This window comes from Chenopodium quinoa, unplaced genomic scaffold (genome assembly GCF_001683475.1).
Source record: "Chenopodium quinoa cultivar QQ74 unplaced genomic scaffold, ASM168347v1, whole genome shotgun sequence".
Taxonomy (NCBI): Eukaryota; Viridiplantae; Streptophyta; class Magnoliopsida; order Caryophyllales; family Amaranthaceae; genus Chenopodium; species Chenopodium quinoa.
The window spans coordinates 777,855-1,063,588 of NW_018743066.1; the positions used below are offsets into that span (position 1 = coordinate 777,855).

Genomic DNA, 285,734 nt, shown 5'->3' on the forward strand with positions numbered 1-285,734 from the left:
ATCAATATTTTTTGTTATAAATGTTCGTGGTAGGCTTGAGTTAATGAAATCGACGCAAGTTGTAAACCGGTAAATTCCTTTCTTTCAAAATACATGCATGTTTTGCCTTGTTTAAAAATTTAAATAGGAATATCTAAGATATTACCGCCACCGTGAAAACGGCTAAGGAAACCATCAAAGACACACAGCGGAAGACTAACTTCAAAACCGTTCAAAACAAGTCAACTTGAAAAGTCAACCAACGAAAGTAAAATCAAATATAATCAAACTATAACTTGGAACCATTAAAGGCCCTTATTCAAAAACCGTTCCAAAACTAAACCTTTGTGTTAGTCCACATAAAATATGTCATAAATAAATAAAGCATAAAACACCTTGTAACCTAATGTAAACTAGTGAGATTCACTCTTCTCTCATGCCCCATCATGATCATGCTTCAATACCTGAAAAGTTTATCTCTACTTGTTTCCACTACTCTCCATTAAAAATGGGTCATCATAGGGCCAAGATAAAGACATGGACAAATACACAAACACACACACAATCAGCAAAGCTGAGTACATAAGCGTAAATTAGCCACACTAACATGCTTTCACCTATCAACACACACTTACCTCATTGCACCTGTTCACAAGCACACACACAAATCAACAAGACACAATGACTCGACACTAATTAATTCATTTTGCATTGATTACGCATCGAACGGGTTTCCACCTCCTAACCTCCCCCAAATAAATTGAGGTTAACTGACACGGGAGCTAACCGTGCCAGCAACAAAACCACTCAAAGGTGGCGGAATTCCTGCGCATAATAATAAATAAAAAAAAAAAGAATATACAGAGTCTTGTACTCCATTAGAAGTTATGGTTAAATATAAAACCCCATAACTCCCCCCATTGTTCATACTCAAGGTATATACGTTCCAAGAGTTTTGGAGCGATCTCTTTCACTTTACGTTATTTACATGTTATTAGACTTGGTGATGACTCTCAAAGTATAATAAGTCAATCAACAATAATTATTCAATCAAACAAACATACTAATTTAATTCTTGAATAATTAGTGACCACATATTATTTATTGTTGAACCCTTTTTAATTCTACCTCAGTGTCAAAGACACCTTAAACGCATAATGCGCCAAAAATCCTATCCCTCGGTGTTAAAAATACCTTAAGTGCACAAAGGCACCAACATACAATTTATTCCTTCCTCATGCTTAAAGCATCAATAAAAATTATTTGAACCATAATAAAATTCCTTTTCAATATTCCTAACATAATCAAACATGTAGTTTAATTAATCATGCATTCTAACATGCCATAAATAAAAGTGTGGTTCAAATACAACATGCCCAAAATATAATTTTCCAACCATAAACCATCACAAATAATTCATGCTTCACAATTCAATCACCAATATCATAAATTCACGATTCCATACATAAACCTTAGCATGATACTACTTGTAATTGATTGAAATTAAGCCTAGCATGATTCTACATCATCAAAATATGCTAAGTACGCGAACGTACCTCAAATAAGCTCTTAAAATAACCGAGTACTCTACAACAATTCTCGAACCAAGTCTCCTACATAAAGGGACAATAATACTATATTAATTACCCTTGTATAAACAATTTCCAGCAACTTAAACTCACATTAAATAAATTATAATAATCTGAAAATTATTTAAAAACCCCTAATTAAACTCCTTTTTAATGGATAATCACACCCTTTTATTAAAAATCACAATTATACTACTTTAAATAAAATTCCAACATTTTAAACTAATCAAAAATCCTTTAAAACTTCATCAAAATACATCTTTATACTTAAATTATCCATAGAAACATTAAATTATCTCTTACCCCTTTTAAACTCAAAGATAAAATTTAAAGCATAAAAAAAACTTCGTTAAAAATAAAAAATTGCTCGAAAATCGTATTTAGAGGCTGAATTTGGCCACGGGAGGGTGGTACTCACTACCAAAGGTAGTTAATCTTTCTTAAAACGTTGTTTCCACTCTAAAAACACTATTTTTTTATCAGAATCAGAGGAGTTTAGAACCTGATCGGGATTAAAACGGGATTAATATTAACGAACGGAAATCTAATAATTAAAACATGAATTTACGTGTTCCAAAATAATCTGGAATTAATCTAAACTAATAAGTAGTTATAATCATCAAAATTTCAAAACATCATTACTATAAAAGCCCTAAATCAATTATTCATTAAAACCCTAAAATCATGTTTTCAATAATTAAAAACCCTAGATTATAAAATTTACAAAATCTGAAAATTATAAAGTTTAATCATCAACATACAATTTGATACTAATTAAATTAATTTCAAACAATAAAATCAAAACCCATAAATTAATCAATAATTATAATTACACAAATTAATAAAACAAATGAGAGAGAAAATAAGACTAACCTTTTTGTGTGGGAAATTTTTGGGGATTCATGGGGTATTTATAGAGTAGAGAGTGTAGGGTTAAATTTGAGCTTATAAAAATGTGGGCTTGAGTTATGGGATAAGGCTTATGTTATGGGTTTTGGAATGGGTTATTCCAATAAGGGTATGTAGGAATAATTTACATTGCCCAATAATTAATAAATGTTTGGCCCAAAACATATTTTACTTTTATAAAACTTTATATTTAAAATACTTTAACCCTTTAAAATATTTAAATAAAATACTTGAGCCCTTGACAATACATTTTATTAATACTTAAATACATTATAAAAATACGGGGTATTACAGAAATTAAGTCAAAAATTTCAATATTGAATGCTAATATCCACGCATTTTGAGAAATTTTGGAGAATTCGGGGGCCCGGTGTCCAAAAGTCTTGAAATTTTAGGGGATACATCTCGGGGTCATATAATGTCGTTTGAAACCATATATAATCATTATTTGTTGTCATAAATGTTCGTGGTAGGCTTGAGTTAACGAAATCGGTGCAAGTTTTTAAACCGGTAAATTGGTCGTTTAAAGCAAATTATATGGTTCCACCCACCCAATAAGACTATCGGATGGTATTAAGGACCTTGTAAACATTTCGGCAATTTATTATTTTCGAACCGAAAAAGTCAAAAAAATTCAAAATTGAAGGCTAATGTCCACGCTTTTTGAGAAATGTTGAAGGTTTGAAGGCCTAGTGTCGCAAAGTCTTGAGATTTTAAGGAATACATGTGGGGGTCATATAATGCCTTTTGGAACCATATATGACGATTAGATGTTGTCGTAGATGTTCATGGTAGGCTTGAGTTAATGAAGTCGGTGCAAGTTGTAAACCGGTAAATTGGCCATTCAAAGGCAAATTGGATGGTTCCAACCACCCAATGGGACTCCTGGATATTATTAGGGATCATGGTTAATGTTTTGCCTATTTTTTCTTTTTCGGGAAAAAAAAGTCAAAATTTTCAAATTTGAAGGCTAATATCCATGCATTTGGAGAAATGTTGGAGAATTTGGAGCCCGGTGTCGAAAAGTCTTGAATTTCTAGGGGATACATCTCGAGGTCATATAATGCCGTTTGAAACCATATATAATCATTATTTGTTGTCATAAATGTTCGTGATAGGCTAGAGTTAATGAAATCGGTGCAAGTATTAAACCGGTAAATTGGTCTTTTAAAGGAAAATTGAATGGTTCCGCCCACCCAATTGGACTACCGGATGGTATTAAGGACCTTGTAAACATTTCGGCAATTTTTATTATCAAACCGAAAAAGTCAAAATTTTCCAAAATTAAAGGCTAATTAATGTCCACGCTTTTTGAAAAATTTTGTAGGATTAAAGGCCCGGTGTCGCAAAGTCTTGAGATTTTAAGAAATACAACAAGGGGTCATATATTGACTTTTGGAACCACATATGATGATTATACATTGACATAGATGTTCGTGGTAGGCTTGAGTTAATGAAATCGGTGCAAGTTGTAAACCGGTAAATTGGTCGTTTAAAGGCAAATTGGATGGTTTCATTTACCCAATTGGACTCCCGGAGGGTATTAGGGACCATGTTAAATATTTCGGCAATTTTTATTTTCGGGTGAATAAAATCAAAAAATTCCAAAATTGAAGGCTAAGATCTACGCTTTTTGAGAAATTTTGGAGGTTTCGAGACTTGGTGTCGAAAAGGCTTGAAATTTTAGGGGATACATCTTGGGGTCATATAATGCCGTTTGGAACCATTTATAATTATTATATGTTGTCATAAATGTTCGTGGTAGGCTTGATTTAATGAAATCAGTGCAATTTTGTAAACCGGTAAATTGGCCGTTTAAAGGCAAATTGGATGGTTCCACACACCCAATCGGACTCCCGGAGGGTATTAGGGAGCATGGTAAAAATTTCGGCAAATATTATACTCAGGCGAAAAAAAGTAAAAATATTCCAAAATTAAAGCCTAATATACACGCTTTTTGAGAAATTTTGGAGGTTTCGGGGCCTAGTGTCGAAAAGTATTGAAATTCTATGGGATACATCTCGGGGGTCATATAATGTTGTTTGGAACCATATATGATCATTATTTGTTTTCATAAATGTTTGTGGTAGGCTTGAATTAATGAAATCCGTACAAGTTGTAAACCGGTAATTTGGCCGTTTATAGACAAATAGGATGGTTCTACCCACCCAATTGGACTCCCAGAAGGTATTAGGGATTATGGTAAACATTCAGACAATTTTTATTTCCGAACGAAAAAAATTCAAAAAATTCCAAAATTGAAGACTAATATCCATGCTTTTTGAGAAAATTTTAAGGTTTTAGGGCCCGTTGTCGAAAAATCTTGAAATAGGGGATACATCTCGGGGTCATATAATGTTGTTTGAAACCATATATGATCATTATTTGTTGTCATAAATGTTCGTGGTAGTCTTAAGTTAATGAAATCGGTGCAAGTTGCGAACCGGCAAATTGGTCGTTTAAAGGCAAATTGGATGGTTCCACCCACCAAATGGGACTCCCGGACATTATTAGGGATCATGGTTAACATTTCGGCTACTTTTATTTCCGGGCGAAATTAAGTCAAAAATTTCAAAATTGAAGGCTAATATCCACGCATTTTAAGAAATGTTGAAGGTTTGAAGGCTTGAAGGCCTAGTGTCGCAAAGTCTTGAGATTTTAAGGAATACATCTGGGGGTCATATAATGCCTTTTAGAACCATATATGACGATTAGATGTTGTCGTAGATGTTCGTGGTAGGCTTAAGTTGATAAAATCGGTGCAAGTTGTAAACCGGTAAATTGGCCTTTTAAAGGCAAATTGGATGGTTCCAACCACCCAATGGGAGTCCTGGAGAGTATTAGGCACCATGGTAAAAATTTCGGCAATTTTTATTTTCGAGCGAAAAAAAGTCAAAAAAATTCCAAAATTAAAGGCTAATATCCACAGTTTTTGAGAAATTTTGGAGGTTTCGGGGCTTAGTGTCGAAAATTCTTTAAATTCAATGGGATACATCTCGGGTTCATATAATGCCGTTTGGAACCATATATGGTCATTATTTATTGTCATAAATGTTCGTGGTAGACTTGAATTATTGAAATTTGTACAAGTTGTAAACCGGTAATTTGGCCGTTTATAGACAAATTGGATGGTTCCACCCACCCAATTGGACTCTCGGGGGGTATTCGGGACTATGGTATACATTAGGAAATTTTTATTTCCGGGTGAAAAAAAGTCAAATAATTCCAAAATTGAAGGCTAATATTCAAGTTTTTGAAATTTTGTTTGAGGTTTCGGGGCCTAGCGTAGAAAACTCTTGATATTTTAAGGGATACATCTCGGGTTCATATAATTCCGTTTAGAATCATATATGATCCTTATATGTTGTCATAAATGTTCGTAGTATGCTTAAGTTAATTAAATCCGTGCAAGTTGTAAACCGGTAAATTGGTCGTTTAAAGGCAAATTGGATGGTTCCACCAACCTAATTGGACTCCGCGAGGGTGTTAGGGACCATGGTAAACATTTCTGCAATTTTTCTTTCCGGGCAAAAAAAAGTCAAAAAATTCCAAAATTGAAGACTAATTATCCATGCTTTTGAAAAATTTATAAGGTTTTAGGGCCCGGTGTCGAAAGTGTTGAAATTATAGGGTATACATCTTGGGGTCATATAATGCCGTTTGGAACCATATATGATCATTATTTGTTGCCATAAATGTTTGTGGTAGGCTTGAGTTAATGAAATCGGTGCAAGTTGTAAACCGGTAAATTGGTCGTTTAAAGATAAATTGGACGGTTCCAACCACCCAATGGGACTCCTGGACAGTACTAGGGATCACGGTTAATATTTTGGCTATTTTTATTTTCGGGCAAAAAAAAGTCAAAATTTCAAAATTGAAGGCTAATATCCACGCATTTTGAGAAATGTTGGGGAATTCGAGGCCCGGTGTCGAAAAGTCTTGAAATTCTAGGGGATGCATCTCGGGGTCATATAATGTCGTTTGAAACCATATATAATCATTATTTGTTGTCATAAATGTTCGTGGTAGGCTTGAGTTAATGAAATCGTGCAAGTTTTAAACCGGTAAATTGGTCATTTAAAGGCAAATTGGATGGTTTCGCCCACCCAATTGGACTACCGGATGGTATTAAGGACCTTGTAATTATTTCGACAATTTTTATTTTCGAACCGAAAAAAAGTTAAAATTTTCCGAAATTGAAGGCTAATTTTCACGATTTTTGAAAATTTTTGAAGGTTTAAAGGCCCGGTGTCGCAAAGTCTTGACATTTTAAGGAATACAACTGGGGGTCGTATAATGCCTTTTGGAACCACATATGATGATTATATGTTGACATAGATGTTCGTGGTAGGCTTGAATTAATGAAATCGGTGCAAGTTGTAAACCGGTAAATTGGAAGTTTAAAGGCAAATTGGATGGTTTCATCCACCTAATTTGGCTTCCCGGAGGGTATTAGGAACCACAGTAAATATTTTGGAAATTTTTATTTTCGAGAGAATAAAATCAGAAAAAATTCCAAAATTGAAGGCTAAGATCTACGCTTTTTGAGAAATTTTGGAGGTTCCAAGACCCAGTGTCGAAAAGGCTTGAAATTTTAGAGGATACATCTTGGGGTCATATAATGTCGTTTGAAACCATTTATAATTATTATATGTTGTCATAAATGTTCGTGGTTGGCTTGATTTCATGAAATTGGTGCAATTTTGTAAACCGGTAAATTGGTCGTTTAAAGGAAAATTGGATGGTTCCACCAACCTAATTGGACTCCGCGAGGGTGTTAGGGACCATGGTAAACATTTCTGCAATTTTTCTTTCCGGGCAAAAAAAAGTCAAAAAATTCCAAAATTGAAGACTAATTATCCATGCTTTTGAAAAATTTACAAGGTTTCAGGGCCCGGTGTCGAAAGTGTTGAAATTATAGGGTATACATCTTGGGGTCATATAATGCCGTTTGGAACCATATATGATCATTATTTGTTGCCATAAATGTTTGTGGTAGGCTTGAGTTAATGAAATCGGTGCAAGTTGTAAACCGGTAAATTGGTCGTTTAAAGGCAAATTGGATGGTTCCAACCACCCAATGAGACTCCTAGACAGTATTAGGGATCATGATTAACATTTTGACTTTTTATTTTTGGGCGAATAAAAGTCAAAATTTTCAAAATTGAAGGCTAATATCCACGCTTTTTGAGAAATTTTGGAGAATTCGGGCCCGGTGTCGAAAAGTCTTGAAATTCTAGGTGATACATCTCGGGGTCATAAATGCCGTTTGAAACCATATATTATCGTTATTTGTTGTGATAAATGTTCGTTGTAGGCTTGAATTAATGAAATCGGTGCAAGTTGTAAACCGATAAATTGGTTGTTTAAAGCTAAGGCAAATTAAATACTTCCACCCACCCAATTGGACGCCCGGAGGGTATTAGGGACCATGGAAAACATTTTGGAAATTTTTATTTTTGGGCTAAAATAAGTCAAAAAATTCCAAAATTGAAGGCTAATATCCACGTTTTTTGAGAAATTTTGAATGTTTAATGACCCGGTGTCAAAAAGTATTGAGATTTTAGGGGATACATTCGGGGTCATATAATACTGTTTGGAACCATATATGATCATTATATGTTGTCATAAATATTCGTGATAGATTTGAGTTATTGAAATCGGTGCAAGTTGTAAACCGGTAAATTGGTCGTTTAAAGGCAAAATGAATGGTTACACTCAGTCAATTGGACTCCTGGAGGGTATTAGAGACTATGGTAAACATTTCGGCAATTTTTATTTCCGAGTGAAAAAAGTCAAAAAATTCCAAAATTGAAGGCTTATATCCATGTTTTTTGAGAAATTTTGGAGGTTTCGAGTAGAGCTTTCAATTTGGGTAAACGAGTCGGGTTTGGGTCGGTAAGAGTGGGTCTAGTCAACTGGAGTTGGGTTAATTCGGATTAATTCCATAACATATGCGGGACGGGCTTGGGTTTGGTCATGCTTGAGTCGAGTCATACTTCTGATTGGGTTTGGGTTAATAACAGGTCGGGTTACATACGGGTTAGGTGAACAATAGGTTGGGTTTAATTCGGGTTTTCACGGGTGAAAACGGGTTAGGGTAATTCTCGGGTTCGAGTCGGGTTCGGTTCAAGTCAATAATTTGCGGGTTAGAATCAGGTCTGGTCATTCTCGGGTTTGAATCAGGTTCGGTTCAAGTAAATAATTTACGGGTTATAATCAGGTCGGGTCATTTTCAAGTCGGGTCATTCACGGGTTCTAGTCGTGTTCGATTCATGCAATAATTTGCGGGTTATAATCAGGTTATGTCATTTCCAAGTCGGGTCATTCTCGGATTCAAGTCGGGTTATGTTCAAGTCTATTATTTGCAGGTTACAATCAGGTTGGGTCATGTCTAAGTCAGTTCATATTTGGGTTCAATCAACTATAAATAGATAATTATCATTTTTATCAAGCTAATTATTTCCATTGACAATAATATATATGGCAATATACTAAGGAACTATAGTCTATAATTTAGGAAGATAATTATCTCCTTTGACTATACAACAAATATATACTATATTTAACTCTTAAATTTGAGGATGATGCTCATTTCTTTTGCTGCCTGAACTAACTTGGTCTCCCTAGACAAAATGCTTTGATCAACAATAATAAGGTGGTCTAAATTGCATTTAAGGTGATTTGATATCAGGTCAGGAACAATTTGGGTTGACTTTAGGTCGGGTCAATAACAAGTCATTTTGATTTCGAGTCGAGTTAGTAACAGATCGGGTTGAATTTTTGGGTCGGGTTAGTAATAGGTCTGGTGAAATTCGGGTTAGGTCAATAACAAGTCGGGTTGATTTCAACCGGGCTTGTAACAGGTTGGGTTAAATTCGGATTGGGTTTGGAACGGGTCGGGTTGATTTCAGGTCAAGTTAGTAATAAGTCGGGTTAAATTCGAGTTTTGACGGGTTAAAACGGGTTTTGGTCATTTTCGATTTAAGTCGATTTCGGTTCAGATCAATAATTACGGGTTACATTCGAGTCGGGTCAACTCCAGGTCAGTTCATGTTCGGGTTCGAGTCTCACATACTCGGATCAACTCGGGTCTACGGTTGGTTTCAGGTCGGGTTTGGGTCACCATTTATTCGGGTTCAGATGGGTCGGTTAATAATCGGGTTTGAGTCGCTTTTTCGGGTCGGGTCAACTTTTGACAGCTCTAGTTGATGTATAAAAGATAGAAATATAACACACGCACAACGTGCACACAAATTTATCCAAAACAAAGCACTCAAATATACCATGGAGTTACTTGAGGGAAATTACAAGGGCTTCATAGCTTTAAGGCTGGGTACGAAAACTTGATTTGAGATGACACAGACCCAACCTTGAACCCGTGAAGCCAAAATCACTCTTTCTTGTCAATTGGAGGAGTGGACATTGATGGGGTACCAGGTTCTAGTTGAGGGATTCCAACCAATTCCTGCGACCATCATGTAGTTGTGCCTTAATCGTTGACAAAGTCATGCAGCAAGAGGAACATGTGTTCCGAAGCCTTGATGTGGATTACAATCAGATGTGGGCAAGAACATGCATATGCTGGGGTGGTATAATCCGTACAGCTGCAGAGAAGCCTACTTCAGAGCAGCAATCACTTGTCAATACAAATGTAAGGAGACATTCTCACTAGCTTCTCTCATACCACAAGCATTCATCTCGTCTTGTATTGCTTTCCAATAGAGCAACCAGCACAAGTCCCTTTTACCATTTCATCATAAACTCAACAAGATACTTAATTATATGCACCAGCAAAGGCATGTTCAAACCTTGAAGTCCCGGTGGGAGAGAAATTAGTCGAGGCAATGAACAAGCAAATCTCAGACCTTACTCCTGAACACGAACACATTTCCACGATAGCAAATTAACAACAAAGTCAACAGTACCAGAAAAACTCATGTCAGGCTGAGGAAGATTACAAACTTACCCTGAGGTAGCCAACTCGATTTTGATTGAAGAGCCTAACAAGAATCATCAGCAAACAAGATACTCTGTATGAGGAACTAATACGAGGAGACTCGTCTATAAGAAAGTTCCGGTACGGCACTTAAAGTGATTCTTGGCCCACTGCTGCTATTTCGGCTGAAGTGTTTTGTTTTTCTTTTTCTCCTCAGACCTTCAACTCTTACTTCCTATGGTTTGCTTGCCTCTGCTTCACCACTAGTCTTCTCAACATAATTGGAGCTATCTTCTGCAGTTTGATTTCCTGTGCATGGCTGTACCTTGCTCAACAGCCCATTTCTAATTCTGCTCAGTATCATCAATCTTTCCTGCATAGTTCAATATCCTAGATTAGAAACAAATATAGCACGTGATAAGGCAATGCAGAATACAGGCAGGATTTTCGCAAAATGCACTGGAAAAAGGCTAGGACCAATTACAACGTATATTTTAGGGAATGCAACACCAGCTCAATTAACAAAAGACTGGAATTTTGTTCTATACTACCACCCAACCCTCCTAATCATGATAAGAACGAAAATTGTCACAACATGAATATTTGACAAGCTCTGCAGAGTGCTGAGTTCAACACAGCTCAAACTTTGGACAACAGAAGCCAATTCAGATTCTTAACTAAAGAAAATACAAAAGACTGAATAACGAAAAGTAAGCATGCATACAGAGATACAGGAACTATAAGTACCGAAACTATTTCAAAAATAAAAACCTATAAATAGGTGTATTAAAAATGTTCACCTCCTTGGATGAGTCTTTCTGAGGGCTTGCACCCTGCATATCTTCCTTGTCTTCTCTGGATGTTTCTCCTAGTTATCTTTATCAACCAAAACTTCTTCAAACATTTATTAACCTTCTACAATCACTTTTTCAGGCTCATCAATTTCCTCTGATCTATCAGTCTTTTCAATGCTATTCTCATTGGCCAATACATACACAAAAACTGATAATCATCCAAAGTACATACTAATGACAAACCATCAAGTGATGGACACTCACCAATCACCATCGATAGCACCCCAAGGACCTCCAATTGCCATTAAGGAAAAAACTTATAAAACACAGCAAACTCCAACAAAATTGCATGTGTGTGGAATGCAATAGTCAGAAGTTTTTCAAGAACATAGGTCTTCACTAGCACTCCTGCTGAGTCTACTCATTACAGATATATAAATACAACTTTTTTCCTGGATGATTGATTATTCTGCTACAAAAGAGCACTAAATGAATCTAAGGTTAACATGTCAAACCATAGTAGGTCAGTAGTGAATAATTAATATAGACGCCATTGCACTAAATTGTTTCAAACATTATTTTTAAGGCAGTTCACCCTGAAAAGAATCAACAAACTTGAGTTCATTGGCTCTGTCAACAAATAACTATAGGCAATTAAAATAAATCCTTGATTACTTCACAAAGTGCAGGAATGATTTCCTCATATCTTTATAGTCATGTAGGTTTCATTGAACATATTTAGCTACAACATGCTAATAGAAAAACATAAAGCAAGTCTGATACTATCAGTTCAATGTAATAAGTTGCAGTCCAGTATATTGGGTATATAAACCAAATCAACCGACAAAAAAATAATAGGATTGGAATTTTGTTCATCACCTCTTGGTTTCAGACCTTCAGCACCTGACAAATTCGAAGAAAAAGCTCTTGTTATTCTTCCTACCCTAACCCTTTCCTTCTTTAGTTATATATCATATGGGTTACTATTGTAAGCCAAAACTGAGTTTTTCAGGCAAAGATGTTAGATAAACCCTTGAATAAGTACTCTCAGATAATAAATCAATGTATATTTGTATGTAAAATAAGAAAAGTTACTGTATTGGTTTTGCAGATGTATGCAATCCTAGGCATTTATATGGCATGACATTGAACCCTAAAAAAGACTAGCTAAGTTGAGTTCATTTGGTCCTTCAACAAAGTAATGAATAGGTACTCCTAGGGAATGAGCTTTTATTCCAACAAAGGACAATATATATAATAACAAGATGCATAATTGCATAGTATATGAGTAATTGAGAATTTCTTGACTGAAAAGGAGTAAAGTTATAAAACAAGAAAACGCTTCAGATCAATTTAAATTTCTTTTCATTTAGCAGCTAAATGAATCCTCAATAGCTTAATAAGTGGTAGATATGATCGCATTACATGACTACAAACATAAAATTAATCTATATGCTCCCTGTCATAAACATAAACTCAGCATATTAATAGCTTAACATAATGCAAGTCTGATATTCCACTAGATATGTCACAGATTGCTATAGAGCAGGTTTGATATGAATTAGTGCTACCAACATAACAAACAGCACCGTGTTGAACACCACACAGGCTTTTTGTTGCTGTTTGCCTATTGCTTCTTTCACAAAGGTGAGAGTAGACGAATTCAAGGCTGCTACAATCCACTCCTCAGTTCTTGGCTTCAGCACCTGAAATGTCAAAGGGATATAAAACATGAGATAGATGATTTATATAGTCTCCATGCAATAGATCTATTTTTAATACTGTTAAAATAGTACTTCTCAACTGTCATACAACTTGACTCAAACATTATTAAATTTCAAAAACTCACAGCAGCAATTCCCAGCAATCAGCCAATCACCCCAACGACCTGAGTATTGACCACTAAATCAACCATTGTCCAAAACTTTAAACATAAACATCAAAAAGCAATTCGAGTATTTGAATTGAGTACTCTCAGTGATTTAAGTGAATTTTATTAATGAATAATGCAATAAGATTATAAGAATGAAGCATATTCCCATTAAAGTTGAGCGTTAACATCATTCAATAGTTTATAGTTACTGAATTAGCGCAGTTTCTTGTTACTCTTAAGACCAATTATGAAGAACAATCTTCAACAACAACAAAAGAAGTGGTTTAGAAATAGAAAACACAATGAACTCCACTCAATGACTGAGGAACACCTTAAGGTATACCATACCACAGGAGTTACTTCAACAAAACTGTTTGGTAATATAGTCTATATACTACGTAACATGTAATGGGGCATGTTTAGTAATACAAACCTATAAGATATTTGGTGAAAATGTGGGACATATACGTGGAATAGAAGATTTAGATTCTATTTTTAGAAACTAGTGCGTACTATCGGTACCTAGAGGGTATTCTAGCAACACCAAAAGTCATTACAATATGTGTTCAATATGTGTTCATTATACGAAACTTGTAAGGTACTCCAAGACCTCAATCTTTTGTTGAAGAAGGTCCTTCACAGCAATGTGCTACACCAAACAATCACAGGAAAAAAAATACTTATAGGCTGCTACTATGTCATATTACTATATAAATTTTCAGATTTGTGCTCATCATGTAATCACGTGATAATGGTAAATTGGTAAGGGTCATAGTAGATAATTATTGGCCCAGGGAGTTGGCTATATAACTCTAAAAATCGTCCTGTTTCCTAGATCTCTTTTCCACTACTAGTGGGTGGTCAACCAGCCATATTTATAAACAAGCTAATATTAGCAAGAAGAAAAGGTCCACGACAATATCAAAACTCCTCATCAAACACCAAGGAACTGAAACTTATACACAACTAACAACTTTGAACTGCAAAACAAACAAAGAAGCCAAAACTATGATTATCAAAATGAAATACAAGTAACATATATTTGTTGCACATCTTATGCCTCATGATCAACCAAACTAGTGGCCCTCAAGATTGCTCAAAGCTTCCCAGTATCTTTTACCCCAGCTTAAAATATGTGGCAAGTCTAATCTATTTATTTTTGTACTTGATAACGAATACAACACCCAATCACAAATTTACAACCTAAGTTCACAATCACTTAGAAAATATGCAATCAAAACAAAGAGTAGCATTAGCAATTCAGGACATATTTTGACAAAATCAGCAGTTGTTAACAGCAGTCAAATCAGAAAGCTCTTAGATTATTATTACCTCCATCATCTTGCTTACCACCATTGCTAGCCTGCTCACTCTCTACGCATCCATCACGGCAGCCAAGACAGACAAGGATCTCCACGTAAGTCACCGCCCCAAAAGTATACTTATGCCCACAAACTAACTCAAACTTAAAAGGCAAACCACTGTCCATTGGAACATCCCTAGTTTTTCCAGTTTTCAATTCCACCCAAAAACAATCCTTCCCTTGCTGCATCAAAACCTCATCACCCCCTTTCGACATCATCAAGGTCTTAACCGGCAACAACTCACCCCGAATCTCCTCATGTCGAAAAGTCAACAGCTTAGTCCAAGAATCTTTCACCCCATATTCATTCATCACCCAAACATCAACACAACGCTTAAAGCGGGCCCCATGTTCAACCTGTACAAACAAGCATTCCCCTAAAACCCCAGCAGACAAACGAGGGACCTTCAACTTCTTCCCCTCCTCATAATCAGGCAAAGGTAAGACCCTAAATTTCTCTAAATTAAGATCAAATGCAACAATTACATAATCATAAACAAAATCATCCAATTGCCCACGCCATAAAACACCAGTTAAATCAAACACAACAGGATCAGAAGTAGTAGCAATCCAATGCAAAGAATTACAGAGGAAATTACCATGGGACTTAGGATGAGAGAGAAAATGAGGAAAGTTCTCAACTTTCTTCCACAAATTTGCCTTCAAACTAAACACCTGAACTTCCCTAGGAGCTAAACCCTCATCTTGGTTGACATTATGCAGCTGATCCACCCTAACAATCTTGTAATCATTGCCAATTTCGTCGAACCCGAATCCGAAATCAACCCAATGAGACTCCCTGAACTCTTGAACCCCCAAAGAACCCAGTGGAATCTTCTGGAAAGTTCTAGTGGTAGGATTGAAAAGACCCAGAAAATCAGGGAAATCAGAAATGCAGAGAATGCCATTGCAGGACCCAATAAGGTCAGAATCATGGGTTTTAGGGTGAAATGGAAGAGAAAGGTTGGAAATTGAAGGTGGGGTGGAGGAATCTGGTGCATGAAGGTGCAGGATATGGAGATGATTATGGGGTTTTGGTTGAGAAAGAGAAGCAAGAGAGAGATTGGAGGAGGAAGAGAGGGATTGCTTGATGTTATTGAGGATGAATTTTGGATCGTTGATTAAAGAAAGAAAGGATTTTGAGACAGATTTGAAGCGAGCAAGAGGTTTTGGAGGGAGATACAGCAGAATTTGAGTGATTATGTCAATGGGAAGCAAGGATGATTGTTGTTCTTGAAGATGAGCTTGATTTGGGGTTTCCATGGCTGAAATTGGGAGTTGATTTTGGGATTTGACGAGGGTTTAAGGGTTTTAGGACAAGAAAGGTGAAATGGGACTGTGGGAGAGTATGGGAAAGATAGGACGTTTTAGGAAACTAAGCTTCCCGAAGAAAATAATTACAAATTTGGTTGCGTGGCAAAAGTATTTACAAAAATAAGCTTCTGGGGTAAACCGCTGTCTCGGGCAGCGTTTTACCCTCTATTTTTAAAAAAAAAAAATCTGCTACAAAAACGCTGCCCCAGGCAGCGTTTTTATAGTTTGACTTTTTTTTTTCCTCGTTTATTTTTTTTTAAAATTAATTAAAAAAAAAAAAGGCAACAGCATAAAACGCTGCCCCAGGCAGCGTCTTATGCTTAAACATAAGACGCTGCCCCAGGCAGCGTCTTATCTTGTTAATGAAACGCTGCCCCAGGCAGCGTTTCTGTCTGGTTGTAGAACTAGAAACTCGAGCTTCGTTTTCAATCACGTTTGCTCTTCATTCCTTCGCCTCCTTCGCAATCCTCTTCCTTCCCTTCCCAAATTTCCTCTTCAATCCTCTTCAACCCAATTTCGTATTACATCCAATTCAAGGTATGGTTAAATATTAGTTGAGTATTTACAAATTGTTCGTTATGTTTGTTGAATTCTTGAATTGTTGGTTAGTGTTGTTGAATTATTGAATTGTTGGATATTGTTGTTGAATTGTTGGTTAGTGTTGTTGAATTCATGAATTGTTGGTTAGTGTTGTTGAATTGTTGGTTAGTGTTGTTGAATTATTGGTTATTGTTGAATTTCTTGAATTGTTGAATTTCTAGGGTTTATGTTGAATTTTGGGGGTTTTTGTTGAATTTAGGGGTTTAGGGTTGAGTTGATGAATTGTGATTGTTAAATATTAATTTGGATAATGTAGAATTGTTGGTGTTGAAATATTGAAGATGTTAAGTATTTGAATTTCTAGAATTATTGCTTGTTAATGGTGACCTAGTGATGCTTAGTTGTTCCAAAGTGGTTAGTTGGATGTGATTTAGAGATGGATTAGTGTGTTTTAGTGTAATGTGTTTTGGTTGTTGTGTAGAATATGGCCGCACAGAATGTAGTTTTGTTGTGCCGGTGGGGAGGTGAATTTTTGTTTGACGGACCTCGTGTCGAGTATAATGGTGGAAATATGGAACCACTAACACTTGAACCGAACATGACCTTCAGTGATTTCATGAACGAGGTTCATAGTAGCGTTAGTTCAAACCCGGGGAGTGTTGAACTAAACATTAAAATGAGGTCTGAGACCGGGAATGGGGTTCAAGTGTTACCTGTGTCCTCGAATAAGCATTTGAAAGCTTTAAGGAGCGTTGTAGCGTTGAAGGGTGTTCCCACCGAGATTTATGTGGAGATGGTGCCTATTTGTACCCAACAAAGTACCAGGGCAGAACCACATTCTACATTTATTTCCGGTAACAACACACAGCCGCAAGTGCCCTCACACGACACTCCCCCGGCTGAATATGGGATGGGATCTTTTAGTCGAATGTTGAACGACGATCAATTTCACATGCCGTTCAGCTCTCACATAGCTTCACCTGTACATGGGGCGACGTATACAGCAATGGCCGGGCAACCTGGGTCTTCGACATCAAACATCGTCACTTCTTCACCGATGCACCTGCATAGGAATACACCTGTGCAAAATGATGTTCGAGCTTCGCCGACTGAACTAGTTGCGGTTCATCTTGACACAGTTGTGAATAACGAATTGTCTGTGTATGATGTGTACACAAATGATGAGGCCGAGAGCGGAGAGGAGGCAGACGTACTTCGGAACATGGATGTTGAACTCGGAGACATGGAAGTTGGTGAGCCCTTGGTCAGAACTCCCGTACCTTGGTTCAATGAGATAAATGAGGACTATGAAGTTGATCCGTATTGGACTGATGCAGGCAGTCGTCCATCTTTTGCTCCCGGTGGAGAATTTGAGAAGGGCATGTTCTTTGAAAGTAAGAAAATGCTCCTAGAAATGGTGAAGCTGTATTCCATACAAAAGAATCAACTGTACACTACGGTGACATCGAATGAGAGTGTCCTGTATTTGCGGTGCAAGAAGAAATGCGGTTGGATGCTACGAGGTACCAAGTCAAGTGTTAGACAGCGACTGGGACCATATCCGTTCGTACAGCTGGGGTAGTGCTTGTTTGGCGATACTATATCGCCATCTATGCCGAGCGTCCCACCGTGGTGCAATCGAGATCGGAGGTCCTTTGGTCGTCCTTCAGGTAACTCACCAATTAGTGTAATAGTTTAATAGATGAATAGTAAACACTTACGTTTTAATTCGTGTAACAGTTCTGGTCTTGGGAGCATCTCCACGTCGGGCGGCCAGGTAGGCCAGTCAGGCATCGACCGGGGGAGCTGGATCAAGACGAGAAGTACCAGGCGTACGACGCTCCCCCTCACACCTGACGAGGCATACGGATGCAGGTGGGTTGCCCCTAGACTCACACTTTCCCATGCGGCGAGGAGTCTACCGTACTTCCGAGACGCCTTCGATCGACTTACTGAGGACCAGGTATTTCTTCACTTGTACTCATTATTCTACTGTCTGATGTGTTTAGCGTTCACTGACGTTTTTTTGATGTGTATGTGCAGGTGACATGGGATCCGTACCTTCCTGAGTTAGTGGAGGCCATGCCTGGTCATTTGCTGGAGCATGAGGCAGAGTGGCGTGCTCGGACCCCGGTGATCTATTTTGAGGTTGTGGAGAGTCACCTCCCTGACCGGGTCTTGCGGCAATATGGGATACGTCAGCCGGTCCCTCAGCCATGTGACACCAGCACTCGTTTGCACAGGGTTGACCGACGAGGAAAGGCAGAGACGGATTGGTCGGTGGAGCATCGTGCGTACGTAGAGCTCTGGCATCGCCGACTGGAGTTCGTTGTGGGCGGTGTACCGATGCAGGGCGTCCTCCAGCCTCACGATCCGTACATGGTCAGGTACCAGCGGATTACCCGGCGTTTCATCAACCCCAGCTACACACCTCCCTCCACCCATTACCATCCAGCATATGACGTGATTTATGGATATGTGAGTTTCACTTCCAACCGATTAATTTTCATCTCTTTTTAGGTTTCTATGCATAACTGATCAATGATTATTGCAGGCGGCAGACATGGCATCGATGGTTGACGCGCTGTCCCTTAGCCTGGCTGACGGGCCCACCGGGAACGAGGTCCAGCGGGTTCGGGATATGGGCATGGCCAGCTTGCGTCGATATGGACACGACTACCTCGTCCCCCAATGGGACACATATGATGGCCACTCGATGCATTCGCAGTTCGAGCTCGGACAGAGTAGTTGTGGAGGTGATTTTACGACGCCGACATTCTCAGAGGACTACACCTTCCACAGCACTGCGCCGTCCGGCTCCCAGGAGGTGCCAGATACCAGCCAGCTGACTCCCCCGCCGCCTCTAGACCCATTCACCACCATTACTCATTACAGGCGGCGACGTGTCAGACAGAGGGCCAAGCAACCTGACCTAGATCAATTGCCCCGGATAGATGAATCGGGATAGTGTTAGCTTAGTTATTTCATGTAGTAAAATTTTTGTATAGATTAGGTATATAACATTTACATTTCTAATATAATAAATGTTTTTTCGGTCAACATTTGTGTGTTATGTTCTTTGTTTCCCAATATGTTTTGATTTATGTATATATTGACTTGTCAACGGTGGTGGTGGAAGGTAGTGGTGTGAGGTGGAAGGTTGTTGGAGGTGGTGATGGTGGAAGGTTGTTAGAGGTGGTGGTGGACGGTTGTTGGAAGGTGGTTGTGGTGGTGGGAGGTCGGGGTGGAAGGTGGTGGACGGCGGTGGAGGAAGGTGGTGGAAGGCGGTGGAAGTCGGTGGAAGGCGGTGGTGGAAGGTGATGGTTGGAGGTGGTGGTGGAAGGTGGTGGTTGGAGGTGGTGGAAGGCGGTGGTGGTGGAAGGTGGAAGGTGGTGGAGGTGATGGTTGGAGGTGGTGGAGGGCGGTGGTGGAAAGGGGTTGGAGGTGGTGGAAGGTGGTGGAAGGCGGTGGTGGTGGAGGGCGGTAGTGGAAAGGGGTTGAAGGTGGTGGAAGGAGGTTGGGGGTGGTGTTGGAAGGATGTTGAGGGTTGGGCCAACCAGGTAAAACGCTGCCTGGGGCAGCGTTTTACCTGTAAACATATACAGATAAAACGCTGCCCCAGGCAGCGTCTTATGTTTAAGCATAAGACGCTGCCTGGGGCAGCGTTTTATGTTGTTGCCTTTTTTTTTAATTAATTTTAAAAAAAATAAACGAGGAAAAAAAAAAGTCAAACTATAAAAACACTGCCTGGGGCAGCGTTTTTGTAGCAGAATTTTTTTTTTAAAAAAATAGAAAGTAAAACGCTGCCCGAGGCAGCGGTTTACCCCAGAAGCTTATTTTTGTAAATACTTTTGCCACGCAACCATTTTTGTAATTAATTTCGTAACGAAGCTTAGTTTCCTAAAACGTCCGGAAAGATAAGTGTTCCTATGTGATTCATAATGTGTTACTCTTAGGAACTTATGGTTCTAAGACTTGTATTGTACCTAGGTTTGCTGGGTTAATAATGGTTCATGACGAGGGAGTCCGAGTTAATATGATAAACAAAAATCATTTATTTAATGATATTTTTACAAATAAATCAATAAAATATCTCAATTAACATGTTATTTTCGTAAATAAAATAACAATTGTGAGATATATTTAATAAACGTTGTTGACTTATTTACATAAATGCAACCAGTTTTTTTTTTTTTGTCATGAAGATCACTTGTATTTTCTCGGTTACGCCTTATTTTAAACTAATGCAAACATGTGAGATGTAAAATTTAGATATAAGGAACTACGAGTCTGTTCACATTTACTTAATTTCAGTTCAGTTATGCTCTAATCAATTCAATTCAATTTAGTTTAGTTCAGTTCAACTCATAATTTTCCTTTCTCATAAAATATTCATTTCAATTCAATTCAGTTCAGCTCCAATCAGTTCAATTCAGCTTCATTCAATTCAATTCAGTTCAGTAAATGTGAACAGGCCCTACGGGTATTTCCGTACGTAATATCTAATAACGGGTCATTCTTAAAAGGCAATTTAAAAAATCCCATAATTAAATAAAATTCTTTAATCACACGGGCTTTAAATCTTGTAACATAATGACGCGGATTAAGTCGAGGGAGACTAGGAAGCTGAGTCATTGGTGAATTGGTCTCTGCCATGTAAGCTCGACGCATCAGCACCCAAACACAATTGATCATTTTCACTCTCTTTTCTATTTTAATCAATTCCATCACTCCAATTCCAATTCCCCAATTCTCTTAAACCCTAACTTATATACACTTCTCGATTCTCAATTCTAGGGTTTTCAATCTTGATTCTTTTCCCCATCATTCTTGATTCTCAATCCCAATTTCTCGAATGATAATCATCAATCATCATCGTCGTCGTCCTCCTCATTCAATTTGCTGAATTTTGCATTTCAATGTCATCCGTCGGTACAACTCCGACAAACCAACCATTTCAATCTGATCGTCCTCCTTTGAAGCGCAAACTGGAAGATTACGATTCTCCCGTCTCTCAATTTTGCAAGAATTCGAATTCGAACACCAATTGCAAGGAAAAATCCGTAATTCATGATGATCATCTTGAATATGAATTACCTAAGGGTAATGATTTCTGCTTCCGAGGCGAATCGAGTGGGATTTCCTGCGATTTGATGGGGTCTCATCAGCTTCAATTCTTTGTCAGATTGATTTCTGGTGGAAATTCCCTTATTTTGCGCGCGAATTTGGATGATACAGTTGAAAGGTTGCACGAGAAAATCCAGAATGTTACCGGGATACCGAGTTCGGTGCAAAGATTAGTTTATCAAGGTAAGCAGTTGCAGTGGGAGCAGACATTGAAACAGTGCAACATTCAGAATGATTCAGTGCTTCAAATGGTGGGAAGAATGCGGAGCGCAAAGCATCCTCAAGCTTGGGTCGTAATTGGCGGTATGATTCATGACATTCGTAGTAGTTATAGGAGTGTTAATTTGAATTATGTTACTTATTATACTAATAAGATTAAGAGTCAGATGAAGGGTTTTATGACACTTTCACTTGATAATAGATATCATCCTGTTAATAATGGTAAGAAAGGAGATGTTCGTAAAATTAAAGGAACGAATAATGGTGATGACGATGATGAGGAGGAGGAGGAGAGTTATGCCGATGCTTTTAATAATAGGAGCATTGATAAGTGTGATTATTGTGAGATTTTCATGACTTCTTGTGCTCCTCAGAGTTTAGTCATGCTTTATGCGTCCAAAGAGAGGGCGAATCAGGAGTGTGCGGAGGAATGTATCCGGTCGTTTGTGAATTTCATGAAGAGTTTAAAAGGGACTGGGAGTGAGAGAGCTTATTGTGCTAAGACGGTGTTGGTGTTCTGTGAATTGCTTAGGAAGCTGGCCACGGAAGATGACTTACTGTATATACATTGCAGGAGCACTCTTGGGTCAATGATGGTGAATGTTTTGGTGACGAATGTGTTTAAGGAAGTGTATGGTCATGATGGGTCCGAAGAGTTGTATGGGATCCCTATTGGAGCTGTGTTTCCTCTCTTGAAGGAAGTAGGGGAAAGGTTGGTGAAGGACTTGAAGCTGAATGTTGTATCAGATTCCAGCCTCGGGCCTTTGCATCGAGATGTGATCGATTTCTCTAATTTTCTGCAACCTGTGTTAACTTTCATTGAAAGAGAACGAGCATATCGGGCTAAGGGAGAAATCAACCTTTTTGATGATCTTCTCAATACTCTTTTCAATGATCTACACTGTTGGATTGACAAATGTCTTAAAAAGGTGGAGCTTTGCTTAGGTGTGAAGGGAAAAAAGTTTGTGGAAGCTAATCTACTTGGGTGGTCTCAGTATCTTGCTATTTTAAAGGAATTGCATAGTATTTCTCTACTAAACCCAGAATCAGAAGGCCGTTTATGGACCACACTGAGACAAAGTAAGACAGCACTGTGTGGCCTTATTGTCAGGTATGCCAGGCGTGTTGATGACCATAGCTGGCTTCTTAAGCATAAGGATGACCTGGATTTTCAATCAAGGAGGCATTTAGTTTCATTACTGTTTCCGGAGGTGAGAGAAGATTATGATGAATTGCTCGAGATGTTGATTGACAGGTCCAATTTGCTGGCTGAATCATTTGAGTATATATCTACTGCAATCCCATCTACACTGCAGGCTGGTCTCTTTATGGAATTCAAAAATGAAGAAGCTACAGGTCCTGGGGTTTTAAGGGAGTGGTTTTGCTTAGTATGCCAAGCAATTTTTGATCCAGAAAGAGCTCTTTTTGCATCTTGCCCTTTGGACCGTCGAAGGTTCTTCCCTAGTAAAGGCAAGTGTTTGTAGTCTCTTGTGCAGTTTGATATAAGAAAATTCCTCTTAGCTCATATACTTCTACTCCCGTTTTCAATCGTATGCAATGACCACCATGAATTGAATTTGATAGCATTGGTGCCTGACATTGTCTCATAAAGAGACTGTCTGTGATTTCATTAGTTGAGTTAGCACAAGGAAACTTGTCATAAAACTCTAGCAAATTTATGTCACGTTGATTGATTGCACACTAAGTTCATGCAACATCATTGTATAAATGTTGTCAATCATTGTATATCTTTGTGGTGGAGTGTTGCATCTGTCTGAGTTAAGTCTGACTGAGAGAGTCCCTGTTTCTTGTGCTAAGATATCTTTTTTCATACACCTCACAGATGATTGATTGTCTATGCTTGAAAACACCCAACTTTATATGTATTTTCTACCATTTGACACATTGAAATTTCTTTCATTTGGTCTGAATTGTGAAGATGTGGAGTAATAGGGGTTCAAATACATGTTCGAATGACATAGTTGTGCATCAGCATGTCCTCTCATCAATAGGTATCCTTGTGTGCTGAGTAGCTAAGTAAGGCTCTGTTTTGTTGGATATAAAATGTTACCCTGGATAGTTTTCATCAATAGGAAATTTTGAATTTAAAAGTATTTTCCGTCCTGTTAAAACAATTGTCCCTTATTTTGGAAGATCCAAAATTTCATTCCTTGACCAATGCTCACTCACCCTGTCTTATATTCTCCTAATAACTGAGTTAAATTTGAGGACTACATCAGCTTCCTCCAGAGGGTTTTTCTAGCAGAACAACAACATCCAATGTGTGCTGTTTGTGCAACTTTTTTGATTTAGTTTAGAGCATATCTGATAGTGGATATCATGGAGATGGTGGGTTCTTGCAGAATTCTAATGTTGATCAATTAATGGAGTGGAGGAGTTGGATGTTGACATTGATGTCATATGGGAGGGGGGTGGCTTTTGGTTTTAGTTTTCTTTTCTTTTCTTTTTTTCTCTTATTTTTTAAAATGAAAGAATAACCTTTTCAATTTATATATTTTTCCATGCACCCAAACAATGGAAAACTTATCTAAAATTGGGTATATAGCAAAGTATTGTAGAAGTTTTGTCTGGAAAACAGAGTTGGTCTTTCCAGCCTCCTCAAAAGTAACTGTTGAGGTAAGCAGTGAAGAAGACCAGCCTCCTCAAAAGTAAGTGTTAAGGAAAGCAGTGAAGAAATGGTGGGTGTTGAGGACTAAATTAGAGGAATGAAAGTACCCAATATAGATATTGAGGCAGGAGACTGGGAGAGGGAACTTCCTTTTGCACGATTCATTAGTGTGAATCATTTTTTTAACTCAAGTAACACAATATATGTAAACTTAAAGGTTTTCCATCATGGCATGCATATCCCTAATATCAAAATATTAAGTCAGTACTACTCTGTTATGTATCCCTACTTAAAGGTATCATTTTCCAGCACATATAGAGTGCTTGCTCAATGTTTGATAAATTAGTGCGTTGAGCTTGGTTTCTTTTGTTTCGACGTGTTAAAGCCTGTTTATTGTCTTACTCGTTACTGTTTATGCAAACTATACTTGCCTTGCTTAAGGTGAGGAAAAAATTGTTTTCTTTTGTTTTTCAAATCTTTTCTAGTACTTCTTTTTTTGGGGCAAGCCATTGTATAAATCTGATATTTATTCTTAACATTTCTTTATCTATTGTGCAGCATCCAAGGTACATCCTCTACATCTTCGATACTTCCTATTTTCCGGGAGGGTAATTGCTTTGGCTCTGAAGCATAAAATTCAAGTTGGTGTTGTTCTGGATCGTGTCTTTTTCTTGCAACTGGCAGGAAGACAAGTTTCCATCGAAGATATACGGGATGCAGATCCTCGCATCTATAGTAGCTGCAAACAAATATTGGAGATGGATGCTGATTTTGTGGATTCTGATGGTTTAGGGCTGACATTTAGTATTGATATTGAAGAGCTGGGGAAAAGGAATGTTGTAGAACTCTGTCCTGGAGGAAAAGACATTTCTGTGAACAGCAAGAACAGGAAGGAATATGTTGACCTTATCGTTCAGCATCACTTTGTGTCCTCTATTTCTGAACAAGTATCGTATTTTGCTCAAGGTTTTGCTGACATTCTTTCTGAAGCAAATCTGCGTGAAACCTTTTTTAAAAGCTTGGAGCTGGAAGATCTTGATTGGATGTTGCATGGAAGTGAAAGTGAGATATGTGTTGAAGATTGGAAGTCACATACTGATTATTATGCCTATAAAAAATCTGATCCTCAGATAAAATGGTTTTGGGAGGTATGTAGTAGAACATATGCTGATTATTGTTACTGCTTACTGTGTTATTTTTCTTCTTATATAGAAGTAATTTGGTTATTGTACATGTGAGACTTCTCATTGTCCGTCTCCCCCAAACCCCCCCCCCCTCCTCTTCTCTTGCTATCCTTCTTGGGGTGGAGCCGTGGAGGGCGGGAGGGTGTCATTGAGGGATTGATTAAGGTTATATTATGTGTGTGTTCAGTATGATAGGCATAGACAAGTTCCTAGTTAAAGCACTTTATTTTAATAATGCTGCAAAAATCTTCTCCGAGCAGTTTGGAAACCAGAGTAGCTTTCAGCCATCGGAAACCCCCTTTTCTCTCCTCATTCGTTGTGATCCGGCATATGCCCTGGTAAATGGATAAGACATGTCTGGAGTTTTTGATTATCTTTTGGCGATTTGCAGATTTAAGGAAATAAAGTTCTAAGCATTGATAATCTTTTGGCAATCTGTAGATTTGAGGAAATAAAGTTGTTATGAAATAAAGAAAATGGAAAATTCTGAGGCTAATGATTTTGGATAAATCGCTGGAGATTAAGGTTGAAAAAAAAAAAATTCTAGTTCTAGTCTATATATTATATGCAAATGTGTTTATTTGCTTCTTGATTTACCAACATTTAAGTATTATGAAGTTTCTTCACCTTTTCTAGGTGCAATTCAATCAAGTTATACAATTTGTATGCTGTCTATTGAAGTACTTATGAAACTCTGTAAATCTTTTCAGGTGGTTGGACAATTTAACGCTGAGCAGAAAAAAACTCTCCTCTTCTTCTGGACATCAATTAAGTACCTTCCTATTGAGGGTTTCAGTGGTCTTTCATCTCGACTGTGCATCTACAAATCCTTGGATTCCCAAAATTGTTTGCCCTCATCTCATACATGCTTTTTTCGAATTTGTATCCCACCGTATCCATCAAAGACTGTCATGCGACAACGCCTCCATTTGATCACCCAAGAACATATAGGTTGCAGCTTTGGCACTTGGTGACAGGTGATCTTGATGACATCAGCTAGATTTTGGGGGTGGGATCTGCACATAAATGAAGACTTTGGCTTAGAATTTGTACATATATCTTAGAGTAAGTTTAGGATGCGAGCTTGTGCCACAGAATTGGTGCTCTTGCTTTGAAAAAGTTTGGTAATACTCATTATGAACATTTACCTGCATAAAATTTATGTAAAAAGTTCACTCAGATGAAGATTTGCCGCTCTGAAACTTCTCTGGATGTTTTATTGTAACGCCCTTGGTGTACAGCATTTTCATGAATGAATTAAAAATTGGAATTTTCAATCTGAAATAACTGTTATGAATGTTGAATTTTTCTAGCTATTTTAGTGCTGAATTCAAAGGATATTTTTTTTTTTTTTTTTGGAGTCTCTTGTATTAAGTATTGTCAGACAATCTCAACTAAAACATAGAAGTATTGTTGAAATACCGCTACGTGGTCAAAGGCATGCATAACCTAGGTCTTTCTTGATCCTGCTTGTGGCGGACTGCAGATTGGAGGCTGGTTGTTATGTTCGTCTTGCCTACATTGTTATACTTGTGATGGTGCAGGGGCACTCGTTTTGACGTTTCCATGGTTTATATCGTTTTTTCAGATAATCTCTTTTCCCTTGAAACCTTGTTTTGACATTCTGTAAACTCCCATCATCAGACACTGAAAAAAACTCTGAATAGTTGTAAAATTCAGGACTCAGGCTGCCTGACTCGGGTGAAGTTTCAATGAAGCTTTTAAAATTTGATTTTTGACCTTCATTTGGCTCTTTTCTATGTTCTTCATCATGAAACTTATTTTTCGGTATTTTGTGAAGGTTTTATTTGTAAGTTACCTTCGTTAATTAAATTCGCTTCTTCATAACAGAATAACATAAATTTAGGAATGAGAGTATATATATCACATATAACCTCAGAATTATAATTATAATAATATCATTATTATTCCATTACCAAAGCCAATACAATATAAACTCTCAAATCCCTGCTCTTTGGGTTGAAACTTGTACCCAGCATTCATAAGCAAGGGCACATCATAACCCAATAGCTTTGATGTGTATATATATATAATGATCTTCAAAAAACCCAACCAAAGCTTTTACCTCAATATAAATTAAAATAATAAATATTAATAGCAATGGTAATACTAGTAAGTAAATAAAATTCTTGTAAAAAGAAAAAAACTGATCAACCCCAAATGCAACCCTAAGAAATATTTAGAGAAAAAGAGACCATCTCAAACACCATTTTGATCAAATTTACTCTTCAGACTTTTCAACTGGAACCTCAGTGCTGGTGGTCTCCTCTGCTGCAGCTGCTGCTGGTGCTTCAGCGGGTTTCTCTTCCTCGACGTTGCTAGCTTCTTCAGCTGCTGGTGCTTCAGTGGCCTCGGTGGGGGTCACTTCGGTGGTCTCTTCAACTGCAGCCTTCTCTTCTTCAGCTGGTGGGGCAGCTACTTCTTCCTTCTTCTCTACTTCTGGCTCTGCCTCTGCCTTTACCTCTGCCTCGGCTTCCTTTTCTGGCTCGGCTGCTACTGCTGGAGCTTCGGTTTCTGCTGGGACTTCAGCAGCTTCCTCAACGGTTTCAGCAGCAACTTCTGCTGGTGCTTCCTCAGAAGGTGCAGCCTCAGTTGCAGCTACTGGTGCTTCTACAACTTCCGCGGTTTCTGTGGTTGGGGCCTCGGTCTTGATCACCTCAACTGGTGCAGGTGCCTGAACCTCAGGCAATGTAGTGCTTGGTGCAACCTGTGTGCAGAAGAAAACATCACCGAAATTTAGTCTTTAAGCTGGAAATTGTTCTCGTGCCAAAACCAGCAAAATTCATCTTATACTACCTCCATTTTTTATTATTTGCAGCAAATGGTTATTATTTGTGAGGTATAAAATATATCTATTTTGTAAATAATAAAAAACGGAGGTAGTAGAATGGCCAAGCATATCGATAATCGATCTTGAAAATCACAATATTCATATATATTAATCTTTACACAAAATTCTCTTAATAGTGCATGTATTTATATAATTGCTTATCATAGAAATGGTTAGCACTTATTATTGAAAGTTTTCAAAAATTGAACTTTTGAAACCTTTGACCAAAAATTCATCTTATTGAATGATCAAGCATATAGGTTGATATAAAAGCAATGATCAATCAGAAAAACAGATCTTTAAAACTTGTGTATATAACTCTTTTCACATCAATTTTAAATTCACTTTTTATGCTTATCTTAATAATATTGTTAGCACTTGTATGTGCTTAAGGAGGATGATTAATCCAAACATAGTTCTTATGATGAAATCTTATTAATCTGATTGAGATTATCCAACAATTCAAGTCTAACTATCAAGCAGAAGATCAGATTAGTTTTATTTCAATCGTACGGATCATCATCAAAATCTATACTTTGGTGTTAATTTGTAATGTTGGAAAAAAACAAGCACACTAGAAAAAAAAAGAAGAAAAACAAAAAACATGAACCTTAGAACTTTTCCTAAGAGAAAATCATTAATAAAGAGTTGTGTAGCACTAATGAATTTCTAAGAGAAAATCATGAATAAAGAGTTGTGTAGCACGCACTAATGAATTTCTAGTGATCAAACAAGATGAGTATTGCTAGAAAAACCATGCATAATAAATCGAGAAAATATAAGCACGTAACAGTTTTTAAAACCAATATATAACACCCTAATAACATTCAAGGGTGTCTAAATGCACACAGAAACAATGTTTGTACAAATTTAAACAACAAAAGAGCGAAAAAAAAATGTAGGAGATGTACCTCAGTGGCCATTTGTAGGAAATGAAAATTGATATGGAATGAACAAAAATAGGGAAATAAAATGAGAGCAGAGAATATTGATAAGCTTAGAAGAATATGAAAATGAATTGATGAGATGATGAAATGTAAGAGAGGAGTATATATAGAAGTATTAACAGCATGTAATGAATAGATTAATTAAAATTAGAGGGAGGTGAGCTAAGAGATGTGGGGTCACTGCTGGAAAAAAAAAAAAAAAAAAAAAAAAGATTCTCAGCAATTTGACACCTCAAATCACTGACATTGCAATTGGCCATTTAGCTTGTCTAGTTGTAATTGTATTTTTTTCCCCTCTATTAAGGTTTTATGGCATATATTTAGGGAGTATCTTTTTTCTCAAAATAAATAATAAATAAATAAATAAATAAATAAATAATTTAAATTTTTTTGAAACTATAGATTTATTTTTTTTATTTTTTTTTTCTCTTTTTGACATGGAGGTGGGAAGTGAGGAGATCAGATCATTTTTATTTCAATCAATCAAAGAGTGGGGTTGCTTGGCCTAAGTGTGAGTGTGTAACCAATTAGGTTTTCATGTCCTTGATTTTCTACTTTGTTTTTATTAAACCTTTTTTTTACCTTTGTCCCATGGGAAAAAAGAATAGATGATTTGATTTACAGGTCAAATGTTATGATGGTCGACATACATATCTCTATGTTCTACTCATTTTAATTTTGTTACAAAATAGCAAGCCGAAAATTGCAAGATTGTAGACAGTTACAATCAACTACTGAGATCTTTTATCCTTCCAAATCAGTAATTAAATTTAATTTTAACACTTATTATTATACTTTGACATCGCATGCATCATATTATAGCATAAGATGAAAATTGTTTAATAATTCTTCTTTTATTATTGCATTACAATATTTCAAATAGTTGATTTTTAGTCTAATTATGTATGAACATTTTTGTATGAATAATCAATCAAAATATACAATGTTTTATTTGAACTGTTTATTGTTCTCTTTATATAAACTACGGAGTATATACAAGTGTTTTCATTGAAGAATTTAATTAATACGTACGATTCATTACAATTATTGGAAAAGGTAGAGTTGCTTGTAATATGGGTGCCTGTTGCATGCACATGTTCGACAGAATCTTTCAAATACACTTGCATGACACAATCAATGTTTTGAACGTTTTTCCAATTTGAGCTCTAAACGTAAACTATTGACAAAAATGGTTGCGTGGCAAAACTATTTACCAAACTAAGCTTCCAGGGTAAATCGCTGTCTCGGACAGCGTTTTACCCCTGGTTTTTTTTTAAAAAAAAATTCAACTGGTAAACGCTGTCCCAGACAGCGTTTTACCTTCTGTATTTTTTTAAATTCAGTAGGGCATAAAACGCTGTCTCGGACAGCGTTTTATCCTTGGGTTTTTTTTTAAAAAAATTCAATGGGTAAAACGCTGTCCGAGACAGCGTTTTATGCCCTGTTTTTTTTTTTAAATGAAACGCTGTCCGGGACAGCGTTTCATGGCCATATATCAGCATGTTCACTTCAGCAGAATGCGCAAGAACTCAACCTCAACCTCAACGCTTTCCCTCCTCCCTCTCACACTAAACCACGACCGTACTCAAACACCCGCATTGCCGCCGCCGCCCACCCTTGCGCCACCGCTGCTGCCGCCACCTTGCTGCTGCCCTCCTCCCTCTCACACTCACTCACATGCTCATGCGGCGAGGGGTCTTCCGTATTACCGAGACGCCCTAGACCGACTCACCGAGGACCAGGTAACAATTTAAAATACAGTTTTAGCTTTTTTGTTTTAACATTGTACTTGTTGCGAACTAACATATTCATAATATTACTGTTGATGTGTATTTACAGGTGACATGGGACCCGTATGTACCTGACTTGGTAGATGCCATGCCTCCACATCTGCTAGACCATCAGGCGGAGTGGCGTGCTAGGGTCCCCCTGATCTGTTTCGAGGTTGTGGAGAGTCACCTGCCCGACCGAGTCATGAGGCAGTTTGGACTACGCCAGACTATCCCACAGGGGTGTGACACTAGTGTACAGCTTCACGGCATTGATCGTCGGGGAAAGGGGGAGACCAGCTGGGCGCTGGAGCATTGGCGTTTCCTTCAGCTATGGGAGCAACGGTTGGAGTTCATCGTTGGAGGTGATCTAATGCAAGGGGCTATGGATCCCGACGATCCGTACATGGTGTGGTACAGGCGTATCACACGACGCTTCATCAACCCCAGCTACGCACCACCATCCACACATTACCATCCAGCATATGACATCATTAGCGGATATGTGAGTTATTATTTTTCTACTCCTTTTCAACAATTTCCATATTTGTATGCCATAGATCTGACTGATCGATGATTACTGCAGGCGACGGATATGGTGGCGATGGTTGATGCGCTATCAGTCTCCCTTGAGTGCGGACCCACTAGAGCCCAGGTCGAGCAGGTGCGAGATATGGGCGTCGCTACCTTACGGAGATATGGTCACGCTCATCTCGCCCACCGGCGGGACGGTCATGATGGCAACTCACAGTTCGATCTCGGCCAGAGCAGCGGTGGATGTGATCCTACGTCACCCAGACACGCAGAGGATTACAACATCCACAGTACTGCGCCCTCTGGTACCCAGGAGGACCCCTCGTCCAGTCAGCTGACTCCCCCACCGCCCCGAGACCCATTCACCACCGTCACTCATTACAGGCGGCGACGTGTCAGACGGAGGGCCGACACTCAGGAGGCAGGACCTTTACCCCGAATAAATGAGTCGGGCTAGTATTATCTGTTGTATTCCCTGTTATTTTGTGTAATGATGTACATAACACTTATGAAATTAATATAATAAATCTTTTTTGAATGACTCCGTGTGTGCTTTGAAGTTAATTTGGTGGTTGGACTGTTGTTGGGCTGTTTCGAGTTTTCTGCAGTGCTTAAAGTTGACGGAACTCCCAGAATATGGTGGTGGTACGTGGTGGGGAGTGGCGGAGTTGGTGGTCGACGGTGGTGGGGTAGGGCTGTGGAGCTGGCTGTTGTGGTGGCTGTTGGAGGACTGCAGCATGCAAGCTGTTTGCTGAAGCTTGTTTTCTGCCTGGATGCTGGTTGCTGTTTCCAGCAGAAAAGCGCTGTCTGAGACAGCGCTTTATGTTCAAGCATAAAGCGCTGTCTGAGACAGCGCTTTATGTTGAACATATAAAATAGTTGTAGTTGAATTTTTTTTTAAAAAAAAACCAGGGGTAAAACGCTGTCCGAGACAGCGATTTACCGTGGAAGCTTAGTTTGGTAAATAGTTTTGCCACGCAACCATTTTTGTCATTAGTTTACGTTTAGAGCTCAAATTGGAAAAACGTTCCAATGTTTTAGGGTAACAAACAATGTTGGTACATGTACGAAATCACAGATCCTTAACATTATTAGGTGACCAAATATTCTTCATTAATTCTCGTCAAGAAATGATTTAAGTAAAGAAATTTACGCCCTCATATGACATTACACATTCTCTTTGTTATTTTTTTTACCGGGAAAATAATAGTTACATAAACGAACATTAATTTATGGAGTGTTTTCATACTATCACAATATTTAGTAAGGGTATAATGGTAGAATCAATCACAAATAATTACCCGTTTGAAAGAATAATACTCCATACTTTGTATACGAGTGTTATCCAATTGAGTAGAACATTGATGAACAGCATTAACGGCTAAAATTTTGTTTAACAAGAGTATTAAAGGTCGAAGTCATTTACAAGCTGTCTTGAAGATCACTTTCCAAAAGACCAATTACTACGGAGAAAGAAGCAAATTAAACAGCTTAGCTATATTATGTCGGCCGGTGCTCAAGGTGGGACCAAAAGAATCAACAAATGGTACATAATTAAGATGGAGGACCCCAAACTATTACACTTAATTCTTTGATTGATAAAACTTGGGAATTTTTGCTAAAAATACAGACTGAAAAAAGAAAGAAAAAATAATACTCGTATATGAAAAATTACATATTATATATATATATGAGATATAAGTAGAAAATTTAAGCATGAATCAAACATTAATACATGAGCCTATATTAGCACTATGCCGTCAATTAGACATATTATCAATTATGAAGGTGGCAAATTAAAGGATGAGGCATGGACCCTCTAATTAATACCAAGCGTCAAATGAAATAAAGGGTGAATAAATTATATATAGTACCACTGGTTCAAATAAAATAAAGGGTGAATGAATTATATTTAGTACCTCTATTTCATACTACGTATTATTTAATTTATAATAATTTGCCATAAATTGTGAGTGGAAAATGTCTAATAGTTGCAAATAATTGTCACGGTGGCTATTGATACCATATAAAATGACAAATTCGATAATTTTAAAATTAGGCTAATCGTTGAAATCCACAATAAGTTTTATTCTATCGGTTTTGATTTATTAGGGGTCGTATTCAAAGCCTAATTACTTAATTAGTCTATCACTTTTTTTTTAATTTTTTTGTGACAATCAACAAAGAAAACAAGTATACATTTTAGACAAAACACTCAAAATGTATATTCCTCAAGAGCTATCATCAATCAATAGATTTGATCATTTTAGACTTTAGGAACCGCCCTTTCCAAAGTTGAATCTAAATGTGGGACCATAATCCAATCTGTTTCCTAATCAGCACACTTATGATCTGATTTGCCACGTCTGATCCTATTCAGATTTCTCTTCCTTTCTCCCTAACTAAATTATAGCCTTACCCACCATCAATTTAATCTTTGAACTAAATGAACGGCCACAAAAATTCCACATTAATGGAGATGATTTTTTTAAAATTTTAGGTTTAGTTAAATTAACATGTGATTAGGTTAATTTTATTAGGAAATTATATAGTAACTCTAACCTATTTTGTATGTCTCATTCATGGTTGTCTTTCCATCTATATCTACCTATAGAGGGAAAGTCTTGTAAATAATAATGCAAGGTAGAATAAATTTACCTCCTTACTAAGTTACTATTGTTTCACTAGTACAAAGGTATTCATCATTTGCTTTGCTCCTTTAATTTTGGATGTATTTGAGTTGTTCCTTGTAGTGACTGGATGTTGATTGAATCGATATTATTATATTGACAAGTGAATTTCATCCATAAGTAATTGGAGTTCTCAAAGGTATATCGGATTATTATTGACTTATTGTTAGAAGAGAATGAACATTGTATAAAATTATCTTACGTTAATTACTTGATTTTTTTTCTATCCGATCCGGATAGCCACAACTCACAAGGCCTTATAAAATACTAAACGGGGGAAATGTAAGAAAGGAAAATTAAACCTATGTATTATCATACGCAAACCGTCGATTTATACTATTAGGCAGACTCTTTGGTAAATAGTACATAGTATAATTTCATATTGGAGTATGATCATATTTGTAGATCTCAAAGCATACATATTAACATATATAAGTATATTGTGAACTAATTTAATTATTTTGTTGGCAACCAAATGATGCATCATAAAATTATTTATGTCACCCACTTTTAAATATACTAAAAGGTACGTACTCTCCCAAATTTCATATACTTGTATAATATATATCATCAATTTGTGCCAAAAAAACTTTGTACTAAAAGAACACCTTAATTAATTTTCTCTTTCTAATTTACCACGCATTGCCTAACTGTCTAAGCCTAGGTATATTGATCTGTAAAGTCATCTATCCCAAAAGTTTAGGGGCGGTGAAAGGTGGACCCACATAAAAAGGTACAACCCCATACAAAGTTACAAACCCTATTTAAAAGCCATTATGATTGAAGCCACTAAGGTATCAAGAACAGGATTATTAACATAATTTCAGATTAACCTTAATCAACACGAATTAATTACAATCAAAACACATGAGAGTTGCACTATTAAATGTCATTATATGTTTCAATTAAAATATAATTAAGTACAGGTTAATTTGGAGATTTTGTTAGGTAGAATCCTGATTAATTAGCTTCTTGTAATTAAGGATTCAGACACGTACAAATCTATTTTGTTTTGTGGTTATAAAATAATGTACGTAGTATATAATTATGAATATGAAGAATTAGTACAATATGTGAGTTGCAATGTATCTTTCAATGGAGCCAAAGATTGATTATTAGCAACAATAATAAAATAATAATAATAATAATAATAATAATAATAATAATAATAATAATAATAAGAATAAGAATAAATATGGGTTACATTGATATGGACATGCATTATGTATATGGAGATCAACTATTGTCTTAGGCTAGCAAATATAATGGTGGAGGCATATGTATGTACACTGCTTAATGTGCATACGTTGAACATTAATAAGCAGCCTAACTTTAAAGAACATGAAGACTAACTCCAATGAACATATGTTGGTTTTCATGTTCTATATTCACTAGAGTTAGTCTTCATGTTCTTCTTTTTTTTTTTTTTTTTTTTTTTTGAGGGAAAGTCTTCATGTTCTTTGAAATTAGGCTTAATCTATAACGTATGCACATTGAATGTTGTGCATTTGCATCAACCATCCAATTATTTTCAACTTTGTTCACCTTAATTCTTTTGTATATAATTTGTAAAATATAAATTAAAATAAGAAAGTTAAGAAAAAATAAGTTAGAATAAGTTTTAATTTGATGATATAAAGGTTCACCATATTCAATTTATTAATACTAAAGTTTTTTTTTTTTTTTTTTTTTTTTTGTGACATACTAAAATAAGTTCAAATAAAATAAAGTAAATTAAACACACTATTTGATGATTTTATTATCTCATCAAATATAATAAATACTAATGCTTTTCTTTGGTGAAGATTTTACAAACATTAAATTTACAGCTCTTTTAGTAAGGGTGTGTATTTTTGTTAGTTGATGATTATCTCTTATTTTGACTACTACTGCTCATTTTATCCAAGTTATAATCATCAAATATGTAAAAAAAAAAAAAAAAAAAAAAAAAAAAAAAACTTTTAAATGCACCCAAATGTATATAAGAATTTTTATAATATTAAGATATGGGAAGCCGACAAGTTGTATTAAGTGTTTTTATTATTAATTTTTTAAATATACATAACTTTATCTAATACTTATCTGAAAATTGTGGGTGCACGTAACATGGACATTTCTCTTTTATTTACGTAAGGAATTTAATAAATGATATTGACAAGAGCTCAAAACAATATACATCCATATTGCAAACTTTGTTTTCTTTCCATTTCTACATTTATACTATATCTGAACCAAATAATTGAAATAGTTTCTCTTTAATTTGTACAATGATATATGCAAGTATATATACAATTTTGGTTGTATAATTATTTTACTAATACATAAAACAAATATTATCAAGTAGTTTTATATTATGTTATTGTTGTGTAGGCTTACAATAATATCAACTTTTTATAAATAAAATATTAAAGACATTAATTGTCAATTTTTTTGCATTGACAATGTTAAAAGTCAAATTGTTAAAAGCAGTTTTGGAATATAAGAAGCTTATATATCCATCATTCCTGTACATCAATTTGTTATTCAATCACAGAATATATAGATCGTGATTCAAATTCAATTCAATAAGTAATAAAACTTAATACAATAAACGATTACTAATTATTTAAATAATAAAAAAAATTAGTCAAGTAATCAGATAATAATAAGATCGAGCTAGTTCGGGTCAAAGAACATATATATATATATATATATATATATATATATATATATATATATATATATATATATATATATATATATATATATATATATAACGACATGGCATGTGTGAGCGTTACAAAGCCTTAACCTAAGACACCATATTTCGTATGGCGTTTATGTTTGGTTGATCATTGATGGAACTTTATGTTATTGTTGAGCCATATATATACTCTGATGTTCCGATTCAAATGTTTTATTAAATTTGCCCCCACAAAATTTAATAATTTGATGAGATATATATATGGAACCCATGATGTTTGTTAATGGGACCCAACCCAAGTCGATCAAGGACAGCTAGGTTTATTATATACAGTTGCCATGTAATATAAGATGTGTAAACTTTCTAAAAATAATAAATTATATGGAAGACCAATAAGGACTATTCCAACGTACTATATAATCTTAGATTAATACTATCAACTTTGAACTTAAAAAAGTTAAAATTTTAGTGGATTTTTATACTTTAATTGGTAATGTTGAGGGCCACTCATCCACTTGAATTGAGGTACGAGCGAACTTCACAACTAATGGTGGCCTTAGAGGAATTGATTTTGTGGTGATAGTTCTTCAATAATATTTCTATACATGTTTTATTAATTGTTTTTCATTATTCACAAGTATGATATATTACCTTCGTTAAATATTAGTTGCAATTTTGAAATATAATTTGTGAGACATAAAGTATTTCAAAGCTGCAACTAATATTTAACAAAGGTAGTATAATTTTTTGACAGTTTATCAAGATAAATTATTTCTAGTATTATTGAATTAAGCGCATGCATATTAGTGTTATTGTTATATATAGTAACCAATAATATAATATGTATAGTGATTCTGGCTAAGTTTTTCCTCTTGGCCTCGTAGTCCTATTGTTTGTGACAAAATCTTAACTTTGACGTAATGATGGATGATCTTAGCTTAGTACGAGTAATTATTAGGCAACTAAAAAATGATTAACATAAATTATTCTTAAAAAAATCGTCCGACATTGAATTGGAAATAGTCTCATAAGCATGAATGAAAAATTTTAATTATGGGTGCATAATCATAGGTAGACATGGTCCATGAGGTATGATGACCTTAATAGTATTAGCTATTATTGACATTTTAAGAAGTTCCATGAGGTATATTTGAGATTTCAAATGTTTTTTTTTTATATATATAATAACCATGCAATGCATTTTAACTAATAAACAATGCAGTTAGGGCATGTTCTTTTACGTTGAAATTCAATTCAGTTCAGTTCAGTTCAGCTCAGTTCAGTTAAGTTCAGTTCAGCTCAGTTCTGTTCAGCTCCTAATTTTCTTCTCTTATAAAATATTCAGTTCAGTTCAGTTCAGTTCAGCTCAGTTCAGTTGAGTTCATTCAATGAGAACATGCCCTTATATTAGATCACTGGCTACATTATTTCATGTGACATATAATAGTAATTATAATGATCAATTTAATGAGGGTTTTATTAAACTCAATTATATTCCATTAATTTTGGCGCGACATGAAAATTTGACAATTGAACTAAAGATTTGGTCCCTTGACTTTGGATCATCAATAATAAGAGCCTGTTCTCTTCAGATTATTCTCAGTTCAGTTTACTTCAGCTCCAATAAGTTCAGTTCAGTTCTTAATTTCCTTCTCTCATTAAATATTCAGTTCAGTTCAATTCAGCTCCAATAAGTTTTGTTCAGTTTAGTTCAGCTCGATTCAGTCAATCAGAACAGGCCCTAAGAGGTATTTAGTACAACTTTTAAGAGGTCTCTTTAGTTATAACATCCCATTTTAGGTTAAATGGTATAGAAACTTCTTTATAGTTTTGTGGCATATTTAGTACAACTTTTCTCTTTTACAACTTCATGGTATATACCATTAATCCACCATTGGTCCGAGGAATAGTTATAATTGTCCAAGAAAGTGGGAATTTGATAATTACCATTTAAATAAAGTGGGACTACGTGGCATTACTTGAGTTAAGTTAGTCAAATTATATCCTGTATCATTCTAAGTTTCTCCGAAAACATCCCAACTAAATCATCAAATTAATTAAAGACACTCTTTTACTTTATACCTCAAAAGCTAACCGATGGGCATGCTTGTCTTAAACTTTTATTCAAAACCTATTTCAATTATTATTTCTTGAATAAACTTATTCATTCACAATTTTATGATAATTATAATTGTAAGTAGGGATATATTTAGGAAATTAGGAGTGTGATTAATAACAATATTACAATCTCATAATTAAATAATGAAAAAGAAAAAAATAAATTATTTTGTGAAATTGTCGAGTTGCTTACTTGCTTAGCGTATTCTAGAGTCATTCATGATTGATCGATTTAGTACATCCATTATATTCTATCATCTTCAACTCTCTATCTTAAGATAACATCCTTTTGCATGTAACCTTAAACTCACATTAGAATGTTTCGCGATAGTAAATGCTAGTATGTTATTACTATGTATTAAACTTAATTACTCCGTATAATTATGTAGAAATATAGAGAGCAGAATACTAATCAATCGATTTTCAAAATATTTTGGAATCTTCTCCGATCCCTGGGATCGTCTTGTTTCTCTCTTAGATGGGTACAATTTAGATTCTCTTTTAAGCTATGCAATTACAATTTACAAGTCTTTGTTGCTTCAAAAAATGAAACTCTTTTTGTCTTTGGAAATACGTTAATGTCAAGGCATTGTTGTCCACCCTAAAAATGTAACAAATGACTTAAATCTACAACAAATATACTTGTTCCGTGTGAAATTGTTGTATGATGTTTTTGTCATAATTTAATTTTGGTTGGGATAATTTAGTTAAACAACCCCATCACTTTTATAAATATATTAATGTGGTGTCCCCTAATTTACCATAATCATGAAATATAAGCATATATTAGCTCAATTATTGTGAAAAGCAAAACCCCACTTTTATTGACCATCTCTCTTTAGTTTCCTTCAATCTCTTTCTATAAGAAACGACGAGAAAGCAAACGCATGTTGATCAATTCTATTGGAAAAGATTGATGCTACATTTCTTGATCTTCTTCCATTTGTGCACAACTTTATACAGAGTAATAATCTATGTTTGTAGGATAACAGAATATCCAATAATTTAGGCCATTATATTATATGACTAAATTATGGTTACTTTAAGAAATGACCTTCATCAAAATGAGTAATTGTACAATATAATACGAGTACTTTATAAGTAGTGATTTTATAAGGTAGTAAGAGATAATTTGGATGCACACATCTTATTAAGAATTTGTCAAAGTTCAGGAGTAATTATATATAATCTATATACAAGTACATTAGTGTAGACTTGGGATTAATTGATCTCCTCATCTAGTTCTATTGACAAATTTGTTTTTTAATGAGCAAAAACGATAGAGATAATATTAGTAGAGATCAATATCCGTCAGTGAAAGGAACAAAACATACATATTCATTGCAACCCCTTGTATCCCACCTTGCCGGGCTACTAAGTGAGCTAAGGTATTCCCCGTTTCTTTCAAAAGAGAACACGCAAAAGACTATAGACGAAGAAAGAGAGTCAATATCGTCAAGAATAAGGTGAAAAGGTGTATAGCACTATAGACGACGTCCAATGACCCTTTGCTTGACACCCATAGCATTTACGCGCATCACTTTTAAGGTGGACCTTATAGAAACACAGGCTCTGAGCAAGCTGCAACCCATACCTGACACACTGCTGCTTCTGCCACCTCCACAGACCACCCCACTGCGCCTCGCGTCTCACTGCGGCCACTACAACAGTCCCCCTCTCATCCCTCGCTACCGCCCCTATCCTCGTATCATGGACCGTTCTTGAGAGTCCCGACGCTATACTAACCGGGTCAATGCTAGCATTCACAAAAAATATCATTACTAAGAGATCCAAGAGGTCCTCCATTAAAACTTTAGCAGCTATCAAGTCTAGTTCTACTGATTATCATCAATTCTTCTGCTTAGAACTAAATTAACTGATTAAAACTGAATTTTAACTTGTCAAAAATAATTTTTGTTTATACTTCTAGTGCTTTTAGTCAACGCCGAAATACCAACGCCAATTTATGAATAAATGAAGGAAAATCTAGTACTGCAAATCTGATATAAACTCTCAAAAGCCTCCCAATAGTACTCCTAATGTAAGATGAGAAAACAATAACCTCAAAACATATTAATATTTTGCTTCTAATTGTACTATGAATCGGACATAATCAAGCTGAGTTACATTTGCATGTTGCAGTAAATCTGTAAATGCCTAGGAATTACTTATACAAGATGACATCCGATATTAGAAAACTTAAAGCATCGTGCATCAAATATAATTACAAAAATCTGGTAAATTAAAGCGCAAATTTCCTGCACTCTTTCAAAATCAGAAAATCAGGAGCACCTGAATCAGATGTAAAATTTTGACGTTAAACGATGAATATACTGGCTCAATGGATAAGAATTTGAATGCCAGTCTGAACTCTTTGAATTCTATAGAGCACCTAAAGAAGCTTCGAGCATTTCATTACTTGACAAGTTTCCTCAAGACTGCCTCAGCTCGCTGCTCAAATTTGGGAAGGACCCAATCATGCTGAACGATGTCAAGCCCATCTTTCTCAGCACCCAAGCTCTATGATTCCACAAAAGCAAAATCCATCGTTATAAATCAGAAAAATACCTTTTAACGATCATATCAATCAATAGAGTTGTCAGGGATTTACGGGGTAGACAAATTAGTAACTGAACAATAACATGTTCTGGGTTAAAGATGACTCGGACATAGCCTCAAGGATTCAAGGATATTTAAGTATCATACACAAAAAACAAAAGCCATATGGTATTTAGGTATGGACTTTTTAGAGTTTTAGTGCATAACTTTGAAGGGAAGAAAGAAAGATAGGAGAGAAGAAAAAAAAAATACTCTCTTCTTGGAATAAAACGAATGAAACGACAAATGAAGATGGTACTTGTATGTTTTTTGCTTTTTCCTACCAAAACTTACCAAATTGGTAATATTTGAACTTACAACCAATAATAGGGCACAAAATGGATTACTCTACCCTATTAAATTATCTCACTTTCCCCTCATCAAACCTGATCTTTATTCAAACAAGTAAAACAGAATACTTTGCTCACACCTCCCCTTCCCATTGAATCCCCTTACTAATCATACAATAAGATAGCCAACCCTCTAATGTAGTTCATGAATGTTGAGGTCTTTCGGTAAAAGGCAGACAAAAAGCCTGTGTTACACTATTGGGCCAACTTAAGAGAAGGGGCTACCCAACCACCATAGAGCCAATAATTTCTTGTTCTCAAGAATTTGCCATACATGGACCCTTGCTATCTTTATCAGAAAAGGCATACCTTTGATGGGTCAAAGCCAAATCCACCCATTTGCATCATGCGTTGCGTATCATCCATAGCTAAATATAAATATAAAATAGATATAAATATTAGTAGATACAAATTATTAAAAGGGAAAAAGTCTCGTATATAAAAATAGGTTGCTCTAGATATTTAATGATCCAATCAAGCTGAACAATATTGTGACAGTAATAAAAATATACCATTTTCCTCCCCTAGAATCAAGCTGAAAAAACCACGTAGTCCAAACAAGTTGAGAAAATACCTGAAAGAAAAGAAAATTAAAAATAAATAAAAATGGGAAATGAACTTAAAATCAAACATGAAAGCATGCACATTATCCTAAAAATCCAGCTTCCGCAAGAAAAAATCAGCTAGTATATTTCAAATGAACAAATTACCATGATCGACTGCTGACATAGCTCACATCAACAGTGCTCAAGTCTATACCATTCTGGAGCATTGACCTGAACCTCTGGGTCAGAGGAAATGGGATTTTGGCTGCAAAATCAGCAAAAAGGTGTTAATAATAAAATTAAAAAAAAAAATATTAAACAATTAAATAAATAAAACTCTCATGTTGAAATTACAGATGAAATGGAAGATAGCCATGTTATACATACTTCGTATATACCAAAAAAAAAAAAAAACAAAAACAAAAACAAAACATTTTCTATTTCAGAGTGCATAAAAGACACTTCCAAGTCAAGGAAAGCCTTCAGAATTTCATGCGATTTCTAGAACTAGGGTCAGAAATTGAGAGAACAGATAACAACAGATGAAAGTTAGAACTCAACATGAGATGAAAGAGCTAAGAAATAAAACATGCACAGGAAACAATAAGAAAGACACCAGGTAACCTTAAACATCAAACACAGAGAAGAGAGATTTCTTTAGAATAAACAGAAGAAAAAGAGCAGACCTGCCACAAATCCAGAGAAGAAGAAGTTCACGAAAGCAAAAGTGAGAGTCTGCAAATAGAAATAGAAGGATTAATAAATACACAAAAGTAAATAATCAATTCAATGCAAACTAAAGAAACTCCTTTACTTGAGGAATGATCATAGATAAATTTTTCTTCATCATATCCATGGCCATGTTTGGGTCAGAGAACATTTGAGCTTGAGCTTGTGGAGCTTGTCCTTTGGGTACATGAAGAAGTCCATTCTCCTGCATTTTTAAGTGAACTCAGTCAATTTCCTATTTGGCAAATAGTTATGCATAACAGACATGTCAGCTCCATTGTATGGGGCTTCCCTTGAAAAGAGGAGGGGGAATATAAAGTGGAAAACAAAAGGGACAAATTAAAATGCAAAAAACGCATTCGAAATTTTGCTAAATCAAACTGCTAAAATGCACTCTAGAATAGACAAAAACCAATCGAACTAAACGCAATCAGAGTTCTGAAGAACATAAACAGGGCATGAAAAGGGGTACCTAACTGCCTATATCAATATATCAATGAAGACGACGTACCTAAATGGCTGCAATATATACCTCTAGTAAACCCAAAGAACAAGGATATTGAGAAAATTAAAATTTAAGGAAAGGAAATATGTGAGCAGTCCGCCCAGTCTTTTTATAGACTAAATTCATTGTCGGAGACACTGCAATCTACAGTGTTGAAAAGCAACCACTGAACTATAAACAAAAAAAAAAAAGATATTATCAAAGTTTTCAGCATAAAAGAAAAACAACCTATGCCGCACCCTCTCCTTGGACACCCTCTAACCAGAATCCTCATATTGTGCATGGCGTATAAAACTGAAATTTTGGCACATTTCTCAGCCTCACATCTCATTTTGTCAAAAAAAGACAAACCATTACCTCACAAGTCAAAGAAAATTAGTAGATATGTACAATTTAAATAAAAGAAGCCACTATGGAGCAGTCCCTTAAAGGACTGAATATATTGCCACTTTGCCAGACACTGCAATCTATGCTATTGAAAATAATGGCAGAACTAGAAACAGAGCAAATTCAAGTTTATCACTATGATAAACTTAAAATGTTTATCAAAGGGTATAAATGTACTTTAAAATGTTTAGTGAGGGGTAAAAATGACATTGACATTTACTAACATTAACTTTCATATTAAAGACGTTAGTAACATTTTCTCTCTCTTGCCCAATTTTTCTTTCTTCTTCCTTTCATCTCCTTGATTTCAATACTGTAACGTTCTACTCTTGGTTTCATTCCCTTGATTTCTCTTTCTTTTTCTTCTTCTTTTTCTCTGTTCTTGATTTCATCCTTTTGACTTCTCTTTATTTTTATTCTTCCTTTCATCCCCTTGATTTCAATTTTTTCTTCTTTTCATCCCCTTTGAGACCTATTCTGTAACGCTCCAATGGAGGAATTGAAGCTCACGAGTAGCTTTAATGGAGGAGGTCGGAAAACCCCTACCCTATAGAGTTAACCATGCCCTTGATTTCTCTATTTTTTCTTAGGGTTTTAGTTTTATTTGGCGGGGAAGCCGCCAGAATCCGGTGGAGAAATGGTGATTGTCCATTGAAGCTCACTAATTCCCCCATTGAAGCTCACGATTGATTAATCTTAGAGGTATTGTACTTTCTCATTGATAATGTCGCTTTTACCCGTTAGCAAGGCGTTAACATACAGGCTCTGTTTGTGCCAGCTAATCCGTGTCAGAAGAAATAATATAAAAACAAATTTCGCGAAAACCGAGGCGACTTATTTACTAATTTGCCATTTGATAAACGTTTGAAGTTTATCATTTTGATAAACTGGGGCTTCCTCCTAGAAACAAAGAAAACAATCTTTCGTGAAAGCTTACATCATCAAGAAAAACAGCCTCTCCCACCCCTTCTCATGGGTAAAACTTCAGCCAGATCCTAACATCATGTGTACTTGTGTAGTGTATAAAAATGATTATTACAGCACATATATCAGCTTTGCAGCTCAATTTTTTCAAAAATGGACAAATCCTTATCAAGCATATCAAAGCAAATATGTAGATATATAATATTTATGGAAAGGAACCACTATGTGAGTGGTCCCTTAAAAGACTGAATACATTGCGAGAAACACTGTAACTTATAAATATTCAAAGGCAAAAGCAGAACTAGAAACAAAGAAAATAAGCTTTCATGAAAGCTAGCATCATCAAAGATAATCAACTTTCCTGCCCCACCAAAGCTCTGTCTCTACACTCTTTAGATGGAATCGTTATATTAAGTCAAACAAAGTTAACTTAGTACTTTGGATAAAAGGATATAGAAAGAAAGGGGCACAAGGGGAAAGGAAAGAGATGGGAACTTTAGATAGAATCGTTACATTAAATCATGCAAAGTTAACTTAATACTTCGGAAAAAAGGATATGGAGAGAAAGGGGGAGAGAGGGGAACAAGTTTGTTTATTTGGTAAGGGTTGAAGGAAGGGAAAAGAAAGGGAGGGGAACACGTTCCCTTATTTGGACAAAGGGGTTACTGGTTAAGGAAGGAAAGAAAGGGAGAGGTAGGGAAACAAGTTCCCTTGTTTGGATAAGGGGTCAAGAGAGAGAAGAGGATGGAGAGGAAAGCCCAAGAGGTCCTTCTTCCTTAATAAACAACATATTTCGAAATTGGAGAGATTTGCATTATGTTTGGATAGGAATATTTGGAGGAAAAGGGAGGGAAGAGAAAATAAGGGATATCATTTCCCTCATTTAGATAAGACATAGGGCAAGTAAAAGGATAGGAATGAGAGGGATCCATTTTTCTTTCCCTTTTGATAGGAGAGATTTTGGAAGGAAAATGGAAGGACAATCTCTCTCTTCTCTCCCTTTCCTTTCACTGTTGTTATCCAAATATAGTGTTGGAAAGAAAGTAGAGCTCCATTTTACCCATCCCTCTCTTTCCCTCCCCTTCCTCCTTTTTGCCTCCTCTTCCTTCCCCTTCAATCATGTTTCCAAACAAAGTATAGTTACTCCCTCTATTTCATAATAATCACAATAGTAGGTGTGGCATATAATTTTAGGAAAAATATAGGGTGTGAGCCAAAATAGGAATTTAATAATTAATAGGAGACAGAATAAATAAATAAAAAGTAGCGTACGTGGGGTTAATAGGAGAGAGAAATAAGAAAATGATGGTAGGTCCTTACAAAATAAGGAAGTGTAGCAATTATTATAATTTAAAAGGAAAGTGTTGCGATTATTACGAAATGGAGAGGATACTTGAAAAGATAATGATGCAACCCATGGAGATAACTAGGCCATTCAAATTTAGTATGTGATCATTATGAGAAAAAACAAACAAGGAGCCACAATTTGCATATAAAGATGTTGATTTTTCAACACATTCCCTGAACCTCAAATCTCATTCCTTATCAAAAATGGACAAAACCCTTGTCACACATATCATAGCATATGTGAGAAATTCTCTAAGTGCAACCTCTTAGTTCACTACACTATACTTCCTCCATTCCAAATTAGTTGACACATATACCTTTTAGGGAAGTTTCTTTATAATTGACATGTTTCAATTTTAGGCAACTTTTATGTGGAAAAATGTTTGTTTTACTCTCATATCACTTCTTTTCTCTCTCCCTCCTCCATAACAAACCCATTAATGTTTGTTTTATTCGCATATCACTTATTTTCTCTTTCCCTCCTCCATGACAAACCCACTTCACTTATCTCTCTCTATTACCCACTCTACTCTATCTCCTCTCCCATAGTAGGACCACCCCATTTTCTCTCTCCTCCCTAGGCGCCAGCTTCCTCTCCCCTTTCCAACTTGTCATTGCCAACTGTATGAGTTAGCAAACCAAAGAACTCAAAACTATTTTTATCATATATCACGAAGGAGCCGCATTTGAAGTTTTCCTAAATGACCAGTCACCACACTTCAGTTCCCACTCCATCACCCCACTAAGTAGTGACATAAAACCTACACCTCAAGTGAAAATGAAATCCCAGATATGGCTGAATCCACCCTCTTAAGGTCTTAAATGCTCCTTAGGTTTGTCCAACTATCCCGTCCACATGGCTATGATCCTTTCAAGTATCAACAGAATTCATTTTCTCCATTTTCTATTTACATAATTTATTGCCATTACTGTGCATCTGATTCCTAAATCCTAAATGCGCTTATATGGTGACTAATCCCTCAATTCTACTATGGCGAGTATTAATAGAACAAGAACTTCAAGGGATGAATTAATCTTCAACACTCTTCACTTACAGGTCATAAGAAATCAACCAAGATTCACAAGTTAAAAAAACAAAACAGTCTTAGAAGGCCAAAATCATAATAGCTCGAATAATTACTATTGCTAATGCAGCATAATACTTCTCTCCAATTTAAAATAAATCGCCAAGATCTCATCTTTTGTTCAACTAATCAACACCAAGCTTAAACTACTGCACATAGCAAGCTTTCCATCAAAGTGAGCCACACCCACAACACCATAGTTTAACAAGTGAAAACCAAGCTATCAAAAATGCCGAAAATCCCAGAAAAAAAAGGGGAGGAGTAACAAATTCACCAATTTACAGCTGAAAGGTAAACAAGCTTCCTCCAAATTCCAATTCAAAAGCTAAATTTTACAAAAATCAAGAGAAAGAAAGAGGGACCTCATTGCTGTAATAGGTACGTCGAGCTCGAAACGATTTAAGAGGGATAAAATCAGCCGATGATCTCAAGTTCCTTGCCCTAATTATCACTTGCCTGCAAATTCAATTCCGAATCAAATTACAACCCAGAAAAATTAACCCAATAAAAACGCAATTAAATTCATCCCCAAAATCAAATTAGTAACAAAATCGTAATAGATGGAAAGAGAATTACCCTTCTTTGACGATCTTGCCATCAGGGGTTTGGAAGGTGCGCATAAGCTTAGAGACGAAGTAACGAAGAACACCAATGAGAACCATCACAACTGATAAGGGTATTAAAACCCAGTCTCTAATTGCTGTGTCCAATACTAGATCTTCCGCCATGATTCTGCTTTCTCTCTCCTCTTTTTCTGTAAAATTTGTGGTTTTTTCAGGAAGAAGAAGACTGAGATTTGGTTCTGGGGTTTTTTAGATTGACTTCAGCAATTAGAAGACTTCTTGATCGACTGATAGATTTTTGATAACCCAATTGAGAGGAAACCGGACCCAATTATTGATTGATAACATGCATCGGGTATTCGGGTCGGGTTAATCTATCATAAACCGATAAACGGCATGTTTGACGATCCGTGCTAGTTATAAATAGCAATAATGAAATATTATACTCCGTAGATTATATCAAATCTCTATACTGATGTCCATTATAAATCTACAACCCAACATCAAAACCAAACTATCAAGTGGTAATCGATAGTAATAAAAATTTGTGTAAAATATGAGATATTTGAGTGACCTACTATTACTAATTCACCATGATAATGGACACTGATTTATCTCATAGTTATAAACTAAATTAAAATCCACACTATCACTTATAACCACTTGTCAAATGGATAATCTAATTGGGGTTCTACAATTGGAGTAGTTGTTAAATGTCATAGTAGCTGTATGTGCATACAAATTGTTCTTCTTTTCATTTTTACATTAGTGTTTATCTTTTAAAAATTACTTTATTTCCTATATTAGTGTCATAAAATAATGGAAAGTTCAATATTCATTACATTCTTTATAGAAATCTAACTATACATACTAAAGTACATACAGATTATATCAGAAAATATACATGTGAAGAAGGATGAGTATATATGACATTTTTTGTAACAACATTTAGTGAAAACTAATTAATTACCGTTGATTCACAAAATTGGTCTTCACGGTTGGTTGAAAAGCCAGTGGCGTGAAACTACCGTGTGGTAGATTATGACTGAACTCCTCAAAGACAAAATTCGTGTCAAAAGCGATGCATGCGCCCGCCGCCCGATTGTTGCCCTACAGTAGGGGCTTCGACCCCCAAGGGCACGTGTTGTAGGCTAATCTCGCAAGATGGATGCGTCGCGAGAGCCGCCTGGAAGTACAATTCCTACCGAGCAGCGGGTTGAATCCTTTGCATACAACTTAAATATGCGACGGGATATTTGTAAGTGGTAGAGTGGCCTTGCTGCTGCCACGATCCACCCACTGAGATTCAACCTTATGTCGCTTCGATTCATCCCTCCCCCCCACCCTATTCCTAAAAAACACCTATATATTGGAAAACAAGGTTAGAGGGGTCCCCTGAGATTTAACCCTATATTGCTTCGATTCATCCCCTCCCCCACCCTATTCCCTAAAAAACACCTATGTTTTGGAAAACGAGGTTAGTGGTGCATGTTATATGCCAAAAAATGCTAAGTATGGGATGTAGACAAGTCACAAGCCTATGTGTTGGGTTGTTGGATGGTGCAAGGGGGCTTGCCGCATGTGCACCCAAGGGCAATGCATACAAACAATCATTTGAGGGTATGTCGTCTTTGCCTTAAGACATGATAATTAAGGATGAATGAGATGGTTCCGGACACTATTAACCTCCCAAGTCCATTTGGGAACCCATGGAAGTACTCAGATGCATAATCTCACTAAGTGAAAAAATGATGTACAAAAGTCAAATCTGAAGGTTATAATACATGAAAACAGAGCAATTTAGAAGGTGTCGGGACCTAGTGTCAGAAATTCACGAAAGTCTACAACATGCATCCCGGGGTCATATAATGTTGTTTGGACCCATATACGACCATTAGTCGGCTACATAAAGGCCCCCTGAAAACTTATAGCCAATACAAGAGGCGTGTACAAAAAGGGGAAAATTGGATGCTTAAGGCAAATTGGATGGTTCCACCCACCCAATTGGACTCCCGAAGGGTATTAGGGTCTATATGAAGCTTTTTGGTAATTTTTGTTTTCAGGTAAAAAAAGGTCGAAAATTTGCAAAATTGAAGGCTATAATTCACACTTTTTAGGCAATTTTGAAGGTTTTGGGGCCCGGTGTCAGAAAATCTCGAGATACTTGGGGATACATCCCAGGGTCATATAATGTCATTTGGAACCATATATGATCATTATATGGTGTCATAATGTCCATGGTGGCCTTGAGTTTATGAAATCGGTGCAAGTCGTAAAAGGGTAAATTGACATATTAAAGGCATATTGGATGGTTTTACCCACCCAAATAGACTCTTGAGGTGTATTAGTGTACGTGGAAAGCATCTCAGTAAAATATGTTTTCAGGTCCAAAGAAGTGAAAAATTGTCCAAAATTGAAGGCTATATACACGATTTCAGGTCAATTTTTGACATTTTTTCAAAAAATGAACTGAATATGTGGGATGACTCTTGGTGTCATATAAGGTGGTTTGAGATCATAAGACACCTATAAACATGTCTATAAAGTACTAAGAATGAGTTTTGTTTCCATTTTGATGATGGGGAAATTTTGAAATATAATGCTGTCATAATATAGTGATTTGACAATAGTGATGTCATAAGAATGTAACTATGGGTAATTCTACTATTATTACCACTATTCTCGATCCAAAACAACCAAACCTCAAAAAACAAGTAATAAGGGTAATATGGGATGTACCAAAGTGTCAAAAACTCATCCTCTCATCATTCCAAACCTTTTCCTCATCTTCAGGATTGTTTCGACAACTTTTCCCATTTTTCCAATTACCATATTTTCCTAAATTAATCATAAACTAAAGTACACACTAGAACATTAGGGGTAGAACCATATAACAACTTTCTATTCGGAAGCCATAGGAGTTCGGTAGGATAAGACGCTTTCCTTTTTGAGCCACTCATCCTGCAAAACAAAGGGTTAGTAAAGATAGAAGAAGTTAAACTTCTTAGAGATTGACTTTTCCTTCTAGCTCTGGAACGACAAATAGAAACCAATAACTTCAAATTCTGAGAAGAGGGGTTGTTGGGGCTTGCAGCAGACTTCAACGGGGAGTAGACTGGAGCAACTGGAAGGGGCACCGAAGTACTTTCACTCGATGACACTTGATCAACCATACCTGTGGTCGGATCATCTTGTGCCAAATTTGGAGTTGCTTCACACCTATCATGCCCTTTCACAGGGGGGGTGACTAATCTCCATTGTGTAAAAACTTCTTAAGTTTCAACACAATCCATCTTCTTTGGAGGATCGAGTACTTGGATTCTAATAAAATCCTTCCTCGAAGAGCAATAGTGGTGTAGTGTTCGTCCTTTAGAAATCGCTCCATACATTGTTGGAGTGAGATGCAAATAGGAATCAATATGTTTTCGGTTACAAAACCGATAACTTGACCCTGTAAGATTTGGGTTTTTTGTTTCCGAAGTTGACTTCGGATCAGAATTGTTATCAATAATGTTGGGCCTTCGATCTTGATCGATAGGGTTAACTTTACCCTCCTCCGAATTCAAAGATTTTCCAGCAACATCCTTTTCCTTTTTGGTGACATCTTTTACACCAATACACCTACGAACACAACCATCTCCACTACCATCTCTTTCCTTTCTTTTCCCTTTTTTTCCCTAACTTCCTCTTTTCTTCTTCTTTCCCAATTATAGCATAATCTCTAAACATTTTATCCTCTCTTGTAACTGCAAGTGCCTCATTAACAAAATCTGAGGACCAACCCAATAAAGATATCACCTCATTGAGTTTTTGTTGAAACTCTCTGTTGGTCGGATCAATCCTAATTGCTTGTGCAAGATCCATGAAAGCTAATTCGGGTTTATTGAGCCCTAAATCTGCCACCGCCCTTCTAAAATAAGCTTTCACATTAGAAGTATCATAACACAAAACTGCAGAACACAACTGACCCACCTTGTCAAATTTTTCCTCTTTGACATAACAAGCACCCAAGTTCAAATTAAGAGACACAGCTAGGCTCGAAAAAACTGATTTATCTTCATCATTACCCACCGTAACAAAAGATAATAGCTTGAGTGCAAGAGAGTATTTAGTAAGCGCTAATCCCATATTACACTGTTTGTAGAAGGCATTACCTTCATCTTTCAAACCCCTAACAAATTTCAGAATACCATAAGGATTCTCCAACTTTCCAACTAAAAGCTCTAGTTTATGTGAAGATATATCATCTTTTTCAACATGAGCAATACACAAAATCCCCCTAAGTTCTTCAAACTTATCCATAAAAACTTAAAACTAAGACAAGCTTTAAATACCAAACAACTAGAAACTAAGGTTCAAACTGATAAACAAAGAGAAAACAAGCTTCTCCATAACCAAACAAGACATACCAGAGAGACCATTATAAAGAACACCTTGGCAGAGCCGCAGAACCCTGTCAGATGCGCCGTTAGCAGCACCTACAGCACCCCGAACAACAGTGTATTACAACCAATCACTAGTCCTTCGATCTGGAAAGGTAGAAGATCGAAAAAAGTTCCCCCAAAATCGAAATCTGAAACCCTAACCCTAACTTTTCTTCAAGAAAATTAGAATGTTTGGATAACTAGGAGGAACCGCATTTGAATAGTCGCCTAGGTCGTCAAGAAATGCTCGCCGACGACCTTGGTTGAGCACTGGTGCTCTGGCCGCCGGCGGCAGGGGTGGTTTGAGGGGGCTCTGTTTTTGTTTTTAGAGAGGAGGAGTGTTTTTGTTTTAGAGAGAGAAGCAGCGTTATAATCTGTTTTTCACCCACTCTTGTGGCTCTTTAAACAAACAAAAAAAACACTGTTAAAAAAAAAAACTCGTTTAAGTTTCACACATTGATTCAATGACATCAATTTAATTATAGATTTTTGCAACATTTACTGAATAAACACGTCTTTCATGAAGTAAATTATGATCTTTGTTTGATGAGTTGTGTGTGTTGTGGCTTGGACATGACTAAATTTGGTTTTATGTGCCATTGTGCCCACTAACTATCATGCCAAAATATTCAAAAGGGTAGGTTAGATCCGACCAAAGTCCACATATTGGCGTATACAGTGCTATTTATGCAGAGGAAATACAAGTTAATCAGGCTGAGTTACAAACTTTGTCAATCAAGGGGTAATTTCGTCTTTTCAATGATTTAGTGAGGGGTAAATATGTAAGTGAATCCAGATGTAATTGGGATGGCAAATTGACATGGCAAATATTGACTAACGTTGGGTTAGTCAAGGTCGTAACCCTGCTGTTTGTACTTGATGAACAGAAGACAAAATTTCCTTCACTTTCCCTTTCGAAACTCTAATTCGAACTCCACTGAAAATCAACTTCTTCGAGCAATTCCAATTGAATACAACTAATTCGATCCCAAGATAATTCATAAACTCTGCGATTTTGAGTTTACATTGTAGTGGCTGTGGTTTTACTGAATTTGGAGCCAATTACGTTGCTTGAATTTGAGTCAAGGCGCTGCGGCAGTCCAATTAACTCACCGAATTCATTGATATATGTGGTACGTGGTCGAAGTGCTCGAGTATATGGTTCCCCATTAATTATTTGTTAGTTAAAATTTTTTATTTATTGTTGAACATGAATTTCTCAATCCACTGTTAAAAATGTGTTTTTTTTTTTTTTTGAGAAAGTAAAAAAGTAAATTTAATGACCCCCATGAAGTTTTAAGTCCACTGTGTGTGTTATCAAACTCTCACTAGAAGAATTTAATCCATTTGCTCACAACAAATTATCAATTTAAATCTTCAAAAATGAATTAATATACCTGGGTAAACGACCAAAACAATGGGAGATTGAACTTCTACTCTGTCATCCCTCGAACTGGGAAGGAGTACACCAGTGTTCCAATGAAGATCGAGGTGAGGATCAAGGAGCAACAATAATTTTTTCTACGGAGTAAATTAGCTAGGATTAAATTTTGGGTGTTTCATAAAAGAAAAAAAAGGTAAACGACGTTATTAACGTCTGTTCCTAACGTGTAAATTGGTTCCGTTGCTTTCTTACAATTAACGTCCGTACAAGGCATTATTTAATTATTTCTTCTGACAGATTATGCCCCACAAATGGGATTGATTTACATATTTTGTCAATCAGCCTAATTGACTGGGTGTTCCTCATTTATGCATACACTACAATAAAAAAGTATGACCCAAAGCTAACCACAACCCGACAAGACGACAAACACAATAATACACATACCATTCTATGAGCCAACCCGACCAAGTGTCATCCTTACACGGTTACATTCACAATCGAATTGGATCATTCACTCAATCAACACCAAGCATGAAGCTAAGAGCCTAAGAGGCTAAGAGTCTAAGACTCACCCACCCACTTGAACCAGAAATCCTACAAAGTGAGTGTTGTCCAAAGTGGGAGAAATGAAAAGAAAGCCAAAATGACCCAACTTCTAAACCTTAGCCTTCTTCCCAGCAAAACCCCAGCTTTATCTTCTCTAATTTCCTCATCTCGCCATCAAAATTTTGCTGCTTTGAGTCTTCAATTACGCTGTAATGGCAGATTTTCTTGCCTTTTCTCAGATAATCGAAAGCAGGTAAACTATATTTTCTTCCCCTTTTTTTTGCTGTTGATTTTGTGTTGTTTTGAGATATTATTGTCTGGGCAAATTGTTGAATCTATATGCTATGCTGAAAAAAAATTGTTATACCTTGATAATCTCAATATAGTGGTTGTAATTTGAAATGGGATTTTGCTATACCTTAATATAATGATAGAATTTGGCTGATTTTCTTGCAATTGGATTTTGGGGTCAAGAGTTTTTTTGAATTTTCTGGGAGATAATTACGAAGTACAGTATGTGTTTTCCTTCGATATCTAAGAATCAGTTATTACATATTTATATGATTTTTCTCTATGATGCTTAATTGATAATATTATGATATTGACCTGACTTGCAGTAGCATATAGTGAATTTGCAAGCTCCTCTAATCAATGTCTATAGAAACCCTACTTAATAGATTGATGTAAATACATAATTACTGCATGGTTGAAATGGTGTGGCCGAAAGGTGAAAACTTGTTTTTGTCTAAGGTTGTAACTGCCTTTGTCCTGTGTACTTATATTGTGATAGCTACTGTAACTGTGTGCAAATGAAGGGATGCTGTAAGCCTGTGTGAATAGATGAATTGTTTAAGGGAGGTAGTTTGATTGGAATCTCCCTCATGAATATCCATGGTTCACTCGAGTATGCATTTTTCATGATCAAATTTCAATTTGGCTCAACTATAGGTGTGTGTATGAGTGAAAATTAATTAACAAAAAGATATATATATTTGGTAGTGGAAGTGGGAGAGTTTGGATGAAATTACACACCAGCTCTTTATTGGTACCTTAATATATAACCTATCCAACTAACTGGCGTTGATGACCATTTTATTCATTACTATATATACTTTGGATACCAAAGAACTGGACTTGGTGGCTGAATTCCTCCAAGCTAATGCTTTTTTTTAAGAGTATCCTCTTCCCTTTCTTCCCCTCCTAGGAAACAAAACTGTATCAGTACTTAGAAGCTCTTAAACTGATGAGCCCTAGAGCCTAGTCTGTAGATGTGCAGCATACTGTGAAAACTTCCATTGATGTGGTCCCATGTGGAACAAGAAAAGCATGGAGAAAATCCCTCAATAGGCTTTAGCGACAGTAGTTAATTTTCTTACTATCCATAATAAATTTAAGGCAGTGTCAAAGTGTATTTCACACGGAAACATTGCCCCAAATTTCCTCCAGGGCTCTAACCTACATTAGGTGTTGCCCATATTGGGTTGAATCGCAATTGCAACAAGCAGCATCAAGAATTATTTGTTATTGTTAGAATTGACCCTCAATTAAGATTTGATATGTTGCTTGGTAACTTCTAAGGAACAAACCTTTTCAGAATGAATTATAGTAAATATATGGAGGCTTTCTAAAAGTGACTTGTTTCAGAATTCTCAGGCATGCGTCTCAACATTGATTCATCATGATTATATATTTATATGTTCAGCTTGTTCATGTTCTTTTTATTTGTAGTTTTTGACACTCCGCTATGGGCTGTCTACTTCTTCGTATTACTTGTGTATATACGTGTATAAGATATACTGCTATCTACGTACAAAGTAGCAGTTAGTTGATCTCATTGTTGTTGCTTGAGCTCATTTTCTCTACATATGAGAAGTATACTAATAAGCTTATCCAAAATCACCATGGGCTAAGGTTGTGAGTTGTCCGATTGGATAGGTTAAAAAAATGGGCATAATTTGTTATTTAGTTTCCTGATTAGATGATGGCTTCCCTCCTTTATGTGTACTTGTTTTTTCCGCTGATAATGTATTCTATTTTCGTATCAAAGCTACATAAAGAAAACTTCTAGTTATCTGTAGTATGGAACTTTCTAGGGTGATCTTACAGTAGAGTACTGTCCTTTCATGGCAAAACATCCTTCGGCATATGCCCTTGGAGGATCCAATCTCTCCCTGCAGTATATATTGCTTCTATCAAATTTTGCATTTTTATGCCTATCAAGATCTTAGTGCCATACCCTGCATCTTTTGAATATTTGTGATTGCGTATGCAGGCAATCTAATAGCATTGACTTGGCTTTTTGCAGGAGCAAGCTAGGAAAGCATTAGAAAGTGCACTTGGTGGAAACAAGGAGAAATTTGAAAAATGGGACCAAGAAATTAAGAAGAGAGAAGAAGTTGGCGGAGGAGGAGGTGATGCTGGTGGTGGAGGGTGGTTTGGTTGGGGTGGGCGATTTGGCTGGTCTAATGATGATAACTTTTGGCAAGAAGCACAACAAGCTTGTCTTGCTATATTGGGTCTTCTTGTTTTGGTATAAAAATTTATTTTTCCTTGAGTACAGTTCAACCATCTCTCCTCGTGTTCTTCCTTTCTTATGTTTTTCCACCTTTGTGGACTGCATTGTACAGTACCTTGTAGCTGCCAAAGGAGACCTGCTGCTGGCTGTAATCATCAATCCCCTTCTGTTTGCCTTGCGAAGTACAAAAAACGGCTTCACTTACGTTACATCAATGATAACTGGAAGATCATTTACGGGCAATGATGCACAGTTTGAAGAAATGAAACTGGAGGCAGCCCAAAGTAGTGCTAAAGAAAGAATTACGAAGAAATGGGGATCTGATTAACAATTCTAACTTTCAATGGGAGAGCAAGTAGATGTCTAGAGCCATTTCGGTGCGTAATCTTGCTTGGCATGAAGTGTCTGTATTGCATATATGCATGGCATTTTTGGTCTAATGCCAAATTGTTTGAGATATATTCTATGTATTCATTATGCTTGAGTCATAAGAACTGATTTTCCTACTCTAAAATTTAATTTTGGCACGCTCTTGTGAGAATGTTAATCTAACTAGTGTGTAGACCAAGTTTTTTTTTTTCGTATCAGGATAGAGAGTCGTGATTGATATAAGATTGTATTTCCTTTTAGGTACAACAAGAGAAATAAAAAAGTATGTAGTTATACTTCTATTTTCCTTTCACAAATCATCATAATGATCTGTATGTAGTTAGTTGTGCATTGATTAGGTCTGTGGGGTTCTCTTAATTGTTCATGGGGGAATAAAGGCTTGTTTGCCGTACATACCCCTTACTTGAGGGGATATGCCACCTACCTCCGGTTATCTTGTTATTAATCATTGCAAATTATTAAGTCAACCATTAAGCTTAATGAGCTGCAACAACAGAACTACAAATTCTTGTATAAGATAAGATGGGGTGTAATCAGATTGACCATTTCATATTTCGTAATAATAAATACACAATAATAGTCTAAGCATAAGAAATCGACCCGAAATTGAGAATGACTGTGTATACAAAATGTGTGTTTAGTCATCTAACACGAAGCACCAAAATAAAACTAGTTCAGAGTTAAATTATTCCTCTTAATTTAACCTTTATTCTAGGCAATCTTTATAACAATATTGTTAGACTGTTGATTATAAGGAGCAATGATAAGTTGATCTCCGATATTAGTAAAAATCATACCTTTATATGTTCGACATATCTCACTATCTTAGAGCGTTTTAAATTTTTCGAATTAGGAAAAGATTACATCACATAGTACATTAAAATTGGAAACCTTGAAGATTTGATCATAAATCTAATTAGAAGAATTGAAGATTAGGAGTAACATGTAAAGTGAATAGAGTAGTTAAGATTTAAAAAAAAAGAAATTGTCCTGCTTTAAAAGTGGCCTGCATGATCTTCTCCTGCACTATCTTCTCTCATATTTATTCCTGAATTTCGGATCACCACATGACTAATTCCAACCTTTTTTGCACTTTCTAACTTTCTCTCTCCTCTGTTTTCATTCCTTTCTTGGTGTCTCTACTTTCCCCTAGGCTTATCCTTCTTGGGTTTTTCTCCATTTTTGTTATTTTGCAATTTGCTGCATCTTTTTCTAGGATTCTTTGACCTTGGTCACACTCTTTGTGTGTTTATTTAATATTACCATTAAAAACCCAAGTAAAATATGTTTAAAAAGTATTTACTTTGATTTAGATTTGGTGATTTTTTTGCTCCCTTATTTGTCACACATACCCTTCATTTTATTGGGTTCCTTTCAATTGTAGGGGTTGGTTGGGGAAGCCTTAAAATTCAAAAAAGTTTGTTTCTTTTTCTTTAAAGGTTTTCTCTTGTATTTAAATCTGCTTTTCTGAGAATTTGGTGGTTTGGAAACTCTAAAATCATGGGTTTTGATGAAAATAAGCAAGAAATTTCTGGTGATTCAACTGATGTTCTGAATGTCAAAGAAAAGGAAGAGGGTGTTAGTGTTAATGAGCCTAACAAGGAGAAACTAACTAGGAAATCAAGTGAAGATTCTGTTCTTACTATTGAGGATGATGAAGATGATGATGATGCAGAGAGTAAGATTAATTTGGGTCCACAATGCTCATTGAAAGACCAGTTGGAGAAAGACAAGGTTTTTCCTGTTTTCTGTTTAGTCTTTCCTAAGGCCCGTCGGAATTAGTTGTCACGTTGATAGTGTAATCTAAACTCGTATCACGACAATTAATTCTGACGGAGGTAGTAGCAACAAAGTTTTATTGTTTGTGTGCTTATTTTGTATCTGTCTTGTGCTCATGGCTTTAGGATGATGAAAGTTTGAGGAAATGGAAGGAGCAACTTCTTGGCAGTGTGGACATTAATGCAATTGGAGGTAATGATTTTACCTTTTATATGTGTGTTTCATATATGACTATATGAGTTTCTAGATTGTTATATTATAGTTAAACCTTAGTTAATTATATACAAAAAAAACTTTAGTTTGGGATCTATGTATGATAATTTGTTGATTCAACTTTTTCACATTTTGCCACTCGCAATCATGTTCTTCCCCTACGTTACTCGAATTCTTCATTATTCCCTTGTATATCTCATTACTAGGGTAATTGCACATGCTCATGAGTCATGATCTTTGGAACCTTCAAAATCCTAAAGAGTTGTAGAACCTAGGTCTATCTAAATCATGAACACCTACTAGAGTTCATTTATGTTGAAACTTGAACATATACATTGATACAATTTCAATGTGAGAATAGTTCCATAAAATTGATTTAAGGTAAATTATGTTGGAGAATACGTTGTACAACAATAACTCTGTTGAAAATAAGCTGCTTAATTAGTTTTTTGGTTGTAAGCTCTGCCTTTAGTTATAATCATCATTTTTATATTGCTGATTTTGTAGCTGTAGCCTTTATAGGAGTACGATGTACTATATTTCCGCGTACTTTAAGCCTAATAATCTGTTTTTTTTTCAGTATAATCCATAAGGACGAGTTAGGTTTTCTTTCCATGTCAAAAGAAAAGGGAATATGTAGTTGGAAGTTTACTATTTTTCTTTAGTAGAAACTGGCTGTTTTTCTTACATACTGCTCCATCTGATTTCTTGAGGATCATTTAATAATGCAGAAACTCTTGACCCAGAGGTAAAAATTTTGAGCCTCGCGATAAAATCTCCTGGTAGAGATGATATTTTGCTTCAGATTCCAGAAAATGGAAAGGTGAAGGGCAACTGGTTTACATTGAAAGAAGGTAGCCGCTACAGCCTCCAGTTTGCTTTTCAGGTCAACCATAACATAGTTTCAGGCCTCAAGTACACCAATGCTGTTTGGAAAACTGGAGTTAAAGGTAGATACATTAACTTGTTGGTATTTTTAGTGGATGAACTGGATTCTTTGGTCCTTTTTACCTGAAACTGTGCTATTTTTCAACAGTTGATAGCACGAAAGAAATGCTCGGAACATTTAGCCCTCAAGCAGAACCATATAAGCATGAAATGCCAGAGGAGACCACCCCATCAGGAATTTTTGCTAGAGGATCATATACAGCTAGGACAAGGGTGAGTATCAAACATCCACCTCTTAGGCTGTTATTTAACTACATTACTTAATACGAGTATTGTAGAATCATCAGTAGGCTGAGTTGGTTAGAGATTAGAGGATGGCCAATGTGACAGTGATTGTACTTGGTTAAATACATAATACAATATTTAAACTTGGTTATTAGATTCATTTTAAGCCAAAATCTTTACCATGAATCCATGATAAATAGCATAGAAGTCTATGAAGTAGAAAGGATCCCCAATGTCTTGACTCTCTCGAGTGACCATTAGAAACTTTACCAGCTAATCAGTAAACAATTACTACTTATATCTATCCATCAACTTTTCTTTGAATCTTTTTACTAGCCTTAACCTAAGTGCCCTCAAGCAACGTTAACATAGCTTTGGAACGGAGGGTATACATGATTTGGCCAATTTGATGTTGCCTCGTTCATGGAAACGCCTTGGTAATTCATTTCCAGTCATCAACCTAAATGGAAATTTCCTTCCGTCTTTTTTGTGAGGGTAAGATAGGGAGTAATGGTCATTTTTTGTCACAATCAGGTTATGGGTACATCATACCTAATTGCATATCTTATATTAGGCCAAAAAAATGTTGTGAAACAATTGAATTCATGTATTAATTCAAATATGCAGTTGCTATTCTTTTTTGTCAGACCACATCTGCAACCTGGAACCTGTATTAAACTGACGGACCATGGAATTCAGTTTTGGCTGACATTTTCTTCAATAGCATGCAAAAGTGTCATAGTTGTCAATTATTGTAGTTACTCTTATGTTTTCATTTCAAATTTCAAAAATGCCATACCATACTGATCTTGCACTTGATCAAAAAATCTTGAGCATGAGGTTATGACCATTTAAATATTTTATTTCATTTTCTTGACAGTTTGTTGATGATGACAACAAATGCTATTTGGAGATCAACTACACATTTGATATCCGAAAGGATTGGTAAAACCCTGAGCTAAACATCTATGTTTCGCGGTGACACTTCCCATTGGTTCTTGCTGGTTGGCGATCTTCAAATCTTACGAGTATGTTACTCAAGCAGTTGGAAAGAAGAAATCAACTAAAAGGCAGCTTTAAATCAACAACCTTTCCTGATCACTTGACCTAGACTTTGCTCCACTTTTAATTTCTTTTTTCTTCAGCAATGTCTCCATGTGTGGAACTTACAGTGTAAAGGTTCACATTGTGTTGAAGTTGTTAGTTAAACTGTCAATATGACATTTCTGTTGTTTTGGGAGCATTTTTAATAACTATATGTTGAGAAACTCTTAGTAAATCGTTAGAAGGTCTGAAAAGTTTCGTCTTACATATTTTAACTCGAAACTACCCTTCTATGCAGTCTGAACAATCCCGGATTCCTGCAATTCTGATCCATGTATGATATTTCTAGTCTACTTAAAGTTATCAGCCTCAGAATTGTTTGAGCATTAGCATTGCATTACTATGTTTGTACCAAGGGCTGTTATATAAGCTACTTAAAGCAATTCAGCAAATGTGCACTTATGCTAACTTTTCTTTTCAGAAGCATTCTTTTCTTATGTTTGTCTATTTCTTGTTGCTTATCATTGGTGCCTCTTTTTGCTGTTGGTCGTTATAACTAACATGTCTTCCAAACATTTTTCAAAAGGGTGCCCTATTCTAATAATGTCATGGAATCCTATGCATTATTCTAACAAGCACAGTATAAGCTTTGGCATGTAGGAATTGCTCTCCATATTCCACATGTAGAAGTCACTTTCTATAATGGGCATGGCATATTGTAGTGAAAGGGACCAAGAGTAATAGGTGTAAGTGTGTAACACATTGTGTGGATCAAAAGTCCATTTTCTGAAGTATGAAGTATGTTATTATGGGACGTTATGAGGTTTTCTTTAACCATATATAATCTGATTGAGGAATCCTATACTTTATTCGTATAGTGTATTCTACCATTATTTGAATTTAAATATTAATTGGATTTTTTTTTTTTTTTTGAAAAGGTAAGATACACGTAGAAAATAAAGAACGTCTTCTCAGAAAACTGTATACTAATTTATCTTTGAAAAGGAACTAAGAAAATTTACTACCTATATAAGGGTCGATAACTTAGAGATAATTGTAAGAATGCATGAAGTAAGATGGAACTATGGTAAAAAAAAATCATTCGATCTATGAAGCTTCTTGTAATATACATTATCTAAAAGGATCCAATAGAGAAAAGAGACAAAAATATTAAATCGTGAATCATCAAGAATTTACTTCTTCTCTGACAAATTTGATTAGGAGATCAAATAGCAAAAATTACTTACCTCGTTACTCTATTTCATAAGGCAGCCAAGAGAAATAACAACTCGACTTAGATACTATTGCTAATTTAAATGATATTCTTAGTAGCAAATCATATACTACCTCCGTTTCATATTATTTGCAACGATTAGACATTTTTCCTCTCTACTTTATGTCAAATCGTTGCAAATAATATGTAACGGAGGTAGTACATAGTTTAATTAATTTATTCATGTCTCGATTACATCAGATATTGAATATTTTTTAATCATAGATTAAACTCGCACAATCAAACAATTAAAATCCTTTCAACCACAAACATTTTTTATTTCACGATTGACTGCCTTTTCCGATTAATCTTTTATGGACTATGGTCTATGGACCGTCTTTTCGAGGCTTAAGAGCACTATAAACCCTTGGGTTATGACCCTATGGATTGGACCATAGCCAAAAACATAATTTGGGTTAAAGGAGATTGGATAACTATAATTAGCAATCCAAATTTCATTATTTTTGGGCTATTATCTTCTACTTCGTATTTGGGTGACCTTCAAGTTTTATTCGGTCAGTCTAAATTCTTCGTGTATTGGAATCCAAATCAAAGTTCAATCGAAAACTTCCTCTCAATTTCAAAGGTATTTTCCAGAATTTCAAAGCTCTAGTAACATTATGAGTATAATTTTTTAATTTTGCCCTCATTTGAAGTATTTTCTGTAATTTCCAATAATTTTTGTATTTTTATATAAAGATCCTGTTGATTAACTGTTAAACGCTTTTCTTTCTGGAACTTTAATTTGATAATTTGTTTATCTTTAGCTGAAATTTTCTGGGTTTATTCAATATTTTTGTTTTGTTTTGTTTTCTTCTGTTGTGGAAAATTAGGGTTCTAAGAAGCTAATTTTGGGTGTATAAATTGCACATTTAGGTTTGAAGATTACCCAAATTATCGTTGATTTGAGAACCCAGTATTGAGAATTAACAATGGGAAGTAAGAGAGAAAGAGAAGAGGTGAAGGATAGTGAGGTAAAGAGGCAGAAGATGGAAGAAGACGAGGCGGGGTCGCCAAAAACTCATGCTTTCGAGAACCCACTTCTTCCATTAGCTTCATACGATGATGATGATGAGGAAGAAGAGGAGAGGAGGAGGGATGCGATTCGAAGGCGTGCCGGTGAGGGGAATGGCAAGGAGGAAGCAGGGGTTAATGGTGGTGTGAATGGGGTTGTTGCTGATGATGTTGAGGATGATGAAGATGAGGAGGATTTAGGTTTTCATCAAGCCAAGCGCAATCGGGCCGTTGAGGTCAGGAGGGATTGCCCTTACCTTGATACTGTTAACAGACAGGTACTCTATTACTTGAATTTGATACAAGTTTTTGTTCATTGTTTGTTTGATATATTTTTGAAGCTTTTTGTATTTGATACTGTTGCTGTTTATTGGAATCTGTAGTAAGGAGTTATAATGTGGTTAGAATGATTCTTGATTGAGGTATTGGGAATTGATTACTTGTAAAATTGTAATTGCATGCTGAATTAGAAGGCGGAGCGAATTTGGAAAAATGGCCTCTTTTTGGATTTAGATGCTTCCGTAGGATAATGATGAGCATACATAAGTTTGGGTAGGGAGGGTTTGATTTGGAGATCCACCCTTGGTAATGGGATAGATATCAGGTTGGTCTTGGGAGACACTGGGTGTTCTTCTTTGTTAAATCTCTAGTGTTGTGTAAACTTCTCCAACAAGTGTGCTTTAAAATGGGTCAAAATTTGTGTAGAATTTTGATGTTAGGATGGCTGTGTAATATATAAACATGTACTCTCCATCTATAAGAATTCCCCAGATTTACATTACTCACGTTTACTAATTTGGGATGTCGGTCAAAAGTTTTTCCGAAACTTACTATTGGATTCACTTACTTAACCTTTCGTAAGTACAAAGATGTTCAGAGTGTGAGAATGGCCAACTATTATAAAGGGTCTTTTATTGATATTGTGTCATATTTTTTAATCATGAGGAGTTCAAACGATGTGATAATCATTGACAGACGGAGTAGAATGGTTTTAAATGCTGGAATTTGTGCTGCTGAATTATTGATAGTGGAAGAGGGAGCTAGCTCTTTGGTGCGAACCTTTTAAAGAACTTAGTTATAGTTTTATACCTTCATCTGTTGGGGTTGTTCACTGGATGATGTAAAAACATCTGTTCGTCAAACAGTTTGTGTTGAGTTATTGTGATCATTTATAGATATGTAGTCTGTAAACCTATTTTAACACTAAAGAAAATCGGAAATTAATTTTTGATATTTTAATTTAAAGTACTTTTCGGTTAATCATTATTATATGGGATTCTGATTTAGTGCATTGCTTCCTTGCAGGCTTTAGATTTTGATTTTGAAAAATTTTGCTCAATCTCGTTAACGAACTTGAATGTATATGCATGTCTGGTGTGTGGTAAGTATTACCAAGGAAGAGGCCCCAAGTCTCATGCATATACTCATAGCCTGGAGGCAGGACATCATATCTTCATAAATTTGAAGACTGAGAAGGTTTTTTGCCTACCTGATGGATATGAGATTAATGATCCATCTTTAGACGACATCCGTCATGTTCTAAACCCCAGGTTTGTTTCCATTTTTTCCTTCTATGCATATATTTACATCAATATATGCTGTATGCTTAAACCTTTATGCTGCTACCTGTTATGGTTTCATGTCTTTAATTTTTAGAGTTAAGCTTACCTCAAAGGTGTGATGTAAAGAAGATAACAACATTTTGGCTGATCTTTCTGGTATTCAGGTTTGCCAGGGAACAAGTTGAACAGCTAGATAGAAGCAAGCTGTGGGCAAGAGCTCTTGATGGCTCTGATTACCTGCCTGGATTGGTACGCTTCCGTGACTTACTAAAAAAACCTTTGCCTTGTTCTTCATCTAAGTGGAAATATTATAATTCGTCGTGCTGCTTTACAGCAGATTGGATGACCATTTGAAATTATTCTGTTTTCAGGTAGGACTCAATAACATCAAGGAAACCGATTTTGTTAATGTTACAATTCAAGCGCTTATGCGTGTTACGCCCTTGAGGAACTTCTTCCTGATTCCAGAGAACTACCAGCACTCTAGATCTCCCCTGGTTCATCGTTTTGGGGAGCTTACTCGTAAAATCTGGCATGCAAGAAATTTCAAGGGACAGGTATAAACATGGTTATGTTTGACTTCAGTTGCAAATTTAAATATTTCACCAGTCTATATAGTGTTAAATTTGATTTAATCATTACAGGTGAGTCCCCATGAATTTTTGCAAGCTGTGATGAAAGCAAGTAACAAAAAGTTTCGAATAGGTGCACAATCTGACCCACTTGATTTTGTGACTTGGCTCCTTAACACCCTCCACAAAGATCTCAAAAAAAGCTCAAAGAAAAACACAAGTATCATCCATCAGTGCTTCCAGGTAATGTCTCCATCTATGTAAATATTTGGTATCGTTACATGTAAGTATTTGTGTCTCATTGAAATTGATTAGCACTGCAGGGAGAACTGGAAGTTGTGAAAGAAATGCAGAGTAAAGGTACTGAGAGAAGAGAAGGTGGCGATGATCAAAATGGTGGATCTGAAAACCCTAATGTTGTCAGAGAAACTTCCAAAATGCCATTTCTAATGCTTAGCCTTGATTTGCCACCTCCGCCTCTTTTTAAAGATGTTATGGAGAAAAATATTATCCCTCAGGTACTTGATATTTGGTTGCTCTTTCATTTTCAGATTGCTGAGTGTTTTTGTACTCTGAGTTTATCATTTTATTCACACTTAAGGTACTGCAGCTGTATTTAGGTTTTGGGAAACCGGGAGTGAATGGTATCTGCATGTTGCAATGAGTATAATTTCAAATATTTGCCTGCCTCTGAACATAGTATGTTAGGACCTGTAGTTTCAATTGTTTCGCATTGTTGTGTAGAAACCATTCATATCATAAGGACATTGCTTTCCTTAAAAGTGTTTAAGTAGCCATACATCATTTCTTGCTGTTAGCTGAAAAAGGAACCTCATTATGGAGGTACGATGTTGCATCAATGCCATTACTTGCCTGTATAAAATGTTACTAGTCTCTGCCAATTTTCTTATGTATTCCTTAGATTGTGTCCTTTGATTCTTCTGGGGCTGTTAATCTGTTATAGCAGCAGCTACAAAAGAGAGAAAACATTTGATGTAAGGCAATGAAGAATACATTTGTTTTCCAATGACTTTTCCTTTTCTGTTAATCCTTTTGCTTGCTGGTGACAAAATCTGGAGTCTTGGTTGAATTCGAAGGGCTTTTAGCCCTTTGGCAGTTTTGCCGGTGAGTCACCTTTAGTCCTCTACCAATGCCAAGAGACGATAACGAGAGGCAGATAGAGAAGAATCATAATACAGATTAGAGAGAAAAGGAGAGGACGCAGAGGAGTCAAGATTACAGATGATAGAGATGAAGAAATGTGTTTAGTGAAATTGTGAAACAAAACACATTCCCTTAAACCACTTGTAAATTTTTTTCTCTTTTCCACTTTTGGCTTCATTTTCTGTTATAGAGGAAAAAAAATGGAAAACAACAAACCTACAACAATGCCAAACACCCCCCTGAGGCCCTGAGGTTTCTGGTAGAGAATTTTCTGGTTAGATGTCTCTGCAATAGTCACACCTCTTAGCATTTGAATATGGTTTCTGGTTATAGAGAATTAAGGTTTTGGTAGCAGTTGAAGCAGCTATGCTTTCCTGTGAAGCTGGCTATATCCTCATTACTGAATTGTATTTAAGCACAGATCACAATTTACAGATAATCTGAATGTACTCGTCAATATTTATATCTTGATTTTTAAAAAATGTAACATTGAAAAATCTGTACAAAGATTTTGAGCGCGTGTTTCATATTTTTTTTTTGTTTGGGGGGGGGGGGGGGTTGCTTGTTTTCTAGTTCAGCATCCAGCATGCATGTCTTCTGGCTTCACCATCGATGTTAATTTTTTTTTTTTAATCTTCTTTATTTTCTTGGTAATTTGATGGACTTGGCTTATACATGCTCTTCTTAGGTTCCACTTTTCAACATATTGAAGAAGTTTGATGGTGAGACCATAACAGAAGTTGTGCGTCCTCAAATAGCTAGGATGAGATATCGTGTAACCAAATTGCCACCTTACATCATTATGCACATGCGGCGATTTACGAAAAACAACTTTTTTGTTGAGAAGAATCCCACCCTTGGTAAGTATCGTGCTTCGTGTCATAATTTTTGTGTGCATCAGTGCATGATAGGACTAGTTGTCATTACAAGGTGGGTTTTGGTAATTTCTTCATTGTCCATTTTGTGCTGCTTCAACTTACCTTGTGTTCAACTGAAGCAGTATTTTGTTAACCTTATGCTTCTGCTTTATGTTGGTTGATTAAAAACAAATTTACTTTATTCTGTCTCTTGGTCAGTCTGCTTGGCAAAGTGCACTTGCTTTTTTATTTTTTTATTTTATTTATCTGAATGGTATGTTGACCATATTTAGCTACTAGAAATCTACTATGGATTTATAGTGATCAGATTACGGGACTGATTTCTTTACCTGAGTTTTACTTTATTAGCCCTTATCTTAATTGAACTTATTAGACATAATGAGTGTAAAAATAATTGAGTACAGAGCCTACATCAGCATGTTAATAAGGTTTTTGATGCCCGTGCCCATTTGCAGTGTGATATGTATATGACTCACTAAGTCAGTAGTCATTACCCTAATCTTACTGCTTAAATGTTTCGTTGCAGTTAATTTTCCTGTGAAGAACCTCGAGCTGAAGGATTATATCCCTCTGCCCACACCAAACGATGATGAGAAATTGCGTTCAAAATACGATTTAATTGCAAATATTGTTCATGATGGCAAGCCCAGTGAAGGGTCATACAGAGTCTTTGTTCAAAGGAAGTCAGAGGAACAATGGTAATTTATATGAATTAGCGTGGTGCCTCTTTAGTCTTTACTTATACATGCTTTTGCTATATTAGGACAAGTTTATAGTTGTTAAGTGGCATTGTATTGGACATAATTAACACATTGTCTTAATCTCTCACAAGGCATAGGTTTAAGAATTCACCATTATCTTCTTGAAACAAGTTTATATGTTGCGTATTTAATGAAATGAAACATAAAATATAACCAAAGAGTCTGTTAGACAGATATTAGTGTTAAAGATATGTCAAATCTTTTTTATTTTAAGTAATTATATTGTATAAGGTTAGAGAATTATTTTGTACATAAGATCTGTTTTTTAATAGAATTTTATTCAACCAAAAATAAATAATTTGAGGATACACCAGGAGATGACACGTGTTATTGTTGATGTTTAGTATATACGGATTATATTATTAATAACTTTATTGGTTGAGTATGTATAAGTATAACCCTAAACCCAACCTCACAAAAAACGTGTTTGCTTTTTTCTTTGGCCGCCAAATTACTTCAAAGATTGTGTCTTTTTTTATTTGTTTATCTTCCAATAGTGAATATTTTTTCCCCTTTGACAAGGAAATGAAGTAATGTTATAGACAACCTTCCAAATCGTGTTTGCTTTTGGGCGGGTTGGGGGGGGGGGGCAATTATTGTCCAAATAAAAATTCTGAACTCAAATATATTTTAAAGATTTTCTATTTAGGTTGTGTTTTCTTTACTCGTTGGACCCTAACTTATACTCCAAATGAAGTGATGATATAGACACTGATATTAGCAAAGTCCAAGCATCAACCTTCCAAATCGTGTTTGCTTTTGAGTGGGTGGGGGCAAGCAGTGTCCAAATAAAAATTATGCACTCAATTTTTTTTGAAGATGTTCTATTTAGGAGGGAGGGGGGGGGGGGGGTTGGGAGGCAATTATTGTCCAAATAAAAATTTTGCACTCAAATATATTTTAAAGATTTTCTATTTAGGTTGTGTTTTCTTTACTCGTAGGACCCTAACTTGTACTCCAAATGAAGTGATGATATAGACACTGATATTAGCAAAGTCCAAGCATCAACCTTCCAAATCGTGTTTGCTTTGGAGTGGGTGGGTGGGTGGGGGCAAGCAGTGTCCAAATAAAAATTATGCACTCAATTTTTTTTTTTTTGAAGATGTTCTATTTAGGGTGTGTTTTCTTTACTTGTTGGACCCTAACTTATACTCCCTCCGTCTCTTATTGTTTGCACTATTTAACCTGTAAAAGGGACTGAGAGTCTAGTTCGATGGAGTATGTTAATCCTCCAGTATTCGACCTTTCTACCTTGTTTCTTGTTTACTCCATAGTATTTTGTTGTATTTTTTATTTTCCTTTCATCAATTGTGCAGTTTAAAATAGTCTCGTGCTTTCTGTATAGTCTCATGCTTTCTGGCTCACTTCAGTGCCTTTTTGGATATGTGAATACCCCAGGTATGAGGTGCAGGACTTGCATGTATCAGAAACACTACCTCAGATGGTTGCTCTTTCAGAGGCATACATTCAGGTGTATGAGCTACAGCAGCAACATTGAAAGCCTGGTTTTTGTTTTTCTTTTTCCTGTCTGGCTCAGTTTAAAATGTCACCATTAGTGATTTAGTTCTCATGCTTAACAACAGAGTCATCATCGGTCAAACTTGGAAATGTTGCCATCAAATTTGGTGTTTATTCTGGTTGTACAGAGTATGATGATATACTTCCCATCAACTAGTTCCGTATCTACGAAATATACGTTCAGAAATTGAAAAATGGTAGCTGCAACATTTTACAAGGAAAGAAGTTGTATGTAGGCTCTCGAACGATTTTGTATGTAGGTTTTTTTTTTAATCTTCATACAACTGTATGAGCAGGAAGAGTTGATTTTGTGTTGCTCTTGCTCATCCTAGAATTAAAGCTTTTGGCCCGTGCACCTTCTAATAAAAAAGGAGTGCAATGATGAAGAAAAAAAGAAGCGTGAATCGAGATTTTAAAGCTCTTTTACATCGTTCATGTTTATCGGTGTCCATTTTTATTATTTGTCCCTCTGTAAAATTTTAAATTCAATAAAAGATTTTTTTTTATGTCTCACAAATAATATTTTTTTGTTACAATTAAAAATCAATGGAGATAGTATTATATTTTAACTATGTTTTGAAAACTAAAAAAGACAAAACAAAAGAGAAAAAAAAAAAAAAAAAGTGCAATAGATGAATAGATCATGGGTGAAAAAGACATACAATAAAATAGTAGCTTCATTTTCTGTAAGTTGACACGTTTTGACTTTATGTAATATTCACATAACTCACTTTGATTTCGTTTTGTGATTTAGTGTTGGATAAATACATAGCCATGTGGAATTTTGTTAAATTTATAAATGTCTATTTTCTGAATATCAAAATTTCATAATTTTACTAGAATACGCAATTAGAGATATTTACATTTACTACATTCTACTTTTCTATTGTGCCTTTATTTTATTACTTGCTTTATTTATTTTACGGAGTACTATTTTTTCTCCTTAGTGGACTCCCAACTGGCTATAGTCATGAGATTTTTTTTTTCTTTTGCGGCTATATATATATATGCACACAGCATACTTACACTAGTTTCTAGGTTTCCTCAAAAAAAAAAAAAAAAAAAAAAAAAAAGGCTTTTTTAAGATACAAAAACCAAAATGGATCATAACTCTACTTAGCAATATTTGTAGTAGTCCCATATAACTACTAAAACTTTGTTACATAAATTGAAAAACTACCCACCGAGCCCTTTCCCTACTTTACCCATCTTAGGCCATCTCCACCTTGTCAAAGACCACAACTCCATTCACCGCACCTTTTCAAGTCTCTCTCAAAAACTCGGTCCAGTGATCACCCTTCAGTTCGGTTCTCGCCGCGCCCTCCTCGTCTCCTCCCCCTCCGCCGTAGAGGACTGTCTTCTCCACAACGACATCTGCTTCGCCAACAGACCCCGCCTCGTGGCAGGCAAGATCCTAGGATATGACTTCACCACCATGTCGTGGGCCCCGTATGACCCTCTATGGCGTAACCACCGTAAGATTGCTGCGACCGAGATTTTGTCTTCTCATCGCCTTCATTTACTGGCTAACATACGAGCTGATGAAGTGAGATCACTAGTCAAGAGAATTATAAGTCAAAAGGGTGGCGATGAAATGGTGGTGGTGGAGGTTAAAAAGGCGCTTTTCGAGCTTACGAATAATGCCATGATGAGGATGGTTGCCGGGAAGAGGATCTACGGCGAGGCGGAGGTGTCTAGTGAAGCAAAGAGATTTCAAGAGGTTGTTAAGGAGTTGATAGAAATAGGTGCACCAACAAGTGTTGTGGATTTCTTCCCATTTTTGAAGTATTTGGGGATCCATTATATTAGTAAGGAGAAAAAGTATAAGGCTCTTTTCTTGGAACTTGACAAGTTTTTACAAGATTTGGTGGATGAAAAAAGATGTCAAGGAGTAGTGATTGATTGTGGTGGGAAAAACAAAACTTTGATTGAGGTTTTGATTAACTTACAAAACTCAGATCCTTCATTTTTTAATGATGACATAATCAAAGGTCTTGTCCAGGTAAATTAGTTCTTACGCCCTGTTTACTTCACCTTAAATAAATAATATTCTGTAAAAAAATAATTTTAGTTCAACAAAGATAATTTTAGTTCCGTAAAAATAAGTTTAGTTCAATAAAAATAGTTTCAGTTTAGTAAAACTCATTACCTTTATAAAAGAAATATATTAATTGAGTATAAAACATATTTTCGAACCTCAATCACCAGGCTAAACTTTTAGTTAAATTGGTCCCTAATATATTTCTGAACCTCAATCATCAGACTACACTTTATAGAAGAAATATATTAATTGAGTAGTCAATGTGATGGTAGTATATGTGATGGTGGTGGACCAGATGGTGGCTATGGTGGTGCTGCTGATGGAAATTCGGAGAAGATGGGTTAAAAAAACAAAAAAAAAAAAAAAAAAAAAAAAAAAGAAATTGTACAAAAAATAAGACTGAAAGTTAACGTCTTATAAATCTCCGTCAATTTGTCTGGCAAGAGGGGCCCACAAAAGCAACTGATTGACAAATTTTGCCAATCATGCTGATTGCCTGGGGCACCCCCATGTTCCACGAGGCACTCTCCTTACCTTGAACATATGGGCTATACAAAATGATCCTAATATTTGGAATGATCCAAGAAAATTCAAGCCTGAAAGGTTTGAGAATAATGTTAAAGGCGATAAGATCAAATACGAGTATATACCTTTCGGATCAGGAAGAAGGGCTTGTCCAGGGGAGAATTTGGCAATGCGGATAATTGGATTAACATTAGGGACGTTGATACAATGTTTTGAATGGGAAAGAATTGATGAACAACAAGTTGATATGCAAGAAACTGTTGGAATCTCTATGTGGAAATCTAACCCTTTAAAAGCTAAGTGCAAGACTCGTCTGAATATCATTAAGATTTTATGATCTTTTTATTTGAAATAAGTATAACAAAAACTATCATGTATGTTTCTTTTACAAAAAAAACCTTATGATGTATGTTTTTTTGTTCGGAGTATGGATTAAGCTTTGTATTCTTAGTAGTAGTGCCTTTTTTTTTTTTTTTTTCATGATTGATTATAGATTTGTTTAAGAATGCATTTAAAAGCATGTAATTTAATTTACTTCATTTTAAATATGTATAATATAAGAAACCTAACTCGACAATTATTCAAGGAAAATAATATGTATTATTTCATAAATCATAATTCAATCATCAATAAAAAGCATATGAAACATGCTATTCAAAACAATCACTTTCAAAGGTATCTTGAATCATTGTTTAGCCACACACAAAAGAACCTCGAGCATTCTTGTCAAAAACACCTTACAATTAAATATAACTTTAATAATCAATATAAGAACATCAGATACTCACAACAATTATATAAAACTCCCAATTTTATGTACATGAACCTTATAAAAATTCTTTTCATAAACTTGAATAATTTTCTGATTTTATTTAATTTAACACAATAATAATTTTTGTAAAACCATGATAATAATAAGGGAAATTATCAATGATACCCTCGTAGTTTTGACTTTTATCAATGATACCCTTCATCAAACTTTTATTATCAGCGGTACCCCTATAATTTTACCTTAATTGCTGCAGTAATCATGACGTTAAACAAACGTTAAGTTTGTTCATTTGATAGGTTTAATGGGCTGACTTGGATTGACAAAAATGCCCCCCACTCATTAATACCCCCCAACCCCAACCAACACCATAATACTTCAAATTTTATCGTTCATCTTCTTTGAAATTGCTCCCCTGTTCTTCTTCTTCTGAGTAACCCTAACTAACGCTAGAGTGAAGCAAGATCCTTGAAGATTTAGCGGTTCTTTGCAATTCTAAAGATTAGTTCTTACTTCTCTAGTGAATTTTGAGAATTTTGTTAAAATTGTTAGGTTTAAGGTAATGTATGCACCTTTGTGGAATTTGTTTGATTTTGTGTACAATTTACAAGTGTTTGTTGGATTTAGCTCTGAATTATGCTCAATTTACATATGATCATGTTAGCTTGCTAAATTTTTAATCTTTTCAGATATTAAAATAGAAATTAAAAAATCAGAAAGGGATGAAAACAAAAAGAGGGGGTGAAGGTTATATAGGAAAGATGGAAATAAAGAAATAAAAGGAGGGAAAACTTTTGGGATTTTTGGAGGGAGATTAAATGATAGGGGCATTTAAGTATTTTCACATTCCCCACCCCATTAAACATGTCAAATGACCAAACTTAACTTTTGTTTAACGTCATGATTACTGTAGCAATTAAGGTAAAATTATAGGGGTACCGCTGGTAATGAAAGTTTAATGAAGGGTATCATTGATAAAACTCAAAACAACGAGGGTATCATTGATAATTTCCCTAATAATAATAATAGAATCAATTGATTAAGAGAAGCGAAGTGAAAACCGAAAGAGAAGAAGGAAGAACCCCCCTTTCCTACTCTCGGCTGCCCCCTACCCCCTCCCTTTCCCCAGCCACGCTGCCCACCCCTCCCCTTTCCTACTCCCAGCTGTAGGCTACCCCTACTCCCACTCCGACACCACCCATCCCCCTTTTCCCCCTTTTTCCCAACCGGAAACGACCCCCCTCGCTCTCCTCCCCCCACCCAAAAACCGGCACCCCTAATCCTAAACACCACCTCCTAATCTTTATAATAAAAAATAAAAGAAAAAGATTACACTTTGAAAGAAGATATATTTACAGATTTATCTCTAAAAGAAACTTGAATTTTCTCTTGGATTTAAATGAACAAAAAAAAAATACTCTTAAAGGCACATCAAAATACTGTATAATTTTTTTTGTAATCATGTGGTCCCATCCCAAATAATATTAATCACTAGCATTAACTCTCTTGTTCGACTATTGGCAGACAAATTTCTATATTAAACCCGAAAACCAAAAAGGCAACCATAAAAACCATTCTTATGGTTTGTTTGTCTGTCATCCATTTTCTTTTAAAAAGGAATATAAATTCAACAAACCACGAAAGCCATGATAAATTTGGCCTTTCCTCCAATTATAAAATACTCCATACTACTCCCTCTATTTTTAAATATTTACTTTATTTCTCCATGCACAGAGTTTTAGAGAAATTGAAGAAAGTAATAAAATATAAAGATAGTGGGGTTGGTGAAAGAATAAAAAAATGTAAAAGACAAAAGTAGCGGAGATAATTGGAGGAGAGAGAATATATGTTGGGTCTACTTGGAGTGAGAAATTAATTAAATATTGTAAAAACTTTTCAAATAAGGAATAGAAAATACTTGAAAACGGACGCAAATGAAAAGTGAAACAAATATTTAAAAACGGAGGGAGTATTATAGCACACGTAAACACAGGTGGTTGCTAATTTGCTATTCTATTTCCTAGCACATTCTACCCACTTTGGCCTAACAACTTTAGTCTCTAGTCTAACTTCTACTGTACAAGATCAACCACAAATTACTAGCACAAAATTTGCCAATTAAAAATCCACACTTCCAAAAACATTCAAGTAGATTCGAATCCAATCGACTAGATCCGATCAAAGAACACGATACCACGACGACAACAACAACAATCCGGTATCGATCGATACAAGAGAGGGAAACAATGATTGAACTAGCACAAGATGAGCTGAAAAACTTTGGAAAGGTATGGCTATCAATATTTGTGTCATTAAGCTATTGTTATGTTATAGGCAAGATTACACCAAAGGGCATTACAAGATTAATAGCAATACTCCCAGTAATCATTCTTTTCCTAATATTACCATTAAATCTTACTTCTTTTCATTTGTGTGGATTAACTTCATTTTTCATAGCTTGGCTTGCAAATTTTAAGCTCTTACTTTTTGCTTTTGGTAAACCTCCACTTTCTTTTGATCCTCCCATTTCTTATCCTCTTTTTCTAGCTGTTTCTTGCTTACCCATCAAAGTTCAACCTCCCAAAAACTCACTAAAACAAGAAAATAACAAAAACCCAGATCAAAAATCACAAAATAAATCATACCCATCTCATCAAAAATCCCAAAATCCACAAAAATCACAAAATAAATCATACCCATCTCAAGAAAAATCACCATGGAATTACTTCACAAAATTTGTTCTTTTAGTTCTAATAATCAAAATTTATGATTATAGTGAACAAATAACACAAATTCATCCCAAAATCTTATGGCTACTATATTTTCTCCACATTTATTTTGCATTAGAAGTTTTTTTCGTAATAGTTGCAAAATCAGCAAAATATTTCATAGATCTAGATTTTGAACCTCAATTCAATGAACCCCTTTTATCAACTTCTCTCCAAGATTTTTGGGGCAAAAGATGGAATCTCATGGTAACCAGCATTCTTAGGCCTACAGTGTACCTACCCACACGGAATCTCTTCACCCGAATCCTCGGCCGTGATTTTGCAACAGTTACAGCTGTGATGGCGACTTTTATTGTATCCGCGTTAATGCACGAGATAATATACTATCATATTGGGCGCGTGAGTCCCAGTTTTGAGGCCACGTGGTTCTTTCTGATTCATGGATTTTGTCTTTGTGTTGAGATTACAGTGAAAAAGTATGGAAGAGAGAGAAAATGGTGGGTCCCACCAAGGTGGTTTTCCGGCGGATTAACGGCGGCGTTTGTGGTGGGGAGTGGGTTTTGGTTGTTCTTGCCGCCATTGTTGAATGCTGGTTTGGATTCGAGGGGGCTTGGGGAGTACGCGGTTGTTGGCGCGTATGTTAAGCGAGTTATGAGTTTAGTCCTTTAATGGTGGCACATTGTTTGGAAACTAATTGAGATTTTGTGATTTGTGGACTTGTTTTTCAACTATAGATTTTACTAATACAATTTTGATTTTTTTACTAGTAGAACTTTATATTTTATTATCAATGATTACATGAAAGATATAGAGTTTAATATTTAAGGTTAGGAAAAATTTAAAATCAGAAAATGATATGTGTCATTATTAGTTTTGCTTTCAGTATTACTTATTGATATCGATCTACCACTCTACCATACAAATTTAAGTGACGCGGGCTTTGTACTGTATCATCAACCTGTTCTCTAAGTCCAATCATACTATGTGGCCCACTAACAATCGCTCCATCTCATTGCAAAAACTTGATCATCTCTTCATTAGTGGGAGTTTATTGCTTTAAAAAAATTTAAAAAGCTTTTGATGGTTTTGTATGAATTAGATCTAATTTATTTTATCATCATTGGATGAATTTAGACAATAAAATAGAGCATTGGTTGTACTATTACTTTTTTTTCTATTCTTTTCATGTTACAAGTCTTTTTAGTTTTTACTATAAATCCACCTACATATATACACTCTTTAAGCGTGGTATAATAGATAGTCAAAGATTCATTCCATTGTCATTTCTAAAGAAATACAAAAACTACATAGAAATCAAATGATAGAATGTGAAATTAATTTAATTCACTACATCGATCATTCCATGTGGTTGAAAATGTTGTCTTCAGTCTCTTCAAACTCTGGCTCTTCCAACTCTTCAACACCTAAATCTTTAAAGCCATAAAAGCATACCACCAAAATATAGATAACAAGATTTATTGCACTAAGTGCAGCTAATACCCAATAATACTTGTCTAAACGACTCTTGTTCAATGTGCTTTGGAACCAATTTATCCCACTAACCTTCTTGCTAACCCTTCCAACAACATAAACCGAAACAGCACTCCCCATATACCCGGTTCCGAATATACTAAGGCTGATGAAGTTAAACAACCCGAGCATAGAGCGAGGAGCTTGAGCAACTACTAAATTCGGAACACTCCATTCACGAATCCCATCTAAGGCACCAAGCAACGCGAATTGTGGTAAAAGCCAAAATATTTTCATAGGTACTCTTTCATCTGGCTTATCAATTAATCCATGACTTTTAACAATTCCAAGCCTTCTTGCCTCGACTTTTGCTGCAGCAATGCAGCATAGTATCGAAAACACCATTGACACGGAAACTCCTACGGGAGAAACATAGCGAAAGCGTGATAGTTTACGCCCAACAATTTCCGTAGCTATCATAACAAAGAACTTAGAGAAGACGCTCTTTGCTTGGTCGTAGAGTCCCAAGAGTAAGACTAGAGGGACTTTGATGCGCCCTAATTTCGGGTTCAATGTTGTTGCCTGTTCGAGGAAGTACGTGTCGCCAATGGCGGATACTACTCCGCAAAATAGTAATGTAACCCACAAGGGAATCGAGCGTACGAGGGTCTTGGTTGCCTCCACTTCTGTTACCCTGCAAAGCTTCCATCTATGTTGTTCTTGTTGCTCTACAGTTGGTTGTGGTAGAATTATTGCAGCATTGTCTAGGCACCTACATTAATAGAATCTTGTACATTACATTGATTATGACAAATAAGTACTATTATAGTATAATACTTCCTCCGTTCTTTATTACTTGACCCGATTTGACTTTTACACTATTCACCACCCCTATTTTGACCGTCTTTTGTGAATAATATGTAAGGAAAAATATATTAATGTATGATCTTTTTGGATTCCTCTCAATAATTACTATCATAATATATAACTTTTACTTATGGAGAATTTAAGTTATTGATCGTTAAAGCTTTGCATTGGCAAGCGTGATAAAAGAAACATGTCAAGTAAAAAAAGAACAGAGGAAGTATGTAGGTACAAAGTTCAATTTAGTGGTTTAATCATTATAACATAATTAACTTTTGATAATCATTTGTGATCTGGTTGTATGTCCTAATTTTAAATTGTCTCAAGCTAAATCAAATTTGGGTTACACACTATGTATGTATAATCATGTACGAAATCCATTATTTTTATTGATCATTTATTATAACTTTACGAGTCATTTAATAATAAAACTATGCACTTAGTTATGGTTATTCCTGCACGGCATAACATAATAAACTTTTTTTGGTTGAGTTGGTCCTTTAACATGGTATAAATATGGAGTAAGGATAAAGCACAATACCTGAGAGCCTTGGTATGAGGCATCAAAGCAACATTTTCATCGACATCACTACTACGTATCTCATAAAGCTCATTCTCATCTCGTGGCCTACTACAAGTGATCTTAGAGAAGGCAGCAAAGAACACACGAAAGACGGTAGTAAGGGGGCTTCCTCTTGGTCCAACATACTTGTACGAGCAAACGCCGCTCAAGAAAATAACAAGTGAGGCCAACGCAAATAAGGCACACACGCCAAACTGAACTCCCCATGACTTGACGAGGGAGACAACAATGAGTCCGATAATCGGAATCAACACACCCATGAACCCGCCTAGTATGGGACAACACATAGAGCCTGGTGCACCTGAAAGGAAATCAGTGGCCATTTTTTCCATTTGGTCGTTTACGAAGGATCCTAGAGAGGCTAAGTGACCAGCAATTCCAGCTGCTATTAGGACCAATGATGCGTAGAATAGTTGCTTTTGTTGCTCTCCTATGCATTCAGGCTTGTATTCTGCGCAATTATTGCTTGATTTTGCTAGCACTGGTGGGGTTGACATCCATAACAGCCCAAGTCCCTACATTACAATTGAATCAATGAATTACTATATGATCACCACGCGTTTCTCTCTTTAAATCTCAATGGTAGCCTCGCATTTTTGCCTTTTATCATTGGTAATACAAAAGGAAAAAGTACACCGGGCTAATATTGAGAATTTCCCTTTTTTTATGAATTGATGTATGATTAACGTTTTACTCAAAAGTAGCTAACTAGGACATGAGGACAAATATCTCATTACTTAATCATAATTTTTTACATTAATGTGTGCAAAAATAGTTAATACGGAGTTTTTTTTATTTTTTATTTTTATACATTATTACTTGTATTAAACTCTTTTTGATTCAATTTCTATATCTTCAAGTTAGTAGACATAAAAATACAAGAAACATATACATTAAATTATACTTCGTATATATCAACATGTCTACCTGTAGTGAGTTTAGATTAAATGATATATATTCAAATAAAATATATTCAAACAATATATTTTTTAGACAAAAGAGTTGAATTAAACAAAGCCTAAGAAAGAAACTAAAAACTTACAACTGAGTAGGAAAGACTGGTAAGGAGTACGATACAAAAGTTGCCAAGAAAAGCTTCGGCAAGATAGACAAATACAAGAGGCAATACTAAAGCTGAGCCTCTCCATATATTGATAATTGCAGCAGCATGTGTGAAATCAAGCTTCCAAACATCGGTCAAGTATATCATCATCATCCATAGTACATAATATGCAAAGAAATCCGCCCACAATATACCTGCATTCATCATAAAACGTAGACGTTTCAACAATGTTATTTATACGTGATGAAAATTTTCTTATATACATCATCAGACATACCAAAGTTTTCAAAGTTTGATCAAATGAATAGTTAAATATGTACAGAACAGAATATCTATATATGGGACAGAAAAAGTATACAAGAGTAAGACGCATGATAAATAGTACGTGGATATGGAACTATTACCTGTCACCCGGAAAATTGATGCCATGGATTTGTAATATCAACGATTACGATTTCTACTGAAAAAATGCAACATTATGATATGCACATCAAGCATAATTAAAAAAAACTTGGAAGATATATCGAATTGATCCAAAAACTTAAATTGCAAAGAAAGCATAAAATTAAAGAAAATTGAGATAGTGGCATACTTTATTACTGTATCTAGACTAGACACGGTTGATATAATGCACAATACAACATTATTTAACGAAGAAGGTTTTCTAGGGAAGTACATACTAAGTATAAAATTAAAATTTTACTTATATAGTACTAAGTAGCTTTTATTTATTTATTTATTTTATTTTATTTTTTTCGACGTACAATATATACCCATGTTCATATGCAGTGCATAGTTCACCTTCAGGTTGACTTGCAGCTTGTTAGCCGTTTGAAGTCGTCGTCAATTTAGCAATTACAGCACTGTTTTGACTTTTTGACTATTCAAATACAACTTGGATTTTTTTTTTCTTCTTTTCTTTTTTGCTAAGTTGCAAACTATCCAATCACGAACTTGTCCTTTTAATTCCCTCAAAAAAAAAAAAAAAAAAAAACTTGTCCTTTTAATTTGATCCTTTTATTATTGGACGAAGGACACTCTTTCAATTGGCATTCTAGAGTGTTGACTTTGTAATATAATTGGAATAAGCTACATCTTTCTAGAAGGAGATGCCGACATGGAATTGGAACAACTTAATTTCACATAGGAGGTTTGCATCATCATCTTATTCAATCATCTACTAGAGCCACTACGACAAAAAGGCCTTAGAGAACTGTTATAATAGGCTTTATAGATTGTCTTAGAGGCGTTCTTCTGCTAAGCGATGTAGGACCATAATAATGCAAATGAAATGACATAGGGAAGAAGATTTGCAACAATTAAGGAATCGAATTGAACTAGGCTAGGCTTTAATTATATTAAAATCTTTTTGAGATCCCGTGAACAATCCATATGTAAATGAAATTGTTGTACATATTATCTTATTATAGAAATTGGGTGAAAATTTTATCACTTTATTAGTCGATTTTGAAAGTTACTCGATCTTTTTATTAGATGGCTCTGTTTATTTTGGTAGTAAACAATTTCATGGAGAATTCTTTTCCTTCATTTTCCATTTTCCATTGTCCTTTGTTTTGTTTTGTTAAATGGTAAGATAATTTTCAACATGTGAAAAGTTAGTTTTTAGAGAAGGAAATCATTTTCGTTTTGTAAAAAAGGCATGTCACATCACTTCCTCTGTGATCTTCACTAAGCTACTTCTCTATTTTCTCTCCTCTATTCTTCCCCTCCCTTTTACTTCCATTTTTCTTCTTCTCCGTAAACTTTCCTATTATCAAACAATAGCAAAGGAAAACCCTCTCAATCATGTTAATTTCCAATAATTATACTACGTATATTTTTTTTTTTAAGTTTCATGAAAAATGTTTTCTATCAAAACAAAAGAAGCTTAATCTATTTTCAATTGTTAAAAAAAAAAAGTTAGGATAGTTTTTTTAGGGGTCATATGAGTTGGCCTACCTAACATGTGTGAATGTGCTAGACAATTGTTGGAAGTAGAGCTGTCAATTCGGGTAAATGGGTCGGGTTCAGGTCGGGTAAGAGTGAGCCGGGTCAACTCGGGTCAGGTCAATTTAGATTAATTCCATAACATAAGCGGGTCGGGTTTGGATTGGGTCATGCTTGAGTCGGGTCACATCGGGTTATGCTTCTTATCGGGTTTGGGTCGGGTTAATAACAGGTTGGGTTACATTTGGGTCGGGTGAACAATAGGTCGGGTTTAATTCGGGTTTTCACGGGTTAAAACGGGTTTGGGTAATTCTCGGGTTCGAGTCGAGTTCGGTTCAAGTCAATAATTTACGGGTTAGAATCAGTCGGGTCATTCTCGGGTTTGAGTCGAGTTCGGTTCAAGTCAAGACTATAATATATATGGCAATATACTAGGGAACTATAGTCTATAATTTAGGAAGATAATTATCTCCTTTGACCATACAATAAATATGTATTATATTTAACTCTTAAATTTTAGGATGATGCTCCTTTCTTTTGCTGGCCTGCACCGACTTGGTCTCCCAAGAAAAAATGCTTTGATCAACAATAATAAGATGGTCTAAATTGCATTTAAGGTGATTTGAAATCGGGTCAGGAACAATTTGGGTTGAATTTAGGTCGGGTCAATAACAAGTCGTGTTAATTTCGAGTCGGGTTAGTAACAAATCGGATTGAATTTTTGGGTTGGGTAAGTAATAGGTATGGTAAAATTCGGGTCGGGTCAATAACAAGTCAAGTTGAATTTGGGTCAGGTCAATAACAAGCTGGGTTGATTTCGGGTCGGGTTAGGAACATGTTGGGTTGAATTCAGGTCAGGTTAGTAACAAGTCGGGTAAAATTCGGGTTGTGAAAGGTTAAAACGGGTTTGGGTCAATTTCGGTTCAAGTCGGGTTCAGTGCAAGTTAATTAAATTGGCCGTTGTAAACCGGTAAATCGGTGCAAGTTGAAAACTGGTAAATTGGTCGTTTAAAAGCAAATTGAATGGTTCCACACACCCAATTGGACTCCCGGAGGGTATTAGGGACCATGTTAAACATTCCGATAATTTTTATTTCCGAGCGAAAAAAAGTCAAAAAACTCCAAAATTAAAGGCTAATTATCCACGCTTTTTGAGAAATTTTGGAGGTTTCGGGGCCGATGTCGAAAAATCTTAAAATTCTATGGGATATATCTCGGGGTCATATAATGTCGTTTGGTACCATATATGATCGTTATTTATTGTCACAAATGTTCGTAGTAGGCTTGAATTAATGAAATCGGTGCAATTTGTAAACCGGTAAATTGGTCGTATAAAGGCAATTTGGATGGTTCCACCCACCCAATTGGACTCCCGGAGGTTATTAGGGACCATGGTAAGCATTTCGGCAATTTTTATTTCCGGGCGAAAAAAATCAAAAAATTTCAAAATTAAAGGCTAATATCCACGATTTTTAATAAATTTTGGAGGTTTTTTGGCCCAGTGTAGGAAAATATTAATATTTTAGGGGATACATCTTGGGGTCATATGATGTTGTTTGGAACCATATATGATTATTATATGTTGTCATAAATGTTCGTTGTAGGCTTGAGTTAATGAAATCAGTACAAGTTGTAAATCGGTAAATTGGCCGTTTAAAGGCAGATTGGATGGTTCCACCTACCCAATTGGATTCTCGAAGGGTATTAGGGACCATGGTAAACATTTTGGCATATTTTATTTTCGAGCAAAAAAAAAGTCAAAAAATTCCAAAATTGAAGGCTAATATATATCCACACTTACTGAGAAATTTTGAAGGTTTCAGGCCCGATGTCGAAAAGGTTTGAGATTTTAGGAGATACATCCCGGGGTCAAATAATTCTATTTGGAACCATATATGATCATTATATGTTGTCATAAATGTTTGTGGTAGGTTTGAATTAATAAAATCGGTGCAAGTTGTAAAACGGTAAATTGGCCTTTTAAAGACAAATTGGATGGTTCCACCCACCCAATTTGACTCTCATAGGGTATTAGGGACCATGGTAAGCATTTCGGCAATTTTTATTTATGGGCAAAAAAAAGTCAAAAAATTCCAAAAATGAAGGCTAATATTTTGGAGGTTTCGGGGCCCGGTATCGAAAAGGCTTGAGATTTTAGGGGATACATATCGGAGTCATATAATGCCGTTTTGAACAATATATGATCATTATATGTTGTCATGAATGTTCGTGGTAGGCTTGAATTACTGAAATCGGTGCAAGTTGTAAATCGGTAAATTGGTCGTTTAAAGGCAAATTGGATGGTTCCACCCACCCAATTTGACTCCTAGAGGGTATTAGGGACCATGGTAAACATTTCTGCAATTTTTATTTCTGGGCAAAAAAAAGTCAAAAAATTCCAAAATTGAAGATATCCATGCTTTTTAAGAAATTTTGGAAGTTTCGGGGCCCGGTATCAAAAAGGCTTGAGATTTTAAGGGATACATCTTGGAGTCATATAATGTCGTTTGGAACAATATATGATCATTATATATTATCATAAATGTTCGTGGTAGGCTTGAATTACTGAAATCGGTGCAAGTTGTAAATCGGTAAATTGATCGTTTAGAGGAAAATTGGATGGTTCTACCCACCCAATTTTACTCCCAGAGGGTATTAAGGACCATGTTAAACATTTCAGCAATTTTTATTTCCGGGTGAAAAAAAGTCAAAAAATTCCAAAATTGAAGGCTAATATCAACGCTTTTTGAGAAATTTTGGAGGTTTTGGGTAGAGCTGTCAATTCGGGTAAACGAGTCGGGTTTGGGTCGGTAAGAGTGGATCGGGCCAACTCGGGTCGGGTCAATTCGGATTAATTCCATAACCTATGCGGGTCAGGTTTGGGTTAGGTCATGCTTGAATCGGGACATGTCGGGTCATACTTCTTATCGGGTTTGGGTCGGGTTTAAGTCGGGTTAATAACAGGTCGGGTTACATTCGGGTCGGGTGAACAATAGGTCGGGTTTAATTGGGTTTTCACGGGTTAAAACGGGTTAGGGTAATTCCCGGGTTCGAGTCGGGTTCGGTTCAAGTCAATAATTTGCGAGTTAGAATCAGGTCGGGTCATTCTCGGGTTTGAGTCGAGTTTGCTTCAAGTCAATAATTTGCGGGTTATAATCAAGTCGGGTTATTTTCAAGTCGGGTCATTCTCGGGTTTAAGTCGGGTTCGGTTCAGGTTGGGTCATTTCCAAGTCGGGTCATTCTCGGAGTCAAGTCGGATTATGTTCAAGTCAATAATTTGCATGTTACAATCAGGCCGGGTCATTTCCATGTCAGGTCATATTCGGGTTCAATTAACTATAAATGGATAATTATCATTTTTATCAAGCTAATTTTTTCCTTTGACTATAATATATATGGCAATATACTACAGAACTATAGTTTATAATTTAGGAAGATAATTATCTCCTTTGACCATACAACAAATATATACTATATATATTTAACTCTTAAATTTGAGGATGATGCTCCTTTCTTTTGCTTGGACCGACTTTGTCTCCCTAGACAAAATGCTTTGATCAACAATAATAAGGTGGTCTAAATTGCATTTAAGGTGATTTGAAATCGGGTCAGGAACAATTGGGGTTGAATTTAGGTCGGGTCAATCACAAGTCGTGTTGATTTCAAGTCGGGTTATTAACAAATCGGGTTGAATTTTTGGGTCGGGTTAGTAATAGGTTTGGTAAAATTCGGGTCGGGTCAATAATAAGTCGGGTTGAATTTGAGTCAGGTCAATAACAAGTCGGGTTGATTTCGGATCGGGTTTGTAACAGGTTGGGTTAAATTCGGGTCGGGTTAGGAAAGGGTCGGGTTGAATTCAGGTCAAGTTAGTAACAAGTCGGGTTAAATTCGGGTTTTGATGGGTTAAAACGGGTTTGGGTCAATTTCGGTTCAAGTCGGATTCGATTCAGGTCAATAATTTACGGGTTACATTCTGGTCGAATCATCTCCAGGTCAGTTCATGTTCGGGTCTTACATACTCGAGTCAACTCGGGTCTAGGGTTGGTTTCAGGTTAGGTCTGGTCGGGTTTGGGTCACCATTTTTTCGGGTTCAGATGGGTCAGTTAATAATCGGGTTTGAGTCGGTAATTCAGATCGTATCAACTTTTGACAGCTCTAGTTGAAAGTGTTTAATTTGACATTGTTTCCACAAAAAATTGACAATCTAGACTTGATGGGCTGTCTGCGGGCCTCGGATTTGGGTCTCATGTGAACCTGCAAAATGAATCTCGAGTCGGGGGCTATACCTTGATTCAACTAATATATTGAATACATTAATTTGAGATATGTAAGGAATATAATTTGGAATTGAAGTAACTGACTTAAGAACGTGGAGAATTGGAGATAAAATATATGTTTTCTACAATTCTTCCACTTGAGACACATAAAAATTCCATTTTGGAATGACAAAGTAAGACATTTTGTAATGAATTAAAATGTTCAATTTATAGAGGTTAATAAAACCCACAAAGGCACTAGCTACTCCATGTTCCTTGTGATTAGGAGTGGTACAAATTAAATTTTTAGGCCCACAAATAGATTACTAATCATGATTACAAGTACTTTTACCGTTTTTTTAGATGTATCACTTTTGATCGATATGGTATAATGTCTAAGTAATTTTTGGACTACTGCATTTTGAATAAAATTTTCATTGATACAAAGTGATGTATCTAAAAAATGGAGGAAATAGTTATAATAATGGGTCAATTAGTTGTCCCATGACTTTAAAGCATTTTTTTCTCATTAATATAAGTGCAAGTGTACAACCAACAAACGAATACAACCTGGAACTTATGCAGAAGGATATACATATATATAAAACTATAAACTAGTTTCATGTACGAGTACAACCAATATATATTAGAGACTTTCAGCATTTGTGATTAGTCAACCACTCAACCCAACACATTTCATTCCGTTACATGATCGTCTTTTCAGCCATAGGATAGTTCCTGACGTGCTCGAGCTAGCTAGCTTGTTCATCTACTTCTAAAGACAATCCAATAGTCGATTTCAATGTACATTAGATTCTGATAATATTGATCAATTTCAACGTACCAGATAAAGAAGCCTAGTGCTATGGCGGAGTATATCAACAACTTGAGTATGTATCTTTGATGTCTTATATTAATTGTCCGTAACATATATTTATGTTTGTTATGTAATAAATTACATATATATGGTTCTTGTTTAACTAGATTTTATTTCGTTTGAAAAATGCAGTACAATTGCAAAAATGGGTCAATATGTTTGCGGGCTATATACTGTGGCTAATGATGGTATACTTAACCGATGTATGGGAGCTTGAATTAATTCATGCGGCCGCGATTATTAATATATGGATGGGGTTGAGCAAAGTTTTGCCCATTGTCTTCGCTCATCTTGCTGATTCTTTCCTTGGAAACTTTTTCGTCGTCCTCTTTAGCAGCCTTTCCTCCATGATTGTAAGTAATTTAATCATATATTTCTTTAAACATAGACGATACAAATTATTTTGAGGAAGAAAATTACTGTAATATTCTGAACATTTACAGTGGTCATTTGAAATATGACTGTTATGCATAACATTTTAATGATTATGCGCATAACATGGGGCATAATCAACAATAGAAACTTGATTTTATTTTATTTATCTATATATGAAGTATTTTTTTTATACATAAACTAAGGTCAACTTAAGTAACATGTCTTGTAATCAACATTATTGGTAAATAATTGTAGGGACTTGGTCTAATATGGATGTCAACACCACCTGTGTTGGGCAAGTCAAACGGAAATTGCACCCAATACAAGCCTGAATGCATCGGTGAGCAGCAGAAACAACTCTTATACGCGGGGCTGGCCTTTACTGCAGTGGGAATCGCGGCTCATACTGCTAGCTATGCACCCTATTCACGGGAACATTTAGAGGTGATCGATGACAGTTGTGATTGTGAATGTGTGTGTTGTATTGTGGGATGTCGCACTCACTAGGTTGCTCTAGTCGCGCTCCTTGTAGCCGCTTTTGTCAAGCCATGGGCTATCTTATTTGGGATATGTGCCATACTTGGTGTGCTTTCTTTTCTTGCTTGCTTGATTTTGAGGGTTACAAAAGGGTGCAATGATAATAACCCTGCTTTGAGGCCACAAGGGAGCCCCCTTACTACAATTTTTCGGGTTCTTTTTGCTGCTTCCTCCAAGAGTTTCTGTCGAAGGCCTCATGATGCGAACGGGCTATATGAAAAACCTGACCCTAATCAAGAATTATTGCCCCATTCGAAGAGCCTTAGGTAAATAAACTCCCCTGCTTAATCAATTATATTATTGCTTCTATTACTAATTCTGTTTCTTTTAAGTTCCTTACAATTGTTTTTTTCACAAGTTGACTTAAAATCTAAGAAACATTTAATTTCATGGAGCTATTGTAATACTATGTATCTAAAAACTAATTTACAAAAATTATTTTGCTCAATTTACCGTGTACAATCACATGCTGTATTTATCAAGGTACACCTGGTTGTATGGTGGATGAGTTAATCGTACTCTTATAAGATACAAAATATATAGGTGAAATTATTTGTTTTACTCATGTTTTTAGTTGGAGTATAGTCCAAAACCACTAATTTCCCCTCATTTTGTCGTAAATTTAAGTGGTATATATATTTTTTAGAGCACTAGGGTTCATAAAATGGTCTAGGTGATCAAGAGAGAATATTAATTTTATTAACTAGTGTTGTTTTTTGTTACACATTGCAGTGGTCTCGATAAGGCAGCTATAATCAAAGCAGAGTCATCATTAGAGCAACAAGAACAAAAAAAGATGGAGCCTTTGCAAAGTAACAGAAGTAGAGGAAACCAAGACATTTATTCGCACAATTCCAATTTGGATGACCTTCATTGTTTGTGGCATTGTATCATCCTTAGGAGCTACCTACTTTCTCGAGCAAGCGAAACGCTTGGATCCTAGAGCAGGGAAAGCAAAAGCCCCTCTTATACTCTTCTTATGGTTTTATGACCAATTTCGAAGAAGCTTCACCACTAGCTTCCTTGGCACATTTGCTTTAAGTGGCCGTTATGCACCTAGGATTGGAATAGTGGTTGCAATGATGTACGCTACACTTTCTTGCATCGCGGCAGCAAAGGTTGAGACAAGAAGGCTCGGAGTTGTCAAGAATCATGGCCTAATTGACAAGCCAGACGAAAGAGTACCTATGACTATATTTTGGCTATTGCCTCAATTCGCGTTACTTGGTGGCCTCGATGGTATTCAAAGGTTATGTGCTTATAGCTTTTCCGTCGATCAAGCTCCTAGCTCCATGATTAAGTACTTCAATCTTTTCGCTAGGGGGTTCTTCGGACTTGGGGTCATGGGAAGTGTTGTTTCTGTTTACATTGTTGGGATGATTAGTGAGGCAAAAACAGGAACAAATTGGTTTCAAAGTACATTGAACACAAGTCGATTAGACAACTATTATTGGGTGTTGGCTACACTAGCCGCGGTTAATCTTGTTGTCTATATTGTGGTGGCTTGCTTGTATCGATATAGGGAATCCAGATTAGAGCAGATGGTGCAAGGAGCATTCAACTTCATGGATGATGATTTTTGATTGACTTGTTGCATTATGCATATGATCGATTTACATTCCTTAATGTTGTTTATTGTTGTGTTAGTGTTTTAAATTATCGAGTTAGATTGTATTCTTGATCTTCTCTAAGGATGTTATAACTCATTGATCCCCCTTCCCAATTTGAATTTTTATACATCCTTTTGGATCTAGTTAAAATAATAAGTTGCGATTATATTGTCTTAACGATTTATAAATAAAATAATCACTTGATATAACTCCTCGCTCGATCCCCCTTCCCAATTTGAAATTTTATACAACCTTTTCGATCTACTTGAAATAATAAGTTGGGATCACATTGTCTTAACGATTTATAAATTAAAAAATCACTTGATAAAAGGATATTAATCATCTATAATTAAGTTGTGTAATTTTTATCCTTTACCAGAAAATGTTACTACCTTTGTTAATGGTTTACTTGCAACTTTGGGGTATTATTTGTGAAAAAAATCCAAAATTGTAGATAACCATTAACAGAGTTAGTATATCGGAAAATCAAACCGTATTTCGTACCCTTTTAGACCCAATACTAAGAGCACAACGTATACAAGCCCCTTTAGCCAAGCCCATTCTAGTTGTAAAACACTTGAAAGAACGCCCATCAATTTTATGTTATTATATTTTATTTTAACTTATTTATTGAAAGACTATAATGAAGTCTACCAAAAAAAAAAAAGAATAAAGGTTGGTACGAACGTACGAATTTGGCACATGTTATTATTGTTACAAGTTACAACAACAATGTTTTGGGTATAAAATGACCATAAAGTTTGGACAAGTTGGGTCAATATATATGTTTGATTCTTTTTCGTTGTAGTAATAAGGTGGCTAACTGGCAACTCACGTAAGATGATTATAATTATTACATTAGCAATAATATATAATCTATAATAGTTAATAAAACTTTCATTAAAGCTACTTGCATTGCAAGTAGTTATTTTATTAAGATAAGGTTGCTTAGCAGCCTCCTTATTCTATACATATATGTTTCTTAGGAGAAATTATTTGCTGACTGATTTAAGGATCCTATATACTTGTATATAATACCCTCCTTTGCTAAATTTTCTGTACACCAATCAACCAATATAGGTAAATACTAATTAGTTTTCAGCTTATTATCATCTTCTTTAATTTGCCTCTTTTCTTTTTTTCATTTTCGCTATGATCATATTCTTCTTTTTTTAGCATCTTGTTCTAACTATATATTCTATAACTAAATTTCACTTCTTTTTTTTAAAAATGTAAATTTGATATTTGGTGATTTTGCTTTATTCTAGGCTTTTTGCCAATTAATTACAAAATAATTGTGTGTTTTATCTAGGTGAAAGGGCAATTTAAAGGCTAGATTATTGTCTTCAGCTCAAACCACCTTGGCAGGAGTACAAAACAGTGGAGCTATGGAGTATATTGGCATATTGAGTATGTAGTAAATCTAATAATTTGTTAATTTTAATCTTATACTTCTTCATATAACTTAAATTAGGTATATCAAAGGCATAAACATTAACTTGTGCATCGAACTACTCATTTCATCATGCTTGTGGGTGATAGGAGTCTCTCCACATCCAATATATTGAGAGGGTAAAACCACCGTAGGAAGGACTATCAACTCTCAATTCACTCGATACTTAAATATTGAAAAAATCTAAAGATAGGCTCGAAAAGGTCATGAATAAGCTTGAATATAATATACAAGTATTACCTTATAAGTCTTAACGGATTACTAAAGTATTCTGTACGTCATTTATATACTCCCTCCATTTCATATTAATCACAACACTCCTTCCCTTTTACATCCATTTCATATTGAATACTCCATTATTTTATAATATCTCTCTCTCAATAACCCCACTTTCACAAATACTACTATGTACTTTTTTATTATTTAATTTCTCCCTCTTACCAACAATACTTTTTGTCTTTATATATATTTTTTTCTCTAAGATTGTTTGGAATGTTGTGACACTTTTAGTTTGTTCATTCTTGATCATATGACGTCTAACTTTGATTAACTAACTCCATTATTTCATTCCTTTGAATATGTATGCAGTACGTTTGCAAAAATGGGTGAATTTGTTTTCCGGGTATATATTGTGGCTAATGATGGTGTACTTAACCGATGTATGGGAGCTTAAATTAATTCATGCAGCTGCAATTATCAATATTTGGATGGGATTCATCAAAATTCTGCCTATTGTCTTTGCTTACCTCGCCGATGCTTTTCTAGGCAACTCTTTCGTTGTCCTCTTTAGCAGCTTCTCCTCCATGATTGTAAGTCATCTTAATTTATCTTATCTTATACTTCTTTCGTTCTTTTTTACTTGACCCGCTTTGACTATTACCATACACTTTTTACCACCCCTCCCTTGATTGTCTTTTGTGAATTATACGTAGGGAATTGAAAAAAACATATTCATGTGTAAGAATGTAATTAAGATATTAGGAATCATCTCAATAAGCTCTATCATAATATATAACTTTTATAATATTTACTTATGAATAATTAAAAGTTATTGATGATCAAAGTTTTGCATTGACAAATTTGATAAATGAAACAGGTCAAGTAATTGATATACTCTTATCTTAATAACTAAGTTGATTGCTAGGCAATAAACTTCTTACGATTCAATATTTGCATGAACTTAGTCAACTCTTTGTGAATTGAAAAAAATAGAATAAAAATTAGGAGTCTAATTGCAAGCGGATCAGTATTCCATTCATTCTAAAATTAATTGTTAGAATAAAAAAATATCACACTTTTTTCTCAATTTCTTGAATATATGCTGGAGAATTAGTCTGACCCAACAACTAATTATATTTAATTTGTTTCGGACCATGTAATAATCTTGGTAATTATGAACAATAAGTAATGAGTTATATATATAACTAAACTTTTAAAACAAATTTAATCTCCCTTTCAAATAACTGTCTTATATAAGCTGGTTTATACCAATAATTCAACTCTTTGGTTGTCATTCGAATCCAAATTATTTGATAATAGGTTCTATATATAATAAGATTTTTGTATTAAGCCGCCCATGAGTGCATTATTATTCTGGTTTTAATTTCTGTCTAATAGATATTATGCAAGGAGATTATTAATTATTATTAATTTGTTTTTTGTGACATAATTAAGCTAATGTCAGCTTAATCAATATTTCTTGTACCAAATATAATGTTGAATAATATTAATGTAGGGACTTGGTCTAATATGGATGTCAACACCACCAATATTGGGCAAGTCAAATGGAAATTGCACCCAATACAAGCCTGAATGCATTGGCGAGCAGCAAAAACAACTGTTTTATTCGGGGCTCGTATTCACCGCGTTGGGAATGGCTGCTCTCTCTGCTTGCTATGCGCCTTTTGCGCAGGAGCAAGCAGAGGAGGCTGCTGCTAGTAATAGTACACGTCGCGTAGGGTGGTGTCGTACTCACTTGGTTGCCTTTGCCGCGCTCTTAATAGCAGCCTTTGTCAAGCCATGGGCTATTTTGTTTGGAATTTGTGCTATACTTGGTGTGGTTTCTTTCTTTTTTTGCTTAATCTTTAGGGTTTGCTTAGGGGTTGGGAACCCTGCTCCTAGGCCACAAGGGAGCCCCTTGACTACAATCTTTCGGGTTCTTTTCGTTGCTGCCTCCAAGAGCTTTTGCTCGCGCCCAAAAGATACGAATGAGCTCTATGAAAACTCTGATGACTCTCTCCGTGAATTATTGCCTCATACCAATGGCCTCAGGTTAAAAATTAATTCTGACTTATTCTATGTCATACCTATCTGCTATCTGAATGTACTTTCTTCATTCCATTGTACTTGCAACATTTTGACTTTTATATTTATCGATGCAGAACTCAATCATTAAAAAAATTATAAATAGAGAGAATATAACAAGATCTCAGTTGTGTCACACTTATATAAGATCAATCATTAAAGATGGTCAAACATATGTATATGTGAATAGTTGCAAATGTCAAATTCTAACGAGTAAAATGAAACGGATGAAGTATATATTCAACATGCTAAGTATCTGAAAAACTACGTCTTGTATTAACTAGCTAGCTAATTAAAACTAACATAGTATACCAAAACATGTTTATAAAAAGTTACATGAGTACAAGAAGAGTTAATTTTCATATAATTTGTATGTAATCTTACGCTTTGCAATTCGCAGGTGCCTCGACAAGGCAGCTATAATCGAAGCAGAACCCGTGCTAGAGCAACAAGAGAAGAAAAGATGGAGCCTTTGCAAAGTAACAGAAGTAGAAGAAACCAAGCTATTTATACGCACAATTCCAATTTGGATGACCTTCATTGTTTGCGGTTTTGTATCATCCTTAGGGGCTACCTACTTCCTCGAGCAAGCGAATCACTTGGACCGTAGAGTAGGAAAGGCAAAAGCCCCTCTTATACTATTCTATTGGTTTTATGACCACTTTAGGAAAAGCTTCACTAAAGGCTTCTTACCAACAATGGCCTCAAGTACTCGACGTTACATTTCACGAATTGGAATCGCGGCTGCCATGATATACGCCACACTTGCTTGCATCGCGGCAGCAAAAATAGAGACAAGAAGGCTCGGTGTTGTCAAGAGTCATGACTTAATTGACAAGCCAAACGAAAGAGTACCTATGACCGTATTTTGGCTTTTGTTTCAATTTGTGTTGCTTGGTTGTCATGATGGCATTCATCGATTGAGTGCTTACGGGCTATCATTGGATCAAGCCCCTAAATCCATGGTTAAGTACTTTAATCTATTCGCGAGGGGCTTCTTTGGCCTCGGGGTCATGGGAAGTGTTGTGTTAGTCGACATTGTTGGGAAGATTAGCGAGAAAAGAACGGGAACAAATTGGTTTCAAACCACATTGAATGCTAGTCGATTAGATAACTATTATTGGGTGCTAGCTTCATTAGGTGCTGTAAATCTTGTGATATATATTGTTGCGGCATGTTTTTATCGTTATAGGGTACCAAGAGATGGGCAATTGGCGGAAGGGCTATTACCTGTGGGCTTTATGGATGATGATCATATTTGACCACATTGGTGTGTGGGGTGTTATTTTTGGGTGTAAAAAGAAGTTATCAACTTGTCAATGGTCATATTGTCTTTGTCATTAGTAATAGGTATTGTATTAATTTAAATTATCCTAGCAATTCCCATCCTAGTGTATTCTTAGCTTGTCTTTAAGAATCACAAACCTACATGTAAAGAGTTAAAAGTTAAAAGTGGTCGGCTTGATTGATATACGAGTGATTTTTCATGCATTTCTAAAGATATTATGTAAAGTTGTACATTCATTATAAAGTTTTCTTAAAATGATCAAAAGTTACCCTAAATTCAATAAAAGTTACCTCAAAGTACATTTATATCTTTCCCTCAATATATATATATATATATATATATATATATATATATATATATATATATATATATATATATATAATAATTTAGTTCGAATAATAATTTAATTATTTTTTAAAAAAAAAACATAATTTCAATTCCGTAGTAAAAATAATTACTCTATTCAAAAAAAAAAACTTACATTAATTTAGCAAAAAAAATAAAGACTCTAAATTTAAAGTTGGTCCTAATTTCCGCATCCAAGCTACCCTAGTTCTCTCCATAGTCCATACTCTTTTCAAATAAATATCCTATCTTAATCTTCATTTTCCCTTTTATTCCTTAAAAAAACAAAAATCAAAAAAAAAAAATTAAATTAAATATTCCCTTTTAGTTTACCTTATTTAACTTTTTTTTTTAATTTTTATTAGGAAAACACAAGTTATAATTGCATAATTTAAGGTAAAAATTTCCTTACTTAGAGTCATGTCCTTAATCCACAATCAATTAATTCCAATAAAATCATATAACTAATATATACTTTTCGCCAAGTGTCGCCCGGATAGATATAAATAGACTTCATAAAATAAAAAAGTTAGTTTACAATTCTATTAAAAAAAAAACTTAAAAAAAATAAAGACTCTAAATTTAAAGTTGGTCCTAATTTCCGCATCCAAGCTACCCTAGTTCTCTCCATAGTCCATACTCTTTTCAAATAAATATCCTATCTTAATCTTCATTTTCCCTTTTATTCCTTAAAAAAACAAAAACCAAAAAAAAAAAAATTAAATTAAATATTCCCTTTTAGTTTACCTTATTTAACTTTTTTTTTTTTTAATTTTTATTAGGAAAACACAAGTTATAATTGCATAATTTAAGGTAAAAATTTCCTTACTTAGAGTCATGTCCTTAATCCACAATCAATTAATTCCAAAAAAAATCATATAACTAATATATACTTTTCGCCAAGTGTCGCCCGGATAGATATAAATAGACTTCATAAAATAAAAAAGTTAGTTTACAATTCTATTTGGATAGAATTTTAGGAAAATTGTTAGCTTAGAGATTTAATTTCGATAAAATTCCAATATTTCAAATGTACAACTTGAATTATAATTTTATTCGAAAAAATATTAGATTATAATTCTAAAAAATTATCATATAAAAAAAATTATATCATAATATTTTTTTGAGGGAAGGAAGTAATTCAAAGCGTAAAACATTTCTAACATATACTAATTGGTTAAAATAATACACTTCACAATTAATCTAATAATAGAATTTTATTACTATGTAAACCTGTCAATTAGGGTCGGGTCATGAGTCATCTTGAACTGGGTCATTTCAGGTTACGAGTTAAGAAATGTTCAACTCTTGCCCAAAGTTTTGGGTTCGGATCAACCTAACGAACTTTTGAACATTTATTTTTATATAATTTTTTTTAGCTAATTTTTTTTAATGTCTTAAATCGAACATTTCCATCAATAGAAAGCAAATCGTCACAAAAGCGCATCAATTCCTAATTTTTTTTTACAAGGAATTCCTAACTAATTTTGTATATATAATATATTTTAAAATTTGGTATATGTATTGATTAAAAATTTATCTTAATGTTCAATAAACAACCCGGGTATCGCACGGGCACAAAACTAGTCAAGTTATAAACGAAATATATTCAACATGGTTAGATCTTTTTGAAACGCCCAAAATAGTATATGGACTAACATTATGAAACGGAGGGGGTATTTTTTAAAAATTTTTGTAAAATAACAATTTATATTGAAAAGTCGCTACTATTTTTAATTTTTTTTTAAAATCACCGTGCATGACACGGTACCTAAACTAGTTTCACTAAAAAAATTAAGTTCAATCAAAATAATTTCTATTCGAAAAAATAATAATAATAATAATAATAATAATAATAATAATAATAATAATAATAATAATAATAATAATAATAATAATTTCTATAAAAATAATTTTATTTTGCCTTTAAAAAAAAAAAAAAAAAAAAAAAAAAAAAAAAAAAAAAAAAAAACCTTGAGATTGGCCTTGAAATTGAGTCGGTCTTGATTTCATAGTTTATCCTCTTTCCAAATATTCCATGATGATCATATAAAATCCTCTCTCTTCATAAACCCAAATTACAATTTACAACAACAGTTATTCATCAATGGCCTTAAAACCCCTAATGCTTCAACATAAAAAAATACATCTATGGCGTCATCGGCTTCATTATCGATGGCGGACTTGGCCTCAACATCAATGGTTAGCCTGGCGACATCGACTTCAACTTCGATGGCGGCATCGGCCTCAACATCAATGGCGGCCTACAACTAATAATCTTTTCAAAAGACAAAGACTAGGACAACAACCTTCGGAAGAAATTGATCGAATAAACCAGTTACCGGATCCCGTTCTTCTCCATATTTTTTCTTTTCTCTCGACCTTCGACGCCATGTATCGAGCCGGGTTCGTCTCGAAAGGTTGGTCTTCCTTGATACGGTCCTCTCTTCCTTCCCTTGTTTTCCGGCAATCTGACTTTAAGAAATCAGATGACAGTGACAAGTTTATGTTTTATGTCGATGAAGTCTTGAGATATCGCAATCGCAACAATTTCGAGAGGTGTTGCTTTGACTTTGATTATTATTGGTTCTCTCGTAATTATCAGTTTCAAAAGCAGAAATTGGATTCATGGATACGATTAGCACTTGATCATAAAGTAAAAAACCTCGAATTATTATTTAGCAGCCCCTCGTGTTGTTTGCCTAGTTTCTTGTTTCGAAACGAGGTTTTAACCACTTTGAGTTTACAGAATGTTAACTTTGAGGGTTTTACTCGGGAGATTAATTGCAAATCCTTGACAAGTTTGTCCATAGAACAAGCCGATTTGACGGATATCTTGTTGCAAAAAATATTGGTGGGATGTCCTTTGTTAGTATACTTGAAATTGGCTGATTGCAGAGGAATCAAAAGACTAGAAATAGTTTCTTCATCTTTGAGGCAATTGATTCTACAAAATTGCGGATTAGATTCGGAATATTTTAGAGATAGAAAATGTGGTGATATGTTGCAAATTCTGGCCCCTTTTCTTGAAGAATTGAGTCTTTCAGGGTATATGTACTATAAAAAGTTTAGTGTTATGAATCTTTCGTGCTTGGTCAAGGCTACTCTTGGATTTAATATAAACGATGATCATAGTAAAAGCGATAGTGATAGTGATAGTGATAGTGATAGCGACAGTTACATTGATGGTGACAGTAACAGTGATAATGATAGTATCGACGAAGAGAATGCTTCTTATAATAATAATAAGCTTAACATTAAGTCGATAAAGATCCTACGAACGGTTCGACATGTGAAGAAACTTACTTTAGGGACTTGGGTTCTTCAGGCGAGTACCTCATTTTAGCCTTTTTTTTTTGTTATTTTTTTATTTATTATTTGATCTTATGCTTGTCTTGACTATAGATGTGCTATGCACCGGATGTATATAATAATTTAGAGATCGATAATAGTTAGTATCACAATGAAATAATGTACTGATGTATCTTCTATCTATACTCTCCTATCTTATATCTTAGCTTATAATATTCTTGTGTTATTATTTTCTTAACCTAAATTATGTACGTACTTTGTACTCTGTATTTGATCAACTTATCGAGGTATTATTAGACTTTGATCAAACTGTATATAAACTTTAGTATTTCCTAAAAACATGGACATGGAAGTTGTAGCTTAAAATTAGCATATAGCTAGAAATTTATCTTCTTTTTTTCACTTTGTTTAAAATTATAATGAGCATTGTTAAGTTATTGAAAAATAATACAAGTATTATTAATAGTTTCACTTGAGTGAGTAATATATATATATTCTGTTATTACTTATTTTTCAAAGAGTAAATAATTTCGCTAAACTAGCCCCTTTAGCGCAAGATCCAAATGCACAACTATACATTTTGTTAATTTATAGTGATGTTGTTACCTTTATTTTGCACAATGCCATGTAATTAATTTGTTGCATCCTTGGGACACTACTAGTGAATTTAATTTACATTTGTTATGGATGAATAATAGGTTCTTGTTGCGGAATATCAATCTATTTCATTCATCAATTGTAAGAGTTTAACTTTGGATATCGATACTGAGCAATGGGAACTTCCCGGGCTAGCAAGCATGCTTCAAAATTGCCCCGAGCTTGAGAGCTTGACCATTAATACAACAAGGCAGTCGGTATGTACCTAAATTGCTATCAATAGATTAGTTTGTGCTATTGATTATGCTACATATTTATCATACTCGTTTGAGACTTGCTATAATTTTTCACTTGATAATTGAAATAACTTACTATAATTTTTCAAAATAGATTTTTGTTTTGAACTAAATAAATATGGAAAAATGGAAACTAAAAATCTAACCTTTTGGCGGTCTGACAATAAAATTCCAACCTTCGTTTAATCTCACAAAAATCACTAGTAGAAAAAGGCTTATTTGCGTCGCTCATTTATAGTGTATTTGCGTCGCTTCTATGAGCGACGCAACTGCTCGCGACGCAAATGACTTTTGAGTCATTTGCGTCGCTCCTTTATAAATAAGCGACGCAAATGACTTTTCTGATAAACTTATTTTTTGTCATTTGCGTCACTCTTTTATAAAGGAGCGACGCAAATGACTTTTCTGATTAACTTATTTTTTGTTATTTGCGTCACTCCTTTATAAAAGAGCGACGCAAATGACTTTTCTGATAAACTTATTTTTAGTCATTTGCGTCGCTCCTTTATATTTAAGCGACGCAAATGACTCTTCAGATAAACTTTTTTTGTTATTTGCGTCGCTCCTTTATAAACAAGCGACGCAAATGACTCTTCCAATTAATTTATTTTTTGTTATTTGTGTCACTTGTTTATATAGGAGTGACGCAAATGACTGAGTAGACAATACAAAACTGCTGTATTTGCGTCACTTGTTTGTTTAATGAGTGACGCAAATGAGGTGATTTTTTTTTTTAATTATAATATAATAATTGCCTTGTATATGTTTGTAGTACCTGTTTTCCTAGGTATAAAGTAATATGCTAACGCTAATATAATTGAAATTAAAATGCAATATTATTGAATAATGCAAATGTAAATTTCGGCAGAGTCTCCTTTGTAATTTGGCCTACCCATAAAATTGGGAATGACGACATTATATTAACAACCTGTCCAATAATTTACATCTCAATATCATAGACATTATACTCATCATCCCAACACCAATTAACCAAATTACTTCATTTCAAGCCTATAATCCAAAACAAGAGTCAAACATGCGCTAAGTGGTAAATCTAAAGTTCAACATTACATATAAAATACTCTGCCCAAATATCTCGGATCTCATTTATCTCCTCCTCGGTGTACGGTGTAGTTACGTTCTTGAAAAATCCTATCAACACAACAAATATACAAGAGGAAAGTTTTAATTCAAGATTGTAGCTAACATCAAATTGTATTTATCAAACAAAAATGAAATATTTGACAACTCATACCTGAATAAGATCTTCACTGCTATGGTGATGTTCAAGTATTTCGTACATATAACGCATGACGTAGTAGCCACACTCACGTCCACCCAATTGTTGAGGACACTACATGTAATATATTTGTAAGTTGAATTAAATTGTTATACTTCAATTATTAAGAAACTAAAAGTTAGGGTAAGAAATTAAGGTAACCTGTCCCAAATGCCATGTCAATTTACTTCCCCTAGATTGTCCACTTAATGCCTTAAAACTTCGAAAAGCACTACACATTTGAAGAACAGTCCCAAATCGGGAAATAGTGAGCCATGATCTTCTTAGACCCAAAACAATTCAAGTAGTTATCACCTAAATGAGATAGAACATTCAAGAACAGTCCCAAACCGGGGACTATTCAAGACTTACTCCTAATGAGAATGGTTCAGATATATATACCACAAGTGAAGACAATCTCGTATGCGTACTACCGCCTTAATCGTTTGTCCACAACTAGAACCTCGAGCAACTTGTGGAATTCACTTCCGCATAATTAAGAATCTGCCATAAAAAATTACATATATTAAACCAACATAGTTGATTCAACTTAATCTGCCATGTGACATAAAAGTTGTTATTCGGCATTTCTTATTAGCCAATCATGGTGTAAAACTTGAAGACCTGAAACGAGTGTTAAATGCTAGGTCCAACTTAATCTGCCATGTGAAATAAATGCTAGAGCAATAAGACATACCGAATCAATGTTATACATTACCAATGGGACTCCAGGCCCTTTAAAGTCGTGTACATCATGATCCTTTCCAGTTTCCGTCCTCTGGGACTGCATGATAATAAAATCCACTTATCAAGGATTATATTATATTCTGTAGACAGTGATTTACCTGTGCTGCTTTCCTACTGAGAATTGACTATAAAATGCAGACACAATTAAAGAGATCACAGGGTCTAAATTCATACCGAATAGCAATTTAAGCTTTCCAAGACCTGGGATGAGTGTATCAGTGGCTCGATATTGATCACCAAAAGCATGTCTGCCAATACAAAAGAAGCCAAAGGACATGAGTGACAGTGTTACGATTTAAAAGAGCATGACGGTAAGAAAGATTTGAAAGGCAAATAAACATACCAGAAACAATCCTAGGAATGTTCTTACACAAGATTGGCTCACGGAAAACAGTCCCTACAAAAACTAGGGTTAATAATGCCTTCTTCAAAAACCAATCATATGCCAAACAAGAGCGGTTAAATAAGGAACCACATACGGATTAATACATAAGCTGAGTTTGCCTACTGCCTTGCCAAGCACCAACTCACTAACAAATCAGTATCAGATTTGCCAGTTTTAAGAGAGGTAGCCAAAACAGAAAACTTTGATTGGAAAAACAGTCAAGGAAACTGGAAACTAGTTTTAAGATAACTCCATTAGCATTCAATGGACTAAATCCAACCAGCTTATCTTTTAAGATTCCTAATAATTAGATGGACTAAAATGGATGATGATACTCCAATATCACGTACCCAACGTCTTTTCCTCTTTTCACTTTATAGTTCCTAGTCTTTTATAAAGTAATTGAGAAAATATAAAGCTAACCATTTGTCCACGCTTAGAGCCACTGTTTTATCAACCCAACATAGCACACTTTTCACAAGCATCAGTTCTGAAACTGAAATTTGTGGCATACTTGGTAGTATATAAAACTCTGCCCCTTCAAATACCCTCCAGTTACAATAATTAAACCCATAACAACCAAGTTTTGATTAATTTTCCTACACTACTATCACATGCAACATCTACATGCATGATTATTTCTAGTATTCTGTAAATTGAATTTTGTAACTGAAAATTATTTCACTTGTTTGGGTGTTTAACAGGCTATATGCTCAAATTGCAGTAACGGAGTTATAGTAATTAAATTATCCTACCATATGTAAAGACGGCGAAAGCGGAATTCTGGGTACACCCATCCATAATTATTCCAAGAAAGTTCTCTTGGGCAATTTATCAGTCAATTTAAGTACATAAATTTCCAATTTTCAATGCAATTAGCCAAGAATTATTATGTGTATTCCATTATCAGATGACCTAGTAATTGTGTTCTTAATTATTATTATGTGTATTATAATTATTATTATGACTGAAATTATAAAAATTCAATTAAATCTGCCATATAATTTCTAATTAGTGAACTAACACTAAACTTGAAATTAAACTAAGTCATTGTTCAAGTTAAATGTTACATTCTATCTACCATCAAAAGATTGAACATAAATAGAAGCAATCTTACCATAGGTGAACTTGATTTAAAAAATTCAACAATGTCGAGCCGAAATCGATTTTTGGGGGCGAAATTAAGCGATTTTTCTACTCGAAAATTCAAAAATTCAACATTGCTGTAATTTGCTTGAACTTCCTCGGGTTTTTGGGGGCGAAAATTCAGCGATTTTTCCACTCGAAAATTTCAGTTATTGCTCGAATTTTTTCAGCAGGATTTTTAATTGAATTTTTTGGGGTTTCTAGGGTTCGAATTCGTATGGAATTAAGTACATTTTTTGCTCGAAATGGGGGATTTTTGGTCGAAAATAATCAATTTTTCTGGGGTTCAAGGATTCGAATAAATTAGGGTTTTTGGTCTAAATTTTTGCTCGAAATTGCTCGGATTTGCTGCCGATTATGAGTGTTGAACTTGATTGCGATTTTGGATGTTGAATTTGTTGGGGAATTGCAGTTTTTTGAGCGAATTTGTGGGTGTTTTTTGGGCGAATTTGTTGGATTGAAGGGTCGATTTTGGATGTTGAATTTGTTGCAACTCTGTTTTTTTTCTTTATGTTTAGTGAATTAGTGAAAGGTAGGCGTGAAAATCTAAGGTCAAAAAGAATAACCTAAAGTGTAACAGAGTTATTTGCGTCACTTTATAATAAAAATACGACGCAAATAACAAAATCTGAAATGCTAAAAATTTGTTATTTGCGTCGCTCATTTATTAAAGGAGTGACGCAATTTATTCACTGCCTTATTTGCGTCGCTTGTCAGTAAATGCGTGACGCAAATAAGTTTATTATTTGCGTCGCTTCAATAAATAGGAGCGACGCAAATGATAGAAAGCTAACATACACTTGTTTTTTGCGTCGCTTCTTAATAACAAGCGACGCAAATAACTTTAAAGGAGGGTAAAAATACACATTTGCTTCGTTCTTTAGAATGAGTGACGCAAATATGGCGACGCAAATGAGCTTTTTTCTACTAGTGAATCCAACCTTTATACCCCATCTTCTTTGACAAATCCATTTGACTTTTAACCTGTTGAGCAGGTTATTTTTTTTTTTTTTTAATTCTCACTTTCCTTCTCACTCCTCTTCTTTCTCTCTCCTCTCTACACCACCACCAGTCCACCACCTTTGCCACCACTTACCTCCCCATCTCTCTTCTATGCCCACCATAACCACCACCCCATCATCTCCCTCACCCAACCTCACCCATACCCAGTATCGAAACCACCAACCCCACCTAGGCTCGAAATTCACAAATCAAAGATTAATCAGGCAACCAAATCGAAGATTGAATCGAAAAACCCTCAAAAATGAAGACAGTGAAGTGCGTGTTGGGATGGACGGCGGAGCTTAGACTACAATTTCAGGTGGTGCGATTTTGGGGGTTGAGCAGGGACTGATTGCCGCTTTAATTGGGTTTGCAGGGGCAACGGTGTTGGCCGAAAATTGGTTGCGTTTTTTGTGGTTAGTTGTTGTGCGTGTGATGTAGTGGCACAGGGGATTTGTAGGGGCAACGGTGTTGGCCGGAAATTGGTGGAGCTGATGGTTGTTGGTTTTGTCGAGGGGGGGGGGAGAGATGGGTTTGTTGGGTTCCTGTGCGAGACGGGTTTGCTGGGTTCCGGTGCAAGGTGGCGGGAGGGCGGTGGGGAGGGTGGGGCTGGTTTTTGGTGGGTTTTGTCGAATAGGGTGTTTGGTGTGGTGGTTAGGGTTTAGATTCGTAGGGGGTTTTGGTGGTTGGGGAGGTTGCGGCAAGGGGTGGGGGTGGGGGGAGATCGTCAGAAGCCGACGACCCCGATGGTGGGGCTGGTTGGGGCTGGGGGGAAGTTGTCAGGCAGTGGGGGAGGTGGCTGGGGTGGTGCGGGGGCAAGGGAAGGTGGCTGGTGGTGGGGTTTTTAATTTTTTTTCTGTTTTTTTTTCTTTTAATATTTTTTTTAATAATTAAAAAAATAATTGACCAATTAATGACTGACACGTGTCACATAACTTACAAGAATCGGTCATCAACAGGTAATGAATCTGTAGGAGAAGGTGGGGTGCAAAGGTTGGATTTTTGTGAGATTAATTAAATGTTGGATTTTTTTTTGTCAGACCTCGCAAAGGTTGGATTTTTAGATTCCATTTTTCCAATAAATATATATAATGTATATAGAAGCTCATTTATTTACTTTATTTCAATATTGTAGCGGAAGTACAATGGCGTCAAACATGATTATGATAAAGAGAAGAATTTTTGGGAGTCAAATCCCATTTACAAAAGCTGTAATTGTTTATCAAGACACCTTAAGACGGTGAATATTGTTGGCTTATTTCATGATAAAGGTAGCAAACAAGTAATTGAATTTTTACAGTTTATCTTACAAAATGCAATGGTGTTGGAAACACTATCCATTGACGTCGATAAGAAGCCCCATCACGGATACAAACCAAAAAAGTTAGCCGACGATGAGTATTTTCATCAACAATCTGTGTTTTATATGTTTACGAGCTTCCCGAGATCCTCTCCAGCTGCTGTGATTCAAGTCATCTCTAATAACAAGATTAGAAGAGTACTTAGAAATTGATATTTGATTGCCTCACATTAAGTTTAGGGTTTTATTTTAAAAGATCTTTAATTTTTCTATTGGATGTGTTCGGATGAAAACAATGGGGCCTTGCCGAAGGCCCGCTGAAGTGGCTGAAGATTGGTTCGGTCCAATTGATGATAGGTCGAACGTTTCCTGCACAACTAAAACACGTAAACTGGCCTCGGGGGTAAATCCGAGGAAGACCCCTCCGATGCCAAAGTCTAACGGTGTTTAGAGAGAGAAAGTTATGCAAGAGATTTAGTGCTTGAGGCTTTTGTGTCTTAATGTACAAATGAATGAATTGAAGGATTTTATACCTTTGCACATGATGAGAGGAGAGTAATTGGGCCCTAAAATAGTCATGGGCTGACCATGGCAATTCGGACCAAAGGACTCTTGGTTGACTTGGCTTGATTGGAGGCTCGGGCCTTGACCTTGGAATATTGAGTCATTTAGTGACCAGGCCCAATAAGATAATTGGACCCAAATACATGACTAGGCCCAATTAGATAAATTAGACCCAAACAACTTGCCCCCCAGACCCGATTTGGAAGGATGACGGGTCGGGTTTGAATCCAATAAGAAATGGAGGGAAGTAAATGATTTAATTAAATCAAAAGATTTAAATATTTAAACAATTATTAATTAAATAACTGTAATTTGGATAATTAACAGGAAGTGGAGTGGATAGTGGGCGGTTAATCAAGAGAGAGAGTGTTTAACGGTTAATTAAGGAGGCATTTAAGAGAAATTTGAACTTTTCGACCTTTGGGATTCTCCTTCCTAGAATTATAAGGCCTGATTCGCATTTCAACCTCATTTCTTCACCAACTTACACTCAAATTCTCGCGCAAACCCATCTTCGCTCCGAATTTCCAGCGTACCATTCTCGAATCCGAGTTCGATACTCAAATCCATTGCTTCCACTGATTTGACCAACGTATTCCGACCAATTTGAAGGTAATTTTCCTCGAGCTTTTTCGATTTTCTTGCCTTTTTTAGGGAAATTCTTCTTCTCCCTTCTTTCCTTCTCTGAATTTGATTATGGCTCGAGAAAGGAGGCGTCAGCCGGGTCGACGGGGTCAGGTTGGGGATCCCCGTGACCGCGCCGACGTTTGGAACGGGGAACAAGCCGGTGAAAACCCGGAAAGGGGGATTCCGGCAGTTCCTTTAAACGCCGCGCCGCCTCAGCAGGACGCCGAGGTCGGCGAGGCGGAGCAACCTGAGCAGAGAGAACAGGCTGGGCAGGCTTTTGCCCCCTGTGCTTTGGGACCTGCTTCCTGGGCATGCTGAATGGCAGGACGCCGAGGCCCAGGACGCCATGGTGAGAAATACCCCATACTCATGGTGGGTTCGGCATGCCGAAACCTACCGATTCGCCGAGCAAATTGAGTTGCACTACGGCATTTTTGAAGAGGATGGGCACTGGTGCCGAATGCCCTCGCCGACTGACAGGATTCACCGTCCCCTTCCTGGGTATATAGGGGTGTACACTCGGCAATTACAATACGGCCTTTGGTTTCCTTTGGATCCTTTCGTCAGGGACATTTTAATAAAGTACAAGATCTCCCTGTGCCAATTAACACCCGTTAGTATTCGGCGGGTGATGACTTATCTCTGGGTGTGCCGGTTTTTTGCTGTTGAGCCGAATTTGCACTGCTTCCGAAAGATGCATCAGCTGGTGCAAAACCTTTAGAGCACATACGGCCAACATGGGTCTTCAGGCTGGTGGCGAATAGAGAGCCGCCCCCATTATCTGACTATGTGGCCGAACGACTCCTCGGACAAAGATTGGAGGGGTCAATGGGTCTGGGTGAGAGTCCCCGCTGATCCCGAGCATCCCTATTTTTTTGGGGCTCCCCGATACCTCTCCAGGCCTGATCCGAACATGCAGGATTTGGGCCCTGAGGACCCTGATGCCGCTCGTCATCCCAGCAATGAGCAAATGAGTTTCTTCGAGAAGCAGAATAACCCTGGGGGAGTTGGCCGAATGAGATTTTTGTTTATCTTTGATGCTTATTCCCTTAGTCTAACCTTCGTCTTTTCTTTTCAGAGCTGAGCGAAGCTACTTCGGGGGTTGACTATAACCGGCTTGGGGTGAACGCTAAACGAGTCATTTTAGACCGGGCTCCAGCGATCACAGCTCCGAAGGACCGTCCGCTGCATCTGCACGAAACGGGACTTCAGATCGAAGCTGCCGCCGAATACACCAAGCATAAGCCTTGGTGGGAAAAGCGAGATCCCCTTCGGCCTTTATTACCTGAGGAAGCACAGGCTGCTCAGACAGCAGCTGACGTGTCCCGAGCAATCGACTCCTTGGAAGGAGGTGTTGGGACATCTGGTGCTACTGAGAGGGATATCTCCGCATCTGAAGCTCAGCCGAAGGTTCCAGTAAGTTCCTGACTTGCTTGGTTTTCTCCTTCTTTTTTTTTTTTTTTTTTTTTTACTCACACTTTGCTGCCCCCCCCCCTTTCTGCAGTCTGAGGAAGGGGGCGAAAGAAGAGAAGGAAAGGCGCCTGCTCGTTCTGAGGATCCATCTTTGTCAGAATCTGAAGAAATGGACGAGTAGCCCTTAGCAAAGAGGAGGAGGAGGTTAACCGTGCTGAGGCCTCGTCAGTTTCAGACGGGGATGAGGCCTACCGGGGGCATCCTCATACGGGAGCCTGATGAAGGTAGACGCTCGCCGAGGGCTCCCCCTCCGCCGGAAGCTCCGCGTCCTCAAACCCCCCCTCCACCTCCCGAAACTCAAGAGATGGAGGTGGACCAAAGAACTCCTGATCCGAAGGGGGGGTTCAGGGACACCCTACTGAAGAATCTGAGAAGCCGATTGCTGAAGGCTTCTCAGGTGATATTGATAGGGAGGTTGACGCTTTTCTTCGTCAACCTGATCTGGGGGAGGAAGCAGAGAAGGTCGTTGTTGTTGACCCTGGTGGAGACCAACTAGGCTCCGCCGAAGGAGAAGGTCATGCTGAGCCTGAGAAGATTCAGGAGGTTCCCTCTTCTTCCTTCCCCTCATTCCGACGCTGAACTCTGGAGATTTGGGTTTCTCGGCCCACCGCATCACAGTCCCAGAACCTGTTTGGGAACGAATTTGGGGCCAGAACCGTGAAGGGGCTACAGGCTAATTCGGCGACTTAACTAGCATGTCCGAAGTGGACCGAGCAAGGGTGTGGTCGCTGAAGGCCACGGCTGGGATGGGAGAATCCAGCCGAAGGGTCCCTGACCTTGCAAGAGACAACCAGCGTTTGCTGATGCAGGTACTTAACCTTTTAGTTGTTTTGCTTTCATTCAGCATTTCTTCTCCTTTTTGGATCTTTCCCTTTTTTATTACTTTATTTATTTCAACTGATGTGCCCCTGCAAACAGGTTGTGCACAATCAGACTCTTACGGTAGAGTTGATTGACACCCTCCAAGACAAGCTGGAGCATGCCTGGGAGGATGCAAAGATTGCCCGGGAGGAGGCGAAGCTTGCTGAGCTGAAACAGCAGGCTGCTGAAGAGAAGCAGCAGCAAAGCGAAGAATATGAGAAGAGGGCTGCTGAAGCCATTCAAACCTTCTGCTCGGCTATGGAGAAGGAAGTTTTTCCCCCGCTGATGGAAGGGGAGAAATTCCTTCAGGAGCAAATGGGAGTGGACATCTCCAAATTTAAAGCTGCCATCGAGAGCCGAATTCAAGAAGGGGCTGTTGCACAAGCTGAAGTGCAGCAGAAGCTGGAAGCTCTTGAAGCCAGCAGGATGGCTGCTGAAGAGGCTCTACAGGCTAGGGATGTTCACCTTTCTGCTGCCCAAGCTACTGCTGAGAGCCAAGACCAGAAGCTGAAGGAGTTGGAGGATCAGCTGAGAGTCAAGGGAGATGAGCTGACCCAGGCCAAAACCGAAGCTTCCAACGTCCAGCTGGAGCTTAATGAGAAGAAGACTTCTTCCTCCAAACTCTCAGAAGAGTTTGAAAAATCTAAAAAGGATTTGGAGGAGAGTCAAAAGAAGTTGGCTGACGCTGAAGCCTTACTCCAAGTCCGCCTCTACACCCAAGAAGAGTATGAGATGGGCTACATAAATGGGTTTAAGGTGGCTCGGAGGTTGGCTCTCCATGCTGAGCCTTCACTGGATTGGTCCAAGTGTGCGCTTTGGGCTCAGGACCCCGAAGATCCGCACATGTTGTATGCCACTCCTGCTGAGCATGAGATCCTTCAGGCTGAACAAGCCGAGGAGGAAGCTGAGCGGCAGGAGTTGGAGGCTGAACAGCGAGCCGCTGAAGCTCAGGCAAGGGCCCAACCTGCTTCCTCTGCTGCTGGAACCGAGACTGCCCCGGGGCTTGGCCCGGCTGATCAGCCTGATCCTCCAACTGAAGCATAGGAAATCGGGCAGTCGTCTTCAGAATCTTGCGGATCAACATGTGCTTAACTTCAGACTCGCCGCTTTCTGAATCTCTTTTTGCCTTATCTTTTTTGCTTCAGCTTGCCTTGATGTACAAACAGTTTATTTTTGTTTCTGTACGTATTTCGGCAGTTGTTATTTTCCTCTTGTGGGCGGCTGCCGATATAGTCTTTAATTTATTTGAACTTGTAGCTCACTTTCTGAGCATGAATCATTAATCTGATGCTTTTTCTTCAATTGCTTTGTCTTATTTTGAATGCTTTACTGTTTCTGAGCTTGAGAAATTCTCGCAAAAGTTTGCTAAGTACAAAGCTTTCGGCTTGAAGAATTCTGCTGAACATAAACTTGCACTGGTAGTGCCTCTTGCCCCCCCCCCAGAAATCTGAAGATTCAAGTCTTTGGATTACTGAGCTGGGTTTTGTTTCTCTATCTTTTAAAAATGGATATCCGAAACACAGGGCCAACTGAAGGCAATGCTTCGGATAATGGCTTTCTGGGATACAAGGCTCAGTTAAGGCAATATCCCATACTTGTCCATGGACTCATGTCTTTGGAGAACAAGTCTTACTGAAGTTTGACTTCAGCTGAAAGACCAGAGTTCTTTAAAAAGACGAGTTTGTCAGCAATCTGAAACCCAGTTACCCGGAGGCGAAGGTTTCAGACGAGGCTGAATAAAAAATTTCCAACAGTTGCTGTTATCCTTGATTTTCTGCCTATCTTTTAAAAATGGATATCCAAAACACAGGGCCAACTAAAGGCAATGCTTCGGATAATGGCTCTCTGGGATACAAGGCTCAGTTAAGGCAATATCCCAGACTTGTCCATGGACTCGTGTCTTTGGAGAACAAGTCTTACTGAAGTTTGACTTCAGCTGAAAGACCAGTGTTCTTTAAAAAGACGAGTTTGTCAGCAATCTCAAACCCTGTTACCCGGAGGCGAAGGTTTCAGACGAGGCTGAATAAAAACCCTTAAAGAGTGGATAGAATAAAGAAAACTTTGAAAGAATAAAAAGTTGCAAATACTTATATAAATGGTGGCTCCAAGGCCTTTCATTAATTCAAAATGTACTTACAAAGATTGTTCTGCCCCATCAGCATTCCAGTGATTTTTCAACTCAGTTCCATCCAACTGCTGAAGTTGGTATGTCCCTGGCTGAAGCTCATCACAGATTTCGTAGGGTCCCTCCCATGCAGCTGAGAGTTTCCCATGGATTCGGCCTTTCTGAACCGCGGCAGCATTCTGAAGGATAAGGTCTCCAATTTTGAGAGGCCTTGCACAGACCCTTCGGCTGTAAAATTTGTTGATTCTCTGCTTATAAGCAACCATTCTGTCTCGGGCTAAGTCTCTTACTTCGTCGAGGAAATCGAGAGATTCCTTCATCAGTTGCTCATTCTCAGCCGAGAAGTGGTGCACTCGTAAACTCTCAGAGCCGATTTCCACTGGAAGAACGGCTTCGGCACCATACACCAGTTCAAAAGGTGAATAGCCTGTTGCCTCTTTTTCAGTTGTCCGAAAGGACCAGAGGGTTCCTGGGAACTCCTCCAACCACTTGGACTTTTGATCTTCCACCCTCTTTTTGAGGGCGTTCAGGATCTGTTTATTTGCAGCTTCGGCTTGTCCGTTACTTTGCGGGTGGCATACCACTGAATATGCCAGTTTGATACCGAAATGATCGGTATACCGCTTCAGCGGCAAGTTATCGAACTGCCTCCCATGATCGAAGACAAATACTTTCGGAATGCCGAAACGAGTGATGATATTCTGCCAGATGAACTTTCTGACAGTTTGCTCTGTAATGTTCGAGGCTGCTTCGGCCTCGATCCATTTACTGAAATAGTCGACACCGACTATCAGCCACTTTTTCTGGTATGTAGCATCTGGAAATGGTCCCAGTATATCCAGTTCCCATTGGGCAAACGGGAGTGGATTGAGGATCGGCTGAAGATCCCTAGCTAGCTGATGGATAACTGGTGCGAATTTTTGACATTTTTCGCATTTCCGAACCAGCTCCTTAGCATCTGAGATCATGGTGGGCCAGTAATATCCGTCCCTCAATGCCTTGTGGGTTAAGGTCCTTCCCCCGATGTGGTTCCCGCCGATGCCGAGGTGAATCTCCCGAAGGATATAATCTGCATCTGTTGGTCCCACGCATTTCAGCAATGGGGCTGAGAAGGAATTTTTCAGAAGCTCCCCTCTGAAGACAATGAACCTTGAGCTGGTTCTCTTAAGCTTGGAGGCCAAAATTCTGTCTTCGGGAATTTCTCCCCGAAGCTTGAAAGCTAGGATGGGGTCCATCCAGCTGGGCTCTGAGTCAGCGGAACACACTTCAGGTGCTTCGTCGACACTTCTTTCTCGACGCACTTCCACATATACAGATCTGTTCAGCTCAGTGAGAGTGGAACTAGCAAGTTTGGAGAGTGCATCAGCTTGAGTATTCTGACCCCTTGGGATCAGCTGAACCTCAAAAGTTCTCAGCTTTGCAATGACTGATTTGATCTTGGCAAGATAGGCTATCATGGAGGGCTCTTTGGCCTCGTAGCTGCCACTGATCTGATATGCAACTAGCTGAGAGTCTATTTTCAGGCAGACATGCTCGGCTTTCAGAGCGATGCATAATTCTAAGCCAACGATTGCTGCCTCATATTCAGCTTCGTTGTTCGAAGCCTTAAAAGAAAATTTTAGTGCATACTCAAAGGATTTGCCTTCGGGAGAGGTTATCACTACCCCTGCCCCCGAACCATTTACGGTGGAGGATCCATCCGTAAACACGGTCCAGACTTTCTTTTCACTGTCTAGCGTTTCTTGGTACGAACATTCGGCCAAGAAATCCGCTAGAGCTTGAGCCTTGATGGTAGCCCTCGGCTGGTAGCTGATGCTGAATTCGGTGAGCTCAAAAGCCCACTTGGCCAGCCTACCAGATTTTTCAACTTTGCCGAGAACTTTTTCCAGCGGCTGATAAGTTAAGATCACTATCTAATGGCAATCAAAATAGGGCCTCAGCTTCCGAGCAGCTACTATTACTGCAAAAGCGACTTTCTCGAGTAGAGGGTAACGAGTCTCGGCGTCCGTCAGAGTGTGACTGACGAAGTAGATCGGTTGCTGAATTTTGCTCTCTTCCTTCAGCAGCACTGCACTGATGGTGGCTAGGCTAACATCCACGTACAGATACAAAGTTTCTCCCTCTGCTGGGCTAGCCAGCGTTGGGAGTTGAGCCAGATGCTCCCGAAGCTGCTTGAAGGATTCTTTTTGCTCTTCCTCCCAAACGAGCTCTTTTGTTTTCAGGAGTTTCAGGGCCTTGAAGAAAGGTAACCCCTTATCCGAAGCTCTGGAAATGAACCTCGAGAGGGCTGCCATTCTTTCGGTGAGCCGCTGAACATCCCGCTTTGTTTTCGGCTCAGGAAGGTCGAGCGCTGCTTTGACTTTGGAGGGATTGGCATCAATCCCCCTCTTGCTGACCATGAACCCAAGGAATTTCCCTGACTTCACGCCGAAGACACACTTCTTCAGATTCAGCTTCATTTGATGCTTTCTTAAGGTGGCGAAAGTTTCGGCCAGGTCCTTAACATGGTCCTCAGATTTTTTGCTTTTGACGATTGAATCGTCAACATAGACTTCCATGTTTCGGCCTTTTTGATCGGCAAAAACTTGATCCACCAGCCTTTGATAGGTTGCCCCCGCATTTTTCAATCCGAAGGGCATCATTTTATAATTGTACACCCCGGCGTTCGTGACGAATGCCGTCTTTGCTCGATCGTCAGGGTGCATGAAGATCTTATGATATCCCGAGAATGCGTCCATGAAACTAAGCAAGGCATGGCCACTCGTCGAGTCGACTAGCTGATCGATCCTCGGCAAGGGATAGAAATCCTTCGGACAAGCCTTATTTAGGTCCGTGAAGTCAACGCATATTCTCTAGGTACCATTACCCTTCTGAACCATCACCACATTTGCCAGCCATTTTGGATATTGACAAGGCTCGATGAAGCCTGCCTCCAGCAACTTTTTGACCTCGGCTGCGATGTCTCGGTTCTTATTTGCGAAGTAATTCCGCTTCTTTTGCTTAATTGGCCGACACGTTGGGTCAACATTAAGCTTATGGGAGATGAGGTATGGACTTATCCCGGGCATATCAGCTGCCGAGAAAGCAAACACATCTCTATTGTCCCGAAGGAGTTGAATGAGTTCACAACGGGTGTTCGGATCAAGATCCATCCCGATTGTTACACATTTCTCAGCGTCTCCTTCGGTCAACTCGTCCGTTTCAGTCTGTTGGTCCATGTCCATTGCTGATGGACTGGACTCTTTGCAATCTAGCCTGCTGTCTATGTCAGCAGGCGTCCCAGACTTTTTGCTCTTCGGCTCAGATGAAGAGCTAGCCTTTTCCCTTTCTGGCCCTTTTTCTCTGGGCACACAACCTTGGGCCGAAGCACTTAGGCCTTTCGGCTTTTTTGTGCTGGGCTCTCTTTCTTTTTCTTTCTCCTCCTCATCCTTGTCGTCGTCATCTGGGCGACTAGTGGATGGCTTGAGGTAGTTGCACCTTCGGGCGTCCTTTTGGCTGCCCTGGATCCTTTCGGGGAAGCCGGCGTCTGAGACGTAAATCATCAGCTGATGATAAGTTGAGACGACCCCTTGGATCTAGTGAATTATGGGTCTCCCCAAAATCACGTTGTACACTGAAGGAGCGTCAATGACCAAAAATTCAGTCATGACGTTCCTGGCTGCCTCATCGCAGCCGATGGTGACAGGAAGTGTCACCTTCCCATCTGGGTAAGTTGAAGCCCCGTTGAATCCGGATACCGGGTAGGGTACCGGCGTAAGGTGCTTGGGCTTCAGCTTGATTTGATTGTAGGCCTTTTGGAACAGAATGTTTGCTCCGCTGCCGCCGTCAACAAGAACTTTGCTGACGTCGTGGTTGTCCACTGTGGCGATGATCACCAACGGATCCTCGTGAGGGAACGTTACCCCCCGGCAGTCGGCGGCTGTGAACGTCATGTTCGGCACCGGCGACTGGGGAGGCTGAATGTCAGCGTTGTTCACCTGGTGGGTCAGAGCCCTAAGGTGCCGCTTGTGTTCCCTCCGAGAACATATTCCTCCCGAGATGACATTGATTGGAGAGAATTTTCCCTCCGCACTTTTGCTGTTCTTCCGGGGGAAGTCAAGGTCCTGCCGAGAGTCCTTTGCTGACTTCTCGGCCTCTTTTTTCTCGCGGTAATCCGCGATGTATTTTTTCAAGTATCCCTTCCGGACCATGTCCTCGATCTGGTCCTTCAGCTGGATACATTCCTCGGTGTTATGTCCCGGTGATTCATGGAACTCGCACCACTGATTTTTATTTTTATGCTGATACCACTCTGGGAGTGGTCTCGACTTTCTGTAACTCTGGTCCTCCATTGTCACGCTGTAAATTTTGGCGCGTGGAAGAGAGAGTGGAGTGTAGGATTCATATCTGCCTGTGAATGGGGCAGATTTTTCCTTCTTCGGCGCGTGTAAGAGAGAGTGGAGTGTAAGATTGCTCCGAGGCTTTCGCCTTTCCCTTTGTCTTCTGGCCTTGGCCTTCAGACGAGGGTGTTTGTTTTTTCTTCCCTCCCCTAGATTGAGGTTGGGTTTTTGTTTTGTTCCACTCCTCGGCTCGGATGAATTTATCCGAGGCGTTCAGAGCTTCCTCCAAGGTCTGCGGGGTATGCATGACCATGAAGTCTAAGAACTTCCCAAGCTGAAGGCCATTCTGCATTGCAAAAACAGCTAGCCCTTGGTCCAGCTGAGAGACGCTGGATGACTCGTTGCTGAAACGGGTCAGATAGTCTCGGAGGCTTTCAGCCTCTCCTTGTTGCAGACCCATGAGTTCTGCAGTAGTCTTCTCTCGGCGGTTTGCCATGGAAAACTTGCTCTGAAACTTGATGGACAGGTCATCCCACCCTGTTATAGAGCCTTGTTTCACTCCCTTGGAGATCCACTCTTGCGCGACCCCCTTGAGAGTGGTTGGAAAATATTTGCACCAAGTTGCTTTGGACCTGGGGCAAAGATGCATATGAGCCTCATACGAGGCAATGTGGTCCTTCGGATCCGAAGTCCCATCATATGTGATGTGCGACGGTATTTTAACCGTGGGCACGTGCTCTTTCAGTATCCATTGCTCGAATAGGGAACTGGTGGGTAGCATAACGGCCTTGCCTTTGTTCCTGGCCGAAGGGACCGCGCTCCGCCCTCTTAGAGAGGTAGGAGTGGTTTTCGTCCCTGGCTGGGAAGTTTGGGCCTCGGCTACAGGGAACGAGAGGCGACTGTGCACGCTCGGCTCCCTGCCGCCGAGTCGGTCGAGTACGCTTCGGCGGACAGTCTCAGGTTGCTCTCGGCGAGCAGATTCTGGCCGAGAAGCTGAGCTGCTGCTCTTGTGCGTTTCTGGCAGAGATGTTGAGGATCCTCTGAAAAATTGAGGGTTCTTTTTCCTCTCTCTTTCAGTTCTCCAGGTATCCTCTTCCCACTTTTCCAGTTCCCGGAAGGAAGGAGGTTTCTCCCCATCGCGGTCTAGCTTCCTCCGCTGATGTCGGGTATGCGGAGGAGTTCGATCGCTAGGTGGAGGCATATTTTGTGCCCTCATTGCCTCCATGAGCACTGCCAGCACTCTCGCCACCTCCTCCGAGCTGGGCCCCGTCAAAGGGGTCCTCGGCTGAGTGTGGGAATGAGAGCGGATGGTCGATGGTTGGCTTTGGGGCACTGAATGAGTCCTATGATCGGACTGACCTCTGCTAGATCGAGAGGGACTCGGCCTATGATGAGAATTGTGAATTACGGGAGAAAGGGAATCCTCCCTGTATGATCCTCCCCCCGAACTGGTACCCTTGGGAGAGTTCCGGTCCGGTGAGGGTGATGGTGTAGGAGTTTTAGGCTTTTTGCCTGCTCCTTGACGGAGGCTTTTGCTCTTGCGGTTCTTAGCCATTGCTACTAAGATGATTGCAAGATGATTTTGATTAAAGATTTTTGAAAGTCTTCCCCACAGACGGCGCCAAATTGTTTCGAATGAAAACAATGGGGCCTTGCCGAAGGCCCGCTGAAGTGGCTGAAGACTGGTTCGGTCCAATTGATGCTGGGCCGAAGGTTTCCTGCACAACTAAAACACGTAAACTGGCCTCGGGGGTGGATCTGAGGAAGACCCCTCCGATGCCAAAGTCAAACGGTGTTTAGAGAGAGAAAGTTATGCAAGAGATTTAGTGCTTGAGGCTTTTGTGTCTTAATGTACAAATGAATTAATTGAAGGCTTTTATACCTTTGCACATGATGAGAGGAGAGTAATTGGGCCCTTAAATAGTCATGGGCTGACCATGGCAATTCGGACCAAAGGACTCTTGGTTGACTTGGCTTGATTGGAGGCTCGGGCCTTGACCTTGGAATATTGAGTCATTTAGTGATCAGGCCCAATAAGATAATTGGACCCAAATAAATGACTAGGCCCAATTAGATAAATTGGACCCAAATAGGATGATATGATATTAATCACTTTGTTTGATTTTGCGTATTACTTAATTGGTGTTGGTATAAATTAATAACTTGACGTTTTTGTGCACATACTGGTTTCACGTGTATAATTAGCCGTTTTCGAAATAAAAGTATGTTACTTGATCGAATGGAGTTGGAATAAGTGTAATGTATGTACTTTCATGCTTTATTGTTTAATTGAGCAAGTATCATTATCTAATGCGAATATTTTAATGTATTAGGACGGATAAGTGACATTTAATCAGCAACTTTTGTTGGCATGTGTGTTTGTTTGTTGTACTATCTATTAGTGTTTGTGGCCTTTCTCTTCTTATGGTGGCCTTATAACAACTCACTTTTACACTTATTATTAATAAAGGAGATCAGTCAAGATTGACTAAAGTAGTTCAAGAGATTGCATTGTAGTTAGAGAAGCTCAAATGTTTTAATTGGCTTTTTTATGACAAATTTGTGGATTGCATAAGTAGCTCACTTATTTTATTGAGTTTTATGAAGATATTAAAACTTGCTATAAAAATTATGAGCGACTCTTTTATCTTTGCCGGCCTTATTTAAATTATTAATATATGGTCAAATAACAAGGGAGCTCTGTTCTCCTGCTCGCGTTTACAAGGGTTCCCACTCACTCTATTGAGTTACACCCCTTATTGGGTTATGCAAGGAAGCATCTCGATAGGTCTAGGATACCCAAATGAATGCAACTAGTTCAGTTGGTTAAAGCCATAAGATGCAATACTCAAGATCAGACTTAGCTTTAGGATGGAAGCTAATTTAGAATCTTTTCATGTGTAATAAATATTGTAAAATTAAATGAGAAAGCTTATAATTTTTCCTTTAGGGTTTATCATTCTATATTACTCCCTTTTTTCACAAGGATTTTAGTTAATTTGACAGTGAAACTGCCAAAAATATTTATTTTTGCAACTTAAGAAAATACTAAAGTTTAGTAAATAAAAATAGGGATTTTATCACTGGTACCCTCAAAGATTTGACTTTTATCAATGGTGCACCTCATTAAGTTTTCATTATCAGCGGTGCCCTTAATATTTTCATCCAATTGCTACAGTGATCATATGTTATTAAAACGTTAATTAAATGTTAACTGGGGTTTTTTTTTGGATGGTTTAATGGGTTAGGAAAGTGTAAATACTCAAATGCCCCTACCCTAAAAACTCCCTCCAAAAATCAGTTCTCCTTTCCCCCCCCCTTTTTTCGATTTTTCCCTCTTTCCTCTGTCTCCTATTTATTCTCTCTGCTGCTTTAGAATTCCCCTCTTCTCTTCTCTTCATTCCTCTTATAATCTATACATTTCAATGTCTTCTTCTGGTCAGAAATTATGGTCCAGTCTTTCCTATTTGATTGCTTGACAATGTTGTACAAATTCCAAAGAAAGTATGACCAAAAGATTTTATACAAAATAATTCTCAAAATCAAGATCGAAATTGAGTAATAACCTTAATCCGCAATTTGTCAAAGCGATTCTCCACAAATCTTGCTTCAATTAGGGCTTTCTAGCGAACTTAAGAACAGGGGAGAGAGTATGGAAGTTGGACGATCAAATTTTTTTGCCTTTTTTTGTGATAAATGATGTTAGTTGGGCTTGGAGGGAGAGTGAATGACTGGGGGGCATTATCGTAAACTCACTTGCTGACATATTCCACACAAAATACCCACACTTAATGTTTACTAAACATTTTAATCAAATATGATCACTGTAGCAATTAGGTGAAAATATTAGGGGCACCGCTGATAATGAAAACTTAATGAGGTGCACCATTGATAAAAGTCAAATCTTTAAGGGTACCAGTGATAAAATCCCTAAATAATTTCAATTTAACAAAAATAAGTTAAGTTTAGTAAAAATAAGTTATATTCAGCAAAAAATAGATTTATAGTTTAATAAAACAAAACTTTAATCAATAAAAATCAGTAATTTAAAAGAAAAAAATATACAAGAGAAACAGTAATTAATTATAAAAATTAATTTAAGTTCAAAAATAATTAAATTTAACAAAAATAATTTTAATTTAGCAAAAATAAGATCCTATAAATTGAGAGTCGGTCTGATTTCCATCCCAAAACCTAGCCTAGCTAATTCAATCTTCAATCCACAGTCTTTTATAAAGTATCCCATCATCTTATATAATCTTCCAAAACCCTAACTACAAAAATTCAACATGTTAACAATGACCTTGTTAACAACCTCAAATTCTCAGCAACCTGGAGAAGAGCAAGATTCGAAAGAAAGCGATCGAATAACCCAATTACCGGACCCAATTCTTGTCCATATTTTTTCTCATCTTCCCACCTACGATGCCGTGTATCGAGCCGGGTTGGTCTCGAAAGGTTGGTCATCTTTTTGGACCTCTCTTCCTTCCCTTGTTTTCCGTCAATCGGATTTAAACCGATCATGGAACTATACTCATCACAAGTTTATTTTTTATGTCCATCGTATCTTCAACTATCACAATCCCTACAATTTCGAGAGCTGTCGCTTTGATTTTAATTATAAGGGCTTATTTCTTAACTTTCAGTATATTGAGCAGAAATTGAATTCTTGGATACGTTTAGCACTTCATCGTAAAGTAAAGAAGCTTGAATTACTGTTAGGTATAAACTCCTCGTATTATTTACCTCGTTTCTTGTTTCGAAACGAGGTTTTAACCAGCTTGACTTTACAGGGTGTTAGCTTTCACCAATCTATTGGTGAGATTAATTGGAAGTTATTGACGAGCTTGTCCATAGAACAAATTCGTGATCAACTCACAGATGATTGGATGCAAAAAATATTTTTAGGTTGTCCTTTATTAGAGTACTTGAAATTGTCTGATTGTGATGGATTCAAAAGATTGGATATAGTTTCTACAACTTTGAGGCAATTGGTGCTTCATAATTGCAAGTTTGGGAGTAGTAAATGTGGTGACATGTTATGTGTTTCGGCCCCTTTTCTTCAAGTATTGACTATTACTGGGTTTATGTACTATCAGAGGTGCTACTTGGGAGAGTCTATTCTTAAATTTGAAAATTTTTATAATAATGATTATATAAATCGCTTTAAAAGGTTAGAAAAGAATAATACTAGTGATGACAAAGAAGACGAGGGTGATAGTAATAATGACATCATCAAATACTACGAACATGCACAATTTGTCAATTTACAACATTGATTACATGTGAGAATTGTCTTTAATTTATTTTTAGGACAAATAAACTTTTAAAATTACTTGAAAGCTAGAATAGGTCTGAATTTAATTAATTCAATTAAATGACAATCATATAATTTTTATAAGGAAGTCTTTATTTGATTCATATATATATATATATATATATATATATATATATATATATATATATATATATATATATATATATTATGTAGTTTTTGAATTTGATATTTTATTTATGTTATACGAAGTATGACTTATTATAATGAGTTACGATATTATTAGCCAAATGCTTGTAGCATTTTAATGAAATATAACCTACTACACGTATATATTATATTTTAAAAAATTGATTATATGTATTAGAACTATATATATCATGTGAAGCAAGTTAATATACTACTATTAAGAACCTCATTCATGAGAGTGAGGAATAGCTCAAGTGGTTAGAGCTTCCCTCTCGGTTTCAGGAGGTCCTGGGATCGATTCTCATCCCCGCCCTTGTGCCTCTCTAAGCACCAAAAAAAAAAAAACCTCATTCATGGTTTATTTACATTATTGTAGGTGAAGTGCAAAGGCGTCGATTATGATTATGATGAAAAGAAGAACTATTGGGAGTTATATCCCAATTATAGAAGCTGCAATTGTTTATTAAGACACCTTAAGATGGTGAAAATTGTTGGTTTAGTTAGTAACAAAGGTAGCAAAAGAGTGATTGAATTTTTACACTTCATCTTAAAATATGCAAAGGTGTTGGAAACACTATCCATTCACGTTGATTCGGAGCTCAACGACGAGAATGTTTTTATTCAACTATCTTTGTTTTACATGTTGACAAGCTTCCCCAAGTCTTCGCATGATGCTGTCATTCAAGTCATCTCTGGTGACACTATTTTAAAGACTACTTAGATTTAGAAACTGCTATTTGGCTCACTTAAAGAATAATGGATTTTTTGTTTTAGGGACTTTTTTTTTTTAAATGATTGCAAATATATACTCGTATTTTTTTTTTTCTTAATCACATTTCAACTCTCGTGGTTTTTTAGTTCAGCATTTGCATTTTTTTTGTTCAGTATTTATAGGTCAGATACTTAGTAGTAGAAGGGAGAGTTAAGGAAATACCTACCCTTAAGCACCCTCGTCACTTGGTATGACTCGAAGTCTAAACCATTAAGATCTAAGGTAAGCTCCCTAATAAGTGATCTAACACCTTGTTGACACTTTGTTATTGCATACAATTTTGCTTAGAGCAACTTGATATATCATCAATACTAAAACAAACACCACGAATGACACATGTCAATTGGTGTAAAATTTTCTTTAGTAAGTTTTTTTTTTTTTTTTTTTTTATCACACCTTTCTACCTCGAAACCCTTCTTATCACATCCTGTCCCTGCAATTCTCCTAACAGGGAGAAAAAGGAGCCAATAAGATGTTGCTAACACAAAACTAAGTGTTAATGGCACGGAAACAATCGGGTGAATCGATGACCACCCTAGGGTTCGTACCCAAAACCTCTTGACTAACAACTCAATAGCCATAAAAATTCCTTGTAGAACAAAGAACTTGGTCACCTCCCAAGTGGGTTTCATCCCACAAGTCATGTGGTAGAACATTATCTGGTGCATTATCCCGGATACTACTAGGGTGATAACCAATGCTACTACTTGTCCTGGACCAACCCCAAAGTAAACATCTAGTAATTTACGCGCTGGATTGTATATTGTGTGCCTTAGAATATCGGAAGAAACTCGATTCCACCTTCTACCCCAGAAATTTTGAAGTGATGTAGCTCTATTGGGCTGCTTCAAAATAGGTATTGGCTCTACATGTGGCAACATTTGGTGGACGACAATGATAAGTGATAGGAGTAATATCATCCCATCACGTAAAGAAAGGGCGAAAATTGATATTGACATCGCTAGTGCTATTATTTGCAATACATTTCCCGAGAACAAATAGTTGTTGTCAGAAAATAAGGTTGTGTACATCTGATCCTTTTCATCAGTACCCTTTTTAACAAAACACGGAATACTGATGGCTTCATTCCTAACTTTAAAAGGAAAAACGGCAACAACCACAAAGTTTACATAACTATCAAAAAGGATAAGATCACCCTTACCAAACGAGAAGAGGAGGAGTTTGAAAGAAGAGATCCAAGACAAGAAGAAAGACGCGATCCCTCGAAGGGAGATAGATGAAGGGAAGTACCAAGGGGCAACAAAAAGAACGTAGAATACACCAACAAGTGAAATTAGCCTTGGTACGCCCTTAGGCAACTTTGTGACAAAGAAATAACAATAACCATATGACATCAATAGTAGTAAGAGTAGAGAGATTGGTGATGATGAATCTGAGTAAGAGGGATTAGCTCCTTCACTTAACATAATTACAAACACTAATTTTGCGATTTATGAATAATATTAGAAATTACAAAATGTATCTAGTAGCTAATTTATGTTGCAACTTAAGTTTGTAGTGAGGAGACTTATGATCCTGACTCTATATGCTTTAAGAAGGGAAGCTTATATAAGGTCTAAATAACACGGTCAAGAATTAATTGCATCACATTGACTTTATGTTCTCCAACATACAGTACAACTTTATTTAAATTTATCTATTACGTAGTAGTACTTCGTAATCAAAACATTTTCTCCTCTGCTATTCACTCCGTTCAATCTATCTATCTATATATTATACTAAAAGACAAGCGTCTCAATGTGAGGATGACAAATGTCACTCTCTCATTGGCTTATCTTATGTATAAAATAAATCTATATAATTACTGTTTACATATTTAAGCATAGTTATTTTTGTTAAACTTCAAACAATAAAAGCAAGTTTCTATACATGCATAAAATTTTCATGATTTCCTAACATAAATATCGATTTAATTTTTTATAATAAATATATACTTTCTAATACTACAAATAATCCATAAAATCTTTCCAATCTTTATTTATAGTTAAGTTAAAGAATAATAACTAATTTGAAGCAATATGATTAAAGTGGCATAATTAAGGAAACAAATATTTCGTATTTTGAAAGGCTAATATTGTTTTTTTTTTTATGAAAATTAAATAAAATCGATAATATTTAGTTTGACGTCAATTATGAAATCAATACAAACATTTAAAAAAAAAATCAGATGTACAATAAAATATTGTGCACCTATTATAAAAGCTATCCTGTAATGAATGAAAGTTATTTATGCTTTATTGATAAAAGTTACCCAAAATATCAGATGTACAATAAAATATTGTGCACCTATTATAAAAGCTACCCTGTAATGAATGAAAGTTATTTATGATTTATTGATAAAAGTTACCCAAAATAATGTAAAAGTTTTTGATACAAAAGTTTTTAGTGTAAAAATTACTTTTATCGTTTGTTGTACTCCTTGACAAATACTGAATGGTGAGCCGAAATGTTGTCTTGGAAAAAAATACATAATCTTGAACATAAATTTAATTTTAATCGGTCTTTCATTTTCTATACAATGTCTTTTACAATGACCTTTTGTTTTTCTTGCATAAAAAAAATAATAAAAAACTGAACCAATAACCAATCTACACAAGAGGAATAAAAGTTAAATTGAATTAGACATTTGACGGAAAAGGGATAGATATAAAATATATTATAACTATTACTCATGTTTTAAATTGTAATATTCGTATTAACAATGCAATTACTTATAATTTTTTTTTAGAAAAACTAACATTTTGATTTAAAAATCGTGCATTGCTCATGTACTATACTGGATATACAACAATCATGTGCAATAATTTATGTTGTTTTATACATAATAATACTTTTAACTATAATAATATGTGTATATAATATAATATTTCTATAATATAAAAAAGTATACGTATATAATATAATATTTTATAACATGTGTCCTCCATACCAAGTGTAGTCCCAATCACCACTACACCAATTGGTTGTTGGTGTAGTGGTGATTGAGACTACACTTGGTAGGGAGGACTAGTGTGCTCCCCTGCAACAACAATCGGAAGGGGAGTGGAACCTAATAACCTAGAACTGATCCTCAAATCTAGATTAGCCCAAAGGGTGAACCGGATAGAACACCCAAAACTCAATGCATATATGACGGGAATTAACTTATCCTTTATTTATCTTATACAAAACTCCAAAGTCTATTTTTTTTTTCAAAATATGATAATAACATTTGTAAATTTTTGTTAATATGAAAGATATAAACCTATCAAAATGTATATATAGTTAAATTGTTTAATAACTTATATCGAATGCGTAGTTTTATTAAAATTATTTGCATGTAATCATTAAATGTGTTGGATGTCGTGTAGCTATGCAATGTCCAAAACTTTAGTTGAGCGACTTTGATTTAGTGATTGTACGGTAAAAAGATATTGACTTCGATCTTGAAACCTAATAGTCTAATAAATTCTAAATAGAAAAATTAAAACAAAAGGAAATGAAAATAGTAAATGGCTTTAAATATTGAAATAAACATAACCTTTTAAATCAATTTAGCGAATTCAAGAGACAATTTTAAGGCATTTAAATTAAATGGGGGAAAATATATGTAAAAAGAACATTTTTAGATATATAAATGTTCATGCACTATTATAAGAGTTTTGTTAACCTTTTTATAATTAAGGTAGGGATAAATCTTAGTAATATATACTCCGTATATTTTATTTATATAAAATTATTAGTATCCATACCTATATACGAAGTATTTGTGTCGTATACTATATTTAATCAGCTGTTGTTATATATATGACTATTATATAATATATAGTTTTTGGCACAATGCTTAACTTAGGAAAATATATGTTCTGGTAAGTCAAATATAAGGTTATTATTGTGTCTATAGATTTAATGAATGCGACGGGTAAATAAAACATGTATATATTAGATTGATTGTAGCTACTGATGCGGATGGTATGATAAGAAAATTTTAGTTTTTTTTCTCAACGGGAGATATAAATAAATTAGTCCACTTCTTATATAGCTATGTGGAGTATTATTCAATTATTTTTCAATTAATAAAATAACATTATAAAAAATTAAAAGAAATTCAAATAACATAAAATACTATTCAAATAACGTTCCTTTTTTTTTTATTGACCATTAGTACAAGTCCTTTAATAGTAAATGAATTACCTTTGTTTTTATTTTTATTTTTCCTACTGGTTTAATAATTTGATTAAATTTATAATCCATGCATCGCACGGACACTATGCTAGTTATTTTCTAAAACGGAATTTTCAAATCAGTTGCATCACTTTTAATCATAATTTTTCTCTATTTCTTTCCTATCACATAACCTCTTTCTTTTTTTTTCTATTCCAAAAATTGTCTACAACTTAAAAAAAAAAAACAGTGCAAAAATCAAATTTGCACCAATAAACAACAGTGTAAAAGTCAAATTAACGCATATGTTTATTTAAACTTCTTTTGTACGGAGCAATGTGCACCACTGTACCTCTAATGAAGTTGCTAACCTATAGGCTGTAGCCCAATGGCCAATACTGGCTAGAATTTGATGAGGATTTGACTAGTGTGAGGAGTCTAAGGACTTTATTGAATTGAAAACTTAAATTCAATGTTTGTATTTTTAGATGAAATCTTAATAGACTATAACATGTGTATCAATAAATGAGAAAATGACTCTTTCTAGGCCAACAATACTGCTAGGAGTAGTTAATTTGACATTATTTTAATTACACGTGGTGCTAAAATTCTACAAATACGACCAAGATAACACTTCGATGCAACTTTGTAATATTGGGAACTTAATTCATAGCAATAATTGGGTTTTATCAATAAATAAATTTACTAATTAATTATCAAACTTATGATAAAATTGAAGATTACTCCATATAATATTGATCAACAAGTTTTCTCTCTTTGTACAGTAAAAAAAATATAGATACGTAGTATATTTGTATAATGAAATATGTGATCCTCTTACACATAAAGACCTTGTGCGGTTTCCTACCTTACACTTGCTCAGACACCCCCCCCCCCCCCCCGCGTCCCCTCCCCTCCCCTCCCCTCCCCTATTTGAATTTTGGACTTGGATCATGATTAAAAACACGAATGTTGTAACTCTTATAAATTTGAGTGAAGTTTGATCTTAGACAATCAATTGATGACGAAGGTTTAAATAAAATGAGTATAGATACAAGTATAAAGTTTGATATATATATGCACAAATTTAACGATTTTCAAATAAAAATAACTTTTTGAGCGTAAAATACTAATAGTTAACCTAACCTGCATTGAAATAATTTATGACCCAAGATTGGGTCAGAGGCATCCACACGAAGTGAAACATCAAATCATTTATGAATTTAAAAAAGGCAAAAAGCAACGTATATCCTGGCCGGGAGGCATTGGATAAGAAGATAGTTAAAAGTAATTTGAAATGAACATTTATTACAAGACTCGTAATTTTTACATGCATTCTTGTATTAATATCATTTTGAAAAATATTTTAAATGGTGTTTAAAAAAAATGAAAAAAAATTGATTATCTAACAACTAGGAGCGTTTGTTAGCAATATTTTTTAAAACGATCTTGCTAACGAGCGCCCCGGGGCGTTAGATTAGGATAAATTATATTGGTTGAAATGGTATTAAGTTGGGAATTCATGACAAAATCACGTGTCGTTCGGTGTAATTAATGTTAATTTTACTCTAATATTTGCATTTTAATTCTCTTATCTAACGCCCCGGGGGCGCTCATTAGCTTTTACCTTTTTCTTGTAAACTTGTAAATAACAAGGTTTAATCTTTAAAAGATTTAAAGAGGTCCGTTTAGAATGCATTTACTTCATGCAACAAATTGCACAGTAGTACACTCTACCACAGCCACAAGCTTTGTTGCTGTAAACTGATAAAGTGATAATGGATCACACATACCAATATATTGGAGGTTGAGAGTTGGCCTGGTATTAAATCTTGCAATCAATGAATTCTAACATAAATTTCATCTAAATTGTTTGATGATTAAATAATTATTAAAGTTAAAAGAGTGTTTTGTCATACAATTAGAAAAAATACATAGCACAAAACAACCAATAACAAATGCCGTGGAAGACAGGATATATCATATTCATATATGGTGATTTAGATTTGCACAATTTTGTCTTAATCAATTAAGAATTGAGAATTTTAGACTGTAATGAATGAGAAATCTAATTAACAATTTGCCAACATTTTTTCACACCATTAAACCTTTTAAGTGATCGTTGTGTTGGAACATAATAAAGTTAAATTTTCTAAAACATTTGGAAGTGGTTTTTTTCCCGCCAAAGTTTAGTAAAAGTAGTACTTATTTTACTTAGTTTACTACCATTAGAACTTGTTTTATAGTTTAGGAATTGTTCACTTCAGCTTAATTTCAGTTCACTCCAGCTCCTAATTTTCTTCTCTTATAAAATATTCAGTTTAGCTCAGTTCAGTTCAGTTCAGCTCCAATCAGTTCAGTTTAACTCAATTCAATAAATGTGAACATGCCCTTAATCTAAGACCAGCCATTTAACTTCCAAATTCCAAAACTACTAGTGAATGGACGAAATGATAGACAATTACATGCATTCACTATTTTGTTTTTAACAATTTAACATAACTTTCCGAGGAGGAAATACAAACAGTACAATTCATAAGATCAGTCACGATTTTGTTTTCAACATAACTTTCGGAGGAGGAAATACAAGTTGATATATTTGATATCCTTGTTCGAATGAACATCATCAAGGGGTATTATCTATTATGGACTTTTGTACATTAATTATCGGATACACTATCAAAATATGATAATACTCTGTATTATATATTGCCTTAAATATCGTTATTAGTTTCATAAATTAAGGGAACATCAAGCTTTTATAACACATTTTAATATATCCAAATTAAAGTGTAATTAATTACCATATACTTAGTTTAATAATCTAGGCAAACATCAAATTTAACATGTAATTTATGATCTGCAAAGCCCATTACTGTCAAATAGCTGCCATATCTGCATAGAAATAAGCAACCCCTGTATCTATGTTACAGATGGTAGTCAAGCAATGCATAAATGCCCACTACAGCTGCAGCATCCAAGCTCTATAATAAGCTCTTTCAATTCCTAGAGTGAAACAAACAAAGTTTGCTCAAGCAATACGGCAATCTTTTAGAGAAGTTAGTTAGAGTTTTCCATTATTTGCTAATAAGAGTCGTAAGTGAAGGAGTAAATGGAAGGTAAGACGAAGCTGAAGTTCGAATCTTTTGTGTTAGTTGCGCTTTTGATTTCATGGTTAGCAATACTACCAGCATCAGCATGCTCAAATGACAGTTCTGATTGCAAAGACTGCATTCTGAGAAGGATGAAATATGACTGCCCGTCGTGTACAACAGCACTACGCTGTATGGCAAAATGCCTGTGGGCAGGAACGTCGAAGACTAAGTGCATAAAGCGGTGTGATTGCAACGATAAGTACCCGAAATTATCTGACTGCAAGAAGTGCATGTCTAAGTGCAGGTGCAGCTGTGCTATGTAGATCAACGATTTGCCTTTTTTTTCTTTTCTTTTTTTTAGTTTCGCTTTTCATGATAATCGTCTCATCATCTTGATGTTGTGTGTCAAGTTTAGTTGTCTTTACTTGAGATGAAATACTTACTTTTCTAATTTGGCTATTTCACTTCCATGAATCTTGATTGAAACCCCCAAATGTTGAGTGATTTCTTGACAGCAATTCTTTACACTGGTTTAACACCGAGATTTTCTTGTTGAACCTGCAAAGACAGAATCAATATAGGTCATAAGAAATGCTAATTTGATATTTGAGTTTAATCTGAATTTTACTTGATTAGTATGATGAATATGATATAATCAGATGAAACTCTATCAAATTCCATTTCCAACCCTCAGGTCCATCTTCAGTCCCATATGAGATCATAAGATCAGAATCAGATGTTTTCTTGAATTTGCACAATTTTAATGCAATTATGTGTCGAATTATCCAATAAGTGAGGTTAATTGAACAGTCCGAAAAAATCAGATCAAACCGCAGTAATGCAGAAATAGACTGCAGCTTGACAACAATGAAAAGTAAATCCATGTAAATAAACAAAAATAATCTCCCATTCAAAACAAAGGATGGTGATTACTTTCATATCGTAAACATTGCTTCACATAAACCATGTTCAAACTCAAACTCAAACTCATCACTGCTTTTCTGAGTAACGGAAGCACGAATCACTGCCATCATTGTAAATCACTTCAGATTGAAAGTTCATTTACCATCAATACATTACAAAATTTTATTCTCTTTCCCAAGACAAGCACACGCGGACAATATAAGCTCTGACACAGTCACACAACTAAGCCTCCAACATTTACAGGTATGCTTAAAACCATACTCTATACTATACACAATTCAAAGAGATAAACATAAGTAGGGAAAGGGAAGAAAAAAAATGGCTATAACATGTTTTTCTGCCTTCTTCGATTCTCTCCTTGATATTTATGCAGCCAATAATTTAATAGAATTCATCAAAATTGGCATCTTCAAACTAAAGGCCTCTAAGACCAGCCATTATACTCTGCATATTTAGTTTCTGGCTTCATATTACCAAGACTAGGGTATTGGTGATAGACACTGTTACGTATCCAACCTGTTCAAGTGTCAGCAGAATCAGTATTATACGGAAAAACTTCCATATTTTTAGTCATAGTGAAATCTCAGGTGTACATACCCAAGTCAGCATGTTTAGAATGCTACACGGGTACATGAGGAGTTGAAGTTTCAATTCATGCCAGTCCATTAAGGCACAAGACCGGAGCAAGTATCTTCTCCATTAAGTTCTCCAGCAGATTTCCTTTTCCACATGATACTCTTTAGCCTGCATGATTGTTCTACAATCAGTTTATAGGTAGAAGGGTGATTCCATGCTACAACAGAAAATCTGTCTCCGAATTCCTCCATTCCTTCAACCAACAACTGCCATATCAAGGACCCAGCTCCTGCTTGACCCTTCTTGGCCGACTCAAAAATTTTATCATAGACAGTTCTCATCAAGTTATCACCATAATGACCATTTTCGCCTTTCACATATATTGGGTAGCCAACTTCAGTAAACAGAACAGGTTTCTTCAGGATATTCTCACTGTCACTGATATGAGAATCCAACCAGTGTGAAAGGAAATCCAGTTTTGCAGTAACATTTGCGTGTGGCATCCTATATTTTAACATGTAGAGTAAGGAATGAGAAGAAAAAAAAATTGAAGATTCAAGCAGTCAATTTTATCAAAGATCCGATTCACTAACCAGCTATCAGGGTATGCATGAACTGAAGCAAAGTCGATACCATCAATAGCTGAATTCTGTATGAAATCAGTTCCAAGCGAGGTAGCCCATTCTCCAGGATTTATTTTTGATTTTTCAACAGGTTTGGGTCCATAGAAACCTTCAAGACCAATGGTAACAAGATGCTTTTGGTCCAAACTCTTGGTATATGCTACCATCTCGGTAATCCAAGCCTATTGATGGATGTAAATTGTAAAAACAGGATGCATAAGTAAATGATGAAAAATTAAATAACTTGAATAAGATAAATCTTTTGTGCCAATCATTCATTTCAATGAAAACGGAAGGTTTAACTGCCAGAAATACCAAGAAAAAGTAGTACAGAATCAGGAGTGGCTCAGTTTGGCAAGTCACTGCTTCACTTAGATATGAGATCGAAGATCAGGTTACAATTCTCACTAAATGTAGCTATAGCTTGCCACACTATGCCACCCCAACAGAGAAAGCCTGATCTTTCTTAGGTTACCACCCCTCCTCCCCCCCCCCCCCCAAACACACACACACACACACACAAGATAGGAACCTTACCTGAAGAATGGAAGAACAAGAGTCAAAATCACATCGCGGCTCATTTATAAGTTCCCATGCAAATATGGCTGGTTCTTCAGAATATCTAACTCCACTTAAGGAGTTCTTTCTCGTTACAATGGCCTATAGCATTCAGAAACCAAGACGAGATAAATAGGTTGTGATAGCTATAGCTGAATTGACGATGAATCACTGAGCAACATAATTATGCTTAAGATATATGTTAAACCAATAATCCATGTGCATAAAGTGTAAACACCAACACCTGATTCATAATCCCCTCACAGTCATAATCCCCTCACAGCAATATTATCAGCACATTGGCAACAAGGTTGGTGATGTACATGTTCAAGCCTACTCTACTTCTACCACTATTACAGACTTGCAGTTATGCTGGTTAGTGGTTAAGATATCAACACACCAAAGCGCAATTGCAAGTTCAGTAACACATATAATAATCTGATCATTTAATTCTATAAAATTGTTCACGCCAGCAAATAAAAGATAGAAGGGCTCTTCTCCTACAAGAATATAATATAGTCAAGTACCTTGATATAAGCTTTATAATAGTCTTTAATTGTTGAATCTGCAAAGAAGGAATCAGCTGAGGATGAGATATTTACTACTCCAGCTTCTTGTGCCCATTTCACATACTGTGCTTTACCACCAAATGCATTGAGATTGTTTACTAGACTAAGAATCAATCTTACACCATTCTTCCTCGCTTCCACTATCACATAATCCAATCCCTGTTGCATAAAAAACCCAATACCATAGCATATTAATAACCAGATAGATATGAGTTAGGCAGAAAATCCACATATTTTTCTCTAAAGTGCATTGTATCATTTTCAAGTTGTTCATTCAATCAATCTACTTCCGGTCAGTGACATGGAACCTAATATACTCATAGCTAGATTAGCTACGCCGCCTATGCGTTTAGTAGCATTCCCCATTACTTCTGATACAGCACATAGCTTGATAGCATGAGCCTAACTGCTAAAGAACAAGCTCACCAATCATAAAAAACACATCTTGAGAGAGATTAGACGAACTCATACAATTTGATTTGAAAATATTAACTATGGTTAGAACTTCCTCTATAGGTCCAAAAGATAATTTAAGAAACTTTTTGACCATATTTTAAGTAACAAGCCAAATAACCTAAAAGTCTCCAAATTTACAAGTGAATATCTTATTTCTCTACATAATTCACCAAATTTTAAGTTACCATACTATAGTACTAAAACTACATTACTCGGGATGCCATCTAGCTTAGTTGATTAAGTCTCGAAATTTGATTCCACACTCTATCACAGTGTGGAATCAAATTCTGTCTATATCATTGCCCTTTAAGACTATCTATACACAAAAACAAATGCTACATTACTACAAAGTACAAAGAGCTCAATTAAACAGATAAAACAGGACAATTCACAAAAACAGAAGAGAGAAATCAAATAAGATACCTTGAGCACTCTTTCATTGAAAACCCCAGGAGAAATCTGCAAGGAATTCGGGCCGGGCCCATCACTGAAAGCCCAAGTACGGCAAACATTCAACCCCATTTGAGCACCTTTCTTAAGCATTCTAGAAACCTTTGATCTTGAAGGGTCCCACACACTTGCCTCCATCAACCAATAAGAATTCCACCCATTAACAAACACCCTTTGATCAATTTGATTATGGCTGTAGATTATGATGAAATTGGTGGAATTAACCCCAACAAAACCCATGTTTTTTTGCCAAAAAACAGTGGGAAATTCGAAAGTGAGCTGATTACTGAAATTGAGGAAGAGAAGTATAGCAATTGTAGCTATTCCTAGAATTGGGTAAGCGTATTTTTCTCTGAATTCGGAGTTGTTCTTCATTTTGTTTTTGGTAAAGAATGGAATTTGGGAAAGTGAAAGAGGTTTTTTGAGCAGTGGAAGTGAGGGTAACAAACACTTATTTTGTCGGTAGGCAACCGTCAGAGTTGGTGCAAGGAATAATTTTTTATGTTACTATTTCCTCAGTTTTTTTTAAAGTTGTATCTCGACATGCGATCCTATTAAATCGGGATCTTTTACTAATAAGATTGTAAAATATGATAATAACATCCTATAACATCCTGTTCTTTTTGCTAGCCAACATAATGGTATTAAGATCTTGACAAATTTTCTTTTAAGGTGAAAATAGGGTTAAAGGGGGTATTGGGAAAAATAAAGGCAAAATCACAAAAAAGAAAGCATGTTATGAGCCAAGAATGATGCAAATTAAAGTAATTGTGGGAAGGAAGGGTGGTTGGTGTTGGTGATGGACAGTGTATTTTAATTCAGAAAATATATTTCGTGATATTTTTTATGTGGAGGAAAAATAGATACTTATACGGTTATTGGTAGATTTTTAAGGTTTCATATGACACCCCTAAGGCCCTAACATTTACTTCAATTTTGAAAAAAATCCTGAAATTGCCCTAAAAACGTGGATTATAACCCTTAGTTTGGACCATATTTAACTCTTTGTCAAAAACGGAAATAATGCAAGGTGCTTTACATCACCCCACGAGACCTTAGGAGGTCATTTGGTGGTTTTACTCGTCCACTTTGCCTTTATATCATCAACATTAATGACCCATAAATACATTCTATAATATTACTTGACTCTTTGACACCCCTTAATATTCAAAAATTGTTTAGTTTTGTGTATTTATTTATATGCATTATGATTCATTTCGTATGATGCAAAATTAAGCATCGAGTTGCTTTCCCGGCAAAATTTTAAAAAATAATCAGTACACCGAAATTAAAGTTTCACCAGGATGTTGCTGCCCAGGATCGAACTGGAGACCTTCAGTGTGTAAGACTGACGTGATAACCACTACACCACAGCAACCTTGTCTGATAAAGTTCAGTGTTTAAAATTTTATATTGTTTTATTTATTTACAATACGAGATAACTTGCCTCATTTTCTGGCATCTGTAAACAATATTTGACTTGAACTTCAAAATAATACAATTTCTACTTTTTACAAGTACCTATCTTGTACAGCAACTTTTTTTGTTACAAATGTAGAATAAAAGTTCATTACAAAGTTTGGTCGATCAAAATTCAGAATTAAAACATTCATACAAAGCATCCTTAGCTATACCATTCAGTATACTAGCCATTCATCTTAGCTTCTCAAGAACTATAAGCAAGATTATACTAATTAGTACAGTATATTGCTGTCAAATGCTGCTCTAGACTCTTAGCAAGGATCCACATTAACTGTTGTTATCGCGATTTCATGGAACGAGCAATATGACCAAAATATTTCTCCTAATCAAGGAGATGCATATTGAATTGTTGTCGTCTTCAATTTTGCAGGCTGACAAGATTCATTAAGAATTAGAGAGTGAGTAGATACTACGAGTAGATAGGATAAGGGAACCACGGAATACATAACAGGTTATTATTGTTGTAATTTTTTAATAGTCGCGCAAAAACCTCTCTAAACATCGGAACCCCAAGTTATGAGCACAAAACCTTTCCAACTCCTCTCCACCTCTTTCTCTAATAACCCTCTCCTCAATTCCACCAAACCCCTCATCCCAATCCCTCCACAAATCCCAACCGTCCATTGCTCTGTGATCACCACAAATCCCATCCATCACCTCTTGCAACCCCACGATCCGACGGCTGACACGCTTCCTCAGCTCCCTTACACTTTGGTTAATCCCAGGAACAGAATCTAACTTCAACAGCTGAACCATCAAAGCCTCATTAATCCTCAGCTTCTCCTTTTCACTGCTCCTAACTGCATCCACAGTTTCCTGCCGTTGGATCACCCTCTCCAGCCTATCAACCTCAGCTTCAACGGCTTTGATCTTCTTCAGCAGGGCTCGGACCACGTAGGAACGGTAGGCTGCCTGTATCTTAGAAGCAGCAGCTGAGTGATCATGGAAATGGACGGTGATGGGGATGGGCGGCGAGGCGGGTGGCTTGATCGGAATTTCAGTGGATTTAGGGAGGGTAGAGTTGTCATTTCGGAAGGTGTAGGTGACAGTTGATGTTGAAGATGGTGAGAAACGAGCTTTACTGTTGGGGTTCATAGCCACCGACTGTGAGCTGAGAAAAGTAGAGAGAGAATGATGATAACAGAAAAGGTGGGCTGAAAATGATGTAGAAGACTAGAAAACTAGATAAAAAGGAAGAAGCTAAATTATGGAACACGTAACAATCAAGCTTTTTGACCTTGTATGTTGTAGATGATAATTTATACATGTGCCTGGTCATAATGGAGTAATGTTTGGTCCTACAAACATGTATTACTATATGTCTATAACCATCACCCCCATATGTGTTACAAAGGTCTACTCGAGATTGATGATGGTCGTATATTAGATGGTTACGGACTGTGGAATGCATAGAATTTGGTACCTCGAGTAGTAATTTAATCGCAGCCTTGGCAGGCGCATTCCATATACCAGGGTCTTTAGGGGAGCTTTAAGCCTTCTAACCCACCTGCTACTATATGAAGCATACTCCTCAGTCCTCACTATAACGGTAGGGATTTGAGGAAATACTAGACAAGCAAATAGGTCAATTCAAATTAGGAATTGAAGCACACAGAATGAATAATTGATATTACTAAATACAAATACACATATGTATAAGAGTACATACAGATTGTGACATGCTAATAGCCTGATTACTGATAGAAAGAATGTTGATCAGTTGTAAACACAGTGCTGAAATTCTGAACAAAAAGGACATTTTTATTTTCGGTAATATAGTCACTAGTACTAAATAGTAAATACAGCATGATTCGTTAGATAGATGGCAAAATCTTCCCAGAGCATGTTCCAAATCCAACGTTGTAACCATTCCCCTGCATAGAAACCTCCAAGATTAACATTTCTTCAAGAACATGTAAGGTTATTATGCTATGAGCGTACACTGACTCACTAACACGAACTTTTAGGTTCATCTGGACTACTGGGTATACCTTTGTGGCTGAGAGTCAAAATATAACCCAAAATAGGCAGGTTGATATGGATATTGTCATATTGTGTTACGGACAAGATATTAGGTGCTTCAAAGTCCAAACCAAGTTGAAAATATAATATCTAATGCTTTGTTCATTTCACCTAGATTCTTCTTTTATAGAGTAATTTATTGGTGCTAATATGAACTCATCTAAGCTTACAGCCTTACCTAACTTATCCCTTATCTAAACTGAAACTACTTTAATAAGGTGAAAAGAACAAATATCAACACTAGGAAGCAACTGAACATGTCCAAGATACAGAATTTTTGCTTGGGGAGCATAATACCAGAGTTCTTGTTAGGAAAGCAATACATACCATAGTTATAGCTGTGCTGATCAAAGATATCTCAAATAAATGTATACATACTTTCAGAATTAAAATATCAGCATTATACTGCCTTTGACCAAGCACTAAATTAATCATGATTCAGGAATTATTCTAAAACATCCAATACTTCAGCCAAGGTTTTGCAAGTTCATGAATTTTGTCTTGCACTTTGATTTTATAGTTGCTTTCAAACAGTAACTTCAAATTTAATGATCACGTGCATTTATGTCCATTTTTCAGAGTGAAAGTACAATGATGCACTAATGCAATGACCTCCATAAGAGCACAATACCAATTTTATTTAGCAAATTTGAAAATTTCCAAGGCATGGGAATTTTGAAGGTAACAAACCTTGCAAACCCCAGTGATAATGACCTCATCTCCATCTTCTAGGAATGTCCTAGATGTTCCATTCAAAGAGAGTGGCTTTTGTCCATTCCATGTTTTCTCCAACAAACACCCAACAGAATCAGGTTCCTGTCAGCAAATCAAACAGGATCAAAATCTCCCAACAATTTAGCACAACTACCAACAATAAATTCAATTTCCGGAAAGCTGTATATGAGCCATAACAAACACTTACAGGACCACTGATTGTACCAGTCCCAAGGAGATCACCAGGCCTTAGATTGCAACCATTAATTGTATGATGAGCAAGCTGCTGCGTCACTGTCCAGTACCTAAACCCCAAAAGAGAAAATAAGTTGCACAAACAAGATGGTTAAATCATCAAATGACAATTAGTATTGGATAACATCATAAATACTAGTAAGAACAAAAAAAAAATGAGGCTACACTCTACAGTTTGTACAGTAACAGGAAAAATAGGGAAACAGCAGTAGATTTCCCCCTACCATCCACAGCAAAACTTAGTAACAGATAAATGGCATAATTTGCAATTTTAAGATACTTTCCTCCTCTGTATTTGTAATTATCAGCTTACCAATTAGTATCAAATTAAAAATAATGGTGTCACCTTTATAAGTTTTATCCACTACAAGTCTACAATCATACCAAATATATACTACTTACCAAATGAGAGCCACAAACAGAAGAAAGGACAAAGAATGGATGTGAGATGCTTACAAATGGTTAAAATTACTCTTTGCTACTACACAAGGCTCCTGTCCAGCAGGTTTGAGTTGAACCTAGCAACCAAAAAATATCAATCTTTTATAAATAAATAAATAAAGCTAGAACTCAATACTAAATTTTTAGCAGACCAGACAACATAAGGATGTTGGATACTGCAGAACTAACCTAGAAATCAGGAATGGATCAATGTCAGAATTGAAAATTTATAAACAGAGCTACATAATACCTCCAATTGTATATCATAGTTTTTCGATGTCTTCTCAGCCAAATATGGCAATGGGGGAGGGTCCTACAGTTACACAGCAGTACCAAATCAGTGTACTCATCATCAACATGTATATTTGGTAAAAGTTCAATTTGAAGACAAGAAAGCGCATAAGTTGAAATGACAAATTTCAATTTTGTATATAAATTTTTCTCAGGTCTTCACTTTTTGATACAAATCAAAATCACCTAAAGGCCAGATAACTAACACATCAAATACCTGTTCTGGGACACCACATGCAAAAGGTTCAAGAGCATCTAGGGTCACAATCCATGGAGAAATAGTTGTACCTAAACAAAGAAATATGTTTCATTACTTCATAAACTCCAAATATGTTAAGTCAAATTAACTACATATTGAGGAAAAAAAACACACCAAAACTCTTCCCCAGGAAAGGTCCAAGAGGTACATATTCCCAACCTTGAATATCTCTAGCTGTGGAAAACATTTTCGTATATGACTAAACAATGTTTTTTGACAGAAAGAAGAAATCCAGACTGAAAAATAAAGTTAAGCAATATATCTACCACTCCAGTCATTCATCAGAACAAGCCCAAAGATATGATCAGAAGCATTATTAACGTCAATAGGCTTCCCCAATTCGTTTCCTGGACCAACTACTGCAGCCTGCAGTATCACAAGATTCCACATAGGCCGAGTATTGATTAGCACTATGTACATATATCAAAAAACATGGCCACTTCCACAACCAAAAGAGGAGTATCTTAGTAAAACTGATTCCACTGTTTATGGTCTCTTAACTCTGAAAATATTATGCTTGTATAAATAAAAGTAGAGAAGAGAGCTACAGCTTATACCATTTCTAGCTCAAAATCCAACTTCCGTGAGGGCCCAAAGTAAGGAGATGGCGAGTTAGGAGTTGGAGGTCCCTGCCCTCTGATAAGAAAAACAGAATGATGAATTTGATAAATTAATAGAATAGAAAATTTTATGACTTATCATATAGATACTTCTAGAGGTGTGTAAGAGAAGAAGAGCTCAATCAATAAATGCTGCTAGCTTTTGATGGGATGTTGCATACCAACATGGTATAAATGAACAATGAACCAACAATATATAAGTATCACATTTCTTTTCATTTTTTTGGAGGCAAAGTATAACTGTATATCAAATTTTCATGGGCATACAAATTATGTTTAATAATTTTTTGCTGCAGTGAAATATATTGCTTCTGCAATTGGAAAAGAAAATGAGAAGTAAAATGATCAGAAATACAACTAGAAATCAGACCTTGGTCTCACTATATCAGTTCCGGAGATGACAACAGAAGATGCACGCCCATGATAAGCAATAGGAATATAGTACCTACCCAATTTTCAATCAATATCATTGAGCAACATATTCAGCTTAACAACAGCATTTCTTTAGGAATATCACTCATGTCATACCAGTTCAAATTAATGGCATTCTCTGGGCCACGGAATATGAGCCCACAATTCTTTGCATGATGCTTGGATGAGAAGAAGTCAGTGTAATCTCCAATGGTCATAGGTACAAGCATCTCCACCTTGCTCTAAACAAGGAGGTTATAAATATTTAGAACAGTTATACACCACATAAAATAGTCTAGCTTAAAATTGCCATGTCACAGGAGTAGTTTACCATAGGAATAAGTGCTTCCTGCCTCAAACTTGCATTGTCACGCAATGTTGGCTCACTTTCTGTAGCCAAAAATATAAAGCAATAGGTCAAAATTTTCCCAGCCTAATCTTGCAGGTTGAAATCTTGGAATTCCAACAAAGCTTATGTCCTTTTAATTGAGAAAGTTAGATTTTATATGGATCGAGCAACTAGGTAGATGAAACAAGGAGATCCCGCATACCTGATAGTAGCTTCTGAATGGTTGCACGTGCCTCCTTCCACGCAGGTCGTCCCATTGCCATAAATTTATTGAGTGTAGGCTATATTCATAACAAAGAAGCTATTATAAGCAGTTTGCAATAATATAGAAGACATAGCTAAAACCAAAAATGTTTGACAGCATTGGAAGAAAGAAAATGATGTAGTATTTGCATGTCATAATTAGACATGATTTTCAATTTTTCAAACATCATTGAGATGTAGCGCGCAAATTATCAACAGGGTTGCTTAATAGTTCAGAAATATCATTATTTAAAAACAAATTACTATAAATTCATGCATCTCGAAGAAAAACAGTTTTCAAGCAGCTCGAGTTCTGCATATCACATGATTCAATATTTCCATTAATAAATTGTTAATCAGCACCTCTTTTCATTTTCCCACCAAAGAAATTTAAACTAATCATCTATCTATTGGTCAGAATTCACCTTAATTAGAGACTACTATGTACTGTACTAAAATTTCAACACAAAACATTGCACTTAAATAAATAAATTGCTTGATAAAGTCGAGTAAATCATCCTTAACCCAATGCTAAACTAAGAAAATAAATTTTCAGCACAAATTCAAGAACTACACCCAAACATAAAACATGCATACAAAATAGTAAATCCAGATGTATCATTTCCTGATAACCAATTTAGACTTATGGCAAAAACTACTGTACTCCGAATGTATCATACAATATACATTAGGCTCCGTCACCCCAAATCAAATAAAGTCAACTTTGCGATGTGATGACTCTCAAATTGAAGTGACCAAGTATGCTAGTATGTACAAATTACAATACACCTGTTGTATCCAATGACCTAAAGTTTTGATCATAATCTCATAACACTTCATCACCCCAAATCACATAAAATCAACTTCATTTACATAATCTGAAGCTACATTTACATTACCGTGTGTCCAAATTACTATACACCTGTCGTATACAAGACCTACAATTTTGACAATCTAAAATCACAGCACAATTTCAACAAATTAACGGCACATAAATAAAATCTAACACAAAAATCCACACAAATATAAACAAATTAAAACATACAACAAACAAAATCCAACAACAACAACATCAAAATCGCATGACTAAATTTTGACAATTTTGACCAAAATTACAATCGTTGAAGAATTGAAAAACAAAAGAAGACCTGATTGAAGCAGTCGGAACCATTGAGAAGTGGACCGGAGAATAAACCGGCGGAAGAGATTTCAGAGAGGTCAAGGACGAAGTCGCCGATGGCAACGCCGGGTCGAGGAGGTGAAGCGGGTTCGGGCTTGAAAACACCGTAAGGAAGGTTCTGGATAGGGAAGTCGGATTCCGGTGAGACATCGATGAAGGATTTCGCCGCCATTTTTTCCGGCGAAGTAGAGAGAGAAAGAGAGAGTGAGGTTGGTGGAGGAGAGAGAGTGAAGAAGGTGTCGTAAGAATGGTACCTAACTCGGAATTTAATGTTGTAACTTGTAAGCAGGAGAAGGACTTGTAGGAGTATTACACGGCAACCAAATTTAACCGGCGGAATTGTTGACGAGTAGATTTTGAATTGTTAAATGCCACAATCAAATTACTCAAATGGTGGTATTAAATGACCTCAATACCCCCGTCGTTACTTACATTCACACAATTGTCAAAATTTGACCTCACATCACACTAAGGGTTTGTTCACATTTACTTAACTTAGTTGAACTAAACTAAACTAATTAGAGTTGAACTGAACTGAATTGAACTAAATTGAGCTAAAATGAATATTTTATGAGAGAAGAAAAATAGGAATTGAACTGAAATTAAGCTGAAGTGAACAAGCCCTTTAGGGTCTGTTCACGTTTACTGGACTAGAATGAACTGAACTAAATTGAGGGCCTGTTCTCTTACGTTGAAATTCAGTTCAGCTCAGTTCAGTTCAATTCAGTTCAGCTCCTAATTTCCTTCTCTTATAAAATATTCATTTCAGTTCAGTTCAGCTCCTAATTTCCTTCTCTTATAAAATATTCAGTTCAGTTCAGTTCAGCTCAGCTCAGTTTAGCTCAATTCAGCTGAGTTCAATCAATGAGAACAGGCCCTGAGTTGATTGGAGCTGAAGTGTACTTAATTGAACTGATTGGAGCTGAAGTTAACTGAATTGAGCTAAGGTGAAATGAATATTTTATGAGAGAGGGAAATTAGAAGCTAAACTAATTGGAGCTGAACTAAACTGAAATTAAGTAAATGTGAACAAGCCCCAAGTCACTAATCTTGAGTCCTTCGACCATCCATGGCATCACCATTGTAACTCCATCTTAAGGCACTTACATTATTTTTTTGCTAATTCTGAGCTCAATTCAGTTCCTTAAGACTTAAAATGACCCCTAAAACCTTTACTGAATATTTTTCGACACGTAAACTGATGAAAAAGTTAAATCAAAATGCAATTTACAATGTATTAGAACTTTTGAATTACAATTTACAATTTTTGTTAAATAACTGCAATTTATAGATTACTAACTTTAAATAGATGCAATTTACAAATTTTTTATTCTGGCAAGTAAAAATTTTTAAATGGACCTAGTTCACACTAATTTATTGTGGACCACTAACATTAGAGAAAGTATAGTTGTTTTATTAATAAAAAAAAGGGGTTACTATAATTAAAAAAGAGGTCACTATGTTGAAATAAAAATCATTTTGGTAATATATAGGCCTAAGTGGTTATTTTTGTAATGAAATATTTTATATACGGATCAATATGAATCATAAAGGCCCCTATATTAAAATTAAGATAATAGCGTCCTATTTCAAGTTTATAATATTATTAAACGTTGTATTAGTTTTAATAAAGGTTACTATGTTAAAAATAATAGTCACTATGTTCAATATAATGTCAGTTGCGTGTGTATAGACTTCGGGTCCACGCAAGTCTTTTTGTCTTGTAAGATGGGTTTAGCCCATAAACAAAAACTTCAGGTAGAATTCATGAAATCTTTGCCACCTTTATTGACGCTTTATACCCAACTCAGCCTACTTTCGCGGCAAAAGAATCTCTTAAACAAAAACTGACAAACCCTAATTCTTCGACTACAATCCCTAATTCTGAATAATCCTCTTCCAATTTCCAGAAATTCCTGCCACTAAACCTCAGCGATGTCGCACGATTTAATGCTGAATGCCCTGAGGCTAACATCTGGATCAAACAATTACGGTTAATCTTCTCTATCATTTTTATCCTCATTTGATTATCTTCTGTTGAATTGAATTAAATTAATTTGAATATTGAATGTTGAATTTTGTAGAAGAATTTCTGTTTATGTATTTGATCACTTTTCTTAATTGTTTATTAATATTTGGATTGAGGAAACAATGTTGTTGATAAATTCTTAGCTTTTTAGAGTAAAATTTATTGTAATTAGTTTATCAATAATTCTGAAGTGTTTCTGTGAGAGTGGATCAATTTGTCTACTTTGAAGTAGGGTGGTCAGGTTGATAAGTTGCTCTTTCCGGCTTGCTCAAATTTTGTATGAAAGTATGTGAATGGTGTGGGATGGGAGTTTGTTGATGTGTTGCTGCCCTGGAAAGAAATATCAAATATGTTTACGGCTTCTAGTTACCGCGATTTGTGCTCGTTTAGTGGATGCTAGATGAGCAAGTACAGTGAGAATGAGACTAATGGGAGGAGTAACTATTTTATTGCTATGTGTATTGAGGGAGAGCGTAATTGAGGATCTCGGTGTAAGGTATTGCGGAGTACAACTTTACAAGTAAAGTAGGGAAGGTGATCTGAAGTTCTAAACATCAAATTTGCTGAGTAGATGAATGTACTCTTCTATTTTATGCCCATATTTTGCCTGTTTTTTTTCCTTATTATTACTCTTTGGCCTTCGTCTCATCATGAACTATACATTTTGGTTAGAGATGAAGATTAAGAATGGTTGTTAAATGTATGGTTAAAGTGTCAAAAGATAACTTGTTTGGGAAAAGGGAAAAGATTGATGAGATGGAGAGAAAGATTGATGGGATGGAGTGATTGATGATATGGAGTATTAGATTGTTAAGTTTTTTCCTTATTATTACTCTTTGGCCTTTGTCTCACCATGAAGTTTATTTGGCTCTGTTAGTAAATTATGTTATCCCATTTATTTGGGATAATGTTTGGGATAACATAGAGTTCTTTTTCAACAAGATTAAATGGATTCCTGATTCTCAAGTTACTTTGTTAAGGCAGACTAACATGTTTGGAAGCATCAGTGGAATATAGCTTAGAACATGAAATGTTGCAACAATGCAACATACCCTCTTCTCAAATGTTTGTATAGTTTTGACTGTTTTTTCAAGGATTTTTGGGATTTTTTCCCCTTATTACGATATATGATAAAATGTTTACTAAATTAAGGACTGGTATGTATTTCCAGGGTCAGTTTGATACAATGTGAAATACGTTGTATGCAAAGAAATGAATTTCCTTAGCTGAATTAGGTTTAGGCTAGTGTATTTGAATACAACCTTTATCAGCTTTTTGGACAACTGCACACGTGCCTATTATTTTGGACCTAATCTGGGCAAATAACTGACCATTTGATTTACCTCCTCCACCCCCCCCCCCCCTCTCCTCCCTCTCTCTTTTCTATCTCTGTCACTCTGGTTTGAACAAGGGGTTGGTCAGTTGGGGAGGGGAAAGGGTCTACTATTGAAAGCTTGTAATCACTAATCATTGTGCTGTTTTGTATTGAAGTCCCTAGTTATATTATATTCTAATTTATCACCATAATTTCTTATTTTTCAGGACAAGAATGCTTGCTTACAAGCAAGTTGTTTGTGTCAATGTTAATCAGTGATAATGTGACCAAATTGGAGAAGTTGATTAATTTTTTGGGATCTGAAGTGGAAATTTAGCAAGATATTGGGCTGGATGGTGCTTCCTATTAATATTGAACTGAAATTGTGCAGTATAGTTTTCAGTTATTCATTGCTTAAAAGTGAATGAAATTTGAAGGGGGAGGAACAAATGAATCCATTATAATGTCATCTTAGTATGGTTTGCACCCCACTAAAAAGTGTAATGAAGCTATGTTACTCACTTACTCAGACTCTTGTGTCAGGCATTGCTATGTTTCAGACATTACTATTATATGAAAATGACCTACTTTTAGCTCAGAGTAAAGTGTGAAGTATTAATAAGGTCATGTAACATCTCTTAAGGCTGTATCGATACCTTCCTGCTCTTAGCAATTGTAGGTTATTCCGTTTTGGCTGTGGAAGGTAGTGTAATTGGGGTCCTTGAGGGTGATCTTTCAATTTTTTTGTTTATTTATTTTTAATATTTGAAGTGAATCTTCTCATTAGAAAGGCTTTTATGAAGGGGTGCAAAAGAAACACAACATTAACAAGTCATGCTTCTGACTGTTTTTTTGTGGAATCATCTAGGTGGTACATCTACTTCAGGCATTCCTGCTTCAGCTACAACACCATCGTCTATGGAGGCTAGTACATCTACTTCAGGCACGCTTGCTCAGGGCCCTAAAGATCTTAGAAGAGGAAATTGGAGCTATATTGTTGCAATATGGACCTGTAACCACTAGGGATCTTGTGGGTGCATTCAAAGAAAGATTAAAGACACAACAGGTACATATTAATGTATTATTTCCTTTTTACCTGAGACACATTGTTGGTTGCTTGATGTTATCATTGAATTGCAAGGATCTGAAGTATGGTTCTTGTAGAAATTTATGATGGTTTATTTTATCTTGAAATATTAGTAATTCCTCAAAATACACTTGTAACACATTAGTTTTATGATTGTTATCTCTTTCCTCCCTGAACAAAAGGTTGCCTCCCAAATTACTTTAGGTTAAATTTGTGTTCAGCAGTTTTATATGATCAATTATAATGTTTTTGTTGTTATCCAAAATGATATGGTTAAATTAAGATGTGAAACCCTGATGTCTTCCTATTTATTGCTTTCCCCTCATACTTTGTCGTAGCTGTTATGGCTGTATGCCCGTATACTTCCCTGGCTTACTTAAGTACGCCAAATGATTAAAAATGCTTTGTCTGATTCTGTTTCCTAAACCCATAATTAATTTTCTGCAGGATTTAATAGCATTTGCTTACATTTTGAAAAGGATCTCCAGGTTGCTGAAGATCGATAACAAGAATTATGTTGTGCTAAAGGAATGGGGCAATATAAGTATATAACCTGATTATTGTCTACTTTAATCCAGCCAAAAAAAAAAAAAAAAAAAAAAAGAGAGAGAGAGAGAGAGAGAGAGAGACACGCTATTGTTTAGATTTGTGAACAACTTTTTTCCATGGTATCAAGAGAAATGTAAAGATGTAGAATTCATATGCTGCCTAAACTCGTCATACAGATAATGTTTGATTAACATCAGTGTGAAAATATCGTCTACAACTTACAAGACTACAAGGGGATTGATTTTTTCCAGAGCACAGAAATCGAACGAACTCAGTTTAAAGAGTTTGCTGAGATTATCGGTTTCATAAAAGAGTGCAACCTAATGTTCTCAGGAGAAACTGTGGATATTGTTTTTTTGGGCGTGAATGGTGATCATCAACTTTCATATATAAACAATCATGTGAAGAGATAATCTGAACTATTGTACATTTTTTTTCAACAACTTTTTTCAGTTTTTTACCGCTAAGAGAGTTGCAAAGAATAAATGATACCTACGGTATGTGATACGGAGTATAAGGTCTCAACTCCAATCCCACATCTCAAGATGTTATGAGTAAGGTTCTCTTCTCTTCAGCTTATTTTTAGTTATGTTATGTTTAGTTCAGTTCCAATCAGACGATCAGTTCAATTAAGTTTCTAATTTCCTTCTCTCATAATATATTTAATTCAATTTAGTTCAACTGTAGTCCGTTCATTTCAACTCAATTCAGTAAATTAAAATAGCCTAAATGAGAGTATCTAAAGTGCTCTTTGTTGCATCTACAAGATAACAGTTGCAACAACTTCCACAAGTTCAAAACTCAGAATTCTCTCTCTCTCTCTCTTTTTTTTTTTTTTTTTTTTTTTTTTTCTTGACAAAACTCAGAATTCAACTTGTCACTACCACATGAAATAGAGAATAAGACTAATTTAGGCAACAATGCACCATAACAAATCACAATAATACTTTTTTTTTTTTTTTAATATTTAAGTTCAAACAAAAAGTAATAAGAAGTTAATAAAAATGATAATATACTTATATCCCCATATAATAGAAAATGATTGTAGCAATAATCATGAAAGTGGGCCCACAAATCTTAGTTGAAGAAGATGGAGCAGTGGGTTCTTGGGCCAAGACAGAATTCCATGATGATGTTGATGATTGAATCACAGCCGTTGATTTGGACTTGATCTCAACAGGAAGCTTTAACCCTTTTTTACAACTTTCAGAATTTGTACTTGCGAAGTAGCGGATCCCTTCCTCTTCTAGTGAGATTTTATCTAAGCCGTTGTCATAAATTTTGATTGGTTTGCTCAAATCACACGACTCAAATTCATCCTTGCTTTTTAACTCGACTATCTTGTCTTCGTCTAAGCCACTAGAGTAGGCAAACCCTGTGAATTAGCCACGTCAAAAAGGTTTTGCTAGATTAAATTAGGGACTGTAATTTCAAACGTGGTACACATATTATTGATACATACTTTAAACAAGATCATCTTACCATCATAAGACAACTTTATAAGTAGATTGTTCTAAAAATGATCAAATTAGACACAAATATTTCTCTAATCAGTAACGAAAAAGAAAGCAATTAGCATTTGATATGATATTTTAAAATTATTAGTCACGTAGTCTATAACTATTAGCTACCAATCTTGATAACATGTATCAACACATAATAGACATGAATTTAAATTCATATATGGCATACTTGTATAATTTACCAAGTTAGTATCTATGTACACAAATTGAGTCATGGGCAATTGGGCATCAACCCTAATAGGGCTAATATAGAAATAATTAGGCAATCACTCTCCCAATTGACAAAATCATGGGGTTTCTCAGTAACATCTCCAATATTCCAAAACTATTTGAAAAAAAAAAAAAAAAAAACTCTTTTTATTTTCACTAACCTCCTAAAAACCCCTAACAACTCAAGTTAATTGCACGAAATTGGTCTAGTAAAAATATCAAAACCAACTCTAAAACTTTGATAGAATATAAAAAACCAATCGAGTTTATGGTTAGAATCTCATAATCAGTTTTTTTATTCTATCAAAAATGATACAAACACGAGTTCAAGAAATAGAAATTGTAAAGACACAAAGATGAAGTAGTGTAAGAAAGCATACATAGGAAGTCCCCAACAACAAAACTCCGGCCAGCAGCCCACGAGGCGATATCGGAAGCGAGTTCCCAACCACGATCATCTCCGACGACGTGGTGAACTTGAGCCTCGGCCTTTTTGCCACCAAAAACAAACACAAACACCATCATCAACAACAATAACATGAACAAGTTTTTCTTTACGCAACCCATTTTTTGCACAATTTCACAAGTGGTAGAAATTAAAAATGCAACAAAAAGTGTAAAGGGAGTTTATAAACAGCAAAAAATAAGAGTGAATAAGAAGCCTAAATATTATTATTACAACTACCAGTACCCTTTTTATATTTTTCTCATAGCCTTACTACAACTACCAGTCTCTTTTTATCTATCTTTCAAACTCACTTTTCAGTTATTTAATTTGATTTATTTTAATTTTATTTGTAGTTTTTGTTTTATTTTGCTTGTTACGTACTTTCACTTTTGTACAAAGTAAAGGATGTTTCAAGGCAGTTTCCTAAGGGACCTATGTATTTGTCACAAGTATTTAAATTAGTGAGGTGTATTTCTTGCCTACTAAATTTAACATTATTAGGAAAATCTTGGAATTATTGATTAAAGAGACAAAATGAAAACCAATAGAAAAAAAAATGAAAGCTCCAAATAAATAGAGTTATACAGAGTATTGTATTGAATTATTGAAATACAATCAAAATGGTGTGATAACATTCTTTTTTTTTTAGGAAAAAACAAAAGATATTTAGTCCCGCTAGTTAAGTTTTGCCTCCTTTCTACTCAACTTATTCAAAATTTTAAATTACATAGTCGACGAGTATAAGATAGAGTTAAGCACAAATTTAGGTACTCAATTCTTCCTTTTTTCACCGTTTAGGTACTTAATTTTTTTTTACTTTGTTTTTGGGTACTGAGTTAAGAAATCCGGCCAAAAAAAATAAATCAGCCTAAGAATTCAGTACCTTTGGTTAAAGAATTCAATACCTTGGTTAAGAGAAAGTGGGCCCCACCCGATTAAAAAAATTTGCGGGTCACCCTTAATTTTTTTTTCCTTTCTTATTCTTTATTCCCCCTTTTTGCTCCCTTTATTCTTTCCTTCTCTGGAAATTCTGCTGCGTCATTGTCGAAGAACACGAGCAAGCTTGGGCTCGATTCTGGGGAAAACGACACCAAAAGCCGCCATTTTTTTGAGGTAAGCTCAATTACTCATGGATTATGTTGATATTTTGATATAAATTTTGAATTTTTTGCCCATTTCTTGATGTTATTTGTAAACTAGGGTTTTCGATTTTTTGGGGTTTTTTTTGAACAAATTGATGATGTCGATTTCTTGTGTTTTTATGTTAAATTTGTTGCTTTGTTGTTGTTTGTTGTTGGATTAAGCTAGCAGCAGCAGGGGAAGAACCTAGCAGCAGCTTCTGTTTCTGTTTTTTTTTTAAAAGATTTTTATTTCTAAAAAATCTGGGAAAACCTTGTTGAAGAATTTGTGCCTAAATAGACATGGTGAATGAACCTGTTTTGATGATATTTATTGATGGTGTACTGCTACAGCTTCTGCGTTGTTGTTTTTGGGTTTTTTTTTTTTTTTTTTTATTGAAATTGAATCAGGAAAAATCGTTTTGGATGAAGTTTGTTAAGAAAACATGGTGTGCTGCTAGTGTTTCACTGTTTTGCAGGTGTTTTCATGGCATTTTTTAGCCAAGTTCATGCCCCTTTAAATAGAGTAATAACGGCTAATTTATGAGTCAAAGTTAAGAATTTTTTTTTTAAATATTAATTTTTTAATTAGGTATGGTTAGTGATGAGTTAGTGGTGAGTTAGTTCACCTGAAAATCACTTTGGGTACCCAAAAGCAAAGCAAAAAAAATTGAGTACCTAAAAGGTGAAGAAAGGAAGAATTGAGTACCTAATTGTACTCTTAACTCGTATAAGATAAGTTGTTTATCACTTTTTTTTTTTAATTTTTTTTTTTAAAGAAAGATAAGTTTGTCGCACAACATATTACATATGATTGATAGGAATAATAAGTTAATTCTAGTTCAAATAAAAAAATTTCTAAGTGAAGTGGTTAATGGTTATATATTGATATATTAAATTGATAACGGAAGTTGTGAAAGAATAATATGAATGAATTAAGCATGAGCATATGAATAGGCAAAAAATATGGTATGGCAAGATCATATTCTAACCACTCAAAGTTACTTCATGTTAATACTAAAAAGTAATATTGTATCGATATTTAGGCCCTGTTTGGTTTGATGTAAAAGATTTTCATGGAAAATGAATTTTTTATTTTTTCCCATTTTCCTTTGTTTGGTTTGTTAAGGAGTGGAAAACAATTTTTCAAGGGTGGAAAATTCCATCCTTAATGATGGAAAACATTTTCTTTCCAAAAACAAGGGAAGCCACATTTTCCTCTCTCCTCCTTACCTCTTTTTTTACTTCCCTCTCATTCATCCTTACATTTCCACTCTTATTTTTTATTTTTCTTGGACTTTTCTTGTATGCAACCAAACAAAGGAAAACTAATTTGCAATTGTGTTTTTCCTTGAAAATATGTTTTCCATGAAAACTAATTTTCCATTGAAAATGTTTTACATTAAACCAAACGGGGCCTTAAAGTAAAATACTTACGGCTTGTTTTGTAGCAACTAGCAAGTAATTAAACGTGGTAATAGACTAATAGGAAAGAAATTTAAAGTGTAATTTAGAATGAACTACAACCTATAGGCTATAATCTCCGTATGAATCCAATCTCACCCCCCAAGGCCCCAAGCATGTATTTTTTTTAACATATTTTTCCATTAATCTTGGAAAGTTAGAAAGAAAATGGTCATTCAGATCATGGGAATAAACATAATTTTTCTTTTCATCATTACATATAAATTCTTTCACATTACCATTGTATATAATCGGTTATCAAACGAGACGTTACAGTTATATACTCCGTAATTCTCTATATTAAAATATACGGTTACATAAATAAGCAAAAAATTTTTTTTAAAAAGTTTTCTATTTTGAGGGTGAAATACTGAAATATACTATGTATATGCTCCCCTAATCCCAAGTTCCAAATAGACGAAATATTGCTTAGTCCTCGTGGCAAGCGTGTGCCCTTTAAATTTACTTTTTGGGTTGTTGGATTCTCGGGTAAATAAATGTACCATTTTTTTTGTTGGATTCTCAAGTAAATTTACCATTTTGTCTTTTATTTAAGATGGTCATTCGTATTGGGTTGATTTAGATCAGCTATCTTTTAGGAATTGGATTAGATAGCATTTGTTCATTCTTAGGATGGAAACAATTTTTTGAATAGAATCCAAGGCTATCCAAATGTAGGTTACATATAAGAGATTGGTGAGCACGAACCACCCCTAATATCATGACTGAAAGTTACTTGGAGCCTATTCACATTTACTGAACTGAGTAAAACTGAACTTAATTGAACTGAATATTTTGTGAGAGAAGGAAATTAGGAACTGAACTGAATTGATTGAAGCTGAAGTGAACTGAACTGAAATTAAGTTTAAGTAAACAGACCCTTGGCTTCCTATCTCCTCTTATATAAGGAACTTCTATTATTTCTCGTGATCCATAAAAAAAAAAAAATATGAGCAACATTTTACATTTAGATCCTGTTTAGTTTGATGTAAAATATTTTCAGTGAAAAATTAATTTTCATGGATAATATATTTTCAAGGAATCACAACACTTTTAAGACAGTTTTCCTTTATTTGGTTCTTACAAGAAAAGGTAAAGTGAAATTAAATATAGGAGCAGAAATGTGAGAATGGAAGGGAGGAAAGTAACAAGGAAATAAGAAGAAAGGAGAAAATTGTGATTTTCCATGTTTTGTGAATGGAAAATGTTTTTCACCATTATGAACGTAATTTTGGGAAATAATGGGGAAATCATTTACCCTGAAAGCATTTTACATCAAACACAAATGAAGCCTTAATTGAAACCAATACTCCTTTGTATAAATAGAAATTTTTCTTTGGAAAATTATTTATTTTTTACTCTGTACAAGATATTACTCTCATTCAAACTTATCTACCGTTTTTTTTTTTTTTTTTTTTTTTTTTGTATTCCGTCCGGTTCACCCTTTGGGCTAATCCGAATTCGGTTAGGTTCCAGTCCCCTTTCAATTTTGGGATCAAACTTATCTTCCGTTTTATTTATGGAAAAAATTAAGAGGCTCTTACGTGGGGGCAAAATACAGAGTAAAAGAAGATAAAGTCCAATTTGTACGAGTAACAAGCGTCAGATTAATTGACCACATAAATTACTACTGGGGCCTGGGAGCACGAGTTCCATGCATACAACATAACTCTCGTGTGGGTCGTGTCTCGTGGCGTAATAGCAAAGATATAAACTTGTACGAACGGTACCTAGACTACCTACAGACGACCTACTACAGTACTGTTCTTTTAAGCCGATAATAAATTATGGTAATCGGTAATTGATCTACTTTAATGAAATTCTCGCATCGTGTTTTCAAAAAAAATATAACACGTGTACGATTGTTAATCAAAATATGAAGGCATTCAAACAAGCATACCAATTACTACTTCGTATTAAACACGAAAGAGGTACAATATCAAAGTCACAAAGTCCTCGAGTTGTACAAATGTATAAATCACCAAAATGGTTGCATAAGCAAGAAATTTTAGCTTCTTGGTAACAGTAATAAGACAAATGAATCAAAGAATTTACACTTTCCACCAAATGAAGAAACCCGAAACTTACCGAAGAACTGTAGAGCCTATACTTGAGTTCTACTAACAGAAAAACCTATCATAGCTTCATCTAATCTAGACCCTAATATAAAAACAAGAATATTTGCTTTACCAAAATTGCCTGTAACCATCTCAAGAATAGTTTTGTGACAAGCCATGCTTCAAAACAGGCTTTGTCAAAGAGGCTAGAGTAATTGGCTAATTCTCCGACTTCCAGGTGTGAAGCTCATTCTAGGAGAGAATTCCCTTAAATTCCCCCCTTTTAAGATGGGCCTTCTCCTTACCCAAAAAGAAGTACTTCAGAACAGGCTTTGTCAAGATTGTCAAGTCCCTCCTGAGTGGGTTACTATCAGGCAGTGAGACACCTTTATCTGTGGAGTACTTAAGGGACCGGGAAAGGTGTTCAACCAGCTTTGCGTAATTGTGTTTGTTCACTGACATTTTGGTTTATCGTTCTTCACAGAGGGGACAAGACCCAAAAAATGAACAATCTTTGGACCCCATCCTCAGCTGCTGAGCACGACAAAACATCGGAAATGCATTTGCAAAGTAAAAGTTAAAGCCCATAAAGATGTGCCATAAAGCATGCCCTTGTGGATTGATAGGCCAACCAGATATATGCTCGCAGAAAACACGGTCACAAACCCAACACAGGCTTGCAAGAAATAAAGTGATCACATAAAGCTTTGCAAGACGCTTGGCTGCAGAATCCCCTGTGTGGATGTAGTATTTGTACATCCAAGGGATACAAAGGAGGCAGAGCACAGCATAATGAACTTTAAAACTAATCTTGAAATGAAATACTGAATACAACGGCAAAAATAACACCACAGAGGAAGAGGAATGTGGGCATTGTGCTTCAGTAATGCCAATCAGGTGAATACAGAATGTAGATATCAAGGAGCATTTCCCAAACAATTGGAGTTTCATCACTATCCTGTTGCCTGTAAAACAAATAACAGGCATGTTTCGTGCAGGAATAATCAACATTTTTCAAATGAACAATGATGCTACCAATACCAGATATCTCAAATAGAATCCAGGCATTAAAATTGAAGCAATGAACACAATACAGCAATGAACAGGCCAGGTTGTAAAATTCTGCAATATAAGATGAGAAAAAATAAGTCAAAAATGAAAAAAAAGAGTGTGAAGGGGGGGTTGCATAAGAAGAAAGACCCAAAAAGGATCCCCCCAATCTAGTAGCCTGACAAGTTAAACACCTCAATTTCAATTAACCAAAGACTCAAGGTGCAAAAGATATGATCAAGCTGTCAACTAGTCAGACCAAGGAAGTCATGAACTAATAAATGCACAAATTTTACCATTAGATGCAATGGTGTAGAATCATATCCAAGAAACTACGATAGGGTAAAAAAAAAATGATAATTTATTAATTAAGTTACTTACACACGTTGCACTGTTCCAGGGAACGATATGCTCCCCTTTGCAAGTATCATATATTCATATTTGAAAGGTGAAGAACAGTAAATCTCTTCTCAAAACCCTGACTTAAGGCAATTATGAGGCCAATGACAGCTAAGATGATAGCTGGTATATTAGATATTGTGTTGTAAAATTCTGCAATATACGATGAACAAACATAGTTGTCTTCAGGGTTTCAAAAAAAACATAGTTGTCTTCACACCAGTCAATAGAGGATGTGACTGGGCCCCAGAAGTTTAACATTTCATCATCCATTGATCATAAAGCTGGTGAACCCCAATGTTGGTCGATATAGATTGATTATTCGAAACCTTGCAGAGCTCTTATGATCTCCAAGCTATTCCTGCATATATAGGCCTAATATTTAGCTAAGAACAAAATATCTTCCCTCCTTTCCCAGTCAAGAAAAGATGTATGTTTAACACATAGTGAAGAGCTCAAGACAAAAGCAAAAATTAAAATAAAACAGAATTAGGGAAAAATAAACAGGCTTAACAAAGCACTTGACAATAGTCACAAAGAGTTATGTCACGGAAGATTTTAGACTTGATGACACAGAAAGTCTCATGCTGAGAAAGCAAAAGTCTTCTTAAGCAATAGGAAGAATGAGCTCTAAACTGAATCATATAACTATTTTATTGCCTGAGAATCATCCAAGAATAATAACAATGAAGATACTGCCTAAATAATGAGTAAGATGATTTCTGAGGGTTGAAAACATGAGAATCCATTATTTAATTATTTAACGATAAGTACTTGAACACAAAATAACAAAAGATTTAATGCAAATTCTGTTGTATGTTAAAAATAATGTTACAATAGTATGACAACGATGAGAGTAGAAAAAACAATAGAAGGATGAAAATCCCAGATGTGCAGGAAATGGACAATGAAATGGTTTAATTCTCAATGAACCCACGATCAACTAGACAAATACCTTACAAATAGAAACACCACGAGCGAATTACTTCATACGAAGTGAAATGGCATACCAGTAGTGTATACCTCCAACAAAAGAAAGGTGCAAAAGCTTAAAGAAATAACAATACCATTCTAAGTGAGACATTTAATGGTTAAAATGGCATGGGAATAAGTTTGTACCCATTGTCTAAATATTAATAGTTTCCGATCATGGTCCTCTTGATTTATATAATTCCTTCACCTAGAGAAAAAAGAAATCGAAAAAGGGAGCATACTCATCCGCCAAAAGTTGATGGAGTGGAAGGGGATACTAATGAAGCGTATAATAATTTAGGGTAAGCATAAGTATACACCAAAAAGCCTTACCCTTCATCGTTATCTCCTTCGGCTCATCGGCATTACTCTGACATAAAATACTTTTGACCCCACCACTTTTGTCTCTAATCAACTCAACTAAACCAAAAGTTAACAAAATGAATAATGTGTAAAGGGTGATCTTAAGGGATGGAGGGAGTAAAAGTTTAGACACCGGGTAAAAAATAAATTCCCATACCATTTTTAACCTTAAAAATGGTTTCACTCAAAGTATAAACTATAAAGTATATTGTACTTAAGACCAAAAGAAATTATAGCATGTTGGAAGCAAAGCTTTTCCTCTATCTGATGGGCAAACAAACAAAAGAGGTGAAATGGGGAAGGCATTGTGGCTCTCGTTGTTCCTCCCAGCCAAAGCTTTAGAACTCTGTCTGAGCCTACGAGTAAAGAAGCTAGCAAAGAAACTACTAAATGTGTATGAATTACAAAAGGGCAAACAGTGGTATTCTGTCTCCTACATTCACTCAGGTTCACCAATCTCTCCTACGGCTGCATGACCTAAAATACTATCTTTGTTCAATTGATTCTTTAAGGCCAGTCTGCAAGCGTTCATCATGTTGAAATCACAAAAATAAATCTCTTTTAAAACTTTCAATTACATGGCAAAATATAGGTCTCTTTTGAATTAGTTATGGAGTGGACGGTGGCTATTATCTTTTCATAGAGCTCCAAATTTTTGCTACTCATGTTTCTTAGATACAATTAGATACAGCTAGACACTTGGTAACACCCCAAAATTCATATTATATCATATGCGGATATGCCTGAAACCCTCAGGTACGAATGCTTCGCTCTTTCCCCTATTGTTCCTCTATACACGTTCTCCAACATGCCTTATCAGGATTACTTTCATTGGAGTTTGAATACTACAGGATCCCATCCAAGCATTCGCCACGAATTTCTATTTGCATCATGCACTAATCTAAAAACACACTTAAATATACATATTATATCAACCAACATCACAACTGACCAAATATCAAATGAACAAACCAAATGTATGTACCATAATCTTACTCTAAGCAAAGCAAACCCACATGAACAAAACACATATCTACAAGACTACTGTCAGATAATATAAACTCCTTGATTAGAGTGATTTCCATTGATCAATATTTATAGGGTTACAATGAGAAACCTAATCATATTAGGTAACTCTATAAGATATGTACAGATATCAAAGATAATCTTATACAAAATATATCCTAAACCTAGGATGAGAATATTCTATGTATATTCTCTATCACATCCCCGCAGTCGGAGCGGGAGCAGACTGGATCTGAATCACGCATCGAACGGTAAGGATAGTATAGTAACCCATGATCAAAAGAGAAGTAGTAGACGTGTGCTGGTGATGACGATGAGAAGCAACAACCACGACCTACGTATAGTAGAGATATGCGCTTTTAGGCCGAAGGAGAAGAGTCACGCATATACTTAGGCTAAGTTGCAGATCTAGAGAAGAAGAAACTAAGGGATCAGACCATCATCGGGGAGAAGACACTACACTACTACGTGAAATCACAATTGAAGAAAAACAAATAAAATTGCGCAAGAAAAGATTAAATCCCACCGCTTGAAATTAATCCATTCTCAAAAGAGAAACTAGGTAGCAAGAAGTAATACTCCATAAAGATTCCAAGTGCTGCAACAATAAAAGGAGCTAACTTGATAGCAAAAGAGATGTGCAAAAGTTGACCTTATTGTGATATACCACCACCAAAACAAAATCTATGTGATTATGTGTTAAAAAAAAACCAATGAGGCAATGTAAGAATCATTGTTGGTCATGGGGAGGTGGAAATAGAGTACGGCACATGGAGTAGGTTGGCAGTTACTGCCAGTAGTGGGAGGCGGTAGTGTATGCGATTGCCAACAATGATGGAGGAGTGGGAGGCACAAGGTTACATAAAGATTCTAAAAAAAAAAAATTGAGAAAAGAAAAAAAAAATTATATGTGTGTTTGTGGAAGCATAAAAAACTTTGTATATCCCGCCGGTGGGTTTAATTTTCTAACCCACCGGCGGGGTGAGAATTTTTGTATATAATCCCAAAATCTAACCTAAACTGTGATACCATGTCAGATAATATAAACTCCTTGATTAGAGTGATTTCCATTGATCAATATTTATAGGGTTACAATGAGAAACCTAATCATATTAGGTAACTATAAAATATGTACAGATATCAAAGATAATCTTATACAAAATATATCCTAAACCTAGGATGAAAATATTCTAGGGATATTCTCTATCAACTACAACATGGCAGCAATAAGTGTCTGATCAATTATGTCAATGTTTAGTACGAAGTATATCATATTATCATACAATGTCAATGTTTAATCCAGCAATAAAAACACCCAACACCCATAAAACAAAATCCAAGCACATACCCACAAACCCAAATAGTTCAAAATCCAAAATTCATCCTTTTATGTTTCCTATGAGTAATACCAATGCCCATAATTCATAGATGTTGAAATTCAGATATCATACTCAAAATGCAATCTTTAAAGGCTATATCTAACACACACATAATTACAAATCATTCTCACATTTGATTAAAAAGTTAAATTGCAAGTTAACAATTATATTCAACTGATACAAATTTTACCAAAAGAAAGGCAAATAATCTAATCAAACACCTATCAACTCACAATCCATAAAAAGGGTTAAATGTCTGATCAACAACACTTAAAGGAAAAATGTTATAATTACCTTTATGAGAAGAGATGAAATCACTGAACTTTTACTTTCTAATGCATCAATTTTTCAAGGGAAGAGAGAGACAGATGTCGACTTTTAACCTCAGTCTCCCTTTGATTTTTTGTCCGGTCACCTCCGTTCTTAGGTGGGTCCCCGTTCACCGGTCGCCGCCATTCTCGGTGGGTTGCCGGTGAGGGAATAAAATATCAGAGAACAAAGGCAGGCAGCATCCACTGACCACTGTGTACAAACTACAAAGTAAATAGTGGAAATGTGAGGCTAGGTGGAAAAATAAAAAATGTACCGTAATTTTAAGGACTCCAACCTCAACTCTCACGTTTGTTTAGGTCATGTGCATCACAACATGTGCATCACCCTCCACTATCGCGCCTTCTCATGTGATCTCTCGCTAGCACTTTAGCCAACTCTTGACCTCTTTTATGCATTATTGTATTAAGGTAAAAGAAGTAAGAATTCCGAAGAAATACATTTATTATTTATGGAATATCATTTTTAAATTGTATGTCATATTCACAAAATCGAAATTGTGCAGCTGAGTAAGTATGTAGTTTGAAACAAAAACAATATCTAAAATCTAATACAGTACTTTAGTCTAGATTATGGACATATTTTTGTATGTTCATAATATGAGATACGGAGTATGAAATACATTAGTTTGACAGACTTGTTCACTACGAACTACAGAGTAATACATAATTTTGATCATTTCACTTTATTGGTCAAGGCCTCTAAACCACCATACAATTTGAGGGAGCTCTAGTTTCTTTTATTAATAAACATAATTTGTTATCATGAGGCTAAAATTGTAAATTTGCAATATTATAGGCAAAATCACTAAACCTAAATAAAATCATTTATGACGACTTTACGCTTATAAACCGTGAATAAAATGAAGAGTCTATTTATGTACGTTTTTGTCATTTGAAAAACATACAAAGTATTTTGTACTATCTCTATTTCATACGGAGTATTATTTGCAACGAGCCAACGTTTAGATATTTTTCAGTATATTTCATGTCAAATCGTTGCAAAAAATAAAAAAAAATAGTACAAAGTATATCAAATACGGAGCACCATCTTTCCGACAACCACGGCTTCATCATTTTATCGGAGGCCTTGTAAATAAAAGCCTAAATCGAGCTCATTTCTTGGCAAAATTAATTCCAACACAAACCACTCTCCAAAATCAAACAAAAAAAAAACCCTGTTCATAATTCATACGAAACTTACAAACCCTAATTCTTCAAACTATAATCCCTAATCCCCGATAATCTTCTTCCAATTTCCAGAAATTCTTGCTACAAAACCTCAGCTATGTCGTTCGATTTGATGCTGAAGCCAACATGTGGTCGATGCGGATCAAGCAGCGATCTCTACGGCAGCAATTGCAAGCATTTGACGCTTTGCTCTAACTGCGGTAAAACTATGGCGGAAAATCGCGCTAAATGCTTCGAATGTGGCACTCCTATCACTCGATTGATTCGTGTGCGCAATTTTCTCTCTCATCTTTATCATCATATGATTCATTTTCTGTTGAATTGAATGAATTTGAATTTTTTGATTGATAAATTTTGTAGGAGTATAATGTTAGGACGAATTCGAGCAATGATAAGAATTACTTCATTGGGAGATTTCCGACTGGATTGCCGAATTTTTCCAAGAAGAAGAGTGCGGAGAATAAATGGACTTTGCAGAAAGAAGGGATTCAAGGGCATCAAGGTCGCCAGATTAGCGATACTATGAAGGTAAAGCTTTCTAAGTTTGTGGGGAAGAGCTAATTTTAGAATTGGGTATACCATTTAATTGATTAATGTTTAGGGTTTTTAGTCACTTTTCTTTATTGGTTGTTTATCTTGGATTGTGGAAACAATATGGTTGATAAGTGCTTAGCTGGTAAAGAGTAAACTCTATTGTAATTAGGTGATTAATTATTCTTTGAGAGTTGATCAATTTGTCAAATGGCGGTATCAGTCGCAACTGTTTGGATCATTTGATTCGTGTGTGAAGTAGAGGTGGTCGGGTTGATAAGATGCTCATTGGGGCACGCTTGAAGCTTGTATGGGAAATACGTGATCAGTGTGGGAAGGGTGTTCGTTGATTTGTTGCTACCCAGAAAAGCAATATGTTTATGGCTTCTAGTTGTTGCGATTTGTGGATTTTGAGTGGTTTAGCTTTTGCTGAACAAGTGATTGTAGATGGACAGCTTTGTGGATGCTAGATGAACAATCATTTTGGTGCATTTGTATGTGCTCTCTTTTCGGGGAAGGAGGATGGGGATTGAATTATAAGTGAATGGTGTTAGCATGAAGAATTTTAAGTTGAAACCTGAAAATATTGCATGTGGGGGACAGAGCACAATTGAAGATATGGTTATATGGTTTTACTTATACTTATCATAATTAATAGTAAAGTAAGAAGGGTGATCTAAACATCAATCTTGTTATTTATATGGACGTCCCATCACGAACTTTACATTTTGGCTTGAGTTGAAGATTAAGAATGGTTGTTAAATGTGTAATGAAATTTCAAATGATAATATGTTTGACAAAAAGGAGAAAGGATCAGCGGGATGGAGAGAGGAGGAAAAGGTATTTTGTAAATTATTAGCTATAAGTTAAAAGCAAATATGAAGTTTATTTTGAGGCACCTTTAATGATAAGTTTGAAATCAAGGAAAGGAGGGAGTGTTTATTTTGCTCTAGTAATTATTTGTGCTACCCACTTATTAAGATAGTATAGGGTTCTTTTTCAAACTTTAAAAAGGTTTCCTGTCACTCAATATATTACTTTGTTTAGGTAAACTACTTCAGGTGGGAGTGTATGTGAAAAACTTAAGAAGACTAATATTGTATCACATCCTCTCAAGTGTTTGTAGAGTGACATGATTGACACTATATTGAGATTTTCTGTTTCTATTATGCAATAGACCGAGCTAAGCCATCCAAACCGATTCAAGTTTATGCAAGGAAAAAGCACAAAACAACAAAAGAGCAGGAGCAGTAGAGGACAAAAGAGAATTTTTCTCTGAATTGTGGGTTTACAGCCACATGGCAGAGTGTGACAGGGTGCTCTGAATTCTAGGGTAACTCTGGGAATGAGGTGACTGAGTATTTAAGGGGAAAAGCAGTGTTTTGTAAGGGTATGCCGATTTTTGATGTAATCACTAGACTAGTAGTAGCAGTAGCTTTTATTCCAAGACTCCACCTTTAGTGTAATAGCAGTAGTAGTAATCCTTGTAGTCATCTTCCATAATTAATCAGATATCCTTAAGCTTTCCTCTTATTTCACTGTGTGTGCTTGTGAGTACTGTTTCATTGGCAGGGGTGAGCTGAGTTCATAGCATATTACTCCCTCGGTCCCTATTTGTTTGTCCCATTGTCTTTTTTGGATCAAACTTTTAAAATCATCTCTAACCTATATGAAATAAGGTATTCATGTGGGGCCTTGTTGGATTCATTACAATGTCTACTTTAAGAATATTGAACTTTTATAATTATTGCGTGTATAGAATTGGAGATATTTATGTTTTAAGACGTATCTTAAAGGCCATGAAAAGTCAAATGGGCAGACAAAAAAGAACGTAGGGAGTATGATATAATAGAATGTTCTTTTAAATAAGGCTGTGATTGTTTTTGTATTGTCTAATGTAGCTGTATTTACCAGGGTCATGTATTTCGTGTATGCACAGAATATATGTATACAGCATAAAAGGCTTTCCTTATGCTGTAAATGTTGAAACATGTTTCAATAAGCTAGTGGTCTTAATTTGAAAATATAATCCTGAAAGTCAAAATGATGTAAATGATTTGGCTCAAAGAGAGTACAAGATGTTAGATCCACGGATTAATTTTAAAATTTACTACCTTAAGCATGATGTTTTATCTATATATACTTTCTTAAAATTAATTTGTTATTTTCTATACTTGTGAACATGATATACTATCATGCCAATACATGTAAAGCTACCAGATGTATTCATTTTATAAAATTAATTGCTTGTTTGTCATTATTGCCAGTTTATACCCTTAATTTGCTTGGCATCTTTAATATTGTTCAGTCATCAGCTCTAAATTACAGAACTCTGTTATCAATAAAGATTTAATATATTTCGTTCTGTGTACCGCGTAAATTCAGACAGTTTTATGCACTCTTTTTACTTTTGTTTTGGGGATTGGAGATCTAAAGTTCTAAACTCTTGCTGTCTATCTTTCTATTTGTATGTAGATATATCTATCGTTAAACCTGCAATTATTTTTGATATTCAATTTGTTAGCTTTAATGTCTAGCTTCAAAGTCTTACCTCCCTGACTTGCCCGCCCACATGACGATTAGCTTATTTTGCACTGTAAAGAAGTTATTCTGTGTTGATTTGAAATTTTATTTGTCTTTTGGTGTCGAAATTGTTCCTTTCTTCCATATGTCTTTGTAAGGCTTATAGTTTGGTATCTATCGTTTAACTTGTAACTATCAAAACTAATAATAGTGATGGTCTTGGGCAGTCATTTAGTATATACGTTATCTGAAAACATGCAGTTATATTGCTTTCATCTTGTGTTTGTAGGTTACTTGATGTGCAGTCATGTTGGACAAGTTATTGACATTTCTTGCTGCTTGTTCCATGTGAATTATAGTAACATTGATGTGTAATCTTCAATAGGAGAAGTTAAAGAATAAGCCTTGGATGCTGGAAGATGAAACTGGTCAATCACAGTTCCAGGGTCATTTGGAAGGTGCACAATCTGCTATATATTATCTCCTAATGATGCAGGCCAAAGAGTTTGTTGCTATACCAGCTGGTTCTTGGTATGTGATAAATTTCACTCGTACAATTTAAGAACCCATTTTTCTTTCCAAAATTTAAGTTTAACTTAACCATAGTTGAAACTGTGTCCTTTATGTAGTATCCAATTATACTGTGCAGACAGTTACTGTATTTTGTGATTACTGATTGTACGCATCTTGTCTATTCTTTACAGTACAGCTATAGCTTTCAGGGCTTTATATCTCAGATGATATTGCTATCACATTCAAAGTAACTCAATAGTCAATAACCCTTATAATGTGGTGATGTGAGTCAAATATGATTCCATGATAACACTTTGGGCTGCTCTTAGTTTCTTATTGCATGAATTATTGGCATTCTCTCACCCCTCATTCCCCACCACCCCAAAACTAGTAATCCAAAAACAGTTTGTGATCACTTGTGCTATGCCAGGTACAACTTTAATAAGGTTGCACAATATAAGCAACTTACGTTAGAAGAGGCAGAGGAGAAGATGAAAAATAGGAGAAAGTTTGTTGATGGTTACGAAAGATGGATGATGAAGACAGCCAGCAATGGGGCTGCTGCATTCCCAACCTTTGATGCAAATCTTGTGAAAGATATTTCTACTGGTGGTGCAGGGAAAGGTCGCAAGAAATCAACTGCTGAAAAGGAGGGTAATGCTTCAGAAAAGGGAGAGGATGAAGGAGAAGAGGATGCAGATAGGAAGCCAAAAATTGGATCTAGCAACGGAGCTGATGACGACGACGGCAATGAAAGCCCTGCTGGAGGTGACTTTGATGATGAAGATGATAATATTGAGAAAGGTGAGGATTTTGTGTTGTTTTACATCTATTGTCATTATTATTATTTTTTGTGATTCCAGACTTCAAACCATATTGTCCTAAACTCTTTAAGATGGTCAGTGTTAAAATTTCTGGGTACCTACCTTTGGCCTATTTCTGATAGTGATGATATTTGATGTTTATGGCTCTTGTTATTAAGGTGAATGTCAGTACATGCCATTATTATTTATTTTGACATAATCTGGGCAACATCTGATCATATGATCAACTTCATATCTAGAGCTTAACACCCCTCCCCCCCCCCCCCCCGGGCTCTCTCTCTCTGTTTTGTGGACTTTAGGGTGTCGTGGGGTGGGGATGGGTCCTTTGTTGAAAACATGTATCAGGCACTGTTATTTATGTATCCCTAATCACTGTGGTTTGTATTGACTCTGTGTCAGGCACTGCTATGTATCAGATACTTCTATTATAAGAATTCCCCTACTTTTGATTTAAAGGTATCAAGTGTTAATAGGAGCATTTTAACCGATCTTTAGAGCTGTATTGATACCTTTTGGCACTTAAGAATGGTAGAATTTGCTGTTAATAGGGTCCTTGAAGGAGCTCTTCCACTTGCAATGATTGGTTGGGGTCATCTTATCAAATAGACTAGTTTAGGGTTTAAAATGAAACACAGCAATAACTAATCATGTTTTTGATTGCTTTTGTTTGGAATCATCTAGGTGATGACTGGGAGCATGAAGAAATTTTCACTGATGACGATGAAGCTGTTGGTAATGATCCTGAGGAGCGGGAAGACCTAGCTCCTGAAGTTCCTGCACCCCCAGAGATTAAGCAGGTTTGTGTTCAATGAACCATTTTATACATCCAAATTGAACTGCCCTAAAGCAGTTTCTGTAAGGGCCTGTCTGTTCAACTTATTGTCATTTGTATTAATAAAAATAAGGGTCGAGAAGGGTTACTCAAGTTTAAATTACAACTAAATAAGTTTTAATACAGTCTAAACTAGATAAGTTAAGATTAGTAAAATCTGATGGATAAAACGCACCCTAAGTTATCTGTTTAGTCATATGTTACTTTATTTGGACTTGGTTTTAGGTATTCTGCTGAGCCTATGGATGGTTAGTATAATTGGAAGTTTAATGGTTTGGCTTCTGATTTAGCAACCCCTCGATCATTATGCTGCTAGAGGCAAAAGTGCATTTCATTTCTTTGCTATATTAATTTCAACTAGATTATCCCCGTACGATGCACGGTTTCTTTGCTGTAGTATAGAACTCGTATATACAATGAATCTTTTCAATTTTTTCATAAATTCGTTGGAAGGAGGTTTCTTAAAAGAAATACACTTAGAATATTTCAGAAAATTTCTGTACATTTGAATATTAGTTAGTGTTAAGGAATTGAGAAGGAATGATAGATCTTTAAATCAAAATAAAGGAATACGGTTGTTATTCAATTTACTACACTTTGATTTTTGGATTAAAGTTGTTGAAAGAACTTACTTAGCTTGTTTACGACGTATCACACAATCAATCAATCAATCAAAGCCTTAATCCCATAAGTGGGGTCGGCTACATGAACCAAATTTGATTATTCCGTGTAATCATCGACAAAGATCCTCATGTAAATCCAAAAACTTCATATCCTTCCTAACTCTTTCCAACCAAGACATTTTCGGTCTCCCTCTCCCTCGTTTAAGCCCTCTATGGGCCCACCCTTCCACTCTTCAAAGGAAAAAAAATCCTTTCTGGGGCAAAAAAATCATCAATGGTTTTAGGCAGGAAAAAATTTCATAAGAAAGTAACATGTATACAGTTCTGAGGAGAGATAAAGTCAGCAATGTTTTGTTTTTGTAATACTTAATATTCCAAGATTCTTTCATTATGTAAATCAACTGGGCCCTCTGTGTCCAGACTCTGAAGAAGTTCAATTGAGGATTATAATCTGATTTTAGGAGTAAATGATGTTCACTAGGATGTCAGAATTGCTCCTTTTGGCTGACTGAAGTGGTATCATTTGTGGATTTGCAAATTGAATTATTATTATTATTTGAATGATACTCATATATAAAGTTTCTTAGGACGAGGATGACGATGAGGCTAATGAAGAGGAGGGAGGACTGAGCAAATCAGGAAAGGAGCTGAAAAAATTGCTGCAGGGACAGGCCAATGGGCTTAATGAGTCTGACAGAGACGAAGAAGATGACAGCTCAGCCAAAAAAAAGAAAGATGAAGAGGATGATGATGATGACGTAAGTATATATTAGCTGCATATTATTTTCTTCATAGACATTAATGCTAGTTGCCTTTTTCTATCTGAAATTTTGTTGCATTCACCCCAATCAATTTATATAATGTTAGGATGAGGAAGATCGCCCTTCTCCCGTTTTAGCTCCGAAGTTGAAGGACCCTAAAGATGAGCCAGCTGATAGCAGCCCTGCAAAACCAGGTCCTGGAGGATCTTCTCGGGCAACTCCTGCCTCAAAATCAGCAAAAGGAAAAAGGAAAAATGGTGATGATACAAAATCTTCTAGTGCAGCTCCTCATAAGAAGGTGAAAACTGAAATTGTAAGTCGCTTTCTCACCTGACCTTTTTTCATTTGCTTGTTATACTGTTGATGTAATTTGTCGTTTTTAGTTCCTTTCACTCGACTGATTTTGTTGTTGGGGGGTAGGATGTGAAATCAGCCGCAAAGGAAAATGCATCAAAAAATGGTGGGGCCCCAAAAGTTACACCACCATCGTCTACAAAGGCTGGTACATCTACTTCAGGAACACCTGCTCAGGGCCCTGTCTCGGAAGAAGAAATTAGAGCTGTATTGTTGCAAAAAGCGCCTGTAACCACTGCTGATCTTGTGGCCACGTTTAAATCAAGACTAAAGTCACCAGAGGTACATATTAATATATTATTTCTTTTTTACTCGAGGCACATTGTTGGGTACATGATGTTATGATTGAATTGCACGGATCTGAATTTTGGTGCTGTTAGAAATCTATGTTCCATCGTGGCTATGATTTGTATCTTGACATAATCATCATAAATTCATAATCCTCAAATTTAGGGGTGCCACTTCAGATGATCGGATCGGGTCTAATATGGTCAGGTTGGGTCGGGTCAATTTTTAAAGTTAAGTCATGCTAAATTGTCATGTTTACGCGAGTCCAAATATCTGAATCGGATATTTTTCGGATCAGGTCGGGTCGGGTGTGCTTTTGACACCTCTACTCAAAATACATTTGTATGTTCACTTTTTCACTTTTTCCTCTTCTAAGAAAAGTTTGCCTTACCAATATCAGTTGTCCGTGACAAGCAATATGTTTTTGTTGGCTGTTTGTTTGAATGGCTACTCATTGTTGTGCACAGTATTGAACCTTTATGATTTGGTTGTATCGTAGCTGGCATGGCTGTATATTTCTGTGGCGTACTTGTTAATTATACCAAATGATAAACAATGATATGTCTGAGTCTGTTCCTCAAGCCTGTTTTTTCTTTTTGGCAGGACAAGAAGGCGTTTGCTGATATTTTGAAGCGGATCTCTAAGATACAGAAGAGCGATAACAAGAGTTTCGTTGTGCTAAGGGAGAGGGGTAGATAAATCTGGTTATAATTCAGATAGAAAAGAAGACGCTATATGTTTGATATTGTGAACTCTTTCATAAGGCAATGGAATATCAGGACTTGTAAAGCTGTAGAATTCATATCCTGACTAAACTAGACTGATTAATTTCTGTGTGGAAATATTATATACTCGTACAACTTACTGTAATACCGCAAGGGGAATTATCTTATCTGAGTACTGAATATGAAAGAGCTCAATTTAAAGTACTTCGTAGTTTGCTTAACTTGTCCAATTTCATTAAAGAACACAAATTAACAATACTCTCAGGAAAAATTATTGATAAATTACATTTTATTGCCATTTTCTGTAAACCTCTAGAGCAGTTTTGAATTATCAGTGATTTGTTATAAAGATGGGTATAGGTAGAGTTGTCAATTCGAATAAACGGGTCGGGTTTGAGTTGGGTAAAAGTGGGTCAGGTAAACTCGAGTCGGTTCAATTTAGATTAATTTCATAACCTATACGGGTAGGGTTTGGGTTGGGTCATGCTTGAGTCGGGTCACGTCGGGTCATACTTCTTATCGGGTTTGGGTCGGGTTAATAACAGGTCAAGTTATATTCGGGTCGGGTGAACCATAGATCAGGTTAAAACGGGTTAGGGTTATTCTCAAGTTTGAGTCGGGTTCTGTTCAAGTCAATAATTTGCAGGTTAGAATCAGGTCGGGTCATTCTCGGGTTTGAGTCGGGTTTAGTTCAAGTCAATAATTTGCGGATTATAATTAGATCGGGTCATTTTCAAGTTGGGTTATTCTCGAGTTTAAGTCGAGTTCGGTTCAAGTCAATAATTTGCGGGTAATAATCAGGTTGAGTCTTTTCCAAGTCGGGCCATTCTCGGATTCAAATCGGGTTATGTTCAAGTCAATAATTCACAGGTTACAATCAGGTCGGGTCATTTCCAAGTCAGGTCATATTCGGGTTCAACTAACTATAAATAGATAATTGTCATTTTTATCAAGCTAATTATTTCCTTTGACTATAATATGTACGGCAATATACTAGGGAACTATAGTCTATAATTTAGAAAAATAATTATCTCTTTGGACCATATAACAAATATATACTATATTTAACTCTTAAATTTGAGAATGATGCTCCTTTCTTTTGCTGGCCTAGACCAACTTGGTCTCCAAGGATAAAATACTTTGATCAACAATAATAATGTGGTCTAAATTGCATTTAAGATGATTTGAAATCGGGTCAAGAACAATTTGGGTTGAATTTAGGTCGGGTCAATAACAAGTCATGTTAATTTCGAGTCGGGTTAGTAACAGATCGGGTTGAATTTTTGGGTTGGGTAAGTATTAGGTATGGTAAAATTCGAGTCGGGTCAATAACAAGTCGGGTTGATTTCGGGTCGGCTTTGTAACAGGTTAGGTTAAATTCAGGTCGGGTTAGGAACGGGTCGGGTTAAATTCAGGTCAGGTTAGTAACAAGTCGGGTTAAATTCGGGTTTTGACGGGTTAAAACGGGTTAGGGTCAATTTCGGTTCAAGTCGGGTTTGGAACAAGTTAATTAAATTGGCCGTTGTAAACCGGTAAATCTGTGCAAGATGTAAACCGGTAAATTAACCGTTTAAAAGCAAATTGGACGGTTCCTCACACCCAATTGGACTCCCGGAGGGTATTAGGGACCATGGTAAACATTTCAGAAATTTTTATTTCCGGGCGAAAAAGAGTCAAAAAATTTCAAAATTGAAGGCTAATATTCACTCTTTTTGAGAAAATTTTGTAGGTTTCAGGGCCAGTGTCGAAAAGTCTTGAAATTCTATGGGATACATCTTGGGGTCATATAATGCCGTTTGAAACAATATATGATCATTATTTGCTGTCATAAATGTTTGTGGTAGGCTTGAATTAATAAAATCGGTGCAAGTTGTAAATCGGTAAATTGGTCTTTTAAAGGCAAATTAGATGGTTCCACCCACCAAATTGGAATCCCATAGGGTATTAGGGACCATGGTAAGCATTTAGGCACTTTTTATTTTTGGGCAAAAGAACGTCAAAAAATTTCAAAACTAAAGGCTAATATCCACGCTTTTTGAGAAATTTTGGGGGTTTCGAAGCCCGGTGTATGAAAATATTAATATTTTAAGGGATACATCTCTGGATCATATAATGTCGTTTGGAACCTTATATGATCATTACATGTTGTCAAAAATGTTCGTAGTAAGCTTGAGTTAATGAAATTCGTGCATGTAAACCAGTAATTAAATTGGTCGTTTAAAGGCAAATTGGATTGTTCCACCAACAAAACTAGACTCTTGGAGGGTATTAGGGACCATGGTAAAAATTTCGGCAATTTTTATTTTCGGGTGAAAAAAAGTCAAAAAATTCATAAATTAAAGACTATTATCCACGCTTTTTGAGTAATTTTGGAGGTTTCGGGGCCCGGTGTCGAAAAGTCTTGAAATTCTATGGGATACATCTCGGGATCATATAATTCTTATTGGAACCATATATGATCATTATTTGTTGTCTTAAATGTTCGTGGTAGGCTTGAATAAATAAAATCGGTACAAATTGTAAACCGGTAAATTGACTGTTTAAAAGCAAATCGGATGGTTCCTCACACCCAATTGGAATCCCGGAGGGTATTAGGGACCATGTTAAACATTTCAGAAATTTTTATTTCCGGGCGAAAAGGAGTCAAAAAATCCAAAATTAAAGGCGAATATCCACTCTTTTTGAAAAAAATTTGTAGGTTTCGGGGCCGGTGTCCAAAAGTCTTGAAATTCTATGGGATACATCTCGGGCTCATATAATACCCACCATATATGATCATTATTTGTTGTCATAAATGTTTGTGGTAGGCTTGAATTAATGAAATCGGTGCAAGTTGTAAACCGGTAAATTGGTCGTTTAAAGGCAAATTTGATGGTTCCGCCCACCAAATTGGACTTCTGGAGAATATTAGGGACCATGGTTAACATTTTAGCACTTTTTATTTTTGGGCAAGAAAACATCAAAAAATTTCAAAGCTGAAAGCTAATATCCACGCTTTTTGAGAAATTTTGGAGGTTTCGGGGCTCGTTGTAGGAAAATATTAATATTTTAGGGGATACATCACGGGATCATATAATGTCGTTTGGAACCATATATGATCATTATATGTTGTCAAAAATGTTTGTAATAGGCTTGAGTTAATGAAATTCGTGCAAGCTGTAAACCAGTAATTAAATTGGCCGATTAAAGGAAAATTGGATGGTTCCACCCATCCAATTGGACTCCCGGAAGGTATTTGGGACCATGGTAAACATATCGTCAATTTTTATATCCGGGCGAAAAAAGTGAAAAAATTCAAAAATTGAAGGCTAATATCCACGCTTTTTGAGAAATATCGAATGTTTCGGGGCCCGGTGTCGAAAAGTCTTGAAATTATAGGGGATAAATCTCGGGGTCATATACTTCTTATTGGAACCATATATGATCATTATTTGTTGTCATAAATGTTCGTGATAGGCTTAAGTAAATAAAATCTACGCAAGTTGTAAACCGGTAAATTGACCGTTTAAAATCAAATCGGATGGTTCCTCACACCCAATTGGACTCCCGAAGGGTATTACGGACCATGGTAAACATTTCAGAAATTTTTATTTCCGAGCGAAAAAGAGTCTAAAAATTCCAAAATTGAAAGCTAATATCCACTCTTTTTCAGAAAATTTTGTAGGTTTCGGGGCCGGTATCGAAAAGTCTTGAAATTCTATGGGATATATCTCGGGGTCTATAATGCCATTTGGAACCATATATGATCATTATTTGTTGTCATAAATGTTTGTGGTAGGCTTGAATTAATGAAATCGGTGCAAGTTGTATACCGGTAAATTGGTCGTTTAAAGGCAAATTTGATGGTTCCACCCACCAAATTGGACTTCCGGAGGATATTAGAAACGATGGTAAACATTTTGACAATTTTTATTTTTGGGCAAGAAAACGTCAAAAAATTTCAAAACTGAAGGCTAATATCCACACTTTTTGAGAAATTTTGGAGGTTTCGGGGCCAGGTGTAGGAAAATATTAATATTTTAGGGGATACATCTCGGGATCATATAATTCCGTTTGGAACCATATATGATCATTATATGTTGTCAAAAGTGTTTGTAGTAGCCTTGAGTTAATGAAATTCGTGCAAGCTGTAAATCAGTAATTAAATTGACCGTTTAAAGGCAGATTGGATGGTTCCACCAATCCAACTAGACTCCCGGAGGGTATTAGGGACCATGGTAAAAATTTCGGCAATTTTTATTTTTGGGTGAAAAAAAGTCAAAAAAATTCATAAATTAAAGACTATATATTATCCACGCTTTTTGAGTAATTTTAGAAGTTTCGGGGCCCGGTGTCGAAAAGTCTTGAAATTATAGGGGATACATCTCGGGGTCATATACTTCTTATTGGAACCATATATGTTCATTATTTGTTGTCATAAATGTTCGTGGTAGGCTTAAGTAAATAAAATCTACGCAAGTTGTAAACCGGTAAATTGACCGTTTAAAATCAAATCGGATGGTTCCTCACACCCAATTGGACTCCCGGAGGGTATTACGGACCATGGTAAACATTTCAGAAATTTTTATTTACGGGCGAAAAAGAGTCTAAAAATTCCAAAATTGAAGGCTAATATCCACTCTTTTTGAGAAAATTTTGTAGGTTTCGGGGCCGGTATCGAAAAGTCTTGAAATTCTATGGGATATATCTCGGGGTCTATAATGCCATTTGGAACCATATATGATCATTATTTGTTGTCATAAATGTTTGTGGTAGGCTTGAATTAATGAAATCGGTGCAAGTTGTAAACCGGTAAATTGGTCGTTTAAAGACAAATTTGATGGTTCCACCCACCAAATTGGACTTCCGGAGGATATTAGGGACGATGGTAAACATTTTGACACTTTTTATTTTTGGGCAAGAAAACGTCAAAAAATTTCAAAACTGAAGGCTAATATCCACACTTTTTGAGAAATTTTGGAGGTTTCGGGGCCAGGTGTAGGAAAATATTAGTATTTTAGGGGATTCATCTCGGGATTATATAATTCCGTTTGGAACCATATATGATCATTATATGTTGTCAAAAATGTTTGTAGTAGGGTTGAGTTAATGAAATTCATGCAAGCTGTAAACCAGTAATTAAATTGGCCGTTTAAAGGCAGATTGGATGGTTCCACCAGCCCAACAAGACTCTCGGAGGGTATTAGGGACCAAGGTAAAAATTTCGGCACTTTTTAATTTTGGGTGAAAAAAAGTCAAAAAAATTCATAAATTAAAGACTATTATCCACGCTTTTTGAGTAATTTTGGAGGTTTTGGGGCCCGTTGTCGAAAAGTCTAGAAATTCTAGGGGATACATTTCGGGATCATATAATTCTTATTGGAACCATTTATGATCATTATTTGTTGTCATAAATGTTCGTGGTATGCTTAAATTAATAAAATCGGCGCAAGTTGTAAACCGGTAAATTGACCGTTTAAAAGCAAATCGGATGGTTTCTCACACCCAATTGGACTCCCAGAGGGTATAAGGGAGCATGGTAAACATTTCAGAAATTTTTATTTCCGGGCGAAAAAGAATCAAAAAATTCCAAAATTTAAGGTAATATCCACTCTTTTTGAGAAAATTTTGTAGGCTTCGGGGCCGGTGTCGAAAAGTCTTGAAATTCTATAGGATACATTTCGGGGTCATATAATGTCGTATGGAACCATATATGATCATTATTTGTTGTCATAAATGTTTGTGGTAGGCATGAATTAATGAAATCGATGCAAGTTGTATACCGGTAAATTGGTCGTTTAAAGGAAAATTTGATGGTTCCACCCACCAAATTGGACTTCCGGAGGATATTAGGGTCCATGGTAAACATTTTGGCACTTTTTATTTTTGGGCAAGAAAACGTCAAAAAATTTCAAAACTAAAGGCTAATATCCACGCTTTTTGAGAAATTTTTGAGGTTTCGGGGTCAGGTGTAGGAAAATATTAGTATTTTAGGGGATACATCTCGGGATCATATAATTCCGTTTGGAACCATATATGATCATTATATGTTGTCAAAATTGTTTGTAGTAGGCTTGAGTTAATGAAATTCGTGCAACCTGTAAACCAATAATTAAATTGGCCGTTTAAAGGCAGATTGGATAGTTCCACCAACCCAACTAGACTCCCGGAGGGTATTAGGGACAATGGTAAAAATTTCGGCAATTTTTATTTTTGGGTGAAAAAAAGTCAAAAAAATTCATAAATTAAAGACTATATATTATCCACACTTTTTGAGTAATTTTGGAGGTTTCGGGACCCATTGTTGAAAAGTCTTGAAATTCTAGGAGATACATCTCGGGGTCATATAATTTTTATTGGAACCATATATGATCATTATTTGTTGTCATAAATGTTCGTGGTAGTCTTGAGTAAATAAAATCGGTGCAAGTTGTAAACCGGTAAATTGACCGTTTAAAAGCAAATCAGATGGTTCCTCACACCCAATTGGACTCCCGAATGGTATTAGGGACCATGGTGAACATTTCAGAAATTTTTATTTCCGGGCGAAAAAGAGTCAAAAAAATCCAAATTAAAGGCTAATATCCACTCTTTTTGAGAAAATTTTGTAGGTTTCGAGGTCGGTGTCGAAAAGTCTTGAAATTCTATGGGATACATCTCGGGGTCATATTCTGCCGTTTGGAACCATATATGATCATTATTATTTGTTGTCATAAATGTTTGTGGTAGGCTTGAATTAATGAAATCGGTGCAAGTTGTAAACCGGTAAATTTGTCGTTTAAAGGCAAATTTGATGGTTCCACCCACCAAATTGGACTTCCAGAGGATATTAGAAACGATGGTAAACATTTTGACACTTTTTATTTTTGGGCAAGAAAACGTCAAAAAATTTCAAAACTGAAGGCTAATATCCACACTTTTTGAGAAATTTTGGAGGTTTCGGGGCCAGGTGTAGGAAAATATTAATATTTTAGGGGATACATCTCGGGATCATATAATGCCGTTTGGAACCATATATGATTTTTATATGTTGTCATAAATGTTCGTAGTAGGCTTGAGTTAATAAAATTCGTGCAAGTTGTAAACCAGTATTTAAATTGGTCGTTTAAAGGCTAATTGGATGGTTCCACCAACCCAACTAGACACCTTGTGGGTATTAGGGACTATTTTAAAAATTTTGGCAATTTTTATTTCGGGCAAAAAAAAGTCAAAAAATTCATTAATTAAAGACTATTATCCACGCTTTTTGAGAAATTTTGGAGGTTTCGGGGTTCGGTGTCGAAAAGTCTTGAAATTTTAGGGGATAAATCTCGGGGTCATATAATTCTTTTTGGAACCATATTTGATCATTATTTGTAGTCATAAATGTTCGTGGTAGGCTTGAATTAATAAAATCGGTGCAAGTTGTAAACCGATAAATTGACCCTTTAAAAGCAAATTGGATGGTTCCTCACACCCAATTGGACTCCCGGAGGGTATTAGGGACCATGGTAAACATTTCAGAAATTTTTATTTCCGGGCGAAAAAGAGTCAAAAAATTCCAAAATTAAAGGCTAATATCCACTCTTTTTGAGAAAATTTTGTAGGTTTCGGGGCCGGTGTCGAATATTCTTGAAATTTCTATGGGTGCATCTCGGGGTCATATAATGCCGTTTGGAACAATATTTGACCATTATTTATTGTCATAAATGTTCGTGGTAGGCTTAAATTAATGAAATCGGTGCAAGATGTAGGTCGTTTAAAGGCAAATTGGATGGTTTCACCCACCAAATTGGACTTCCAGAGGGTATTAGGGACCATGTTAAACATTTTGGCACTTTTTATTTTTGGGCAAAAAACGTAAAAGATTCAAAACTGAAGGCTAATATCCACGCTTTTTAAGAAATTTAGAAGGTTTCGGGGCTCGATGTAGGAAAATATTAATATTTTAGGGGATACATCTTGGATCATTTAATTCCGTTTGGAACCATACATGATCATTATATGTTGCCATAAATGTTCGTAGTAGGCTTGAGTTAATGAAACCAATGCAAGCTGTAAACCAATAATTAAATTGGCCGTTTAAAGGCCAAGTGGATGGTTCCACTAACCCAACTAGACTCCCGGAGGGTATTAGGGATCATGGTAAAAATTTCGGCAATTTTTATTTTAGGGTGAAAAAAAGTCAAAAAAATTCATAAATTAAAGACTTATCCACGCTTTTTGATAAATTTTGGAGGTTTCGGGGCCCGATGTCAAAAAGTCTTTAATATCTAGGGGATACATCTCGGGGTCATATAATTTTTATTGGAACCATATTTGATCATTATTTGTTGTCATAAATGTTCGTGGTAGGCTTAAGTTAATAAAATTGGCGGAAGTTGTAAACCGGTAAATTGACCGTTTAAAAGCAAATCGGATGGTTCCTCACACCCAATTGGACTCCCGAAGGGTATTAGGGACCATGGTAAACATTTCAGAAATTTTTATTTCAGGGCGAAAAAGAGTCAAAAAATTCCAAAATTGAAGGCTAATTATCCACTCTTTTTGAGAAAATTTTGTAGGTTTCGGGACCGGTGTCGAAAAGTTTTGAAATTCTATGGGATACATCTCGGGGTCATATACTGCCGTTTGGAACCATATATGATCATTATTTGTTGTCATAAATGTTTGTGGTAGGCTTGAATTAATGAAATCGGTGCAAGTTGTATACCGGTAAATTGGTCGTTTAAAGGCAAATTTGATGGTTCCACCCACCAAATTGGACTTCCGGAGGATATTAGGGACGATGGTAAACATTTTGACACTTTTTATTTTTGGGCAAGAAAACGTCAAAAAATTTCAAAACTGAAGGCTAATATCCACACTTTTTGAGAAATTTTGGAGGTTTCGGGGCCAGGTGTAGGAAAATATTAGTATTTTAGGGGATTCATCTCGGGATCATATAATTCCGTTTGGAACCATATATGATCATTATATGTTGTCAAAAATGTTTGTAGTAGGGTTGAGTTAATGAAATTCATGCAAGCTGTAAACCAGTAATTAAATTGGCCGTTTAAAGGCAGATTGGATGGTTCCACCAGCCCAACAAGACTCTCGGAGGGTATTAGGAACCAAGGTAAAAATTTCGGCACTTTTTAATTTTGGGTGAAAAAAAGTCAAAAAAATTCATAAATTAAAGACTATTATCCACGCTTTTTGAGTAATTTTGGAGGTTTTGGGGCCCGTTGTCGAAAAGTCTAGAAATTCTAGGGGATACATTTCGGGATCATATAATTCTTATTGGAACCATTTATGATCATTATTTGTTGTCATAAATGTTCGTGGTATGCTTAAATTAATAAAATCGGCGCAAGTTGTAAACCGGTAAATTGACCGTTTAAAAGCAAATCGGATGGTTCCTCACACCCAATTGGACTCCCAGAGGGTATAAGGGAGCATGGTAAACATTTCAGAAATTTTTATTTCCGGGCGAAAAAGAGTCAAAAAATTCCAAAATTGAAGGCTTAATATCCACTCTTTTTGAGAAAATTTTGTATGTTTCGGGGCCGGTGACGAGAAGTTTTGAAATTCTATAGGATACATCTCGGGGTCATATAATGCCGTATGGAACCATATATGATCATTATTTGTTGTCATAAATGTTTGTGGTAGGCTTGAATTAATGAAATCGGTGCAAGTTGTAAACCGGTAAATTGGTCGTTTAAAGGCAAATTTGATGGTTCCACCCACCAAATTGGACTTTCAGAGGATATTAGGGACCATGGTAAACATTTTGACACTTTTTATTTTTGGGCAAGAAAACGTCAAAAAAATTCAAAACTGAAGGCTAATATCCACGCTTTTTGAGAAATTTTGGAGGTTTCGGGGCTCGGTGTAGGAAAATATTAATATTTTAGGGGATACATCTCGGGATCATATAATGCCGTTTGGAACCATATATGATCATTATATGTTGTCAAAAATGTTTGTAGTAGGCTTGAGTTAATGAAATTCGTGCAAGCTGTAAACCAGTAATTAAATTGGTCGTTTAAAGGCAAATTGGATAGTTCCACCCACCTAATTGGACTCCCGGAGGGTATTTGGGACCATGGTAAATATTTCGTCAATTTTTATATCCGGGCGAAAAAAGTGAAAAAATTCAAAAATTGAAGGCTAATATCCACGCTTTTTGAGAAATTTCGAATGTTTCGAGGCACGTGTCGAAAACCATTGAGATTTTAGGGTATAAATCTAGGGGTCATATAATGCTATTTGGATCCATATATGATCATTATATGTTTTCATAAATGTTCGTGGTAAGCTTGAGTTAATGAAATCTGTGCAAATTGTAAACCGGTAAATTGGTCGTTTAAAGGCAAATTGGATTAGGGATCATGGTAAGCATTTCGGTAATTTTTATTTTCGGATGAAAAAAAAAAAAAATCAAAAAATTCCAAAATTGAAGGTTAATATCCACGCTTTATGAGAAATTTTGGAGTTTTCGGCCGTATAGGCCAGGTATTGAACTTTGCATAAGAACAAAATTAGTTAATTAGTGAGTAATTCAATGGGTCAAGCTATTATCATATTGCTAAAAGTATATGGGATGTTATCCCATAGAAATGGGATGTTATCCCATAGAATTTGCTATATACACCGGGGTACTGTACACCAAACTAATCCAAACCCCAAAGTTAGTTTTTGCTTTTTATTTGGTGATTAAATGAAAAATAATCATTGAAATGAGTATAAAATACTTATGGAGTTAGGGTGTAAGGTACACCCGGGTTTATATAACAAACTCTCGCTATCTCAAGTTTTGAGTTTATTTATGAAGATTTTAATTACAAAATGCATTTGGCATTCATAAAAGATGATATATAAGAGTTCCAACCAACAGTTCCAAAAATCATTATCATCCCTGCCAAATTCACATTAAGATCCAAGTCAGCCAACTGAGTTTCAGCATCACTTTACAGTATAAGCTCAACCAGGCAGGCAACTATCAGTAGAGTAGATCGACAAAACATTCGTCAAGACACGGAAACAAAGTAAAATATTAGAATCACAGCGCGTCTATATATGTAGATGAATAAATTAACATTTGTAATTATATAAATAATGAAAAGCTTGCATAAACAAGAAACTTCAGAATCTGGGTATCAGTAAGCTGACAAGAGAATCAAGAATTTAACACTTTCCATCGAATGAAGACAACATAAACTTAGTAAACTATAGAACCTATACTTGAGTTCTAACAAAAAAACTGCCCATAGCTTTGACTAATCTAGATCCTAATATAAAAACAAAAAAATGCTGAATATTTGCTTTGACAGAATTGCCTGTGACCATCTACTATTTAAGTATGGTTATAGTTTGCAAGCTACACTTCAGAACAGCCTACGTAAACAGTCCCTTCTGAGTAGGTTTCTATCAGACAGAGATGCCTCTTAACTGCAGAATACATAAGGGACCAGGAAATAAGAGGTTCCACCGGCTTTGTGTAATTGTGTCTAGCTCATTGAGATTTTGGTTTCTCAATCTTCACATAGGGAACAAGACCCAAGAAATGAACAATCTTTGGACCCCAACCTCGCTGCTGAGCACGGCAAAACATCAGAAATGCATTTGCAAAGTAGGAATTAAAGCCCATGAAGATGTGCCATAAAGCATGTCCTTGTGGATTGATAGGCCAAGCAGATATATGCTCACAGAAAACACGGTCACAAACCCAACACAGGCTTGCAAGGAATAAAGTGATGACATATAGCTTTGCTAGACGCTTGGCTGCAGGATCCTCTGTGTGGATGTAGTATTTGTACATCCGAGGGATGCAAAGGAGGCAGAGCACAGCGTAATGAACTTTAAAACTAATTTTGAAATGAAATACTGAATGAACAACGGCAAAAATAACACCGTAGAGGAAGAGGAATGTGGGCATTGTGCTTCGATAATGCCAATCAGGTGAATACAGAATGTAGATATAAAGGAGCATTTCCCAAACCATTGGAGTTTCATCACTTTGCTGTTGCCTGTAAAACAAACAGCAGACATGTATCATGCACGGATAATCAAGTTTTTTTCCGAACAATCCAGAAGCTACAATCCTGTTTAGTGGGGAAGGGGAGGGAGTGGGAGGTACAAAATAGCTTTTTTTGGCACTGATGGCATCACATACTCAGGGGCTCATAGCTCCTCACTTGAGCTTAATCTTTACAAAAGAGCTGTAGCCAACTTCACCCAATAGAACTTACCAATGGCTTTGAGTTTAGCTACGAGCAAAAGACCGCATGGTCCAAATCTAACTTGCTAGTGTGGTATTAACAGCATTTTTATTTTCCTATTACTTTGGAGAGTGAATACTACCATAAAGATTTTACAAGCAGTCAGAAGGACTGCTTTTAGTCATAATTAACAAGTGAATAATGTAATAAAAGAAAAACACACCCATCCACAAACAAACAAAAGTTGAAGCAAAAAGGAAATTAAGCAACACCAAAGGTGTAGATATGTGAAAACCCAAAGGCCGTTTCTACCACAAACAAACTTTCCAAAAGGACTTTGTCCATTCAAGTGTCAACACACTGTTGACCGATGCTACTAATGACAGATATCTCAAATAGAATCCAAAAAGGGTATTATAAATGAAGCAATGTGCACAATATAGCAGAAATGAGCAAGATTATCAAAATGAGCCAAAAATTGAGATAGGAGAAGATGCATAAGAAGAAAGAAACAAAAAAGTAAAGCAAAAATATTATCACATTGATCTAATTGCCTGACAAGTCAAACAACTCAATATTCGTGAACCAAAAACTTGAAGGTGTGTAGCGACTGCCTCGAGAAGCAAGCACAAGGGTTGGATCACCTACGAGCGTAGAAGGAAGAAAGGACAGCAACAAAGCACAGCAGAGACGGAGCCACCAAATTAGTGAGCAGCTAATGATTATTGGCAGCATCCTCTGTGGGTGTGACAGCTGCAATATTACAATTTTGTCTCTTTTGTTTTTGGCTTGATGTGTACATATAAGAAAGGGGGAGAGGGAGTGTGTTGGGTAGCTAGCCATTTTGTAATCCCTAGAGTGTGGAGAGTTGTACCCTCAAGGTACTCAGTAGAGAGTAGTGGCCTCAAGCCACCCTGTTTTCCAAGATTTCATCTTTGAATCAATTAATCAACAGCTTTCTTCCCTAAAAATTGCATCTTTATTGCTTTCTTGTCTTAGTTTTACATTAACAGTAGAGTAAAGTGTTACAAGTGGTATCAGAGCGGTGGTCCTGCGACTGCCGATGCCGGAAACCACCACCTCCACACTCTGTTTATTCTTATTAGAAAAATGGTTATTTCAGCAACCCACAGATGCGACACGTTGGAAGAGCAGATGGCCGGAGTCCAAACTCAGATGGAGACCTTAGAGGCAACGATGAGAACTCAGGAGGAGTCCCTTAAGAAGACGGTGGAGGGTGCCATTCAGCGGCTTGACGGCCAATTTGAGTTGTTCCGGCAAAAACAAGATGCTTAGATGACGGTGAACACCACCACCCAAGCTTAGTTCTTTGAGGAGCTACGAAATCTAGTGAACCAGAGGAACGCTCAACCCTTCAACCATGGGGGGCGCAACTGGCAAGAAGGAGGAGAGCAACGTTGGAAGCCGAGGAAGCTAGATATGCCGGTCTTCGAAGGGTCGGACCCAGATGGATGGATACTAAAAGGAGAGAAGTATTTCCATCATTATCAGCTCACGGAGAAGCAAAGGTTGCAGGCCACCGTTTCCGCCTTGGAAGGCGATGCCTTAAGGTGGTTTTAGTGGGAAAACCGAAGGAGACCCATGCCAAACTGGGAGAGCCTAAAGAGCAGAGTCTTGCACCAATTTCGGTCGACTCACGCCGGTAGCCTCCACGAACAGTGGTTGGCGGCGAGTCAGGAGACCACCGTCATGGAATATCGAAAGAAATTCATCGAATTGCCAGCTCCTTTGGAAGAAATACCCGAGACAATAATGATGGGTCATTTCATTAATGGGTCAAAAGAGGACATTAAAGCTGATGTGAGATTAATGAACCCTTTTAATCTGGAGCAAGCTATGGAAATAGCGGGTCGGGTTGAAGAGAGGAATCGGGTAAGCGGACTCAAAAGGGATACGGTTATTTTGGGTCGGGTAGACTCGTGGCTAGCAGTAGTGGGTCGAAGGCCTTAACTGCCAGGCCTCATAAACACCGTTGGGACTCCAAAGCATCGACCTTCAAGGGCTAGCCTAAGGCTCCATCAAAATCGCAAGCTTCAGTGAACTTTCCAAGAACGACCTTCTGCTAAATCTGGTAAACCACACCAAAGCTGAGCACCAAGAGCAGAAGGCGAAGAGCCTTTGCTTCCGTTGTGATGAACGCTGGAGCGTCGGCCATCGGTGTAAAAATCGTAAGATGAGTGTCCTGCTTCTTGGCGGGGCGGAGGACAACGAGGCGGACCTTCAAAACCAACCGACGGTGACACCAGCGACGAGGAGTTCACGCCAGGTGTATCTTTGTGCTCGGTGGTAGGTATTTCTAACCCTAGAATGTTGAAACTCGAAAGGAAGGTGGGACCAAAGTCGGTGGTGATCCTCGTAAATCCGGGAGCCACCCATAACTTTATATCCGACGGCTTGGTGGCGGAGGTGGGGATACCGGTGGCGGGTACGAAAATGGTGACATTATTTGGGGTAAGGGAAGATGCAAAGGAGTAAGGGTCGTGATTAATGGCGGATTTGTGGTGGTGGAAAATTTTACCACTACAATTGGGTAATGCTGACTTGATTTTGGGAATTGAATGGTTGGAAAAGCTGGGGCCGGTCATCCATAATTGGAAGACCCACCTCATGAGCTTCATGGTGGGAGGTGAGAAAGTGACTTTGGAGGGGAACCCAGCTTTGACTTGAACCCGAGTCACACTCAAGGCTATGCTCAAAACCTTGCGCCATGAACGGGGAGGCTTATGGGTGGAGGTTAACCGTGTAGAGGTGCGAAGCAGGAGGCTGAACAGAGGGAGCAGAGGTGCCGGGGTGGTTGGCAGAAACTTTGGAACAATTTCAAGGGGTTTTCGCATCTCCCAAACGGCTGCCACCTAAACGAGGGCATGAGCACGCTATAGTGTTGAAAGAGGGCAGCAATCCGATAAGCGCAAGGCCATACCGGTACCTACAATTTCAGAAAGATGAAATCGAGCGATTAATAGAGGAGATACTAGAGGCGGGAATAATTAAACAGTCGGTCAACGCATTTTCAAGCATGGTTTTGTTGGTTAAAAAGAAGTATGGTTCGTGGCAATTCTGTGTGGATTACCGTGCCTTGAAGCGGGAAACAATCCCCGACAAATAACCCATTCCTATCATAAATGAACTACTTGATGAACTCCATGGGGCTCCTGTGTTTTCGAAACTTAACCTTAAATCGGGTTATCACCAAATCTTGGTGCGGGAAGAAGATACGCACAAGACGGCCTTTTGGACCCACGAAGGCCATTACGAATTCTTAGTAATGCCTTTCGGGCTAACAAATGCGCCGGCCACCTTACAAGCACTCATGAATGAGGTGTTTAGGCCATACTTGAGGAAATTTGTGCTCGTGTTTTTTGATGATATCCTAATCTATAGCCCGGATAAGGAGAGTCACTTGGAGCATATGAAGGTGGTGTTGTCCAAATTAGAGGAGCATAGCTTGGTAGCCAACTTCAAGAAGTCTGAGTTCAGTCAAGCTAAGGTCGCCTATCTAGGACATGTAGTGTCCAAGAACGGAGTGGTTGTCGACTTGGAGAAGGTAAGAGCTATGGTGGAGTGGCCGATTCCACAAAATTTGAAGGAGTTGCGCGAGTTCCTAGGATAAACTGGTTATTACCAGAAATTTATAGGAGGATATGCACGGATTGCTAGGCCCTTAACAAAGCAGTTGCGAAGGGATAATTTTGGGTGGTCGATCTGAGGCCACGACAGCCTTTGAGCGGCTGAAATCAGTCATGATTTCGGCCCCTGTCCTTATTATGCCAGCTTCAGCAAGCGCTTCGTAATTGAAGCTGACGCTTCAGGCTTTGGGCTAGGAGCTGTCCTAATGTTAAAGGCTCGGCCCGTGGTCTTCTACAGCAAATTGTTAGGCCCTAGGTCACAAGCTAAGGCCATTTATGAGAAGGAACTAATGGCGATTTGCTTGGCCGTGGTAATGTGGCGGCATTACTTGCTTGGGCGCCACTTCGTTGTGAGAACCGATCAACAAAGCTTGAAGTACATCATGGAGCAAAGATAAGTGAGTGGAGAGTATCAAATGTGGGTTCGAAATCTATTTGGGTTCGATTTTGAGATCCAATTTAAACCCGGGGTGAGCAACCGAGTGGCGGATGCCTTGTCTAGGAGAGGAGAGGCACTTGGGATAGCAGTCTTGGTATCAATATCCGGAATTAATTGGGATGAGTTAGGAAAGGAAGTGAAGGCTGACAAGGACCTTAGTCGAGTAGCAGCAGACATAGCAGCGAATCCAGGGGCTCATGTGGGCTTCACACTTGAAGTGGTGAGGTTATTATTCAAAGGGAGAGTGGTAGTCCCTAAGGGTCACCCCTAATTTCCAAACTCTTGACAAAGTATCACGAGTCACGACAGCCCGGTAGGAGGACATCAAGGTGAAATCAAAACCTACCTAAGGATTGTCGCGGAGTGATATTGGTTGGGAATGCGAAAGGAAATAGGGGCATATGTGAAGCAATGCGCTATTTTCCAGCAAGCTAAACATTCACAATTGCAGCCAGTCGGATTGCTACAACCCTTGCCATTCCCAAGGCTATTTGGGAAGACATATCGATGGATTTTGTAGAAGGACTTCCGCTCTCAAAAGGGGTAGACTCGGTGTTGGTGGTAGTGGACAGGCTATCTAAGTATGCGCATTTTATTGGGTTGAAGCATCCATATAGTGATTTGATAGTGGCGGAGGTGTTCACTAAGGAAGTTGTGAAGCTTCATGGGATGCCTACTTTAATTGTGTCGGATAGAGACCGTATCTTCATGAGTGTATTTTGGAAGGAATTGTTTAGACTACAAGGGACAGATCTCAAGAGAAGTACCTCATATCACCACCAAACCGACGGCCAAACCAAGGTTGTCAACAAAACCTTGGAGACGTACTTGCGTTGCTTTGTTAATGGTTAGCCCAAATCATGGGGAAAGTGGTTGCATTGGGCGGAGTATGTATATAACACTTCCTATCATGCTTCTACTGGGTTCACACCCTTTCGGGTTGTGTATGGGAGGGAACCCCCAAAACTGATTAAGGTGGGCAGTGGGCAAACCCCGGTTGAATGGCTTCAAGAAAGAGATTGGGTGCTAGATGACTTGCACATGAATTTGATTCGGACTCAACAAAGGATGAAATTTAATGCGGATAGGCGAAGGAGGGAAGAGGAATTTCAGGTTGGAGACTTAGTCTATTTGAAGTTGCAACCATATCGGCAAAAATCCCTTGCAAAAAGACCGAATAAGAGGCTAGCACCTTGCTTCTATGGATCATTCAAGGTAGTCCAACGCATTGGTAAAGTGGCATACAAGCTGGAGCTGCCAGAAACTTGTAGAGTCCACCCTGTGTTCCATGTCTCACAACTCAAACGCGCATTAGGAGATCACTTGGCAAGCCCTACTATACCGACTCAACTGACTGAAGAGTTGGAACTTAAGGCTAAGACAGAGAGCGTGCTGGACATCAGGTCTGCCAAGAGTAACCCTGAGATTCTGGAAGTGTTAATTAAGTGGCAAGGGCTGCCCTTAATTGAAGCAACTTGGGAGGAAGCAACAACAATTCAAGAGAGGTTTTCATCATTTCACCTTGAGGACAAGGTGACTCTTGAGAGGGGGGGGGGAGATGTAACGACTGCCTCGAGGAGCAAGCACAAGGGTTGGATCACCTACGAGCGTAGAATGAAGAAAGGACAGCAACAAAGCACAGCAGAGACGGAGCCACCAAATCAATGAGCAGCTAATGATTATTGGCAGCATCCTCTATGGGTGTGACAGCTGCAATATTGCAATTTTGTCTCTTTTGTTTTTGGCTTGATGTGTACATATAAGAAAGGGGGAGAGGGAGTGTGTTGGGTAGCTAGTCATTTTGTAATCCCTAGAGTGTGGAGAGTTGTACCCTCAGGGGGTGTTTGGCAAGTGGGAATTGAGGGTGGGATTGGGAATTTTAATCCCAATTTAAAAAATAAGCCTTGTTTGTTTGGTGGGAATGGGAATAAAAAAGGGTTTGGGAATGGGATTATTTAGGGGTGGATTCCCACCATTTTATTACCTAGGGAGGGTATGTAATAAATGGATGGGAATGAGAATAGGGGGAAAATGACATTTTTGCCATTAATGAAAAGAATGAAATAATAATCTTAGTAAGGGTATTTTGGTAAAATTGTTATTTATTCCCTATATATTCCCACCCACCATCCAAACAAGGTATTGACATATTTTCATGTATTCCCATCAATTAATTCCCAATTTCATTCCCACCTTTTAATCCCCAAACTCCCATTCCCAGAATCCAAACGCCCCCCCCCCCCCCCCGTCAAGGTACTTAGTAGAGAGTAGTGGCCTTAAGCCACCCTGTTTTCCCAAGATTTCATCTTTGAATCAATTAATCAACAGCCTTCTTCCCTGAAAATTGCATCTTTATTGCTTTCTTGTCTTAGTTTTATATTAACAGTAGACTAAAGTGTTACAAGGTGCACTAGATAGCATCAAGCTGTCAACTAGTCAAACCAAAGAAGTAATGAACTATTAAAGCCCAAAATTATACCATTAAATGCAATGTTGTAGAATCATGACCCAAAAGCTAGCAGGGTAAAAAACGAAAAAACATGAAAATTGCAGGAGGAAAAAAAAACCTTATTTACTTACACACGTTGCAGAGTTCCATGGAACAATATGCTCCCCATTGCAAGTATCATATTTGAAAGGTGAAGAACAGTAAATCTCTTCTCAAAACCCTGACTCAAGGCAATAACGAGGCCAATGACAGCCAAAATGATGGCTGGTATATTTGAAATTGTGTTGTAAAACTCTGCAATATAAGATGAACAAACATAATTTTTTTCACACCAGTCAATAGAGGATGTGACGGGGCCCCAAAAGTTTAACAGTTCAGCATCCATTGATCGAAAGTGTGAACCACAACGTTGGTCTTTATAAATGTCTTATTTGAAAACTTGCAGAGCTTTTATGATCTCCAACCAATTCCTGCAAATATAGGCCTGATATTTAGAATAGAAAAACACATATTCCCTCCGTTTAACAAATATGATCTTCAAAAGTCGATAACATGAGAAATGATTACTTGATGATAAAAATTCTAAAGCAAGTTCACAACATGAGCAATGCAATCTGAAAGGTGCAAAAGCTTAAAACATCAGCAAACAGCAAACAATAAAAATAACTCCTCAAGAAAAGGTGGTCATATATCTCAATGCTTTAAGTCAATTGGAAAAAGTAAGCATTCAAAGCAAAAAGGAACCTAGAACTTTATGAAAGGTTGATGTCTTCCATATATTTGTCCAGGATTCAACACAAAATACTTGAGAAAATTGATCTTAAACTAAAGTTTCAGTTCTAAGGAGTCTGCTGTACATCAAATTATAATGAAACAAATCCATAGATATCGATAGATTCAAAAATAAATAAATCCTTGTATTAATTGGCATATGATACAACAGCACAGAAAAATGAATCCTCAATCATCAACAAATGCATACATAGTTAGATGAGAAAACAGCAAAGCAAACATATCCACTATAAGGAAAGAAAATCAACTAAAAAAATGACACCCCTGAATATTTTATGTTTTCCTCACCAGTATAGTAAACTTCATTAATTAAAAGCTCTTTAGTAGTCTCAAGTCATTCTCAAGTTCTCGATTGATTAGGGGTATGCCTGTTACTTTGCCTCCCAAAACTCTCCGTCTCTGCCAATGCTTCCATAGTCCATACTTCTTTTTTATAAAGATTTTTGGGTATGACAGAGGTTGTCATAATTATTCTAATCAATCAACAAGAACACCCTTCCTATGTTCTTTTTGGGTTGACACGTTTTGATTTTTGACACTGTTTACAAACTTTACTTTGAGTCTTTGACTAGCTTTTGTGATTTATAAATATGATTTTTAAAAAAAAAAAAAGTAGCCAGTTAATCATGTGGGAACTTGTTTAAATCATCTTTATCAACTTTTTATAATTTTTACATGTTGCTAATAAGAGTTATAAACCATTAAAACCATGTGTTGGCAAACGTGATAAAAGAGACATGTCAACTAAAATACAACGGAGGAAGTATTAGTTAAGTCACCAGTGTACAAAACACTGAAGTTGAAGAATCTACTGCCAATCAAAATACTCTAAAAAGTGAAGAAATCTACCTAACACGTACTCCTTAGTACGCTTGGTATGAAGAAACAAGTACAAGATCGCAACATGCCAACATGCTACCTAATAATATTGAAATCTAGCCCAAAAGTGTTCCAGACTTTCAGCAAACCAATATTCGTGTTCCAATATGTGCGTTGGAAATAAGCAATACGCAAGGGGAATAGAGTATTACGAAACACTGATGGAAAGAATAGATAGTTGGAAGGACATGATCTTTCATGGTATAAACGGAGAACAAACATTAAAGGCGAAGATGAGAAATCATGGTGACTCCTATTCCTCCTCTAACTCTGAAGAGCTCCCTGGCCAAATGGCCACCACTGGCTACTTAATCAGTTAGATTTCTCATCAACACTTGATATAATTAAATGACTTACATTTTGTGACACCAAACTGAGTAAAACCTCTGAAAAAAAAAAACAGTAGATTCCAGCGGAAAACACAAGCAACCTCGTATCAGTTTCATGACACAAAAGATGTTATTACGTACTTCAACCCAAAAGTATTTTGACTAAGACAACTGTAGAAAGAATGAAATCACATTCAACTAATTCATACCAATTTGCACACAATGATATGAATGCAAAACTCTTGTATGGCAACCCCAACCCCTCACCCACTTTGTTTTGTTTTAACATTATTCAACAATCACAGGGTCCACAGCTTCTTTGCTAATCTGAATTGATAAGAAAATACCCTAGCATACACCTTGAAATCTTTAATCTACAAGGGATTTGACAAATTTAGGTGGTGCCATGGTGGTGGTGGTGGTTATTGTTGATTTCTTGCTAATTGGAACACATCATTTAAGGTCAACAATGTACATAACATCGAAAAGGAAGAATCTACTGCTCATATAATCCTCAATGATTCCATCAAACAAAAAGTGGGAAGGCTTTTCCTCATTCTGATTGGAAAAAAAAAAAAAAAAGGCATAGTGGCTCTCGTAATCTCGTTGTTACTCCCAAGCCAAGAACAAGTAAAAATGCTAGCAAAGAAACTACAAAATATGTGTAAATGATAAAGGGGCACATAATGGTAGTATGTCTCCTACATAGAGTCTGTTCACTCATATCTCCTACAGCTGCAAGACCTGAAGCACATTCTACCTAAAAGATTCACCACAAATATTTGCATTTCATATCCACCAAATTCCCACCCGGCAAAAAATCAAATGAACAAACCAAATGTACAATCTTACTCCAAGCAAACCCAAATGATCCAAACATATGATCTTCAACAGTTCAACATCGCAACCGCCAATCGGGCAGGTGACAGCTAGTGTAACATACTAACATACAATGTCAATGTTTGATCCATCAATAGGAAAAAAAAAAAAAAAAAAAAAAAAAAAACAACAACATCCAAGCACATACCCACCAAACCAAAAAATGAAAAAAAAAATCTTAAATAAGTCAAAATCCAAAATTCCTCCTCCTACGCTTCCTACGATTAATCAATCATCAATACCCAAAAATTCTTAGATTGTGAAAATCAGGGATCATACTCAAAATGCAATCTTTTAAGGATACATCTAAAACACAAATCAACCCCAATAATTGCAACCCCACAAAATTTAAGAACTAAAAGATTACAAGTCTTTCTCATATAAACTTATTGTAAATAACTATTCAAACAAAAAAAAAAAATTCAAGCTAACAATTATATTCAATTCATACCAAATTTACCAAAAAAAAAAAAAAAAAAAAAAAAAAAAAAAAAAAAAGCAATATTCTAATTATACACACATCAATTCTACAATCGATAAAAAGGGAAAGTATTTGATTACTTACATAAAAAGAAAATTCGGATACTTACCTTTCTAAGAAGAGATGAGATCACTCAATTTTTACTTTGAATTGCATCAATTATTCAGGGGAAGAGAGAGAAAGAGATCGACTTTGGACATCGGTTTTTTTCTCCTTCCATTTTTGGCTGTAATTTGGGAATTCTAAGAAAAATTCCTTATTTGTTGTTTTTGTTTTTGTAACATGCAGATGCAATTCGGGTTTGGGCCAATAGTTAGGACTGAAATTGGCAGCCGGGTTCTAACATGTGGGCCGACATGGGTTAGCGTAGCCCCATGTATAGAGATTTTGAAATTTAACACGACATGACACGATTAATTGAGGACACTATGATAATTAGAGCTGTCAATTCGGATAACGGGTCGTGTTTGGGTCGGATAAGAGTGGGTCAGGTCAACTCGGGTCGGGTTAATTCGGATTAATCCCATAACCTATGCGGGTCGGGTTTGGGATGGGTCATGCTTGAGTCGAGTCACGTCGGGTCATACTTCTTATCGGGTTTGGGTCGGGTTACATTCGGGTCGGGTGAACAATAGGTTGGGTTAGATTCGGGTTTTCATGGGTTAATACGGGTCAGGGTAATTCTCGGGTTCGATTCAAATCAATAATTTGCGAGTTAGAATCAGATCAGGTCATTCTCGGGTTTGAGTCGGGTTCGGTTCAAGTCAATAATTTGCGGATTATAATTGGGTCGGGTCATTTTCAAGTCGGGTCATTTTTCGGTTCAGTTCAAGTCAATAATTTGCGGGTTATAATCAGGTTGGGTCATTTCCAAGTCGGGACATTCTCGGATTCAAGTCGGGTTATGTTCAAGTCAATAATTTGCAGGTTACAATTAGGTCGGGTCATTTCCAAGTCAGCTCATATTTGGGTTCAACAAACTAAATAGATAATTATCATTTTTATCAAGCTAATTATTTCCTTTGTCTATTATATACTTCCTTCGTTTCTTTTTAGTTGACACGTTTCTTTAGTCTTGTTTGCCAATGCACAAATTAAATCATTAATATCTTTAATTATCGATAAGCAAACATTATAAAAAGTTGGTAGTTTGAAAATATACATTGTGACGAATCTAACAAGATCCCACTTGACTATATTTTTCTTTACATATAAATCACAAAACATGGTAAAAGGTAGGTATGTGAATAGTGCTAAAGTCAAAACGTGTTAACTAATAAAAAACGAAGGTAATATATGGCAATATACTAGGTAACTATAGTCTATAATTTAGGAAGATAATTATCTCCTTTGACCATACAACAAATATATATTATATTTAACTCTTAAATTTGAGGATGATGCTCCTTTCTTTTGTTGGCCTTGACCAACTTGGTCTCCCTAGACAAAATGCTTTGATCAACAATAATAAGATGGTCTAAATTGCATTGAAGGTGATTTGAAATTGGGTCAGGAATAATTTAGGTTGAATTTAGATCGGGTCAATAACAAGTTGTGTAAATTTCGAGTCGAGTTAGTAAAAGATCGGGTTGAATTTTTGGGTCGAGTAAATAATAGTATGGTAAAATTCAGGTCGGGTCAAAAACAAGTCGGGTTTAATTTGAATTAGGTCAATAACAAGTCGGGTTGATTTCGGGTCGGGTTTGTAATAGGTTGCGTTAAATTCGGGTTGGGTTAGAAACGGGTCGGTCTGAATTCAGGTCAGGTTAGTAACAAGTCCGGTTAAATTTGGGTTTCAACAGGTTAAAACTGGTTTGGATTAATTTCGGTTCAAGTCGGATTCGGTGCAAGTTAATTGAATTGGTCGTTGTAAACCGGTAAATTTGTGCAAGTTGTAAACCGGTAAATTGGTCGTTTAAAGACAAATTGGATAGTTCCACCCACCCAATTGGACTTCTGGAAGATATTAGGGACCATGTTAAACATTTTCGTCAATTTTTACTCCGGACGAAAAAAAGTCATAAATTTCCAAAATTGAAGGCTAATGTCCACGCTTTTTGAGAAATTTTGGAGGTTTCGGGGCCTAGTGTCACAAAGTCTTGAGATTTTAGGAGATACATCTGGGGGTCATTTAATGCCGTTTGAAACTATATATGATCATTATATATTGTCATAGATGTTCGTGGTAGGCTTGAGTTAATGAAATTGGTGCAAGTTATAAACCGATAAATTGGTCGTTTAAAGGCAAATTGGAGGGTTCCACCCACCCAATTAGACTCCTGGAGGGTATTAGGGACCATGGTCAACATTTCGGCAATTTTTATTTTCGGGCGTTAAAAAGTAAAAAAAAATCCAAAATTAAAGGCTAAGATCCACGCTTTTTGAGAAATTTTGGAGGTTTCAAGGCACGTTGCCGAAAAGTCTTGAAATTTTATGGGGTACATCTCGGGATCATATAATTTCTTTTGGAACCATTTATGATCATTATATGTTGTCATAAATGTTCGTGGTAGGCTTGAGTTAATGAAATCGGTCCAAGTTGTAAATCGGTAAATTGGCCGTTTAAAGGCAAATTGAATGGTTCTACCCACCCAATTGGACTCCTAGAGGGTATTAGGGACAACTTTCGGCAATTTTTATTTTCGGGCCAAAAAAAAGTAAAAAAATTCAAAAATTGAATGCTAATATCCACCTTTTTGTGAATTTTGGAGCTTTCGGAGCCCGACGACTAAAAGTCTCAAAATTATAGAGAATACGACTCGGGGTCATATAATGTCGTTTGGAACCATATGTGACCATTATTTTTGTCATAAATGTTTGTGGCAGGCTTGAGTTAATGAAATCGGTGTAAGTTATAAACCGGTAAATTGGTCGTTTAAAGGCAAATTGGATGGTTCCACCCAACCAATTGGACTCCCGGAGAGTGCTAAGGACCATGGTAAACATTTCGGAAATTTTTATTTTCGGACGAAAAAAAAATCAAAAAATTCCAAAATTGAAGGCTAATATCCACGCTTTTTGAGAAATTTCGAAAGTTTCGAGGCTTGGTGTCGAAAAAAATAAGATTTTAGGGGATACATCTCGGGGTCATATAATGCTGTTTGAAACCATAAATGACCATTATATGTTGTTATAAATGTTCGTGGTAGACTTGAGTTAATAAAATCAGTGCAAGCTGTAAACCAGTAAGTTGGTCGTTTAAAGGCAAATTGGATAGTTCCACCCAACCACAATTGGACTCCCAGAGGGTTAGGGACCATGGTAAACATTTCGGTAATTTTTATTTTAGGGCGAAAAAAAGTCAAAAAATTCCAAAATTGAAGGCTAATATAATAACCACGTTTTTTGAGAAATTTTAAAGGTTTCGAGACCCGGTGTCGAAAAGACTTGAGATTTTAGAGAATAAATCTCGGGGTCACATAATGTCGTTTGGAACAATGTATGATAATTATTTGTTGTCATAAATATTTGTGGTAGGCTTTAGTTAATGAAATCGGTGCAAGTTGTAAGCCGGTAAATTGGCCATTTAAAGGCAAATTGGATGGTTCCACCCACACAATTGGAATGTAGGGTATTAGGTATCATGGTAAACTTTTCGACATTTTTTATTTTCGGTAAAAAAAAAGTCAAAAATTCCAAAATTGAAGGCTAATATCCATGCTTTTTAAGAAATTTTTGAGGTTTTGGGACCCGGTGTCTTAAAGTTTTGAGATTTTAGGGGATACATATCGGGGTCATATAATACTGTTTTAAACCATAAATGATCATTAATGTTTTCAATAATGTTCGTGGTAGGCTAGAGTTAATAAAATCGGTGCAAGTTGTATGTAAACCGATAAATTCTCCATTTAAAGGCAAATTGGATGGTTCTACCCACCTAATCGGACTCCTGGTGGGTATTAGGGACCATGGTAAACATTTCGGTAATTTTTAATTACAGGCGAAAAAAGTCAAAATTTTCCAAAATTTAAGGCTAATATCCACGCTTTTTGAGAAATTTCGAATGTTTCGGGGGCCTAATGTCGAAAAGCATTGAGATTTTAGGGAATATATCTAGGGTCATATAATACCGTTTGGAACCATATATGATCATTATATGTTGTCATAAATGTTCGTGGTAAGCTTGAATTAATGATATCGGTGCAAGTTGTAAACTGGTAAATTGGTCGTTTAAAGGCAAGTTGGGTGGTTCCTCCCAACCAATTGGACTCCTGGAGAGTATTAGGGACCATGGTAAACATTTCGGCAATTTTTATTTTTGGGTTAAAAAGTCAAAAAATTCTAAATTAAAGGCTAATATCTACGTTTTTTGGGATATTGTGATAGAGTATAAAACATCAGCATAAATTTTTAATTGACATAGTCCTTTAACACAATGAAGTAATTGGCAACATAAAATATAAGTAGTATTGTAATGCACTAATGCTCGATTAAGCAAAATTTTGTGTTTAACTGTCAAACTATTCAATTGTTGAAGCACATTATTCAATTGTTGAAGCAAAATGTTGTGTTTAACTGTCAAATAAATAAAATCTACATTCATTAATCATATAATAAAGCTTTTTTTTGAAGACATCATGAAATGCTTAATCCTTTTAACGAGTGTTTCGGTTGAAAACAATGGGACCTTGCCGAAGGTCCGCTGAAGTGGAGAAGACTGGATTCGGTCCAAGTTGTGTTGGGCCGAAGGTTTCCTGCACAGTGAACACACGTAAACTAGCCTCGGGGGTGTTTCCGAGGAAGGCCCCTCCGATGCTAAAGTCAGTACAATGTGTAAAAGGAAGACACTATGCAAGAGAGTTTGTAGCTTGAGGCTTTTGTGGAATATTCCTGAATGCAAGAATGAGCATATGAAATGGAATATCAATGTATATGTGATGTCCCCTTGAATGTGTTAATATGATGGCTTTTATACCTTGTCATACTTGGAGAGGTTGGGCTTTAGCCCAATTGGCTTACTTTGTGGGCTGACTTTTGACTTTTGAGCAATTGGAGAGTTGAACCTTGACCTTGGGCTTTTAATTGGATCATTTAGTGCTCCGGCCCAATTTTGACTAAATTGGACCCAAACAACTTGCCCCCCAGACCCGATTTGGAAGAATGACGGGTCGGGTTTGATTTAACTCAGAAAAGGAGGGAAGTAAATGATTTAATTGATCCAAAAATTTGAATTTAAACCGTAATTAATGAGATAACAACGGTTAATGATTTGCGGAAGTTGGACGGATAATGGGCAGTTTAATCACAAGACATGTGTTTAATGGTTACTTAGTGGGTACTTAAGAGAAATTAAAGCACAGACTCTTCGTATCCCGTACCTGGAGATATAAACAGAGGCGCGTCATTCTCCTCACTTATTCACCAACACGAACCCAGAATTCTTCGAGAGAGAAACCAAGAACCCGCATCAAAACTTCGCAAATTCCCCGAGCATTGAGCTTAGAAACTGAGACTTGCCACTACGAACTCGTAAATCGGCAACTTTCGCTTCAGATTAAGGTAAATTCCTTTGATTTCAGTTTATTTTTCTTCGAATTCGAACTCCTTCCCCTTTTCTTTCGACTTTTCTCTTCGAAATAATCCATGGCAAGAGGAGTTAGAGGTAGAGCCCGTGCTCCAAGAAGAGCAAGGCTGATTCCCGATCCTAGGAACAGGATTGGGACCTGGAATGGTCAAAGGCCGGAGTCTGACCCTGCTGAAGGGATTAGGGCGACTCCCCTTTCCTCGGCTCCTCCTCAAAGAACGGATGAGCCGAGTGCTTCTGGACGGGATGATGAAATTCCCGCTGTCCTTTGGGATATCCTCCCTGGGTTTTCAGAGTGGGAGAATGCCGAAGTCGCTTCGGCCATGATAAAGAACCGCCCCTACTCATGGTGGGTAGAGAACGCCGATCAATATCGATTTGCCGAGCAGATTGAGTTGCACTACGGCATTTTTGAAGCTGATGGATATTGGTGCCGAATGCCCTCAGCATCCGATAGAATCCATCGTCCACCCCCGGGGTATGTGGGGGTGTACACGAGACAGCTTCAGTATGGGCTGAGGTTCCCTTTGGACGTTTTCGTCCGAGACTTGCTGATCCATTACAACATTTCCCTATGTCAGCTAACCCCCACCAGCATCCGAAGGGTGATGACATACTTATGGGTCTGCAAGTTCTTCAAATACGTGCCGAACCTGCACTGCTTCAGAAAGCTCCATCGGCTAGTGCCAAATATTCAGAGTGGGCACGGAAGCCATGGTTCTGGGTGGTATCGGATTGAGTCCCGGCCCCAATACTTGACCATGTGGCCAAATGACTCTTCAGACAAGGACTGGAGAGGTCAATGGATTTGGGTTAGGGCACCCACAGATCCGGGCCACCCTTGCGTCTTCAGCGCTCCCCGGTACTTAGCTGAGCCTGATCCCGAAATGGGAAGTCTAGGTCCCCCCGCAGATAACGGGGCGGATCCGAACCTGGATCAGCAACATATCTTCGGCAAGCTGCCGAACCCGGGGGGAGTGGTCGAATGCAGCATATCCCGGAGACTTGGCTCCCCGATACGCATTACGTTTTCCAAGAGAATATGCTAGCAGCTGTTGGCCTCAGCCGAAAGTTTAAGGATGGTAAGCTTCTTCGGCTGGGGCCGAGGCTTTTAACTACCTCTTTTTCTTCTCTCGCTTTGCTTTTTTATGCTGTGCCAACATATCTGAGCTAAACTTTTTCCCTTTCCTTTTTTCAGAGCGGGACGAGACCAACGTTGGTATTAACTACGCTCGTCTTGGTGTTAACCGAGAGCGAGTTGTAACTGAACGGGCCCCGTCTATCACTGAGCCGAGGCATAGGGAAGTTCATCTGGATTCTTCCCACTTCCAAATTGAGGCTGTTGCTCTGTATCAGAGGCAGAAGCCTTGGTGGAAGAAGAGAGACCCTTGGTTTCAGCTGCTGAACGAAGAAGCTGAAGCTGCCCGCACAGCCGAAGAGGTTGCACGGGTACTTGAGGCTTGCGAAGGAGGAGAGGGGTCCTCCAGAGCTGCTGAAGCCGAAGCTGCAGCTAGAGCAGCTGAAGAAGACGAGGCTTTGCTGAAAACCTCGGTGAGCTTTCAGAAAACTTTTCTTTTCTTTTTTTTTTTTTTTTTTTTTTTTTTTTTTTACTCACACTCTTCTTCCCCCCTGTCTGTTACAGTCTGAAGAGAGTAACAGACACAGAGAAGGCAAAGCTCCTGTTCGTCCCGAAGATCAAATACAAGAGTCTTCAGACTCAGATATGGACGAGCAGCCCCTTCTGAAAAGGCGCCGAAGGATGGCCATCATCGGCCCTCATGACTTTCAGCAGAGGCCGATGACCATCGGCGTCGCAATAAGGGAACCTGAGGAAGGCAATGGATCGCCGAGGGTTCCCCAGCCAACACCCCAATCTCCTCAAAAGACCCCTCCGCCACCTCCTGAGATGGAGGTGGATCAGAGAACTCCCGAACCTAAGGGAGGGGTCCAAGAAGAAATCAAGAAGAGTGCTGCTGAGCACGAAAATAAAGATGCCGTGATGTCCAGTGCTGAGGGCTTCACGGCAGATATCGCAAGAGAGGTTGAGGCTTTCGTCCTCACCCCTGAAGAAGAGGAGGTCATAGTAATTGACTCCTCTGAGAAGGACGATGCTGAGGCAACCAAAGCTAATCAAGCTCCATCGTCGTCCTTCCCTTCTTTCCAGACTCTGCATTCTGGAGAAATGGGTTTCTCGGCCCCCCGAATTCCAATCCCAGATCACATCTGGGACCTCATATGGGGTCAAAACCGAGAAGGAGCTCGTGCGCTACTTCGGCAATTTTGCTGGCATGTCCGAAGTAGACAGGGCAAGGATCTGGTCGCTGAAGGCCACTGCTGGGATGGGCGAATCCAGCAGATCAGTTCCTGACCCAGCCAGGTCTAACCAACTGCTGATGATGCAGGTAATTTTCCTTCATTTCCTCCGAAATTCAGCTCTTCATATATATATATTTTTTTTTTTTTTTATTTATTATATATTTTTTTTTTTTTTGTCTTCCTGTTTTCAGTTCGTGCACAATCAGACTCTCACTGTAGAGCTGATTGATACCCTACAAGATAGGGTAGACGCTGCTGTGCACGAAAAGAAGGTGGCTGAAGAGGAAGTTAAGCTTGCTAAGCTGAAGCAAGCAGCAGCTGAAGAGAAGCAGCAGGAGGTTGAGGAGTACGGTAAAAAAGCTGCCGAAGCCCTGAAAACCTTCTGCGATGCTATGGAGAAGGAGGTTTTTCCCCCACTGATGGAAGGGGAAAAATTCCTCCAGGAGCATATGGGAGTGGACGTCTCCAAATTCAAGGCTGCTATTGAGAGCCGAATTCAAGAAGGAACTGCTGCACAAGCTGAAGTGCAGCAGCGTCTAGAGGCTCTTGAAACCAGCCGAATGGCTGCTGAAGAGTTGCTCCTGGCCAAAGACGTCCAACTCTCAGAGGCTGCTGCTGCTGCTGAAGCCCAAAGAGCTAAATTTCAAGAGGCTGAGGATCAACTGCTGATCCAGAAAGTTGAAGTGGCCCAGGCTCAGACAAAGGCTTTCCAAATTCAGCAAGAGCTGAATGAGCTGAAGGGTTCCTCCTCCAAAGTCGCTGATGAGCTGAAGAAATCCAAGGAAGACTTGGAGGAGACCCAGAAGAAGTTGGCTGATGCTGAGGCTTTACTCAAAGTCCGTGTTTACACCCAAGAGGAATATGAGATGGGTTTCAGAAACGGATTCCGAGTATGCCGAAGAGTCTGCCTTCATGCTGAGCCGAAACTGGACTGGTCTAAATGTGCTGAGTGGGTTCAGAATCCCGAAGACCCTCACATGAAGTATGCAACTCCAGCTGAAGCTGAAATTCTTAAGGCTGAGGAAGCCGAAGAGGAAGCTGAAAGACTGGAGTTGGAAGCTGAGCAGAGGGAAAGGGAGGCTCGGCAAAGTGCAAAGCCCGCTTCTTCTGCTGCTGGGGCTGAGGCCACCATGGGGCTCAACGCTGATCAGTTTGATCCTCCGGCTGAAGCATAGGAACTCGGGCAGTCGTCTTCAGAATCTTGCGGTTCATCATGCGCTTAACTTTAGACTTGCCGCTTTCTGAGTTTTTTGCCTTGTTTTTTGCTTCAGCTTGCCTTGTCGTACAGCAGTTTTATTATTTTTTTTTGCTTATGTACGTATTTCGGCAGCTGTTATTTTCCGCTTGTGGGCGGCTGCCGATACTGAATTATTGAACTTGTAGCTCAATTTTTGAGAAATATTAATCTAATGCTCTTTTCTTCAGTTGCTTTATTTTTGAATGTTTTACTGTTTCTTTTCTTCAACTCTGCCGAACATAGTTGCACTGAGTGCTTCTTGCCCCCACAGAAATTGAAGTATGACTTCAGTTAAATAAGCAATTTCTGAACTTCTTCAAAATGGGTATCCGAAACACAGGGCCAACTGGAGGCAATGCTTCTGGGATACAAGTCTTACTGAAGATTGACTGTCTGAAAGCTGGATATCCGAAACACAGGGCCAACTGAAGGCAATGCTTGGGACATTAGCTTTCTGGGACTAACCTCTTTAGAACAAGTCTTACTGAAGTTTGACTTCAGCTGAAACACCACCGTTCTTAAAGAAGACGCGTATCCGAAACACAGGGCCAACTTAAGGCAATGTTTCGGATAATGGCTCTCTGGGATACAAGGCTCAGTTAAGGCAATACCCCAGAATTGTCCATGCTCATGTCTTTGGAGAACAGGTCTTACTGATGTTTGATTTCAGCTGAAAGACCAGTGTTCTTTAAAAAGACTGAGTTTTATAAGCCATCTGAAACCCAGTTACCCGAAGGCGAAGGTTTCAGACGAGGCTGATTTAAAAAGGCTGTTATCCTTGATTTTCTGTCTATCTTTGAAAAATGGATACCCGAAACACAGGGCCAACTTAAGGCAATGTTTCGGATAATGGCTCTCTGGGATACAAGGCTCAGTTAAGGCAATATCCCAGAATTGTCCATGGACTCATGTCTTTGGAGAACAGGTCTTACTGATTTTTGATTTCAGCTGAAAGACCAGTGTTCTTTAAAAAGACTGAGTTTTGTAAGCCATCTGAAACCCAGTTACCCGAAGGCGAAGGTTTCAGACGAGGCTGATTTAAAAATTTTCAACTGTTGCTGTTATCCTTGATTTTCTGTCTATCTTTGAAAAATGGATACCCGAAACACAGGGCCAACTTAAGGCAATGTTTCGGATAATGGCTCTCTGGGATACAAGGCTCAGTTAAGGCAATATCCCAGAATTGTCCATGGACTCATGTCTTTGGAGAACAAGTCTTACTGAAGTTTGACTTCAGCTGAAAGACCGGTGTTCTTTAAAAAGACAGGTTTTGTCAGCAATCTGAAACCCAGTTACCCGAAGGCGAAGGCTTCAGACGAGGCTGAATAAAAAACCCTTAAAGAGTAGATAGAACAAAGAAAATTTTGAAAGGATAAAAAGTTGTAAATATTTATATAAATGGCGGCTCCAAGGCCTTTCATTAGTTCAAAATGTACTTACAAAGATTGTTCTGCCCCGAAGGGTTTACACATGGTATCTTTTCAGTACATCAGCGTTCCAGTGATTTTTCAACTCAGTTCCATCCAACTGCCGAAGTCGGTATGTCCCTGGCTGAAGCTCATCATATATTTCGTAAGGTCCCTCCCATGTAGCTGAGAGCTTCCCATGGATTCGGCCTTTCTGAACTGCAGCAGCATTCCGAAGGACAAGATCTCCAATTTTGAGAGGCCTTGCATGGACCCTTCGGTTATGGGAGATGAGGTCTGAACTTATCCCGGGCATATCAGCTGCCGAGAAAGCAAACACATCTCTGTTATCCCGCAGGAGCTGAATAAGTTCACAACGGGTGTTAGGATCAAGGTCCATCCCGATTGTTACACATTTCTCAGCATCTCCTTCGGCCAACTCAACTGTTTCAGTCTGTTGGTCCATGTCCATTGCCGATGGACTGGACTCTTCAGAATCTGGTCTGCTGCCAATGTCAGCAGGTGTCCCAGTCTTTATGTTCTTCGGCTGGCTCTCTGAGTCTTTCGGCTCAGCTGAAGAGTCAACCTTTTCCCTTTCGGGACCTTTTTCTCTGGGCACGGATCCTTGGGCCGAAGCACTTAGGCCTTTCGGCTTTTTTGTGCTTGGCTCTCTTTCTTTTTCCTCCTCATCCCTGTCGTCATCTGGGCGACTACTGGATGGCTTGAGGTAGTTGCACCTTCGGGCGTCCTTTTGGTTGCCCTGTATCCTTTCGGGGAAGCCGGCGTCTGAGACGTAAATCATCAGCTGATGATAAGTTGAGACGACCCCTTGGATCTCGTGAATTATGGGTCTCCCCAAAATCACGTTGTACACTGAAGGAGCGTCGATGACCAAAAACTCAATCATGACGTTCCGGGCTGCCTCATCGCAACCGATGGTGACAGGAAGCGTCACCTTCCCATCTGGATAAGTTGAAGCCCCATTGAACCCGGATACCGGATAGGGTACCGGCGTAAGGTGCTTGGGCTTCAGCTTAATTTGGTTGTAGGCCTTTCGGAACAGAATGTTTGCTCCGCTGCCACCGTCAACAAGGACCTTACTGACGTCGTGGTTGGCCACCGTGGCGATGATCACCAACGGATCCTCGTGAGGGAACGTAATCCCCCGGCAGTCGGCGGCTGTGAACGTCATGTTCGGCACCGGCGACTGGGGAGATTGAATGTCAGCGTTGTTCACCTGGTGAGTCAAAGCTCTAAGGTGACGCTTGTGCTCCCTCCGAGAGTATATTCCTCCCGAGATAACATTGATCGGAGGGAATTTCCCCTCCTGTTTTTTACTGTTTTTCCGGGGGAAATCAAGGTCCTGCCGAGAGTCCTTTGCTAACCTCTCGGATTCTTTTTTCTCGCGGTGATCCGCGATGTATTTTTTCAAGTATCCCTTCCGGACCATGTCCTCTATCTGGTCCTTCAGCTGGATACACTCCTCAGTGTTGTGGCCCGAAGACTCGTGGAACTCACACCACTGATTTTTATTTTTTCGCTGATACCACTCTGGGAGTGGTCTCGGCTTTCGGTAACTCTGCTCCTCCTTCGTCACACTGTAAATTTTGGCGCGTGGAAGAGAGAGCGGAGTGTAGGACTCATATCTGCCTGTGTATGAGGCAAACCTGTCCTTCTTTGGGTCGCTGGCCGGAGATGGCTCCGGAGCCTTTGATTTTCCCTTTGCCTTATGGCCTTGGCCTTCAGACAAAGGTATTTGCCTCTGTTTCCCTCCCCCGGATTGAGGTTGGGTTTTTGCTTTATTCCATTCTTCGGCTCGGATGAACTTATCCGAAGCACTAAGAACTTCCTCCAAGGTCTGAGGGGTATGCATGACCATGAAGTCTAGGAATTTTCCTGGCTGAAGGCCATTCTGCATTGCAAAAACAGCTAGCCCCTGGTCCAGCTGAGAGACGCTTGATGACTCGTTACTGAAACGGGTCAGGTAGTCTCGGAGGCTTTCGGTTTCCCCCTGTTGCAGACCCATGAGCTCTGCGGTAGTCTTCTCTCGGCGGTTTGCCGTGGAAAACTTGCTCCTGAACTTGGAGGACAGATCATCCCAACCTGTTATGGAGCCTTGCCTTACTCCCTTGGAGATCCACGCTTGCGCGACCCCCTTGAGAGTGGTTGGGAAATATTTGCACCAAGTCGCCTCGGATCTGGGGCAAAGATGCATATGAGTCTCATACGAGGCCACGTGGTCCTTCGGATCCGTGGTCCCGTCATATGTGATATGCGACGGTATTTTAACCGTGGGTACGCGCTCTTCCAGTATCCATTGCTCGAATGGTGAACTAGCGGGAAGCATAATGGCCTTGCCCTTGTTCCTGGCCGAAGGGACCGCGCTCCGCCCTCTTAGAGAGGTAGGAGTGGTTTTCGTCCCTGGCTGGGAAGTCTGGGCCTCGGCTGCAGGGAACGAGAGGCGACTACGCACGCTCGGTTCCTGGCCGCCGAGTCGGTCAAGGACGCTTCTGCGAGCAGTCTCGGGTTCCCGGCGAGTAGATTTTGGCCGAGAAGCTGAGCTGCTGCTCTTATGCGCTGCTGGTCTTGAGGATGAGGATCCTTTAAATAATTGAGAGTTCTTTTTCCTCTGTTTTTCATTTTTCCAAGAATCCTCCTCCCACTCTTCCAGCTCCCGGAAGGAAGGAAGCTTCCCACCGTCATGGTCTAACTTCCTCCGCTGATGCCGGGTATGCGGAGGAGTTTGATCACGAGGCGGTGGCATATTCTGTGCCCTCATTGCCTCCATGAGTACTGCCAGCGCTCTTGCCACCTCTTCCGAACTGGGCCCCGTCAAAGGGGTCCCCGGCCGAGTGTGGTAATGAGGCCGTGCAGCCGATGATTGGCTTTGGGACACTGAATATGTCCTATGATCAGACTGACCCCTGCTAGACCGAGAGTGGTCCGGCCTATATTGAGAGTCATGCATTATAGGAGATAGGGAATCCTCCTTGTGTGATCCTCCCCCCGAGCCGGCACCCTTGGGAGAGTTCCGGTCCGGCGAGGGCGATGGTGTAGGGGTTTTAGGCTTTTCGCCCGCTCCTTGACGGAGGCTTTTGCTCTTGCGGTTCTTAGCCATGGCTGCTAAGATAATTGCAAGATGATCTTGGTTAGGAATTTGGCTTAAAGATTTTTGAAAGTCTTCCCCACAGACGGCGCCAAATTGTTTCGGTTGAAAACAATGGGACCTTGCCGAAGGTCCGCTGAAGTGGAGAAGACTGGATTCGGTCCAAGTTGTGTTGGGCCGAAGGTTTCCTGCACAGTGAACACACGTAAACTAGCCTCGGGGGTGTTTCCGAGGAAGGCCCCTCCGATGCTAAAGTCAGTACAATGTGTAAAAGGAAGACACTATGCAAGAGAGTTTGTAGCTTGAGGCTTTTGTGGAATATTCCTGAATGCAAGAATGAGCATATGAAATGGAATATCAATGTATATGTGATGTCCCCTTGAATGTGTTAATATGATGGCTTTTATACCTTGTCATACTTGGAGAGGTTGGGCTTTAGCCCAATTGGCTTACTTTGTGGGCTGACTTTTGACTTTTGAGCAATTGGAGAGTTGAACCTTGACCTTGGGCTTTTAATTGGATCATTTAGTGCTCCGGCCCAATTTTGACTAAATTGGACACCAAACAACGAGTAATATGTACTTTTTCTTTAATTTTAAAGACAAACACCAGTCCACCAAGATTAGCTTATAGTGGCTTGGAACATGAAAGAGTTTAATGTTTTTTTTAGACAAGATGAATGTGGACATAATCTGAAAAGATTCAATGAACATAGACACAATATTACAAAGACATTTCATTAAAAAAAAAAAGAGATAAATATAATTTGGCTATTTGACATCGTCCATTTTCCGCATTTTCATTATAATAAGCGTCAAAATAAGATTAAAAAAAAAGGCCTAACTTTGGCTATTTAATTATCCTGACTTCAAAAGGGTTTATTTGGTAAAAAAAAAAAAAAAAAATGCATATTCTGTTTAGTACTTTAGTTGGATAATAATGCATGTAGGATTATACTTCATTGTAAATTTGTAAGCCTATTGGACTTCTAGAGTTCTACTATACCGTACGTGTGGCATAACTCAATCAATCAACCAATGGTGTAACAAAATGTATGACTCTATACTATAACTTTGTTAGTAACACCATATATTGGTAAACTAACTGTTAACAACTACCTCTTTAATTTTCATGCCTACTTGATAACTCAATCACTAATCCAATATAGTTATGTATTATCATTAACCTCATTTAAATTAGTTTCCTCATTGTTACTCCATATTGATAAATTGATCCATTTTATCAATTATATTGTATGTGGTTAATGACCTTGTTCATTTCTAAATAGTTGCATCATTTGCTTTTTTAGTGAATTAATTTGACCACGTATAATTTTAATACACTCTTGAAAATTGGAGTATAAAATTAGGAATTCATGACAAAAACAGGCGTAAATCAGTGTAATTAGTGTGTTTTGTCACGATTTTCTAAATTTAAATTAAATATACCTTAAGGATTATGTATATCATTTTATTTTCTCATTTTAATCTATCAACGCACTTATAACTAAACGTTCCTATCAAGGCACTTATAACTAAATTCTACTTAGCCAAGAAATTCTAAATTTTCAAAAGAGAAAATCTAGATAGTAGGGAATATAAATGTGAAAGTAAATAAGAAGTGGATAAGCATTCAATCGGTCAATCACACATATCGAGACGAGTTGTTTGTCCTCCGATCTGAGTGACAGAATGTGCATTGTTTCGCAAATCACAATACTAGCATTCAACTCTAATAGTCCGATGTGTTAGTATTGCCACAAACCTAGGAAATAATTGTGACTATATGATACTACCATCGTTTATGTTCATGCAAATGCAACACAGATTATTAAAAATGTGTTAGTATTGCCACAAACATAGGAAACCTACTAAGTACTATGGAGTACTCCGTAATAATTTGTTAAATCAGAATACATTTCTATTTACCATAAACTCATGGTTTATTTGTCACTACATACGACTATTCTACGACATTACAAGTAATACGATCATTCTACAACATTACAAATTTACAAGTAATACGATCATTCTTACTTATATTCAAGTAATACGATCATTCTAAAACTAACATTACAAAAATAAACAAATCATAGCCATCATTTTACATCTTAATTTAATCATGGTATTAGAATTCATAGAACTAACAAACTAGATTATATTTCCTCGTATATAATGACATAATAACTATATGTCGTGTTATTGTCTTCTTCAACTATTCGTGCATAATTTTATGAATTACGTTATATATTAAGGTTATATGGCATATGAAATATGTGAATTGAATATATATATATATAAAGTGGAATGGATTATCGTACCTTATTTTATTGTATTTTTAAAAGGGTGCTAGTTAAACTATTTAACTTGCCTATAGATGCATCATTATTCTAGTTTAAAAGTTACAAAGTACACGGTATACGTGAAATAATGATATTTTAATTTGAGCTTTTTCATTACTTTGTGATATAATTATATGAAGTTATAAACCTAGCTAAATAAAAATTTTAATAACGATGTTAAAGATCTTGCATCAAATACAATGTGTAGAATTGCCTTTATAAATCTTGGTGGTATTTAGTCCTGGTTACGTTCACCTTATTTCATGAAAAATTATTGTAAAATGTAAACACGTGTATAAATTATTTTAGCTATACACAAGATGACAAGACATATCATAATTTGTACCGCTGAATTGGATAACATTAATTGTATTTGGAAAAAAAAAAAAAAAAACTCCGTATATTGCATATTCGGATCTGACACGTCATATGATAATAACCTATCCCTTAAAATCCTTAATATATGGATATTGTTTTCCCCCAAAATACATTGTGAATTTGTAATTAACCAATTAAGTGAATTGGTGACCAATACCAATCCACATACATTGGAAAAAACCAATGAACCTTTACGCAAATAAAGGGAATATTCATAGTCCACATTCATAACAATCCACGGATAATTTATTAGTCAAGTCCCATTTTTTGTTTAAGGTTAAACAAAAATTAAGTAAACAAGTATATATATATATATTTGTCATACATGTCACATCATATCACCATTTTTACCTCATTCTCTCTTCATAAAACCATCATTATAAATCTCAACTCTTCATTCATTTCATTTTTTCTCTCTATATAAACAAATTTTTGTCCAATATTAAACAAAACAACTATAAATCTAAAAAAAATGGCCAAAATACCAATCAAATTCAATAGGGTAGCGGCGGCCTTCGATGAGGCCGCCAAGTGGTATAGGCCGTGTGATAGTAGTAGCGGGAGTGAGTATTGGCCGGAAAGCGGAGCTGATCTTTCGGATCTCGTAAACTCGTTTATCGAGAAAGGAGATCACGGAATGGATCATAACTTTAATATCGATATCGATGAAGGTGATATAAATAGTAATGAGTCTCGTGATGCAAACTGGGTATCTGATAATGATGAAGTCGATAATGATACACAAAGGAAGGAGTAGTTACAAAGTTTGTTGTTAGAGTGTACAAGTAATGGTAAAAAAAAGAGTACAAGACAAAAGATTTGGGATGAAATTGATATTGCCTTGAAATTATTTGGTGGTTTCAATGGTAGTGGTAATGATGTTTCAAGAAGTAGCCTTAAACGTAGTTTAATGGCTCATCTTCGTAACAAAGGACTTGATGCTGGTAAGTTATTTTTATATTTAATTTTATGCTATTTTTTTTTCAATTTTTATATATGTTTTATTTAATCATGAACATTCATATTGGGTTCAAGAGTTTTGGTTGAATTGAATTTTTTTTTAACTGAAATTTTACTTTTATTTGCAATAATTTTCAATGTGGTAAAAATTTAATGCACACTTTAAAAATAGAAGATAGAGTTTTTATGAAGCAATATATTTGACATTATGAGCTCATCTTTTATTTATGGTATGGTGTCCATAAATGCAAATTTGTTTAATTAATTGAGTAATGTTCTATATATGGTATCAAAGATTATTTTCTATGAATTGAAAAGTTGGTTTATCCTGAATTTCGCCTTTAATTTCTCTTATCAAACGTAAGCAAGACTTAATTTCATAGATAATTTGAAGTAAATGTCACATTGTACAAGTATTTTTGTAACATATGATAGTTTTACTAACGAAATTAATTGACATAGGCCTTTGCAAGTCCCGGTGGGAGAAAACCGGCCGATTTCCGGCTGGAACGTACGAGTACATAGACGTGAATGTAGGAAAAACTCGATACATAGTCGAAGTATTCTTGGCAGGCGAATTTGAGATAGCGCGACCTACAAGTCGTTACACCTCGCTAGTAGAAATGATCCCTTCAATATTGATCATAAAAAATACTCAAGTACTTAAACAAATAATAAGGATTATGAGTAATGCAATGAAGGAGTCATTAAAGCATGCAAACATGTTAGTTGCACCTTGGAGGCGCAATGGTTACTTGCAAGCTAAGTACTCTAGCCCTTACAAGAGAACGACTAATCGAGACTCGATTCCCAAGAATAATGTCGTCGAGAGGGATGATGAAGAGGTACTTTCCATGAAGAGATCTTCGATTGGTTTCGAAGCTGATCAATTCACTAGGGTTTCTTATTATTGCAGGGATGTTGATTTTGGTAACAAGGTTCATGGAATTAAAGTTGGATTATTGGCTTCTGTCCTTCAAGGGAAATGACAATAAATTATAATAAAGATTGGTCAAGGTTGTGTGTAAATTTAGTGAATTCAAAATTTTGGTAGTTATCAATTTTTCGGGAATTAGTTCAATTCGTTGCAACTACATTTAGTGGTATATTTATATTATCTTATATATAATCAGAATAGTTTTATCGTTGTTTGTAATATATCATATAATATCAATGAAAATTTAGTCAAAATTTGATTACTTAGATTACATAGTAACTATGAAAAGTGGTTTGCAACGTAAATTTTGAAACAAATTTCTAATGCTAATTTTTCATAGTTTTTTTCTTCTTGTTTTTCATAGTGACTACAATGACAACACAAAAATAAATATAAAATTCCTTTCAAATATATATCAATATAACGAAAATTACAATATTTGAGCTAGGTTCATTACTTGATTGAGCTTTTGTTAAGCATATTCACGAGAACTTTGGCTCAATTGTAGTGCATATTTTGTTGACTTTCTAATTTTTTAATCACGAGATAATTATATTAAACTCGAGAAAATCAATTTTTATAAAGGCAGTCTAGATCAAAGTTGACTATTAGTCCAATTAAGACAAAGACATAAATGTCCCTAGTTTGTTTTTACTTTACTACTACGTATTGATTGCCGAACGTAATAGCGTTGAGAGAAAAAAAATGAGCAGCTAAAGATGAACCATGATTTTTGGATGGCGACATTATGAGCAAATATTTCCAAAATAAGTCTCTCTTTTAATATCTCCTTACGACCTTACAAGTTACAAGGCGCGGTTAAAAGACGAGTCAGTGCAGGTCAATAGTAAGTCGGGTCATATAAAGACAACTTATCCGATCTATCAAAACCTTCGTTACATAGTCCTATTAATTTGACCTTAACCTTATACCCATTGGATTACATAAAATTAATACAAAGTACTTCGTATTATAAAGCCCTCAAACAATAGATACTCGTATAAACTATTGAATTTATTGTATTCATAATAGTTGGTTTAGTAAATTCATTTTGGATCAATAATTAATTAAATACGGAAAAATATAGAAATATACAGTAGGAAGTATAGAGAAAAAAAAGTAGACCATAGATGTGAGGCCTGACTGTAACAATGAAGTAGAAAATGCCTAAAGTTGCCTACAAAATTACAATTGAACAAATGGTTACTCCGAATTAACATCAATTCAGAAATACTAAATGTTTGCTGTATTAACTATTTTAACTACTAGTACAAACTACAAAGTATAACATAGTACATGCTACAACTTTTCTTAAATCTTCACTAGAACAATTAGATAGAGAAATCAATCAGTTGAAAAATGGAAGAATGTAGTATCGTTTCAGTACACAATTACCGTTACAAATACAATCAGCTCAGTTAATGAAAAATTCAGATGAAGACTAAATAATACATTCACAGGCAACTTCCCTCACTTGCTGGAGATAACAAAACAACAAGCAGAGAAAAAACCTGCATTTCCTGCAATCATAGAACAAAGGCCGGCTAAGCCGATCTCCTGGGTGTGCTGCTATCTTTGGTTCATGCCCCGGAATTTGCTCTTTCTAGTTGACCATCCGCTTTAGGGTCTGTCTTAGAGTCAGAATCATGCTCCTCATCATGTGATGTCAAGCCTAGGCTCAAGTCCAATTCATTCAAATCTTGTCTTCCGGGTGCAGTTTGGTTTTCTTCTTCATCCTGAAGACAGTCAAAGCCAAAATTTTCTATTGTCATCCAAAACTATATATTTAAGCTGATGAACAATATTCCACCTATCCCATGTTAGTCTTACTAGTCAACTTTGTTTTTTATTAATTATGTGTATTTTTAGACCATACTTTCAAAAATGTTTTGTACATCTTTTAATCACTTCTACTAATATAGATTGATATAGGCCAATTGTCAAGGTTTGATTATGAAGACTGCAAAAGTCAAAGGGAAGATTTGGTTGGACAACAAGAATACACTACAATTACACTTCACATTAGTCAGGAGGCACATACAAGATTTCAAGATATCAGAATGAACAAGTTTATGGAAACTAATTTACCTGGTTCTCTTCCATGGGCACATCATTGATGTCAGGTTTTTCGGCATTACCATCACTCTTAGCCTCTTGCTCTCCTACATTTTCATCACTTTCAGCAGGCTTAGCTGCTTCATCATCATCAGAATTCTCTTCTGCTTCTTTTTTTTGTTCCTCTAGCACTGCAATCTGTCATAATGTTCAAAGCAAAAAAAACTGTCTTAAGTGTGTTTTTTTTATTTAGCTCAAAAAGAGGGGGGTTGGGAAATGAGTGGTGATGGAGTGACTTCATTGTTGCCACAAACTAAGAATATAAAGGATCAAACTTACGTAACAATCATGCCCAAATTCTCCAAAAAAATCAAAAGATACTTGGTTGTGCACATGTTCAACTAATCATTTTCAAATGCCTCCCCAACATTTAATAACACAGTTTAGGTTGATCAGCACATTTTAGAGTTCAGAAACTACACACCAGTAAGAAATTTCTGACACAGACGACAAATCAAAATTTTGGTTTTAAATAATGAACATCAAAACCAGCCAGATAGGAGTATTACTGATGTGATTTAAGTATATTATAAGTATTAGCTCACGGGATCACCAACATATTATATATCCCAAAAAAGACATGTATATTTCAAAAACCCATTAAGCCATGTGTGGCAGAAATTAGTTCATCTGGTTAATTAGCACACAACGCTACGGGAAAGGAACATGACTCAAGATAAGACCAGGTATGTTGAAACGGATTTTGTCAGTCAATCATTACCATAAAATTCACACTACAGTCAAAAGATATGTGCATTTATGATTATAAAGGTGGATAACAAGATAGCCACAAGAGACAGAATTCACCTTCCTTACTACCTTGGAAATAGAAACCCAAATACATTACCAAAAATAAAAAATGGCTGATTTTCCCAAAGTGTATATCAGAAACACAGAACCATTTCCGAGATAGCACATCAAGCTATACTCACTCCGTCCCAAGGAGTAGTTTAGCATAATGCATCATCTCCCACAAAAGGAAAAAGAAACACAATGAAACACCAATTGATAGATGATCCGGGTGCTCTCTGCCTTAACATTTAGTAACTTGAATGATAGATTGATAGCACATACTTGCAGAATTCAGTGTTATCAAAGCCATCTCATAAAGACCGTGGTTCTCAACCTCCATCCAAATAGGAGGGTCATTAAAATACCACATCCCCCTCAAACACAATACACCAGTATAGAAAAAAGGTTATCAAAGCCATTTCAAAAAGACCTCTATCCTCAACCTCCATCCAAATGAGAGGGTCAATAAACTAGCACATACCCTTAAAAAAATGTGAACTCCTAAGCCACGTAAAGGACCAGAAACTCAAGAAAGACAATTAAAGACATCAATAGTGGCAGTAGTTCATGGAATAAGACAATAGGTCACATGTAATTGTAAAAGCTACTACATATACTGGTAAATATACTATGAGATCCACAGTTTAGACATTCAGTCCACAACTCGGGAGAGAATCAATAGATTAATTTTCGGGAGCAATTTATCCTTCCCAAAGCCATGCTTTTGAAACTTGACAATCACAATGAAATAAATGGCTCGAAACCACTATAACTAATCATGGGTCCAATGTCGCCAAGGTCTGGAAAGGTCTATTAGTGGCCAAGGGAGCTGGAAAAGAATAGCTATAATAATAGCGAATTTTTTTATTTTTTTACTCCACCCTTTGCCACAGAATATTGTACTTCCATCATCTTATACGACTCACAGTAATCTTGCCACTCCTGAGACATTCCATAACGTACACACCAGTATATTCTGTTAAGCTATATCAGAGGTAATACAAGCCCCAATCATCACATTTTTTTCAGTTTACATTAAACACTACTCTATCAGTAGCAAAACAAATACTAAGGCAGCACTTCTGACCTGTCAACTAAATATTTGAGTACATGACAATCAATAATCAAACACCTCTACTTCCACAAGCTGCAATGCAAATTTAGCTCCCTCCAAGTCCTAGAAATTAAAGAAAAATAAGGTAACTAAGCAGAAAGGAGATAAGACAATCTTTCATTAACTGAATCCAACTTTACAAGTTATAGGCCTGTTAAGGATTGCGGCTTCCATATTGAGTTATATGAAAGCATTGCTGTGGATTTAAACACAGGTAACAACAATAAACCCAAGAACCAACAGAAAAACTAACAAACAATGCAATAGGTCTATCAATGATGTATATGACATGTTGAGTACTTGAGTTACAACACTCTAAAGATCACCCTTATCACACGAGTTCTATATCAAACCCTAATCACCTAATCCAATCTCCTAACTGAATTCTACACCGTGTCTGTCCAAACAATCAAATTTTGGCTTTGTCCACTGTTACAACTTATATTTTCTCTCATGACATACATTCATATTCAACTAGAAAACAACCTAATTCAACTCTAGGCTTAACGCCGAATTACATAACTACAAATTTTCGCATTGTAGATTTGTAGTAGACCATCTAGTTTACTGCATAAAATTCCACAAATAGTAGAAAACTAATAGACAATAATTACTTAAGGGTACTGCCCACATAAAGTCTCCCTGTTGATACCAAACATTTACTACATGCTCCAGTTAACATTTGCATACTCAAGCAGCCAAACTCCAAGATACTACAACAGCCAACAGGCTTCAAAAATCACAACTCAATAGGCCCATCATAATTCAGGACATCATACTCAACAAGGGATCTATGAATATAAGCACATACTGCTAGTATTACTTCATTAGTACAATCACAAATTCATCACATTTTTTCTAATGCTGTCAGAAATCAACTCAATGCCAGGGGAAAGGGAAATTTCAGACACAAAACTTCCAACATTATCGTCCACATAACAGAATTCTTATAATCTTATTTCTAACCTTCAAGGTGCAACCTACTCATGAAAAAAGGGGGCCACAAAACTGGAAAAAAAAAAAAGGTATCAAGACCAACTTAAGAGGACAATTGTACAGCACCATAAATCCACATAAAACCTTAATAATCTTGATCATCAGCATAACTTAACAGGGGATGAACACTCTTTGAACCATAAAGATCTTCCTTTGTTAATCAACTCTACTCATCCATTCCCAGTGCCCTCTCCTCACCATCACCCCTCTAATTTCTCAAAAGAAACTCGGACCAAAGGATAAAAGCGCAAGCACTAAACATACTTGGAAATCCAGTCGTGAGTAACTTCCAGTGACCAAAAAAGAGAGCAATAACAAAAAATTCTTCCAACAATACAAGTTCCTAGGTCTTTGCAAACAAAGAATAACAAAGTACAACAACTGGCCCACAAACTGATGCTTTGCAACCAGAAAAGTCCTTCCATCATATATCGAATAACCATGACCACTAAAAACATAATTAAAGATTCAATTCCAAATATAGTAATGATAAAATGTTCACAATTTCTGGATTTATTTGTTGGATGATAGAAAACAGATATGATCACATTAATTTCAGGATTCAGCCTGGTTTATACTTTTTTAAGTAGGGTATGACCTCATCAAAAGCACATGCTATTATACTAATAAATTGACACCATGACCCCTGTGATAAGTTGAATGCCTCAAAGTACATTAAAAACTTTTAATCAAGAGGCTATCTTACACAATCTATAATATTGCCAAGTGTCAGCAAAATATATATACTCCTACCTTAAAAGACATATTCTACAATACAAAAGTATACTTCAAAGTTCAAACCAGTCACCTTCCTAGCTTCTAAATACTATGAAATCAATTATTCATCAAGTTGCACTAAACCCTGAATCTTCTTTATAGCTACATTGATCCCTTCTTTGCCAATCAAAGAAAGATACTGTATTCCATCCATCCGAAACGACATATGTCGTCTGCCTGGTTTTCTTTCCATAATCAAAGCAAATCCACAAGCTCAAATCCAATCTACCTCTAAGAATTTGAAGCATAGGCAACCAGAAAATTTTGCTGAAAAAAAAAAAAAAAATCGCAGCTTGTGACCTATAACAAGAACAAATTGAAAGAATCCCACCTCAAAACAACAGCATAGATTGCAATTAATGCATTTAAAATTACCCTAATTTTCCAAAAGTTAAGGGCACTATCCCCAATAAAGCTTCCCCCAAAATTCAAGCCAAAAACCCACCTCAATTCATCAACTTCAGGAACAATTAAAGCAAATTAAAACACCCCAATCTCCAATAAAATTATAAAACAATAATTTAACCATTCTCTCAAAAAGATCTGCAGGTAAAAATCAAGACAAAAATTCAACCCATACCCACCTCAATTCATCAGCAGAAATTTCCATAAAATCAATCAATTAAGCTATAAAAATCAAATATGTAACAACCCACAAACAGAAAAAGGGGAAAAATTACCGGAATATACTTGAATTTTCTTCTGGGAGGCTCCTCAGAAACGACGTCGTCAACAGTAGAAGTATTCTTACTCCCATTAGCAACAACAACAACAACATTAGCATCACTATTACTAATCTTAGAATTACTATTAATATTATTATCACTCGAATTAGAATTCTCCTTATTAACAGGGGCCCACTTGTAAAGACGAAGATGGGACCCACTGTTACCATTACTGCCATTAACGGCGCCATTAGAGGATGAATGATGATGATTACTACTACTATGATGATGATGGTGATTTGAATTTGAGGAAGAAGAAGATGAAGAAGAAGGGGGTATTGGGACCCACTCTTTCTTCCATTTTCTAACGGGGCCGTTGAAGACGGTGGTTGTGCCGTAACGGCTAGAAGATCGGCCTAACCGAGCTCCGACTCCCTCCATTAATGGCGGTTTTGTGGATCGACGGCGGATTTAACGGTGGGTTTTCGCCGGAAAATAGAAAACAGGCGTAACAATTTTGGTTTCTTTTGTTGTTAGTTTTTCTCTCTCCTCTTTTTACGGTGGCTTGTTTATGAAGGGATCACGGGTTTGGCATGTGGAAATTATTTCATGAAATTGAGTCTTTGTTATGGGCCGGACCAAAAAATTACTACGCATTTTCTTTTGTGTCCTTAAAAAAAAAAAAAAAAAACACTTTGATCGGCACAAAATTTTATATGAGAATCGATCTTTAACCACTTGAGTTATTTTTCACTCTTATAGTTGAGAGTTTGGTTTGTTAAATACTAATTTAGCTCTCGTACGATGTACGGTTTAACCAAAAAAAAAAAACTCAAATTGATTAATAAATACAAATTTATTAAAATAAAACAATTGTATTACATTGAATATTAATCAAAATCATAAAATAAAAGAATCAATTATAACTGCACAAAATAAGCGAAAATTTAAATATTAAAATAATAATGGAGGCATACAAAATTAACAAAGAGGGGACAAAACAACACAATTGAGAAAGAAGAAAATCAATAAGGGTTTCAATAATCAGTGGAAATGGGAATATTCTTGATTTTTTGTCTTTGAGATTGGTAAATATCTAATAAGGAGTACTATTTTTTAGGCATAATAGATGGAAGGATTTAACACAAAAGAAAAAAATAATAATAATAAAATGATGTCATTAATATATTTAGGCAAAAATTTTTATTTTATGAGAGCATGACATGTGTGCAATTTAGGAAGGGAATGATGTCAGCGGTTTCTACTTTAGTACTCCGTATTAGTTATAGATTGTGTACGTTAGTGAAATTGTTGGAGAATTAAAAAAAAAAAAGGCGATGGTGGATGAATAGTTTAATACTTTGTAGTTAGTTAATATTCAAAAAATTAATGTAAGTGAGGTGGGAATGGGGATTGTGTGAATAGAGATATAATAAAATATAGAGTGATGTAAAGTGTTTCTATTTAAGTGTTGCAATTAATATAAGACAGTCATTTATAGAAAGTGTTCCAATTAAAAAAACAAAAGGAGTAATTTAAAGTTATCAAACCTAATCTACAATTGATTATGAGGGTGGTTCGATACTTGAAAGGGACTCCCGGACAAGGAATTTTATTGAGCTCTGATTGTGATTTAAATCTGCAGGGTTGGTGTGATTCAGATTGGGCTGCTTGCCCTCTGACTCGTCGTTCTTTATCTGGTTGGCTTGTTTTCCTTGGAAGATCTCCTATTTCCCGGAAAACTAGGAAGCAACCTACTGTTTCTTTCTCTTCTTATGAGGCCGAATATAGGTCCATGTCTTAGTGTTCTAAAGAGCTAAAATGGGTGAAGGCTTTGTTGTTGAGTCTTGGAGTACAACATCCAAAGACAATTAAGTTATTTTGTGACAATGAAGCAACTCTGCACATTGCAAAGAATCCGGTTTTTCACGAACGGACAAAGCACATTGAGATTGATTGTCACGTTGTTCGTGATGACGATGCGATTACAGAGGGGTGGATTTCTACATCTCATGTTCCGACATCTTCACAGCTTGCGGATATTTTTACAAAAGCTCTTGGGAAAACACAGTTTGATTATCTTCTTTCCAAGTTGGGCACTTACGATCCGAGCGCTCCAACTTGAGGGGGGTATTGAGATCATATCATATCTTTGTGTGATTTGGTAACGTAGAATATTTAGAATATTTTCCATATATTTATCTTATCTATTTTAGTTATTTTCCAAAGATCCTAAGATATCTTATGATACTAGAACTAGGATTGGTTTTGTATCTCTATATATTTCCCAAGGTAAATCAATGAAAGGAAGCAATTCCATTCTCATATTTTCTAACTCTCTCTAATTTGACATGGTATCAAAGCCAGGCCCACGATATGGGATCTTAAATGGCTAAAGTTCACTAGGCCAAGAGTAGGTCTGTATGAGGGGGAGTGAAGAAGTACTCTAGCCCGAAAAATCACATGAGACAAAGTTAAAAGGGACCTTACATTTGAGGGGGAGTGTTGAAGAATAAACCTCTCAAATTTCACCACATGTAAGTGTCCCACATTGGTTGAAGAAGAGAGAGTTAAACACTTTATAAGGCTAAGGGGCTACTCCTCCTATTGCCATATGGTTTTGGGAAGGAACCTCCTTGGACTTGTGAAGTGGATTATCTCTCTTGGTTAGCGGGTGCGTCCCAGACCCGTGTTTGACATGTTAGGTCTAGTCGTACCGGTGATACAAATTGTTTGATAATTATTTACATGAGCCCAACTACTAGTCAAACCTTTATTAAGTTACACTTGTTTGAAACTTTCAATGCTTAGGAGTTGGGGATTTGGCATAGAATAATTATGAATCCATGCCCTATCATAAAGCTCAAAAACTCAAAACCCATCATGTTCGGGTAGTGGGCACAACCCTTGATACATGATTAAGATACTCCATTTAATAGAGATCATCATATCATCTAAAACTTTAAAAGTGTATGTTATTACTAGCTTAAACAAAGGTTAATGTTTTAAGGAATGGAGGGATGGTTAGTCTCTCTATCTCCCCCTGGTGTGATCAGGGTTTGATTCTCACCCCTAACCCTTCATATGATAGGAGGGGCACTTCCGTATCTTACCGTAATATTAGGATAACACAACTTACACCAGTGTTCAGTGTTTTAATAACATAAGGCTGACACATAACGCCATGTGAGTGTGCTCGACGCTCCAATGGGATCACCATGCTTGGCAAACTACAAAGGGTCAAGGAACCACGCTTACACTATAATACCATATCCTTGTATGATATATGGGCTAAACTACCCAAAAAACACCCATTATTAGGATGAAGGGTTCAAGTTAACCTAGCCCATTAAACAAAAGCATCCCTCATGAAATCATCGAATATAAATATGAGCATGTATCCCTTCATCATTCATATCTCACTCTCAAGTCTCAACCCTAAAAGCCGCCAACTTTAAGCTCCATTCATAATTTTTATGATAAAAAATTCAATTTTTCTCTCTGTTTTCTTCAAGATCATCTGGGTTTTTGTTTTTACTTCATTCTCTTATACACCCATAAAATTAAAAGTTCAATCTTCTTTCGAATTTTCAGTAAATTTTAAACAAAAATTCATTATTTTCCTCTTTTTTCTTCAAGATTATCTGGGTTTTCTATCTAAATTTCAATTGATTTATACCCATTGAAGTTTAATATCACTATTGAGCTGCATTGTACCAAGAGAAGAGTTTAAAATTAATACTCTTATCAATCTCTTGATTTGCCAAAATGGCTGTAGCAATAACAAATTAGAAGCTATCTGACCGTTTGTTGTTAATTTTGATCAACGTTACTGCTTACCGAGCTTCTTAAATTTTTTATTTCTCTTAATCTTACTATAATTTTTTTAATCTTGATTAATTATTAATAGTCATAATGTTTTTTTTTTTTTGTGAAAAAAAAATTGGGATTGAGAAGGGAGAGAAGAGGAGATGGCATAAATAAAAGCCATTTTAAGAGACCCTTCTCGTCACATTAATTAATTTATTTTGCGACACTTTCCAGGCATTACAGGCTTTACAGCGCTTTCCAGCTGCTATGCGTCTACAAGTGCCTACATTTTTTTTATTAATTTGGGAAGTTAATTTTGGCCGAAATCTTTGATTTATTATCATTACTACGGAGTACCTCTGTTTATAATGTGCAACAAAGGAATGTTTTACATGACCTCAAACAAAAAAAAAAGAAATATTTTACGTCTCACAAATAATACCCTTCTATTCCTATTGAATCAAGAACTGCAGTTAGACTGGATTGGACTTTCGGAGTAGATTGGTTATGGACATATTAGAGCCTATAATGTGCTTGCGTTAAGTATTGACATGAGTTTGAAATGATTATACTCCTGTTTTGCATGGTTACGGAGAGATTGTATATACACTTGAATACACTGTATAATTTTATGAGACTTGCCTACAAGGGTCCTTTCCCAACTTAACTTGCCTGCTTTAGAAGCATAGATGTTTTACTTGAGATGATGATGAACGATATCAACCAAATTAGTGAAATTTGAGCAATAAAAGTAGTTGTAACCTAATCAAACAATATAAACAAAAACAGAAACATTATGATTCCAACAACTCTGATCTGAGGAACATGTATTTTCAGATTTATAACGGACTGAAATGTACATTACAGCCTTACAGGTGCCTCACAATTTGCTCAAGAATTGCCCCCATCAAAATTGGTGTTAAAATGGGATACATTAAAAAGAAAACATTACATTGTCGGTCATATTCATCAGCAAAAACAGGATAAATGCAAATCTAAGCCAAATTATGGCAAACTTTTGTGTTTTGGTTTGTTATTCTTTTGCTTTTCGTAGTCATTCTTTTGCAGCAACAGGTTCTCCCTCTTGGAAATAGTCATGCCTGAAATATCATAGAAATACAAGTTAGCACTGACCTTAAAAAGATTAATTAGCAAGGTGAGTGACCAGGTTCTTTAATATCGAGAAAAAAAAGTGTCCAAAACCTCTTGCTATTGTTGTTCAAAGACGTAATACAACTGAAATTCATAATTTAAAGAAGGGAGTAGACTTACTTGATCTTTCGGGAAAGTTGGTAGAGACCAGTTCCAGCCATAGCCACATTTACACTGAAAAGATTCCAGTTTTTCTGTAACCAGGAGTAAATGATAGGTCAGCATGATCAAGGCATGGATCAAGATTCAAGAACACCAACAAAGCCTTAGTCCCAAAATGATTTGGAGTAGGACAAGAAAAACAGCATGGATCAAGAACAAGGTAAGAAAAACTCGGAACAATTTCAGACTGGTCTGAAGAGAGAAAACTTCATGTGATTTAACTTCCAGCATAAATTAAGCATGGAACAAGATCAAAGACAGAATTCAATCACTCTCCTTCCAACCAATTTTCAACCACTTTCAATGAAGAGATAAAACTTTATCTAATTTAATACACACGAAAGAAAAAAAACTTTGAGCAGCAATGATCAACTGAATGAAGGGTTATCTTTAGTAATGTGACATTTGACCAGTTTGAGCTGGGGATTCCAAGTTTGTTTTGATTAATACTATAGCCTCTAGGCCACTACCACATGCATTGAGATCATGAAATTACATGTAAGTTGCTGGATTGAAGTATAAACAATTAGCCACACCAATGTCCTCAGCGCATGAACAGCATCCATATGTCAAATTTATTTGCAAAGTGCCAAGTTTAAAATTAAAAGATTAAGTAGACCCTCACAAATTCAAATCAAAGCTTGGCATCAAGCTGCAACAAATTTTTGATATTGGAAGAAGGAAGTGATGAAAAGAGAGAATTGATTTTTGGTATTTCTTCAGCAACATGGAGCCCCCAGAAGGCCAGATTGGTATACACTGAGCAGGAATATGCCTTAACAGGCTACTTCCATGGAATATATTAGGGCAACTGTTATGGACTGACTTAGTTTTTCTGATTTAACGACTAATTAAGAGATGAAAGCTTGACAATTTAGATTAATAATGGCAGAATTTGGGTACAAAAGGATAGATTAATAATAGCTTAAGGCTATCACTCTCTTGATAACTTTAGGTTATCACTCTCCTAGTAACTTGAGGTTACTACTCTCAACATTTTTCCTCACAATTCACATGCCATCCTACTGCATATATTATCCCTATTTATACTAAGGTCAAGTGACTACTAACCTAAAAGTACTAAGTTTCCCAAATTTCCCTCCCTAATGTTAATCTATTACAGCAACATAGAACTAAGTCACAGAAAATTTTCAATTGATCATCAAAAAGATCATATTGGATCATAGCCTCATTGGGGTAAGCATTTCACCATCAACCTAGGGCTACAGTAGTGAGGTAGGTTGAATTTTTTTTCAAGCATTCAGGCAATCTACAAACATATACTCTGTATATGTAATTAATGTGAATATAGCACATTTAGAACTTGCAACCAAAGTCTATCAAATGAGTAGATTCTAAAAAGTTTTGCAGGTGACTAAAACACAACAAGAAGACTACAGTAAACAGTACTACCAAATAGGAGTAACAACAAGAACTATATCAGGAGTTGTGTACATCTACATATCATGTTTGAGGAAAATCTAATGTAAATAATATTGCACTAATGAAGCTAAATCCTTACAATTTACAAACCATAGAATGAAATAAACTACTAAATAAACAAAATCACTGAAAACATTTTTCCATGTAGCAGTAAAAGAGATAAAAGAAACTCACAGGAGTGATTACAGTACTGTAGCGAGACCATATGATTCCAGTGGCTGTGACCGCTGAGCAGGACAAGGAAAAGGACATCAGGAAAAACATAAGGATTAAGGAGCATAGACAAAAAAAAATCCTGCCTTGGGGGAGAAAGAGAGGAGGGGCACTATTCATTTTAATAATGTAGTGCAGAATGCCTGCCTGCTGATTGTATCAGGCAAAGACACATACCTATTTGCTGAGGATATGAAATATTCTCTGGTGGTTTGGCAAAGTCAGCAATATTGGCTATACTAATGCCCCATTTGAAAGTTGGAGCCCAAAAATGAACTGCAATGGAAAACAAGTCATTGGATGAGTCCATGGACTCTAATCATTAAAAGTAGCAAGAAACAATGAGAATTAATCACATTCTTGCTATCATGTCCCTAGTTTAATATATTGATACCTAGCATATGAGACTAATTCTAGTCAGAATCTTTACTCAAATTTTATGATGCACCAACTTTTATATAGAAGTTCAGCTTCAGAAAATCCTATTGACAGATGTAGTTCAAACTTCCATATAGAATACTCTCAACTGATGTCCCTCACACCTAAAGGCAAGTTTTATTTCTCATCCATCAACACAATACAAAAAGAGCGAAACAAGAGCTTCTGTTTATCAATTTGCTATACTCTATTTGGAGATGATAGTAACTGTGATACAATTTGAGCTAGTGCTATGACAACTAAATCTAGAAGGAGAAAATCAAAAGATTGCTTTGGAGGGGGAGGGGGGAAGAAGCATAATGAGGGTTTGGTACTTTGGTCCATAAACTTTTTAACATCCAACCACTTAGTAACCTTTTCTCTTTCCTCCAAAAAAATTCATATTTTTGTATCAAATATCTAAGAATTTGACATTCGACAGGCTATCTAGGCATCAAACATCATTCAGTAAGCATTTGCCATTATTCAAGGGCAGTGAAACACGGTCAATTTTCATGTTATCACTACTCATATGATTTTTACAAGGGATGGCATTTGGAGCTAGAGCATCCTCAAATTGGTTTTCACACTTATTCAGCACAAATGCTCCTTTGACAAAAGATCATTTTGGCAAAATATCACCCAAGTGGACAAAATTTGACAAATATACTATACATGAAAGGATCCTTCTACGTCTATCTTAAATATTAACACTATATGCTACAATCATAATTTTTTCCCTATTAATTTACCTATTATTAACCAAACAATCACCCATAAGCACAAACACAAACTGCACCATCTAAGCGACCATATGCTCCAATTCCAAACAAATTACCCCCAAAATTAAACAGTCCACCATCTAATTAATCAGGCTCTTCATATCACCTCAAGCATCCATGTTGGATACTCAACACTCTAATTTGCAACTTTGCACAATGCACTTCATAATAAACAAAAGCTTGCAAGATTATCATTATATGGTCAAGTACGACACCTAAACACGTACCCGTATTTGACACTAGTAGCACTATGAGCATGCCTAATTGAAGTAATGACAGTTTCACACATAATCCCAATCTCCACCATAGCAATTCAGCAATCCTTTGTACGAAGTATAATCAATCCACACCAAGACACCGAGCCATCAACCAAATGAAACAGAATTAATTGAATTCTGATCTAAGCTTCCCAACACTCCATAATTTTCATAAATCAAAATTAAGCTCAAGAATCCCTACATTATCCATCAAAGTCACTTTTTTTTATGATCAATTACATCTTATTCTAAGTATAAAGCTAATTTAATCGGAAATCATTAACAACTGAAAGTACAGCTCAATTGAACATATAACAACCCATTTTCGAGGGAAACACATCAACCCTTATAATCAATGTCTAAATTTTCATCCAAAGTTCTTATAATATCAATCACACCAAACAAAGTTAGGGGGAAATCAGGAAAAATCAATAACATCGCAAATCTGAATTGGGGAAACCAAAAGCATAAAGAATAAAAATTGAATCTTTTTTTTTTTTTTTCTCAATTGCAAGAAGAATAGAGGATTACTGGTTTTAGGGCCGGCAGGATGATTCCATAAAGCTTGAAGCTTTGAAGTCGCCATGAATTATCTTCAACTTTCTCTCTCCTCAAACTCTATTATCTCTCCTCAATGTTTTGGGAGTCTGGGTTTGAGAAGAAGGTGAAAAGAGAGCGGTTCGCCGGTGAAAATTCTCCGGTTCTTATGTCCAATTCAATTTGTGCACCTCGTGGGCCCTACTCTCCATTTTCATCAATGGGTAAAATGATTAAATTATTTTTTTTTTAGAAAATTATTTTGAAACGATTAAAAAAAAGTGTTGCGATAATCACAAAAAGAAGGGAGTAAATATTGAAATATACTCTCTCCAAGTCTCCGGTTTTAAATACTTGCTCAAATTTTTATGTGCGGAGAATATGTAGAAACCAGAAAAATTAATAAAATATGGAGGTAGTGGGGTGGGCGGAATAATAAAATTTCTAAAAAACTAAATTAGTGGAGAAAATTAGAGGAAATAGAATATGAAATTAATAAAAATATGATTAATGTTGGCTCTACTAGTTGAAAGAAATGATTTAAATATTGTAAAAGACTAAAAGCTTTCCAAAAAAATAAAATGGAGCAATTATTTAAAAACGTACGAAAATAGAAAGCGGAGTAAGTTTTTAAAAATGGGAGTAAATAGTAACGTCAATGAGCCAAGACACTTGTAAACAACTAATTTAGATTTAACTTAGGATTCCAATGAGTAGCTCCTGAACTTAGTCAAGGCTTGATAATTAGTTCATTACTAAACAAACAAACTTGAACGAAATTTCAAGTTCACAAGCCTACCTATTTTGGACGTGGGTGATACCTCGAATTATTGCATTAATGTGATGATTTCAATCTTATGTGACTAATTAGTGGTCGATATTGGTTCCAAACAATCTTGTATGATCTTGAGATATGTCCATCACTACTCGAGTTTTTGTAATCGAGTCCCAAACTATTTGAATATGACCCGATTTCGTGTATAGCCTTCAATCTAGCTTATGTATACCATTTTTGAATCTCAAAAGGTTAGACAATGAGGCTTTTCACATGCTTTCAAGGAAATTTGGGAGGCTTATTTAATTGTTGAAATGATCTAATTCATGCCCGACATATAATTTTACGCTCTCTCAATGCATAGTTTTATCGCGTATCTTTACCTAATATAAAGATGAAAGAATCCGATAATATATGTAACATACTAAGGCGCTTTTAGATCCTATTCCCTAAGATAATATTTAGCCCTTAGACATTCGACCAAAAAAATCTGTGATGGTTGAAATCTTGTCAGAATCCTACTCCCTCCGTTTTTAAATACTTGCTCCATTTCTATTTTTTGCACTATTCATTTATCCTACTTTGACTAATGTTTGTGATTTATACATAAGAAAAAATATAGTCTTGTGGGTACTTGTTGGAATCATCTTAATAAATAGATTATTAATTTTCAATTGTTAGAATTTATACTTAAATGTAATTAAAGATATTAGTGATCAAAGATTAGCATCGGCATGCGTGTCAAAGAGAAATGGAGCAAGTATTTAAAAATGGATGGAGTATTTACCATTTTAAAAAATGAAAAGAAAAGGGCAATTTGGGTATTTGAAAATGAGAATCGAAGAATCAGTAAAGAAAACGAAAGAATGCAGAAAAACTCCATGGAAAATCAGGAGAGATAAATGAAGGTAGCGAGCTCAATTTCACTATTAGCAAAGCCAATTGCAGTGCTCATATTCTCACTCTTTATCACCCTCCTTTTCATCTTCATCACTAATCCAATCCAGACCCGAACCCGAACCAGAAGCAAATGGCAGCGGGTCGAAGCAGGAGCTTCATACTATGGCTTCATGGGTTGGGTGATTCTGGACCAGCCAACGAACCCATCAAAGGTTTCTTCACTTCTCCTGAGTTTAATTCCTCCAAATGGTCCTTCCCTTCTGCCCCACCAAACCCAGTTACCTGCAATTGTAAGCTCTTACTTTTATTTTTAATTTATCTGAATTTTTGCTGATTTTGGCAGTTTTTGTTTGTGGGTTATGAACAAAATTGGTAATGGTTTTTTTATTCTTTGTTTAATTTTGTTTATGGGTGTTTAATTTAGTGTTTTGTGTGTATCTCTATTATGTGTTTGATTTTTTATCTGAGTGAAAAAATGACTTTTTGTTTTGTTTTGTTTTATTTCGATAGTCAAGTTTCTGAATTTGCTACAAAATTTAGCATTTTTATGTTGATGGTTGTTGAATCTTGTACGGAATATAAATTTTGTTTATGGGTATCTCATTCTTTGCTGAACATCTGAATTGATTTTGTGTCTGATTTGATTGATACTAGGAATTGGGAATTCAGAATATGAATGAAGGATGGCTGCATTGAGTGATCTGGTTGTAGTCTGAGATTGCGGCTTATTGTGGAGTAGAAAGAAGTGTGTTTTGAGTGTGAAAGAGGAATTGATGTTTCTCTTATTTGGGTTACATCTTTCAATTTACATTTGGTGTGGGTAAGAGGAAATTTATCAGTGTGCAGGGATTAAGTGTAATGGTTTAACAATGATTTTCGAATATTAGTTCCAATGTGGTTTGATGTTGATCATGGAACAGCTTAACTTGTCAGGATTTGAGCATAGGGTAAAAGATCAAAGCTATATGGTGATAGTAAAAGATTTAGATGCCGCCATTTAGGATAGGGAAACAATTGACTGGGATCGGATTATAAGAGTTATATGGTGATAAGCTATGTTGCATTGTTTACATTATTATTCTGTTTGTGGACGGTAATTCTAGCTGATCACCCCCCTTTGAGTTAGGTGTATCCAAGGTTCATTTGAAGATCTTCTAATTAGCAAAAAGCCTTAGGGTACACAGCTCTAGGTATACCATATTACCAGGATGCACCTATGAGTATTGTGCAAAGTCATGAGATAGGTATGACCATAGAAAATTGTCATTCTGTTGTGGTAATAAAACTTGAACGTTGTCATTCTAGGTATGACCATAGAAAGTTGTCATTCTAGGTATAAAACTTGAACGTTCATTGAATCATGATTGCTATTAGCCATTCTAGTTTTTTCTTTTTCTCTTTTTCCTTTTAATTCTGTATGAAATTCTTCCCATTTCCATATGTTTCCTAATTTATACATGTCCATGGTCCATGGAGGTTGTCAGGAAAGACATCAGCTGGTAATTCTTAAACAATATCCTCTGTTATTGCTTGTCTAATGAATTGAGGATATATGTAGATTGTAGGCAACTCATCCTGTTTCAAACCCTTATTTTTGTTTATTGTTAGTGTCTTAGTTACTTAAATGACATTCTCTAGGAAAGCAACTACAGAACTTGACCATCAGGATCCTACTCCAACCTAGGAGATAAGTATGAAGAATTAAGAAAGTTGCTTGTAAGGATAAAATTTACATATTAGAAAGTTGCTTAAACGTTTTATACATGTCCATTTCCATATGTTTTCTAAATTATACAAGATGGAGTTTAGGTTTCCCAGATTGTTCATTTATAAAATTCTGGAAAAACTTTGAATGTCGATTCCACTTCTCCGTTGCCCAATTCTTCTTTCTCTCCCTTTTTTTTTTGGGAGCCTGATAGATTTTCTCACTATAAACTTATTTCCTGAAATTTCTGCTCTAGAGTCACGGGTCATAACATTTTTGCTAAGCGGATAGCCTGCTTTTTCTTTGCAGATGGCGCTGTCATGCCCTCATGGTTCGACATTCCTGAGATACCAGTGACGGCTGTAAGCTACTCATTCTAGTTATTCTTTATATTCACTTGTTAGTTTTGCCTCACTTTTGTGTGACTGTTTTAAAAGAATTTAAAAAACTGACAATCATATCATTCAATACATTGTTCTGAACAAAGCTTAGGGAATGTTATAGGCATTAGCCGATGCCCTTGACAAGTCCTCATAGCTAGTTACAATTGCCAAAGGTAGTTGTGCTACACTGCTACTGATGGTCAGGGCTTGTAACCAAGGCTAAAAAAGTTCAAGTAATATAACTCACCTAAGGAAGTTAGATTTTTTATTTCTAATTTTCCAGGAGACCATTGATGAAATGTGTTGGAAAGGATTGCCCCAATCCTTCTCAGTACACAGGTAGTCTCCCCTGACTATTGTGGATGTATTTCGGCCATGACAAATACGTGTTGAGGATGTAGGTTTTGAAGTTTTAGATTATAACTCGTGGATAAGATATACATTTGTGATCTGGGAGGGAACCTCAATGGAAGGCTGGATGAAGTCTTCTTAGCTCTTTCGAAGGCCCCAAACCACAGATGGCACTAAACTCAACATTAGTTGACCCCGATATCCTTAAGGAAAAAAGTTGATAATTTTCTTTTGCAAACCTGTGGCTCCTCAAACTTAAAGCAAGCTCGCTTGGGTTCCACATCCCCCATCTGGACATATTTGACACTGTATCCAATAACAATCCTTAGAAAGCTGATAAAAAAGGCTATATGCATGTATGATGATTTCTGGGTCTCATAACAAAGCTTGAGTCGATCACACACAAGGATAATTTCTGAAACACTTGGACAGAAGACTCCATAGTCCCTTAGCCCGCTGATCTGTATTTAAGACTGAACTTAAAGTTTCCCAAGGCTATAAAATTGTAAAGCTTTGACTTACACTCTTGAATCTGTTTTAGAGGCATCATGTAGCTGAAACTAGAGAGGCCTCCTTGATCACCAAGAGTGTGTGTGTGTGTTTTTTTAACAACTCCTTGAAAACCAAGACTAGTGGTCCTTTAGTAATTGCTTGCAAGTTTCTTATATGCCAACATTCATTCTGTGCTCAAATCAGAGTCAATAGCCTCATTCTTTTCTAGTTGTTTAATCAAAGCAAGGAAGAGGAATTTTTCAAAAGGAATTAGCATTCATTGTGTGTAGTAAATAAAATATATAGAGGAATATTGTGTTATATAAGATAATTTATGGAGCTGTACGGAAGATATGCTGTCTGCTTTACCTCTGTCTATATTATGTTTCATAAAACAAGGTGTACATGTTAGTTGCATTGACTCAAGGCTCCAAGCTTGTAGAATGAAAATTTTTGAGCCAAATGAGAGTATGAGACTGATTTATCTCTTAATTGATCACATCTAATGTGAAATTTGCTTGGGGACTTATGTAATACTACCTCCCATGTAAAGAAAATCTGAATCCAACTCAGCTCAGTGTTATTCTCATGCTCTATTCACTTAGCAATTTTTTGATTAATCACTAACACAAGTTCAATGCCCTTCAGATTGAATAAAATGTATGTAGCTCATCTGTGTGCCCCATGTCAGCTTTACTATTGTTCTGATCAGTATCATCACTCATTTTTAGCTGTTACGTATTAGCTTCTTGGAGAAAAGACGCTAGAAGTTTCTTGACTTTGGTCTGATCTATGGCTAACCAGTCACTACCTCATTTTGGCATACTTGTTGGGTAAATGCTGTGTTATAACAACTTTGCTGTTATCCTTAGCAAGACATTGACATTCCTGGCTGCCGACTTATGTAATAGTCCCTCCGTCTTAAATAATGGAGAAGTTCAATAGTTAGGAACTTGTGGGTATGAGCCATTTTTTATGACATAAATAGTGAAATTCTACAAGTATACTTCACTATTCAATAGTTTTTAACATTTTAACCATACTAATTTAGTACTCCACATCTCTTTAGGATTGTTGGCTTATTGTAGCATTAAGGGTAAATTCACTAAATTGAGTAAGTTCAAGGTTTAACTTTCTAGAAGCCAGAATGTGACCTATTGTTTTGGAATGCCTACAAAGGATTGGAGTCCAATTTGACAGAGGGAGTATATTGCATATACTTATTCTTACAGTACCTTTACTGGAGTATGAACTATGAAGTATGAAAATATTCTTACATTACCTTTATTCTCTTTTTCAGCATTCTCCAAATGATGAAAATTCTGTGTTGAAAGCAGTGAAAAACGTCCACGCAATGATAGACAAAGAGATTGACTCAGGCATAAGTCCTGATAACATATTTGTTTGTGGATTTAGTCAAGGAGGTACCTATTCTTAATCCCTTTCGCGCACTTGGAATTTGTACTCAAGGTCTGACTTTAACTACTTGGAAAGCTTATTCAGTGGGGGTCAATTCTTGCAGGTGCTTTGACCTTGGCTAGTGTATTGCTTTATCCCAAAACTTTAGGAGGTGGTGCAATTTTCAGTGGCTGGGTTCCTTTTAATCATTCCTTTATTGAACAATTTCCAGCAGACGCTAAGAAGGTACAAGGTTCTTGTACTTGCAGTTCAATACTATAATCTGTTTGTGTTTCTATTGTGGGAAACATTCTACTAGTATGAACTTTCAACCTTGTCAATTAGTAGTCATGCATTAGATCATTAAGCACTTTGAGCAGTGATTTTCCATGGACTGAGCACACTTTTTCCATTTTCTTTCTCTCGTTTTTTTTTTTTTTTTTTTTTCCCTTCCCCTTTTCCTTCTTTAATATCTTCGAAGTTAAGAAAAAGAATTCTGGCTGACCCCTATGGAATTTGAAGACGCATTGTACACGGCACGAGTCAATTTTTTGTTGTAATCCACTACACTGATTATAAAAGGCGGATGCATATATTCAGTCTTCAGTATATAAAATACTTTAGAAGCACTTGCTTGCATGCCTACCATCTTTTGGCTTCTCAAAAAGTATATTTTCCACAATGTCGAAGTCTTTTTCAAGCCACTTCTGCCGTCTTTTTAGTGACACTTGTTTGGTGCAAAAACTGTTATTTATATAGTTTGTGTTTGTGCAGACACCAATTTTGTGGTCACATGGATTATCCGACCCAACTGTCTTATTTGAGGCAGGGCAAGCTGGTCCTCCTTTCCTTGAAAAAGCTGGTGTTACCTGCGAGTTTAAGGTACTTAATGATGTTTAACGGTTTACTATTAACCACTCATCAAGAATGATAAACATCTATCTTTGACACGGGTTAAAATTAGACCGCTGGGTCATTGTTTTGATCGCCTTTACATAGCCAAAAAAAAAAAAAGTCTAGATTTTCCCATCCGTGAGATAGAAGTATTATGACTCACCACATACCCTATTGGTTTATTGGCTTATTGCAGGCTTATCCAGGTTTAGGACATTCAATTAGCACCGAGGAGTTGAAGAACCTTGAATCATGGATCAAGTCACGTGTAAGTAGCTCTTCTTAGCACGTTCCTCCCACCCTCATTCTTTTTATGCTAGTTTGCCAAGGTGAATTTGATGATCAATACCATCAACATCGTTCTTGTGTCACTTACAGTCACAGTACTTGATACATAACGCGGCTTGACTTGATGATGTTCATGTTCCAATCTGTATGGGTCTATTTGATCTTTGCATTGAGACAGAGACATACAAGTATATCAGTTGTATCTTTCTGAACTGCTCCATTGTGGAACCAATTAAACCTAATCAATATTCTAATTATGGAAAGAAAGTATTTGCTACGTGTATGATGTAAAGAGTGTTTTGGGGTGGTCCCTTAAAGAGCTTAAACTCAATTATCATCATCTTTTTTGTTACTTTTTCTTTGTTATCTTATGCACATAAACAAATAAAAGTATGCAGAAGTGAAGATTTTCTTTATCATATCAAGCTGATATTTTATGAATTCATTAATCCCTTTTGATTCTTGTACAATTTATAAGCCAAATTGATGAGATAGGCAGGTTAAATGCAACATGAAAGGTTGTTCTTAGAATTTTTAAATATTGTAGCAGTAGTACGTGACGGCCCAATTAGTATACCGTGTTAATGATAAAAAAATTTCAAAATAACTCGAGATAAGTTCAACACTTGAATATTCAATAGGGATGGTACTCAAGGTCTGAGATTGATTTCTGTCTACAACATTTTCAAATAGGAACACATACATGGTTTATTATCGAATTAAACCACATGTATTCACTAAGTGACATAATCCGATATTATAGCTTATCATTAAAGTCAATTTATGTAATAATTTTATTTTAGAGGTAAGTAATCTGTCTAACATCCATATCAAGTAAAGTAGTAAACCATATTTCATAGCTAAATCATAAATTATTACTACATTAACAATTGCCCCTTACCAAATCCACTGACAAATGACAATCCTCTAACACCTTTTATTTTTTTATTCACTTTGCAATGTCGTTATACATTTGGATTTTTTTTACAGTAACAAGCAACCTCAAAACTAGGCTAGTGTATAATAAACTAAGTGTACCAACCCTCCTAAGTCCTACGCAACCAAATGATTATAAAACATGATCAATGAAAGGGTTACAAACTTACAAGTGACTCTTCGTATTAAGGGGCGTGTTCAACAACTTTAGTTTTTATATACTACTTCCGATTTTTTTTAGTTACAACTTTGGAATATTTTATCTCTCAAATAATATTCCAAAGTTGTAACTAAAAAAATTGGAGGTAGTATATAATTACCTTTTATACTAGCTATAGTCGATTTATTATATTAGCTACTAGCGATTGAGTATCAAAAAGGATATGATAATTTTATTGCAAATTGAGAAGGGAGCAAACAGATTTTTTTTTTTTGGTGCAAAAGAGGGGCTAGGCTAGGCTCCAAAACATATATTATATATATAGGTGTTTTAGTTTTGTAGATACTCGATATAACTATAAATCAATCTTTAGCCATTCAAATGATTGAATATCGGCACTTTGGCAGCATTAAAATTATTATCACATACTCAAAATCATTTATAAATTATTTCGGCAATGACGGAGCCAAGATTTTAAAGACAGTATCGATATTATGATCATAAATGTCGATTATTGGCTCCGCTACTGGCACGTAAGTGAGATAATTAGCATATTGCAAAAATTGTATAGTGGACCTACAACATACAAATCTAGTAGAGTAGTACGACTAGATTATTTCAAATAATGTTGGAGACGTCAGAATTCACGAGTGTTGTTTTTACAGTACTTGTGTACACTTTCAGAATTTTAATTCAGGAGTTCAACAAAAGATTTAGAGCCTGATAAAATATACTCCGTAAATAAAATTAAAGCGGTCAGAATTAGAAAAGTACAATTCAATCAATAATTTTTAAGAATAGCATGAAAAAAAAGAAGTCGGCCAAAAACCCTAAAAGAACAAAAATGTAAAGACAATCCAATTTACAAGGCTAAAAAACAATTGGGCCCTGTTTTATACTCTGTTATTCGTCAGTTATTACAGGCCCGTTGCGGTTGAGATGCTGCCTACCATCCGAGGTAAAATTGGAAGTTGCTAAAAAAAAAAGAGGTAAAATTGGAACTTAAATACGAGTATACACTACTACTACGTATTCAGTCTCTTTTTATCCCTTAAATATTTCTTTATTTGGTGTTTTTATAAAATTTATGACGTGTTTTAAATAAATAATAAATGTCTTAATTTCCACACATGTATTATTCTTATTATACATTAACACTACTTAGATAGAATAGTTTAACACCATTTCTCTTTTTCACCGTATAAGTTAACTTCAATTGTAAATATTTACTCTTTACATTAGAATACATGGTTATACTAGATAGTATATCGTTTAAAAGTTACTTGCAGTCTAAGGGCGTGTTCGGCAAAATATAGCTGTGAAAGTAGCTGTAGCTGTGGAGGTAGCTGTTAGCTGTGTAGGTAGCTGTTAGCTGTCAACAAACTGTTAGCTGTGAAGATAAATAATTTAGATATGAGTGTTCGGTAAAGTAGTGGTTGACTAGCTGTTACATATAAAAATCAATATTTTATTTTTAAAACTATAGATTAAATTTTCAACAGCTACTTGAAAAGCTACCTCTAATTTCAAAAGCTAATATTTCTAACTTTTCACAAAAGCTACCTCCACCACTAAAAGCTACCCTAACCACTACTTTGCCAAACACTCACATTTTTTGTTGAGTAGTGGTTTGACCAAGTCAAACCACTAAAAGCTACCCTAACCACTACTTTGCCAAACACTCACATTTTTTGTTGAGTAGTGGTTTGACCAAGTCAAACCACTAAAAGCTACCTAAAAGCTACTCAAAAGCTAACGCCGAACACGCCCTAAAGCCAGTCTTGCACTATCCAATTTTTTCAAGAGTAATTATGACTCCCTACTAATTGACGTAATTGCACTTGACTTTCTATTTTAAGGATCCAAACTGAACCACAAACGTTACACTTTCTTAAACCAGTTTTTGCGATCCCAACACTAGGAAGTGAGGAGAGGTTTTAATACTCCGTAAGAGTTATCATTCTAAACACGTGCAGATGTCGACCTTATGTCCTCGGATTTACTAGACTAATCCAATTCAAGTAAATCAAGTCTTGCTTAGATATATCCAATTCCGCAATTCCCAATTAGTAGTACAACATGCCTAACATATTCATTAACTACATACAGAGCTGGAAACAAGACTATAAACAGACTATATTGAGAGCCCTTGAATTGTAGGGCATACCCTACAAGTAGAAGTACTACTGCAGATACACTGGCACTGCAAAAACCAATAACCGCATCATCAATTGAATTTGCCAAACATATACCGCGATGCACGTGAACCCAATTCACTATACTTTCATACCCTATCACATACGTCATCTTCATCGTATTACATTTTGTAGGTTGTAACACTTGTAAGGTAACTTCCTCGCAACACCAACTAATTTCAATTGTATTCTACTCGTCAAACCATACATACCACTTGTATAATTGTATTTCATCTTCTTAAATTGGTAAATGATCTTCGTTTTCTTGGATTAGGAATGTATGATGGGTGAATTTGATAAGTTTTTTAGGTTATTGTTACATAACAAAGCATAGACTAGCTAGAGACCTCTTGTTGTGGTTATGAGCAAGATTTTGAGAGACCACGATCCGTTATATGATTATTATAGTTTTTATTTTTTTTCGAAATCTGATTATTAAAGTCTTAGTGCTATATTAAAAAAAAAATCTAATCTGATGATTTGACAATAATCTAACTTATTTTAAAGTGACACTTATCATAATTGATTGTGCATGCTTGATTATTAACACAACGATTTATCATGACTTATGCACACCCAGTTAAACCAACCAATAAATAAATATCCAACATGCACACCCAATCAATAGCATTTGAAGGTGGTACGGTGTGACTTCTGAGGTGATTACTAAGTGATTTAACTTGCATGTATACATATTCTCATATATGTTTTGGCTTCTTGTAACTATCCGCCTTATCTTTGAACCCTTATCTATATGCTATTGGTTTAAAATATGTTGACCATCGGGTCGATCTTGTGGCATGTTTTTCTTGCATATATAACCTTGTGAAATTGAAAATGATGTGATATGAATTACGTACATTATACCAGATGTTCTTGAAGATTATGTTCTTAAATGTTAATGCCAGTCAACTTTGACTCAGCCCATGCAACCTAAATTTTGCGTAGAGTTTGGGTTCTTCCACTTTAGTCTTGAAAAGTCCAACTTGAGTTAACGATTAAGATTTCTTATCAAATTAGATTAAATCTAATTAAAGTCCCAAACAAATTATATTTTTTTAAGCTCGAGCTAAACCATAATCAACTCGAATAAAAATCATAAAGGCCCTCCAAACAATATTTAGGGCATGTTCTGATTTTACTAAACTGAGCTGAATTGAATATTTTATGACAGAAAAAAAAAATAGGAACAGAAGAGAACTGAACTGATTAGAGTTGAACTAAACCGAACAGAAAATAAGGTGAAGAGAACAGGCCCATAAATTGTGATGTTATTGTTATTACTTCGGTGGTGACTAAGATCATAATATTTTGGACTGAATAAAATTAAAATGAATTGAAATGAACCGAACCGAGCTTAATAAAGTTCAATTAACTAAACTTAGGTAATTCATATAACTGAACCTTGTTGAACTCAGCCTAATGAAGCTTAATTGTACTAAAATTAACTTGGTAAAACTAAATTGAACATAACTAAAATTTGAAAAGTAAGCCCAAAAGAGCGCATTATAAAAATTTTATGACAGCCCATTGACGACGAACTTATAACACTTTTAATGACCGTCTTTTAGTCCGTCATAAAACATACCCAACTTCATACAAAAGACTCAATCCAACTACAACAGAAAAATATTCTACGAAAGTCTCCTTCTAGGATGGGTTCAGGTCAAAGTAACCAAACCTAGAGTAATAACATACCCTCCATAACATACATTATTACATTACATAACCCACACTATATAGTAAAAGAACCAACATTTGATAAAAACAAAGGTCCACAATGACAACTCAACACAATAAAGAGAAAAACAGAGGAAGAAGAGAGAGAAAATCAAAAGAATAAAAAGACTCATCAACCATTCCTTAACCTCAATATTCTTCCTCTTTCCCTTTCTTCTATATCAACCCAACTCAACTCCTTAGATAAGACTTCTTCTTCTTCTCCCTCCTTCTCTTTCTCTCTCTACTTTCTCTCTCCACCATGAAAAAACTCTACCGCAAAGGTCAAGTTCACCCTTCACCTTCACCTTCACCTCCACCATCTTCCGATCAATTTTCTCTCTCCTATCTTCCTGCTGCAATCCTAACTCTTGCTGCTACTCTCTCTCCTCAAGACAAAGAAGTCTTAGCTTATCTTCTTTCTTGTTCCTCTTCTTCTTCTTTTTCTACCCCTTTTGATTTTGACCCTTCTAAATCCTCTGCCAAAAAACAGAGCAATTTTAATAATAATAATATTACTAATAATAGTAATCTTCAGCAACACCCTCCTTATTCGAGCTGTTATTGTTTCACCTGTTATACTAGCTACTGGGCTCGATGGGATTCCTCCCCTAATCGACAGCTTATTCATGAGATTATCGACGCTTTTGAAGATAATTTGGTGGCGCAAAGGAAGAAGAAGAAACAGGGGTCAACCAGGAAAGAAAAGAGGAAGAACAGCAAATCAAACTTCGATCATAATAATAATAATCAGGTTTCTGATAAGATTAAGGTTAATGATGATGTTACTCGTAATGGGTCAGATGGGTCGGGCGGAGTCGGGCCTGAATTGGGCCGGGTTGAAGAACAAGGAGGTGAAGATGAAGGTGATGATGAGAAGATGGTAGGTGATGAAATGAAACAGGGGTCTGTAAGGAAGATTGTCAGTTTTATTGGTGAAAGAATTTGGGGAAGTGTTTGGGGTTGAGAAATATTAATCAATAAAAATTACAAATTTTAAGGTGGGTTTAATTTTTGCTAATTTTATGTGAAATATAAATCTACTAAATCAATTTTTTTTTTTTTTTAGATGCTCTGTTTCAAAGTTTCAATCTTGTATGATATACTTCTCCCCTGCTCTTTTTTTGTATGATATATATATGGGCAGTTTTGATAATATTCTCATATGAGATTAGGGTTTTATTTTTATTTTTCTACATCAAAAAAAAAAAAAAAAAAAAGAAGGAAAAAAAGAGGGTAGAATATGTACTTCTATATGTAAAAATTATGTAATCCAATCATGAATACTATATTAGGTTGGAAATAAATTGATTTTTCTTCCTCATTTATGGGGGGTTGCTATGTTTTTTGCAATATAATTTAACATGCAAATATTTGTATCTTTGTTCTATTTTGGGTTGGTTGGTGGATGGAGTTGAACTAAAATGTTGAGTCAAATTGATGGGAAAACATAGTCATTTTTCTTTACTTTTCCTTTGAGAAAGATGTGTGGTGTACTATAATTAACCTTTGAGATTGCATAATTGGTTTAATATTGGTGCCATTTTGGAGATGTTAAAGAGTTTCGGAGTTCAAATCACTTGAAAAATTTAAGGGTGTTTTTATAATAAAAATACTCGTATTTATTGAGACCGGATGAAATGTCTAACTTGTGTTTTAAGCATGAATTGAATAGTATGTAGGATTACAAATGTGGGACATTAGATTACTTAAGACTTGTAATAAATGCTTGTAAAATTCCTTCGCCATTTTTCAATCCCTTCTAAATTTTGATATATTGGGTGTTTCCCTTGTTAACTACAGTTCTCTTTGTTTAGCTAATATATATTTTTTTTTCTTAATGCTTTTTACTTGGTGTTATTAAAGTTTAACATTAGCTTTTAACCTACTAATATAATGATAGCTAAACATTGGCATGATAACCAATTTGTACCATATCACATAATTACCTATAATTAGTCAAATGAAAGTGTTTATGTAGGTAATTAGTAGAAAACATTGGGATGATTAAGTATTATGAAGATGTACTATTATTATTAATTAAGAAGTATTGATCAATGATGCTTTAAGGTCACCTTTTTGTGGGTTTCATTATAAGCATTGAATTAGCCCAACTTATATTCGTTGCACTCCATAATCATTTGTCTCATTTTTTTATTCCATTTTTGTAATTGGGTTCTAATTCTCTTACTTTTTCTATGTCAACAAATATTCTATTGTTAAATTGCTCTCCCCCTCACCTTTTTTATGATGTTTTTGTCAATAGTTTAATTACCCTTTAATATATATATATATATATATATATATATATATATATATATATATATATATATATATTTGAAATGGTTGCTTTTAGGGACTAGCTTGCAATTTTAATAATTTTCAAGCTAATAGTCAAACCATTGGAGGATAGTTTAATAATTAGCTTGGCCAAGCTAATGCCAAGCAAATTAGCTTAGAAATTAATTGTCTCTAATAAAATACTAATTATTTAAAAAATAAAGCTGAAAAATCTAAATGCTAATTAGCTTAACCATTGTGGCATAAATTAGCTAGATGGAAAAATAACTTTGCAATTCTAGGTGGCATGGCAAGCTAATTTGGCAATTAGCTTGCCGTTGAAGTTGCTCTAAGTCGTAATTTAGGGGACATTTTAATATTCTTTCTTTAGTTTTTTGTTTTTGGCCGGAGGAATTTATTGTTTGAGGAAATCTGATTGATTCATAAATGCTTAATTCATACTCCGTAAATAATTTATTTGGGATAAAGTCAAAATGAGGAAAAAAAAATGTTACTTGTAATACTGATTAAGTATCCATGTCTCTTGTTGATAAGGGGATCCAGTCATATGATGGTATACTATCTCCGTTTTAATTCAGCTATTACAGTATACATTATACTTATGCGGGTTCAATAATTTATAATAGCAGCATGATTATTAATCCTCCTGAAAAATAAACATAGTGATGATCATTTGAACTATATTTAATTACCACCAAAATTTTAGAATTGTTTTTTTCATCTTAAACAATGGGTAAATTAAATTCAAGGTTAATCTCCAGAATATAGTAAAGGAAAAATTGTTTCTAATAATCCCACCTTTAACCGATTTGCTGTTAATAATCCCACGTTTAGATTATTATCTAATAATCCTATCTTTATAGGGGATCTTCTTCTATTGGTCCCTTATGACCGGTAACCTAAACTTTAGGTAAACATTTTTTTTAATTTTAATTTGAGTGACACATGTCACTTAATAATTGGTCAAAAAAATTCCTGTCAAAAAAAAATAATTGGTCAAAAATAATTTGGTCAAAAAAAAAAAAGAAAGCCTAATTTTAAAACCCAGCCAGCCCCAACGACCACCCTAACCCCAACCTCCGGCGTCCTCTCCTCCACCGCCGAACCCCATATCCACCGCCGAAACCTCCATTCCCACCCTTATCTAGCAAAAACCGACTCGATTCCAACCCCCACACCCACGAAAACCATCGAAATGAACCCTTAACTTCAATGAATAAAAAAAAAATCAATGAATAAAAAAAAAATCAATGAATCAATTTCAAGGGATGGCTTGAGGTTGAATTTGGGTAAGATTTAAGGGCTTTTCGGTGGTTGTTGAAGGTTAGAGGGTGTTTTAGGCGATTAGAGGGGGTTTCGGTGGCTGGGTGGGGTTAATAGGATGGTGGTTGTAGTGGTTATGGTTGTTTCAAGGGTGGTATTCGAGGGGTTGATTTTGGTCATCGGGGGTGAACTCGGTAATGGGGGGTTCCGGCCGGCCGTTTTTGGGGGGTTTATGGTGGCGGCCGACCGGTTTATGGTGGGTAGGCTATGGTTAGGGTTCACGGTGGGGGTGGGTGGGGATAGGTGGTGGGTTTCGTTTTTTCATTTTTCAGTTTTGTTTTTTTTTATTTTTTCAGTTTTTTTTTAATTTTATTTTATTTTTTATTTTTCAACCAATTAAACAATAACACGTGGCATCCTAACCTTTCTGAGATTATTAAAATCAATTTTTCCTATAGTAAATGGAAGCTGAGTAATGGAAAAGTTTATAGTCCGTATTTGTTTTAAACTAATAAGACAAAGATATACGGAGTACAGTGAAAAAGAGAAAAATAATGGAGGCTGTCAAATCCCTTTATTTCTGATATGTTCTATCCTTATTATGTAAGAAAATAAAGTGGAAAATTAATCATACTGTACCTTCTCTCTTTCTCTCATCACTGGACTTTCCTTTACCTTCTCTATTGTGGAATAATAATGTTGCTCAAAAATATAAACTTATACTTCATTCAACAGTATTGCTGTCTACCAATCATTCAACAGTTTATAAAATTAAATTGGAATAATATAAGATATTCTGGCTATGTACTTATTTGGAAAAAGGCTTTACTAAATAAAATTGGTTGTTGACTATATATGTTGAGTACGCTCATACGTACTTGTACAAAGTTGAACTTGATTAATTACTAAGAGGTCTCGAGTTAGGGTCTGTTCTAATAGACTGAAATCAGCTGAATTGAACTGAATATTTTATAAGAGAAGGAAATTAGGAGCTGAACTGAACGAACTCAATTGAACTAAACTGAGCTGAACTGAACTGAAAATAAACGTATGAGAACAGACCTTTAGTAGGATCGATCACTCTTTTTACCTTAATATATATATATATATATATATATATATATATATATATATATATATTGTAAGAATATTCATACTAATATTGTAAACTAAACCTTATATTCCATCTTTTAGTTGCATAAGATCATATAAAACATATATGAGATTTTTAATTTATTCGTCTCAATGTAGAGTAATATTGAAAGTTTTATAGCACATTTATAAAGACATAGAAGCTAGTGAAAATTGTGCAAAATTAACAAATTAAAACATCTTTTAATTAAAATTAGAGTATCTTAAACTTTTTATTTATTGAAACATATTTTTAATCACAAAAAATATCATTAATAAACTTAAAATGGTAGTTAGTTCAGGTAATATTAGGTGTTGTACTGTAGTAGTGTTGTACTATAATATAGGACTAGTGGTAAAGTACAAAAAGTACTCGAGGCAAGGGATCAAAGGATGGTTTACCAACTAATACTAGGTGGAGTTTTTGTAGTAATTAAGACTATTAAGAAAAGGATAACTACCTAACTTTAATTACCACATTCCTTAATTATTTAGGAATGAGTCGTGTAGATTTATAGTCTATTTGCAAGGCTTGTTTTTTACATGTTTGTGGCAAATTTAGGGATGATTTGAGGTTTTGTCGAGTTTATTAAGAGGTGCTAGTATTTTTACCAAAAAAATTGGCCAAAAAGATAATAATCAAACGAAGTCTTGAGACAGTAAGCTAGCTAATTAGATTAATGTTTATATATATAATCAAGTTTGTCAACTCTAATAATTAAATAATTAATTGGTTGTTGTCATTTATTTTAAGATAGAAAATGGTTCATTATTCTACTAGCACATAAATATAATAATGTCATTATAAAATGTGTATTATTAGGTATTTAATTTAGAGACTTTGTACCCCGTTTATAAAAATTATTTTAAATGTTAAGAGCAAAAAGAACAGAAAATGCAATTAATAAATCTAAAAATAATATATAAATAATTTTAAGAAGGAAAATGAAGAGCAGTGTTGTGTTTAGATAAGGTCATCTTGGATCTATCATATCATTCATATGCAATTAAGCCATAAATTATTATGTTAGGTGTAATTAAGCTCATTAGTTATTAGAGAAATAGAGAGTGACAATTTTGAAGTGAGATAGGCGCATGGAATAACGGCATCGTTTTATATTCAAGTTAGTATTATTATCAATTTATCACTAATTAACTAATTAATCATGTAATCATTATTTCAAGTCCTAATTAATCACCAGCTAGCGTATATATAATGTAGTCTCATCTTCTAATGTCCATCAACTGCCATTATCCAAATCCTAGTGTATTGATAAATTTTGATGAATATTTTTGTTTATAAATCACGAAGTATATTGAATTTAATCAATTACGTGGCAGTACACCTTTATTCAATCCATGGTGTGTACACATGCTAGAAAATCCTATATTAGCAATTCTTAAGAAATTAATTAATTACCAACATACTCCATATAATTTTTTTTTTTGATGTATTACATAAGAACTTTTGTTCATATTTGATTAAGATAGAATATTTAGCACTTCATACTTCTCACAAATCAACAAACATGTAAATGATCATGCCGTCCAAATTTACAACACTTAATATTAACCACAAATTGTTCATTTATTTGAAATGTCATTATCGGCGAAATTTTTAAAGGATATTGCTAACGAACGCCCCGGGGTGTTAGATAAGGATAAATTATATTGGTTGAAATGGTATTAAGTTAGGAATTCATGACAAAATCACGCGTCGTTCGGTGTAATTAATGTTAATTTTACTCTAATATTTGCACTTTAATTCTCTTATCTAACGCCCCGGAGGCGCTCATTAGCTTTTGCCATTTTTAAATAATTAGGAGATCACAATTTAATCTAATTACTCAAGCTATCTCTTGAAGGCAAAATGTAAAGGTTGCTCTAAAATCTACACTACCAACACTATTCATGTGATGTAATTGAGACTTCGGGTCACCCGGCCCGAGAAAAAGTTCTAAAATCTACACTTCCAACGCTATTCATGTGATGTCATTGAGAATTCGGGTCACCCGGCCGGAGAAAAAAGTTGGTCTTGAACTCTCACATCTACACCAACAATAATTCACTTTACATGCTTACTTCCATCCCTATGTTTCTTTCTTCACAATGCAAACATAAATGTTGGTGTATGCTCCCCATTGTCACTTCCCATAAGATTGTGTTTAACGTACTTATATGTCAAATTTTGTGCTTCTCATGGCTTATTTGCTACTTTTCATTGTACTGTGATCAATACAAATCATTTTCTTAATTCATATTAATTATTCTAATTAATTATTCATACCTAAAAATGTATTATATTAAAGGGAAATATACCTAGCTAGCTAGTATTATATTCGTGTTGTGTAATAGCAGGCTTAGTCATTGAAAGAGTTAGGAATGCACAAACTGCACTTTCTTGAAACCATTGACTACTTGACATGGCCGCCATTGTTATTCCTAGCTTTAATTAGTGAAGTTTAATTTACTACGAGTATTCTTCTAGCTCTTATGATAATTCATGTAAAATAAATGTCCCCTTTTATTTTTTTAATTTATTTTTATCGACTATATGATTAACTATTTTTAAATGTTAGATTATGTAAATAATCTAGTATGTAATTAGTTTGTAAATTACTAATGTAGCCTTAACCCTAACCTAGTATACGCTTGTATTACATATTGATTCCTGATTAATGAGAAAGGCACGGCAAATATTCTCATATTCTCTCATGGTATCACGAGTCTAGGTTTTTCAATCCGAAACCCTAAATTCTCTTCCGCTCATCTTCTCTATTATTCTTTTTCTTCTTCAATTTCGGTTCTCATCAATGGCCGAGCAAAAGATTCATCCTGCTACTCTTGTCCCTAACATCAAAACATGCATTCCTATTGTCCTTGATTACAGTGGTACTCAGTACAATACGTGGTCTACTCTATTCCAAGTTTCCAACTCCATTGCCGTACGAATTTAGTGATCGACCATATCATCCCTCCCGTTGCTAGTGACAAGCAGAAAGCCCCTGAATCTTCCTCTGACCCTGAATTGTGACAAAGACTTGATAACATCGTTCGACAATGGATATACAATACCATCTCGACTGATCTTCTTGATTCAATTATCGATCCCGATGACAAGGCTATCGATGCTTGGAAAAGGTTGCAGAATTTCTTTCTCAACAACAAGTCAGCCCGTGCTCTTCAGCTTGATGCGCAATTCACAAACACCAGACTTGATCAATTCGAGGGTGTTAAGGCGTATTGCACTCGCCTGAAATCTCTAGCGTACAACCTTCGTAATGTAGGTGATGCGATTTCTGATAATCGTATGGCGCTGCAATTATTGAAGGGACTCTCAGAAGATTACAAGGCGTTCCGCACCTCCGTTCGTCATCTCAATCCGCTTCCCACCTTTTACACCTTGCGATCTATGCTTGAATTGGAGGAATAGAGTAATGCTACAGACGTTCCAGATTCGGGTGAAGAGGCTCACATCTCCCAATCCTCGACGGTCGCATTTAATTCGCAGAAGGGCAAGGCGAATTCTGATTCTTCTCGTTCTTCACAGCCTGCTCGCGGTGGTCGAAAACCTAAGGGAAAGGGAGGAAAGAAGGGCGGTGCCGGGTCCGGTGGTCGGAGCAACCAGCCACCGCCGCAAACGCAGCAGCAATCCCAGCCTGCAGCGCAACAGTTCTCGGGTCAGCAGGGGTGGTCGTATCCACCTCCTTGGGCATATTGGCCAGCCCCTCCCTGCCCATATCCTTCGCAAGCCCCAGGCCCAATTCAATGGGCTGCTAGGCCTCACCAGTCCACTCCGCAGCAGCCTGGTCTTCTCGGGTCCAGACCACAGCAGGCTACTACATGTCTGGCCCTCCTTCCCATTCTTCGGGGTACGTGCCAACCAACATCGAGCAAGCTATGCACACTATGTCTCTTGCCGATCCGAATTATTACATGGACACCGGAGCTACCTCTCACATGACAAACTCTCAAGGTAACTTGTCATCATATTTTCATTTGAGCAAAAATAATAATAATTTTATAATTGTTGGTAATGGTAGCAAAGTTCCAATTCATGGTTATGGTCACAAATCCTTACACCAAAACACACTTCAACTCAAAAATATCCTCCACGTACCTAAACTTGTCAAAAATCTAATTTCCGTTAGAAAATTCACCATTGATAATAATGTGTCAATTGAATTTGATCCCTTTGGGTTTTCTGTGAAGGACTTGCAGACGGGGAGCAAACTAGTGAGATGTAATAGCAGTGGCGATCTTTATCCCTTCTTCACAGATCGTCAAGTCTTTTCCACTTCCAACCCGTTAGCTTTTGCAGTTGTTTTTCCTAGTGTGTGGCATTCCCGTTTAGGCCATCCGGGAAATGCAATTCTTAATTCTTTGCGTAGTAGTAATCTCATAAATTGTAATAAGGCTTCAAAGCACATTTGTCATTCTTGTCCTTTGGGAAAATTAATGAAATTGCCTTTTTATGATTCAATGTCTCATACTATTATGCCCTTTGATATTGTTCACAGTGATTTATGGACCTCTCCCATTGTTAGCTCTCTTGGTCACAAATATTATGTTCTTTTTCTAGACAATTACACGAATTTTCTATGGACTTTTCCTATCTCTTCAAAGTCTCAAGTTTATGATTTATTTATTCTTGTTCGAACATATATTAAGACTCAATTTGAGAGGGAGATTAAAGCTTTCCAATGTGATAATGGAACGGAATTTACCAAAACTCCTTTTCAAAAATTTAGTGAACAAAATGGCATGGCCTTTCGTTTTTCTTGTCCATATTCTTCTCCTCAAAATGGCAAGGCCGAACGGAAGATTAAAACAATCAATAATATTGTTCGTACTCTTCTATGTCATGCTTCAATGCCGCCTTCTTTTTGGCATCACGCTCTTGAAATGGCTACCTATCTCCACAATATCTTACCGTCAAAACTTCTATGCTATAATTCACCTACTCAAGATCTCTATCAAAAGCTTCCCGACTACTCTCATCTTAGGGTGTTTGGTTGTCTATGTTATCCCCTCTCTCCATCCTCTAAAATTCACAAACTTCATGCTCGAAGTAGTCCTTGTGTCTTCCTAGGATATCCATCTAATCATCGAGGGTATAAATGTTTTGATATGTCGAGTCGGAAAATAATTATAGCTAGACATGTATGGTTTGATGAGTCGGTTTTTCCCTTTTCAAAAATTCATACTCCGGAACCTCATACCTATGATTTTTTGGGGAGTGAATTGAGCCCTCTTGATAGCCCTATTGTGCGGCAGCACCTCCTTTCCCACCCCTGCCTCGTGCACCTCCCACTACTCCCACAAACCCGCAGCCTGGCATCACATATGCTGCCATACAGCACACTCCGCAACCAAGATGCGGTATACCTCACACTGCCACAACCCAGTCGCGGAGTTCCCTGCCCAACTCACGACAACAGCAGCAGCTCCCTTCTCGCTGCCCAACTCTCGTACCTGCTATGTCCCCCACTGCTCAGCAGCGTGGTCTTCGGCCACCTCCTGCTAGCCCCGCCGGGTCAAACGCGGGCAGTGGTGTGGACGAGCCCATGTATGGTGAGATGGAGCAGCCTTCCTCTCCTACTCTTCATCCCCCTCCAACTCCCTCTTTACACCAGCCTCATTCCATGGCCACCCGTAGCAAACATGGAATTTACAAGCCAAATCCAAAGTACTCCAATAAAGTCCATCACATTTCTACCTCTATATCTCCTATTCCCAAAAACCCGGTCCATGCTCTTCGTGACCATAATTGGAAATTTGCTATGCAGGAAGAATATAATGCTCTTATTGAAAATGGTACTTGGGAATTAGTTCCCCGACCGAATAATGTGAATATTATTCGATCTTTATGGATTTTTCGGTACAAAACAAATTCTGATGGCTCTTTTGAGAGACATAAAGCTCGCTTGGTTGGTGATGGTAAAACTCAAAGGAAGGGTATTGATTGTGATGAAACTTTTAGCCCGGTTGTCAAACCGGCTACTATCCGGGTGGTTCTTAGCATTGTTTTGGCTCAGTCTTGGCCAATTCATCAATTGGACGTGAAAAATGCTTTCTTACATGGTCATTTGAATGAAACGGTTTACATGTATCAGCCTTTGGGATTCAAAGATCCTGATAAACCTGATCATGTTTGTTTATTGAAAAAGTCACTATATGGTCTGAAACAGGCGCCCCGTGCATGGTACAAACGTTTTGCAGATTTTGTGGCTACCATTGGTTTTGCTAATAGCAAATCTGATACCTCTTTGTTCATCTATCGCCATGGTAAAGATACTGCTTATCTCCTTCTATATGTTGATGATATTGTGCTTACTGCTTCATCGGAATATCTCCGATGACATATTATTTCTCAGCTCAGCTCTGAATTTGCTATGAAGGATTTGGGTCATCTGAGTTATTTTTTGGGTATTGCTGTTACTAGTGGTAAAAATGGTTTATTTTTATCTCAAAAGAAGTATGCACAGGAAATTTTGAAAAAAGCAGGAATGGCAAATTGCAAGCCTTCGCCTACTCCTGTTGACACCAAAGGCAAATTGAGCACTCAGGAGGGTGCTCTGTATGATGATCCTACTTCTTATCGACGCCTATGTGGTGCTTTACAGTACTTGACATTCACCCGACCAGATATCTCTTATGCAGTTCAGCAGGTTTGCTTATTTATGCACTCACCCCGTATTGAGCACATGGATGCGTTGAAACGCATTCTACAATACATTAGAGGTACGACGGATTTTGGTTTACAATTGCATAAATCTCCTGTTTCTTCTCTTGTGTCATACACGGATGCAGATTGGGGCGGGTGCCCGGATACTCGTCGTTTGTGTGTACCTTGGTGATAATCTGATTTCTTGGTTTTCGAAACGTCAACCTACTTTGTCTAAGTCCAGTTGTGAAGCAGAGTACAGAGGGGTTGCCAATGTTGTTTCCGAATCCTGCTGGGTTCGAAATTTGTTGCTCGAGCTATTTCTTCCTATTTCGAAAGCAACTTTGGTTTATTGTGACAATGTTAGTGCAATTTATCTCTCCAGTAATCCGGTCCAGCATCAGCGCACTAAACACATTGAGATGGACATACATTTTGTTCGTGAAAAAGTTCAAAAGGGCGAAGTTCGTGTCCTACATGTGCCTTCCCGATACCAGATTGCAGACATTTTCACCAAAGGTCTTCCTAAGGTTTTATTTGATGATTTTCGGGACAGTCTAAGCGTTCATGGTCCTCCCGCTTTGACTGCGGGGGAGTGTTAGATTATGTAAATAATCTAGTATGTAATTAGTTTGTAAATTACTAATGTAGCCTTAACCCTAACCTAGTATACGCTTGTATTATATATTGATTCCTAATTAATGAGAAAGGCACGACAAATATCTCATATTCTCTCATTATAAAAGCATCTTTCCTTGGTCATCATTTTAATAAACGAATTGATATATACTTGGTATATTTTGTAGGTCATGGTACAATTCTTAGAATATGTCTCATTTAGTGACTATACATGCCTACATGTACGTCGGAGTGTCAATAGAAAATATCAGCATATTGATTTGACTAATCATTTTGATCAAAGAAGACCAGATAAACACATTAAGTAATCAACTCATTAAAATATAGTCTCATACTCTCATTTGATCCAAAATACATAAAATAGCTAAAGTACCTTTGTATTACTGCGCTTATTAGAATAAGAAATACATACATTATGAGTACTATATAGCAAAGGTGCAAATAAAAGGCAAAGTAGATAATAATACAAACAATTTTATAGGAAAAAAAAAGAACAAAGAGGTATTTATATGAATTATATCTTAAATAAAAAAAATTTAATACACCTTGGCCCTGATTTTATAAAAATAATAATAAAAAAGAATAATATTAGGAGATACGGAGTTTTTTTTTTCTTTTTTTTTAAAAAAAAAAAAAAATCTTGAAATAGTATTTCTTATATTTTCCCTACAGGAAAAAGAAACACTCATATATCTTCCCATGCATAAAAAAACATTTACATACAAAGTGGAGTAATTAAAGGTGCGAAAGTGACCTATTTTCAGCCCATGCATATGCATGCATTTAAGCCAACTTTTGATTATCCAATTATTTTGATTTTCACACAAAAAGGTGGTAAATTAACATATTTTCACACAAAAAGGTGGTAAATTAACATATTTTCACTGTGATAAGATTTTGTTGGCTTATTCAAAGGGATATGTATATTGACCGTCCATTCTTTTAACTAAAGTTTTTCACTAATTAGATTAGTTTTTGTAAATCATATGTATAAGTAGACAAAACATCTTAAGGTGTTTTTTCCCTCAACAATCCAGTCAATTTTGCTCAAATTTTCACCGTAAATACATATAGACATATATACTTCGTGATTATATAAACAAAATTGTACTATACGGAGTATATTGTATATATTTTTTAATTTTCACAGAAAATCATAAATAATATGTTCACGTATTATTTGATTGTATTTTCTAGCTAGGTACAATATGATAAGATTGACAGCCTGCTTATAACAATGTTAATTAGTTATAGTCTTATAGTCTTTAATTATTTAGTTTTATGATAAATTTGAATGTTTATAATATTCCACTCTTTGTGCTGTACTATAATCTTGCTAAAGAACTTAGGAGTACAGAGGTACACGAGTATATAAGTATCAGTGTATCTGACATTGAATCACAATAATTAATTGCGCATCTTTATACTATCTTTATTTATATCCCTGAAATATTCTCAAAATCATCCACTTAAGGTATCCTCAACATTAGACACCAACAATAACATCATGCATCCCTCGATTTACTCTTTCAATTCATAAATGTTAAACAAATTCATCACTTCATTGTAAAACTAACCTTGATATTTACCCATTTCGTTTTAAGTTATATGCAACATTATGATTTCTACAGACTATAATATTCATTCACGATACATGTCTCATATTGATTACTCCATAAGTTTTTTACTAGTGTATAAAAACAAATGTTATACTTTGTATAATAAAATGTATTTAGATTCATCTTAAAAAACATATTTTCAACATATTGATTTTGTGTTTTTTGTAAATAGATGGTTATAAACTAATAATTATCTTTATCAGTCAAACTGCATTAAACTTTTTTTTAACCAGAAACAAGGATAATATTTTGTACTCCGTATTATTGCAAATAGGGGAAAGGTTAGGAGAATCAAAAAAAGAGAGTGAGGAATTAAATATGTTATGTTCCATCGTTCCCATTAAATTTTGCTCCTTGTTTGTCTACATCTTTATGGCTTTCTATATAGTTTTCGGTGCTTTGATTAATTAAAGAAAAAAGGTGTAACTTAGTTTTTGTGTCATAGGAATGCGTATCTTTGCATACTTTGTGTCTGGCCAACCAATTAAAGAATATGGGGGGAGAGAATGGAGGAAAAGAAGGGGACATTTGGCCCAATTCTCGGTAAGTGACTCATCACTCGAGGTTGCATTTGCAATTTTGCATATGCATAGCATAATTGTCATTAGACTCATTTCCCTAGTCTTATTTTCGTAGTTAAGTAAGACCCTTTTCGTTTGAGCCGTTTTGCTGAAATCTGTTCTACTTTATACTGTTATACTGAAATTCGTTGAGCCTTGTTTTGTTATGTTTTGTTGACTCAATCTGCTTTGCTGACACTTACTTCGCTTTATTTGGCCAGAAACTCAAAAGAATAGGATCTAATAAGATGACAATGCTTAATGGTTCAAACTCTATATATGACCTACTAGAATTCCACTAATAATAAATTAAACTAGAATTGAGTAACCTAAATTTTAAATGGTAAAATCGAAGTTGAATTGACAAATGTAATACGAGGCTTATATGACGTACCTGTATTATTTCAGAAAGTCATCAACTTATTTATTAGTTGAATGGATGATCCTTAATTAATCCTAATATGTAAAAGATTGAACTAGGGATGATTATGTGAGTTAAAGGGAATTGTTTAAAAGTATTAATTATTTGCGGAGCATTATTATCAAATTAACACGTATGATTGATAAGGTATTAAAGTACAAATACTTAAGTTATTAGTATACTACTAGCTAGTAGTATAGTATACTATATAAACTCAAGCATGCAAAATGTTGAGTTTGACAACATTTTTTTTATATATATAAAAAAGATTCTCGATCATTAAAAGAAGCAAGCACCAGTTTAAGTCCTCTACGTTTTATACTTCGTATAACATTCGTTGGTTAACGAGACTAGCTTTTGATAATGTTTACTGAATTACTACTATTAATATATCTTTACTGAATTATGTTATTTATATATGTTTATCAAAGTTTATGAATATTGTTCTTAAATAATTCATCAAGCACAAAGTTTAAGTGTTTAATTAACATACATACCTAGATCAGAGAAGTCATTAACAACACAATTGTCCTTACATAGCTACATTTAAATATTAATCTCCTTCATTTATGCTGACCACTAGTTAAGGCCACTCCAGTTTTCACTAGCCTGCTGGTTTGCCATAAGTCTTTCTTGGTTCTCCATGATGAGATAGAATTTAGGTCATATTTTGTTCACGTTATTTTTACTAATTTTAGTAAAAAAAAATTTATATACGTAATAGTTAAGATTTTTTAATAGAGGTAGATTAATAATGGTCATGGTTTATCTTTTTTATTGAGTAAATATAAGTTTGGGTATTTTCATTTTTACCACCTTCAAATAATGACTTTGTCGAATTTACCACCTCAAAAAAAAACATTTACTTTACCACCTCATAAAAAAATTAAACATCAGTTTTACCACCTCATCTGAGCTCAGGTGACGGAAAACGCTTGTGGGGCCCAGCATAACGGCTAGTTTTTGATTTTTTCCCAAATTTCTCTCGATTTCCCTTTTATTTAAACCTAGTTCTTCATTTGTACACCAAATTCTTGCAGATTGGAGATTAATTTTTGCGATTTTCTTCACAAATCAGTATTTTTGGGCAACCTTAACAATCCCAAACCCTCTAATTATCAAACAATCAATTGAACTCCTCGACAACAAGCATCAAATAGGTAAGCCATTGTCGTTAATTCTCTAGCAATTTTCGTGATTTATGTTGTAATTTTTTGGCAATTCGTTGCGTGATTATGTTGCATTTGGTAAGAGTAATTGAAATTGGGCGTTTTGTGAGGTCAATTAAACCCCAATTTGAATTAAAATACTTAGGGTTCATGTAAGATTAAATTAGATTGGGGGTTTTTGTTATGTGAATTGGCTACTGAAATTAGGGTTATATTATGGTGATTGTGTTCAAATACAATTAATTTCATTCTTGTTCTTACTGAATTTCAGAAGGGAATGTCTTCAGTTAGCATGTCACCCTCAAAGGAGAAAAAATGCCAATGTGGAGTTCCAATGTCTAGGCTGACTGCTTGGACTAGGGAGAACCCAGGACGCAAGTTTAGGACCTGCAAATTCTATGATCCTGTGACTGAGTCAAGGGGGTGTAAAGCTTTTGAGTGGGTGGATCAACCAGATGGAACACCTTGGCAAACAGAGGTGATTTCTTTCTATGTCAAACCCTGTGTCCTCATCATCACTTTGATCCCCTCCTTCACTAACTCCCCTCAAACTGCCTTTCACCTCACTGTTAATATGGTCTACATTTTTCTTCAACCACTGTTCATCATCATCAGAGTATAAGTCCTCCTCTCCCTCATCAACTTCTAACTCAAAATCACTCAACTCAGAATCAGAAGACTCTGTATCACCATCCTCATCACTAAACACATCACTGTCATCCCTTAAGCTCCTCACTCTTTCTTTTATTTTTCTCACTAAATTAGCTAAATTTCCAGTCTCATCCCCAACCTTAGCCTTACCCTTATCTGCAGCAGTGAGTTTACCCTTCCCTTTATGTGTATTAGCATTCACTTTCTCTGCCCTAGGAAGCCTCTCCTCAGCCTCTCTGTCATGTATAACAATGCCTTTTAACCTAGGGCTTCTCCTAAATGGCTCTTCTTCAGTGGGCTTACTAAGTTCTGGGCTGGGTTTGTATACTTAGGCCCACCAAACCTCTTTTTCAGTTCCTTCCTTTGTGCAGGGGTTAGCTCATTCCCAGATATACATTTTAAGGGTGTTTTGTTAGTCCCTTCAATTGGCTCATGACTGGTAACATACATCTCACATGCCCCCTCTTTGTTCACCGACTCTAGGAAACCATTCACCTCACCATCAACAAGCTCCCTTTTACCATTCACCCAAGACTTGCCCTTTTGTTTATACCAGCAACTAAACCCCCTAGGAACCTTCACATTCACATACACAAACCCATGTATAGCTGCTTGCCTCAAAAAGTGTACATCTATCTTATTTTTTTCCACCTTTCTCATCCAATAAACCCACCCACCATCCCAAGTTAACACCCTCCTATTTTTACCAGCTAAAGAAGGTATAAAGGCACCCCCTAATGTAATTTTTAAGTTCACTGTGTCCATTCTGTAACAACACCAACAAAAGCACACACAACAATAACCAATTTCAGTAATTACAGTAAACAACAAAAACCAATTCACCAATTACAGCAAGTAAAAGCAATTCACATTGACTATGCACTAAATTAACAGTAACCAAGTACATCTAATTAACTAATTATTTAACAAATGCACACTCTAATTCAGTCAAAGATTCGCATAATTAGGGTTTATAATACTTTAATTCACAGATTCCCCAAAAAGGCATACTTTACCCCAATTGACAACCATAAATCCAACGAAATGTACTAATAAAGGGTTTAAAGTACCTCTTGTAGTCAGGAATCTCGATTTCTGTCAGCAAATTACCAAGCTTTTGGTCCCCTCACCCTGTGGAAGATGACAAGAGAAGCTGATGTGTTGCAATTTTGTGGTTCCAGCTCGATTTCAACCACCCAAATTGATCTAGGGTTTCAGTTTTTACAGAGAGAAAGAGAAAATTCAAAGGAGAGAGAAGCAGTTACAGTGAGAATCAAGAAAAATCAAAGGAAAGAGAGACGAAAATTGATGAGGAAGTGAGAAATTTGGTGAGACATTGATTGTGGAAGGTGGAAGGTGAGAAAAGGAGGAGACAGAGGGAAATCGATTTTAAAAGAATTAAATTGGAGGGAAGTGACAGTTAACTGGGCCCCACAAGCGTTTTCCGTCACCTGAGCTCAGATGAGGTGGTAAAACTGATGTTTAATTTTTTTATGAGGTGGTAAAGTAAATGTTTTTTTTTTGGAGGTGGTAAATTCGACAAAGTCATTATTTGAAGGTGGTAAAAATGAAAATACCCTATAAGTTTATATAGTTAAGATATTTTGATAAAGATTAGTAAGGTTAACAATCAAGTGAATATAAAACATCTCTCCTTTTTAATGTATTTATATAATGTAAACACAATAACTTTGAATACGGATGTTATAACACATACATAAGATCTTAATATGTTCGCAAACTTAAATGTCATCATGTGTGTTTGAATGAAGTACGAAGTAACTAAAATTGCCATAGGTTACAATTAAAATTGACTTGGTCTGGCATTTCTAGCTACAATTTCAATCTTAAAGTTGACAAAATCAAAATTTTGTTCCTCGTTATCTAGTCTAGATAGTAAAAAGACAATTCTTTACTTTCTTTCGTACCATAACATCTTTGAATGTATGGAACCATATAAAATATGCTCGATTGAATACAACAAAAGACTGAAAATATTATTACCACACTATAGAAGTCAATGAACTTGTTAAACACTATTTTGTACATTTGTACTACACACATTGAAATTTTTTTCAAAATATTATTTACAAGCCAAATTTGACTATTCACAATTATTATAGATAACCCAATAAATTTTGGACTAGTTTAAGCTTACCAACTATTTTTTTTTTTTTTTTTTTTGTAGTGTTTTGATTTAGACTTTTATTTGACTATGTACCCGAAATAATAATAATACACTCCCTAAAATGCAACTATGTAACAAAAGTCCATTTATATATATATATATATATATATATATATATATATATATATATATATATATATATATATATATATATATATATATACGGGGAGGTTCCGCTAAAAACAGAGCTTATGGTGAAAACTAAAAACAAGCAATCTTAGCCATTCATTACTAGCACAAAAGATCAGACGGTTCTAAAGCCCCAAGATCATTCCAACCTTACATATAATCAATTCAACCGTTTTAAAGGTCTTTTTTTTTTTTTTTTTTTTTTTTTTTTTTTTTTTTTTTGACAAACGCAACGTTTTAAAGGTCACTACATGCTAAAATAAGGTAACTTTATCTAAATTGACGATATTTACATAGAGTCACTATATATAAAAATAACGTAACTATATACAAAAATAGGGTAGCTATATCAATTTTTACCGTATTTACATTAAGGTCAGTATATACAAAAATAGGGTAACTATTTCAATTTTGACCATATTTACATAGAGTTCACTATATACAAAAATAGGGTAACTTTAACAATTTTTACAACATTTACATTAAGGTCACTATATACAAAAATAAAGTAACTATATCGACTGAGTTTTTGACACCATTTACATAAAGGTCACTATATACAAAAATAAAAGTCACTATATATAAAAATAAGGTGACTGAAACAAAATTTACAACATTTCCATAATTCTAAGGTCATTATATCGAAAATAAGGTAACTGTATATAAACTTCGGGTAATTATATCAATTTGACACCATTTACCCAGAGGTCAATAAATATAAAAATAAGTATTAAAAAAGTCTATGTAGGATTCGAACCTACATCCTGTGATTACACGGTGCTCGACCAATTGAGCTAATAGGCTTTTAACATGCCAAAAATCACGCCCACATAAAAAACTAAGATCGATAAAGGGTGAAATAAAATCATCATTCGTGAACATTTAATTTTGCTCAAGTTGACTAATCGAGGCCTTGTAAAATTAGATTCAGAGTGTTGTACTGCTATGCATGATGGATTGGAGTATATAATGCATCATTTTCCACTGGATTTAGATAGTGTACTCAAACAAAATACAAAGTCTTAATACCATTCAAGTAATCAAGAGACATGGAAAATCTGATCAATAAAAGTAAAGCTAAAAACAAAGATGCAAAACAAAGTCCTAGCTCTATCTTAGTAAACACGCTGGCCAAAAAAAAAAAACGAAATTCAAACAGAACAACACATTACATAAACTTGGAAGTTGGACCTCGTAGACAATACAAGTATATGGAAATTCATACTCTAACTGAGAATTCATCATATGCAGACTCCTGAATATGAGAGTAACATACTTCCTGAATCCCGACTTAAGTTTATGTGGATCGAACATAACTGAAGAGGTATGAAGGCAAGGTAGAGCACCAAAACATAAATTCAGATCATAACATAGACCCAAAAGTTTAACAGGCCAAGATACTAATATAACAAGGACTGGTACAAAACTGAACATGTAAAAATTCATGAAAATCAAAGTCAAATTACCGTCTTGTCATTAATGTATCGAGCAGCATAACCAACACCAGATTTTCTATGCTGACCAGTCCAGAAAATTTCACCACCTAGAGAGATCTTTGGGGTCACACTCTGCATCCCACCAGTCAAAGGAAAAGAAAATCACACCAGTAATCAAAGTTCAACATCAGCGAGTACAGCTGAATCAACCAAATCATACCTCCACTGACCAGCCTCTTAATTGTCCCTTATATACCGACATAAAATACTGGTTTTTGAGGTCTCACCTAGCTACATCCATTACAGAATACATACATTTAGATTAAGTACTTTGAAATGCAGACTTTCATCCAGATTTCATCCAGATAACCTTATATTACACTAGAACTCTAAGCTCACTCTAAGACAACTCTGCTCCTGAATCTCAATGTTGATCGTGTTCTAAGCAGAGGTTTTCCTTTTCTTAGTACTCATTCTCTGTGTACAAAGCAGAGCTAATTTATGTCTCCAAACTCTCACTAATTCACTCACAAATCCACTAAAAACACTTCATATTACTCAAAATTCGAATTAACTACTCCAAACTCTCACTAATTCACTCACAAATCCACTAAAAACATTTCAAATTACACAAAATTTGAATTAACTACTCCAAACTCTCCCGAATTCATTCACAAATCCACTAAAAACACTTCAATTACTCAAAATTCGAATTAACTACTCAAAACTCTCCCGAATTCACTCACAAATCCACTAAAAACACTTCAAATTACTCAAAATTCGAATTAACTACTCCAAACTCTCACTAATTCACTCACAAAACCACTAAAAAAACTTCAAATTACTCAAAATTCGAATTAACTACTCCAAACTGTCACTAATTCACTCACAAATCCACTAAAAACACTTCAAATTACTCAAAATTCGACTACATTAAACGTAATTCCTTTTTTCGATTCTACCTCTCATTCAATGAGAAAATCAATTCAAAGTTCCAGCAAATTCCACAATATACATAACATAACAACAACACAGATCAGACATGCATCGAAAACCTAATTTTCCAGATATCAAAAAACCAAAATAATTAAAAATATCAGATCGAACTACAAAAATACCTTAGCCGCTTCTCCTGAAAGTCGAATCCACAAAAACTTGCGCCTTCCTCCTTCCGCCGCATTTAGAGAGAGAACGAAGAAAGAGAAACACGCAGTAGAGAGAGAAAACAAAGAAGTTGGTTGAAGAGAGAGAAAGTACGAAAGAAAAGAGAGAAGAGAGAGGAGAGAGAAAATAACCTGGAAATTAAAGAGGAGAGAGAAATTCAGAGATGTCTGAAAATAAGAGGAAAGAAATCTGAGCCATACAATTTGATGAACGGCTCAAATTAAACGTTTTCAGTTTTTACTTTAACACTTGTTTTTACATGATCCTATTCTTATATATATATATATATATATATATATATATATATATATATATATATATATATATATATATATATATATATATATATATATATATATTCGCATACCATATTAAGACAATTAATTTGTACTACTACCTCCTTTACATATTATTTACAACGATTAGACATTTTTCCTCTCTACTTTATGTCAAATCGTTGCAAATAATATGTAACGGAGGTAGTATTACTTCTAATGTACTTCGTACTATGTAATTATATAGTATAGTTGAAAAAAGGGTCAATTCATTACAACTATAATTAAATAAATAAACACATATATTGAAAGTAAGCATGCCATTTGACACTATTAACTTTACTTGAAGACTTACGGTCGAGGATCAATTCAAGTCTGAAAACGATTTTTTATTTTTTTTTTTAATGAAAATTAAAAAATTGATATTAAGGGAGAATAAATCAAACACTACATAATTTTATTTTATTTATTTGTTTGAAAAAAATAAACGACGTGTTTGACAGGTTTTTAGCTTAGTTCAGCATTATTATGTCTTGATCAACTTATAAGAAGAATGTCTTTTTCTTGAATTTTTGTACTATTACATTACACTTTATCTTATCGGCCAATTTTTTTTTGTATCATCTAGAATTCTAGATTGTTACATCAATGGATAATTGGATTTTTTGTTAAGCTGTTAAGGTCGGAGTAATCGATCATGCCTTTTAATCCGTATATAATACATTCGTTGTGTATAAGATCATACAGTGGATCTATTATCCAATATCTTAATTAATAGAGTATCTTCTAATGTTTACTAGGTCATATAGTTTGGTTGGTGAATTATAAGTTATTTATTATCATGGTCATTGATTGATGATCATTAATTATATGTGGACTTGGCAAGAATATTCTATGATCTTCTCATCACGTAGTAGCACTCAATAATTTAGAGACCATAACATTATTTATATATATTGAAGTAAGAGCTCAAATATAATCCATTAGGTCACAATTTTTATTTTATTCTTTATGTTACCTATTAGTCATGATAAATCAAATGTATGGAGTATATACTTTGCTATTCTATCCAATTATCCATAATTCCAAAATGACTTCTTGTGTCTTTAAACAAAATTCTAGGGTCTCTCTCACAAAAAATAAAAAAAGTTCTAGGCTGGTATCTAAAATTTAAGATGGAATTTCGTAATCTAGTCTATCATTGTATTTTTGTGGCTTTTTCTTTGGAAAAAAAAAAAACTTATTCCTTTCTCTTATAATAAGCTACTCTTATTTGATCAATGGTCTTTTAAAAATAATATTTTGAATATATATATATATTTTTTTTAAAATGTCAAAGTGAATAAATAATACTTGTAATTCATTTTTCTAATCATGTTAAATGTTAACGATATTAAAAATGAAAATTATATGTAACTTACTACAAAGTTAATTTTTTCGGATAAGGAACTAAAATATGATCTAATCACTACAAGAAATAACCTTTTCGTAGCGATTATTTTAACCTTTAGTATCGGTTGTAATTGCAACAAAAAGCTTTCCAACAAATGCTCATTTGATACAATATCCCCCGTTGCCTTAGCCTTTAGTAGTGGTTTTCAATATCGCTGGGGTTGCCCTCAATAATCGATACGAAAAACTACATTCAATCGTGGTGATTATTGTAGCGATTACAATCGCTATAAATGTTTAACTCATTTTCTTCAAAAAAAAAAAAAACATGCGTATGATCTTTACAAGATTCGAACTTGCAACCTCAAACTCTTATATTAAATGTTTCACCAATAAGCTATGACATATTTTATGTACTCTTTGTCAAACAATATTTATATATCTAGTGTTGAAAAGACTTCTCGTATCGATTTTTAGGATTTAGTGGCGATTGTAAATGATACAATTTCTCAAAATTATATAAATGTGTAAAAATAGTGTGGATATGTATTATTATGTTTTCCGTATCGATTGTATATGGGAAAACTATGACGATTGTAAAAATGATACGACATCCTTAGTTATTTCACAAATATACTTGCATATTGTAGCAAATGTACAATCGCTACGAAAAGTGATTTTTCTTGTAGTGAATGAATCGGTACCTCACACAAAAAAAGTTTTAGGGTGTTTGATTCAAGCATAATAAGAATAAGGTATGAGTTTGGAACGACCAAAACCCATATCTTAAACCTCCAAGGTATGAGTTTTTGAAATTCAAAGGAGGGAGGCGGGTATGGCTCATACCCATACCTTTAGATTTAAAATTAAAAGGAAAACTGTCATCCCTAGATCAAAAATTCAAAATCCAAACACATAAAATTAAGGGCTTGTTTGGCATCATTTTTTGTTTTCAATTTTCTGTTTTTTTGAAAACTAAAAACCAAAAACAGGAAACAAGAAAAAGGTGTTTCCACTTTTCTGATGTCAGTTTTTAAAATTACCATGATTTTAATAAGTTTGAATAATTTTTTATTCGTTATGTGACATATATTATATGGTTTTAAAAAACAAAAAACCAAAAAACAGAAAACCAAAGTGATGCCAAACGAACCCTAAGTATCAAGTTCCAACTCCATACCATGCAGGTTACATTCCTTATTTTAAACCCATACCGTTGTTTGAACCAAACGCAAGTATTAAGGAGTATGTCTTACGTACCAAATGGAATCAGCTAGAATCAATTTTCAAAGCTGACTAATGTCATTATTAGGTGAAGATTCTAAAAAATTATTGGATATTAAAATTCTCCTTAAAATTCTCATATTGTTGATGGCTATGACATATTGTTTGTGCCAATGGCTGTCTTAATAATAATGCTACTTGCTAATTAGCTAGCCAGGATTGAAATCAACATGTTAGGTGATGAAAATTGCCATAAAGAATCTATCTTATGATTTTGAATGTTTTTTTTTTTCTTTAAATAATTTTTTTTTATTGGAATATATAAACTTTCACATTGCTTATCTCATAAAGATATAAAGGAATACATACTTTTGTATTTTAAAATTATTTAAAAAGGCAATTAATGATTTAAATGATATTCATAAGAGTCATAACTCATTCTTTTGTGTTTAGAGAGCCACAAGGGCGGGTGATGAGAATCGATTACAGGATCACCTGAGATCGGGAGGGGAGCTCTAACCACTTAAGCTATCCCTCACTTTCTAGTCATAACTCATTCTAACTATTATATTTTATACTTTGCATATCATAGTGTGAAATTCTACTTTATTTAGAGAAAGTATTTCACTAACTTAGTAAGTTAACAGTAGTATGTGAAATCAAACGTACATACTCATAACTCATACTCCTTATTCTTTTTTTGGACGGCAATATTAAAGGGTTTGGTTTAATGTCTTATCTTTGAACACTCTTACATCAATTAGCTAGAATCTTGAAAATTGAGGGAGAAAAGGAATTTTTATTATTTATATTTTTTTTTCTAAAAAGTATGTTAAAGTTTATGGAGTATGGACACATATAAATATGATTGATCACAAAGTCACAACTCACAAGCTTTTACCTAAAGAACAAGACGAGGTTAGTACAAAATCAATGAAAAACAATATTAGTTTTGTCACGATCATTATGCAATTTCAAGAATTAAGTACTCCTTCCCTTCCATAATGATAACATAGTGCATACTTTGATTTTATGTTAAAACTTTAAATATTTAGATTGACATATGCACGTACTAGTTTAATATCATGTTTCACCGAGAATTATTTGGTGTACAAAGAGCTCAACTCCAAACTCAGCAATGTGAACGAGATTTGATAACAAATATGTGTTAAGACCCTCAAATAATTTATCAGCTGTATTCACCCCTTTTTCCCAACATATTATTCCTAAAACAAAATTTTGTTTCACATAGATTTTCAAAACAAACATGAGTACTGAGATCTAAAAGTAGAACACATTCTTATATTATTTTTTTTCCCTTTATTTTGGGCCACTTGAATTCATTACTTTTGTTCTAATTGGGCCATTAAAAGAGAAGTTCAAAGACTCCAGGGTCGGCCCATCCATTTTGGGCCATCTGAAGCAAAGTTCAAAGTCTACAAATACTCTATGTTCTTGTTATGATGGCCAAAAAATTCCCAAAAAAACCCCATTTGAACGTGAATGTTATTTATTTAATTATTATTATTATTATTATTATTATTATTATTATATTTTTTTTTTTGACAACAGATTAAGCTGTTGAACGTGAATTTTTAACAGACTCGACTTTTATAAGATTTTTCGTTCAATGCATATCATTGATCATTATTCATTATATTTTCTGTTATATATAAGTAAATTTAAAAAATACGATCAAATACACCTAACTCTCAATGTACCTAAATACAAAATAGTTTATTTATTTATTTATTTATTTTTTATTTTACAATTATAGTGCACAATTTCCTTTCAACAAATAAAAAAATGTAATCCGTAAGATGATTACTTTGCATAGTTTAATGTAATAATCTTGTTATTATTATGGCATAGCTATAACAACTCTCATATTCATTTTAGTAAGGACAAGTTTTGGAGTCATCCACCTACCTCAATAATCATTTAATCACTCTCAACAAATCATTTTTTTTTTTTTTTTTTTTTATAAGTCTCACCTCAACTACAAGTAAGGCCTTCTTTATTTCACTTTATTTTTACTTATTTCAGAAAAAATAAGTTTATGTCAGATCATATCAGAAAAAATAAGTTTAGATTAGAACATCGTTTTATGTGTGGTTTTTTATCGTTAAATATCTTTAATTTCGTAATGAAAAAAATTGTGAAAATTACATATTAATAAACTACAAATTATTATGAATCTAATAAGATCCCACTTGATGTATTTTTTCTTGTAGATTATCGTACACTTAAGATCAAAGTTTGGTCAAATCAGACAATCAGATCATATCAGACCAGATCAGCAAAAATAAGGTGAACCAAACAAGGCCTAACACGGACAAGATTAGTAAGGAGTACATAATAGTATAATACTAATGAAGGTAGCTAACATGCTAGTATAGATGATACAACTTATTTATATTACGGTTGAACAAGCATACATTGTTGGAGTGTATTGGTTGATCAATCACAAATTTCTTTGTCACAAGTAAATACTAACTCCCCATCGACGTCATTGTAATCGCAAATACATGTTCCGCAACAATACTTACTGTCCTCGCAGAAATAGCATGTTGTATCAGCGAGAGACTTGATGCTAATAATGTTTGAAAGGGGAAGAAGTTGGCGAGCAGACACCGCGGTCTGAGGCGCAGTTAACAGCAGCAGAACAGCAAGCATCACAACAAAACCAACGCAACCATTCTCCTTCTTCATCTCTACTTCTTCGCCGTTTTTTGTGTCGAGTTGTGTGATGGATTAGAGATACAAATGCCTTACATATATGTATATATATAGCTGCAAAAATGGTACTCCGTACATGTTTAATGGCCTTTTGGTGCATACCAATTTCTATACTCATAAACTATGAAAATTAACTATGAAAATTATTGTTTCTTGATATATTTTTTCATTAGGCCGCCAATCGGATTTCTTGTACAGCCAATTAGCCACCAATACTGTGTTGTATATGACAACAGGTCAATTATCACTCTCAACTAATTCAATATATTATAGGCTTAAACAATATATTAATCCTGAATCTGACACTGACATGCTAGCTTACATATACCTCGATGATAAGTACAAAATCTTCCGCGTTGACTTTTAGTTAAGGCTCTGTTTAGTTCACCTTATTTTGCTTATCTGAACTTGTTTGATCTGGTCTGGTATGATCTGATTTTATTTTTCTCTGATCTGATCTGATATGGTCTGATCCTATTGTCTGATTTGACCAAAATTTGACATAAGGAAAAAATATATCAAGTGAGATTTTGTTAGACTTGGTGTTGATAATGTTTGAAAGGGGAAGAAGTTGGCGAGCATACACCGTGGTTTGAGGTGCAGTTAACAGCAGCAGAAAAGCAAGCATCACAACCAACGCAACCATTCTCCTTCTTCATCTCTATTTCTTCACCGTTTTTGTGTCGAGTTGTGTGATGGATTAGAGATACAAATGCCCTACATGTGTATATATAGCTGCAAAAATGGTACATGTTTAATGGCCTCTTGGTGCATACCAAGGGGTACAACTTATTTTATAACAATTTCTATACTCATAAACTATGAACATTATTGCTACTTGATGTATGTATATATATATTAACCTCTTTCTCACGACATCTTATGTTGAGAACTGAACTCTAAAAGGATATAAGTAGAACACATTCACCAATTAATTTAAATTTTACCGAAAAATACGACAATTGAGCATTTCAGTTACGTCGGAATTTACAATTTCAAGTCAGTGAAATTTATCACGACACACTGATTTTGATCAGTTTCGTTTTTCATATTTATTATTTTGTAGTTCTAAAAACACCGTTTTTACAATATTCCGATCTTTAAATGCCAAGTCTTGATCTCCTTGGTGCTCTCTAGTTCTTGTAAAAATGGTGAATATACAAGCTATGAAGCTAAGAACCTGTTCTCATTGACTGAACTCAGTTGAACTAAACTGAAGTGAACTGAACTGAGCTGAACTGAACTGAATATTTTATAAGAGAAGGAAATTAGGAGCTGAACTGAGCTGAGCTGAGCTGAACTGAACTGAGCTAAACTGAACTGAACCGAACTGAATTTTAACGTATGAGAACAGACCCTAAGTATATAATAACAAAATAGACACACATTATAATAAAATCAAACATGGGTACTCGAGTTTGAGCAACACAAAAAAGATCGAATTAGACAACATTTAATTTGGCATTTCCTAGTTGTAACTAGGACAATACATTTATTACATTACACACATATGTTTCCTAAAAAAAAAAAAAAAATGAAACATGTCATCCTCTACAAATATTTAAAATATGTTGATGTGTACGTTGATTAAATGAACATAACAAATATAATCTGGCTAGAGGTCAAGATTTGCAACTCTAACCTCTAAGATTTATTTCAAGCTCCATAAATTTTTAAGGACTCAACGGAGAATAGACAGTATAATGACTAGGAGGGGAGGTAAAGGCGGTAGCTTAGAGTCGAGTATGCATCCCTCCGGAGACCACTAAAGTTTCACCGGTGATGTATGAGGCCTCGTTCGAAGCTAGAAAGGCCGTAGCATCAGCTATATCTTTTGTACTTCCAAATCTTTTAAGTAGAATCCCTTCCTCGAAGATTTGCCTCTACAACGTTACAAGATATTAAAAAAAAAAAGATAGCGTTAAGAAACAACAAAAATGTATATGATATACGAAGTATAAACTAAATTTGAGTTTCAACCGTCAGCTTAAGTTTTACGCTATATCATCAGTATAAAAGCAAGCTGATTGCTTTGTAATACTTACAATTGGGTCGGACTTTGTGATGATTCCTGAGAAATGTGTAGGAACATAGCCTGGGGCAACACAGTTTACGCGAGTATTTGGCGCCATTTCTGCTGCTAGTGCCTAGAAATTGTACATGAACACGTACATGATGAGTGACAGTGGTCGTAATGGTAATGAATTTAAATGTAATTTTATTTGCAGCAAAGAAAAAATCGAGGTACTCTATGACTATCCTTAGAGCCGGATGGATACGTACACATGCATGATCGAAACAATAATTAGTCGTACCTTAGTAAGACCATGAAGGGCTGTCTTGGTGACTCCATACATAGTCATCAAAGGCATAGGCTGATAAGCAGTAATTGAGGAGATAAATATGATGGCTGACTCTTTTGTCAAATGGGGTGCAGCATCCTATCAAACAAATTAAATATAATCATCCATATTTTCCAATAGAAAATTTAATTTACGTGTTACAAGTTTAAATGTCAATATACCCATGTAATGATCTGAACATATGAATACTGCAAAAAATCAAAGCACTCTATACAAAGTTTTGTTTTTGTATTTTTTTTTGTGTGTGTAACACGATGTTTTATATTTGTAACAAAACTTACCTGGAGAAGAAGTATAGGAGCTTTCACATTAACCTCCCATAACTTGTCAAGGGCAGATTCTTGGGTGTTTAAGATCGTGTCCGGTGTTGGATTAACAGCTGCATTTGATACAATCACGTCTATCTTCCCAAATTTCTGCAAACCAATAACAATCCATAATTCAATACGTAATTAATAATTAGACACTAATAATCCAAACTAGTTAAGGTGTTGCATTGCATGCTACTCCCTCTGACTTATTGATACAGTCAAACTTAACATACATACATGCCAATGTACTGATTTGACTTATTGACACAGTCAAACTTAACACACATACACGCCAATGTACTGATTTGACTTTAGATATATACTAGTATGCGCGTTGTATAATTTATTGGTTAGATGTTAGTAAAAAAACAATGGTCAAAGTTAGTATGTGAATAGTAAAAAAAAAGTCAAATGTGTCACTTATATAGGAACAGAAAAGTAGAATGTAAAATGAATAGCATAACCCTCACCAAAACCTGTGATTAATTATTAGCAAAAATGTAATTAATTAACCTGAATAGTTAGGTCTATCATATTTTTCCTCTGTTCTGCATTGGAGACGTGACAAACAACGCCTAAAACGTTAATTCCTTTGCTACTTAGCATCTCTACTGCTTCATCCACATTTTTCTGCAAGAATTTGAACAACAGTACATTAATCAAATATTAATCCAGTCGATAAAGATAGCACAAATTAATTGATACAAACAAATTTTTTTATGCAAGAACAACCAACCTGTTTGCGAGAAGAGATGACAACAGAAGCTCCTTCCATACCAAGGCGTTCAGCAATGCATAAGCCAATACCTTGAGTTGATGCTGTGATTATAGCCACCTTACCAATGTATCTCTTTCCAATCTTTTCCATTTTTCCTTCAATAACTACCCATTTTGTTACATTAATTAGCGAATATATAGAGGGAGTACATACATTTAGCTGGTATGTATGAGTGCATCTCAGCGCATAGTTGCTATGCATTTACAAAGCATATAGGAGGGGAAAAATGTAAATTTGGCAAGCTATTGGAAAAAAGCTGACTCTACAGTGGTACATTATAATGTACCATTATACATGTACAATAAACTATTAAAGTATATGTTGTCTTAATTGTACTTTTTATGTATTATTATGCATGTTGTAGCCTGGTACTTTTTACCATCTATAGGTTGGATATTTTCCCCTTAAATATTTACCACCTGTCACCTATTTATGCATGTAGTGATACAATTTTCCATCCAGCCTATATGTTTGTTAACAAATAGCAGCTATGCGCTAAGGGTTAACCGGCATACATACATCAGCTTATGAGATGAATACACACACATAACATTACATACTCTCTTATATGCCATTATGTAAGATGTACGGACTAATATATAAGGACAAGTTTATCTCGGAAATAAAATAACCTCATGATATGATCAAAGAGAACAATGGAATAGGTGGCTTACCTTAACTTAGTAGCAAGACTCTACAATAGTGTATGTAATTGATTTATTTTTGTTATCTCTACCTTTAATTTTCTCTCTTATTGAAATTATGTCAACTCTTATTTTTAGTCTTTGCTTTTATACTAACACTAACACACTAAAACTTTTACACTTTGTTTTGCTTTCCTTCTATTTTTCTATGAGCGCTCATTTTATATCTGCCTCACTTTGTTTCTCTTCTTTTGTATTTTGACGGTTTGACCCACCAATATGTAATGCTTTGATCCGCAACCAATATGTTCGTTATTTCTGTGGTCCAATACCAAGTAATTAAACAACACAAGTCAAATTTGATTTGAAGAACTACTCGTAATTATTTTAGGAATTCAAAATTGAGGGCGGTATAATTACACATTATATACGGTTTAGGTATCCAGTTTGGTACACATACAATGTCAAGTTAGTTCCAACTTGCGGGCTTCGAATTTATGTGCACTTCACATTTTAATATATGGTCATGAAATTTTTAATGATGATTTAGTGCAACATGAGTTGTATGAAGGTTTATTATGTGAAAGTCCCTCCAATAGTTAAGTCAATAAATGATGTTAGAGAGAATTCATTACTTCATAATCATAAGTGATGTAACAGGCCAGGTTTGTAGTGACATCTATGTAGGCACTTCTACTTATGGCCTTATGGGTAGAGATATCAATTTGGGTGTTTGGATCAGATTCGGTGAGATCGTGTCGAATTGGCTGGTCAATTTTTAAAGTAGAGTTGTGCTAAATTATTGTATCTACGCAATTTGAAATTTAAATCGGATATACTTCGGATAGAATCGGGTGTGATTTTGACACCTTATTAATGGGTTGTACAGATATACTCCCTCTATCCCTATTTTTTTTTAGCCACATTTGGTTATTTACGCTCTTCAAGATGCATCTTTAAATACACATAACTCCATTTTTACATGCGTGAAAAGTTTATAAAACATAATAGCAATAAAATATACCGTAAGACGAATCTATCAAGACCCCAACTTGAGTATAATTTCTTGTATAGATTAATGAAAATTCATGATCAAAGTTTATAAAATTTAATTCAATTAATTGCAATGGGGCAAAAAAATAAAGACAGAGAGTAAGACTTTTGGATTCTTGGACCCCGTATCGACATCTATGTTGGCAAAAACACACCAATTGTACACCTAGCTCTTGGTGTAGGAGAAGGCCGCTCTCACCTTAAGCAGCAAGTGCTAATTTAATGCAGAAAGAATGAGGCTGAAGAAACTTAGGTACAAAATAGATTTATGAACACAATGCACTATTCTGTGATTTGGATGATATCACCTCAGGAAAAAAAAAAAAAAAAAAAAAAATCTAGGATGTACTGAACTGTCTAAACAATCGCTTCTCATCTGCTGTATCCGAATATTTCTGAACAGCCACTCTTGATTTACAGCCCTTGTTAAGATTGTTGGGGAACAAAGACGGTTCTCTCTCATAACATCTCTTGTATTCATAAACCATGCTCTTTTAGACCCTTTATTTAGGTGGCGGAATTCCTAACAGCTCATGTGAGGGAGTTTCTCTGGGGTTACTGTGAGCTCTGATTTCCCCTGGCCTCAATAACTATGACTATTCTAGACGCAAAATCATGAAAGATTACAATAAACATTTGGATTTATTAATCTTGTTTCAAATGCTGAGCAAACAAAAAGGTGAGTTGAAATGTAATTAAAGGCGGGATGGAGTGCCTCCAGCAACCACCAATGTTTCTCCAGTGATATAAGAGGCATCATCAGAAGCAAGAAAGGCAGTTGCAGCTGCCATGTCCTCTGTGGTTCCAAGTCGATTAAGTAGTGCCTTCTCTTCAATAGCTTTCCTCTGACATAATAGTTTCCACATAACATTAGCTACCATTTCAAGGCTGTGTACATTATAAAATTCTGGTGAAAGTGTGTTAGAATGACACTTACAATTGAATCATTGCTTGTGAGGAAATCAGCAAAGCGGGTAGGTACAAAACCAGGGGCAACACAGTTGACACGAGTTTTTGGGGCCATCTCAGCTGCCAATGCCTACTCAAGAACAGGGGAGTATGATATGAATCGTATACTTTGTATTGTGGAAATAAAAAAAGTTATACATACAGAATAAATGGCAACAAGATTGTAGACTTGATACTAGTACCTTTGTAAGTCCAAGAAGAGCTGTTTTTGTCACTCCGTACATAGCCATAGATGATGGAGGTTGATAAGCAGTAATTGATGAGATGAAAACCACTGAAGAGCCGTTGGTCAAATGGGGTGCAGCATCCTAAAAAGAAGATATAAAAGACTATGAGGGTTGGAAGCAGTTGAAGCACAGCAAATGTTTAGTAAAAACTCAGTGATCCAGGGGAGCAGGGAGGGGGGGGGGGGGGGGGGGGGGTGGGGGGACAAATCATTAGAAAACACATTTCAATGAAAAATAATTACTTGGGCTTGTCAATTACTTTCCATTATCCATATGTTGAAAAATAGGTACTTGTCGGAAGACACGCTTGTACACGTAAAACCAAACTGCAGAAAACTGAATAAGTGGCTACTCTTTATGTTAGATGTTATCATGTAATTGTGAGTATGTGACTACCAACATTCAAGAATCGGTGGAATTTGGTTATCCATAGGAAGCAACACTTGAAGAAAAAGGCTGTCTAATCTTATAAAAAGGCACATCAGAAAGAGAATCATAGTGAACAAATTCAAGTAGAAATTGCTTCATTGGGAAGGCCACTACCCCACTTCATATTGCCATGCTTTCGACGATTCCCATTGGCAAATTTTTAATAGAGCAATTGACCTTTTTTGAAGGAGGGTAAAGGAATTGGGAAAATTTGTAGCACTAGATATTTTGAAAAAGTGATGCAGAGAGCAAAGAATATGGCAGAAACTTAAGCCTCCTCAGAAGAGACAATTAAGTTAAGTCACATTTGCTAGAACAGTATCGGATTTTCAATTAAACCCATGAGTATTAGAGAAAAACAGATATACCACAACTATATAAAGAGTGGATATAAAGAGTGGATTTTTAATTTTATGACTTGTGAGATGTTTTGATAACTAGAGAACTAATTTCAGATAGAGGGAGCAATATACTACTCCAGCTTCTTACAGAAATTACCTTGAGAAGGAGTATAGAAGCTTTGACATTGATTTCCCATAACTTTTCTAGGACAGATTCTGGTACATCTAAAATCGGATCCACAGTAGGATTAGCTGCTGCATTAGATACAACCACGTCAATTTTCCCGTATTTCTGCAAGCAAGAAAGCACTTTCTGTGAGCACAATAGGAAAGCAGTTTACAAAGAAACAACAACAAATACATTCTGTAGTATAAAAATATAAGTTATTCCTAGTATATTCTTATAAGCGAGCAGGTCACTCCTTATAAAAACTTGTACCATTAGAGATTAGAGAACATGGAAATGGTAAAAGAATAACTTCAGGATAAGTTCCCTAGTTCATTTTCAAGCTAAGATTCCGAGAATTTCACTATCTATCTATTTCAATTGCACTACATTATCTCACAGTCGGCCAGTCGGGGTTACATTTTGGGGTACCAAAGACACACAACACACATTCATCAATCTCAAACAACATTTCAGGATCAAATAGGTATGGACTATTTGATTTAGATGCACTAAATTACCAAAATACTTTATAAAATATCAGCAAAATCCATCATAGTGCATAATCAACACACATGATTCAATCTATAAATAATAATAAAAGAAAACCATAAAATCAAAGTAAACATAGAAATCATCAGAAAAAGAAAAAAAAGTACAAAATCAAGGTGATAAAAAGGGCACCTTTATCGTCTCATCTATCAAATTCTTCCTTTGTTGAACATTTGAGACATGGCATGCAACACCGAAAACATCAATCCCTTTACCCTTTAGCTTCTCAACTGCTTCATCCACATTTTTCTGCAACAACCCAAATCAAATCAAATGATCCCACTTAACTAAATCATCAAATTTGATCAAAACCAGATATATTTAAAAGACAAACTTACACTATAAACCAATTTCGGGAAGCTCAAATCAAAATCAAATAAACCCATTTACAACTTCAAGCTAAAATAATCAAGAACTACAAAATTAGTTTAAATTCATCAAATTTAATATACCCAGATGAAATTCAAAGACAAAACTCCACAATAAAACTAAAATTATCAAATTTTCATACCTAAATCAAAAATCAAACGAACCCACTTTCAATTTCAAGCTAAAAAAACCCCAAGAACTACAGAATTTGGCATAAATTCAGCAAAATTGATTAGACCCAGATGAAATTAAGAGACAAATATCCACAAAAAATATCAAAATTCAAACCCAAATCAAAATCAAACGATTCCAAGATCAATTCCAATTAAAAATTGGAGAGAATTGAGTAACCTGTTTACGAGAAGAAATAACAACAGAAGCTCCTTCTAAGCCGAGTCGTTCAGCGATGCTAAATCCAATTCCTTGAGTAGAAGCTGTAACAATGGCTACCTTTCTTGTGAATCTTTTGGCAAAAATCACCATTGTATCTGTATCTTTAAAGTTTGGTGGTCGATCAGAAATTGGGAAATTTGCTCTGTGAATCAAAAGGGGTCTTTTAATTTCTTCAATTAATGTTGAAAGCCCTATTCTATTTTGTGGTGGACCCCGTTGAGCCATCGTAGCTAATTTGATGATCACTCAACAATTCTTAGCTTTAATCAAATTAAGGAGCTTTTCTCCTTCAATTTTCGTTTTCCCACCCTTCAACTTTTTGTATTGATAATTTTTTTTGTGAGGAATCTTGTTTTGATAATTTGATAATCACTATGATTTATTTATTTATTTATTTTGAAAGGATTATTTATTTTATTTTAGGTCACAACTCACAAGTAGCATTTTTTTTGTTTTGTTATTATTTCATAAAACATGTCCTACTATATATGGCACTACCTACCATAATAAGGTATTATCTTATAATTGTTAGTAGACTAATAAGTATTCAATTTACGAATTATTATTATTATTGATTATTATTAGGTAAAAAGTGGAAAGAGAAATAATATTTTTTAAAAAAAATAAATAAATTTTGAGTATGTCTATCCATATATGTCATATGTGGGAAAGATGGAGTCATTATTGCAAGATTAACAAAATAAAAAAAAGTTAAAGGGATTGCGAAAATTTCGATTGATCTTTCCAATATGTTGAATTTTTCTAATCACTAATTGTATCCAAAGGAGTAATGCTATCAAAGAAATTGATACATGAAACTTTGTATATATAGTGAAATTAATTAATAATGCAAATTACGTAAAATATAAGAAAATAATAAAGATTGGATTGAAAACAATTAACCAGTGTGGTCAAGGTCAACGAACTATTATAGGGACTAAGTTTGGCAACCCTTGTTGTTCACATGAATCAGTCAATAATCAAATAGAAGACTAAATCATTGATTAAAAAAAATGAATCTGAAATACACTTGAATATACAACAATCTATAATTATATCATTACAATCTACTGCTAACATTGTCTTGAACATAACACACTACATCATATACTACCTCCGGTCTAAATTACTCGCAACTTTAGGATATTATTTGTGAGATATAAAATATTCAAAAATTGCGAGTAATTTGGAACGGAGGTAGTAGTAATATCTAGCAAAATATCACTCTGTAATACTTAAAGGTTCTATGACATCAGCTTTATCTACACATTCTGCAAGAAATTGAACAACTGATTCCATTGTTGGTCTTTTATTCCTGTCATCCTCAACACATAAAAGCCCTATTTCAATCATTTTAGCAGCTTGATTCTTGTTGAATTTCCCTTCCAATCTGGGATCCACAAAGTCCATCATCCACGACTCGTCGTCCTCATCTCCTTCTTGCATCTTTCTCTTCATTGATCTCGCAAAAGTCTTTAGTTCCGGTGTCTCTTCATCATCATGATCATAGCCTGTCATACAGCTCGACATTCGAATACCTCGTACGAGCTCTAGGATCACCACTCCGTAGCTGTAAACATCGACTTTTGCTGTAAGAGGAAGGTTTGTTGTCCATTCAGGAGCCATATAACCTTTTGTGCCTCGGATTTTAGACAATTCGGACAAACCATCACCACCGCGTTGACACAACTTTGCTAGGCCAAAGTCCGAGATCTTAGGCTCAAACTCGGTGTCTAAGAGTATGTTTTCGGGCTTGACATCACAATGGATTACCCATTCGAGGCACTCATGATGAAGGTATGCCAAGCCTTTCGCCGTGCCTAAGGCAATTTTGAACCTTCTATCCCATTTTAGGAGGAAATCGTTGGTGGAAGAGAACAAATGTATTTTAGGAGGAAATCGTTGGTGGAAGAGAACAAATGTTTGTCTAGGGATCCATTTTCGACGTACTCATAGACTAATAGTCTGTTTTTCCCTTGAGAACAAAATCCCCACATTCGAGCTAAGTTCATATGGTTGATCCTACCAAATGTGCTTACTTCAGCCCAAAATTCTTCCTCTCCTTGGACGATGTTCTCTAATTTCTTCACGGCTACAACTCGAGCATCGGTCAAAACACCCTTGTAAACAGCTCCAAGTCCTCCTCTTCCTAGAACTTGCTTGAACTTGTTTGTTGCCTTTTTGAGCTCGTTATAGCTAAAGCTCCTAAATTGACTCGAAATAGTCCGATACCCTTCCTCCAAAGAAGCCGAAATTCCATGTTTCCTAAATAGAAAACACCAACTTGCAACAAGTATTATCATCTCAATTACTCCAATCACCCCTAAAAATGAGTACACATACACCCACCTAAAGTTGTGCTTCGACAAATCATAGTACGTATTAGGCAATGGTACTATCCTCGGCCCCTTACCTCCACACTCCAATCGCGATGCATTAAGGACAACTTTGGGCTCTAATAATGGTTGTGACCTTATTGGCATCCTTATATGCAAGCTATCTTTGGCACGTAATCCATTGAAAAGAGCTCCTTTTGTTAAACACCTCATTGTCCCCTTAAAAATATATTTAAAAGCTTGACAACGGTAGTCCCTTAGACAAAGATTTTTACATTTTATGTAAGTAACGTTTTCTGTAGCATTAAGATCGAAGCCATAGTAATCGACATTGGGTACCTCGACGAAATGAGAGTCGTGACTACTCCTATCGAATTTAGGCCTACACCCTTTGCTCCAATCCCTCGAACTTATGGGCTCGAAATGAGGTGGACATGAACATTTTGGTTGAGGTGTATAAATACAAATACCATTCCTACCACATAGACCATGGATGTTACATTGTTTGACAATAGCTTGCCATGTTACAAACCATAAACCCGACGATGTGTTCAAGCTATATAGCCTCAAGTTCCCATCATAATCCATTGTTAACCTTCTTTTAACCCCTAAACCCAAATCCGTAGCACTAAATTTAAGCATATCACTAGAAACAAAGGTGCCTTCATCATTAAAACTTGCAACCCTAGTGCTATTGTAATTTGTTCTACCATTTTTAAAAACATTAAAATCAGGACTAGGCCAATATAAGCTAGAAATTTCAGGACCATCATATGTCATTTTTAAGGAATTGTCATTATCAAATAAGAAACTATAATATCCAGAAGAAAACTGACAAATTATTTATGAGAGAATAGCTTTAATTGTATTGATGATCTTGGTTAATATTTATAGCCTACATAAGATAACCTACACAATATAAACTCAATCATATAAACTTCCATAAATCTATCTTAGAATATCACTAAGATATATTATTATCCTAAATATAATATCATAAGATATATATGGAAAATATATCACAATAATATATTTTCCTATATTCCCAACAAAAACTCTTAGAGTGAAATTCGAGATACCAATTTTTTGTTCTTAGTAAAAGGTTGAGTAGGGAGCAAAGTATCAGTAGGAAAATCAAAGCTTTGCCAAGAGATTTTACCACTTTTGTCCCTAAGGACAAGGTTCCCGGAGTCAAGTAGCTCGGCTCGATTAACGTTTATTGAGGAAGTGTTTGTTTCCCATACGTTTGAGCCATCAAGATCAGTCAAGACCAAGGCATCATCTTTCCTTAGGGTGATTCTCGAGCCTCGGCCATTGACGGGTTTATCTCGATTAGCCGTCCAAACAACGGTTTTTTCATTTGAGTTGGTGTACCAAATTGAGAAATAATAGGCATGGGTGGTTTTATTGAAAGTGTAGAAGCCACAAGTGAAGGTTTTGTCAGGGGAAATAAGGAAGCTCGAAACCGCGTTTTCCACGTCTAAGGAAGAGCCCTTAGGAAGAAGGTTTGAGCTAGAAGATGATAATGCTAAAACAAAGAAAAATGAGCTAAGAAAAAGGAAGAAGAAGAAGAGGGTTTGGATTGTCATAGTGATTAATAATAATAAGTACGTACGTTATAGTATAAATAATTGTTGCATGTTAATATTTTATGTTACAATTTATAAGGAATTAGGAGGGGTAGTGAATTAGGGAGGATTTCAAGAATTGACTACTTAAACTAGCTTAGCTAGTTATCATCGTGGTCCATACTCAAGGCTAAAATTAGGTACGGATGTCAAAGAAATGATACATGTAACATGCATTAGACGTATATGATGGATCTGGCATGCATAGGCGTTCTCTAATTGATTTATCGATACTCCTTTTGTCCCCTAAAATTTGACTTATTATTGTTTTCGAGTTAAGTTTTAAACACATATATGTCTAATTTCAAATTTTTAAAAAAATGAAAAACTAATGTCATGAAAGTAGTAGATATTAGTATGCATAATGAATTAGAGACACTAATATGCAGAAATGGTACATATGAAGTATATTATTATTTTCCACCTTTATTTTCTCATTATTTCACTAACTTTCATAGGACTATTGGAGTATAAATTTATCATTAGCTTATACTATTTTTATTATTTATTAAGCTGATTTGAGGTTGGACACAATACTAATCATACATATTGCATATGTAATCATTAATTAATCATCATCAAAAAGGTTAATGTAAATTGTTGCATTTTTTACCCCAAAATGTCATCCGTAAGACATTGCAATAATTTTTATACCAATCTGACTACATACTATTTGTCCTTGTTATTGCACATGAGAAGTTATGACACAACCAATTCAATAGCTATAAATTTTGTCATAAAGTAGATAGATAGATAATTAAATACGTTCTATAAGTTTAATGTCAATCATAGTACAATAATTGGGAAAGTCTTGAGTTTCATTGAAAGTGTATGTAGAAGCAATAACAAGCTAAGTGATGAAGGATTCATCAAGGAAAATGAGAATGTTTGCAACCGCTGTTTTGGACGTAAGAATTGAAGAAGTAAGATCAGGGGTTGGATTTTCATGGCTAGAGACGTTATTTAGTTCTAATAAGTAAATTAGTGAATTAATAATACATACTTTGCCTGATTTGAGTATACATTGTTGCATGTTATTGCATAATAATAGCAAAAAAACTTTTGTATATACCCGGTTTACAGTAATATTAGTGTACATCGAGCAGTATAAGGGTAGCTTTTAGCTAATTTTAGGGTAACATTTTGCCTTTTTTTGGATAATTTTAAACATAATACAATTTTTATATAAATAGACAACAAGAAAATATTTGTAAAGATAATTTAATTATATTCAATCACTAATAATTGATTTTTAGTCATTTAAAATGTGAAATTTTACTAATAAAGCGTAGATAATTTTTATTTGTATTAAGTTACTTTTTTGCATATCGGGGCAACTTTTATTCATTTTAGAGGTAACTTTTGTTCATTTTAGAATAACATTTTAACTTGTACATCCGATTTTTTTTTTAAAAGTTTGTCAATAATAGCTAGTATGTGAAGCATTGACTACGTTACTTAAGTTGTGAAATGTATGCACCGCGTGGTCTGGACTCACTTCTCTAGAAAGTGTAGGTACGTAGTTATGTATCTCATTACCTCTAAGCCCTAATTTAAAGAAGGTGTGGTAGACAAGTCATGTTTAATAGATAATGAAGGGGTGGTTATGTTGAGAATTTTGAATAAATTTAAAGTTATTTGCCATACTTAAAATCAAAATAAAAAGTACGTACATCTAATGTTATCAATTGTTGAGAAGAATGGAGTAACACGACCAATAAGTAGACTTAAATTAAACTCATCCATCCCTTCTCTTTCTAATTTACTTAATTAACCTAGCTCTTTAAAATGACCACGATATGGTGTAATTGAAGGCTTACTACTTGAAGCATAGGATAGTATATATGCTCAGCTCTTGCCAGCAATGGCGCATGATGCAAGTACGTAGTACAGGGATCAAACGAGTGTACTTAGTGTGAACTCTCCTACTCTTTAAAGACAATACTCTTTATTATTTGGAAATTGATTTTAATACACCATTAATTGATTTTGGCACCCCCTTATATAAGAGAGTATAGAAAACTGTACTCTCACATATAAAGGTGTGCTAAAATCATTTGTGGTGTGCGTGCCAAAATCATTTCCCATATTATCTATTGGAAAACTTGTTGTATATGTAGCTTTGCACCAGGATGCATATGTATTGTTTTTCAAATTTAGGATTTTTTTTTTTCTTTCCTTCTCTTCTACATATACTAGTCATTTACACAAAAAGGGTAAAGAAAAGACCTGATTTTTCCAAGGCTTTTACAGTATGTACATGAGAAGTTAAGGCATCAACATCGCAATCAATTAATTTGGTCATAAAATGTATTGTATATGGATTGTTGCATACGGAGTAATGTTATAGGTCAATCAGAGTACATTAGTTCAGTATTTTGCTTCAAGTAAAAAACTGTAAAACCGCGGATACTCTATTACTTGCATCATGAATGTTGATAATAAGCTAGCAGGTAAATGACAATTATTGACTGATTCAAATATAATATTGAGCTTGACTTGGTAGAAAAGGGTGTAATGATTACTTTTACGGATGCTTCACGCCTTCAGCTTTAACCATTAGACCAAGATCTCATTGTTAAATACACTTTATCACATTGACTACATGCTACGGAGTATATACCAAGAATAAATTTGCTACTCGTAATTGCATAGAAAGGCCTAAAATCAGTTGAGTAATTTTCTACACCCTAAACAAGACTTTGAAAAGTCTATATAGAATACGTATAGAACAGGCCCTGTAGTCCCATCAATTACTTCTTGCTATGCCTTATTCAACACTCCCTTCACTCCTTGTCAAAAAAAAAAAAAAAAAAATAAAAAAAAAAATAAAAAAATAAAGAGGAAAAAAAATAAAGAGGAAAAAAAAAATAATCTTTGACTCTTTTTAATTTACCCCATTAAGATTTTGTTAAAATTTTAAAGTTTCAAATTACTTCAAATAGGTTTTAAGTTAGTAAAGTTACTCTAAGACTGATTAATGTATGCCTTAAACCTATTACCATAAAATGTCTAGGTGTACACAAAATATTTTAAGGAATAAGGAGAGCACTATATTATCCGAAAATATAATCAATCAATATAAGCATCGTAATTGTTATAGGCCTTTTAATTATTGTTTAACTATACTAAAGTACATAATATACTACTCCGTATCTTGTAATTAAGATCCATTTGGCCTAAACAATAGTTTATCCATGTTAAACAAATTTTTAAAAGATAATTTTTACTTCTTATAGCTAGCTCATATAATTATGTTTACATTCGAGGCATTACTCACCCCGTTATCTAATCCCCAAACTCCAATTCCAACATACTAATCTAGTCGTCGCACATTCAAGGTTCATACACAAATTATTTTTTAGTCAATGAAGTCAATCCTCAACTCTTTCCCTCAACCAAAGAATATCAATCTCCACAGTTGCCTATAAAACAAAATAACACAATCTCATCCTATCATCTCATTAATTCCTCATTTTCCTAATTACCATTATATTCCATTAAAATGTCATTCTCTTTTTTCATTTTCATAATAATTCCTCTGCTTTCATTTTCCTCTGTTCAATCTATCTCCTCATTCTCCATCTCAAATTCCCCATGGCATCCTTCTCAGAATCAAACACTTCTCTCCCCAAGCTCGGCTTTCGCAGCCGGCTTTCGACATTTCCCGGGTTCTTCCAACCTGTATACATTCTCAATTTGGTACCACAACATATCTGATCAAACCATAGTTTGGTCTGCCAACCGGGGTATCCCTGTTCAAGCAACGGCTTCCTTGATCATCACTTCTAATGGTCAGCTTCGGCTAACCAACGGCTCTTCTAGGCCCACAATATGGTCAACCCCAACTTCGGTGAACTCGAACTCCACCGGATTGTTTCTCAGGGATGATGGGAATTTGGTGTTTGGTTCTTGGCAGAGTTTTGATTACCCAACTGATACTTTTCTTCCTAATCAAACGTTAACAAATACAAGTATTGTTTTAAAATCTAAAAATGGGAAGTTTAGTCTTACCGGGTTGAAAAACTTGGTTTTCAATGGGTCGGATACTTATTTGTCTCTTCCAAATCGGCTTGTGAGTTTCGGGTTAGATGGGCGGGTTGAAACGGATGGAAACCCGATTTATTCGGCGGATTTTGGGAAGAATCGAATTCGGATGCTCACATTGGGAAATGATGGGAACCTTCGGATCCTTACCTTTAACCCGCATAAGGGGATATGGATCCTTGTTTGGGAGGCATTGCTAGAGATTTGTCAAGTACACGGTTTATGTGGAACGGGTTATATTTGTTATAGTGATGGGTCAACTTTATCGGGTTACGAATGTGTATGCCCACCCGGGTATATGAGAAGCCCTACTTCGGACTCGTGTGTGATCAAGACTCCCAACCTTGATCTTGAGAGAAGCAAATTTTTGCGTCTTGATTATGTTAACTACTCAGGTGGGTCGAATCAAACAAATTTAATGATATTTAGCTTTGCTAATTGTTCTTCCATGTGTTTAGAGAATCACAAATGCCTCGGGTTTGGGTTTAAGTATGATGGGTCGGGATATTGCGTACTCCAACTTGACAAGTTATTGAATGGCTATTGGTCCCCTAATACAGAAATGTCCTTTTACCTTAGGGTGTCCAACTCCGAACCCGATAAAAGTAATTTTACGGGTATGTCGGAGTTACTCAACACCACGTGCCCGACCCTTATTAGTTTACCGAACCCGTCTACAGAGTCCAACAACACAACTTTGAATATCATAATTGTAAGTATCATTTTCACTTTTGAGATTGCTAGTGGAGTGCTCTTATTTTGGGCCTTTTTGAAGAGGTATGTGAAGTATAGAGATATGGCCCAAACACTTGGGCTTGGGCTACTTCCAACAACTGGGCCCAAAAGGTTTACTTATGCTGAGATTAAATCAGCAACAAAAGATTTCTCTGAGGAAAATGTTATAGGAAATGGTGCCTTTAGTGATGTTTACATGGGGAAGTTGCAAGATGGTCGTCCGGTGGCTGTTAAGTGCTTGAAAAATGTCACCGTGGCGATTCGGAGTTTTGGGCCGAGGTGACTATCATAGCACGTATGCACCATCTCAATTTGGTTCGTTTATGGGGCTTTTGTAACGAAAAGGGCCGAAGGATTTTGGTCTATGAACATGTCCCAAATGGGTCACTAGCTAAATTTCTCTTTAGATCGAACCATAATGGGAGGAATGATGAGGATAACATCCATGAGATTGATTCGACGTCGAGCCTTGAGCAAAGGCCCATGCTCGATTGGAATATTAGGTATAGGATTGCCATTGGGGTGGCAAGGGCTATTGCATACTTGCACGAAGAGTGTTTGGAGTGGGTGTTACATTGTGACATCAAGCCTGAGAACATACTCTTAGGGGATGATTTTTGCCCAAAGGTTGCTGATTTCGGCCTATCAAAGCTTAAGAAGAAGGAGCAACTAGTAACTATGTCAAGAGTCCGTGGCACACGAGGCTACCTAGCGCCCGAATGGAGAATTAATCATAACGGTCATGGTACGAGTGTTACTTCAAAGGTTGATGTTTACAGTTTTGGAATGGTATTACTAGAGATTGTAACCGGGAAAAGAAACATGATTCAAGGGCCTTCTATCGATAATATCTCTAGTCATGAATGGTATTTTCCAAAGTGGGCATTCGAAATGGCAATCGAAGAAGGAAAAATGGAGGATATATTGGACCGTCAAATAAAACGCTCTTACGATGATAAGGTGCACTTTCAATTGATCGATCGAATGGTGAAAACGGCTTTATGGTGTGTTCAAGAGAAACCTGAGGCGAGACCGTCTATGGGAAAGGTGGCTAAAATGCTTGAAGGCACCGTAGAGATCATGGAACCACCTAAGCCAACAATGTACTATTTGTGATACGATATATATATATATATATATATATATAATAAAAAAAAAAAAAAAAAAAAAAAATATATATATATATAATATATATTTTTTTATATATATATATATATATATATAACTAGCTAGCAATTATCCCTCAAAAAAAAAAAAAAACTAGCTAGCAATTATATATAATTAAAGTATCAATCGATATTTAGTGTAAAGCTTGAAATCTGTTTTCAATTTATACATGTATGGAAAATTTTCTTTTATATTTTATACAAAGTTTTAAAACCATCTAGGAAACAAGTTCTTACGTAGTATTTATCTTCCATTAAAAAAAAAAAAAAAAAAGTCCTATTTATCAAGAATATGTATACTACTGACAATTCAAGTTCATTTTTTAGACATGTATAATATAGATGAGTAATTTGTATATCTTGAGTTTCTTATGCAATATTTTTGTAACAAAATAACCATTAGTATGCAATGGAAAATTCAGAGCACTTTGTATATCTTGAGTTTCGAACTACTCCAAATTCACAAGCTCATGATTTAGCTAGCACACACAACTTTATTGAGCAACAATGCATATCTAAAACTGTTAAATTGTATAAACCTCAAAACTTGATTCTCATTGATGGCTCTAATGGCCAATATATAATACAAGATTACCCACATAGGATAGAATTAGGAAACTAATCAAATATACCCCAAAAGATATTCTAGCCAAAAATATGGTCACCAAATATATCTTAATATTTCCTAAATATATCCTCAATACCCCCCCTCAAGTTGGAGCATGGGGATCATAAATGCCCAACTTGGAAAGAAGAGTATCAAATTGTGTCTTCCCAAGCGCCTTAGTAAAAATATCTGCCAATTGCTCCTTAGTGGAAACATAGGATGGAGCAATTAAGCCCTCTGTAATAGCGTCACGAACAATGTGACAGTCAATCTCAATGTGCTTCGTACGTTCATGAAAAACTGGATTTCTAGCAATATGTAGAGCAGATTGACTATCACAAAACAACTTAATTGCCTTAGGGTGTTGAATCCCCATACTCAAAAGTAAGGCTTTCAACCATTTCAACTCATGTGTGGTTGAAGCCATGCACCGATACTCAGCCTCAGAAGAAGAGAAAGATATTGTGGGTTGCTTCTTGGTTTTCCACGAAATAGGAGTTTTTCCAAGAAAAACAAGCCAACCAGTCAACGAACGACGAGTAAGAGGACACGCTGCCCAATCTGAATCACACTACCCTGTAAAGTCAGGTCACTATCTGCACTCAACAAAATACCCTGTCCTGGAGTACCCTTTAAATAACGAACCACCCTGAGAGCTGCTTCCCAATGCTCAATCCGAGGTTCGTGCATAAACTGAGAAAGAATATGAACTGAATATGACAAATCTGGTTTAGTCACCGAGAGATAAATCAACCGCCCTACTAGTCTACGATAAGACTCGGGATCCTCAAGTAACTCACCGCTAGCAAGACTAAGCTTGTGGTTTTGCTCAATCGGAAAACCACTTGGTTTTGCACCCAATAGCCCTGCTTCAGAAACAATATCCAAGGTGTACTTTCGTTGACACAAAAACAAACCTAATTTACTGCGAGCAACTTCAATGCCCAAAAAATATTTCAAAGGACCAAGATCCTTCATCTTGAAACAGTCACCAAGATAAGCTTTGAACACAGTTAATGCAGCGGAATCATTCCCAGAAATAATAAGATCATCAACATAAACTAAGACATTAATCTGAACATTGCCTTTAGTGTATGTGAAAAGACAATAATCAGAGTAAGATTGAATAAAACCGTACCCTTTCAAAGCTGTAGTGAGCTTTGCAAACCAACATCTCGGAGCTTGTTTCAACCCATACAAAGACTTTCTCAAACGACACACCAAACTCGAATCCGAGCTCTCAAAACCTGGAGGTAATTTCATGTACACCTCTTCTTCAAGATCACCATGTAAGAAAGCATTATGAACATCCATCTGTTGAATCTCCCAATTTTTTGAAACTGCTATAGCAAGAAAAGCGCGAACAGTAGTCATTTTTGCAACTGGAGCAAAGGTCTCACCATAATCAATACCTTCTCTTTGATGATTACCAAAAACAACCAAACAAGACTTGAGACGTTCAATATCACCATTAGACAAAAATTTAGTTTTATACACCCATTGACAACCTAGAGCTTTCTTGCCGGGAGGAAGATACTCCAATGTCCAAGTTCCATTATCTTCCAATGCCCTTATTTCTTCTTGCATAGATTGTCGCCAACCTTCATATTTCATAGCCTCTTTAAAGAATTTCGGGTCCTTTACCTGAACAACTGCTGCAAGAAACTTGCGATAATTCACAGAAAACATGTCACAATTTATATAGTGCGCTAAAGGATAAGGCGTACCTGAAGGAGAATTGGAAGACGGAGTGGAGGGAGACGGATTTTTAGCAAATATTGAATGAGTCACATAATCCCGTAGCTTAACGGATGGATACTTGTCACGATAGCCACGACCCATGGGAGAGTGAACCGTGGGTTGTTGCTGAACCGAGCTGCTGTCTTCGGCAATCGCTGTGTGCTGATGTACAGCTTCAGCAGTTGTTGTTTGCTGCTGCTTTGCTTCGGCATCTGCTGTGGCAGACGCACCAGCACCCGCTGGTTTCCCAGCGTGCTGAGCAGAAACTTTGTGAGGCTGGTGGGTGCCTCGACAAGCGCCCGCAGGGTGATCTGTGGTGGGATCAGACCCTGGGGCCTGCTGCTGTTCTTCTTCGCCAGCAGGTGCAGGAATATCAAGGGATTGGGGACCCTCTACTTCACCATTTTCTCCCATATTACCATAAAAAAATTCAGCACTAGCATCCCATGATTCATATGCCACAAAATCTTCGTGCACATTGTGATTTGATTCATAAGCTTGAGGTTCAATATTAACCTCAACCGGGCTCCCAAAAGGAAATACATTCTCAACAAATTTAACATCCCTTGAAATAAAAAATACTTTTAATTCAAGGTCATACACTTTCCACCCCTTTTTCCAAACGGATAGCCCACAAAAACACACTTCCGACTTCTACTTGCAAATTTATCTCCATTTGTTTTCTGATTATGAGCGAAACATAGGCACCCAAAGGTACGAATAGTATCAAATAATGGTGGTTTGTTAAAAAGAATTGCAAAGGGAGTTTTGTTATGAAGCAAAGGAGTAGGAGTTCGGTTAATTAAATGAGCTGCAGCTAGTACACACTCACCCCAAAAATATATCGGCAATTTGGCTTGAAATCTCAAAGCTCTCCCCACTTCCAAAATGTGTTTATGTTTTCTCTCTACCCTCCCGTTTTGTTGCGGTGTACCCACACAAGAGGTTTGAAAAATAATCCCAGTTGTAGCAAAATAATCAAGCAAACAATTAAACTCTGTACCATCGTCACTTTGCACAACCTTAATTGTTTGGGAAAATTGTCTGTCTACCATAGCAACAAACGACAAAAACATACGAAACACCTCAGTTTTATCAATCAACAAATATATCCACACTGCTCTAGAATAATCATCAACAATTGTCAAAAAATAACGAGCTCCACACGACGAAACATGACGATATGGACCCCATAAATCACAATGAACCTTCTCAAATATTCTAGACGCTTTATTATCACTCAAAGGGAAACTATCTCTAGGATGTTTCGCACGCATACAAACTTCACAATCCTTATCAAGACTATCTTTGCAATTAACAGTAGGAAGCAACTTAACTACTTTCTCGGAAGAATGACCCATACGACGATGCCAGAGCTCCAAATTAGACCTTGCGTCAATAGCACCCACGCGATGCACCGAATCCGATTTGCTAAAATAGTACAATCCGTCCCTCCTAGCTCCCGTTCCAATCAGCTCCTTTGTTTGATCCTGTATAGCACACATATAAGAGTTAAATTGGACAATACAATTAAGCTCATCGTTAAGTTGTGAAACAGATAGTAAATTACAACTCAAATTAGGGACATAGAGCACCCCAGTTAGAGTAATTTTGTCCGACAATCGAACCGAACCAATAAAAGAAGTTAACACGGTTTCACCGTTCGGTAACCCTACAGAACATTCAAAACTCTTTGCGTCAAAAAGCCAAGATTTTTCGCCTGTAACATGATGCGTGGCTCCTGTATCAATAATCCAAGAGGTATCATCAAATTTATTATCCGTACAATAATTTTCGAAAAGTTTGGTATTACCCACCAAACTTGTAATTGGCTGCCATTGTTGTTCACTTGAACATAAACTAAAAATGTTGGCAGATGCACCACTACTATTGCACTCATAATTTTGTGATGACGGATTGCTGCCGTCCACCATGGTCACTGTAATTTTTGGGTTTTTTTTTTTTTTTTTTTTTGGTTTGTGAAAAATTAAAAAAATTGAACTTCATAATTTAACCTAGCTCTTGATACCATGTTAAATTGTATAAACCTCAAAACTTGATTCTCATTGATGGCTCTAATGGCCAATATATAATACAAGATTACCCACATAGGATAGAATTAGGAAACTAATCAAATATACCCCAAAAGATATTCTAGCCAAAAATATGGTCACCAAATATATCTTAATATTTCCTAAATATATCCTCAATAAAAACCCATATTCAGAACCACAAGAGAAACACTACAGTCAAAGACCTAAGATTTTCTAGCAAAATTATACAATAAGAAGTAAGCACTACTTGAGATTTAAAATGTACAACAATTATTACCTAACAAGACTAAACTAGTTCTCTCCTTAAAGCTTGTATAACCGAAATGCTTAGCTAGCTTCAGCAAATCTCATCAGCTGGTCTGAATAATGCTCGACACATCCCTGACTCTAGGTACTATA

General features: G+C 35.9%; 28 protein-coding genes, 3 long non-coding RNA genes, 1 other non-coding gene and 2 pseudogenes across 36 annotated transcripts; 14 read left to right on the forward strand and 20 right to left on the reverse strand.

Annotated features, from left to right (window-relative positions):
* Window positions 1–9,691: 9,691 nt before the first annotated feature.
* On the reverse strand, window positions 9,692–15,915 carry LOC110731247 (F-box protein CPR30-like). Of its 2 annotated transcripts, XM_021911090.1 has the most exons (5): window positions 14,416–15,915; window positions 13,060–13,098; window positions 11,217–12,916; window positions 10,447–10,789; window positions 9,692–10,352 (listed from the first exon to the last, which is right to left on the reverse strand). In XM_021911090.1, the coding sequence occupies exons 1-3, from the start codon at window positions 15,707–15,709 to the stop codon at window positions 12,897–12,899; spliced, it is 1,353 nt and encodes a 450-aa protein (XP_021766782.1). In that variant the 5' UTR covers window positions 15,710–15,915; the 3' UTR covers window positions 9,692–10,352; window positions 10,447–10,789; window positions 11,217–12,896. The 2 variants fall into 2 exon arrangements, with proteins under 2 accessions (XP_021766782.1, XP_021766783.1); XM_021911091.1 differs by lacking the exon at window positions 13,060–13,098 and having other exon boundaries at window positions 14,416–15,914.
* Window positions 15,916–20,954: 5,039 nt separating this feature from the next.
* Window positions 20,955–26,775, forward strand: LOC110731248 (E3 ubiquitin-protein ligase UPL5-like). Its single transcript, XM_021911092.1, has 3 exons — window positions 20,955–23,116; window positions 24,834–25,423; window positions 26,170–26,775. The coding sequence occupies exons 1-3, from the start codon at window positions 21,220–21,222 to the stop codon at window positions 26,431–26,433; spliced, it is 2,751 nt and encodes a 916-aa protein (XP_021766784.1). The 5' UTR covers window positions 20,955–21,219; the 3' UTR covers window positions 26,434–26,775.
* A 586-nt stretch (window positions 26,776–27,361) lies between these two features.
* Window positions 27,362–29,359, reverse strand: LOC110731250 (fruit protein pKIWI501-like). Its single transcript, XM_021911093.1, has 2 exons — window positions 29,222–29,359; window positions 27,362–28,187 (listed from the first exon to the last, which is right to left on the reverse strand). The coding sequence occupies exons 1-2, from the start codon at window positions 29,231–29,233 to the stop codon at window positions 27,702–27,704; spliced, it is 498 nt and encodes a 165-aa protein (XP_021766785.1). The 5' UTR covers window positions 29,234–29,359; the 3' UTR covers window positions 27,362–27,701.
* An 11,741-nt stretch (window positions 29,360–41,100) lies between these two features.
* Window positions 41,101–48,249, reverse strand: LOC110731251 (ER membrane protein complex subunit 3-like). Its single transcript, XM_021911094.1, has 8 exons — window positions 48,098–48,249; window positions 47,884–47,977; window positions 43,359–43,478; window positions 43,231–43,279; window positions 42,710–42,809; window positions 42,512–42,573; window positions 42,309–42,367; window positions 41,101–41,571 (listed from the first exon to the last, which is right to left on the reverse strand). Exons 1-8 carry the CDS (start codon window positions 48,247–48,249, stop codon window positions 41,467–41,469), a joined length of 741 nt encoding a protein of 246 aa, XP_021766786.1. The 3' UTR covers window positions 41,101–41,466.
* Window positions 48,250–50,985: 2,736 nt separating this feature from the next.
* Window positions 50,986–53,630, reverse strand: LOC110731137 (sperm-associated antigen 1-like). Its single transcript, XM_021910971.1, has 6 exons — window positions 53,622–53,630; window positions 52,494–52,562; window positions 51,767–52,377; window positions 51,530–51,705; window positions 51,135–51,331; window positions 50,986–51,045 (listed from the first exon to the last, which is right to left on the reverse strand). Exons 1-6 carry the CDS (start codon window positions 53,628–53,630, stop codon window positions 50,986–50,988), a joined length of 1,122 nt encoding a protein of 373 aa, XP_021766663.1.
* Window positions 53,631–54,451: 821 nt separating this feature from the next.
* LOC110731252 lies at window positions 54,452–57,627 on the forward strand. The gene is made up of 3 exons (XM_021911095.1): window positions 54,452–54,694; window positions 56,747–56,971; window positions 57,069–57,627. The coding sequence occupies exons 1-3, from the start codon at window positions 54,539–54,541 to the stop codon at window positions 57,282–57,284; spliced, it is 597 nt and encodes a 198-aa protein (XP_021766787.1). The 5' UTR covers window positions 54,452–54,538; the 3' UTR covers window positions 57,285–57,627.
* Window positions 57,628–58,026: 399 nt separating this feature from the next.
* LOC110731253 (rho GDP-dissociation inhibitor 1-like) lies at window positions 58,027–62,035 on the forward strand. Its single transcript, XM_021911097.1, has 5 exons — window positions 58,027–59,080; window positions 59,251–59,317; window positions 60,070–60,288; window positions 60,375–60,499; window positions 61,392–62,035. Exons 1-5 carry the CDS (start codon window positions 58,847–58,849, stop codon window positions 61,458–61,460), a joined length of 714 nt encoding a protein of 237 aa, XP_021766789.1. The 5' UTR covers window positions 58,027–58,846; the 3' UTR covers window positions 61,461–62,035.
* A 1,116-nt stretch (window positions 62,036–63,151) lies between these two features.
* Window positions 63,152–70,727, forward strand: LOC110731254 (U4/U6.U5 tri-snRNP-associated protein 2-like). 2 transcript variants are annotated; one of them, XM_021911099.1, is made up of 10 exons: window positions 63,152–63,414; window positions 63,662–64,120; window positions 65,148–65,392; window positions 65,569–65,653; window positions 65,776–65,961; window positions 66,049–66,219; window positions 66,300–66,494; window positions 67,829–68,000; window positions 68,545–68,716; window positions 70,178–70,727. In XM_021911099.1, the coding sequence occupies exons 2-10, from the start codon at window positions 63,761–63,763 to the stop codon at window positions 70,275–70,277; spliced, it is 1,686 nt and encodes a 561-aa protein (XP_021766791.1). In that variant the 5' UTR covers window positions 63,152–63,414; window positions 63,662–63,760; the 3' UTR covers window positions 70,278–70,727. The 2 variants fall into 2 exon arrangements, with proteins under 2 accessions (XP_021766791.1, XP_021766790.1); XM_021911098.1 differs by having other exon boundaries at window positions 63,228–63,414; window positions 63,705–64,120.
* A 202-nt stretch (window positions 70,728–70,929) lies between these two features.
* On the forward strand, window positions 70,930–72,716 carry LOC110731138 (isoflavone 3'-hydroxylase-like). The gene is made up of 3 exons (XM_021910972.1): window positions 70,930–70,983; window positions 71,433–72,299; window positions 72,611–72,716. The coding sequence occupies exons 1-3, from the start codon at window positions 70,930–70,932 to the stop codon at window positions 72,617–72,619; spliced, it is 930 nt and encodes a 309-aa protein (XP_021766664.1). The 3' UTR covers window positions 72,620–72,716.
* Window positions 72,717–76,604: 3,888 nt separating this feature from the next.
* On the forward strand, window positions 76,605–77,030 carry LOC110731139 (acyl-CoA--sterol O-acyltransferase 1-like). The gene has a single exon (XM_021910973.1). It carries the CDS (start codon window positions 76,605–76,607, stop codon window positions 77,028–77,030), a length of 426 nt encoding a protein of 141 aa, XP_021766665.1.
* A 423-nt stretch (window positions 77,031–77,453) lies between these two features.
* Window positions 77,454–81,333, reverse strand: LOC110731255 (protein NRT1/ PTR FAMILY 5.5-like). Its single transcript, XM_021911100.1, has 5 exons — window positions 80,934–81,333; window positions 80,746–80,801; window positions 80,321–80,535; window positions 79,237–79,793; window positions 77,454–78,603 (listed from the first exon to the last, which is right to left on the reverse strand). The coding sequence occupies exons 2-5, from the start codon at window positions 80,768–80,770 to the stop codon at window positions 77,718–77,720; spliced, it is 1,683 nt and encodes a 560-aa protein (XP_021766792.1). The 5' UTR covers window positions 80,771–80,801; window positions 80,934–81,333; the 3' UTR covers window positions 77,454–77,717.
* Window positions 81,334–87,901: 6,568 nt separating this feature from the next.
* Window positions 87,902–90,131, forward strand: LOC110731105 (protein NRT1/ PTR FAMILY 5.5-like). Its single transcript, XM_021910943.1, has 2 exons — window positions 87,902–88,599; window positions 89,066–90,131. Exon 2 carries the CDS (start codon window positions 89,197–89,199, stop codon window positions 89,914–89,916), a length of 720 nt encoding a protein of 239 aa, XP_021766635.1. The 5' UTR covers window positions 87,902–88,599; window positions 89,066–89,196; the 3' UTR covers window positions 89,917–90,131.
* Window positions 90,132–90,955: 824 nt separating this feature from the next.
* On the forward strand, window positions 90,956–95,173 carry LOC110731256 (protein NRT1/ PTR FAMILY 5.5-like). The gene is made up of 5 exons (XM_021911101.1): window positions 90,956–91,023; window positions 91,256–91,353; window positions 91,985–92,205; window positions 93,132–93,667; window positions 94,101–95,173. The coding sequence occupies exons 2-5, from the start codon at window positions 91,332–91,334 to the stop codon at window positions 94,960–94,962; spliced, it is 1,641 nt and encodes a 546-aa protein (XP_021766793.1). The 5' UTR covers window positions 90,956–91,023; window positions 91,256–91,331; the 3' UTR covers window positions 94,963–95,173.
* Window positions 95,174–100,355: 5,182 nt separating this feature from the next.
* On the reverse strand, window positions 100,356–101,573 carry LOC110731106. Of its 2 annotated transcripts, XR_002513262.1 has the most exons (5): window positions 101,515–101,573; window positions 101,220–101,321; window positions 100,980–101,049; window positions 100,794–100,892; window positions 100,356–100,690 (listed from the first exon to the last, which is right to left on the reverse strand). It is a non-coding gene; the product is annotated as an uncharacterized LOC110731106 (long non-coding RNA). The 2 variants fall into 2 exon arrangements; XR_002513261.1 differs by lacking the exon at window positions 101,515–101,573 and having other exon boundaries at window positions 101,220–101,372.
* Window positions 101,574–101,726: 153 nt separating this feature from the next.
* LOC110731107 lies at window positions 101,727–103,806 on the reverse strand. Its single transcript, XR_002513263.1, has 3 exons — window positions 103,067–103,806; window positions 101,908–101,961; window positions 101,727–101,812 (listed from the first exon to the last, which is right to left on the reverse strand). It is a non-coding gene; the product is annotated as an uncharacterized LOC110731107 (long non-coding RNA).
* Window positions 103,807–122,022: 18,216 nt separating this feature from the next.
* On the reverse strand, window positions 122,023–123,029 carry LOC110731140 (acyl-CoA--sterol O-acyltransferase 1-like). Its single transcript, XM_021910974.1, has 2 exons — window positions 122,151–123,029; window positions 122,023–122,046 (listed from the first exon to the last, which is right to left on the reverse strand). Exons 1-2 carry the CDS (start codon window positions 123,027–123,029, stop codon window positions 122,023–122,025), a joined length of 903 nt encoding a protein of 300 aa, XP_021766666.1.
* A 6,829-nt stretch (window positions 123,030–129,858) lies between these two features.
* LOC110731257 (mannan endo-1,4-beta-mannosidase 6-like) lies at window positions 129,859–133,635 on the reverse strand. 2 transcript variants are annotated; one of them, XR_002513272.1, is made up of 6 exons: window positions 132,991–133,634; window positions 132,070–132,270; window positions 131,522–131,644; window positions 130,955–131,166; window positions 130,383–130,865; window positions 129,859–130,301 (listed from the first exon to the last, which is right to left on the reverse strand). XR_002513272.1 is itself a non-coding variant. In XM_021911102.1 (5 exons), the coding sequence occupies exons 1-5, from the start codon at window positions 133,390–133,392 to the stop codon at window positions 130,451–130,453; spliced, it is 1,353 nt and encodes a 450-aa protein (XP_021766794.1). In that variant the 5' UTR covers window positions 133,393–133,635; the 3' UTR covers window positions 129,859–130,450. The 2 variants fall into 2 exon arrangements, 1 of the variants encoding a protein (XP_021766794.1); XM_021911102.1 differs by having other exon boundaries at window positions 129,859–130,865; window positions 132,991–133,635.
* Window positions 133,636–134,322: 687 nt separating this feature from the next.
* TRNAV-UAC lies at window positions 134,323–134,395 on the reverse strand. The gene has a single exon. It is a non-coding gene; the product is annotated as a tRNA-Val (tRNA).
* A 57-nt stretch (window positions 134,396–134,452) lies between these two features.
* LOC110731259 (BAG family molecular chaperone regulator 5, mitochondrial) lies at window positions 134,453–136,067 on the reverse strand. Its single transcript, XM_021911105.1, has 2 exons — window positions 135,923–136,067; window positions 134,453–135,610 (listed from the first exon to the last, which is right to left on the reverse strand). Exons 1-2 carry the CDS (start codon window positions 135,958–135,960, stop codon window positions 134,971–134,973), a joined length of 678 nt encoding a protein of 225 aa, XP_021766797.1. The 5' UTR covers window positions 135,961–136,067; the 3' UTR covers window positions 134,453–134,970.
* A 46-nt stretch (window positions 136,068–136,113) lies between these two features.
* LOC110731258 (fumarylacetoacetase) lies at window positions 136,114–141,615 on the reverse strand. The gene is made up of 14 exons (XM_021911103.1): window positions 141,253–141,615; window positions 140,064–140,142; window positions 139,844–139,902; window positions 139,630–139,754; window positions 139,472–139,546; window positions 139,039–139,117; window positions 138,748–138,847; window positions 138,596–138,655; window positions 138,440–138,510; window positions 138,182–138,244; window positions 137,947–138,008; window positions 137,444–137,540; window positions 137,212–137,337; window positions 136,114–136,373 (listed from the first exon to the last, which is right to left on the reverse strand). Exons 1-14 carry the CDS (start codon window positions 141,454–141,456, stop codon window positions 136,314–136,316), a joined length of 1,260 nt encoding a protein of 419 aa, XP_021766795.1. The 5' UTR covers window positions 141,457–141,615; the 3' UTR covers window positions 136,114–136,313.
* A 1,420-nt stretch (window positions 141,616–143,035) lies between these two features.
* LOC110731261 lies at window positions 143,036–146,843 on the forward strand. Its single transcript, XR_002513273.1, has 3 exons — window positions 143,036–143,277; window positions 145,497–145,694; window positions 146,163–146,843. It is a non-coding gene; the product is annotated as an uncharacterized LOC110731261 (long non-coding RNA).
* A 349-nt stretch (window positions 146,844–147,192) lies between these two features.
* LOC110731260 (umecyanin-like) lies at window positions 147,193–148,762 on the reverse strand. Its single transcript, XM_021911106.1, has 2 exons — window positions 148,378–148,762; window positions 147,193–147,639 (listed from the first exon to the last, which is right to left on the reverse strand). Exons 1-2 carry the CDS (start codon window positions 148,562–148,564, stop codon window positions 147,281–147,283), a joined length of 546 nt encoding a protein of 181 aa, XP_021766798.1. The 5' UTR covers window positions 148,565–148,762; the 3' UTR covers window positions 147,193–147,280.
* Window positions 148,763–152,951: 4,189 nt separating this feature from the next.
* Window positions 152,952–158,870, reverse strand: LOC110731262 (annotated as a pseudogene).
* An 807-nt stretch (window positions 158,871–159,677) lies between these two features.
* On the forward strand, window positions 159,678–167,971 carry LOC110731263 (transcription initiation factor IIF subunit alpha-like). The gene is made up of 9 exons (XM_021911107.1): window positions 159,678–160,061; window positions 160,154–160,321; window positions 163,233–163,378; window positions 163,791–164,164; window positions 164,866–164,981; window positions 166,227–166,397; window positions 166,507–166,713; window positions 166,821–167,036; window positions 167,646–167,971. Exons 1-9 carry the CDS (start codon window positions 159,891–159,893, stop codon window positions 167,739–167,741), a joined length of 1,665 nt encoding a protein of 554 aa, XP_021766799.1. The 5' UTR covers window positions 159,678–159,890; the 3' UTR covers window positions 167,742–167,971.
* A 10,821-nt stretch (window positions 167,972–178,792) lies between these two features.
* On the reverse strand, window positions 178,793–190,075 carry LOC110731264 (alkaline ceramidase-like). Its single transcript, XM_021911108.1, has 3 exons — window positions 189,936–190,075; window positions 186,598–186,936; window positions 178,793–179,739 (listed from the first exon to the last, which is right to left on the reverse strand). The coding sequence occupies exons 2-3, from the start codon at window positions 186,849–186,851 to the stop codon at window positions 179,226–179,228; spliced, it is 768 nt and encodes a 255-aa protein (XP_021766800.1). The 5' UTR covers window positions 186,852–186,936; window positions 189,936–190,075; the 3' UTR covers window positions 178,793–179,225.
* Window positions 190,076–206,606: 16,531 nt separating this feature from the next.
* LOC110731141 lies at window positions 206,607–208,083 on the forward strand. Its single transcript, XM_021910975.1, has 3 exons — window positions 206,607–206,887; window positions 207,005–207,078; window positions 207,557–208,083. The coding sequence occupies exons 1-3, from the start codon at window positions 206,607–206,609 to the stop codon at window positions 208,081–208,083; spliced, it is 882 nt and encodes a 293-aa protein (XP_021766667.1).
* Window positions 208,084–209,195: 1,112 nt separating this feature from the next.
* Window positions 209,196–215,116, reverse strand: LOC110731265 (probable serine/threonine-protein kinase clkA). Its single transcript, XM_021911109.1, has 3 exons — window positions 214,506–215,116; window positions 210,120–210,284; window positions 209,196–209,767 (listed from the first exon to the last, which is right to left on the reverse strand). The coding sequence occupies exons 1-3, from the start codon at window positions 214,929–214,931 to the stop codon at window positions 209,612–209,614; spliced, it is 747 nt and encodes a 248-aa protein (XP_021766801.1). The 5' UTR covers window positions 214,932–215,116; the 3' UTR covers window positions 209,196–209,611.
* A 3,960-nt stretch (window positions 215,117–219,076) lies between these two features.
* LOC110731267 (mitochondrial pyruvate carrier 4) lies at window positions 219,077–223,429 on the reverse strand. The gene is made up of 5 exons (XM_021911110.1): window positions 223,258–223,429; window positions 221,448–221,546; window positions 221,232–221,284; window positions 219,573–219,646; window positions 219,077–219,400 (listed from the first exon to the last, which is right to left on the reverse strand). Exons 1-5 carry the CDS (start codon window positions 223,310–223,312, stop codon window positions 219,355–219,357), a joined length of 327 nt encoding a protein of 108 aa, XP_021766802.1. The 5' UTR covers window positions 223,313–223,429; the 3' UTR covers window positions 219,077–219,354.
* Window positions 223,430–224,868: 1,439 nt separating this feature from the next.
* On the forward strand, window positions 224,869–230,890 carry LOC110731268 (probable carboxylesterase SOBER1-like). Its single transcript, XM_021911111.1, has 7 exons — window positions 224,869–225,228; window positions 226,953–227,005; window positions 229,170–229,293; window positions 229,392–229,513; window positions 230,042–230,149; window positions 230,358–230,429; window positions 230,540–230,890. Exons 1-7 carry the CDS (start codon window positions 225,069–225,071, stop codon window positions 230,567–230,569), a joined length of 669 nt encoding a protein of 222 aa, XP_021766803.1. The 5' UTR covers window positions 224,869–225,068; the 3' UTR covers window positions 230,570–230,890.
* A 4,589-nt stretch (window positions 230,891–235,479) lies between these two features.
* On the forward strand, window positions 235,480–236,800 carry LOC110731269. The gene has a single exon (XM_021911112.1). The coding sequence runs from the start codon at window positions 235,722–235,724 to the stop codon at window positions 236,424–236,426; it is 705 nt and encodes a 234-aa protein (XP_021766804.1). The 5' UTR covers window positions 235,480–235,721; the 3' UTR covers window positions 236,427–236,800.
* A 27,011-nt stretch (window positions 236,801–263,811) lies between these two features.
* Window positions 263,812–265,969, reverse strand: LOC110731271 (tropinone reductase-like 3). Its single transcript, XM_021911115.1, has 6 exons — window positions 265,838–265,969; window positions 265,615–265,731; window positions 265,072–265,206; window positions 264,743–264,868; window positions 264,473–264,574; window positions 263,812–264,310 (listed from the first exon to the last, which is right to left on the reverse strand). The coding sequence occupies exons 1-6, from the start codon at window positions 265,967–265,969 to the stop codon at window positions 264,161–264,163; spliced, it is 762 nt and encodes a 253-aa protein (XP_021766807.1). The 3' UTR covers window positions 263,812–264,160.
* Window positions 265,970–267,755: 1,786 nt separating this feature from the next.
* LOC110731270 (tropinone reductase-like 3) lies at window positions 267,756–271,379 on the reverse strand. Its single transcript, XM_021911114.1, has 6 exons — window positions 270,981–271,379; window positions 270,393–270,509; window positions 269,700–269,834; window positions 268,728–268,853; window positions 268,514–268,615; window positions 267,756–268,421 (listed from the first exon to the last, which is right to left on the reverse strand). The coding sequence occupies exons 1-6, from the start codon at window positions 271,245–271,247 to the stop codon at window positions 268,272–268,274; spliced, it is 897 nt and encodes a 298-aa protein (XP_021766806.1). The 5' UTR covers window positions 271,248–271,379; the 3' UTR covers window positions 267,756–268,271.
* A 480-nt stretch (window positions 271,380–271,859) lies between these two features.
* Window positions 271,860–275,052, reverse strand: LOC110731272 (putative receptor protein kinase ZmPK1). The gene is made up of 3 exons (XM_021911116.1): window positions 274,418–275,052; window positions 272,923–274,193; window positions 271,860–272,878 (listed from the first exon to the last, which is right to left on the reverse strand). Exons 1-3 carry the CDS (start codon window positions 274,945–274,947, stop codon window positions 272,244–272,246), a joined length of 2,436 nt encoding a protein of 811 aa, XP_021766808.1. The 5' UTR covers window positions 274,948–275,052; the 3' UTR covers window positions 271,860–272,243.
* Window positions 275,053–277,993: 2,941 nt separating this feature from the next.
* Window positions 277,994–280,897, forward strand: LOC110731273 (annotated as a pseudogene).
* Window positions 280,898–285,734: the final 4,837 nt, after the last annotated feature.

Coding starts and splice junctions, on each gene's coding strand:
- LOC110731247 (XM_021911090.1), bottom strand. CDS start 15,709: ATGGAAACCCCAAATCAAGCTCATCTTCAAGAACAACAATCATCCTTG. Junction 13,099..14,415: donor TGGTAAGCAAGATGATGGAG/GTAATAATAATC, acceptor GTCAATACTCAG/GTCGTTGGGGTGATTGGCTG. Junction 12,917..13,059: donor GATTGCTGGGAATTGCTGCT/GTGAGTTTTTGA, acceptor TTGACATTTCAG/GTGCTGAAGCCAAGAACTGA.
- LOC110731248 (XM_021911092.1), top strand. CDS start 21,220: ATGTCATCCGTCGGTACAACTCCGACAAACCAACCATTTCAATCTGAT. Junction 23,117..24,833: donor AAGGTTCTTCCCTAGTAAAG/GCAAGTGTTTGT, acceptor TCTATTGTGCAG/CATCCAAGGTACATCCTCTA. Junction 25,424..26,169: donor AGATAAAATGGTTTTGGGAG/GTATGTAGTAGA, acceptor AAATCTTTTCAG/GTGGTTGGACAATTTAACGC.
- LOC110731251 (XM_021911094.1), bottom strand. CDS start 48,249: ATGGCGGAAGATCTAGTATTGGACACAGCAATTAGAGACTGGGTTTTA. Junction 43,280..43,358: donor TATCTATGATCATTCCTCAA/GTAAAGGAGTTT, acceptor TTCTATTTGCAG/ACTCTCACTTTTGCTTTCGT. Junction 41,572..42,308: donor TTGGCTTTGACCCATCAAAG/GTATGCCTTTTC, acceptor GTGGAATCATAG/AGCTTGGGTGCTGAGAAAGA.
- LOC110731137 (XM_021910971.1), bottom strand. Junction 52,378..52,493: donor TCTTTATAATGGTCTCTCTG/GTATGTCTTGTT, acceptor TTTATGGATAAG/TTTGAAGAACTTAGGGGGAT. Junction 51,706..51,766: donor AAAGAAGAAGAAAAGAGGAA/GTTAGGGAAAAA, acceptor TTGTGTTCGTAG/GTGTATTGGTGTAAAAGATG.
- LOC110731252 (XM_021911095.1), top strand. CDS start 54,539: ATGACCCAACTTCTAAACCTTAGCCTTCTTCCCAGCAAAACCCCAGCT. Junction 54,695..56,746: donor TCTCAGATAATCGAAAGCAG/GTAAACTATATT, acceptor GGCTTTTTGCAG/GAGCAAGCTAGGAAAGCATT. Junction 56,972..57,068: donor TATTGGGTCTTCTTGTTTTG/GTATAAAAATTT, acceptor TGCATTGTACAG/TACCTTGTAGCTGCCAAAGG.
- LOC110731253 (XM_021911097.1), top strand. CDS start 58,847: ATGGGTTTTGATGAAAATAAGCAAGAAATTTCTGGTGATTCAACTGAT. Junction 59,081..59,250: donor ACCAGTTGGAGAAAGACAAG/GTTTTTCCTGTT, acceptor TCATGGCTTTAG/GATGATGAAAGTTTGAGGAA. Junction 60,289..60,374: donor TTGGAAAACTGGAGTTAAAG/GTAGATACATTA, acceptor ATTTTTCAACAG/TTGATAGCACGAAAGAAATG.
- LOC110731254 (XM_021911099.1), top strand. CDS start 63,761: ATGGGAAGTAAGAGAGAAAGAGAAGAGGTGAAGGATAGTGAGGTAAAG. Junction 65,393..65,568: donor CGTCATGTTCTAAACCCCAG/GTTTGTTTCCAT, acceptor TCTGGTATTCAG/GTTTGCCAGGGAACAAGTTG. Junction 68,001..68,544: donor TGAGAAGAATCCCACCCTTG/GTAAGTATCGTG, acceptor GTTTCGTTGCAG/TTAATTTTCCTGTGAAGAAC.
- LOC110731138 (XM_021910972.1), top strand. CDS start 70,930: ATGAATAGATCATGGGTGAAAAAGACATACAATAAAATAGTAGCTTCA. Junction 70,984..71,432: donor AAATAGTAGCTTCATTTTCT/GTAAGTTGACAC, acceptor TATTTGTAGTAG/TCCCATATAACTACTAAAAC.
- LOC110731139 (XM_021910973.1), top strand. CDS start 76,605: ATGGTAACCAGCATTCTTAGGCCTACAGTGTACCTACCCACACGGAAT.
- LOC110731255 (XM_021911100.1), bottom strand. CDS start 80,770: ATGGCATCAATTTTCCGGGTGACAG. Junction 80,536..80,745: donor ATCAATTTTCCGGGTGACAG/GTAATAGTTCCA, acceptor TGATGAATGCAG/GTATATTGTGGGCGGATTTC. Junction 79,794..80,320: donor CCAGTCTTTCCTACTCAGTT/GTAAGTTTTTAG, acceptor ATTGTAATGTAG/GGACTTGGGCTGTTATGGAT.
- LOC110731105 (XM_021910943.1), top strand. CDS start 89,197: ATGACCTTCATTGTTTGTGGCATTGTATCATCCTTAGGAGCTACCTAC.
- LOC110731256 (XM_021911101.1), top strand. CDS start 91,332: ATGGAGTATATTGGCATATTGA. Junction 91,354..91,984: donor GGAGTATATTGGCATATTGA/GTATGTAGTAAA, acceptor ATATGTATGCAG/TACGTTTGCAAAAATGGGTG. Junction 92,206..93,131: donor GCAGCTTCTCCTCCATGATT/GTAAGTCATCTT, acceptor ATATTAATGTAG/GGACTTGGTCTAATATGGAT.
- LOC110731140 (XM_021910974.1), bottom strand. CDS start 123,029: ATGTTAAGTGAAGGAGCTAATCCCTCTTACTCAGATTCATCATCACCA. Junction 122,047..122,150: donor TGTTAGTCAAGAGGTTTTGG/GTACGAACCCTA, acceptor TCTCCCTGTTAG/GAGAATTGCAGGGACAGGAT.
- LOC110731257 (XM_021911102.1), bottom strand. CDS start 133,392: ATGAAGAACAACTCCGAATTCAGAGAAAAATACGCTTACCCAATTCTA. Junction 132,271..132,990: donor TCAATGAAAGAGTGCTCAAG/GTATCTTATTTG, acceptor TTTATGCAACAG/GGATTGGATTATGTGATAGT. Junction 130,866..130,954: donor CATGCATACCCTGATAGCTG/GTTAGTGAATCG, acceptor GTTAAAATATAG/GATGCCACACGCAAATGTTA.
- LOC110731259 (XM_021911105.1), bottom strand. CDS start 135,960: ATGCGCCTGCCAAGGCTGCGATTAAATTACTACTCGAG. Junction 135,611..135,922: donor CGATTAAATTACTACTCGAG/GTACCAAATTCT, acceptor TACTTTTCTCAG/CTCACAGTCGGTGGCTATGA.
- LOC110731258 (XM_021911103.1), bottom strand. CDS start 141,456: ATGGCGGCGAAATCCTTCATCGATGTCTCACCGGAATCCGACTTCCCT. Junction 139,755..139,843: donor AGGAAGCACTTATTCCTATG/GTAAACTACTCC, acceptor CTCCTTGTTTAG/AGCAAGGTGGAGATGCTTGT. Junction 136,374..137,211: donor TTATCACTGGGGTTTGCAAG/GTTTGTTACCTT, acceptor GTTTCTATGCAG/GGGAATGGTTACAACGTTGG.
- LOC110731260 (XM_021911106.1), bottom strand. CDS start 148,564: ATGGGTTGCGTAAAGAAAAACTTGTTCATGTTATTGTTGTTGATGATG. Junction 147,640..148,377: donor TGTTGTTGGGGACTTCCTAT/GTATGCTTTCTT, acceptor GCTAATTCACAG/GGTTTGCCTACTCTAGTGGC.
- LOC110731263 (XM_021911107.1), top strand. CDS start 159,891: ATGTCGTTCGATTTGATGCTGAAGCCAACATGTGGTCGATGCGGATCA. Junction 164,165..164,865: donor AGATGATAATATTGAGAAAG/GTGAGGATTTTG, acceptor GGAATCATCTAG/GTGATGACTGGGAGCATGAA. Junction 164,982..166,226: donor CACCCCCAGAGATTAAGCAG/GTTTGTGTTCAA, acceptor AAAGTTTCTTAG/GACGAGGATGACGATGAGGC.
- LOC110731264 (XM_021911108.1), bottom strand. CDS start 186,851: ATGGATGCTGAACTGTTAAACTTTTGGGGCCCCGTCACATCCTCTATT. Junction 179,740..186,597: donor CATGGAACTCTGCAACGTGT/GTAAGTAAATAA, acceptor TTTGTTTTACAG/GCAACAGCAAAGTGATGAAA.
- LOC110731141 (XM_021910975.1), top strand. CDS start 206,607: ATGGCCAAAATACCAATCAAATTCAATAGGGTAGCGGCGGCCTTCGAT. Junction 206,888..207,004: donor AATGATACACAAAGGAAGGA/GTAGTTACAAAG, acceptor TTTCAATGGTAG/TGGTAATGATGTTTCAAGAA. Junction 207,079..207,556: donor TAACAAAGGACTTGATGCTG/GTAAGTTATTTT, acceptor TAATTGACATAG/GCCTTTGCAAGTCCCGGTGG.
- LOC110731265 (XM_021911109.1), bottom strand. CDS start 214,931: ATGGAGGGAGTCGGAGCTCGGTTAGGCCGATCTTCTAGCCGTTACGGC. Junction 210,285..214,505: donor GAAAATTCAAGTATATTCCG/GTAATTTTTCCC, acceptor ACATTATGACAG/ATTGCAGTGCTAGAGGAACA. Junction 209,768..210,119: donor TGCCCATGGAAGAGAACCAG/GTAAATTAGTTT, acceptor GACTGTCTTCAG/GATGAAGAAGAAAACCAAAC.
- LOC110731267 (XM_021911110.1), bottom strand. CDS start 223,312: ATGGCGACTTCAAAGCTTCAAGCTTTATGGAATCATCCTGCCGGCCCT. Junction 221,285..221,447: donor TTCATATCCTCAGCAAATAG/GTATGTGTCTTT, acceptor TGTCCTGCTCAG/CGGTCACAGCCACTGGAATC. Junction 219,647..221,231: donor ACAGTACTGTAATCACTCCT/GTGAGTTTCTTT, acceptor TCCTGGTTACAG/AAAAACTGGAATCTTTTCAG.
- LOC110731268 (XM_021911111.1), top strand. CDS start 225,069: ATGGCAGCGGGTCGAAGCAGGAGCTTCATACTATGGCTTCATGGGTTG. Junction 225,229..226,952: donor AAACCCAGTTACCTGCAATT/GTAAGCTCTTAC, acceptor TTTTCTTTGCAG/ATGGCGCTGTCATGCCCTCA. Junction 229,294..229,391: donor TTGTGGATTTAGTCAAGGAG/GTACCTATTCTT, acceptor CAATTCTTGCAG/GTGCTTTGACCTTGGCTAGT.
- LOC110731269 (XM_021911112.1), top strand. CDS start 235,722: ATGAAAAAACTCTACCGCAAAGGTCAAGTTCACCCTTCACCTTCACCT.
- LOC110731271 (XM_021911115.1), bottom strand. CDS start 265,969: ATGGAAAAGATTGGAAAGAGATACATTGGTAAGGTGGCTATAATCACA. Junction 264,575..264,742: donor CCCTTCATGGTCTTACTAAG/GTACGACTAATT, acceptor TACAATTTCTAG/GCACTAGCAGCAGAAATGGC. Junction 264,311..264,472: donor TCACAAAGTCCGACCCAATT/GTAAGTATTACA, acceptor GTAACGTTGTAG/AGGCAAATCTTCGAGGAAGG.
- LOC110731270 (XM_021911114.1), bottom strand. CDS start 271,247: ATGGCTCAACGGGGTCCACCACAAAATAGAATAGGGCTTTCAACATTA. Junction 268,854..269,699: donor CTTCTATACTCCTTCTCAAG/GTAATTTCTGTA, acceptor TCTTCTTTTTAG/GATGCTGCACCCCATTTGAC. Junction 268,616..268,727: donor CTCTTCTTGGACTTACAAAG/GTACTAGTATCA, acceptor GTTCTTGAGTAG/GCATTGGCAGCTGAGATGGC.
- LOC110731272 (XM_021911116.1), bottom strand. CDS start 274,947: ATGACAATCCAAACCCTCTTCTTCTTCTTCCTTTTTCTTAGCTCATTT. Junction 274,194..274,417: donor GTATCTCGAATTTCACTCTA/AGAGTTTTTGTT, acceptor ATAAATAATTTG/TCAGTTTTCTTCTGGATATT. Junction 272,879..272,922: donor TTTGTTCTCTTCCACCAACG/ATTTCCTCCTAA, acceptor CCAACGATTTCC/TCCTAAAATGGGATAGAAGG.